The sequence below is a fragment of the Thalassophryne amazonica genome, chromosome 5, assembly GCF_902500255.1.
Source record: "Thalassophryne amazonica chromosome 5, fThaAma1.1, whole genome shotgun sequence".
NCBI lineage: Eukaryota > Metazoa > Chordata > Actinopteri > Batrachoidiformes > Batrachoididae > Thalassophryne > Thalassophryne amazonica.
The window spans coordinates 14,040,234-14,269,500 of NC_047107.1; the positions used below are offsets into that span (position 1 = coordinate 14,040,234).

The 229,267-nt window shown below is 42.5% G+C and overlaps 1 protein-coding gene across 1 annotated transcript; it reads right to left on the bottom strand.

The window, feature by feature from the left end:
• Positions 1–41,090: 41,090 nt before the first annotated feature.
• Positions 41,091–178,049, bottom strand: LOC117510113 (protein crumbs homolog 1-like). The gene is made up of 13 exons (XM_034169728.1): positions 177,850–178,049; positions 159,472–160,164; positions 153,155–153,350; positions 140,133–140,272; positions 136,738–136,923; positions 101,977–102,090; positions 84,066–85,028; positions 62,973–63,514; positions 53,536–53,701; positions 50,847–51,708; positions 47,023–47,139; positions 46,747–46,873; positions 41,091–41,720 (listed from the first exon to the last, which is right to left on the bottom strand). Exons 1-13 carry the CDS (start codon positions 177,917–177,919, stop codon positions 41,499–41,501), a joined length of 4,398 nt encoding a protein of 1,465 aa, XP_034025619.1. The 5' UTR covers positions 177,920–178,049; the 3' UTR covers positions 41,091–41,498.
• Between the last annotated feature and the right edge of the window lie 51,218 nt (positions 178,050–229,267).

A 229,267-nucleotide genomic window follows, 5' to 3' on the forward strand; every position in this document is an offset into this window, starting at 1 on the left:
TACGAGGTCTGTCCGTAAAGTATAGGTCCTTTTTATTTTTTTCAAAAACTATATGGATTTCATTCATATGTTTTTACGTCAGACATGCTTGAACCCTCGTGCGCATGCGTGAGTTTTTCCACGCCTGTCGGTGACGTCATTCGCCTGTGAGCACTCCTTGTGGGAGGAGTCGTCCAGCCCCTTGTCGGAATTCCTTTGTCTGAGAAGTTGCTGAGAGACTGGCGCTTTGTTTGATCAAAATTTTTTCTAAACCTGTGAGACACATCGAAGTGGACATGGTTCGAAAAATTAAGCTGGTTTTCAGTGAAAATCTTAACAGCTGATGAGAGATTTTGAGGCGATTCTGTCGCTTTAAGGACTTTTCACGGTGCGAGACGTCGCGCAGCGCTCTCAGGCAGCGTCATCAGCCTGTTTCAAGCTTAAAACCTCCACATTTCAGGCTCTGTTGATCCAGGACGTCGTGAGAGAACAGAAGTTTCAGAAGAAGTCGGTTTCAGCATTTTATCCGGATATTCCACTGTTAAAGGAGATTTTTTTAATGAAAGACGTGCGGGCGGATTGCAGCGTCGGCTCGCAGCCGCCGCGACGCTCCGTCACAGGAAAAACACCTCTGCTGGAAGCCTTAAGGACAAGTTGGAACATCTCCAGCTGATAAACAATTTCTCATATACTCACTCCACTGAAAGCCATCAAAAGCCAACTGGATTTTAACAAATGGTTATCAACACGGAGGTGTTTTTCCTGTGCCGCCGCGCCGCGTCGGCTGCGTCCCGACGCGCGGACCCGTCCGCACGTCTTTCATTAAAAAAATCTCCTTTAACAGTGGAATATTCGGATAAAATGCTGAAACCGACTTCTTCTGAAACGTCTCTGTTCTCTCACGACGTCCTGGATCAATAGAGCCTGAAATGTGGAGGTTTTAAGCTTGAAACAGGCTGATGACGCTGCCTGAGAGTGCTGCGCGACATCTCGCACCGTGAAGTCCTTAAAGCGACAGAATCACCTCAAAATCTCTCATCAGCTGTTAAGATTTTCACTGAAAACCAGCTTAATTTTTCGAACCATGTCCACTTCGATGTGTCTCACAGGTTTAGAAAAAATTTTGATCAAACAAAGCGCCAGTCTCTCAGCAACTTCTCAGACAAAGGAATTCCGATGAGGCGCTGGACGACTCCTCCCACAAGGAGTGCTCACAGGCGAATGACGTCACCGACAGGCGTGGAAAAACTCACGCATGCGCACGAGGGTTCAAGCATGTCTGACGTAAAAACATATGAATGAAATCCATATAGTTTTTGAAAAAAATAAAAAGGACCTATACTTTACGGACAGCCCTCGTGTATATAAGATGTCTGAAATTCAGTTTGCGTTTATTAAATACCACGCATCTTAAACGTAGCAGACACGGATTATCTGGAATTTTGTTTTGGCAAGTTTTCACCGTCTCTTCTGCCATCTACTGGCCAGTAGTGTTCATGGCAGTATTCACCCGGCACCAGGAGATCATGGCAGTGTTCTGTTTGTTTTGACACCAGTTATATCAGACGGTTATCTAATTACAACTTGGCTTTATTTTTTTTGTTTTTTGTTTTTGAAAATGCCTTTTTTTTTTATATAAATAAAAAATGGGATATTTTACAAAAGCACATTTATCTGTAAACACTAACACATGACACACCTCACATTAATATGTTGGTTTACATAGAAAGAATGAGTCAACCATTCAGTGTTAGCGGAGGCACATTTTACCCATAATCCCTTTCGCATCTGTCTGTGTTTGTTACAAAACTTCAGAATTAGTGTATTATTCAACATTAAAAGATATGTTATATTTTAACTTTGTACAAATGACAAAATTGACATTAATGGAGTTATTCTTTCAGTATTCATTTTATTTAGAAACCAAACCATAAGTCAGCACTGCTTTATGTTCCAAGATCTCCGCTTCGCAACACTGTTATTGAGTAGAGAGTTGAGCTTCGCTGTTGCTCTCAGCTGCTTCTCTGCTGGAAGCTATGTAGTAAACAGCTTCCAGCAGTGGGCATGCGCACAAACACAGAAGTGCTGACTCATTGTTTGGGTCTGTAGTCGCCTTTGATGCTACCAGAAGTGATTATGGTGTTAAAACTCAAAATCAGCTTGTATCACCAACACCAACTTCCCAATCAGATCTTCTACTCCCAGCTGAATGAAGGAAAAGCGTCCAGAGGAAAGCAGAAGAAATGGTACAAGGGCATCCTGAAGCACATCCTCAAGAGCTGCTCTATCAACTGGAAGACCTGGGAACACAAGTGAGGGACCAAGCCACCTGGTGAGTAATGAGTTGAGTCTTCAATAAAATGTAATTGAACAACACAGGAGGAGAGAAGAAAGAGGAAGGAGAGAGAACAAGATCCTAACCGGCAGAAGCTTCTCGCAGCAACTATGTGCAGCATCTGTCAAGTCTGGGCCTGTACAGTTATCTCAGCATCTATTATCCCATCCAGGAATTGATCAAGAGATGATTGGCGAGTGTCGATGAGTGATCATGATGGACTACAACTGAAGTTGTAACTGAAGGATGTGTTTGACAGCACTCACTGGACTATCCAATACTCAGTGCAATGGGAAAGTCCGAGGAAGTCGGTGAAGAAGGAGAATTCTAGATTGACACAAGTTGGGAAGGTCTCTCGCAGCCAAGGTTCTAGCCACGGTGGGCGGCGCCGGGTGGCCGAAATGAATTGAAATGTTGCTGAAAATGTACCAGTTCGATCGTATTTCAAGCTTATAGAGTCATAGTTTTGCAATTTTAAATATATAAGAAATATGTTTCTCATTTTCTTCATATCAAATCACAAACAGCAGAGATCAGAGAGTCAGCACGTTCTGTGGCCACAGCGAACAGCAGCAGCTGAAAACAGTGTCTCTGCTCCACTCTGAACTGAAGAAAAGAACTCCGCCATGAAAATTCTACATTAAATAATCTACAACCCTAATTCCAATAAAGTTGAGACGTTGTGAAAAATGTAAATAAAAACAGAATACAATGATTTACAAATCCTCTTCTTCAATTGAATACACCACAAAGACAAGATATTTAATGTTCAAACTGATAAACTTTATTGTTTTTGTGTAAATATTTGCTCATTTTGAACTGGATGCCAACAACACGGTTCAAAAAAGCTGGGCAGTGGTATGTTTACCACTGTGTTACATCACCTTTCCTTCTAACAACACTCAATAAGCATTTGGGAACTGGGGACAGTAATTGTTGAAGCTTTGTAGGTGGAATTCTTTCCCATTATTGCTTCATGTACGACTTCAGTTCAACAGTCCGGGGTCTCCGTTGTCGTATTTTGCACTTCATAATGCACCACACATTTTCAATGGGCGACAGGTCTGGCCTGTCTAGTACCCGCACTCTTACTACGAAGCCGCACTGTTGTTACACGTGCAGAATGTGGCTTGGCATTGTCCTGCTGAAATAAGCAGGGACGTCCCTGAAAAAGACGTTGCTTGAATGGCAGCATGTGTTGCTCCAAAACCTGGATGTACCTTTCAGAATTGTTGGTGCCATCACAGATGTGTAAGTTGCCCATGCCATGGGCACTGACACACCCCCATACCATCACAGATGCTGGCTTTTGATCTTTGCACTGGTAACAATCTGGACTTTTACCTGTTTTGTCCAGAGGAGGTGGACATTTCTACCTCCAAGAGATTTCCAAAAACAATTTGAAATGTGGACTCATCAGACCACAGCACACTTTTCCACTTTGTGTCTGTCCATTTCAAATGAGCTTGGGCCCAGAGAAGGCCGCAGCATTTCTGGATGTTGTTGATGTATGGCTTTCACTTTGCATGGTAGAGTTTTAACTTGCACTTGTAGATGTAGCGACGAACTCTGTTAACTGACAATGGTTTTCTGAAGTGTTCTTGAGCCCACGCAGTAAGATGCTTTACACAGTGATGTCGGGTTTTTAATCTAGTACCGCCTGAGGGATCGAAGGCCACGGGCATTCAATGTTGGTTTTAGGCCTTTCTGCTTACATGTAGAAAGTTCTCCAGATTCTCTGAATCTTCTGATTATATTATGGACTGAAGATGATGGCATCCCTAAATTCCTTGCAATTGAACATTGAGAAAAAATTGTTCTTAAACTGTTGGACTATTTTTTATGTAGTAGTTTACAAAGTGGTGATCCTTGCCCCATCTTTGCTTGTGAATGGCTGAGCCTTTTGGGGATACTCCTTTTATACCCAATCATGACACTCACATGTGTCCAATTAGGTGTTCTTTGAACATTCATCAACTTTCCTAGTATTTTGTTGCCCCGTCCCATCTTTTTTGAAATGTGTTCCAGGCGTCCATTTCAAAATGAACAAATATATGCACAAAACAACAAAGTTTATCAGTGTGAACATTAAATATCTTGTCTTTGTGGTGTATTCAATTGAATATAGGTTGAAAGGGATTTAGAAATCATTGTAGTCTGTTTTTAATTTACATTTTACACAGCGTGTGATGACCCAAGGGTAAAGTTTATTTCCATTAGATGTTTTATTGTGCTTTTATTTTTGTACTTACTTTCAACCCGGAAGTGTATCGAAAAGGACAGTGTCGGAAGGTAACTTGACACAAGGTAAAAAACGAGGAGGGTGAGCAAATGCAAGGAGAAACGTGATGGAGCTCAAACGGGGAGAGAAAGTTTAGTTTCAGTCGAAAGTGGCTACAAGGTACGGTAAATTTATCGAGGAATATGTTGTAAATAAGCATGTTATGTCTTTAGTAAAGAGTAGAATATTAAGTTAAAACCCATAAGTAGTCTGTGTTCTAATGTATTGTTTTATTTCTTTGCCCCTTTTTCATAGCTCTTACGTTGGTTTGAGAACGGCAAAAAATCAATAAAACCCTTAAACCATCAGTCCGGGCTAACTGATTTCGACTGGAAGCTACAGTAAGAGCTTGACCACTCGCCGCCATATTCCTCAACGTGGTGTACCCAAGACGGACAGCAGGTGGCAGCAGTTGGTCGGAAAATTGAAAGGACAACGGAACGAACATCTGAATTAAACATGGAGAACTCACAGGACATTAACGGGCAGACCCCGTGTCTACAAAAGGGAACTGAGAATTTTAAAGTTTCTCTTCAAAATGAAAGTGAGAACACAGTGGAAGTCATGCAAGCAACAATTAAGTGGCAAGAAAATCTGGTGGCTCATTCAGAGAGTAGAGGCCAGGACATGCCTGATGTGCCACGCCGCTCTGAAAGAATAAAAACACCAACTGAAAGGATGCTTGCTTATCAAAAGGAAGAATTAAATAAAAAGGAAAAAAGACTTTTGTACTTATATGAACAGTGGAAAATGGAAGCACGTGCAGCAAGGAAAAAATTAAAATCAGACCTAAGTGAAATAATTCTGTCATCACTCGCAGACATATTAGAAAAGGGTAAAGATGACATCATGAAACTGTACTCTGAAATAAGGAGCCACGTGGCACCACCAGCAGATTTACAGAGAAAAATTGACGCTTGTGAAGCAGTAACTCGTGACATTATGAAAATCATCTTTGAAAGATTATCTGGTGTTGATGGAGAAGATGTAAGAAGTAATCTACGTGAGCTTCTAGATCGTGACTATGCGCTCTCCATATATGGTTCTACTGCTGCAAATTCAAATAGCACCCACCATTCCTCATCTTCTCACCTTGCATCGAAACAGGCTGAGGCAGCCGCAGAGCTGGCAGTGAAGGAGGTCGAGTACAAGATCGCTCAAGAGGAAAAGCAGAAGGAAAGGATTAAGGCTTTGGAAGAACAACACAAGAAAGAAATGGAAATTCAAAGATCTGAGTTGGAGCGTCTGCAGGCTGAGAAAGAGGTGGAAGCAGCCCGAGTCAGGCTTGAAGCTTATGACAGACAAATAATACAGGTGGGAGACGTCCAATCAGTCAGAAGTGAGCAAGTCATCCCCAACAGCGCATCTCAGGTGCCATCTAGCACACCTACATCATCAGTAACCCCTAGTGTCGCTCAGCTTGCAAAGGCAGTTCAAGACAGCATAATGATGAACAGACTTCCTACACCAGAGCCGACGGTGTTCAATGGAGAGCCAATCCTCTTTATTGAATGGAAATCCTCCTTCATGTCACTGATTGATCAAAAGGGCATCTCAGCTGCAGACAAATTGTATTACCTTAAAAGGTATGTGAGCGGTCCAGCTCGTAAATGCCTTGAAGGAACCTTCTTCAGAAATGATGAGGAAGCCTACCGAGATGCCTGGGAAAAGCTTAACCAGCGGTATGGCCAGACATTCGTTATTCAAAGAGCATTCAGAGAGAGGCTATCAGGTTGGCCAAAAATACAGTCTAAAGACGCTGAAGGGCTAAGACGCTTTTCAGATTTCACAAATGCGTGCATGCTTGCTATACCCCATGTAAAGGGCCTGGAAATATTAAACGACTGTGAAGAAAACCAAAGGCTCACACAGAAACTGCCAGACTGGTTAGCTGCCAGGTGGAATCGCCATGTTACAAAGGCCCTGATGGAAGGTAAAGAATTTCCCCGCTTCAATGATTTTGCTGCATTTCTTTCAGAAGAAGCGGAAGTTGCCTGTAACCCAGTCACCTCTATTCATGCACTCTGTTCTCTGGAGACAACAGGCGACAAAGGTAATCCAAAAGACAATAAAAGAAACAAGGCCAGTGTATTCAATACAAAAACAACTGTACAAAGAGATCAATCAATCAATTTTATTTATATAGCGCCAAATCACAACAAACAGTTGCCCCAAGGCGCTTTATATTGCAAGGCAAGGCCATACAATAATGTAAAACCCCAACGGTCAAAACGACCCCCTGTGAGCAAGCACTTGGCTACAGTGGGAAGGAAAAACTCCCTTTTAACAGGAAGAAACCTCCAGCAGAACCAGGCTCAGGGAGGGGCAGTCTTCTGCTGGGACTGGTTGGGGCTGAGGGAGAGAACCAGGAAAAAGACATGCTGTGGAGGGGAGCAGAGATCGATCACTAATGATTAAATGCAGAGTGGTGCATACAGAGCAAAAAGAGAAAGAAACAGTGCATCATGGGAACCCCCCAGCAGTCTACGTCTATAGCAGCATAACTAAGGGATGGTTCAGGGTCACCTGATCCAGCCCTAACTATAAGCTTTAGCAAAAAGGAAAGTTTTAAGCCTAATCTTAAAAGTAGAGAGGGTGTCTGTCTCCCTGATCTGAATTGGGAGCTGGTTCCACAGGAGAGGAGCCTGAAAGCTGAAGGCTCTGCCTCCCATTCTACTCTTACAAACCCTAGGAACTACAAGTAAGCCTGCAGTCTGAGAGCGAAGCGCTCTATTGGGGTGATATGGTACTACGAGTTCCCTAAGATAAGATGGGACCTGATTATTCAAAACCTTATAAGTAAGAAGAAGAATTTTAAATTCTATTCTAGAATTAACAGGAAGCCAATGAAGAGAGGCCAATATGGGTGAGATATGCTCTCTCCTTCTAGTCCCCGTCAGTACTCTAGCTGCAGCATTTTGAATTAACTGAAGGCTTTTTAGGGAACTTTTAGGACAACCTGATAATAATGAATTACAATAGTCCAGCCTAGAGGAAATAAATGCATGAATTAGTTTTTCAGCATCACTCTGAGACAAGACCTTTCTGATTTTAGAGATATTGCGTAAATGCAAAAAAGCAGTCCTACATATTTGTTTAATATGCGCTTTGAATGACATATCCTGATCAAAAATGACTCCAAGATTTCTCACAGTATTACTAGAGGTCAGGGTAATGCCATCCAGAGTAAGGATCTGGTTAGACACCATGTTTCTAAGATTTGTGGGGCCAAGTACAATAACTTCAGTTTTATCTGAGTTTAAAAGCAGGAAATTAGAGATCATCCATGTCTTTATGTCTGTAAGACAATCCTGCAGTTTAGCTAATTGGTGTGTGTCCTCTGGCTTCATGGATAGATAAAGCTGGGTATCATCTGCGTAACAATGAAAATTTAAGCAATACCGTCTAATAATACTGCCTAAGGGAAGCATGTATAAAGTGAATAAAATTGGTCCTAGCACAGAACCTTGTGGAACTCCATAATTAACTTTAGTCTGTGAAGAAGATTCCCCATTTACATGAACAAATTGTAATCTATTAGACAAATATGATTCAAACCACCGCAGCGCAGTGCCTTTAATACCTATGGCATGCTCTAATCTCTGTAATAAAATTTTATGGTCAACAGTATCAAAAGCAGCACTGAGGTCTAACAGAACAAGCACAGAGATGAGTCCACTGTCCGAGGCCATAAGAAGATCATTTGTAACCTTCACTAATGCTGTTTCTGTACTATGATGAATTCTAAAACCTGACTGAAACTCTTCAAATAGACCATTCCTCTGCAGATGATCAGTTAGCTGTTTTACAACTACCCTTTCAAGAATTTTTGAGAGAAAAGGAAGGTTGGAGATTGGCCTATAATTAGCTAAGATAGCTGGGTCAAGTGATGGCTTTTTAAGTAATGGTTTAATTACTGCCACCTTAAAAGCCTGTGGTACATAGCCAACTAACAAAGATAGATTGATCATATTTAAGATCGAAGCATTAAATAATGGTAGGGCTTCCTTGAGCAGCCTGGTAGGAATGGGGTCTAATAAACATGTTGATGGTTTGGATGACGTAACTAATGAGAATAACTCAGACAGAACAATCGGAGAGAAAGAGTCTAACCAAATACCGGCATCACTGAAAGCAGCCAAAGATAACGATACGTCTTTGGGATGGTTATGAGTAATTTTTTCTCTAATAGTTAAAATTTTGTTAGCAAAGAAAGTCATGAAGTCATTACTAGTTAAAGTTAATGGAATACTCAGCTCAATAGAGCTCTGACTCTTTGTCAGCCTGGCTACAGTGCTGAAAAGAAACCTGGGGTTGTTCTCATTTTCTTCAATTAGTGATGAGTAGAAAGATGTCCTAGCTTTACGGAGGGCTTTTTTATAGAGCAACAGACTCTTTTTCCAGGCTAAGTGAAGATCTTCTAAATTAGTGAGACGCCATTTCCTCTCCAACTTACGGGTTATCTGCTTTAAGCTACGAGTTTGTGAGTTATACCACTGAGTCAGACACTTCTGATTTAAAGCTCTCTTTTTCAGAGGAGCTACAGCATCCAAAGTTGTCTTCAATGAGGATGTAAAACTATTGACGAGATACTCTATCTCACTTACAGAGTTTACGTAGCTACTCTGCACTGTGTTGGTATATGGCATTAGAGAACATAAAGAAGGAATCATATCCTTAAACCTAGTTACAGCGCTTTCTGAAAGACTTCTAGTGTAATGAAACTTATTCCCCACTGCTGGGTAGTCCATCAGAGTAAATGTAAATGTTATTAAGAAATGATCAGACAGAAGGGAGTTTTCAGGGAATACTGTTAAGTCTTCTATTTCCATACCATAAGTCAGAACAAGATCTAAGATATGATTAAAGTGGTGGGTGGACTCATTTACGTTTTGAGCAAAGCCAATAGAGTCTAATAATAGATTAAATGCAGTGTTGAGGCTGTCATTCTCAGCATCTGTGTGGATGTTAAAATCGCCCACTATAATTATCTTATCTGAGCTAAGCACTAAGTCAGACAAAAGGTCTGAAAATTCACAGAGAAACTCACAGTAACGACCAGGTGGACGATAGATAATAACAAATAAAACTGTTTTTTGGGACTTCCAATTTGGATGGACAAGACTAAGAGACAAGCTTTCAAATGAATTAAAGCTCTGTCAGGGTTTTGGATTAATTAATAAGCTGGAATGGAAGATTGCTGCTAATCCTCCACCCCGGCCCGTGCTACGAGCATTCTGACAGTTAGTGTGACTCGGGGGTGTTGACTCATTTAAACTAACATATTCATCCTGCTGTAACCAGGTTTCTGTTAGGCAGAATAAATCAATATGTTGATCAATTATTATATCATTTACCAACAGGGACTTAGAAGAGAGAGATCTAATGTTTAATAGACCACATTTAACTGTTTTAGTCTGTGGTGCAGTTGAAGGTGCTATATTATTTTTTCTTTTTGAATTTTTATGCTTAAATAGATTTTTGCTGGTTATTGGTAGTCTGGGAGCAGGCACCGTCTCTACGGGGATGGGGTAATGAGGGGATGGCAGGGGGAGAGAAGCTGCAGAGAGGTGTGTAAGACTACAACTCTGCTTCCTGGTCCCAACCCTGGATAGTCACGGTTTGGAGGATTTAAGAAAATTGGCCAGATTTCTAGAAATGAGAGCTGCTCCATCCAAAGTGGGATGGATGCCGTCTCTCCTAACAAGACCAGGTTTTCCCCAGAAGCTTTGCCAATTATCTATGAAGCCCACCTCATTTTTTGGACACCACTCAGACAGCCAGCAATTCAAGGAGAACATGCGGCTAAACATGTCACTCCTGGTCCGATTGGGGAGGGGCCCAGAGAAAACAACAGAGTCCGACATTGTTTTTGCAAAGTTACACACCGATTTAATGTTAATTTTAGTGACCTCCGATTGGCGTAACCGAGTGTCATTACTGCCGACGTGAATTACAATCTTACCAAATTTACGCTTAGCCTTAGCCAGCAATTTCAAATTTCCTTCAATGTCGCCTGCTCTGGCCCCCCGAAGACAATTGACTATGGTTGCCGGTGTCGCTAACTTCACATTTCTCAAAACAGAGTCGCCAATAACCAGAGTTTGATCCTCGGCGGGTGTGTCGTCGAGTGGGGAAAAACGGTTAGAGATGTGAACGGGTTGGCGGTGTACACGGGGCTTCTGTTTAGGGCTACGCTTCCTCCTCACAGTCACCCAGTCGGCCTGCTTTCCCGGCTGCTCGGGATCTGCCAGGGGGGAACTAACGGCGGCTAAGCTACCTTGGTCCGCACCGACTACAGGGGCCTTGCTAGCTGTAGAATTTTCCACGGTGCGGAGCCGAGTCTCCAATTCGCCCAGCCTGGCCTCCAAAGCTACGAATAAGCTACACTTATTACAAGTACCATTACTGCTAAAGGAGGCCGAGGAATAACTAAACATTTCACACCCAGAGCAGAAAAGTGCGGGAGAGACAGGAGAAGCCGCCATGCTAAATCGGCTAAGAGCTAGTAGCTACGCTAAGCTAGCGGATTCCTAAAAACACGCAAAATGAATAATGTGTAAATAATTTAGAGGTGATTCAGCAGAAGGAGTGCTTTAGTTAAGGCACGTAAAGATTACACTGGGAAACAAATCGTAATCTAGATAACTAGATCAATCTAACTGCGCAGATTAAACAGCTAACAGATACAGCAAAACACCGCTGTGCTCCGGAACAGGAAGTGATACAATACCGCAGTGAGAGCCAACCACCAGTAGAGGCAAGCAAGAGGATCAGCGCTGTGCACAGCAGAAGGTGAACAATGTACTCATAAAACACGCACGGGATCTCCATGCATGTTGTGCCAAGACACACATCAACTCCACAAGTGCCCAAACCTCATGAAAATGCCTCTGAAAAATCGAAGGTCATTTGTCAAGGACAATAAATTGTGCTATGGCTGTTTGAAACCAGGTCACTGTGTGAAGGACTGTAAATACCGCCTTACTTGTGACATATGTGCAAAAAGGCATCCAAGCTGCCTTCATGATGTAAATTACAGTAGTGATCTGAAAAGAGAAAGGCATATGAATATTGAAAGTGCAGCACAAATTGACACACCAGAGACAACAACCGCCATGTCACTTAACATCGCCAGAGAAGGACAATCTGTCAACACCTCAATGATAGTTCCAGTGTGGGTGTCATCAACTGCAAATCCTTGCAAGGAAAAGCTTGTCTATGCACTACTGGACACACAAAGTGACACCGCCTTCATTGATCAGGATGTGAGCCATGAACTGCAAACGGATGTTTATCCAGTGAAACTAAAATTAACTACCATGATGGGAAAGAATACAGTTGTAAGCAATGGAAAGGTGTGTGGTCTTCGTGTCAGGGGCTACAGCTCTGCAACAGTTATCCAGCTCCCTCCTGCATACACGAAAGACTGTATTCCGGCAAACCGCAATCACATACCAACTCGTGAAACAGCCAAACGCTGGAGTCATTTATCACCAATTATCGATGAAGTCCCACCACTCCTCAATTGTGAAGTAGCTGTCTTGATTGGTTATAATTGTCCCCGAGCCTTAGCACCAAGACAAGTGATACTAGGCCAAAATGATGAGCCTTATGCTGTGCAGACAGACTTAGGATGGAGTAGTTGGCAGCTCAGAACCTTGCCTTGAGACTGATATGACAAGCAGCCTCTGTCACCGTGTCACTGTAAAAGAGATCCCTTCAGTAACTCCCATGGATGCAATTCGTGCATTGGAAAGTGACTTCAAAGAGGTCAGCAAAAATGACCGAACAGTGTCACAAGAGGATCTCATCTTCCTCGACAAACTCAAAAAGGGCATAAGGAAGACTGAACAAGGTCATTATAGAATGCCACTCCCCTTTAAGGAAAGACCACAGATGCCTGATAACAGACAGCTCGCAGAGGTCCGACTTAACCAACTCAAGAGGAAATTTGCCCGAGACGAGACATACAAGGAAGATTATGTCAAGTACATGAATGACATCATTCAAAGAGGTGATGCTGAGGAAGCTCAAGATGATGCATTTCCTGGTGAAACGTATATACCACATCATGGCATTTATCACCCAAAGAAACCTGATAAGCTGCGTGTGGTTTTTGACTGTTCAGCCAAGCATAAAGGAACCAGTCTCAATGAGCAACTCCTGACTGGACCAGACATGATCAACAATATGACAGGTGTTCTTCTACGCTTCCGGCAGCATCAAATAGCTCTAATGTGCGACAGAGAGAAAATGTTTCACCAGTTTCAAGTCCAAGAGAATGATCGCAACTACCTCCGCTTCTTGTGGTGGAAAAATGGAGATACAAGCACACAGCCACAAGCGTACAGGATGACAGTACATCTGTTTGGCGCCGTCTCCTCCCCAGGGTGTGCAAATTATGGGCTAAAACACCTAGCCAATGAGAACAGTCTTGCGTTCCCACTAGGTTCTCAGTTCATAGCCAGAGACTTTTATGTGGATGATGGAGTAACAAGTGCAAAGACCGTAGAAGATGGTATACGGCTGGCACAAGAGGCTCGTGAAATTTGTGCAAAGGGTGGTCTGCGGCTACACAAGTTTGTATCGAACAGTGATGCACTTCTAAACAGCATACCAGCATCAGAACATGCAAAGGACATCAAAACAAAGGACCTTGCTTTCTCTGAAACAACAGAGAGAGCACTGGGTATTCACTGGAGCATAGAAAGAGACTGCTTCACATTCAACTTTGTGCCAAGAGAACAACCTCCTACACGGCGTGGGATGTTGTCAACTGTAGCATCTATATACGATCCTTTGGGATTTGTCGCCCCCTACCTTCTCAATGGCAAAAAATCCTGCAGGAGATGTGTCGTCAAGATACTGGATGGGATGACCCACTGCCTGAACATCTAAGGCCACGGTGGGAGTGTTGGAGAAAAGATCTCATCAAACTAGAGAAATTGCAGATAGCTAGATGTTATGTGCCTGATGGCTTTGGAGAAGTGGTGAAAAGGGAACTGCATCATTTCTCAGATGCAAGCACCACTGGATACGGACAATGTTCATATCTAAGACTGATAAACAGTGACAGAGATGTTCACTGTGCTTTTGTCATGGGAAAGGCTCGTGTCTCTCCCACAAAGGTCACCACCATCCCAAGGTTGGAACTCACTGCAACAGCAGTCTCAGTCACAGTGAGTAGCCTGCTCAGAGAAGAACTACTGTATGACAATGTGGAAGAGTTCTTTTGGACAGATTCAAAGGTCATCCTAGGATACATAAATAACGAAGCAAGACGCTTCCACACCTTTGTCGCGAATAGAGTACAGAAGATTCGCAATAGTACAATCCCACAACAGTGGTTTTATGTTCCCACCTGTGAAAACTCTGCAGACAAGGCATCCAGGGGAACAACAATGGATGAACTACTGTCATCTGACTGGTTCAGAGGTCCTAAATTCCTGTGGGAAAGGGAAATACACCACCCCACAAAGGAGAGTATTGAACTTCCAATCGGAGATCCAGAAGTGAGGCAGGTGCAAATATTACACACACAAACAACCGAACATGTGAGTCTTGCTGATTGACTGGTAAAGTTTTCATCCTGGTCTCATGCCATCAGTGCTGTAGCACGTCTCAGACGCCGTCTGCTGAAGGATAAATCAAAGGCACACTCTACTGTAAGTGAACGACAAAAGGCAGAGCTTGTAATCATCAAAGCTCTCCAAAGACAAGCATATCGGGAAGAAATAAAGTTACTAAGCAAAGGTAGACTATTACCGAGTAACAACAAACCACCCTCTTGACATGTTTTTGGGCAGAGATGCTGTGCTCAAGGTGGGAGGACGACTGCACCACTCATCCCTTTCAAGCTTTTTCAAACACCCAACTGTCATTCCTCGAGAACATCATGTCGCAAAACTGATAATTGCACATTGCCATGAAAGGGTTAATCATCAAGGCAAAGGTATGACAATGAATGAAATCCGATTCAGTGGCTACTGGATTCCCAGACTGGGTCAAGCAGTTGCATCCTATGTTCGCCAGTGTGTGTTTTGTCGTAGACTTAGGAGACCTGTGGAATGTCAGAAAATGAGTAATCTCCCAGTGGAAAGAATGGAACCCTCTCCACCCTTTACCTACTGCGGCATGGATGTTTTTGGTCCATTTCTGATAAAACAAGGACGGAAAGAACACAAAAGATATGGTCTCCTCTTCACGTTTTTATTCTCGTGCCATTCATGTTGAGATGTTGGATGATCTTACAACTGATGCATTTATCAATGGGCTGCGATGCTTTATCGCATTACGGGGCTCGGTCAAACAGATTAAATGTGACCACGGTACCAATTTTGTAGGCGCCAAAAATGAATTGAATGCAGCTCTACAGGAAGTTGATGCTGAGAGACTAGTAACTTTCCTCACAGAAAAGCAATGTGATTTTGTCTTCAATGCACCTCATGCAAGCCATGCTGGTGGAGTGTGGGAGCGACAGATAAGGACTGTGAGAAATATTCTGAACTATACACTCAGCCTCTCGCCTAGTCGACTCAATGACACTTAAGGACCTTTTTGTACGAGGCAGCAGCGATCGTAAACAGCCGCCCACTCACAACAGACAACCTCAACGATCCGAACAGTTTGGAACCACTGACTCCTAATCACCTCATCACCATGAAGGCTACCACCGCTTTACCCCCCCCAGGAAGGTTTGTTCGGGAGGACCTGTATGGACAAAAGAGATGGCGCCAAGTGCAGTATCTGGCAGAGCAGTTCTGGAGCCGTTGGAGGAAGGAGTACCTCCACAACATCATGGTCAGACAACGATGGCACAAGCCTAAGAGAAACATTCAAGTAGGTGATATAATAATGGACATGGACGAAACACAACCACGATCTATGTGGAGGCTCGGAAGAGTCTCAGAAACTGTAACAGATAAAGATGGGCTCGTAAGACAGGTGAAGGTATTGCTTGGAGATAAAAATCTGAGCAAAAGAGGTGAACGCGTGAGTAAGGTATCTGTGGTAGAACGCCCAGTTCACAAGTTGATTCTGCTATTAGAAGCTTGTTAGAGATAAAGTTCAATATAAAACGCAGGAAGGTTTATAAGTTCATAATTTTCTGTAAAAGGGTCATTTCATGTAAGGAAATAATTTGTGTGTTAAGTTAAAGTGTGTTAAAACACCAAATTATTTGGTGGGAGTGTGATGACCCAAGGGTAAAGTTTGTTTCCATTAGATGTTTTATTGTGCTTTTATTTTTGTACTTACTTTCAACCCGGAAGTGTATCGAAAAGGACAGTGTCGGAAGGTAACTTGACACAAGGTAAAAAACGAGGAGGGTGAGCAAATGCAAGGAGAAACGTGATAGAGCTCAAACGGGGAGAGAAAGTTTAGTTTCAGTCGAAAGTGGCTACAAGGTACGGTAAATTTATTGAGGAATATGTTGTAAATAAGCATGTTATGTCTTTAGTAAAGAGTAGAATATTAAGTTAAAACCCATAAGTAGTCTGTGTTCTAATGTATTGTTTTATTTCTTTGCCCCTTTTTCATAGCTCTTACGTTGGTTTGAGAACGGCAAAAAATCAATAAAACCCTTAAACCATCAGTCCGGGCTAACTGATTTCGACTGGAAGCTACACAGCGTCCCAACTTCACTGGAATTGGGGTTGTAGAGATCCTTCTGTATCTGATGATACATTCATAAATTTGCAGTTTATTTTACAGTTGAAAGGTTTCATGTTTCCAAAAAGCTCAGCGTTTGAAAAACAGCAGACGTGTGACTGATCAGAGAGGGGGAGAAAGAGAGAGCGCATGTGGAGGAGGAGGGGCACAGTGTCAGTGAAAGAGGTGAAAAACTGATTCACAAAGTTTTTCATTTAAAGCAGCAGGTTTGACAAATCAGTCCAGGTTCAGCTGTTGTTCAAACAAGACGATTAGGTGTTATATTGATTAAAAAGAAAAAAGTAATGCAATCCCACTCAAATTGTTGAAAAAAAACTGCCAGGATGCCAAAAACAAACTGTCTGCTTCATTGGATTAAAAGCTACTGTGTCATTTTTGAAGAAGAGAGTAAATGCTATGTTCATTAAATGTGTTTTTAACATTTTCAACGTTAATTAATTTATTAACTTAGACTTTGACAGAAACATGCAAAAAAAACTTTGATCGTACAATTATTTCAACATACATATAATTTTTTGTTTATTATTCTTGCTTTCAATGCATCTAAAACCACCAAAAATTTGTTAAAATAAGGCTTGCCAATAATGTTTTAGTGGTATAAAACCCTATAGTTCACAATAATAGTAGTGTGGCATTCATTCAGTGAGTTCGGTGAGTTCATCAGTTTTGTGGAACACAGGTGTGAATCAGGTGTCCCCTATTTAAGGATGAAGCCAGCACCTGTTGAACATGCTTTTCTCTTTGAAAGCCTGAGGAAAATGGGACGTTCAAGACATTGTTCAGAAGAACAGCGTAGTTTGATTAAAAAGTTGATTGGAGAGGGGAAAACGTGTACGCAGGTGCAAAAAATTATAGGCTGTTTATCTACAATGATCTCCAATGCTTTAAAATGGACAAAAAAAAAACACGTGGAAGAAAACGGAAAACAACCATCAAAATGGATAGAATAACCAGAATGGCAAAGGCTCACCCATTGATCAGCTCCAGGATGATCAAAGACAGTCTGGAGTTACCTGTAAGTGCTGTGACAGTTAGAAGACGCCTGTGTGAAGCTAATTTATTTGCAAGAATCCCCCGCAAAGTCCCTCTGTTAAATGAAAGACGTGCAGAAGAGGTTACAATTTGCCAAAGAACACATCAACTGGCCTAAAGAGAAATGGAGGAATATTTTGTGGACTGATGAGAGTAAAATTGTTCTTTTTGGGTCCAAGGGCCGCAGACAGTTTGTGAGACGACCCCCAAACTCTGAATTCAAGCCACAGTTCACAGTGAAGACAGTGAAGCATGGTGGTGCAAGCATCATGATATGGGCATGTTTCTTCTACTATGGTGTTGGGCCTATATATCGCATACCAGGTATCATGGATCAGTTTGGATATGTCAAAATACTTGAAGAGGTCATGTTGCGTTATGCTGAAGAGGACATGCCCTTGAAATGGGTGTTTCAACAAGACAATGACCCCAAGCACACTAGTAAATGAGCAAAATCTTGGTTCAAAACCAACAAAATTAATGCCTCGCAGATGTGAAGAAATCATGAAAAACTGGTTATACAACTAAATACTAGTTTAGTGATTCACAGGATTGCTAAAAAAGCAGTTTGAACATAATAGTTTTGAGTTTGTAGCATCAACAGCAGATGCTATTATTGTGAACACCCCCTTTTCTACTTTTTTTTTACTAATAGCCCAATTTCATAGCCTTAAGAGTGTTCATATCATGAATGCTTGTTCTTGTTGGATTTGTGAAACTCTACTGAATCTAATGGTACCTTGTTTCCATGTAACAATAACAAATATACTCAAAACCTGGATTAATCTTTTTAGTCACATAGCACTATTATTATTCTGAACACTACTGTAGTTAAATCTGACACCTAGCAAGCTGAAAGACTGTGAAGATCTTTTTTTTTTTAAATATTACAGTGTACATTTTATTTTTGCAGGAATTAAGAGCCCTTCTTAAGTAGTTTTGGAACCACCAGATCATCTCCAGTGGAGTTTGGTGCCATCCTGACTTTTTCTCTCCCACATTGTGCTCAGAAAGGAGCAAGCTTCTCCTGCTTCACCAGCCTGAGTGGGAGTCGCTCAGACCCACAGTGGAATGCACCGTGACGTGACACCTTCAAGAGGACAGAGGAGGCTGAACAGCCTGGAAGAATAGATGGAAAATAAGAAGACATTTCATCACAGTCTTTTTGAAGCTCTATTGATTTCACATGCAGCAGAACCCTCTTAAGAAAAAAAAAATTAAACATGGGCGATTGTAAAAATATAAATTTTATGCATTATTCATCGCTTTTATTTTTTTTCTTTGAACATTTTCTGACATTTTATACATCATTTATCATTATGTACATTATTACAGCATATTTATCCTCATCAGTGGATGAGGATAAATACTCAAACATCTCACTGACAGAAAAAAATACAATCCTCCTCACAAACGTTCTCAAATCATTTCATTTCAAACTGGGATTCATGGCTGAAAATCACAGCAGTGACCCACAAACAATTGACAGTACAATGAATTGTCCATCATTTTAACATCCAGTGTGAATGGTTGAATATAAGTCATTCCTGAGCTATCTCACCTGTTGCACCATTAATACTGCCACATAATGAAACATCTATACCTTTGAAGACCTTTGTAACAACTTTGTAACATCAAAAAAAAATATTCAGGCTACTCTATCTTTAAAAAATGTTTTTCCTCAAAGCAAAAGATGGCATACATTTGACAAAAAAAAAAAAAGCCAAATGATTAGTGCATTTACCTTCAAAACCAAAGTTCAAGTTCAGGTCCCAGTTCAAGCCCACCTGTGCCTTTCAAACTAAACTCAAGCTACATCAGGAATTTCATCTGGCAAATCAAAATGTTGGTCCATATCAGATCTAATGAAAAGTAAGAGAAGCCAAAAGTACCACCATCTTTTCTAATGAAGTCATTATTTTTATGATGTGTGAACATTTGGTTGTAGTTCAGTGAAACCTGTCAGTTGTACAAAGTGGAGTAAATGTGTATGCTGCAGGCCGCCCTCAAAAACTGTCACTGTGCACGAAGTGAGACGAGAGCGTTTCAGTGTTAACACTTGAAAGTATCACTCGTTTAACACACCTGGAGTTATTTCAACACTGTTGAAAAATTGACACTATGGGAGAATGGGCACAGGTGGTTTTGAACCAAGAGCCTCCTGTTTGGAAAGCAAGTGCACATATAAACACTTTGTGTTACAAATATCACTTCGAGTGTTATTTCTGAACTGTAGGTGCAACTACGGTGCGTCCGGAAAGTATTCACAGCGCTTCACGTTTTCCATATGTTATATTACAGCCTTATTCCAAGATGGAGTGAATTCATTTTTCTTCTCAAAATTGTACTCACAACACCCCATAATGACAATATAAAAAAGTATTTGTTTTGGCAAATTTATTAAAAACTAAAAAGTAAGAAATCAAATCAATTTTATTTATATAGCGCCAAATCACAACAAACAGCTGCCCCAAGGTGCTTTATATTGTAAGGCAAAGCCATACAATAATTATGTAAAACCCCAACAGTCAAAACGACCCCCTGTGAGCAAGCACTTGGCGATAGTGGGAAGGAAAAACTCCCTTTCAACAGGAAGAAACCTCCAGCAGAACCAGGCTCAGGCAGGGGCAGTCTTCTGCTGGGACTGGTTGGGGCTGAGGGAGAGAACCAGGAAAAAGACATGCTGTGGAGGGCAGCAGAGATCAATCACTAATGATTAAATGCAGAGTGGTGCATACAGAGCAAAAAGAGAAAGAAACACTCAGTGCATCATGGGAACCCCCCAGCAGTCTAAGTCTATAGCAGCATAACTAAGGGATGGTTCAGGGTCACCTGATCCAGCCCTAACTATAAGCTTTAGCATGAAGGAAAGTTTTAAGCCTAATCTTAAAAGTAGAGAGGGTGTCTGTCTCCCTGATCTGAATTGGGAGCTGGTTCCACAGGAGAGGAGGCTGAAGGCTCTGCCTCCCATTCTACTCTTACAAACCCTAGGAACTACAAGTCAATCAATTTTTTTATATAGCGCCAAATCACAACAAACAGTTGCCCCAAGGCGCTTTATATTGTAAGGCAAGGCCATACAATAATTATGTAAAACCCCAACGGTCAAAACGACCCCCTGTGAGCAAGCACTTGGCTACAGTGGGAAGGAAAAACTCCCTTTTAACAGGAAGAAACCTCCAGCAGAACCAGGCTCAGGGAGGGGCAGTCTTCTGCTGGGACTGGTTGGGGCTGAGGGAGAGAACCAGGAAAAAGACATGCTGTGGAGGGGAGCAGAGATCGATCACTAATGATTAAATGCAGAGTGGTGCATACAGAGCAAAAGAGAAAGAAACAGTGCATCATGGGAACCCCCCAGCAGTCTACGTCTATAGCAGCATAACTAAGGGATGGTTCAGGGTCACCTGATCCAGCCCTAACTATAAGCTTTAGCAAAAAGGAAAGTTTTAAGCCTAATCTTAAAAGTAGAGAGGGTGTCTGTCTCCCTGATCTGAATTGGGAGCTGGTTCCACAGGAGAGGAGCCTGAAAGCTGAAGGCTCTGCCTCCCATTCTACTCTTACAAACCCTAGGAACTACAAGTAAGCCTGCAGTCTGAGAGCGAAGCGCTCTATTGGGGTGATATGGTACTACGAGGTCTCTAAGATAAGATGGGACCTGATTATTCAAAACCTTATAAATAATAAGAAGAATTTTAAATTCTATTCTAGAATTAACAGGAAGCCAATGAAGAGAGGCCAATATGGGTGAGATATGCTCTCTCCTTCTGGTCCCCGTCAGTACTCTAGCTGCAGCATTTTGAATTAACTGAAGGCTTTTTAGGGAACTTTTAGGACAACCTGATAATAATGAATTACAATAGTCCAGCCTAGAGGAAATAAATGCATGAATTAGTTTTTCAGCATCACTCTGAGACAAGACCTTTCTGATTTTAGAGATATTGCGTAAATGCAAAAAAGCAGTCCTACATATTGTTTAATATGCGCTTTGAATGACATATCCTGATCAAAAATGACTCCAAGATTTCTCACAGTATTACTAGAGGTCAGGGTAATGCCATCCAGAGTAAGGATCTGGTTAGACACCATGTTTCTAAGATTTGTGGGGCCAAGTACAATAACTTCAGTTTTATCTGAGTTTAAAAGCAGGAAATTAGAGGTCATCCATGTCTTTATGTCTGTAAGACAATCCTGCAGTTTAGCTAATTGGTGTGTGTCCTCTGGCTTCATGGATAGATAAAGCTGGGTATCATCTGCGTAACAATGAAAATTTAAGCAATACCGTCTAATAATACTGCCTAAGGGAAGCATGTATAAAGTGAATAAAATTGGTCCTAGCACAGAACCTTGTGGAACTCCATAATTAATTTTAGTCTGTGAAGAAGATTCCCCATTTACATGAACAAATTGTAATCTATTAGACAAATATGATTCAAACCACCGCAGCGCAGTGCCTTTAATACCTATGGCATGCTCTAATCTCTGTAATAAAATTTTGTGGTCAACAGTATCAAAAGCAGCACTGAGGTCTAACAGAACAAGCACAGAGATGAGTCCACTGTCCAAGGCCATAAGAAGATAATTTGTAACCTTCACTAATGCTGTTTCTGTACTATGATGAATTCTAAAACCTGACTGAAACTCTTCAAATAGACCATTCCTCTGCAGATGATCAGTTAGCTGTTTTACAACTACCCTTTCAAGAATTTTTGAGAGAAAAGGAAGGTTGGAGATTGGCCTATAATTAGCTAAGATAGCTGGGTCAAGTGATGGCTTTTTAAGTAATGGTTTAATTACTGCCACCTTAAAAGCCTGTGGTACATAGCCAACTAATAAAGATAGATTGATCATATTTAAGATCGAAGCATTAATAATGGTAGGGCTTCCTTGAGCAGCCTGGTAGGAATGGGGTCTAACAGACATGTTGATGGTTTGGATGAAGTAACTAATGAAAATAACTCAGACAGAACAATCGGAGAGAAAGAGTCTAACCAAATACCGGCATCACTGAAAGCAGCCAAGATAACGATATGTCTTTGGGATGGTTATGAGTAATTTTTTCTCTAATAGTTAAAATTTATTAGCAAAGAAAGTCATGAAGTCATTACTAGTTAAAGTTAAAGGAATACTCGGCTCAATAGAGCTCTGACTCTTTGTCAGCCTGGCTACAGTGCTGAAAAGAAACCTGGGGTTGTTCTTATTTTCTTCAATTAGTGATGAGTAGTAAGATGTCCTAGCTTTACGGAGGGCTTTTTATAGAGCAACAGACTCTTTTTCCAGGCTAAGTGAAGATCTTCTAAATTAGTGAGATGCCATTTCCTCTCCAACTTACGGGTTATCTGCTTTAAGCTGCGAGTTTGTGAGTTATACCACAGAGTCAGGCACTTCTGATTTAAAGCTCTCTTTTTCAGAGGAGCTACAGCATCCAAAGTTGTCTTCAATGAGGATGTAAAACTATTGACGAGATACTCTATCTCACAGAGTTTAGGTAGCTACTCTGCACTGTGTTGGTATATGGCATTAGAGAACATAAAGAAGGAATCATTATATATGATATATATAAACCTAGTTACAGCGCTTTCTGAAAGACTTCCAGTGTAATGAAACTTATTCCCCACTGCTGGGTAGTCCATCAGAGTAAATGTAAATGTTATTAAGAAATGATCAGACAGAAGGGAGTTTTCAGGGAATACTGTTAAGTCTTCAATTTCCATACCATAAGTCAACAAGATCTAAGATATGATTAAAGTGGTGGGTGGACTCATTTACATTTTGAGCAAAGCCAATTGAGTCTAATAATAGATTAAATGCAGTGTTGAGGCTGTCATTCTCAGCATCTGTGTGGATGTTAAAATCACCCACTATAATTATCTGAGCTAAGCACTAAGTCAGACAAAAGGTCTGAAAATTCACAGAGAAACTCACAGTAACGACCAGGTGGATGATAGATAATAACAAATAAAACTGGTTTTTGGGACTTCCAATTTGGATGGACAAGACTAAGAGTCAAGCTTTCAAATGAATTAAAGCTCTGTCTGGGTTTTGGATTAATTAATAAGCTGGAATGGAAGATTGCTGATAATCCTCCGCCTCGGCCCATGCTACGAGCATTCTGGCAGTTAGTGTAACTCAGGGGTGTTGACTCATTTAAAGTAACATAATCATCCTGCTGTAACCAGGTTTCTGTAAGGCAGAATAAATCAATATGTTGATCAATTATATCATTTACTAACAGGGACTTAGAAAAGAGAGACCTAATGTTTAATAGACCACATTTAACTGTTTTAGTCTGTGGTGCAGTTGAAGGTGCTATATTATTTTTTCTTTTTGAATTTTTATGCTTAAATAGATTTTTGCTGGTTGTTGGTGGTCTGGGAGCAGGCACCGTCTCTACGGGGATGGGGTAATGAGGGGATGGCAGGGGGAGAGAAGCTGCAGAGAGGTGTGTAAGACTACAACTCTGCTTCCTGGTCCCAACCCTGGATAACCACGGTTTGGAGGATTTAAGAAAATTGGCCAGATTTCTAGAAATGAGAGCTGCTCCATCCAAAGTGGAATGGATGCCGTCTCTCCTAACAAGACCAGGTTTTCCCCAGAAGCTTTGCCAATTATCTATGAAGCTCACCTCATTTTTTGGACACCACTCAGACAGCCAGCAATTCAGGGAGAACATGCAGCTAAACATGTCACTCCCGGTCCGATTGGGGAGGGGCCCAGAGAAAACTACAGAGTCCGACATTGTTTTGCAAAGTTACACACCGATTCAATGTTAATTTTAGTGACCTCCGATTGGCGTAACCGGGTGTCATTACTGCTGACGTGAATTACAATCTTACCAAATTTACGCTTAGCCTTAGCCAGCAGTTTCAAATTTCCTTCAGTGTCGCCTGCTCTGGCCCCCGGAAGACAATTCAATCAATCAACTTTTTTCTTGTATAGCGCCAAATCACAACAAACAGTTGCCCCAAGGCGCTCCACATTGCAAGGCAAGGCCATACAATAATTATGAAACACAGTCTACGTCTAAAGCAACATAACCAAGGGATGGTCCAGGGTCACCCGATCCAGCCCTAACTATAAGCCTTAGCGAAAAGGAAAGTTTTAAGCCTAATCTTAAAAGTAGAGAGGGTATCTGTCTCCCTGATCTGAATTGGGAGCTGGTTCCACAGGAGAGGAGCCTGAAAGCTGAAGGCTCTGCCTCCCATTCTACTCTTACAAACCCTAGGAACTACAAGTAAGCCGCAGTCTGAGAGCGAAGCGCTCTAATGGGGTAATATGGTACTATGAGGTCCCTAAGATAAGATGGGACCTGATTATTCAAACCTTATAAGTAAGAAGAAGAATTTAAATTCTATTCTAGCATTAACAGGAAGCCAATGAAGGGAGGCCAACACGGGTGAGATATGCTCTCTCCTGCTAGTCCCCGTCAGTACTCTAGCTGCAGCATTCTGAACCAACTGAAGGCTTTTTAGGGAACTTTTAGGACAACCTGATAATAATGAATTACAATAGTCCAGCCTAGAGGAAACAATGCATGAATTAGTTTTTCAGCATCACTCTGAGACAAGACCTTTCTGATTTTAGAGATATTGCGTAAATGCAAAAAGGCAGTCCTACATATTTGTTTAATATGCGCTTTGAATGACATATCCTGATCAAAATAACTCCAAGATTTCTCACAGTATTACCAGAGATCAGGGAAATGCCATCCAGAGTAACGATCTGGTTAGACACCATGCTTCTAAGATTTGTGGGGCCAAGTACAATAACTTCAGTTTTATCTGAGTTTAAAAGCAGGAAATTAGAGGTCATCCATGTCTTTATGTCTGTAAGACAATCCTGCAGTTTAGCTAATTGGTGAGTATCCTCTGGCTTCATGGATAGATAAAGCTGGGTATCATCTGCGTAACAATGAAAATTTAAGCAATACCGTCTAATAATACTGCCCAAGGGAAGCATGTATAAAGTGAATAAAATTGGTCCTAGCACAGAACCTTGTGGAACTCCATAATTAACTTTAGTCTGTGAAGAAGATTCCCCATTTACATGAACAAACTGTAATCTATTAGACAAATATGATTCAAACCACCGCAGCGCAATGCCTTTAATACCTATGACATGCTCTAATCTCTGTAATAAAATTTTATGGTCAACAGTATCAAAAGCAGCACTGAGGTCCAACAGAACAAGCACAGAGATAAGTCCACTGTCCGAAGCCATAAGAAGATCATTTGTAACCTTCACTAATGCTGTTTCTGTACTATGATGAATTCTAAAAACCTGACTGAAACTCTTCAAATAGACCATTCCTCTGCAGGTGATCAGTTAGCTGTTTTACAACTACCCTCTCAAGAATCTTTGAGAGAAAAGGAAGGTTGGAGATTGGCCTATAATTAGCTAAGATAGCTGGGTCAAGTGATGGCTTTTTAAGTAATGGTTTAATTACTGCCACCTTAAAGGCCTGTGGTACATAACCAACTAACAAAGATAGATTGATCATATTTAAGATTGAAGCATTAAATAATGGTAGGACTTCCTTGAGCAGCCTGGCAGGAATGGGGTCTAATAAGCATGTGATGGTTTGGATGAAGTAACTAATGAAAATAACTCAGACAGAACAATCGGAGAGAAAGAGTCTAACCAAATAACCGGCATCACTGAAAGCAGCCAAGATAACGATACATCTTTGGGATGGTTATGAGTAATTTTTTCTCTAATAGTCAAATTTTGTTAGCAAAGAAAGTCATGAAGTCATTACTAGTTAAAGTTAATGGAATACTCAGCTCAATAGAGCTCTGACTCTTTGTCAGCCTGGCTACAGTGCTGAAAAGAAACCTGGGGTTGTTCTTATTTTCTTCAATTAGTGATGAGTAGAAAGATGTCCTAGCTTCACGAAGGGCTTTCTTATAGAGCAACAAACTCTTTTTCCAGGCTAAGTGAAGATCTTCTAAATTAGTGAGACGCCATTTCCTCTCCAACTTACGGGTTATCTGCTTTAAGCTACGAGTTTGTGAGTTATACCACGGAGTCAGACACTTCTGATTTAAAGCTCTCTTTTTCAGAGGAGCTACAGCATCCAAAGTTGTCTTCATGAGGATGTAAACTATTGACAAGATACTCTAACTCCCTTACAGAGTTTAGGTAGCTACTCTGCTCTGTGTTGGTATATGACATTAGAGAACATAAAGAAGGAATCATATCCTTAACCTAGTTACAGCGCTTTCTGAAAGACTTCTAGTGTATGAAACTTATTCCCCACTGCAGGGTAGTCCATCAGGGTAAATGTAATGTTATTAAAAAATGATCAGACAAAAGGGAGTTTTCAGGGAATACTGTTAAGTCTTCTATTTCCATACCATAAGTCAGAACAAGATCTAAAATATGATTAAAGTGGTGGGTGGACTCATTTACTTTTTGAGCAAAGCCGATAGAGGTCTAATAATAGATTAAATGCAGTGTTGAGGCTGTCATTCTCAGCATCTGTGTGGATGTTAAAGTCGCCCACTATAATTATCTTATATGAGCTAAGCACTAAGTCAGACAAAAGGTCTGAAAATTCACAGAGAAACTCACAGTAACGACCAGGTGGACGATAGATAATAACAATATAAAACTGTTTTTGGGACTTCCAATTTGGATGGACAAGACTAAGATACAAGCTTCAAATGAATTAAAGCTCTGTCTAGGTTTTTGATTAATTAATAAGCTGGAATGGAAGATTGCTGCTAATCCTCCGCCCCGGCCCGTGCTACGAGCATTCTGACAGTTAGTGTGACTCGGGGGTGTTGACTCATTTAAACTAACATATTCATCCTGCTGTAACCAAGTTTCTGTTAGGCAGAATAAATCAATACGTTGATCAATTATTATATCATTTACCAACAGGGACTTAGAAGAAAGAGACCTAATGTTTAATAGACCACATTTAACTGTTTTAGTCTGTGGTGCAATTGAAGGTGCTATATTATTTTTTCTTTTTGAATTTTTATGCTTAAATAGATTTTTGCTAGTTATTGGTGGTCTGGGAGCAGGCACCGTCTCTATGGGGATGGTGGCAACGAGGGGATGGCAGGGGGAGAGAAGCTGCAGAGAGGTTGTATAAGACCACAGCTCTGCCTCCTGGTCCCAACGCTAGACGTCACAGTTTGGAGGGATCCCAAAAAAAATTGGCCAGATTTCTAGAAATGAGAGCTGCTCCCTCTAAAGTGGGATGGATGCCGTCTCTCCTAACAAGACCAGGTTTTCCCCAGAAGCTCTTGCCAATTATCAATGAAGCCCACCTCATTTTTGGACACCACTCAGACAGCCAGCAATTCAAGGAGAACATGCTGGCTAAACATGTCACTCCCGGTCTGATTGGGGAGGGGCCCAGAGAAACAACAGAGTCCGACATTGTTTTTGCAAAGTTACACACCGATTTAATGTTAATTTTAGTGACCTCCGATTGGCGGTAACCGAGTGTCATTACTGCCAGACGTGAATTACAATTTTACCAAATTACGCTTAGCCTTAGCCAGCAATTTCAAATGTCCTTCGATGTCGCCTGCTCTGGCCCCGGAAGACAATTGACTACGGTTGCTTGTGTCGCTAACTTCACATTTCTCAAAACAGAGTCGCCAATACCCAGAGTTGATCTTCGGCGGGTGTGTCGCAGAGTGGGGAAAATGGTTGAGAAATGTGAACAGGTTGGCGGTGTACACAGGTCTTCTGTTTAGAACTACGCTTCCTCCTCACAGTCACCCAGTCGGCCCTGCTTTCCCGGCTGCTCGGGATCTGCTGGAAGAGAACTAACGGCGGCTAAGCTACCTTGGTCCGCACCGACTACAGGGGCCTGGGCTAGCTGTAGAATTTTCCACGGTGCGGAGCGAGTCTCCAATTCGCCCAAGCCTGGCCTCCAAAGCTATGAATAAGCTACACTTATTACAAGTACCATTACTGCTAAAGGAGGCCGAGGAGATAACTAACATTTCACACCCAGAGCAGAAAAGTGCGGGAGGAGACAGGAGAAGCCGCCATGCTAAACCGGGCTAAGAGCTAGTAGCTGCGCTAAGCTAGCGGATTCCTAAAAACACACAAAGTGAATAATGTGTAAATAATTTAGAGGTGATTCAGCAGACGGAGTGCTTTAGTTAAGGCACATGAAGATTACACTGTGAAACAAATTGTTATCTAGATCAATCTAACTGCGCAGATTAAACAGCTAACAGATACAGCAAAACACAGCTGTGCTCCAGAACAGGAAGTGATACAATACCGCAGTGAGAGCCAACCACCAGTAGAGGCAAGCCGTACATAGGTATTCACACCCTTTGCACAATACATTGTTGATGCACCTTTGGCAGCAATTACATCCTCATGTCTTCTTGAATATGATGCCACAAGCTTGGTGCACTTATCTTTGGGCATGTTCAATCGTATTCAGGTCTGGGCTCTGGCTGGGCCACTCAAGGACATTCACAGAGTTGTCCTGAAGACACTCCTTTGATATCTTGGCTGTGTGCTTAGGGTCATTGTCTTGCTGAAAGATGAACCGTCACCCCCAGTGGTCAAGTGCGCTCTGGAATAGGTTTGTCATACAGGCATGTCTCTGTACATTGCTGCATTCATCTTTCTTCTCAATCCTGACTTGTCTCCCAGTTCCTGCCCCTGAAAAACATCCCCACAGCATGATGCTGCCACCACCATGCTTCACTAGGGATGGTGCCTGGTTTCCTCCAAACATGACACCTGGCATTCACACCAAAGCGTTCAATTTTTGTCTCATCAGACCAGACAGGCAGCCAGCTCCAGGAAGAGTCCTGGTGGATCCAAACATCTACATTTACCGGATCATGGAGGCCACTGTGCTCATTGGGACCTTCAAAGCAGCAGAAATGTTTCTGTACCTTCCCCAGATTGGTGCCTCAAGGCAATCCTGTGTCAGAGGTCTACAGACAATTCCTTTGACTTCATGCTTGGTTTATGCTCTGACATGCACTGTCAACTGTGGGACCTTATATGTAGGACAGGTGTGTGTCTTTCCAATAATGTCCAATCAACTGAATTTACCCAAGTGGACTCCAGTTAAGCTGTGGAAACATCTCATGGATGATCAGTGGAAACAGGATGCACCTGAGCTCAATTTTGAGCTTCATGGCAAAGACTGTGAATACTTCTGTACATGTGATTTCTGTGTTTTAGTATTAATAAATTTGCAAAAAAAAACAACAACATTGTCATTATGGGGGTATTGTGTGTAGAATGTTGAGGGAAAAATGCATTTCATCCATTTTGGAATAAGGCTGTAACATAACAAAATGTGGAAAAAGTGAAGTGCTGTGAATACTTTCTGGATGCAGTTGAGCCCAAAGGTTTACATACCCTGGCAGAATTTTTTATTTTTATTTATTTATTTATTTATTTATTTATTTGCCCATTTTTCAGAGAATATGAATGACAACACAAAAACTTTTTTTCCACTCATGGTTAGTGGTTGGGTGAAGCCATTTATTGTCAAACAACCAGGTTTACTCTTTTTAAATTATAATGACAACACAAACTACCCAAATTACCCTGATCCAAAGTTTACATACCTCTGTTCGTAATACCGTGTGTTGCCTTTAACATCAATGACAGCTTGGGGTCTTTTGTGGTAGTTTGTGGACGAGGCTCTCTGATGGTGAAGCTGCCACTGAATATGCTTCGGACTTTATTTACATCAATTACAAATAAATACAAACAATATGGCACTCTATGGTAAATCTTCCTGGAGTAGACAGTTCTCAAAAACTGAATGACTGTGCAAGAAGTAGAAGAGTGAGGAAAGCCACCAAGACACCCAGACAACCCAGAAGAAGTTATACAGTAGTGTTCAGAATAATAGTAGTGCCATATGACTAAACGTTTAATCCGGGTTTGAGTATATTTCCTTATTGTACATGGGAACAGGTACCAGTAGATTCAGTAGATTCTCACAAATCCAACAAGACCAAGCATTCATGATATGCACACTCTTAAGGCTATGAAATTGGGCTATTAGTAAAAAAAAAGTAGAAAATAATAGTATGGTGTTCAGTCAGTGAGTTTGTCAGTTTTGTGGAGAAACAGGTGTGAATCAGTGGTCCCCTATTTAAGGATGAAGCCAGCACCTGTTGAACGGCTTTTCTCTTGAAAGTCTGAGGAAAACTGGGACGTTCAAGACATTGTTCAGAAGAACAGCGTAGTTTGATTAAAAAAATTGACTGGAGAGGGGAAAACATACGCCAGGTGCAAAAAATATAGGTTGTTCATCTACAATGATCTCCAATGCTTTACAAATGGACAAAAAAACCAGAGACTGTGTGGAAGAAACAGAAAACCATCAAAATGGACAGAGAATAACACAATGGCAAAGCTGGTAAGTGCTGTGACAGAAGACGCCTGTGTGAAGCTAATTTATTTGCAAAGAATCCCCCGCAAAGTCCTCTGTTAAATAAATACATGTGCAGAAGAGGTTACAATTTGCCAAAGAAACATCAGCTGGCCTAAGAGAAATGGAGGAATATTTTGTCAACTGGTAAGAGTAAAACTGTTCTTTTTGGGTCCAAGGGCGCAGACAGTTTGTGAGACGACCCCACAAACTCTGAATTCAAGCCACAGTTCACAGTGAAGACAGTGAAGCATGGTGGTGCCAGCATCCTGATATGGGCATGTTTCTCCTACTGTGGTGTTGGGCCTATATATCACATACAGGTATCATGGCATCAGTTTGATATGTCAAATACTTGAAGAGGTCATGTTGCCTTATGCTGAAGAGGATATGCCCTTGAAATGGGTGTTTCAACAAGACAACGACCCCAAGCACACTAGTAAACGAGCAAAATCTTGGTTCCAACCAACAAAATTAATGCCGCGCAGATGTGAAGAAATCACAAAAAACTGTGGTTATACAACTAAATACTAGTTTAGTGATTCACAGGATTACTAAAAAGCAGTTTGAACATAATAGTTTTGAGTTTGTAGCATCAACAACAGATGCTACTATTATTGTGAACACCCCCTTTTCTACTTTTTTTTTTACTACATAGCCCAAATTTCATAGCCTTAAGAGTGTGCCTAATCAGGAAATGCTTGGTCTTGTTGGATTTGTGAGGCAATCTACTGAATGCTATCGTGTACCGGTTGTTTCCCATGTACCAAGAATATACTCAAAACCTGATTATCTTTTTAGTCACATAGCACTACTATTATTCTGAACACTACTGTAGGCTTACGTGGCTGTGATTGGAGAAATTATGCACAGTGCAAGCTTTGCATTTTGTATCACCAGTTATCCATCTTCATGATGAGGTGGTATAGAGGAGGATTTTCTTAAAAAGAAGACCTGAAAGTTTAGCTACAAATTGCCAGAAGGTACATCTGAGATGCAAGCCTGGATTTGATCTGTTTTGGTGAAAGAAAATCCTTCTCTGCTCTACTCACTATGAAGCTAAGAGTAGTGAATGCAAAATGCAAAGCTTGCACTGTGCAAAAATTTCTCCAATCACAGCCACAGTCTTGGTGCTTTCCTCACTCTTTACTTCTTGCACAGTCACTCAATTTTTTGAGATCTGTCTGCTCCATGCAAATTTACCATAAAGTGCCATATTGTTTGTATTTCTTTGTAATTAATGTAAATAAAGTCCAAGACATATTCCGTGGCAGCTTCACCATCAGAGAGCCTCGTCCACAAACTACCACAAAAGACTCCAAGCTGTCATTGATGTTAAAGGATGCAACACACAGTATAAAAAAAGGAGTATGTAAACTTTTGATCAGGGTCATTTGGGTAGTTTTTGTTGTCAAACACAGTTGTTTGACAATAAATGGCTTCACCCAACCACTAACCGTGAGTGAAAAAAAAAAAGTTTTTATGTTGTCATTCATATTCTCTGAACAATGGCCAAAAAAAACAAAAATTCCACCAGCGTACGTGTATAAACTTTTGAGCTCAACTGTATATGCACCCATCAGAGGTGTATGTTTTTTTAGGCACTGTATTTGATTGATATGGAACTACGACTTGTTTTGGAACTGTTGTAATGTGGTATACAGTGACATGAAACAGCTTCAGTCAAGCCACATCCAGTGTAAAAGCACTACTTTTCAAATCTACAGTAAACTGCACAGAGGGTACTGACACAGTGTCTGTGGATTAGTGAAAACACACACAGTGTCTGCTGAGGAGCACGAGTTCTGGGTGACCTTTCTTTGGAATGTGCTGAAGTAGCCAAAGAGAGAAACAAGAAAAGAACAAAAAAAAAAAAAATCACAGAATGATTAGTGGACGCAGGACAACATAAAGACACATGACTGTTCATCATGAACATCCCTCTACATCGTCCTGGGTCATTTTATGGGGACCATCAGTTTCTCCATCTGTACTCAAACACAGCAACTCAAGCTGGCAACAGAAGGCAGCAACACTGAGCTGAAACCACAAATTAGTTCATTAGAGTCTGAATAAGTCTGTCATCAAGCCAACACATCACAGACAGACCAAACCAGACACAGACCAAACTACAAACAGACCAACCACAGAGACCAAACTACAGACCAACCACAGATAGATCAAACCAGAAACAGACCAAACTACAAACAGACCAACCACACAGACCAACCACAGAGACCAAACTACACGCACCAAACCACAGATAGATCAAACCAGAAACAGACCAAACTACAAACAGACCAACCACAGAGACCAAACTACAGACCAACCACAGACAGATCAAACCAGAAGAACAGACCAAACTACAACAGACCAACCACACAGACCAAACTACAGACCAACCACAGGAGACCAAACTACACACACCAAACCACAGATAGATCAAACCAGAAAACAGACCAAACTACAAACAGACCAACCACACGACCAAACTACAGACCAACCACAGAGACCAAACTACACGCACCAAACCACAGACAGATCAAGCACACACCGACAAAGGACTAAAAAAACAGACAGCTCAAAGCACACACCGACCGCACACAGACAAGACTAAAAACAGACAGCTCAAAGCACACACCGAACCGCACACAGGACAAGACTAAAAAACAGACAGCTCAAAGCACACACAGACTGCACACAGACAAAACCAGACACCCTAACCCTCAAACTACACACAGGCAGATCACTCACAGACCAAACCACACACAGAAGAAAAGACAGACCAAACTACACACAGACAAAAACACAGACAGTCCAAAACACAGACAGACCACGCCCAGGCCAAAACCAAAGACTAAAAAACCCAGACAGCTCAAACCACACACAGACCAAAACACAGACAGACTATACCATAGACCAAACCACATGCAGGAAAAAACTGACAAATCAAACTACACACAGACAGACAGACCATACCACACACCGAAGAAAACACAGTCAGACCAAACTACACGCAGACAAAAACACAGACAGTCCACACACAGGCCAAAACCAGACAAAGACTAAAAAAAAAACCCAGACAGTTCAAATCACACACAGACCAAAACACAGACACACACACAGACCAAACCACATGCAGAAAAAAAGACAGACAAATCAAACTACACACAGACCAACCACATGCAGAAAAAAAGACAGACAAATCAAACTACACACAGACCAAAACACAGACAGAAAATACCACACACCGACGAAAACACATAGTCAGACCAAACTACACACAGACAAAAACACACAGTCCAAAACACAGACAGACTAAACACAGGCCAAACCAGACACAGAAGAAAGTACAGTCAGACCAAACTACACACAGACAACACAGGCAGTCCAAAACACAGACAGACGAAACACAGGCCAAACCAGGCACAGAAGAAAGTACAGTCAGACCAAACTACACACAGACAACACAGACAGACCACACACAGGCCAAAACCAAAGACAAAAAAAAAAACACAGCTCAAACTACACACAGCCCAAAACACACAGAAAAAAAAAAAAACAGACAAAACACAGACTACACACAGACAAAACACAGACAAATCAAACCACCCACAGACCAAAATGCAAACAAACCACACCCAGACCAAACCACACACAGAAGAAAACACACAGACAAAACACAGACAGACCAAACCAGACACAGAAGAAAACACAATAACACAAAACAACACACTGCCAAAAAACAGACAGTCCAAAACACAGACAGACCACACACAGGCCAAACCAGACAAAAATCAACCATCTGTGCACATGCGACAAGTTTATTTTGCACCTGTAAATGTGGCCCAGACATGTGACATTTTGTTTGTGGTGTTCAGAGTACAGATCAGGATCCAGACCGGATTGATGGGGCCTTTAAAATGACACTGATCAGTGTCTTACAATTTCACAAACTGTTCCACGTCAAACTGGTTCAGTGCGTCAAACCACAAATCACCTGTTTCTGAAACATCCGATGGAAGTGGTGTGTTCAGTTAGCAGCTCCGGTTAGTCAACAGTGAAAGGCAAGTGTGAGTTACTGTTTGGCTCAATCCCAGCACGATTCATAAAAACAGAAGGTCACCGTAAAAACCATCATTAGCTGGAACGTTTCCACAACAGAAATACTCTCTTATGGTCAAAAGTCCACAAATACTGATGAGACCACATAAGATCACCAAAACAAGATTCGACAATTAAAACGTTCTCCCACGATCTTAAACAAAAAACAAATAAAGCAATACTAACTGGTGTAAACAAATTATATTATTACAGAAGTACATCTGACATAATTTAGTGCACAACTTCCTCAGTGGAAATGACCGAATTAAGAATTCATGCACAACATTAAATGTACATACGAGGTCTATTAGACAATAAACCGACCCTTTTATTTTTTTTTTTAACTATATGGATTTGAATGACGTGCGATTCCACCAATCATGCTTGAACCTTCGTGCACATGCGTGAGTTTTTTCATGCGTGTTGGTGACGTCATTTCCCTGTGGGCAGGCCTTGAGTGAGATGTGGTCCCGCCCTCTCGGCTGAATTTCTTTGTTTCACACGCTGCTCGAGACGGCGCGCGTTGCTTTATCAAAATTTTGGACCTTAAGGCTTAATTCACCCAGGACGTCGTGAGAGAACAGAGAAGATTCAGAAGAGGCCGGCATGAGGACTTTATGCGGACATTCCACTGTTTAAGGACATTTTGTAATGAAAGACGTGCGCGCAAATTTGCCGAGTCGTTTCCATGACGACTCGGCAAATCTGTGTGCGCCGCGACAGGAAGAACACCTCCGTGTTGAAAACCATTTGTAAAATTCAGGCGGCTTTTGATGACTTTGAACAAGTGAGTAACTGAGAAATTGTTTAACAGCTTGGGCATGTTCCAACTTGTCCGTTAGGTTTCCAACGGAGGTGTTTTTCGCTGTCGTGACCCCCCCGCTGTCGGGTCCGGCGCGACATGCGACTCTGCCCGCACGTTCTTTCATTACAAAATGTCCGTTAACAATGGAATGTCTGAATAAACTCCTCATGGCCAACTTCTTCTGAAGTTCTCTGTTCTCTGACGACTTACTGGGTGAACAGAGCCTGAAACGTGGAAGTTTTCAACTTGAAACAGCGAGACGCTGCCGCCTCGAAGCGCAGATCGCCATCAGGCGCCGTGGGCCGTCCTTACGGCGACACTACCAGACCAAAATCTCTCATCAGCCGTTAAAACTTTTACCGAAAACCAGCTGAATTTATCGAATGGTGTCCACTCAGTTGTGCCTTACAGTTTTTGAAAAAATTTTTATCAAACAAAGCAGCAGTCTCTGAGCCATTCCTAAACAATGAAAAAAACGACGAGAGGGTGGGCGACTACTCACTCAAAGACTGCCCACAGGCAAATGACGTAACCGACAGGCGTGAAAAACTCTCACATGCCCACGAGGGTTCAAGCATGTCTGATGTAATCACACGTGATTCAAATCCATATGGTTTTTGAAAAAAATAAGGTTGGATACTTTTCTAATAGACTTCGTACATATACAATACTGTGCAAATGCTTAAGGCTGATTTAATGTGCCTAAAACCTTTCAAAATAATGAAAAGCTGTAATGTTAAATCTGTAATGTTTATGCAATAAGTCAAATGTGTGACCACATTTCACCTCAAAAAATACTTGTCCTCTTTGTTGTCCCATTTACAAAAAAAAACGCTTTAATGAGATTTTCTGTTACCTCACTGATGAGGAAAAAAAAATGAAACATTTTATCACAGTTCGAGAATACCTTAAACATTTGCACACTACTGCATGACTAAAGGAATGTACAAAAAATATAATAAATTGTTGTACACCAAATAGGTTTATGCACAAAAACCTGACCACACTGCAGGGGGAGGACAGTCATTCAGACCAGTTATTAATTAGAATTCATTTCTGTCAGAAAACAGCAGGTGTGTTAGTTTTCTGTGATTTTTGCTGTGATCTGTAACATCTTCATGTTAAATCCAGTGACTTCAGTACAATCCATCAAACATAATTACAAAAAGAAAAAACACAGCAAATATGAACACAACCAGGGAACCTCATTCACTCATCCACCCTACCACAGAGGGCGCTGACGAGACTCACAATGCACAAATACAGCACAGCCAACAGACTCATATATATTTGGGCAGTGCCACTGATGTGGCTCTTTACCTTTTAAATTGAATAAATATGAGCTCATAGTTTCAGCTTTACTCAAGATTACAGCACATTTTGAGTGTGACCCCTCCAGATACACACATAAACATACTTTTAAGAGAGCAAATGTAATTGGACAGGTGTCTGTCCAGCTGTTTCCTGATCAGATGTGTCTTATGCTGCATTGATGAAAAGAGAAATTTTCCTATTTGGTGATTTGAGAAGTGCTTCTCAAATTTGACACCATTCCCCAAATGATGACGGTTATTTCAAGAATCCCGCTGCTCCTGCCAAATCTTGTGATCCGTTATCAATCACATTATTGACAAAAAACAGTCAAATCTTTTTTGTTTTGTTTTTTTTTTTTTTTGGTCTAGACTTTAATAACTATTAGGCAACAGCCATTTTTCTTCTCTTTTGATCTTCTCTTTCTTCACTTAAGTGAACTACGTCTGTTGACAAGTTTTTGTTGTTCTAAGAAAAGTAACATAGTAAACCAGTTACTAGTTACTGGTCTATTACCAGGCTGACAGATTTAAACAAACACATTCACACTCGTGCCAAGTACCAGGAGCTGGTGGACGAAAGCAGGAGGCAATGTTGGAAGACGCACTACGAATGTTTGGAGGTGGGTTGCCAAGGACTTGCAGGGCGGTCTCGCTGCAAAGTTCTCACATTGCTAGGCCTCTCTGGTAGGGCAAAGAGGAAGGCCATTAGGTCTGCTACTGATGCTGCAAAGAAAGCCACAAGGTGGCTATGGATCAAGAGGGCAGATCCGTGGGCAAACGCTGCTGGAACACAGGCCGGAGTCTGATCAACCCCGGTCGGGTCACCTGGGCGAGGGTGTCTGATGTTGTAAGACCCGACACACCCATTGACCCCAGGTTACATCACTGATGATGTGTCCTAGCCATGGAGCTGTATATAAGAACTAGGGAGCGCAGTAGCACTGAGCCGTGTGCCAACAAGGAGGCGCAATTGCCATTTTAATTCCGTGATTTGCGTGCATAGAAGTTCACTTAGTCTCGTCAAGAAACAGGTGGAATATACCAGAAAGCTGTGCATGTTGGCAAAGCCACAAACGGAGGAACAAGGGAGACAATATTTCCTTCCATAAGTAAGTGTTTTTGGTTCTTCTTGTCACTTTGTCCGTGATATCTGGCTGATAAACAGCTGTATGTCTCGTGCTGTACCTGTGTCGCCTGATGACACAGACCATTAACTCTTCACTTATGTCTAGTTGATATTTTCCACTGCTAGACCAATGTCTAGTTAAAGTACTTGTCGTTAGTGATTAAATTGTTCAACAAGACTGGGATTTATTATTTTTTTTTGCACCTTAAAATAAAGAGATTATAATGACCCGCGCTGTGCTGCTCACAGTCACACCCATACATAGAGATGTGTACCCACACCAATGACTTCATGAATGAAACTCGGTCAATAAAGGATAATTGTGTAAAAATATTCATTCATTCATCTCCTACCGCTTAGTCCAATTAAGGGTTGCAGGGGGCTGGAGCCTATCCCCAGCAGCATAGAGCGCGAGGCGGGGTACACCCAGGACAGGACACCAGTCTGTCGCAGGGCCACAAACAGACAAACAAGCACAGACACACCTATGGATAATTAAAGACTCCAATCCACCCTAACCCGCATGTCTTTGGATGTGGGAGGAAACTGGAGCACCCGGAGGAAACCCACGCACACACGGGGAGAACATGCAAACTCCACACAGAAAGGCCACGGGAACTGAACCCACGACCTTCTCGCTGTGAGTGGTAAAATATAATATATATAATGTATTGTAATGGTTTTAGGAGCCGCTCTGCGTTGAACTCAGCAGCAGCTCAGCCGAGCAGCGTAGCTTAACAGCACAGATCCGTGTAACTTTCACCACTAATATTTGGGAATGGGTGTGTGTCAGAGTCAGTTTAATACTTTCCTGACATAATTTAATATAATTAAATTTTACTGTCTCGATATCCAGGTCAAAATGGCATTTTAACACGTATTTTGTGAGCATTTTTCTGAGTGTGTTCAGTCGCGAATCTCCATTGAAAATGCATTAACATCCGGGTACTTCATCAATATTTTGCCCGGTTAGGAGACGTCATGTCGCTGTCCATGAAGGGACATTTTTTGTTTAGTGTGGAGCAATGGGAGTGCACTTTCTAGTTCTTATATACAGCTCCATGGTCCTAGTGCATGTGCAAGATGTATCCTCGACCTCTCACTCACACTTACTGTCAATTTAGAATCACCAGTCCACCTAACCTTCATGCCTTTGGATGTGGCACGAAGCCGGTGTCACCGACCAAACGGTCTCCCCTAAAATTCAGTCTGCCCTGCCTTCACTGCGCATGCATCATTTTGGAGGGTTAGTAGCAATTCACTGATTATCACCTCATGTCTCCTTCAAACTGAATTCACTGTATCCTCGATTTAATGTGCCTTAAATTAAAGCTGACAGTCGGCGCCTTGAGCTCTTGTTTAGTATCTGCTCTGATAAACATAAAAACTTTTTTAAAAAGTGTCAGCATCCAAATATATATATATAACATTGTGAAACATTAAACTCAGCAAAATCCAAAAACAAACACATAATAATGCCAAATTCAACAAATTAGATTCAGCACAGAAAAACGTGCTTCAGTAAATTCAATCTGCTGATTTCGACGGAACCGAGACAAATACAACAATGTAAACAAGGACACAGAAAACCAGGATGTTTTCTCACACATACACACCATTTACTGTCAGTGTGAAGACTCAAAGTCGTGTCACATATGACGCCCGGCACAGGAAGGACTGACTCGCTCCTCAGCCGTTATCCTTTGCAGGGCCCCAGGGGACTGGGCACAGTGTGTGCACAGGTGAGCCTAAATTTATAATAATAATAATTCATTCATTCATTCATCTTCTACCGCTTAGTCCAATTAAGCGTCGCGGGGGGCTGGAGCCAATCCCAGCAGTCATAGGGCACAAGGCAGGGTACACCCAGGACAGGACGCCAGTCTGTCGCAGGGCCACAAACAGACAAACAAACACAGACACACACACACACACACCTACGGACAATTTCAAAGATTCCAATCCACCTAACCTGCATGTCTTTGGATGTGAGAGGAAACCCAAGCACATGGAGGAAACCCACGCAAACACGGGGAGAACATGCAAACTCCACACAGAAAGGCCACGGGAATTGAACCCAGACCTTCTCGCTGTGAGGCAACAATGCTAACCACTAACCACCGTGCAGCCCCATAATAATAATAATAATAATAATAATTAATATTTTCCAACATTGGTAAGGATCAAAACATAACAAATATGGAATCAGTGGAATGCAAACATATTGCACACACAGTTTTTTCCATCAATCAGTTCGTAAATGTTTTTCTTTGTTGGTGCTCTTTATGAAAAATACAGTAAATTAATTATTTGATATTTACCTCTGTAAGGCCACAGCAGAGAACATGTTCAAACCACACAGTCAACCCCTCAAATGCCTTGGCCATGAAGAAAAAGGAAAAATAAAAAAATAATAAATAAAATGAAAGGTCCTCAGACTAAAATTAGATGTATACATTTTAATTGCATATTACATTTCCACCCATTTGGATTATATTGTTGATACTAATAAACCTAATGTGAGGTTAACATGTCAGTCAAGCATTAATGAAAAAGGTAAAAATGAGATTTGGGTAATAGGAGCCAATTAATAAACTCTATGTGTTTTAATACATGACAACCAGATTATGGATTTATCATAAATAAATCCCATTTTGTATCACATGAACCAGTAAGACTGACAAATGGCCTAATTAAGTTTATTAGAGGAAGTTAAACTGGAATCCACAACCGCTTACTCCAATTGGGGAGCTGGAGCCTATCCCAGCAGTCATAGGGTGTGAGGCAGGTACACCCTGGACAGGACACCAAGAGTCTCACAGGGCCACATACAGACAAACAACACATTCACACCTATGGACAATTTCAAGTTTCCAGTCCACCTAACCTGCATGTCTTTGGATGTGGGAGGAAGCCGGAACATGCAAAACTCCACACAGAAAGGCCACAGGTGGGAATCGATCCCATGACCTTCTTGCTGTGAGGCAACAGTGCTAACACTAAGCCACCATGCTGCCCAACTGCAATCCAAGTGGATGAAAATTTTAGATGTATTAAAATGCATAAATCTTATAAGTAGGGTAAAATATTTTTTAGTGCATAATAGGAAGCAACATGTCAGTGTTGAGGTAACATGATGTGTTCCATTCCTATTTATACCACGTTGAACCCCTCTAACCTCTTGCACTCATTTTCCAGGGGACACCTTTTATGTCTGTGAGGGTTCAGGGGTTAGGGTTCAGGGTCAGGGCTTGGCGACACTGGGACTGGACCAGTGCTTCATGATGTCCATAACTTAAGTCCTGTTCAAACATGGCCTCAGACTGACCTCCAGTGTCAGACATCAGTGACCTCACTGAACCTCAGGAAGGCTTTGGTCACTGTCCCGGGTTGGCACTAATCCTTCGCTCGTAGGTTTGCATCATGCTGTTTTTCAGCTGGATGTGGTGAGGTGAGGTAGCAGGCCTCAGATCAGCCTCTCCTCAGGAGGCACCTTGAGAACACTGCCCATCTCCAGCCTGGCACCGGCCACTTCCTGTGAACTGGGGCTGTAGGTTCCCTCCGACTGCCGCTTCTTACGCGCTGTCATGACGAGGAAAAACACAGCCAGGATGGCCAGTAAGACACACAGGGTGGCCAAGGGGATGGTCACCGCCAGCCAGGCCACGCCCTCCAGAGGCTCCTCTTTCTGCCAGAGCACAAACAGCGATGTGACGTGAATTCAGAGCAATGTTGTTTTGTTGGATTGACATATTTCTTCATGGATTAAAAACCAAACCACACCAGCCCAATATAAATATTAATGCTAACCATTTCTCATGAATTATGCTTTATTTTTGCTGTTAAATCTTGTGAGGTTTCAGAAATAAACTTTCAACCTTATACCTCAGTGTTTCACCTGGTCACACTCGTGAATCCATTACAGGGCCCCATGTAGACAGACAAACACACGAACACTCTCACTCCCACCTACGGTCAATTTAGATGGATTTGTAGATGATAAACCCTGTGTTTGGACTGAACCTGGGGAAAGGTTCAGTGAGTGCCGGGAAACACCTGTTGACTGCAGGAAAAGTCCTCCTGATAGCTGGGAAAGACCTCAAGCTGGGGATTGTTTACAGGGCGATGTAAGACCAAGACAAAGAGGCCAATTACAACCCCAATGAAGTTGGGACGTTGTGTGAAATGTAAATAAAAACAGAATACGATTTGCAAATCCTCTTCAACGTATAACCTTCAATGAATACCCACAAAGACAAGATATTTAATGTTCAAAACTGATAAACCTTTATTGTTTTTGTGCAAATATTTGCTCATTTGAAATGGATGCCTGCAAGACATTTCAAAAAAGCTGGGACAGTGGTATGTTTACCACTATGTTACATGACATTTCCTTCTAACAACACTCAATAAGTGTTTTGGAACTGAGGACACTAACTCCCAATCTCAATTCTCTTTTGTACCCCTTCCCCTTCCCCTTGGCCCTGGCCCTACCCCTACCCCTTTAAAACATGGGGTAAGGTGAAGGGGTATGCCTCTAGCCCTATGAATTGAGACACCCCTCGTCCTTAGGGGGAAAAAAAAAACTGCCCGTGTCAAACTGCCGTCTTCACTGTTTGTTAACATGGCAACTGAAATGCAACTTGTTGCAGTAGCCTGTTTGCTCTTTTTATTTTCTCGCCTTTCTGTGTAAATGCAAAGAAATAGAAGTCGCAGATTTCTTTGACGCATCGCAATCATGTCATGTTAATTAATGTAATTAATTTGTAATTTATAATAATAATAATTCATAGCATTGATAATTAATTAATTAGTAATTAATTTTAATAGTACTAATAATAATTAATCAATAATAGTAATGATTAATATTGTTTGATTAATCATTAATTGATGATTTGATCTTCATTGTTCTCCTGGGAGATTTCAACGCCCACGTGGGCGGCGACAGTGAGACCTGGAGGGGGGTGATCGGGAAGCACGGCCTCCCCGATCTGAACCTGAGTGGTGTTCAATTGTTGGACTTCTGTGCTAGTCACAGTTTGTCCATCACGAACACCATGTTCGAGCACAAGGGTGTCCATAAGTGCACGTGGCACCAGGACACCCTGAGCCGGAGGTCGATGATCGACTTTGTAGTCGTATCATCTGACCTTCGGCCATGTATCTCGCACACTCGAGTGAAGAGAGGGGCAGAGCTGTCGACTGATCACCACCTGGTGGTGAGTTGGATCCGCTGGGAGGGGAGGAAGCCGGTCAGACCTGGCAGGCCCAAACGTATCGTGAGGGTCTGCTGGGAACAACTGGTGGAACCCTCTGTCAGCGAGGTCTTCAACTCCCACCTCCGGGAGAGCTTCTCCCAGATCCCGGGGGAGGTTGGAGACGTTCTCCACCTCCAATGTCGATGCGGCTGCTCGTGGCTGTGGTCGCAAGGTCTCTGGTGCCTGTCGCGGCAGCAATCCCCGAACCCCGTGGTGGACACCGGAAGTAAGGGATGCCATCAAGCTGAAGAAGGAGTCCTACTTATCTTTGTTGGTAGGTGGGACCCCAGAGGCAGCTGACAGGTACCGGCAGGCAAGTGTGCCGCAGCCCGTGCTGTCCAGAGGCAAAAACTCGGGTCTGGGAGGAGTTCGGGGAGGCTATGGAGGAGGACTATCGGTCAGCCTAAAAGACATTCTGGTAAACCATCCGACGCCTCAGGAGGCGGAAGCAGCTCTCCACCAGCACTGCACATTCTGATCAAATCAGTTGTTCCACGCAGCGCACATCTGCAACAAACATTCACTTAATGTTCATTTGATACTTTCTGGATATTAAACAGGAATATATTTGTACTATAATAGAAGGAAGTCAGCTGGATGTCTTCCTCCTTCTTATAAACCACCAAAATGCACACAAAACTGTATAACAATAAAAAATATTAGTTATATAAATATTGCATTTATAATATTTTAACTAAATATAAAGTATTGTGTAGAGTATTGTGACTTTCCTGGTTGCTTAATGTATCACAAAATGCAATGCAGCCAAGCATACACAAAAATCCTTCAGCAACAAACTGTTTGCAATGATGCAAATTCATTTGCCTTGCCACATTCCCCCTGCAATTCCTCTACACCCACCCTAGGGGGAGCACCCCACACTTTGGGAACCACTGTCTTGGAGGAACATTGAGTGCCAGTAAAGTATACACAGCCATTACTATGTAGACTAGCTTTCTTTGTAAAAGTGTCTTGATGATATTTATTGTGATATAGGACAAAGTAAATCAGTGATCTGATTTGATGAACGTTAATACCCCCGTCACACATAGCCAGAATCACGCAGAGTGGCGTTGGACTTATGAATTGGAGCACATCCGAAAAGTGTCGGATTTCAGTTCCAAAACGTTCTGACAGCCATCTGTGGAAGTCAACATAGTTGGTCAAAATCAGCCGGCGGCCCCAAATGTGGTGCATATGCTCAAAACTCTTCAGGCGCCGTCTAACCATCTAACTGTAATTTGCATATTCTGATGGCAGAAAAACTGCATCTGAAATGATCTGATCGCAGTTGATTGAGCTCTGAGATCAATCGGTCACAACAAAGCCTGTCGACATGTTGTATCATGTTTGTCCACCTCCACTGGACCCTGGCCAGGGAGGGTGAAGGAAATGTTGTATGTAATAGCATGTATGAGGCACTCTGTGCGCACCAGAGGCTTGGTGCAGTGCTGCAACACAGCTGAACGGGATGTCACCACTGCAATACACGTATTATTACATGTACACCTCCTAAGTCTGTAGCAGGTATGATGTGGAAATGTTTGCCCAACACATAGTGACATAAATAAACATGTAACTCTCATCTGTCCATCATGATTAATGAGTTGGGCAATGCTGTGTAATGTCAGACTGCGTGAACTCTTGAACTCAAATGCAGAATCGCTGCATTGCAAAGGAATGTGCTGCTGAGGCCCGGAGAATATTCTTCATAAATTTGGACTCTAGACAGTCAGAGGTGCAGTAAATGGAATTCTGTATCTCTCTACCTAACATCAACATGGCAGCGTTATCGGCTCCTGAAGGTCAAATGCCCTGCTCTTCCCCCAGAAGGATCTATGGCCTTGGTGAAGGAATTTGGCTCCCCCTTCTCATCTATCTACCCCCCCAAGCCTGCTGTTGCCTAGCAACATCAGACTTTACACACACACCGACAGAATCTGACAGAAACTTAACTCATCTGCACACGACACATGTCTCCCTCCCTTCATCCCTATTACCCCCCCATGTCTCTCCATTCCCCTCACCCTGGCTTCCTCCCTACCTCCTTGAAGGCAGCGTGGTTTTTACTGCTGTAGCCTTTAACCCCCCCAAGCTGGGCGGCGCGGGCCCCGCCTGCTGCGGCCTTCACGCACTTTACCTCAATTTGGATGACGACTCCTTCAAGTTTAGTGCACATAAACAATGTCAAATGTATTTGTGTTGTCTTTAATTCTGATGTGTGCCATTACTATGGTAAACAAGTAATAATTGTGGATTAAACTAGTAATAATTGGTGGATTAATTGCTGTATTTGTATGAGGTAATTGGAGTGTAAATGCAATTTCATTGTTGTTGCACTTGTGTAATGACAATGACAATAAAATCTCATCTCATCTCAACTCACCTCCGGTACCTCGCGTTCTAAAAGCGCAGCGCAAGACAGCTGGTCAACTCCCTTCACACCGGCTATGCTGTGTGCTGGCAACGTCCAATCAGATGACAAATACATAATCCACCTCTGGTGTGAATAAATCCCATGTGAAGTGCCGTCCCACAACAATAATCCAGCTACAATTGTGTTAAGATGCATATCAATTAAACGACAACAAAAAAAATTTAAAAAAGAGGAAAAGAGAAAGTCCCTGGCTGCATCTTAAAGTTGCGCACGTGGGAAATTGGCGCACTGCCAGCAACAGTTCAACAGCAGTTAGGAGTCCAGACAGACAAATAACATCTAGCAATGCAAATATATACTGATCAAACACATCAAAACAAGGGATTTTTCATCGGCTAACAGCAGGTGGTCACTGACAGCTGTCAACTGTTTGCGCGCTTTCTGGATGGACAGCTCCTGCGCTCGCATGTGCACGTGGAGTGGCTGGTACAGTGTTTATGAACACATATACATGCAGCTGAGCGAACATTTCGGCCACACATTCGCACATTGCTTTGATCACCTGTTCTACACAGCAGGCACACGCAACTCGTTCAGCCATTGTGAACACACGGGCAGCTGAGTGGACACACACTCATCACTCGGATCACCTATTCTACACACATGCATGCGCGCACTCCGTCATGTGAGACACACACTGATGAGAGGCCAGTTTAGCCCTGGGAATGTGAGGACGAGCGAAGATTTGATTGTGTGGATGAGTGAGTGGGTGAGTGACAGCTCCAATGTTGGTGCTGTCTAACAGCAGTCTGTGTCATCTGACTGTTGTCTGAAATATGTTTGGGCTGCATCCGGCAGGTGTGCACGAGGCAGACCGGATGCATTAGGACCACAGTTTACCACGCGTCTTTTCCTCCTGACTGCGTTGGATTATGGCAATATTTGCCATGTCAGAATGGTTCCTCCACATTCTTGCTATGTGTGACGGGGGCTTAAGTGTTGCTGTTTAAAATCAGCTCACTGTACATGCTGTAAATGTGAGTGAACCCAGTGAGGGTGGAAATGTGCCTTTCACTTACACTGTGGTCACACAACTTCCCGCTGAAGCCTCGCACACACACACACTGAAAGTGGTTGAATCTGTCCAAACAGGTGGCGCCATTCAGACACGGGCTGGACACACACTCGTCTATTTCTGTCTCACACCTGAAACACATCATGAGGGATTTAACACAACACTGACTGACAGAGTAGTAGCTCAAACCACCTCCCATGACCTTACACCCAGTCGAGGTCAGACACACTTGAGCTGAATGGTGGTATCAGGTGGATTGTACTCAGCAGCGCCCCCTCACCTGGTTCCAATGTATCCCGGTTTACAGGTGCAGTTGCCCCCCAGTTCATCTCCCACGCAGACGCCTCCATTCAGGCACTCTGTGTACGCATCACATGCTACAGGAGGGAAGCGCCACCTGATGAAAGTATATGATACGCAAGTCTGAACACTTTCAATTCATCACTGCACAGTATCACCTTTGATCAACATTATCTCAAAATGTATTATATCATTCCAGAATATTTCACAACCATACAGTATGCACAGTCAAAGAAATTAAATTCTTGATTTGCTTAATCAAGTCATGTCAAGCAGTCCCTCATAAATTGGTTGTTTAAATGGGAAACAAAATACACAATTAATTGCAACAAGCTATTACAGTGTGTTGTAATTATTGAGGGATCACACTTCTCAGCCTCCCTAAGAAAGCCTATGCCAGGGTACTGGAGAGGAGACTTAGACCTTTAGTCGAACCTCAGAAACAGAAGAAGCAATGCAGGTTCTGTCCTGGTTGTGGAATGGTGGACTAGCTCTTTACCCTCGCAAGGGCATTAGAAGGTTCCTGGGAGTACAACCAACCAGTCTACATGTGTTTTGTGGACTTGGAAAAGGTGTACAACCGGGTCCCTCGAGGTAACCTGTGGGGGGCACTGCAACGTGCAATCAGGTCTCTACAACCCCAATTCCAATGAAGTTGGGACATTGTGTGAAATTTAAATAAAAACAGAATACAATGATTTGTAAATCCTCTTCAACCTATATTCAATTGAATACACCACAAATACAAGATATTTAATGTTCAAACTGATAGACTTTTGTTTTTGTGCAAATATTTGTTCATTTTGAAATGGATGCCTGCAACACGTTGCAAAAAACCTGGGATGGGCAACAAAAGACTGGGAAAGTTGATGAATGCTCAAGGAACACCTGTTTGGAACATTCCACAGGTGAATAGGTTAATTGGAAACAGGTGAGTGTCATGATTGGGTATAAAAGGAGCATCCCCAAAAGGCTCAGCCATTCACAAGCAAAGATGAGGCGAGGATCACCACTTTGTGAGCAACTGCATGGAAAAACAGTCCAACAATTTAAGAACAATGTTTCTCAATGTTCAATTACAAGGAATTTAGGGATTCCATCATCTACAGTCCATAATATAATCAGAAGATTCAAAGAATCTGAAGAAATTTCTACACATAAGCGGCAAGGCCGAAAACCAACACTGAATGTCCGTGATCTTCAATCCCTCAGTCGGCACTGCATTAAAAACTGACATCATTGTGTAAAGGATCTTACCGGGTGGACTCAGGAACACTTCAGAAAACCATTGTCAGTTAACATAGTTCGTCGCTACATCTACAAGTGCAAGTTAAAACTCTACCACGATCCAAACCCAGATAAGCAGCAGAAAATAAATGAATGAAAGTTGTTAGTTAATTGTATACTTTAGATTAAGTAAATATAGCACTTCATTCCTTCCAGTGCTTAATTTGTAAAGTGTGAGGTCCCGGAGCGCAGAGGATGGGTGGCTCCGGTGCAGAAAAAAAAAGAAGGGCGGGGGGGGGGGGGGGGGGGGGGGGGGGGCTTGCGAACAACGCTGTGCGCCACACGGAAAATAAACTGGGCATGTATTGTAGGCCTAATAACACTAGTCACACCAAATCCGGATAGAGTAAAAATTCCTGTTTAATGATGTACAGTGGTCCCTCGTTTATCGTGGGAGTTACATTCTCCGCGTTCACACTGGGCACGACATGAGCGACTGCAGCCACAGGTTGCCATGTAATCCCTATGTAAGGACGCGTTTTGGCGCCAAACCGCGCAGCGCGACGCGAGTGAAGCAATTTTGAGCGTTTTGCGCGTTTGTGGCGCGATATTGCATCACGTCACGTCACGTTGCCCTCCTCCCCAAGTTGAAAAATCTGAACTTTTTTGTCTCTTCGCGCCGCGATGACCAATCAGGGACTGGATATGTAGTGACGTGGAGATGTCTGGAGTTTGACTGAGGATGTGAACATGTCCTGTCTCTGGTAGCAGTCTGTGAGCAGGACTTATGTCTCTTTTGTCCTTTATTTCACAATCATGACAGAGTTTTTGGAGCGAGCAGCAGCCCCACAGCAGCGGGAGAGGAGTTTCTTTTTATTTTTAGTTTACATGCGCGCGCGAGGGAATCATCCATGGAGATTATTTTACTTAACTACACAAATGTATAATAAAACAAATGGTGACTGGTTTCTAAACACAATTATGACAGAGTTTTTTGGGGGAGGAGCGAGCTGCAGCAAGCAGCGGAGTTTCTTTTTTTTAACTGTTTACATGTGCGCGCGTGAACGGGACAGTTGGTCCTCAAACTGGGTCCCACAGAGGCGGAAGGACCGCTGAAAGCGGCTGTCATCCAGACGCAACTCCTGCAGCAAATAATGATACTCTCTGTATTGGGAGCTTTTCACAACAACTTGCTCCGTGTGATCAAGGTCCGTCATGATGACTTGACGCTGAGCGGAATGGAAGCTCCTCCTATTTGATGACGCACCGGGGCGAATTTTCACAGCAAAAGTCCACCCAAGCAGAGCGACCCACCGGGTGAAGGAGGCGCATCTGTCGCCACGCGACCCCCCTTAATTTGTAGCGTCTGATCGCGCCCGGTGTGAATGCAGCATAACCCACGATAAACGAAATCCGCGAAGTAGCGCTATTTTTTTACAATTATTATAGATGTTTTAAGGCTGTAAAACCCCTCACTACACACCTTTCTCAAACAGGCATTAACATTTTCTCACTTTTCTCTCTTGTGTAAACACTCTCTTTTTTCTTCTGTGCGAGAAGATTATAAACAGACACACGCAGAACACAATGCGCAGCTCTCCCTTCACTCACTACCTCCGGGAGTACGGATGCCTGACCCGCAAAGAATCCAAGTCCTCTCTTGGTGGCCACGGAGCTCTGCGGCTGCGGTCAACATCTGGATCAAAACGAGTGTAGCCTCTGGACCTGTTGCCAGATTTGGTGCAATTCCGCACAGCAGACAGGAGGGCGGCGGTGTGATTGGCAGTGAGAGCAATTGCGGTGATTTTTTTTATATATATATATATATATATATATTGTTAGTCAAGAGAGGTGGCGGATCACGGCTCCAGTATAAATAGCTGGCGGAGCCAACGTCAGAGGTTCCGGAGCGCGCTCCGGCTTGCTCCCCCTCAAATTAAGCCCTGATTCCTTCCAATGTGTAGGTACAAGAACTGAACAGTTATGTCAGTTAGGAATAAATCTTATTTTTTTTGGAACACCTTTGCTGCTTGAAAATTTTTTGATATTGCAAATATATTTGCATAGTAGTATATACCACAAAGATGGGGATTAAAAAAAACAGCAGTGGTTTTCTTTTCTGTGATTTGTGCACAAATGCAATGGAATTTTTTTCTCTGTATCTCTGCATAATTTATAGTTAGACATAAAATGCCACACTAGGAGCAGTGGGCAGCGACAGTCTGGCAAGTTCAGATCACAGCTGAGTTTTGTCTGAGATAATCTGATGAAATTTTATCTGGATATTTTTAAATGTTCCCAGGCTGCACCATTTTTATTTGATTTGTGTAATTTGGGGGAGTAGCCTGGGACAATACAAATGAAATGTCTTGTCCAAGGGCACAGATGGGTAACATGACCAGAAGTCCACTCCTCTCCCACTGAGCGACCTGCTCTGATATGACACTACTTAACTTACTTTGCACTACTCTACTTTACAATTCACTCGTAAGGCTTTGGGAAAGTACCTAGTGAATTCAAAATCATATCCAGGAACCAGCATTTCAAGCCACTTTTGATGTGTGGGTCTGTACTTACTGGCAGCGTTTACCGATGTAGTTGGGAGGACACAAACATGTGTGAATTCCAGTCAGTTCCAGGCAGGTTCCTCCATTGACACAGCTGAATTCCAGACAGTTGTCCACCTCATCTTGGCAGTCTTTCCCCGTGTAACCAGGCTGGCAGTCACACTGGTAGTCTGCCAGTTGGTCAGTACAAGTGCCATACACACACGGATCTGGTAAGCATTCATTTATCTCAGTCTGACACACCTCACCCTCCCATCCTGGGCTGCAGCTGCAGTTGAACTCATTGTACTGGTCCTGACACACACCTTGATTGAGGCATGGCTGGGATTCACAAACTGGGGCTCCATGACATCCTATGATTGGCTCATGACCACCTATTCTAGAGAAATGGGTCAACTGAGGGGGGTCTCTAACATTTATAAGTGGAAGGTAGACCCCACCCACCCTCACATCACCCAAACATCCAGTGAAGTTCTCAGCCAGCCAGACCTTGGTCTCATTGAGGAAGTTGAGATTACCACCAACAGTCAAGCTACATCCCACCCTCTTTCCATCTACAGTAAGGATCCAGCGAGAGACTGCCTGCATGGGGTCAACCATAGTCAGCTGGATGTGGTGCCACGCCCCATCAGCAATGGTTTTGTCACTTGTGAAAGCAACCAACTCAGGACCCAGTCCACTGCGAAGTTTGACCAGTAGGGTAGAGTTGAGGAGACCCAAACAGAAGACTTCCATTCTGTTGGTAGCTCGTAACAACACACCATTCTCATCACGTGTTCTCAGATCCATGGTAATGTTGGTCACAGGGCTGAGTATGGAACTGTTTGCAACGAACTGGAGAGCATTATCCTGGAAAGTGGCTTCAGTTAGACCTGCAGGAGGACATAATCACGTGAGTTCTTTTGCAAGCATTTATGAAATCATGTGATTTACTATGTACAGAGATTATTATTTTCTGCATTTTAATGGTGCTGTGCACTCAGACCACAGTGCAGCACACACTCTGCAGTGCGCAAAAGTGATTTAGTTATTTCAGTACCACAGGCCAATATCTTTATTATGATTACAATGCATTTAATTGTGCAGCCCTATTTCAGAACAAAATCTGTCGCTATCAACAGGGTGGCAGGCTGCAAAGGGGGCCTCAGAGAATATTTCCTTTCAAGTGGGAAGGTCTTGCTGGTATAAAAGAACCATTACTCCAACTGAAGGCAAATTACTGAAGAACTAAAGGACTGGAGAATGCCTGAGCATACAGTAGTGTTCAGAATAATAGCAGTGCTATGTGACTAAACAGATTAATCCAGGTTTTGAGTACATTTCTTATTGTTACATGGGAAACAAGATACCATTAGATTCAGTAGATTCTCACAAATCCAACAAGACCAAGCATTCATGATAGGCACACTCTTAAGGCTATGAAATTGGGCTATTAGTAAAAAAGTAGAAAAGGGGGTGTTCACAATAATAGTAGCATCTGCTGTTGATGCTACAAACTCAAAACTATTATGTTCAAACTGCTTTTTTTAGCAATCCTGTGAATCACTAAACTAGTATTTAGTTGTATAACCACAGTTTTTCATGATTTCTTCACATCTGCGAAGCATTAATTTTGTTGGTTTGGAACCAAGATTGTGCTCCTTTACTAGTGTGCTTGGGGTCATTGTCTTGTTGAAACACCCATTTCAAGGGCATGTCCTCTTCAGCATAAGGCAACATGACCTCTTCAGGTATTTTGACATATCCAGACTGATCCATAATAACTGGTATGTGATATATAGGCCCAACACCATAGTAGGAGAAACATGCCCATATCATGATGCTTGCACCACCATGCTTCACTGTCTTCACTGTGAACTGTGGCTTGAATTCAGAGTTTGGGGGTCATCTCACAAACTGTCTGCGGCCTTTGGACCCAAAAAGAACAATTTTACTCTCATCAGTCGACAAAATGTTCCTCCATTTCTCTTTAGGCCAGTTGATGTGTTCTTTGGCAAATTGTAACCTCTTCTGCGCATGTCTTTTATTTAACAGAGGGAATTTGTGGGGGATTCTTGCAAAGAAATTAGCTTCACACAGGCGTCTTCTAACTGTCACAGCACTTACAGGTAACTCCAGACTGTCTTTGATCATCCTGGAGCTGATCAATGGGTGAGCCTTTGCCATTCTGGTTATTCTTCTATCCATTTTGATGGTTGTTTTCCATTTTCTTCCATGCATCTCTGTTTTTTTTTTTTTGTTTTTTTTGTCCATTTTAAAGCAATGGAGATCATTGTAGATGAACAGCCTATAATTCTTTGTACCTGCAAATAAGAAATATACTCAAAACCTGGATTAATCTTTTTAGTCACATAGCACTACTATTATTCTGAGCACTACTGTAGTTTATGGGATTTTTTTTTTTTTTTTTTGCACTTGATAAAAAGGTGTAAAAGTTTTGTCACTGTTACAAAAAAATTAATAAACCTATGTGGAATCATGTTATACAGTCAAGATATCCTGGTCACTATTATTTCCAGCCCTTCCTACAACTAGCCATGTGAGGTCGGGTTTCATGTAAGGGTTCAAGTTTTTTTTTTCTACAGGGGTTTATCTTTGTGGTTCATGGAATCAGCAGTTTGCCAGATCCAGTGAACTTTGACATAGTCAGACTGGATTTGTCCTGGATCAGTTACAATCCCTGCTCACAGTCTACTCACACTCATAGCCGTGCTGCAGGTCCACACACTGCGCTCTGTCAAAACAGGGGTTGTCGACACACCACACACGAGTCTCACAGAGCCTGCCAGAGAAGTTAACAGGACAGTCACATCTGAAATCATTCCAGGTGACCACACATTGCCCACCGTTGAAACAGGGATCAACCTGTGAAGGGACACACAAACACCAATGGACAGATTAGACGGTCATTTGTAAAATCTCTCACGTGGGTCTGCAGTGAGGATTGAGCTCAAAGGGACACACAAACAGATCAATGCTGACAGGGCTGAGGCCTTACAAACAGCTCAGCTGTCAGAGAGCATCCCAACAGTAAGACGTTCACACACATGAAACCGTGCTGTCCGTGTTCTCCTTTAATATCAAACTGCACATCATCACTACATGTTCAAGCTTTGGACTGACAGATGACTGTGGCAGCTGGTTGAGTTGCTGCCAACTGAAAGACACGGAATATCATGAACTTCGGTACAGACTCTGTGGATCTTGGATCATAGTGTAGTGATGTTCGACTCTTTGATTTTGACTAAGTGGTGGCATAAACACTGAAAATAAATGACCATCCTTTTTTAAGATTAGGTAAGAACTGCTGAGCCTGAGCTTTAGAGATGATGTTGGGCTAAAGCCTCGGTCCCACCGAGTGAAGAAGGAGCCACACACCCTGTTTTTTTTTTGTTTCGTGAGCTATTGTGGCAGTATAGTGGCTCAGAGTGGCTCTTAGAGGCATTATCTTCAGTTAACGAGGCTCCTCTCTGAGCGTGGCGCTAATTTCAAGATGTTCAATATTTAGCAACAGCAGTGTGGCGCAGTTTGTGTTCGAGTTACTGCGACGGCTTAGAGGCATTTGCGTGGTGCTTACGAATCTGCAAAAAGTCCATTATCCGTGCACCTGGCACCTTCGCAGGACCTGAGATGCTATTTTTGGAGCAACTCCTCCTCTTGCGCACACAATTGCACCTGCTCTGTGCGCTGGACTCTATATATTTTGTAGTGGATTAATCATTTTCTGCCAAACCTTGGATGTTGAAAACACTTCTAATCACTTCTAGAATCAGAGGACTGTTTCATCTGGACGCTTTTTTTCCCCTCTCTTTCCTGCTCCATGTGGGATGTATTTTGAACAGGTTAAGGTAATTATTTTAATGTTTTTTATAGCTTGATAAGCAGTTCCTTGCTATAAAAGTATGTCTGTATGTTGATGTCTGTTGTATGTAAAAGTATGCTGATTTAATATCTTGTTAATGGATCACTGTGTGTGCGCAGACCAAACTCATGCCTAAATGTGCACCAACATGGCGTTATCATGGCGTTAGCATGGCGCTATCATGGCGCTACGAGGCTGTAATGACAGGTCGGTCGTGGCTCACTAGAGGCTGCTATGCGGCACATGCAGGGTACAGAGAGGCACATAGTGGCACCTTCATAGTGGATACGTGTTAAGATGAAAACGTGGGTCATTCTTCAAATAATCACCCCACACCCATGCGTGTCTCCTTCTTCAGCCTTCATTAGGGTTACACCTATTCAGCGACGCCAGTCCTCACTGTGTTGATGTGGACCTGCTGTGACCAACTGTATGAGTCTTGTGTTGATACTTTAAAAGCTACTTTGTATTGCAGGAGGTTGAAGCCTCAGTTTCTGCAAATAGGCTGCAGAGTATTTTTAGTTCAATTAGCAATTTTTTAGAAGTTCATTCTAACTTTTATCCAGATGCAACCTTGAATACTTGTGAGATAATTTCACACTTTTTCAGTGAAATGATTGAGGATATTAGGTCAAGTAATTCATTGTCTCCTACTGGTCTACATCCCAAATAGGCCTTGAGGCCCATTGGTGCTGACGCTTATCTTTGGCTACTGTCATGTAAAGATGATGAGAGTCTAGGACAACCCCATGAACAGGACATCAGTCTGATGCAGATTACTATTCCAGCACCCATTTACAGCTGGGTGGATTGAGAAAATGCAGAAGAATGGTCTTGTCCAAGGACACAGGCAGGCAGAGTGATCAGGAACTGAACCCAGGTCTACATGTTAGGGGCCAAATTGCTACCTGCTCCTGCACAAGCATCAAGCAAAATATGTTTTCCAGACTGTTTGGATCCACATCATTCAGTGTAATTAACAGAATTATGAGACATTGTTGCTGGTTTGAAACCAACGTCCTGCTCAGCAGACTTTATGTCTGCTTGTTTTTTTAAGAACATCTTTATTGCACTTAATATGGGTGCTGGTGTGAAGCTACTAACACAGTAAATTTTGCAGAGTAAAATGTACTCTGCCAGTATAACATTTGGTCCAAGTCCAAATACAGTTAAATACACTCTATTATAGAGTGAAATCATCTCTACTGTCTTGTCAAACCACGTTTTTCAACTCCAATAAGAGTCGTTCACAGCATGATAGAGTTAATTTTACACTGTGATAGAATTGAGTTAGCACAAAAACAAGAAAACCAGCCCTAATCCATCTGTCTAATCCATTTTAGGCAAACAGTAATGTTGTTACATTTTATTATTTTTACTCAGTCGTATGTCTTATTCTTTTTATTTTATTTTTTTAGCTGTGTAGCACTTATGTGTTCTCAGTGTTGGCTGCATTAAATGTGTTTTATAAATAAATTGCATAGAATTAACTTGACATCCCCACCAGATGTCTCTGAACATTTTTGTTATTTAAGCTTTACATACAGAATCCAGTGCATAACTGTATAACATGACACATGACACATCCTCTCCTGTGGAACCAGCTCCCAATTCAGATCAGGGAGACAGACACCCTCTCTACTTTTAAGATTAGGCTTAAAACTTTCCTTTTTGCTAAAGCTTATAGTTAGGGCTGGATCAGGTGACCCTGAACCATCCCTTAGTTATGCTGCTATAGACGTAGACTGCTGGGGGGTTCCCATGATGCACTGAGTGTTTCTTTCTCTTTTTGCTCTGTATGCACCACTCTGCATTTAATCATTAGTGATTGATCTCTGCTCCCCTCCACAGCATGTCTTTTTCCTGGTTCTCTCCCTCAGCCCCAACCAGTCCCAGCAGAGGACTGCCCCTCCCTGAGCCTGGTTCTGCTGGAGGTTTCTTCCTGTTAAAAGGGAGTTTTTCCTTCCCACTGTAGCCAAGTGCTTGCTCACAGGGGGTCGTTTTGACCGTTGGGGTTTTTACGTAATTATTGTATGGCCTTGCCTTACAATATAAAGCACCTTGGGGCAACTGTTTGTTGTGATTTGGCGCTATATAAATAAAATTGATTTGATTTGACATCTAAAACTAGATTTGTGCTAAGTAGCAATCCAGTACTCTAGGGTATTGTTTACACTGCCAGTTCAAATCAGATTTATTACAAATCTGATTTAAATCAGATCTCATTGACTGACTGCCCATACAGCAAGTAACCAGATCTGATCTGTGTGTCCACACTGACACAGTCTTATCCATATTGATTGCTATAGTAACAGGCTACGCCCAGAAAAAACATGGATGATAGTGAACTGTGCCTGCTTGTGTGTGAAATGGTTTATGTGGCGCTATGACACAAACCAAGGAGACTGCTGAGTTGCGCTGCCATGCTTTGTTGTTTTTGACCGTTTCCTTCTACTTGTTTTCATTTATTCCAACTCCACAGGTTGATTGTCCATTCGGCTGCTCCCGTTTTTTGTTTGGGGTCGCCACAGAGGATACAACCAGATCTGCATTGATATTTGGCACAGGTTTTACGTCGGACGCCCTTCCTGATGCAACTCCAGTGTTACTTGGAGAAACACACACAGCCGCTGGTGTTCCAAAGAGGTCTCCCATCCAAGTACTAACCAGGTCCCGCACTGCTTAGCTTCTGAGATCTGACGGGATCAGGCTTACACAGAGCAGATCGGCTGCTACACAACTCCACAGGTAAGGCACCTCAAATCAACTTGTGTCTCTCCAGAAGGATGTTATTGTTGCTTGTGTCATGCTGTGATTGACACAGAGGACAGATGTGTATTAGGGGATGTCCCTATATCATCCAGTTATCAGTTTAATGGCCAATAGTATTGGTTCAATACTGGCATTTTCCAAAGTCTGATATGAGCTTTGTGTGGTCAAATCCACCCACATTTTTTCAAAGACACGCTCCTATGTGGCTCTTTGCTGGCTCGTTTCCTCACATGTTCTTCCCAGATCTCCCAGTTGAGGGAGCAGCTCCTAAGGTTGTGCTTAAAGAGGTCCTTGAAGCATTTCTTCTTCCCTCCTCTGGACTGATTTCTTTCACTCAGCTGGGAGTAGAAGATCTGGTTGGGAAATCATCCATCCTAATGATGTGACCCACCCACTGAAGCTGGTTCTCAGTGATGACACATTCTATGTTCTGTAGCTTCACTTCAGCCAGGACGCTGATGTTGGTATGATAGGCTTCCCAACTGATGCTGACAATGCTTCTCAGGCAGTGTTGGTGGAATTGCTCAAGGGTTTTCAGGTGACTGTGGTAGGTGGTCCAGGTCTCAGATCCATAGAGCAGGGTTGGCATGACTATGGCTTTGTAGGTGAGTAGTTTCATCTCATGTCAAAGGTCTCGGTTACTGAAAATGTGTGGTGTATAGCTGGCCAAAGGCAGTTTCTGCATACCTGAGTTAGATGGAGTTAGTTGGATCTCATCATCTATGTCAGAGTTTGATGACACATGGCTGCCCAGGTAGGGAAAGTGGGTCATGTTTTCTGGGAGTTTCACAGCAGGAAGCTTTGGATTGACCATGTTGGGTGGAGGCTGGTACAGGACCTGTCTCTTCTTCAGGTTGATGCAAAGACCAAGCTTGGTTGAAGGTTTCAAGGATTTTCTGAAGTCCTTCTTTGATAAAGGATGACATGCTGCTGTTGTCAACATACTGGAAGTCTAAGAGCGAAGTGGTGGTGATTTTCTTCTTGGGTCTCAGTCAGGTCAGGCTGAAGAGCTTTCCATTCATTCTGTATATGATGTCAATTAATGATGGCACTTTGTCCTTGACCAAATGGAGGATCGTGGCTATGAAGATGATGAAAAGCATAGGGGCAATGATGCAGGCCTGCTTCACTCCTGATTGAACATTGAAGGCTTCAGTTTTTGTGCCATTCACCAGAACTGTGTCATCGTGGAGAAGCATTATGATATGGATGATTTTCTCTGGACAGCCTGTTTTGCTCAGGATCTACTACAGAAGTGGTCATAGTATGCTGTGAATGCCTTTGTCAAATCAATGATGGTGCGGTACAATGGCTGGTGTTGCTCTTGACACTTTTCCTGCAATTGGCAGACAGTGAAGATCATGTCTGTTGTCCTTCTTGATCATCGGAAGCCACTCTGAGTTAAAGGAAGGATGTTTTCTGCTAGTGGTCTCAGGCGGTTATTAGTAATTCATGCAAGAACCTTTCCTGCACTTGGCAGCATTGAGTCACAGTCAGACTTGTCTCCTTTCCACTTGTCAAAAGGTAACAGTCATTGAGTCTTTCAGATCGGTGTGTATTTCTTCTTGAGTCCAGATTTTGACAATGAGTTGGTGCAGATGGCATTAGAGAAAGGGACCTCCTTCTTTAAAGATCTCAACGGGAATGTTGTCTTCCCTGGGTGCTTTATTGTTTTTCATGCCTTTAAGGGTGACAAGATTTTTTCAAGAGTTGGGGTTTGGCTGAGTTCTTCAATGATGTCTTGTGTTGGTAAATGACTGACCACTTCCTCCTTCTCAACAGTTGGTTTGGTGTTCAAGAGGTCTTCAAAGTGTTCCTACCATTGAGCACTGAAGTCATCCTTGCTTCAAAGGAGTGCTTGTCCCTGGGTGGAGGGGCCATTGCTTTGGTGGCACTGAAAAAGGCTTTGTTGTCATTGCGTCAGTGAGAGCTTGGATTTCAGCAGCCTTGTTGATCCATCACTGATTTTTCAGTTTGCAAGTTTCACCTTGCAGTGTCACTTTGCCTTGCTTTGCTGTAATGAAGACCTTTTCTCTTGCTAGGTCAATCTTTCTGGAAAGCTTTTCAATTTTTGTCAATAAGTCATTGGGAGACCTGGTCATTCTCATCAAACCAGTCCTGGCGCTTCCCCTTCTCATATCTAAATGTTTATTGGCAGGCTGTTGTTATGGCTATCTGGAGCTCCTCCCAATGCTTAGGAGCCGAGATGGAGTACTTCGTGGGGAGTTCTTTTATCAGGTACTGCTGAAACTCAGCTTTTGTTTCTGGATCTTTGAGCTTGTTGATGTTGAACCTATTGACAGTCTTGCAATGTCTAGGCCTCCTCTTGGGACATGTGCTCAGCTTGGATCCTGAAGCAGCTCAGATAATGATCTGTCCAACAGTCGTCTGCACCAGTCATTGTCTTGGTGGACAGCACATCTTCCTGATGGCACTTTCGGACAATGATATAGTCAAGCAGGTGCCAATGCTTTGAGCAAAGGCGCTGCCTGAGGGCTTTAAACTCTTCCTTTTGACTGAAGATTGTGTTGGTGACAATGAGATGAGATTGAGTTCAGTGCACTTCTTGAGAAACAGGGTGCCGTTGATGTTGCACTTGCCTACTCTAGAGCTGGTGGTCATTTTCATCCAGGGCATGGAAGTCGCCAAGGAGACTGATCTTGTCAGGTGCTGGAATCACACATAGAATGGTGTCCAGCTTTGTGTAGAAGGTTTCCTTCTCTTCATAGTCGGCTTCAAGGGTCGGTGCATAAGCACGAATGATGGTGGTATGCATTTTCTCTCAAGTTGGAGACAGTGTGTCATCAGCCATTCACTGGCACCCACCGGGAGTTCAGTTAGTTTTGGAAGGATAGAGTTCTTAATGGCAAAATCAATGCCATGGATTTGTTGTTTCTCCTTAGGAAGTCCTTTCCAGAAAAAAAAAAAAAACATAACCCCTGTGCTCTTCCTACATCTGACCTTCACCTGTTCTTCTTGTTTCACTCAAGACAGTGATGTCAAGGTCAAGTTTCTGGAGTTCATGAGAGATGAAAGCTGTTCACCTTTGTGGTCGGCCTGCCTTTTTTTTGCCTATCAAGGTTCATATGTTCCATGTACCAAATTTCATCCCTTGTGTTTTTCTTTCTTTTCCGCAAAGACGGTGACCATCTGAATGCTACGCATGCACTGAACCTACTTTAGAGTCAGATTGTGAAGGTGTATGAGCCAGGATTACCATCTGAGGTCACCGACCTCTTTATCTTGGTTCATTTTATAGACAACCTACAGCAGACCCCCACAATATTCATGAGCTTGATGTGTCCCTTGCTAAACTGCCAAGTCGAAGACTGCCTAACATATTATTATTAGGTGTCTTTAATGTCCCTGATATCGACTGGAGAGGTCCCACCATTAAACCATCTCAGCAGAATGGATATGTGGTGAACACATCGCTGCTCAATTCTGTCCAGGAGGCCAGCCTCATTCAGGTCAATCCATGCACAACTAGTCTTCACAACATCTTGGATCTGGTATTTACCACCATACTTCATCCTGTATCTGGTTTATGTGTTTTTCCACCAGATGGTGCACTCAGAGCCGATTCACATCTGTTGCGCTTCACCTCTCATCACGGTTGCACATCTGCCATGTATGAGCAACTCATGACCGGCAGACTATTTAAACTCAGACTTTCAGTTCTACTGTTGCCAGATACGTCCAGATACTTACAGATATTTGATGATCATCTTCCTAGTGTTCCTGTCCTGCCTGGTGCTTTCTGAGACTCCTGACCTTGACCTCATCTTCCTGCTGCTCCCATGCACTAAGACGATGGAGATCCCGCAGCTAAACTCAAGGTAACCTGGTTCCTGGCTCCTGGCTATCTGCACAGCAACATCACTTTGGAACTCTATGGCTCTCAGCTCAGAGTGCACGGCTCTGCTCCGCTCCAGTTAAGTTCCTTCATGTCTCAGTAGGATTCCATTCTCACTCATTCCTGCCTGTGACTGTACATGTTAAAAGAACTGTTCCAAGAACTGTATAAACTCTGACACTGAACTATTAAGAACTTTCCAAGTCTTCAAGTCCCGCTTAATTGGAACTGCGTCACAGACGCGTGGCACTTGACCTCTGACCTCTGAAGATAACTTATGAACTGTGAATGATTCCTGAACAATAAACCATATCTCCTAAAAGGAGAACATTATTTCCAGAGCTGTGAACACTTCTGCTTAAGCCTCCTGAGAAATGTGAACTGTTAAAGGCATCCTGTGTTACGAGTGCAATCACTCACCATCTTTCTCCTCTGTTCTTCCAGTTCTTGGTCTCGGCTCTGTACATCCCACCTGGTCGCTGGCTTTGAACCTCTCAAGCTTTCAGTTCGTTTGCAAGACTGATTCAGGAATCTTCAGCTCCCTATTTCCCACCGCCAAGAGTGGGCTGACTCTCCACTCTGCAGGCACCTCCAGCACAGTATTATCATTTTTCTTCTTGTAAATAAATATCTTTTCATTCACAACCCGCTTTGTTCCTTGCGCCTAGCTTTTGAGTCCATACCCTTTAACCATAACAAAAACTCTCTTATTTCTCGGAGTACATACCCAGTGTGACTCAGACTGAAGAATGATGTATCCATGAACTGAGGAGTTGTTTATATGCATGACTGTCTTTCTGTTTCTGTATATGCATGACTGTCTTTCATAAAGGTGTGAAGAAAGTGAATGTTTGGCATTTTGTTTGGAGAATCTGAGCTAAGATGAGAAACTGCAATGCAAAAGCTTTCCTTTATTCAATTTAGAGCAGCTTTGAGGCAGATTTTACGAATGACAAATAAGTAACTGAGAAAATACCCAGTTAAATTTACTGAGAATTTCAGTGTGGAGACTGTTACCAAGGTTTTTAAGTAATTAGTTAAATTTCACTCCACATTTTTTCAGTGCAGCACACTCATGTGACTTCAACTAAACAATTTTCAGGTCTCTAAGAAATGACCTGTTTCTCTACGTGCTGCTTTAAAAGGAAAGGACCTGACTGGTGCAAATCTGATGTCAGTAATGTCTGACTTGTTGGTACCACAGAGCTGAGGGGCTGGAATTCAACCTTACTGCCTCCACTGACTTCCGATTTATCAAAAGACTTGATAACCCTTTACTTTGTATGTTTTATGAAATTGTCTCCAAGGTTTTGGCCATGAGCATGGACAGAGTAATGAATCAGAGTAGCAAATCTGATCAGTTTCTCCTGTGTTCCAGGCAGGCTTGTTTTTGATAATGTGGTTCTACTCCATGATTTACTGGTATTTGCAGTACAGGGTTCTCCAGCCCTGATCTTGGAGATCTCCTGCCCTGCATGTTTTCCAACTGTCCCTGCTCCAACTGCACCTAATTAAACCATCAAATATGTTCATCCAGTCAGGATCTGGGACACACCCAACAACCACTTTCATTCATGTGAAACATTAAACATCTCTTTTGTTTGTAAAGATCATACAGTAGACCACGTGTAGGAGGTGTGTTCTACCTTGCATGTGTCATCACTGTGGCATCCAACAAGCACATTACGGGACAAACGCATGTGATAAACCTCCACCTCCTCTGGTAGTTCCTTGGTTGTAAGATGTTTGTGGTCCAGTCGAATGTCCTGCAGGCAGCCCTTGAAGTTTCCACCCCAGGAATACACACTGTTCCCTGCAGGGAGCCCGCCAATATATGCCACATCCCCGGCCTCTACACTCACATTCCCTAAGGCGCGATGATGTCCTGCTTTGGGGAAGACTACATGGCCATAGTTTATCTTGATAGTCACTAAATTATAGTGGCCATCAGTGACAGACATAGCTTCTGACAGCAGTGTGGTGTAGGGGCTGTAGACAGCCACAGTGCCTTCCTTCAGGTAAATCGTAAGATAAGATTTTTTTCCCCGATGGAACTGCAGTAGCAGACCATTGTGTTTAAGGGATCGCATTAAAAAGGAGATGGTGAAGTTGTCTTTGTGACCCTCCAAAATATCAACGGCAGCATAGCTGGTGGTGTTCTCAGATCCAAAGGTCCATGATGGATACTCTAAAGAAGAGGAAGGAAACACAAATTTGTCAGTATCTTTTGTAAACGCATCAACATACATTATTTGTATTATTTCATTAAGATGTACAAATCACATGGTGTTAAGAGCGTGTCCAAATCCCTATTCAGTCACAACTGCACAGGAAATTTTGCTGAGTAAACTTTACTTTGCTGGGATAACATTTGATCCCAGTTTAAATAGAGTAAAATATGCTCTACCGCAGGCCTAAATTAACTCAACACTGTGTAAGATCAACTCTTATTGGAGTAAAACCACTTGCATTGACTAGATGGTGTCGCTGACCAAACAGTCCGCCCTAAAAATCGGTCCCAACTAGAGGTGGGCGATACCGGGAATTTTGGTATTGATCCGATACCAAGTAAATACAGGCCCAGTATCGCCGATATCAATACTGATACCGATACTTTTTTCATATTTAAGCTTCATAGCTCCAAAGGATCCAAAAGACCTATTATAGAATTTCGCCAAACATTGTACGTGACAACAAAATACTTTATTATCACAATCAACATTTGTGTTTAAAAAAAATATCACTCAACACAACTTAAAATCTCCTGAGGTAGAGGGCTGACAAACCATAATACAAGGGTGCGCTGCTCTGTGTTGTGTGACACAGCGCAGCACTGCTCTTACAGAGAGTAGACTTTGATGAATCTGCGCACCAGTCAGAGAAAAAAAGCTTGAGTATCGATCTTTTTACACGAGGATCGTTCAATATCAATACCAGCGTTGGTATCGATATTATCGATATTAGGATCAATCCACCCACCTCTAGTCCCAACCCCTGCCTTCGTCATCAGCCGCGGTTCACTGATTATCACCTCGTTTCTGCTTAAAACTGCACTCCAGTCATGATCTATCTCAGCAACAAATACCTGAAGCTTTTGTACAACAATCATTTCCGCATAAATTCAGCATTATTTCATCAGAAGAGGCAGATGAAGCAATCAGAGCGCCACAGCTGCATGAGCTGCTAGCTGTTGTGTTCACTGACCGTCCCTCATTTCCAAGTGTCGAGGAATATCACCTCGTTCCTGCTTAAAACTGACTTTAGAATGATTTAAGAGGTTTTACCTTGTCATCTGATGGTTAATCAATCAATCAATTTTATTTATATAGCGCCAAATCACAACAAACAGTTGCCCCAAGGCGCTTTATATTGTAAGGCAAGGCCATACAATAATTACGTAAAAAACCCCAACGGTCAAAACAACCCCCTGTGAGCAAGCACTTGGCGACAGTGGGAAGGAAAAACTTCCTTTTAACAGGAAGAAACCTCCAGCAGAACCAGGCTCAGGGAGGGGCAGTCTTCTGCTGGGACTGGTTGGGACTGAGGGAGAGAACCAGGAAAAAGACATGCTGTGGAGGGGAGCAGAGATCAATCACTAATGATTAAATGCAGAGTGGTGCATACAGAGCAAAAAGAGAAAGAAACACTCAGTGCATCATGGGAACCCCCCAGCAGTCTAAATCTATAGCACCATAACTAAGGGATGGTTCAGGGTCACCTGATCCAGCCCTAACTATAAGCTTTAGCAAAAAGGAAAGTTTTAAGCCTAATCTTAAAAGTAGAGAGGGTGTCTGTCTCCCTGATCTGAATTAGGAGCTGGTTCCACAGGAGAGGAGCCTGAAAGCTGAAGGCTCTGCCTCCCATTCTACTCTTACAAACCCTAGGAACTACAAGTAAGCCTGCAGTCTGAGAGCGAAGCGCTCTATTGGGGTGATATGGTACTACGAGGTCCCTAAGATAAGATGGGACCTGATTATTCAAAACCTTATAAGTAAGAAGAAGAATTTTAAATTCTATTCTAGAATTAACAGGAAGCCAATGAAGAGAGGCCAATATGGGTGAGATATGCTCTCTCCTTCTAGTCCCCGTCAGTACTCTAGCTGCAGCATTTTGAATTAACTAAAGGCTTTTCAGGGAACTTTTAGGACAACCTGATAATAATGAATTACAATAGTCCAGCCTAGACGAAATAAATGCATGAATTAGTTTTTCAGCATCACTCTGAGACAAGACCTTTCTAATTTTAGAGATATTGCGTAAATGCAAAAAAGCAGTCCTACATATTTGTTTAATATGCGCATTGAATGACATATCCTGATCAAAAATGACTCCAAGATTTCTCACAGTATTACTAGAGGTCAGGGTAATGCCATCCCGAGTAAGGATCTGGGTAGACACCATGTTTCTAAGATTTGTGGGGCCAAGTACAATAACTTCAGTTTTATCTGAGTTTAAAAGCAGGAAATTAGAGGTCATCCATGTCTTTATGTCTGTAAGACAATCCTGCAGTTTAGCTAATTGGTGTGTGTCCTCTGGCTTCATGGATAGATAAAGCTGGGTATCATCTGCGTAACAATGAAAATTTAAGCAATGCCGTCTAATAATACTGCCTAAGGGAAGCATGTATAAAGTGAATAAAATTGGTCCTAGCACAGAACCTTGTGGAACTCCATAATTAACCTTAGTCTGTGAAGAAGATTCCCCATTTACATGAACAAATTGTAATCTATTAGATAAATATGATTCAAACCACTGCAGCGCAGTGCCTTTAATACCTATGGCATGCTCTAATCTCTGTAATAAAATTTTATGGTCAACAGTATCAAAAGCAGCACTGAGGTCTAACAGAACAAGCACAGAGATGAGTCCACTGTCTGAGGCCATAAGAAGATCATTTGTAACCTTCACTAATGCTGTTTCTGTACTATGATGAATTCTAAAACCTGACTGAAACTCTTCAAATAGACCATTCCTCTGCAGATGATCAGTTAGCTGTTTTACAACTACCCTTTCAAGAATTTTTGAGAGAAAAGGAAGGTTGGAGATTGGCCTATAATTAGCTAAGATAGCTGGGTCAAGTGATGGCTTTTTAAGTAATGGTTTAATTACTGCCACCTTAAAAGCCTGTGGTACATAGCCAACTAATAAAGATAGATTGATCATATTTAAGATCGAAGCATTAAATAATGGTAGGGCTTCCTTGAGCAGCCTGGTAGGAATGGGGTCTAACAGACATGTTGATGGTTTGGATGAAGTAACTAATGAAAATAACTCAGACAGAACAATCGGAGAGAAAGAGTCTAACCAAATACCGGCATCACTGAAAGCAGCCAAAGATAACGATATGTCTTTGGGATGGTTATGAGTAATTTTTTCTCTAATAGTTAAAATTTTATTAGCAAAGAAAGTCATGAAGTCATTACTAGTTAAAGTTAAAGGAATACTCGGCTCAATAGAGCTCTGACTCTTTGTCAGCCTGGCTACAGTGCTGAAAAGAAACCTGGGGTTGTTCTTATTTTCTTCAATTAGTGATGAGTAGTAAGATGTCCTAGCTTTACGGAGGGCTTTTTTATAGAGCAACAGACTCTTTTTCCAGGCTAAGTGAAGATCTTCTAAATTAGTGAGATGCCATTTCCTCTCCAACTTACGGGTTATCTGCTTTAAGCTGCGAGTTTGTGAGTTATACCACAGAGTCAGGCACTTCTGATTTAAAGCTCTCTTTTTCAGAGGAGCTACAGCATCCAAAGTTGTCTTCAATGAGGATGTAAAACTATTGACGAGATACTCTATCTCACTTACAGAGTTTAGGTAGCTACTCTGCACTGTGTTGGTATATGGCATTAGAGAACATAAAGAAGGAATCATATCCTTAAACCTAGTTACAGTGCTTTCTGAAAGACTAGTGTAATGAAACTTATTCCCCACTGCTGGGTAGTCCATCAGAGTAAATGTAAATGTTATTAAGAAATGATCAGACAGGGATACTGTTAAGTCTTCAATTTCCATACCATAAGTCAGAACAAGATCTAAGATATGATTAAAGTGGTGGGTGGACTCATTTACCTTTTGAGCAAAGCCAATTGAGTCTAATAATAGATTAAATGCAGTGTTGAGGCTGTCATTCTCAGCATCTGTGTGGATGTTAAAATCGCCCAGTATAATTATCTTATCTGAGCTAAGCACTAAGTCAGACAAAAGGTCTGAAAATTCACAGAGAAACTCACAGTAACGACCAGGTGGACGATAGATAATAACAAATAAAACTGGTTTTTGGGACTTCCAATTTGGATGGACAAGACTAAGAGTCAAGCTTTCAAATGAATTAAAGCTCTGTCTGGGTTTTTGATTAATTAATAAGCTGGAATGGAAGATTGCTACTAATCCTCCGCCTCGGCCCGTGCTACGAGCATTCTGGCAGTTAGTGTGACTCGGGGGTGTTGACTCATTTAAACTTACATATTCATCCTGCTGTAACCAGGTTTCTGTAAGGCAGAATAAATCAATATGTTGATCAATTATTATATAATTTACTAACAGGGACTTAGAAGAGAGAGACCTAATGTTTAATGTTATGTGTCGGACGCAGCTCGGAGAACCGACCAGCGTTTGAAGGACCCAGTATGAAATAAGCAGAGCACGGTACAAAGGCTAACTGAATTTAATACATAACAGTGATAATAACAAAAAGGTGCAGCCTGGCGTGGTGCGCTCCCAGCAGCGCTAACGGTCCGGAGCCAGAAGCTGTTTCGGACCCAAGGACCCCGCCGACACCCCCCAGGTGGCCGCAACAACCGAGTCTGTGAAAGAAGGAACCATTATGTGAGTCCACACTCTACACACAGAACACTTAAAGGTGTACAAACAGCAAACACTTCCTGGCTTGATTACTGATCAGCTTCCCAACCTGCAGGCATGGAACATCCAGTTCACAAAACTCCACTGCAGTGGAAGCTGATACATGACTAACAAACAGCTCAATACAATAAGGTGTGAGGGACACCACATTTACTGACTGTATAACTGTTAGTCACAAAATCTAACGTACCTCAGGAAGTGTGCTGACGAGCGTGAAACCTCACCCCCTTCTCTTTCACAGACTGTGCATCAAACCTGGACGTTCTCAGCATCCGCTGCTGATGAGATGGCTCCCGAGACGACGATCTCACCCGTCTGGTCACAAGGTCGAGTCTCTGGCAAATACACACTGTGCACTCCAGTCTTAAATGCCAACATGTTCCAATCCATCCAGATGCACCACAGCTGTGAGTCCTGACGAGTCGCAGGTGATCAGGGTGAGGTCCTGACAGCCTCAGCAACACAGCCACTCAGTCCCAAACGCACGCCACCTGGGAGGAAAACCAAAAAACAGAAACAAACCGGCAGCCAGGCCCCCCCAGCCATATAACAGTACCCCACCCTCACGGGAAGCCTCCCGGCGACCACACACACCTGGCCCAGGAGAAACACCCCCCTCCAGGGACCATGGCTGGAAACCGCGTCTGCGTTCATCCTCCAACAGACTGGTTGAACTGGCTGCATCTTTGCCCTTGTTTCTGACAGTCTCTTAGCACAGGTGTGGCCAGGAGTTCTTACACCTGTGCGGTCAGCCTTTATCCAAACATGTGTAATTAGTCATAAAACAAAACACAAACAACCAAAACACCCCCCCCCCCTCCCCAGGGGACCGTCCCATCAAACCCCAGGGAAGGGGAGAAAGGAAAAACAACCCAACCTTGAGCTCACAAACAAAAATGCCAAAATACCCCCCCCCCCCCCCCCCCCCCCCCCCCCAGAGGACCGTTCCATCAAACCCCAGGGAAGGGGAGAAAAGAAAAACCCAAACTTGAGCTCACAAACAAAAATGCTACAATACCCCCCCTCCTCCCCCCAAACGACACGTAGGGACCAACACCCCCCAGAGGGCCTCCCGCCAGCTCCAGGAGTAATAACCACGGCCAAGGTCCCTCTGGGATCCAACGTCACCCACGGGGACTACCAGCGCCTCCCAGAGGACCACTCGTCAACCCCAGGAGACGCCTCCCCTCATGACCAATGGACCCAGCCCCGGCCGTCCACGGCTAGATGGACCCAACGCCCTTTCCCCCCCAGAGGACACCACAGTCAAACCCTGAGGGCGGAAACTGGGGGGGGAAAACAAAAAGATACCCCAAACCCCCCCCCTCCCCTCCCGGGTGCAGAGGCTACCTGGGAAACGCCCAGCACAACCTAACTGCACCCCTCCAGCAATGCCGACACTATGGCACACCCGGCTGGAGTCAGAGGAGAAGAGAGGGCATAACAAAAAATAAAGAGAAAAAACAACCCAAGTACCACCCCATCACCCCCCAGGGGACCGTTCCATCTAACCCTGGGGATGTGAAACAAAAAGAAATAAAAGAAAAAAAAAACAGACCAACACACAGTTGTTTGGGTCCTTTTTTTTTTTTTTTTTTTTTTTTTTGTCTGTGTTTGTTCGTTTTCAGACAGGCTGCAGGGTCACAACCCCAGACAAATAGTGGAAAACAAAAAAATAAAATCCCACACAAAAACCAACTCAAACAACACCCACACAAAATGAACTAACACAAAACAAATCAGTGAGTTATACCGTCAAGCTCAACCAAATGGAACACACCTGTTCCTACTCAAGAGCTTGACGGTAACGTGATTCAGTCACCACAAGGGGGAGCCAGAGTGCAAAAAATGAAAAAACCCCTTTGGCGACAGAAAAAAACAAACGAGCTGCTCTTATGTGCGCAGCTGAGTGCAACACACAACCAAAATGTGCTCAACTAAATAACGCCGGAGCTGATACAACAGACGCAGTAGTTACCTTTGTCCGGGGAAACGGGGCTACGACTGTAACACAGGAAGCCCAGCGACCCGTGCTAACAGAGCTCCGCCGTGCGCGTGAACCCATTACAAACGCACTCTTGCAGCTCCCGTTTACACCTCTTATCCGGTCGGAGTGTGACGCGAAGCCGTCGCCAGTCACACTCCACCACGACCCACGGATAGGGCACAACACAGGAACACGGCTGCAAGAGAGCACAAATCAGTATCCAGTAATGGGTCTCAAACACGCACCTTCCGGGCGGAGAGCCCCGCAACTGATCCGGATAACCACTGAACGTCTGCTGCCGCCTTCCCGGCGCGTTACCGTCTCTGCTACTGCTGGGTCCGTGATGTTTGGCCAGAGACTACTGTTATGTGTCGGACGCAGCTCGGAGAACCGACCAGCGTTGGAAGGACCCAGTATGAAATAAGCAGAGCACGGTACAAAGGCTAACTGAATTTAATACATAACAGTGATAATAACAAAAAGGTGCGGCCTGGCGTGGTGCGCTCCCAGCAGCGCTAACGGTCCGGAGCCAGAAGCTGTTTCGGACCCAAGGACCCCGCCGACACCCCCCAGGTGGCCGCAACAACCGAGTCTGTGAAAGAAGGAACCATTATGTGAGTCCACACTCTACACACAGAACACTTAAAGGTGTACAAACAGCAAACACTTCCTGGCTTGATTACTGATCAGCTTCCCAACCTGCAGGCATGGAACATCCAGTTCACAAAACTCCACTGCAGTGGAAGCTGATACATGACTAACAAACAGCTCAATACAATAAGGTGTGAGGGACACCACATTTACTGACTGTATAACTGTTAGTCACAAAATCTAACGTACCTCAGGAAGTGTGCTGACGAGCGTGAAACCTCACCCCCTCCTCTTTCACAGACTGTGCATCAAACCTGGACGTTCTCAGCATCCGCTGCTGATGAGATGGCTCCCGAGACGACGATCTCACCCGTCTGGTCACAAGGTCGAGTCTCTGGCAAATACACACTGTGCACTCCAGTCTTAAATGCCAACATGTTCCAATCCATCCAGATGCACCACAGCTGTGAGTCCTGACGAGTCGCAGGTGATCAGGGTGAGGTCCTGACAGCCTCAGCAACACAGCCACTCAGTCCCAAACGCACGCCACCTGGGAGGAAAACCAAAAAACAGAAACAAACCGGCAGCCAGGCCCCCCCAGCCATATAACAGTACCCCACCCTCACGGGAAGCCTCCCGGCGACCACACACACCTGGCCCAGGAGAAACACCCCCCTCCAGGGACCATGGCTGGAAACCGCGTCTGCGTTCATCCTCCAACAGACTGGTTGAACTGGCTGCATCTTTGCCCTTGTTTCTGACAGTCTCTTAGCACAGGTGTGGCCAGGAGTTCTTACACCTGTGCGGTCAGCCTTTATCCAAACATGTGTAATTAGTCATAAAACAAAACACAAACAACCAAAACACCCCCCCCCCTCCCCAGGGGACCGTCCCATCAAACCCCAGGGAAGGGGAGAAAGGAAAAACAACCCAACCTTGAGCTCACAAACAAAAATGCCAAAATACCCCCCCCCCCAGAGGACCGTTCCATCAAACCCCAGGGAAGGGGAGAAAAGAAAAACCCAAACTTGAGCTCACAAACAAAAATGCTACAATACCCCCCCTCCTCCCCCCAAACGACACGTAGGGACCAACACCCCCCAGAGGGCCTCCCGCCAGCTCCAGGAGTAATAACCACGGCCGAGGTCCCTCTGGGATCCAACGTCACCCACGGGGACTACCAGCGCCTCCCAGAGGACCACTCGTCAACCCCAGGAGACGCCTCCCCTCATGACCAATGGACCCAGCCCCGGCCGTCCACGGCTAGATGGACCCAACGCCCTTTCCCCCCCAGAGGACACCACAGTCAAACCCTGAGGGCGGAAACTGGGGGGGGAAAACAAAAAGATACCCCAAACCCCCCCCCTCCCCTCCCGGGTGCAGAGGCTACCTGGGAAACGCCCAGCACAACCTAACTGCACCCCTCCAGCAATGCCGACACTACGGCACACCCGGCTGGAGTCAGAGGAGAAGAGAGGGCATAACAAAAAATAAAGAGAAAAAACAACCCAAGTACCACCCCATCACCCCCCAGGGGACCGTTCCATCTAACCCTGGGGATGTGAAACAAAAAGAAATAAAAGAAAAAACAAACAGACCAACACACAGTTGTTTGGGTCCTTTTTTTTTTTTTTTTTTTTTTTTTTTTTTGTCTGTGTTTGTTCGTTTTCAGACAGGCTGCAGGGTCACAACCCCAGACAAATAGTGGAAAACAAAAAAAATAAAATCCCACACAAAAACCAACTCAAACAACACCCACACAAAATGAACTAACACAAAACAAATCAGTGAGTTATACCGTCAAGCTCAACCAAATGGAACACACCTGTTCCTACTCAAGAGCTTGACGGTAACGTGATTCAGTCACCACAAGGGGGAGCCAGAGTGCAAAAATGAAAAAACCCCTTTGGCGACAGAAAAAACAAACGAGCTGCTCTTATGTGCGCAGCTGAGTGCAACACACAACCAAAATGTGCTCAACTAAATAACGCCGGAGCTGATACAACAGACGCAGTAGTTACCTTTGTCCGGGGAAACGGGGGCTACGACTGTAACACAGGAAGCCCAGCGACCCGTGCTAACAGAGCTCCGCCGTGCGCGGTGAACCCATTACAAACGCACTCTTGCAGCTCCCGTTTACACCTCTTATCCGGTCGGAGTGTGACGCGAAGCCGTCGCCAGTCACACTCCACCACGACCCACGGATAGGGCACAACACAGGAACACGGCTGCAAGAGAGCACAAATCAGTATCCAGTAATGGGTCTCAAACACGCACCTTCCGGGCGGAGAGCCCCGCAACTGATCCGGATAACCACTGAACGTCTGCTGCCGCCTTCCCGGCGCGTTACCGTCTCTGCTACTGCTGGGTCCGTGATGTTTGGCCAGAGACTACTGTTATGTGTCGGACGCAGCTCGGAGAACCGACCAGCGTTGGAAGGACCCAGTATGAAATAAGCAGAGCACGGTACAAAGGCTAACTGAATTTAATACATAACAGTGATAATAACAAAAAGGTGCGGCCTGGCGTGGTGCGCTCCCAGCAGCGCTAACGGTCCGGAGCCAGAAGCTGTTTTGGACCCAAGGACCCCACCGACACCCCCCAGGTGGCCGCAACAACCGAGTCTGTGAAAGAAGGAACCATTATGTGAGTCCACACTCTACACACAGAACACTTAAAGGTGTACAAACAGCAAACACTTCCTGGCTTGATTACTGATCAGCTTCCCAACCTGCAGGCATGGAACATCCAGTTCACAAACTCCACTGCAGTGGAAGCTGATACATGACTAACAAACAGCTCAATACAATAAGGTGTGAGGGACACCACATTTACTGACTGTATAACTGTTAGTCACAAAATCTAACGTACCTCAGGAAGTGTGCTGACGAGCGTGAAACCTCACCCCCTCCTCTTTCACAGACTGTGCATCAAACCTGGACGTTCTCAGCATCCGCTGCTGATGAGATGGCTCCCGAGACGACGATCTCACCCGTCTGGTCACAAGGTCGAGTCTCTGGCAAATACACACTGTGCACTCCAGTCTTAAATGCCAACATGTTCCAATCCATCCAGATGCACCACAGCTGTGAGTCCTGACGAGTCGCAGGTGATCAGGGTGAGGTCCTGACAGCCTCAGCAACACAGCCACTCAGTCCCAAACGCACGCCACCTGGGAGGAAAACCAAAAAACAGAAACAAACCGGCAGCCAGGCCCCCCCAGCCATATAACAGTTTAATAGACCACATTTAACTGTTTTAGTCTGTGGTGCAGTTGAAGGTGCTATATTATTTTTTCTTTTTGAATTTTTATGCTTAAATAGATTTTTGCTGGTTATTGGTGGTCTGGGAGCAGGCACCGTCTCTACGGGGATGGGGTAATGAGGGGATGGCAGGAGGAGAGAAGCTGCAGAGAGGTTTGTAAGACTACAACTCTGCTTCCTGGTCCCAACCCTGGATAGTCACGGTTTGGAGGATTTAAGAAAATTAATAATCCCATTAATCCATTTGATCGATTTGAGTGAAGAGACTCTGTCCACAGAGCGGCTGAGCTCTGAAATGACGCATGTGCAGTGGAGTTGTTTGGTCGGCGACACCGGTAGGGCTGATTTCACTATACAATAGAGTGTTTTTTACTCTATTTAGACTGGGATCAAACGTTATCCCAGCAGACTAAATTTTACTCAGCAAAATTTACTGTGTGATTTCATACAACCCCTGGCAATAATTATGGAATCACCAGCCTCGGAGGATGTTCATTCAGTTGTTTAATTTTGTAAAAAAAAAAAAGCAGATCACAGACATGACACAAAACTAAAGTCATTTCAAATGGCAACTTTCTGGCTTTAAGAAACACTATAAGAAATCAGGAAAAATAATTGTGGCAGTCAGTAACGGTTACTTTTTTAGACCAAGCAGAGGGAAAAAAATATGGAATCACTCAATTCTGAGGAAAAAATTATGGAATCACCCTGTAAATTTTCATCCCCAAAACTAACACCTACATCAAATCAGATCTGCTTGTTAGTCTGCATCTAAAAAGGAGTGATCACACCTTGGAGAGCTGTTGCACCAAGTGGACTGACATGAATCATGGCTCCAACACGAGAGATGTCAATTGAAACAAAGGAGAGGATTATCAAACTCTTAAAAGAGGGTAAATCATCACGCAATGTTGCAAAAGATGTTGGTTGTTCACAGTCAGCTGTGTCTAAACTCTGGACCAAATACAAACAACATGGGAAGGTTGTTAAAGGCAAACATACTGGTAGACCAAGGAAGACATCAAAGCGTCAAGACAGAAAACGTAAAGCAATATGTCTCAAAAATCAAAAATGCACAACAAAACAAATGAGGAACAAATGGGAGGAAACTGGAGTCAACGTCTGTGACCGAACTGTAAGAAACCACCTAAAGGAAATGGGATTTACATACAGAAAAGCTAAACGAAAGCCATCATTAACACCTAAACAGAAAAAAACAAGGTTACAATGGGCTAAGGAAAAGCAATCGTGGACTGTGGATGACTGGATGAAAGTCATATTCAGTGATGAATCTCAAATCTGCATTGGGCAAGGTGATGATGCTGGAACTTTTGTTTGGTGCCGTTCCAATGAGATTTATAAAGATGACTGCCTGAAGAGAACATGTAAATTTCTACAGTCATTGATGATATGGGGCTGCATGTCGGGTAAAGGCACTGGGGAGATGGCTGTCATTACTTCATCAATAAATGCAGAAGTTTACGTTCATATTTTAGACACTTTTCTTATCCCATCAACTGAAAGGATGTTTGGGGATGATGAAATCATTTCTCAAGATGATAATGCATCTTGCCATAGAGTGAAAACTGTGAAAACATTCCTTGCAAAAAGACACATAGGGTCAATGTCATGGTCTGCAAATAGTCCGGATCTTAATCCAATTGAAAATCTTTGGTGGAAGTTGAAGAAAATGGTCCATGACAAGGCTCCAACCTGCAAAGCTGATCTGGCAACAGCAATCAGAGAAAGTTGGAGCCAGATTGATGAAGAGTACTGTTTGTCACTCATTAAGTCCATGCCTCAGAGACTGCAAGCTGTTATAAAAGCCAGAGGTGGTGCAACAAAATACTAGTGATGTGTTGGAGCGTTCTTTTGTTTTTCATGATTACATAATTTTTTCCTCAGAATTGAGTGATTCCATATTTTTTTCCCTCTGCTTGGTCTAAAAAAGTAACCGTTACTGACTGCCACAATTTTTTTTCCTGATTTCTTAATAGTGTTTCTTAAAGCCAGAAAGTTGCCATTTGAAATGACTTTAGTTTTGTGTCATGTCTGTGATCTGCTTTTTTTCTACAAAATTAAACAACTGAATGAACATCCTCCAAGGCCGGTGATTCCATAATTTCTGCCAGGGGTTGTATATGGAGGCAGAGTAACTGCTTGGAATACTTTTTCCCATTCACACAGGACTAAAAAACTTTGGTATTAGCAATAAATATTGGAATAGCTTCTCAGTAAACAGGCGTGATGCTGGGCCATCACCACTCAAAAAATAAAAATACCAGGATTCAATCCTTTTATCCATATTTTGCACTCTGACTGAAAGGACTCGTCTTCACAGTCACTCTGTCATCTTAAGTTAAATGCTAACTTCACTTTTTTTGTGTGCGCGTTTGTGTTCTGTGCAGAGGTGAGCTCTCTGTGATGCACTGCAGGTGTCAAAGTAGATCAGGTGGCCTCTCACACAATCATGAAGCAAATGTGTCCCATCATGTTCACTTTGTATTTCATGTGTTGCTTCATTTTTTTAACCCTCAAGCGACCGAGTGTAGTCATTTATGATCCCGATCATATATATTTTTTGCACAATTTTTCTTAATTTAATCAGAAAAAAGTTCCTTGCTCTGAATTTGTCAATCTTTTTGTATTGCATTTGTTCATAAAATTTTGCACGGGTCAGCCGATCCGTGTGGCAAGTATAATCCAAACTTGTACAAGGTCACGTACAACCCTGGAAAGATCTATGAGACTTTTGACATTATGGCTTCAGATGGTATTGTAGTTTGCCAACTCTAATCATTATATTTTACTGTTTTGCAGGGAAGCATGGCCAACAGACCGAGAATAAAAAACATTTACAGCTGGACAAACATTGAGACTGATTTTGATGCCCAGAGTGAGAATGAAAATAGCTCCATTGATGGAGATGAGTCAGCATCAGACAGTGAAGATCGTATCTCTGAAATGTCAGACCACCATATTGGCATATTTGCTAGACACCTTTTCTTCTATATTTTGATGCTATAATGATCTTGCCACATTGTAATACATATTTTACTCAAAGAAACTTTATTTTTTATTATTTATTGTTTTCATTTTTGATGCAAAGAAAAAAAAGCAAAGAAATAAAAGTCAACATGCATTTTACAAGATGAAACAGACAAGGGTTGTCTATATAAAAGTAATATTGTTCTATCGGTGTGTGTTTTTTGGCTACTTTTTTGTTAAAAAAAAACACATCAAATTCTATACCTTAGATGATGGACAAATATATTATAGGGTGAAATAAATATGAAGAACCCTATAACAATCATTTACATAGACGTGTTCCTATGTAAAGTCAATGGGGTCATAAATGACCCCACTCGGTCAGATTCGTCACTAAAATAGCCTGGTCACTTGAGGGTTAATCTGCACGCACATTGAGGGAATGCAGAGGAGAGGCACTGACATGAACATTTCATTCATTTTCTATACCCACTTGCTCCAACCAAGGGTCATGGGGGAGGGTGGCTGGAGCCCATCCCAGGGTACACCCTGAATGCTGGGCAGATCCACATATAGAGAGACAAACACATTCACAACTACACGCACACTTACGTTCATCTAACATGAATGATTTTGAATGTGGGAGGAAGCCAGAGTATCCAGAGGGAATCCACATGAACATGGGGAGAACATGCAAACTCCACACAGAAAGGACTAGGTGGGAATCAATCAGGACCTTCTGGCTGTGAGGCAACAATACTAACCACCATGCACCATGCATTTAGTTGCATAATAATTCTGCCCATCAGTAGTTGCTTTAACAATTGTGGGCACGTATGTAATTCCCTTTGTTTTTTGGATTGACTGAGAGAAATTTATTTGTTCAACAATGAAATTCATCCTCAGAAATACAACATGCCTAGTAGTTATGCATGTACACTCTAAAACATTGCAGCCTCATTTTATCATGTAGACGTGCTACCTCTCTTTAACATAAAGAGCTCTTACAAGTTTTGGATGTTGAACTCAACTTTACAAGTTGAGTTGAGTTGTAGCCCTAAATTTATACATTTACAGCTAGTAATGAGGTAAAAAAAAAATTGGAATAATGATTTGGTACAAAAACAGCATCCACAAACACAGACAGGCAGAAGATCTCCAAAGCAGCGAAGATGCCCTCAATTAGAATTAATTAAATAAGTGCATTAATTCTCTTGTCCAAAAGGCCTGATGTTTCAACTGAAAAGACTGTTTTCACTTTTGACTTGAAATTCCTGCTTTCCAACTGGAGATATCTCCTGAAAAACTCTCTCCAGCTGTGCTGTAAGCTGTCTATAATTTGGAGCTCGTCAAAGGTGTCCCTGAAACCATACTTATTGGTGAAATTCCGGTCAATGTAAATTATAAGACATTTTAACTGCCAAGCTTTAAAATCAGAGATATTCCAGACCACGAGAAGTCAACAATCCCATCATTGGGACCATTTATAATTGCCTCATGTCAAGGCAAGAAGCTCGCTTCCCAGACCAGCCAGAAAAGATAACGGGACCAGAGCCTTAAAAACCAGTTTCCCCTACAGGTCTCAACAGACTGAAGGATACAAACACTTTGTGTTACAAATGTTTTTTTTTCTTGTGGGTCAAGCAAAACACTTTGCATATAGTCAATTAACCTGACGTGTTCCTGTTATAACTTGATATGTTAAATGTGATTCTTGAATTATTAATACTTTGATGGCAAAATATTTTGTTTTTCATCAATGGTTTGTTCATGTTGTATTTAGGGAACTTCAATAATCATATTCAAAGGAAGCTAAGAACAAAATGTATGTCAATATATTTAATTGTCTAAGTATTTGAAATGCCTCTGATTCTCCCTGCACAAAGCGTTTCCTCTTCTCATGGCTTCTCACCTTTTTCTTTGCTCTCTTTCTTTTTGCAAGCATTTCATTTTCTTTGTGGTTAAAAAGGTCCCCAAGCGGCCTAGCGTCATGTAGCTAAAAGCTACCATGTGGCTCTTTGTACCACTTTGTTTCATGACTTTTGGTAACTTTTGATAACAAAGTGCTAGCCTGATAACTTTTTACGTCTTGTCAAGTTTTTTCATTTTTGTACGATAAAGTCCTAGCGGAGCTTTTCAGAATAAGAGCAAATTTACAGAAAAGTGTTTTTCCTTTACTGTAACTTTACAACGTCACCTTCAAAACTTTTTCTAAATTGGGTCCAACAACTTTTTGAGGACACCAGTGTACCAGTGAACAAATGCCTAAACCTTTTAACCGTGGGTCAAGCAATTTACAACAGACATGCCTGCAGAAGCATCAGCCCATCCTGCCAGCAAACCAAGCTGATATTGCCTGGTATCAATGGGGAACACCAGCGGTGCAATCCCAAGAACCAGGTAAGCTCAGGCCGAACCCAGCCATCAGCAACAGATAAGATTGATCTTTCCACATCTTCAAAGGATCAGCTAAGTGACCCGTTAAAGGTTTCAGCAAGAGCTTTGTTACATGGTACAAGGTGGCTTCATACAGTTTGTTGATAATTTTTCCTAATAATAATAATAATTGACTTCAGAATTCAGCACTAAATTCAAATCAGATTTATTTGCTTAATTCCTTAAACTTTATTTCACTGCTTTTTTCAATGTCTCATGAGTAACAAAATGTGTCCATAATAAAACTATTTAATCATTGTCCATATCCTCAAAATGCCACTAAACTGTTCATTTTTCTTGTATATTTGTAAATAAAATGTAAATATTCCTGACGTGGTTTTCATTGTGTTCAGGTGGAAACAGTATTGGTCAATTGTATCATAGAAGTTAGGACTTTCAGATTTGAGACTGATTAATGTTTGAGAATGATTAATGTTGTAGACTGATTAATTAATGATTGATTGGCCCTGGTGGTGTGGTTCTGGGGCTCTCTGTATTGGTGGGTCTATGCCGGGGGCCCTGTGCGCTTCCCTTGGGTATGGGGCTGCTCCCCGTGCCTCCGTGGGGAGGGGTGGTGTTGGGGGTGCGTTCCGGCGCCGTTGGGCTGCTCCCCTGTTGGTTTGCTGTGCTGCCCGGTGGTTCTGGGGGCTGCCTTTCCTGGCCCCTGTGCCCTTCCGCTGCCCCTTTTCTCCTGGTTCCCCAGGGGCCCTGCATCCTGTACACACATCCGTCGTTGCTCGCGGCCGGCTGCGTGGCTTCTGACGTGCCGGAGTGGTCCATGTCATATGGTAAGGTTCTGCACTCTTGTCAATCAATCAATCAATCAATTTTTTTTATATAGCGCCAAATCACAACAAACAGTTGCCCCAAGGCGCTTTATATTGTAAGGCAAGGCCATACAATAATTATGTAAAACCCCAACGGTCAAAACGACCCCCTGTGAGCAAGCACTTGGCTACAGTGGGAAGGAAAAACTCCCTTTTAACAGGAAGAAACCTCCAGCAGAACCAGGCTCAGGGAGGGGCAGTCTTCTGCTGGGACTGGTTGGGGCTGAGGGAGAGAACCAGGAAAAAGACATGCTGTGGAGGGGAGCAGAGATCGATCACTAATGATTAAATGCAGAGTGGTGCATACAGAGCAAAAAGAAAAAGAAACAGTGCATCATGGGAACCCCCCAGCAGTCTACGTCTATAGCAGCATAACTAAGGGATGGTTCAGGGTCACCTGATCCAGCCCTAACTATAAGCTTTAGCAAAAAGGAAAGTTTTAAGCCTAATCTTAAAAGTAGAGAGGGTGTCTGTCTCCCTGATCTGAATTGGGAGCTGGTTCCACAGGAGAGGAGCCTGAAAGCTGAAGGCTCTGCCTCCCATTCTACTCTTACAAACCCTAGGAACTACAAGTAAGCCTGCAGTCTGAGAGCGAAGCGCTCTATTGGGGTAATATGGTACTACGAGGTCCCTAAGATAAGATGGGACCTGATTATTCAAAACCTTATAAGTAAGAAGAAGAATTTTAAATTCTATTCTAGAATTAACAGGAAGCCAATGAAGAGAGGCCAATATGGGTGAGATATGCTCTCTCCTTCTAGTCCCCGTCAGTACTCTAGCTGCAGCATTTTGAATTAACTGAAGGCTTTTTAGGGAACTTTTAGGACAACCTGATAATAATGAATTACAATAGTCCAGCCTAGAGGAAATAAATGCATGAATTAGTTTTTCAGCATCACTCTGAGACAAGACCTTTCTGATTTTAGAGATATTGCGTAAATGCAAAAAAGCAGTCCTACATATTTGTTTAATATGCACTTTGAATGACATATCCTGATCAAAAATGACTCCAAGATTTCTCACAGTATTACTAGAGGTCAGGGTAATGCCATCCAGAGTAAGGATCTGGTTAGACACCATGTTTCTAAGATTTGTGGGGCCAAGTACAATAACTTCAGTTTTATCTGAGTTTAAAAGCAGGAAATTAGAGGTCATCCATGTCTTTATGTCTGTAAGACAATCCTGCAGTTTAGCTAATTGGTGTGTGTCCTCTGGCTTCATGGATAGATAAAGCTGGGTATCATCTGCGTAACAATGAAAATTTAAGCAATACCGTCTAATAATACTGCCTAAGGGAAGCATGTATAAAGTGAATAAAATTGGTCCTAGCACAGAACCTTGTGGAACTCCATAATTAACTTTAGTCTGTGAAGAAGATTCCCCATTTACATGAACAAATTGTAATCTATTAGACAAATATGATTCAAACCACCGCAGCGCAGTGCCTTTAATACCTATGGCATGCTCCAATCTCTGTAATAAAATTTTATGGTCAACAGTATCAAAAGCAGCACTGAGATCTAACAGAACAAGCACAGAGATGAGTCCACTGTCCGAGGCCATAAGAAGATCATTTGTAACCTTCACTAATGCTGTTTCTGTACTATGATGAATTCTAAAACCTGACTGAAACTCTTCAAATAGACCATTCCTCTGCAGATGATCAGTTAGCTGTTTTACAACTACCCTTTCAAGAATTTTTGAGAGAAAAGGAAGGTTGGAGATTGGCCTATAATTAGCTAAGATAGCTGGGTCAAGTGATGGCTTTTTAAGTAATGGTTTAATTACTGCCACCTTAAAAGCCTGTGGTACATAGCCAACTAACAAAGATAGATTGATCATATTTAAGATCGAAGCATTAAATAATGGTAGGGCTTCCTTGAGCAGCCTGGTAGGAATGGGGTCTAATAAACATGTTGATGGTTTGGATGAAGTAACTAATGAGAATAACTCAGACAGAACAATCGGAGAGAAAGAGTCTAACCAAATACCGGCATCACTGAAAGCAGCCAAAGATAACGATACGTCTTTGGGATGGTTATGAGTAATTTTTTCTCTAATAGTTAAAATTTTGTTAGCAAAGAAAGTCATGAAGTCATTACTAGTTAAAGTTAATGGAATACTCAGCTCAATAGAGCTCTGACTCTTTGTCAGCCTGGCTACAGTGCTGAAAAGAAACCTGGGGTTGTTCTTATTTTCTTCAATTAGTGATGAGTAGAAAGATGTCCTAGCTTTACGAAGGGCTTTTTTATAGAGCAACAGACTCTTTTTCCAGGCTAAGTGAAGATCTTCTAAATTAGTGAGACGCCATTTCCTCTCCAACTTACGGGTTATCTGCTTTAAGCTACGAGTTTGTGAGTTATACCACGGAGTCAGACACTTCTGATTTAAAGCTCTCTTTTTCAGAGGAGCTACAGCATCCAAAGTTGTCTTCAATGAGGATGTAAAACTATTGACGAGATACTCTATCTCCCTTACAGAGTTTAGGTAGCTACTCTGCACTGTGTTGGTATATGGCATTAGAGAACATAAAGAAGGAATCATATCCTTAAACCTAGTTACAGCGCTTTCTCTTGTCTTGGCCCAACACACCAGCCACAGTAGTGATGGGATATTTAGCTGTGATCTGGGTCTCTGTGTGTGGATGGTTGCGTGTTTGTGGCCGTCACCACAATTCAGTTTTTGGGTGCTCTTAAAGGGATTAACACTACGGTGTTCTAGATTAGGGTATGGATGCTCACTAATTAGACAACAGACTGTTGCTGTCACTGTTTGTTCATGTGTGGTTGTTGGTCATGGTATGTTGTATGGTTGGGGCCTCCTTGGTGTCTCACGTCACAGTTATTGTCTTCACCAGGATTGTATGGTATGGTGGTCGGCCCTTCCTGATAGAAGTTGTCGGTTGGCTTTGAGTAGGATGTTGTAGGCTGATCGGGAAGGGCGGATGGGGGTCTCACACACACACCACATTCACTCATGCACTACATACCTTCTGTCTTGCAAGAATAAATTGCATATATGGGTATTAATGTTCATAAATGGTTCTGCCAGTGTGGCATTTACCATTATTATGCAGACAGGGGAAAGGGAAAGAAAGGGAAAAAAAATTGATTGTTTAAATTAAAGTTCCTCATCTTTAAAACCAGATGGTGCCCTTACAACTTTCTAATTGAATATCATTCTAATTAAATATCGCTTTACTAATGCGGCATGATTTACGTGGGTCACCACAAGGAGAACCTTTCAATATTAAATATTAATCAATCTTAATATTCAAATTCTTTACATTTATGGTCTGCCCATTTGATCCAAATAATAATTAAATCATAAAATTGTTCATTATTTTGATGACCCGCTGGTGAGGTCCATTCCAATTTAGTTACATTTTGGATCTTAATTATACTTGCTACAGCTTATGTGCCATGGTTTGTGGCCAAAGTTCAAAGTTTAACAACTGCAAATTATTATTTTTCATTTATGCTACACTAGTTAGACAACAAATTCATGATAAACATATAGAATTGTTTAAAAACAGTGTTCCTCAAAGAAATATTGGAAGGGAATTGGATATTTCTATGTTTCACTTTATTAAAGCATTTTTTGTTCTAGTTGCCACATAACATCAGACATTTATAAAAATATCTTGATTAAACAAAATTGCTTTGTTTGGATTTATTTTGACCATATATTAAAATGTGTACCTAAAATATATTGCAAATATGGGTGATTAACTAATTACCTTTACTCAAAGTTGGATGTGTTGGTGGAGTCCTGTCAGAAGAGTATACTCACCATTCTCACAGTGCTCCCCATAGTAGGGTCGGACACACTGACAGCCGGCCCGAATCCACATGTCAACACATTGTCCACGTTGCGAGCATGGGTCCTCCTGACACCAGTCTACTTTGGTGCATCCCAGTTCCAAGCCTAAATTCTCCTCTCTTTTAAGATCTTGAGGCAGCAACAATTTATTGTCAATTTGAAGGTCCTCCATGCAGCCAATGAAGCCCTTATTACTCACTGTGTGGGCTAAATATTCCTGTGGTAACCCTCCCACAAAAAGCTGCTGAAATGAGCTGGGCTGCGCAAAGATAAGATAGTTGAAGCCATCATTCTTCACTTTGCACCCTTCTCCCTCACAACCAGGACCCTTTACTACCAAAACCAGCCTTTCATCCATGGTCACGGTTGCCTGGTACCATAGTCCATCACTGACCGGTTGAGGGTGGGTAACTTGCAGTAGCTTCCCTATCTTCATCCTGGCTTGGAGGAAGCCCTCTACTAGTTCCAATGAGACAAAGTGATCCAGTTTCCCACGATAGTACAGGACCATGTTGGGCAGAGTGCTTTTGAAACGCAGCTGCATGTGGAGGCCATAGCTGTAATACCCATTGCTGATCTCATGATGCGACTTGTTTGCGGACGCAGGCAGCTGGATGTGGACATAGCCCTCAGAGTTAAAGGAAAAGGTTGTGGAGGTGTTGCAGCGTTCTCCTGTCCAGCCGGCCTGACACGAGCATGTATACCTGTGTTCTCTGTCGTCAGTCAGCACAGGAACGCAGGTCGCTTCATGTTGACATTGGTGTCTTCGGCAGCCAGTCAGACGGACCTCACAGTTGTGCCCACCCCAGGGCTCCTGTCCAGCCTCTGGCACAGGACAGTGACACCTGTATTTGCTGACTGCATCTTCACACGTGGCACCATTCTGGCACGGATCACTGTCACATTCATTGATGTCCAGCTCACAGTGCACACCTGCGTCGAGACACAAGGCTGTTTAAGTCATCGCAAATCACTTTATGTGTTATCAACCTCATCAATTAAATCTGCTTAATTTCCAAAAACACTGCACTAAGACCTCATTCAGATTGGGGTTGACAATTCAAGTTCAAGTTCAAGTTTGTTTATTTGAATATATGTATAGTACACAAGACAAGACAAAACAATATCATTACTACATAAAGAAATTACATATTCAAAAAGGAATGGGAAGAAGTATAGACTTATTAGTCCCATCCCTTTACTCTGAACTTACAATACAACTTATATCATCATTCTGTTTTTGGAACAGAATGATGATATAAGTTTCACACATTGTTTCACACGTACTGATACAATGTTTCACACATATTGGTACAATCTGATTTGAGTGGGATTTGAATATAGAATCTAACTCAAGCCACATAGGTCTTTTTGAATGTGAATGGTGCAAATCGTATTTTAGTGGGAAACGTCCTCAGCAAACAACCTTCTTTGTCTGTGGCGCCTTCTCGGCCAACAAAATTGGCCAGGTGCGCTCTGACATAAACATCCCCACTCTCACTTCCTGATCCACACACACACACACACACACACACACACAAACTCCTAGACTGAGTTTGGCATATATTTAGGTTCTCACATTTGTTCATCTGATGAGTTTTACACATGATTTCATTTGTACATGAGGAAATGACTCGAGGAAACAACCCATTAATTTGATTTGGAGCTTAATGTGATTTACACCCTTCCTCCATCCTTGTCCTACTGCACTCTATGCATGTTAGTTAAACTTTTTTACCCACCAGGAGCATACACACGATTCTTCCATCAGTATATCAGGCTGTAGTTCAGCACCATCCCATAAACCGACATTCCACATTACGCCTTGACAGCATCAGTCAAACTACATTAACGTAACCCTCGAGAATTCTCAACACCCAAAGAACCTTGCAGGTGTTTCTCCTATAAAGGACTGCAAAGACCCACAGCTTTGCTTGTTAAAGTATCTCTGAGAAGTATTGATCCACACGGTACCTGTCAACCACCACGGCCCACAGCAGGCGACCAGCAGCAGCAGCAGCGCCATCAGCCTTCGTCCACTCATCATCCCACCGCTCTCTCCCTCTTCACTCCGTACAGACAGGCAGCCCTGCCCACTTGTCATTCTCCCTCCTCTTTCTCTCTCTCTCTTCACCTCCCCTCTATCCCTCACTCCTGCCCTCCCTGACCCTGACCATCTGCAGTCCAATCAGAGCCTCCAACTGGCTCCTGGCAGCCTTGACAGGAGGAATGCTGTAGGTCCCTACCTGCTCAGTCAGCTGGTCCTTGACTGCCCACTAGTGGCCACAGCTGCTACTTAACCTGGAACAGGTGTGCTGCAAGTCTGAGTTATCTGGTCAACGAGTTCCAATATTTATTCTTCATTACTGTTTAAAAATTCATTGTCTGTATAAGAAACATCCTTGAGCTTGATCCAGCATGCAGATGTCTCACTGAGGACCACAGGGCAGAGGTGGGACGAAGTCACCAGCAAGTCACTCTCAAGTCATGAACTGGTAAGTCTCAAGTCAAGTCCCAAGTCAAGTCTCAAGTCATAATGACCACCAGTTGGTGCAAGCTGACTTGAGAATTGAGTTGATACTTGTGACTTGTGACTTGGGACTTTGGACTTGAGACTTGCCAATTCACGACTTGACAGTGACTTCATCCCACCTCTGCCACAGGGACTGCACAAGGTCAAAGACACGCCCTCATGTCACCTGGCTACAACTCGTTGATGCTTACTTTCAGGAGATAGGGTGGATTTGGGGCAACGTGAGTCTACATTAAATGTTCACATAACTGTGATGTCAGCTGACCTGATCTGCCTATGATGACTTTAAAATTAACATAAAATAAACTGTCCACCACTGGGGTGATACCAGTGGTGGGCACACTTCCGATAATCCGATAACAGATAATTATCAAAGATAATGTTTTCAGTATCGGATTATCTTTATAGATAACTTTAAAAATCATTATCGGACCAATTATCTCCCAATTAATTTTTGTCCGATAACTTTTAAACCGATAAACAAAATAAACAAAGCTGAACAGCGACAAGCATTTTTAAAATTTAAAATCAGTTTAGCACCCACCTGTTAAAAGTTTTGTAACAGACACATAGTTATAATTTTTGCAAACAGAAGAGAACTGCTTGTATAAAAAGCATCTCAATCCTCTATAAACAAAGGAAAAACAGCCCCAAACGGAAAAAGAAAAACATTTCCTTTAACACAATGATATGCTGGCAATATGACCTAAGTCATCCAGAGGCATACATTTTTAACTTATGGTTCAAATTTTAACCAAACTAATTTTGGACAAGTTATTTAAAATTACTGTCATGTCTGAAGTTTCATAAAGTAAAAATATCAGATATATGTTTTAGTTTTAAAGTAATGTGCTAATTTTTAAGGTTTTGTGAGCACATGCTCTGCCCCGCAGTGCATTTTGGGTAGGATGATGTAATCTCAGTACGTCACTACAGGACAAATGCATTTCAGACACTCTGTTCAGGCTCCACGGACAACAGCATTAAACTCTAGTGCCTAAAACTCTCTTGAATATATTCTCTGCAATTATAGACGTTGATTTTTTTTAATTGCGTTTGTTAAATTCCACGCATTTTAAATGTGAGCAGACAGGGATTATCTAGAATTTGTTTTGAAAGCCTCTACTGCCATCTAGCGTCTGCTGGCCAGTAGTGTTCATGGCAGTGTCTGGGAACCAGTAGATGGCAGTGTTCTATTTATTTTGACCCCGGTTATGTCAGATGATTGTCAAATCAACTTTTTTGCTTTGCAAATGGCTTTTTTTTTATAAATGAAGTTTAAAAAAAAAACAACTGCAAAATAATAATAATAATAATAATAATAATAATAATAACATTATTACAAGACAGCTCTGCAGTGTTTGCACAGGCACAGTGCAACGGTTGGATGCTGCTTGTAGCTTTCAGCAGCAGGATAACCTCACGACGGCCAACCACAATAATATATCAAACAGGTTTGATTCTCATACGACCATATGATCAGCGATCAGGAGGTGGTCGTCAGATGTTGACCGCAGCTTGATACTCCATGAACACTACACGATCCAGGACCACGATTAACCTGAAACTTGGTCCAAAAAAATTCCTGCATGAAAGATCATCTCGCACACTGTAAAGCACGTTTTACAACATCAAATGAATGTTGTAAAGAGAGAATGTGGAGAGAATGTGCGCAAACATGCACACAATCCACATGCAAAAAAAATTTGCGATGACACTTCCAGGGCTCCGTAAAAATGCCTGTTTTTACAAATAAAAAAATGGAATATTTTACAAAAGCACATTTAAACACCAACACACAACAGACGTCACATTAACATGTTGGTTTACATAATGAATGACTGAACAAATCAGTGTTTAGCAGAGGCACGTTTACCCAGAATCCTTTGCAATCTGTCTCTTTGTTACAAAACGTCAGAATTAGTGCATTATTCAACATTAAAAGATATATGTTATATTTTAACTTTGTACAAATGACAGAATTGACATTAATGGAGTTATTGTATCAGTATTAATGTTATTTATAAATCAACACCATAACTCAATATGACTTTATTTTTCAAGACCTCCGCATGACCGGAGCTTTGTCATTAATAGAGAGCTGCTGTTATGACTGCTCTCAGGGTGCCTCTGTGTTGGGAGCGCTGTAGTAAACAAGAACTTCCAGCAGGGGCAGACTGTTGAAAGAAAAAAGTGTGGTCTCATTGTATGGGTCTGTTGTTATTTTTAATATTATTAGAAACTATTAAATTTGTTTTACTAGTAGTTGTAAATGTGCCAGAGATAATATTGGAATTTATCGGTTATCTGTAACTTCCGATACATTTTTGGGTGGTTTATTGTTTTATCTTTATCTCAGATAACTTTTCAGTTATCTGATTATCTGTTATCGAAGTTAATTTTTTGGTTATCTGTGCCCACCACTGGGTGATACTGGAAGTGGACTGAAGTACCTGGTGGGGTGGTTCTACCTCCCATGATGCAGAAAAATATTTCTAATTTCTGACTTCAAAACTGCCTTTCTGAGTGCATATGGGTCATAAAACAAAACAAAACAAAAAAGTAAAACAAAAATAAATGCATGTCTTCACAGCAAAATGTTCGTTTTCCATTCAAAAGCTGATTAAGAACATATTACAGTTCCTGCACCTTAAGGCAAAGCATAGTCAAGACTTTATAAAAGTTGTTGTTTTGTCCATTCAGCTGCTCCTGTTGTTGTTCAGTCGCCACAGTCAAGACTTTTTAAAAGATTTTTTAATATGTATATGTAAACATGAACGAGCAAAGCTCTTCAGCATCTCGCCATGTCATTGAGGTCCTTCAGACTGTTTTTTGTGCAAATGCTTCAGGGGAGCATTAGCATGGCTAAAACCTTTCAGCTTCTGGGGAGATCCCCCAGACACCCCCCCCCCCCCACCACCACCACCACCTTTGATCTGTGGTGAAGAGCAGAAACAAATTAACTAGGCTTTTCTTTATTTTCACAGGTGACTGTAGTTTTTATGAGATTCAAAGTTAGAAAAAAATAAACAAAATTCTATCATGACTGGTTAACGGTTGTGGCAGGATGCAAATGCAGGACTCTGACTCAAAGCTCTGTAAGTAAAAGGAGTTTACTGGGGCAGTAAACGGGGTCTGGTACACAGGTAGGCAGTCCAACAAGATCAACAAAACCAAGAGCATCAGGCAATTGCGTGGTCGAGGGTACAGGCAGGTGGTCAATAAGCACGGGAGGCAAGCAGGTTGAGAACAATAGACACAGAGCTGGAGAGAAGGCATAGAGCACATCAGTCTGGCAAAGGAGCAGAGCAAAATGAGCCATATAAGAAGACCCAAATGATGAGCTGCAAATTGCAAATTGAACAGGTGAGTGTGGAAAGCACCGGAAGGGGGCGTTGGCCAGGGAGAGAGAGACTCTCACCACGAAGAGCCAAAGGAGACAGACAAGAGAAATAGAGACAGAAAAGACCCAACCAGGCAAAATCCCAACAAGACCATAAACAAACAGAAAGACAATCCAAAACACAAGAAAATACTTGAGCAGGGCCATAAAATAGGACCAATCCCAAGCCTGACAAATGCTTGATGGTATCAAAAATATAATATACAAATAATGAATGTTTATGAGTTCAATGGTGGGAATATTCCATGAGGAGAAACATTTGTTCCACTGAAAGAATGTAAAAACATTCGTTATTTGTTTTATATAACAGCTAAAATAGATCCTTGTCATTTGACATTTTATTAATTTAGAAATAACAGAAAAGGGACTTACATTTTGGTGTGTGTCACTGCTGCTTTGACGTCAACAGTCCAACACAAAGTTTAAATAGGAGTCCAAAATTGTTCTCAGTCAACTTGCAAAAAACAATTCTGATGATGGAGACAGTGATGACGTGCACTGACTTTGTGTACAGACGGCCGTTTGCTTTCCTCACTCCAGTGAAAAATCACATCAGAAATAAACCAGTTTTGAGTTTAAGCACCCCAGGAGGTGCTGGGTAATTTCAAAGGTCAAGTATACAACCCGCACATTCCCAGGATCACAAACACAAAGCAAATACACGAAAAATAAATAAACAAAAAATCAAACCCCAAACACGGTCATTATCTTTATCAAAAGCAGTAAATCACAGTATTAATAGTCATAGTTTGTCTCTGTATTATATTCATAAACTTACAGGAACGTGTCGCAGACCGAATGGTCCACCCTGCCTCCACTGCACATGCGTCATTCGAAGTGTCAACAGCTCGTCTGAGACAGAGTCTCTTCACCCAACGTGATCAAAGGGAATAATGTGATTAATAACCGTCAGATGACAAGGTAAGACCTCTTAAATGACTCTAAAGTCAGTTTTTAAGCAGAAACGAGGCCATTTTAAACAGAAACGAGGCGACATTCGGTGATGCTTTGAAATGATGGACGCGCAGTAAACACATCAGCTAGCAGCTCGTGTAGCTGTCGCACTCTGATCGCTTCCTCAGTCTTTTATGATGAAATAATGCTGAATTTATGTGGAAATGATTGTTGTACAAAAGCTTCAGATGTCTGTCACTGAGATAGATTACGACTGGAGTGTAGATTGAAGCAGAAACAAGGTGTTCATCGGTGATCCGCGGCTGATGATGCATGCCCAGTGAAGGCAGGGCAGACCGATTTTTAGGGGGACCGTTCGGTCTGAGACACAGTTTATAAATATAATACAGAAATAAACTGTGACTATTAATACTGCAATTTATTGCTTTTGATAAAGATAATGACCGTATTTGGGATTTTATTTTGTGTTTATTTTCGTGCGTTTGTTGTGTGTTTGTGAACGCAGCTCCGTTAACGGTTTATAAATATAATATAGAGATAAACTGGCAGCTGGTCTGCTCTACGTCCCATCAGATCTCAGAAGCTAAGCTTCAGAAAACTAGCAGCTGTGTGTGTGTCTCTCAAAAAAACTGGAGTTGTGTCAGGAACAGCATCTGGCGTAAAACTTGTGCCAAATACCTATGCGGATCTGGCTGTATCCGCTGTGGCGACCTCGAACAAAAACGGGAGCAGCCGAATGGACAACAACATGGAGATAAACTGTGACTTGTAATACTGCGATTTACTGCTTTTGATAAAGATGATGACAGCGTTTGGGTTTGATTTTTTGTTATTCATCTGGCTGCAGAAGGTAATTTCGTTAAGATAAGAGTTTGGCTTCACTGCAGGTCTGCAGTGAAGCACTTTAAATCAGTATTTTGTACTGTATTTGTAAAATATTTATTTGTTTTCATGCAGTTTTAATTTGGCTCTTGAGTAGCTGGGTGATAATCCCTCCTCTTCCAGATGAATTTGGTGTGAGATCTGGGATTAATGCCTGGCATATGGCAATTTAAAACTCACAACAACATTGTCTCAAGGCACCTCACATAAAAGCAATTTAAAAACAGATAAAAAAAAAGAATTAAAAGATTAAAAAGCACAATTTAAAATGCACAAATAAATAAAATAAATAAAAGGCAAACAGCACAATAAAAATTGTAATGGCATAAAATACTAATCAAAAGCATATGAAAACAAGTATGTTTTGAGCCTAGGCTAAAAAATGTCCACAGAATCAGACTGCCTCAGTGACACTGGGAGACTGTTCCACAGAACAGGGGCCCGGTAAGAGAAGGCTCTTTGATCCGCTGACTTTTTTTCACCCTAGGAACACAAAATAGTCCCACATCCTGCAAATGCAGCGCCCAGGCAGGTAGGTAGGGTTTCACCAAATTGGCCAGGTAGCAGGAAGCCAATCCGTGAACAATTTTGTAGGTCAGCAGCAAAACCTTAAAGTCCGCTCTCACAGAGACAGGAAGCCAATGAAGAGATGCCAGAATGGGGGTAACATGGTCAAACCTTCTGCTTCGCGTCAAAAGTCTGGGAGCAGCATTCTGAACCAGCTGGAGACCCCTAATGCTGGACTGCGGTAACCCTGAAAATAGAACATTACAATAATCCAATCTAGAAGAAACAAAAGCATGGATCAGGGTCTCAGCATCAGCCATAGACAAGATGGGGTGAATCTTCACTACATTTTGCAGATGGAAGAAAGCAGTCCTCGTAATGTCTCTAATGTGGCGATCAAAGGACAACATAAGATCAAAAATTTCCCCAAGGTTCCTACCTTGTCCTTATGATGTACAGTGGGGCAAAAAAGTATTTAGCCAGTCCCTGATTGTGCAAGTTCTCCTACTTAGAAAGATGAGAGAGGTCTGTAATTTTCATCATAGGCACAGTTCAACTATGAGAGACAAAATGAGGAAAAAAAAATCCAGGAATTCACATTGTAGGATTTTTAAAGAATTTATTTGTAAATTATGGTGGAAAATAAGTATCTGGTCAACAACAAAAGTTCAGCTCAATGTTTTGTAACATAATCTTTGTTGGCAACGACAGAGGTCAAACATTTCCTGTAAGTCTTCACCAGGTTTGCACACACTGTAGGTGGTATTTTGGCCCATTCCTCCATGCAGATCTCCTCTAGAGCAGTGATGTTTTGGGGCTGTCGCTGGGCAACATGGACTTTCAACTCCCTCAACAAATATTCTATGGAGTTGAGGTCTGGAGACTGACTAGGCCACTCCAGGACCTTGAAATGCTTTTTACAGAGCCACTCCTTCGTTGCCCGAGCGGTGTGTTTGGGATCATTGTCATGCTGGAAGACCCAACCACATTGCATCTTCAATGCTCTCACTGATGGAAGGAGGTTTACATGACCCCATTCATTCTTCCCTTAACGCAGGTCAGTCGTCCTGTCCTCTTTGCAGAAAAATAGCCCCAAAGCATTATGTTTCTATCCCCATGCTTCACAGTAGATATGGTGTTCTTGGAATGCAACTCAACATTCTTCTTCCTCCAAACACGACGAGTTAAGTTTTTAACAAAATGTTCTATTTTGGTTTCATCTGACCACATGATATTCTCCCAATCTTCTTCTGGATCATCCATATGCTCTCTGGCAAACTTCAGACGGGCCTGGACATGTACTGGCTTAAGCAGGGGGAAACGTCTGGCACTGCAGGATTTGAGTCCCTCTCTGCGTAGTGTGTAGCCTTTGTTACTTTGGTACCAGCTCTCTGCAGGTCATTCATCAGGTCCTTCTGTGTAGTTCTGGAATTTTTGTTCACCGTTCTCATGATCATTTTGACCCCAGAGGATGACATCTTGCGTGGAGCCCAAGATCAAGAGAGATTATCAATGGACTTGTATGTCTTCCATTTTTTTTACAATTGCTCCCACAGTTGATTTATTCACACCAACCTGCTTGACTATTGTAGATTCACTCTTCCCAGCCTGGTGAACATCTACAGTTTTCTTTCCTGGTGTCCTTTGACAGCTTTTTGGTCTTGGCCATGGTTGAGTTTGGAGTCTGACTGTTTGAGGCTGTGGATAGGTGTCTTTTATACAGATAATGAGTTCCAACAGGTACCATTAATACAGGTAACAGGTGGAGGACAGAAGAGCTTCTTAAAGAAGAAGTTACAGGTCTGTGAGAGCCAGAAATCTTTCTTGTTTGTGGGTGACCAAATACTTATTTTCCACCATAAATTACAAATAAATTCTTTAAAAATCGTACAATGTGATTTCCTGGATTTTTTTTTTTTTCTCATTTTGTGTCTCATAGTTGAAGTGTACCTATGATGAAAATTACAGGCCTCTCTAATCTTTCAAAGTTGGAGAACTTATACAGTCAGGGGCTGACTAAATACTTTTTTACCCCACTGTATAACACACAAACCTAAGCTAAGCGGTAGCTGGTCAAATTGATGCAGATGCCTCACTGGACCAAGAATCATCATTTCAGTCTTATCAGAGTTTAAAAGAAGGAAGTTACTAGACATCCAACTTCTCACCGATGCAAGGCAATCTTCCAAAGAAGTGAATGAGATTACCAGCAGTTATTGAGTATCATCAGCATAGCAATAAAAGGCAATCCCAAAACGCCGCAGTATATTCCCAAGGGGTGCTACACAAAGGGAGAAAAACAGGGGGCCTAAGACTGATCCCTGTGGAACCCCAAACTTTGTGTCACTAAGATTAGAAGCAATGACCTTCTCACACAGCTAATGTCGGATTTTGAATGAATAAGTTAGTTCTAAATCCCATTTGTACCTTTCATGTTCATTTCAGGTTTTGGAGTAATGCAGTGACAAATGTGCTAGAGGAGTTAATGTCTCTCCTGGCTACAAGTACAGTGCAGAAATTATTCAAAGCACTTCACTTTTTCCACATTTTGTTACCTTATTTTTCTTTGTTGCCTTATTCCAAAATAGATGAAATTCATTTTTTCCTCACAATTCTACACACAATACCCCATACTGACAATGTGACAGTTTTTTTTTTAATGTTAGCTAATTTATTAAAAATTATTCACAGTCTTTGCCATGAAGCTCAAAATTGAGCACAGGTGCACCCTGTTTCTACTGGTCATCCTTGAGATGTTTCTACAGCTCAATTGGACTCCACCTGGGGTAAATTCAGTTGATTAGACATGATTTGGAAAGGCACACACCTGTCTACATATAAGGTCCCACAGTTGACAGTGCATGTTAGAGGACAAACCAAGAATGAAGTCAAAGGAATTGTCTGTAGACCTCTGAGACAGGATTGTCTCGGATACAGAAACATTTCTGTTGCTTTGAAGGTGCCAATGTGCACAGTGGCCTCCATCATCCGTAAACAGAAGAAGTTTGGATCCACCAGGACTTTTCCGAGAGCTGGCTGCCCGTCTAAACTGAGTGATCGAGGGAGAAGGACCTTAGTCAGGGAGGTGACCAAGAACCCGAGGGTCACTCTGTCAGAGCTCCAGCATTGCTCTGTCGAGAGAGGAAAACCTTCCAGAAGGACAACCATCTCTGCAGCAACCAAGGAGTGGCCAAACAAAGTTTGCCAAAAGGCACCTGAAGGACTCTCAGACCATGAGAAACAAAATTCTCTGTTCTGATGAGACAAACATTTAACTATTTGGAGTGAATGCCAAGCGTCATGTTTGGAGGAAACCAGCCACCATCCCTACAGTGAAGCATGGTTGTGGCAGCATCATGCTGTGGATGTTTTTCAGTGGCAGGAACTGGGAGACTAGTCAGGATTGAGGGAAAGATGAATGCAGCAATGTACAGAGACATCCTGGATGAAAACCTGCTCCAGAGTGCTCTTGACCTTAGACTGGGGTGATGGTTCATCTTTCAGCAGGACAATGACCCTAAGTGCACAGCCAAGATATCAAAGAAGTGGCTTCAGCACAACTCTGTGAATGTCCTTGAGTGGCCCAGCCAGAGCCCAGACCTGAATCTGATTAAACATCTCTGGAGAGATTTGAAAATGACTGTGCACTGATGCTCCCCATCCAACTTGATGGAGCTTGAGAGGTGCTGCAAAGAGGAATGGACAAAACTGCCCAAAGATAGGTGCACCAAGGTTGTGGCATCATATTCAAGAAGACCTGAGGCTGTAATTGCTGCCAAAAGTACATCAACAAAGTATTGAGCAAAGGGTGTGAATACTTATATACACATTATTTCTTAGTTTTTTTATTTTAATGGATTAGCAAAAAATCTTTTTCATGTTGTCATTATTGGGTGTTGTGAGCAGAATTGTTTTTTTGAGGGGGGGGGGGGATTTACTCCAATTTAGTAGTAAGGCTGAAACATAACAAAATGTGGAAAAAGTGAAGCGCTGTGAATACTTTTCAAATGCAATTTATGAAGCACGTTTCAAATATCAGCCGTTGTTCTGTTGGACATTGTGACAATTTGTGCAACCCCCAATAAGCTACTACCCTTATGATTATCTCTCCTATAGGCACAATGGGCCTCATGTATCAAAGTTGCGCACTTGTGGTGTAAATTTACGGTGTAAATTTGAAGTACACCAAAGTTGCCGTGACATGTATCAAGCAGTGCGCACCTGCCCATTTCCGGCGTACGCCTGACGTGACTTTGATAAATGCGGCGGGTGAAAACAATCGTAATTATAATAAACACGCCCATAAATATTTAGACTCCGCTTCAGACACACCCTCATTTTACGACATGGAAACCAGGAAGACGGCAAAGAAAAAGAACTCCACCAATCACGACGCGTGCCAATAGAGAGTCAAAAGCGGCCGTTGCATCAATTGTTTTGTAGTATAATCAAAAAAGTGTTACAGTGGTCCCTCGTTTATCGCGGGAGTTACGTTCTAAAAATAGTCCGTAATACGCGAAACCGCGATGTAGTCAGCGTTATTTTTTACAATTATTATAGACGTTTTAAAGCTGTAAAAACCCTGTAAAACCACTTTATACACTTTCTCAATAAGGCATGAACATTTTCTCACTTTTCTCTTGTGTGTAAACACTCTCAAAGTTCAAACCTTAGTAGAAAAATAAGACCAAACTGTTTTCAGGCCCAAACATTTGTTTGAGAAATAAAAATAAAACGTTTTCCTATAAATAATTATGATGGCTTTTAGAACTAACGAATTTAATTTTAACGATCAACGTTCGAGGTCGGACACATAAGAAATTATTAATAGTGACTGACCAGTATTTCACAGATCACGCCTCTGCGTCCTGACGCTGCACCTTTTTCCACTCACACCTGGCTGCAGGTGTCTTTTTCCGAGTGACAAACACAGTTATGAGTAGTTGTTGGCGCTCTTTTTTTTTCTGGGCAAGAAGATTCTTATAAACAGACACACAGAACACAGAACACTGTAAAAAAAAAAAATGGCATGCAAAATTGGACTAAAAACTCCGCGAAACGACGAGGCCGCAAAAGGTGAACCGCGTTATAGCGAGGGACCACTGTATTCTCTTTTCACATGCCAATAATTCTTGACATGTAGATATTTGCTCACTCAATTAATAAGACACCTAATTTTTCAGATTTCTTTATTCTTAAGATGTATTTCTTTATTTATTTTATTGTGACAAACGAATGGAGACGACAAAACCTGATTGCTACACGGGCGAAGGGAATGACAACACTACAGTTGTAATTATCAATTTCATAGTCTAAAACGGTCACACCACATAAAGTTAAGCTCAGCGCTGCTCTGGCTCCAGGCTCAAAGTCCGGAGAAAAAGGCGAGCAGCGCTTTCTTTGCAGTCAGCGCTGTGGCCACGGATCGTGCTTGATAGACCAACAATCCCGCAAAAGCGGGATTTGTATTGATTATTATGTAGTATAATCAGGAAAGTGTTATTTATGTAACATATGTATTGATTTGTATGATGGGACTGTTTATCAGGCCGATCATATTCATTTTTATGTGGATTCCAACGCTGGTTCATTTTGGCATATAATTTACACCAGCTCTCGACCTGGTGTATAGTTTCAGCGCAGTGTACGCCAACGACCACATTGATAAATGCCAAGTGGCGCAGCCGTTTTGGCGTACACCCCATATATGCTCAAATATCGCAGTACGCACGTTGATACATGAGGCCCACTGAGTGCTGTGCACAGCCAAAGCAGGGTCTCTGAGTTCTTCGCTTGCATGGATGGGTTGAAGATGTGGAGTTCAGCAACTTAGTTGCCTTTGTCTTTGTAGAGTGAGGCAGCAACATTGGTGCTAAAACAATCAAATCTTTCTCTTTGCTATTCTTGATTGAATAAAAATTACACAACCATTTTGTGTCTTTTTAACTCTTCTATTTCTTCAAAAAGTCCAGTACATGTCTGTTAATGAGAATTCATTGTGCATTAAAAAAGTAACAAAGCATGGAGGCAGCCCTGGGTGTTTTTCACACTTTCGGGTCAAATGTGTAACGGTCTAAAATAAGATAATTTTGACTTCTGAGTTACCATTTCTTTGACATATCAAACGCAGCATAATCATAACCCCAAACCTTAATCCATAATCCCTAACCTTAATTTAACCTGATCTTTACCCCAGCTGCTAACCTGAACCTAGTCTTAAGGCAGCGTGACGGGCTCCCATTACCTTTTCAGTCAGAGTGGGTATTTTACAGCAACAAGATACAAGTGATTGCTATGCAGCCATCGAGACAAAGTCATTTTTATGCAAATGATTAATGATGTGGCACAGTGTCTGCCAATCCAAGTGAAGGCACGGTTGCTCGCTTGAACAAAATAATCCAAGATGGAGAAATACACTCCAAAACAAATGTATTTCTGCATAAATCTAAGCATATGGCTTTTCTTCCTCATACGTCAGCCCTCAACATTAACAGTTGTCCAATTGTCCGGGACAAGTAAAAAATATGCCCTGGAAAATACAGATCCCCTCTGGCTTTGCTTAAATCAGACAAGTCCAAGAATCTTTCTTTCTAAAGTGGTGGAATGATTTTTTTTCACATCATTACGGGTTTTAGAGCTTTCCTGGCTGATGTACGGGCCGCTTCCACGTATCAGCAAGAAGGTGAACTGCAAATTAGCTGCAAAGTTTGCACACTGTGTTTGATTGATTAAACGCTCGGAGCTTTTATTTTGTCAAACTGTGCTCAGGCATGGCACCTAAACAAGGCAGGCCATAATTCAAGGCCTACACTGTAATCTGGTGTGATGTTTCACACATATCCCTGGGTGTGATGAACCAAAGACAACCGCTTTAGATCAGAGCCCTCTGCATCACTGTGCACTCTCTCCGAGCCCCTCTCCATAACCTTGGCATGCACCTCACAAAAACTCGAACTACATATCGAAACGATGATTAAGGAAGTTCAATGAAGAACTTCAAAAAGGTCACACCCCATGTCAACATCATTGCAAGTCCACGGAAGTACGGAGTTGTAGAAGCATAAATCAGTCTTAGGATTTTAAGGTACAACTCTGCAGCGGACTTAGAAAAAAGAGTGACTCGACCAAATGTAGTCCTTTTTAGTGCACATAACGCCCTGCGCTTATTTAAGGCAGGTTAAATGAGGCAGGTCCCTATTCGAGGTTGGGTGTTTAATCAAGGAAATAGGGTAAGTGTGATTTTTGTGTAACAGTGACTTGTTTTTAAATTGATAACTGCATTTATTTTGACGCATTCATGAGAAAATCACACTCGGGGGGGCAGTGCGTCCATGTCATGCCTGTGATAAACAGTCTCTTCCACAAAAATCACACTGATAAATCTGCTGTGCACCCTGTTGAAGAATAGTTTAAACTTTTGATCAAATCTGACAAGAATCAGCCTGATAAAGGTATTTTCTGAATAGTCTGATGATTTACTTTAACCCTCTGTGGCCGATGCCGTCGTAAGACCAAGTTTTACTAAATTATAAATAACTTTTTAATGCTATGAGATAGAAACTTACTCTTTTTTTTTGTTGAAAAGTTAACTCCGCGGACTTTCGAGCCAGCCACCGGCCATCTTTGTACTCCTCATAGAAGCTGTCTGATGACATGCGCAATGTGAGTGTCCAATTGGAATTGGTTCACCATCACATGGTTTTCCAAAATCCAATCACAGGGCAGATTTACCTCACGTGATAAACCAACGATCATTTTCAGGAGTGATATCTTACTAGTTGGCCCATTTGAATAGCCCCCTAACTGCTCCAATGTGCCCTGCACCATTACGCACAGCGAAAGTGAAAGTGAGCAGATGGAGCAGACAGAGAGCCTCTCATACAATCTCACATGCTCAAACAGAGTGTGTGAGTATCAGGATTGCTCCACTAGTTTGCATGTGAATGTGACTGGATTACTCGGTGGCTCTCTCCCTCCACCGTAAAGCACTGTTTACCATATCAGTAGAGCGAGGGGGAGGGACCGCTCCTCAGACTGTAAGGAGCCAAAGTGGAAAGTGTGAATGAAAGCTGCTTCCAGAGTACAGAGTATAGAGTACAGAGACAGAACACTTCAAAACACAGTAGGAGTAGAAATTTGTGATGCCACCTTTGTGTAATAGCAGACAGAAATTGCTTTGAGATGAAGCCAAAGAAAACGCATAGACCATTTTGTACATATTGCTCAAAACGTGCATTTGTGTTTATTGTTTGAACCTTTTTGTGGTACAGTCTTTAACACAAGACCTCAAATTACCTTTATAAAGTGTCACTTTCATCACTGAAAGCAGACGAAACAGACGGAGAGCCTCTGATGACAATCTCACATGCTCAAACAAAGAGCGTGTAACTATCAGGATTGCTCCACTAGTTTGCATGTGAATGTTACTGGATAACTCTGTTGCTTTTACCATGAAGACAAAAAACACATAGACCATTTTCTATATATTGTTCAAAATGTGCATTTGTGTTTATTGTTTGAACCGTTTTGTTGTACAGTCTTTCACACAAGACCTCAAATTACCTTTATAAAGTGTCAAAACAGTTGTTTATTGTTTGCTGTGTGTTTTGAATAAATGTGTGTGGAAAATTATTTTCTGCTTTACTTTTTCCTTTCTTATTTCTGATTGTAAACCTTTATTACACTTATAAAACAAAACAAAAGCATATATATTATGAAAGTACAGGTTGTCCTGAAAAAAAGAGACGTAAAACTTGATTGTGGGATGCAGGGAGAGCTGTTAACAGCAATAATAAATCATTTATGCCAGGTAAGTGACCTGTCCACAAAATGCCCTTGGACCCCAGAGGGTTAAAAAAAAAGTGTGCATCCTTTCGCTCCAGAGGATCAACACACAATGCTGCGTGTTTTTAAAAAAAATACACAAACACACTGCTTTGCTTTAAATATGCAGTAAGTCTCTCTTGGGTCATATCCCTTGGATATGTAGAAATATGAAGAAATGTGAAGGAATGTGCAGAACCCGTCTCAACGATGCACCAGTAGGAAAGTAGCAAGTGACTCAACCACAGAGTTACGTTGAGTGTATAAAGGCAAAGTCACGCCAGTGCTACTGCTCTGAGGAGTACTCTACAAATACACCCACCTTACAACGGTGGAAGTTAAACTGCGTCCTGTGTGAGTCAGTGGATTTTTGCCAAACATCGAACTCTGCCACTACAACAGTGCCCTCTGTTGGGCTACGTGAGCCTGCATTGGAGACAGGAAATTTGAACCCCTGGAGCAAGCCTTGGCCAGCATTTCACAACGATTTTTGTGAATCTGCTAAGGTCAGCCACTTCATGTCCTCATGTTAATGTGTCTGTTGTATGAGTTTGTCAAAAATTAAACATTTTGAATCAAATCTGGATCATCTTCAACATTTTAACAACACTTGCCTGAACAAGAACCATTTGTCCATAAATTAGCAAATTTTGCACACAACCAGACAGTCAGACAGACAAACGGGGAGATAATGTAACTTCCAGCCTTCTCTGGCAGTTGCAGGAGGTGGTGAACAGTAACATGGAGAAGACAGGCCCCTACAGAGGAGGAGCGGCTCAGTGAAGGTGTTTATTGAGCAGATAAGAGGACCATCCTACCTGTGAAGCCACTGGGACACAAACACAGATAAGAGTTGATCAAATCTTGACAGCTTCCGCCCTGCTGACATGGACCAGACTCACATTCATTCACGTTCATGGAACAGTTTTGTCCTGCGGGGAAAAATGTGTTTTGTTACTTCTCGAGTTTGTAGGAACTACAACCAGACCCACTCAAAAAGTGTAAACAACTAAACAGACTTTTCCTGCCTTTTGATGCTTCTTTTTCTTTTGTTAATTAATATTGCAAAAATGCTGATAATTATTCACATATTCAAATTTGAAGTAAAAAAAAAATCACTCCCATAGCTGCATGCTAAACATCTGAATTTAACCTTTATTTAACCAGGTTGGTCCCACTGAGACCGAGATCTGTTTTACAAGGGAGACTTGGACAATTTTTTTTGTTAAAGTTTCCAATCCACCGAACCTGCATGTCTTTAGAAGTGGGAAGAAGCCGGAGCACCTGGAAGGAATCCACACAAACACAGGGAAAACATACAAACTCCACACAGAAAGGCCGCAGGTGGGAACCCATGACCTTCGTGCTGTGAGGCAACAGTGCTAACCACTAAGCCACCGTGCTGCCTGCACTTATCAAACTAATCAGGTGCCAGATTTTGCAGTCTTCCAAAAAAAAGAAAAGAAAGAAACTGGTTTGTTGTCAATAAATTGTAACAAACCATTATATATATATATATGTAAGCCAACTAAAGTGTTTCCTCAGTATTTGCCTTCAAAATAATTATTTTTATCAAACACACAGATAAAGAACCACTCTGATTTTGACAATATGAAATCAGAGTTTGTTTTCAGTATAATAGTCATTCATGTTCTTTAAATTACACTTCAAGTTTAAAAAAAAAAACAACAACACTGGCACACACTCAGCACGAGTCATTTGTAGTTTCTGCCTTTTTGTAGCTGCCATTTTTACACTTAGGGCCTGCTTCTTTTAAATAAAAATGAGGTGTGGTCAGGCGCAGCGTTAGGCCACCAAAAACTGTCAGATGCTTCTTACATAAGTGATGTTTCAATGCACGTACACTCTGCCTGCACGTATCATCACCATTCACCTGCAGTGGTGTAATAATAATAATATTACGGCATATTATATCCACTGGAGGCAAACAAAACAACCGTGCTCTGAGACCATAATATCCCTGGCTGGTAAATGCTGCTTTGGTACAAGTGCTTGTTACATTATCATAAGATTTCAAGGACCTAGACCAATTTTCCTGAATTTCCTCCTTCAAATGTGAGAGGAATTGATTTCAGAATGCAGGCACCAACTCATGAAACTGTCAGTGTCTAGGTTTGTTCATTAATGGCCATAACTCAAAAAAAATATGTTTTATACAATATTACAATATGCATATTATCAACCTATAACAAGGATTTGTACCAAGTTACATGAAATTCTGACTAAAAATGTGAGAGGAATGTGGCCAGGCTTGCCGTGCACAGCCTGCAAAGGCAACACAAGGGCAATGAGAGAGACACCTGGAGAGGCGTGATTGGGAGGAACAGCCTTCCTAATCTAAATCAGAGTGGTTGTTTGTTATTGGACTTTTGTGCAAGTCATGGATTATCCATGACAAACATCATGTTTGCACATAGGGATGCTCAGAAGTGTACATGGTATCAGAGTACCCTAGGCCAATGGTCAATAATTAATTTTGTGATGGTATTGTCTGATCTGAGGCCGCATGTTCTGGACACTCAGGTGAAGAGACCTATCAACTCATCACCATCTGGTGGTGAGTTGGATCAGAGGGTGGGGGAGGACTTTGGACAGACCTGGCAAGCCCAAACAGATAGTGTAGGTGAACTGCCCAACAGATCTTCAACTCACACCTCCAGCAGAGCTTTTCTGGCATCCCTGTGGAGGTTGGGGGCATTGAACTAGAATGGGCAATGTTCAAAGCTTCCATTGCTGAAGTTGCAGCAGGGAGCTGTGGAATGAAGTTCATAGGTGACTCAATGACCCCCAACCCTCAAACACCGTGGTGGACACTGGTGGTTAAGAAAGCCATCCAACTGAAGAAGGAGTCCTTCCTGGATATGTTATCTCAGAGGACTCCAGAGGTAGTAGCAAGGTACCATCAGGCCTTAAGGGCGGCAGCCTCTGCTGTGAGGAAGGCAAAGCAGCGAGTGTGGGAGGAGTTCGGAGTAACCATGGAGAAGGACTTTCGGTTGGCACCAAGGTGCTTCTGGCAGACTGTGAGACACCTCAGGAGAGGAAAATGGGGAATCTCCCAACCATCCAATGAGGTCTTGCTCCAAGTGAAGGAGGCACGAGTGACTGAACAGTGGAGCGTGAGATTGGGTGGAGAATTGGTGCAGCAGGAACGGGGTTGCATTCACTCCGCCATGCTGTTGTGATGAAAAGGGAGCTGAACCAAAAGGCGAAGCTCTTGATGGCCAATCTTCATTCCTACTCTCACCTATGGTCATGAGAGTTGGGTCATGTCCAAAAGAACTAGATCGCTTGTATAAACGGCCAAAATGGGTTTCCCCAGGAGGGTGGCTGGTGCCTCCCTTAGAGACAGGCTGAGAACCTTGGTCATCCTTGGGGAGCTCGGAGTAAAGCCACTGCTCCTTCACATTGAAAGGATCCAGCTGAGGTGGTTCGGGCATAAGGATGCTCCCTGGGCGCCTTCCTAGGGAGGTGTTCCAGGCATGTCCAGCTGGGAGGAGACCATGGGGATGTACCAGGACTAGGTGGAGAGATTATATCTCCACACTGGCCAGGTGGTTAATGTGGCCTGGGAAAGAGAAGTTCTAAAGTTTTTTTAATGGAATGAAGTAAATCTCACTTGCGCTCCCAAACAGTTGAGCTGAACATTAAAGGGTTAATTTAGACTCGTGATAAAAATCACAGTGACAGAGTGAGGAACCTTGATTGGTAATTTTTGATCCCATGCTGTCCTTTGACCTACACATTACAGAAATCACTAGGACTGCATTTTTCCATTGTTGTAACATAGCAAGGATTCATCCCATCCTGTCTATAACTGGATTATTGCAACATCCTACTCTCTGGATTATAGCAGTCCAGCATTACAGGTCGTTAATTGATTCAAAATGCTGCTGCTAGAATTTTGACTAGAAGCAGAAGGTTTGACCACATTGCACCAATTTTGGCCTCTCTTCACTGGCTTCCTGCCTCTGTGAGGTATGATTTAAGGTTTTGTGACTAACGTATTAAATAGTTAACTAACTAGGACCTCCCTCCCTGGCCAGCCTAATTACATCCTAAATACTGGCCCGTGCTCTGGATTCTCAGGATGGCTACTTTGTGTCCCTAAGGTTATGAAAAAGTCAGCAGCTCACAGAGCTGTCTCTTATCGTGCATCTGTCCTGTGGAATGATCTCCCTGCAGTTTGATTCTGTAGAATCACTCAACTCCAGACTAAAGACTCACCTATTGTTTGGTCTAGTATGGAATAATGTTTCCTCTCGTTTTAATCATATTTATAACAATGGAATAGGTCCCAGCCTCACTACATCTAAATTCTGGGTCTGTTAGTGAAGCACAGCACAGCATTGCTGCTGACCACTTTAGTAATCATTCTGCTTCCCTCATTTACTGCTGTTAACAAAAGCCTTCAGTGCTGTTATCTCCAGGTGACTGATTGTGCTGTTTTTCCTCTGTCTAAGTTGCTGTTGCTAGGTTTCCAAACGCTGGCGCTGCTTTCCAGAGGGCCAGACTAACATGGCATAATCAGAAGTATTCAAGAGCTGCAACTAGAGACTCTGTACCAAGATGGACTATTCATACTTTAATAACTGATTCTCCCTTTTTTTTTCATTGTGAAAACCTTGTCACTGTTAGAATGGCCCAAGCAGTGGGTCACCCCTCTGAGCTTGGTCTGCTTGAGGTTTCCCCCTCAAAAAAGCCAGAGGGTGTTTTTCTTTACCACTCTTGTCTGTCTGCTTACTCAGGGGGTTAGTAAGGTTAGGTTTTACCTGTGTGAAGCACCTTCAAGCACCATTGCTGCGATTTGGTGCTAGATAAATAAAATGAATTTCATTGATTATCCCAGAACATGCCAGAAAAAAGGCATCTGTTAAAGTAAAAGGCCAATATTACCCTCTGTCTGCACAAATTACAATCCGACTGTCCACTTGTGTGGATCATGAGGGGTCACAGCATCATGATATTTTTGAACATATTCAAAATTTTCACCAGTGATTGCAACTTTGTACAGCGCCTCTATGAGCACTGTTTGCACACTATCCCATGTCCTGAATGGGTATCAGATTGTTTTGTTTTTTTTAGCCACTACAGTAACCAATTGGATGCTATAATGGGACTGGCTTCAGGAAAGTGTTTCATCAACATTTAATGTAGTTCCTGCTTGGGTCTTACGGGGGGAACCCAAGAACATCAGGACCATCCACACCCATACGGTTTAAGTGGTGATGTACATCACTGCTAATTGTCACACTCTATCAGTTACTATGTTCTGTTGATTTGCTTTCATCATTTTAATGTAACCAGTGGACTTGGTTGAAGGTCTTGACAACTCTGAGTGAAAGAACGCCCCCTGATCCACCACAGACACAGTGATGCGAAGAAGGTGTTTGATGTCAGATAGCTCACCAATGAATCCCGGCGGGCAGCGACAGATGAAGCCAGCAGCCTCTTGAAAACTGAAATTGACCGTGCTGAGTTCAGGCACAGTTCTGTAATTCAGGACATCTGAGCGCTGGAAACACGTGCCACCGTTCTCACAGGGATTTAGTTCACACTCGTCTATGTCCACCTGGCAGTTTTCTCCTTCAAAACCTACACACACACACACAATGAGTCCATATGTCACATGTTAAGGCTTTTTGTCTACCAGAAACTGACATTACTTCAGGACCTCGGTTCAGAAGTAAACGAAACAATAACAATGACTGGTGCATCATGTTGCATCTTATTTTCTATACCGGATTTCTTTTTCTCACTATGCAACTTGGTATTTTTCAATTGAGGAAATCAGACAAGTGCCCCACACAATCTGCTTCAGTTCCCAGCAGCACTTGCTCCATCAGCAGTGTGTGGGCGACTCACCTGTGGAGCGTAATCAACTGATGTACGGACACAGAGCTGTCATTGTCCCGCTACCCTCTGTTCTAAACCTGAATATCAAATGGCACCAATCTATTTATGTAGGTGTCATATAAAACAAATAATGAATCTGTTGAAAGATGGATCATTCCATCTTTCAACTCATGCAAATTTTCTTACAACTGTATAAATGGAAAGCATTAATTATTTGTATAATATATACTGCTGTTACACTAAAAAAAAGACTCATGAACCCAATTCAATTATGTGCAAGATTTCCATCTAATAAATATATGTAGCCCCAACTCAAATCAACCACATCCATGCAAGAAAATTTAATTTAATTTAGTTGGGACTACATCCATCCATCTATTTTCTTCCGCTTTAATCCGGAGTCGGGTTGCGGGGGCAGCAGCTCAAGCAACGCCGCCCAGACCTCCCGATCCACACACACCTCCCCCAGCTCCTCCGGGGGAACCCAAGGCGTTCCCAAGCCAGCAGAGACATTAGTCCCTCCAGCGTGTCCTGGGTCTTCCCCGGGGCCTCCTCCCAGTGGGACGTGCCCAGAACACCTCTCCAGTGAGTCGACCTCCTCCCGAGTGACCAAGCTCCTCACCTTATCTCTAAGGGAGCGCCCAGCCACCCTGCGGAGGAAACTCATCTCGGCCGCTTGTACTCGTGATCTCGTTCTTTCGGTCATGAGCCAAATCTCATGACCATAGGTGAGGATTGGAACGTAGATCGATCGGTAAATCGAGAGCTTTGCCCCCCTATTCAGCTCTCTCTTCACCACAACGGTCCGATACAGCGACCGCATCACTGCAGATGCTGCACCGATCCGTCTATCGATCTCACGCTCCATCCGTCCCTCACTCTTGAACAAGACCCCGAGATACTTAAACTCCTCCACTTGAGGCAAGGACACTCCACCGACCTGAAGAGGGCAAAGCACCTTTTTCCGGTCGAGAACCATGGCCTTGGATTTGGAGGTGCTGATTTTCATCCCAGACGCTTCACACTCGGCTGCAAACTGCCCCAGTGCATGCTGAAGGTCCTGATTTGATGAAGCCAACAGAATCACATTGTCTGCAAACAGCAGAGATGAGATTCTGTGGTTCCCAAACCAGACCCCCTCTACACTCTGGCTGCGCCTAGAAATTCTGTCCATAAAAATAATGAACAGAACCGGTGACAAAGGGCAGCCCTGGCAGAGGCCAACGTGCACTGGAAACAGGTTGACTTACTACAAGCAATGTGAACCAAGCTCCTGCTGCGGTCATACAGGGACCGGATAGCCCTTAGCAAAGGACCCCGGACCCCGTACTCCCGGAGCACTCCCCACAGGGTGCCCCGAGGGACACGGTCAAACGCCTTCTCCAGATCCACAAAACACATGTGGACTGGTTGGGCGAACTCCCATGAACCCTCGAGCACCCGATGGAGCGTGTAGAGCTGATCCAGTGTGCCGCGACCAGGACGAAAACCACACTGCTCCTCCTGAATCTGTGGTTTGACCATCGGTTGAATTCTCCTCTCCAGTACTCTGGAATAGACCTTACCGAGGAGGCTGAGGAGCGTGATCCCCCTATAGTTGGAACACACCCTCCGGTCCCCCTTATTAAACAAAGGGACCACCACCCCGGTCTGCCAATCCAGAGGCACTGTCCCCGATCGCCACGCGATGTTGCAGAGGCATGTCAGCCAAGACAGCACCACAACATCCAGAGACTTAAGGTACTCAGGACGGATTTCATCCACCCCAGGAGCCTTGCCACCAAGGACCTTTCTAACCACCTCGGTGACTTCGCCTGGGTAATGGATGAGTCCGCCTCTGAGTCCCCAGTCTCTGCTTCCTCTTCGGAAGACGTGACGATGGATTGAGGAGATCCTCGAAGTACTCCTTCCACCGCCCAACAACATCCCCAATCAGGGTCAACAGCTCCCCACCCGCACCGTAAACAGTGCTGGTGGAGAGCTGCTTCCGCCTCCTGAGGCGTCGGACGGTTTTGCCAGAATCTCTTCGAGGGCCGACCGATAGTCCTCCTCCATAGCCTCCCAGAACTCCTCCCAGACCTGAGTTTTTGCCTCTGCGACCGCAACGGGCTGCGGCATACTTGGCCTGCCGGTACCTGTCAGCTGCCTCTGGGGTCCCACCTACCAACAAAGATAAGTAGGACTCCTTCTTCAGCTTGATGGCATCCCTTACTTCCGGTGTCCACCACCGGGTTCGGAGATTGCTGCCACAACAGGCACCAGAGACCTTGCGACCACAGCTACGAGCAGCCACATCGACAATGGAGGTGGAGAACATGGTCCACTCGGACTCCATGTCTCCAACCTCCCCCGGGATCTGGGAGAAGCTCTCCCGGAGGTGGGAGTTGAAGACCTCGCTGACAGAGGGTTCCGCCAGTCGTTCCCAGCAGACCCTCACGATACGTTTTGGGCCTGCCAGGTCTGACCGGCTTCCTACCCTCCCAGCGGATCCAACTCACCGCCAGGTGGTGATCAGTCGACAGCTCTGCCCCTCACTTCACTCGAGTCTCTGAGACACGTCTACAAAGTCGATCATCGACCTCCGGCTCAGGGTGTCCTGGTGCCACGTGCACTTATGGACACCCTTGTGCTCGAACATGGTGTTCGTGATGGACAAACTGTGACTAGCACAGAAGTCAACAACAACATAGCTCCTAGGATCATCCGGGTACGCAAACTCCCCACCACGATAAGGTGGCAGCTAGAGGGGGTGGGGACTACATATATTTATTAAATAGAAATCCAATCCAATGAGTCCGTTGTTTGTAGTTTCAAAAAGGAGTGGAAACAAATAAAAATTATGGTTAAAATGGGGGAAAAGCTGAATGTTGGTGCAAAACATGAACTTTTAAAAAGCTTCAAATCCTTGAACAGCACAAACCAGGTGACCTCTGGTGTGAAAGCATACCTGGCCAGCAGAGGCAGTTATACTGATTGACCCCCTCCCACAAATGGCTCCATTTTGACAGGGTCAGAAGCATTCAGGGATGTCCCTCCTCACAGTGGTCACCTACAAAGCCTGTCCCATTGCAGTCACAGTCATAGCTAGGACAGAGCAGGGGAACAAAAAATAATAATTTAAGAGGGAGAGAACCACAATACATCTACATTCTGTCAGTTATCTGAGACAGAAGTATGCAGAATATTTCATCTGACAGGTGGCTTGACTCTGAGCCAGCAGTGCAGCAGCATCGGTATTGTGTAATATTTAATGTGACCTTGTCCATATATGTTCTGTCTGTGTTGTGTTGTGCCTTCTGTCCTGTCACAGTGGAATACAGCAGATAGTCACCACACTGACCCTGCTCAGGACGATGTTTGTTCCTGAAGAACAACAAAGGACACTCTGCTCATCCATGAAGTGGGTAAGGTCAACATCTAGCTGTCATACGTCCTGCTTTGAGGTGACTCATGATTTGGGTGCAGCTGGCAAAAAGAAGGGTTGTTGAAGGTACCTTTTCTACCTGGTGAAATGGCGGTCATATTTAAGATCCATCCATTCTCTATACCCGCTTATTCCAATTAAGGGTTGGGGAGCTGGAGCCTATTCCAGCAGTTATAGGGTGTGAGGCAGGATACACCTGGGACAGGATGCCAGTCTGTCACAGGGCCACAAACAGACAGACAAACACATTCACACCCCAAACACTCGTACAGACAATTTAAAGTTTCTAATTACCTACCTGCATGTCTTTGGATGTGGGAGGAAGCCGGGGCACCCGGAGGGAACCCATGCTGACACGGGGAGAGCATGCAAACTCCACACAGAAAGGGCGGGAAGCGATCCCACAACCTTCTTGCTGTGAGGTAGCAGTGCAAACCACTAAGTCACCATGCCGCCCTCAAATTTAAAATTGAATTCAATATTCACGTCTTTATTTACACACTTATTTGGTTTAATTCATTGGTACAGTACCAAATCATAACGTCAACTCAATGACGAAGGCACTGTGGACAACTCGCAAGTCTATTGCAGCATAGATTTTCACCTATTGCGGGTTATTTTTAGAATGTAACTCCCGCGATAAACGAGGGACCACTGTAATACACGTAAATCATCAGGTTTTTTGTTTGTTTGTTTGTTTTTGCCAGTTTCTTAAGTCAGGGGATGGATACATGTACATTTCCAAGTCATTGAATATCTTATTTCTATCAGTTATTAAACATTATGGTACTGTATGGTAAATGTTTGTGGAGTCGACAGTTCTCAAAAACTGAGCGAGCGTGAAAAAAGACATGACTGAGGAGTTGATGGTCTAGTGGTTAAGGCATTGGGCTTGAGACCAGAAGATCCTCGGTTCAAATCCCAGCCTAACTGGAAAATCAGTCAGGGCCCTTGGGCAAGGTCCTTAATCCCCTAGTTGCTCCTGGTGTGTAGTGAGCGCCTTGTATGGCAGCAACCTCACATTGGGGTGAATGTGTGGCATTATTTGTAAAGCTCTTTGAGCGTCTGATGCAGATGGAAAAACACTATATAAATGCAGTCCATTTACCATTTACTGAGGGAAGCAACCAAGACACACATGACGGCTCTGAAGGAATTACAGGTTTCTGTACATGTGATTGGAGAGATTGTACATATGACAATTTTGGCCTGTTGCGTCACCACTCACAGGCCCATGGTGGAGCAGAATAGAGAAGAACTTTCATAAAAGGGAACAGCTCAAATCTAGGCTTGAGTCTCCCATGTGCCTCCTGGCAAACTGTGCCAAATCTGATTTTTTTTTTTTTTTTTTCAGAAAATACTTCTCTGTTGAAAACAACAAAACAAAACATATCTCAACATATTTAATTTCAAGTTTGCATAACACACTATTTCTGAGTCTATTTATAAGCCCCATCAATCTGTCAGTGTGCTGCAGTACTCACAATCATGGGGAAGACTGCTGACTTGACAGTTGTCCAGAAGACACTCAATGACACCTTCAACAAGGTGGATAAGCCACAGAAGGTCAGTGCTGAAAGGACAGCTGTTTGCTGTATCAAAGCATATTCGTGGAATGTTGGCTTTGAGAAGATTGTCAAGCAAAGCCAGTTTAATAAGACGGAGGAGCTTCACAAGGGGTGGACTAAGTGATCCAGGTCACTGTCCATGAAATGGGCTACAAGGGTCACATTCCTCCTGTCAAGCAACTCCTAAACCAGAGACAATGTCAGAAGCATCTGACCTGAGCTAAGAAGAAAAAATAACCAGTTGTTCAGTGGTCCAAAGTTCTGTTTCAAATGAAAGCAAATTTGCATTTCATTTGGAAATAAAGGTCCTGCCTGGAAGAATAGTGAAGAGGTACAGAATCCAATTGTCCAGTGAGAAGTTTCCACAGTCAGTCATGATTCGGGGTTCCATCTGCTGGTAAGCTTTGTGGAGATGCTGACGTGCTTCTCCAGCAGGACTTGGCATCTGCTGGCCATGGTATTTCTCTACTTTACTGGCCCCATAGACAATACCTCACAGAGTCTCAATGGGGCATCATCAAGAGCAAGGTGAGAGACACCAGACCCAACAATACACAGCAGCTGAAGGCCGCTGTCAAAGACCTCCACAGTGCCAAGAGCTGCTCACCTGTAATACTAAATAAGTTAAACATTTCTGTATTATAAATATTTTTTCTTATTGATATTTTGAATATTCTAATGTTTTGAGATGCACATTTTCTGTTTTTGTTTGTTTGTTTTGTTGGAGCTGTACGCTGTAATTATCAAAATTAAAATAAAAAAAATGCTTGATTTTAGTTTTACATAATGATTTAATGATTTGTATGTTGTTGTCCTCAAAGTATACCTGGTCAATATCTTGTCTGTTATCTTCTTATTTGTAAGAAACTGGGACCGAGATCAAAAGCTTTAAATAGCTTCCTTGAGGTTCCCTTTCACACATCCAGTCATTGTGACTGTGTGTACATACTGTATTTTAAGTTGATGATGTGTGAATAAAGTAAACTAAACTAATGAATATAGAGGGCCGCACTGTTGCCTCACAGCTAGAAGGTCCTGGGTTCGCTTCCCGCCTGATCCTTTGTGTGTGGACTTTGCATGTTCTCCTGGTATTCATGTGGGTTCCCTCCCATTGTACACAGTGCTTCAAAATCCAGAGAATTTGTTGGGGGTCCTCTGAGAAAAGCCCAAGACCCATTGACACAGGAACTCTTCAACTTCTGTAAGAAAGTTTGTTATGCAGTCTGGATGGGAGACCGGTGTTAAAAAAATAAACAGTAATCAACTTACAGAACCCCTGCATAAGGACCAGAGGCCTGTTGGTGCTGACAAACAGAGTGCAGGCACAAGGAAAGCTGCATCAGACCGCTTTACTCTGTGTGCAAACTGATAAGGCTTTAAGCAGATAAACTAATAAGGATAACACTGGAGAGATGGTTACATACCAGACGTTCAATGGTTTTCATGACAACAGATGTCAAAGCAATAGGTTTGTCACGGTTCCCACTGTGGTATAACCTCTGCTGACCAAGGGATCAGTTAAAAATCTTAGTTTAAATAAAGGTCCCTTATCTTATGCTCCATGATTAAAAGCAGTGGATCAGCAGATGAACAGAACAAGACTATTGGTCTACTTTAGTATCAAATCTACAATAACAGAGCTGATTCAAGTCATCAGGCAGGTCCGGTTCAGCATTTAGGGTGGCATGAATTATCTCATAATTACTTCCTACTGTCCTTGTGGTTAATGATGAAATAACTGTTTTTTTTTTGTTTTTTTTTTCTACCACTGAATTCTGCACTACCCAGTTTTTCAGGATCAAAACAATGCTTCCCTCCTCAACCACTGAGGAGAAGGAACAACAGTTGTTGTCTTTTAACTGGTCTAACAGCTCGCTACCTGGGAAAATCCAAAAGTTTGTTCACTGATGTCCGAACACATTTTTTGGACAGTAGAAATTTCAGCCCTCGAATGTGGGTTTTGGAGAAATTTCTGTAAAGTTGCGACTGTTTGCCAGTGAGTGAGCTAAAATGTATTAAATGTGCATGTGCAGTTGGATTGGGAATGTAAGCAAGGGACAAGAAAAGCTCAGGTATCAACACACACAGAAGGAGTTTTGCTCCATTCTCAAAACAGGATGATGTCACATTTTTAGACAGAAAATAGTTGTTGGCTGCTATATTAATGTTTAAAATGGCACTTTAAGCATGCTTATTTATTGTTATGCGCCTTTCTTCATTTTAACTTTTTCTGTCTTTTCAAGTGCAAAATTAGAAGGCTTTTGAGTGTTAAAACTAGAGGATCCTTCTTGACCAATAATTTTCATCACTTTTCACCAAAATTGGAGCAACTTAACTATTGACCTTTCTCACCATTTTTGCAGTTTTTACCCCATAACTCCATAATACTGAGTCATACCTTTTTAGAATCAATATGATCAGACAAATAATGTGTAATACTTTTCAATATGATTAGAGCATTTTTAAATTTTGACCTCTGTGGAATTCTTCATTGACCCCTACCTGGCTATAGCTACCACCCTGGGATGGCTGTCACACTTTTTTTTGTGTAGGTCCTGATATACTGAGACTGGATTGTAAAGCCCTGGTCCCACTGAATAATGAAGGATGAATAATGATTTTGTTGATGAACAAAAATGATTTTTTTTTTTTTTGTATGAGTCCAGTTATTTAAAAATCATGGGAGAATAGTGGCTCTGAGAGGTTCTTAGAGGCAGAATATTCAGACAACGAGGCTCATCTCTGAGTGTGGTGCTAATTTCAAGAAGTTAAAAAACTTAGCAACAACAGCATGAGGCAGTTTGTGCATGAGGTACTATGAGGACAAACGAGGATTTTAGAGGCATGTTTGTAATGAGGACGAGGCTGTTAAAAGCCCATTATCTGAGTATCTGGCAGCTACGAGGACAGGACAGGCCATTTTGGCTCAGCCCTCTTGTGGACTACAATTCCACCTGCTTTGAATAAAATAATTATTTTGTAGTGGATTAATCATTTTCTGCCAGTTTAAATGTTGAAAACACCTCTAATCGCTTCTGGAATCACAGGGGACATTTGGAACTTTTTTCCTCTCTCTGTCTCGTGCGCTGAGGTGGAGAATGTATTTGGAACAGCATAAAAATTTATTTGTAATTTTATATTGTAATAGCTTGATAAAACAGTTGCATGTTCATTCCTTCTTTATAAGCAGCTGTAAAAGTTTGCTTATGATGATTTAACATCTTGTTATAATGGATCAGATGAGGCACGCTCTGAGCCCACTGACGCAATGACTCGCACGCAAGACGAGCATTTACGCAGAATGCGAAGTGTGCAAAGAGTGATTTTGCAGACCATAATGGACAAACACAAAGTTAAAGTTGGATCACGGTGTCAAAATGACTGTAAGCTGCAGAAGAAATAAAACCAGCAAGAGGAAGCGCAGAGGCGACTGTCCAGAAACCTGTGGTTCGGTTCTAACTGGTCTATGGATGTGTTTTGTGTTGTGTTTTTTTTTTTTGGGGGGGGGGGGGGGGGTAGTGATCCACACAGTTGCGGGTGTATATAATTAAAGCGGCCAACTCATTGTGGTGTCTTTTTTTTTAGAGAACCGAGTGAACACACAGAACTGGTGTCAACAGTAACCTGATGCACTGATGTGCACACCAGCCGGACTGTACAGGAGCGGCTTTTTTAGACTGCATTTAAAAAATGTGACATCTTGAATGGATGCTGTGAATTGAAACCCACACTTTAAAGGGACCAAGGTGGGGAGGGCTGGAGGTTTGGATCAAACCTATGCCTCAATATGCACCAACATCACCGTTACATGGCACTACATGGATCATATGTGGCTTGACATGGATCATATGCGGCGACACAAGCCATTCGAGGCTGGACGGGGCTCAAATGGTCGGGCGTGGCTCACTAGAGGCTGATACCTGGCACATGTGAGGTATTTAGAGGCCCATAGAGGCTTGTTCATAGTGGATACGTGATATTTATACATGGATCATTATTTGAGTAATCACTGACAAATCCATGTGTGGCTTTATTCATGGCTTTATTATTTGGTGGGACCAAGGCTAAAGTGTTGTTTTGATACCTTAAGTGGTACTGAAAATCTGCCTGGCTCATCAGCTATTATTACTGTGAACCCTTACAGTCATGGATGACAAGCATATCCTTTCAACACATTTATGTAGCATCCTCATCTTCGTAATACTGCAACCATAGTAATCTCAGTTCTCACAAGAAAGCCTTCAGCACATCCAGAGGGACCACTGTCGGACACTACTACAGGTTTTGGTACATTTCAGTATGACCATACAGAAAACTAAGTCAGATATGAGGTCTATTAGAAAAGTATCTGACCTTATTATTTTTTTCAAAAACCATATGGATTTGAATCACGTGTGATTGCGTCAGACAAGCTTGAACCCTCGTGCGCATGCGTGAGTTTTTCCACGCCTGTCGGTTGCGTCATTCTCCTGTGAGCAGGCTTTGAGTGAGGATTGGTCCCGCCCCCTCGGCGGATTTCATTGTCAGGAAATGGCGGAATGATTTGGGCTTTTTTTTCCATCAGAATTTTTTCAGAAACTGTTAGAGACTGGCAGCTGGAAAAGATTCAAAAAATTTATCTGGCTTTCGGTGAAAATTTTACGGGCTTCACAGAAAATAAGGACTGTTACTACAACTTTAAGGACAGCTTTAAGGACGCTCGGCGTGCCGCGCTCCGTGCCGCCATCGAGAGCCACAAACCACCGGATCATTTCTAAACGGATGGCTCTGTGGAGCCGGACCATCGTGTGCACTTTCTCTGGTTATCACAAGAGCTGGACATCAACCATTTTCCGGCAGATTTCACTTTTAACAAGAGATTTTGTCATGGAAAGCCGAGCGGAGGCTTCGCGCGTCATGACCGATTTGCTGATGGAGCGAGACAAAGGAACACCTCCGTTTTGGTCTCACAGGACGGCTTTGAGATGGCGTTCAGACAGTTGTCAGTGGTTTTTCCATCGAGTGATTATCTGAGAAATTGTGGATGTGCCTGGACATGCCAGAACATGTCCCGTGAGACTTCATCACGCCATTGCTGTGCGCCATGCGGCACCGCCGCGACACGTGAAGCCTCTGCTCCTCTTTCCATGACAAAAACTCCTGTAACAGTGGAATGTGCCACTCATTTCCAAACTGGACGCTGTGTTTTATCCGGGATGTCGTTGTGACGCGCAAAGCCCTCCGCGCGGCTTTTCCATGACAAAATCTCTTGTTAAAAGTGAAATCTGCTGGAAAATGGTCGATGTCCAGCTCTTGTGATAACCAGAGAAAGTGCACACGATGGTCTCAGCTCCACAGAGCCATCCGTTTAGAAATGATCCGGTGGTTCTTGCTTGCCTCTACTGGTGGTTGGCTCTCACTGCGGTATTGTATCACTTCCTGTTCTGAAGCACAGCGGTGTTTTGCTGTATCTGTTAGCTGTTTAATCTGCGCAGTTAGATTGATCTAGTTACCTAGATAATGATTTGTTTCACAGTGTAATCTTCACGTGCCTTAACTAAAGCACTCCCTCTGCTGAATCACCTCTAAATTATTTACACATTATTCACTTTGTGTGTCTTTAGGAATCCGCTAGCTTAGCGCAGCTACTAGCTCTTAGCCAGATTAGCATGGTGGCTTCTCCTGTCTCTCCTGCAGTTTATGCTCTGGTGTGAATGTTTAGTATTTTCCTCGCCTCCTTTAAGCAGTAATGGTACTGCAATAAGTGTAGCTTCGTCGAGCTTGGAGGCCAGGCTGGGCGAATTGGAGCTCGGCTCCGCACCATGGAAAATTCTACCGCTAGCCAGGCCCCTGTAGTCGGTGCGGACCAAGGTAGCTTAGCCACCGATAGTTTCCCTCTGGCAGATCCCGAGCAGCCGGGAAAGCAGGCCGACTGGGTGACTGTGAGGAGGAAGCGTAGTTCTAAACAGAAGCCCCGTGTACACCGCCAACCCGTTCACATTTCTAACCGTTTTTCCCCACTCGATGACACACCCGCCGAGGATCAAACTCTGGTTATTGGTAACTCTGTTTTGATGTGAAGTTAGCGACACCAGCAACCATAGTCAATTGTCTTCCGGGGGCCAGAGCAGGCCATACTGAAGGAATTTGAAACTGCTGGCTAAGGCTAAGCGTAAATTTGGTAAGATTGTAATTCACGTCGGCAGTAATGACACCCGGTTACGCCAATCGGAGGTCACTAAAATTAACATTGAATCGGTGTGTAACTTTGCAAAAACAATGTCGGACTCTGTAGTTTTCTCTGGGCTCCTCCCCAATTGGACCGGGAGTGACATGTTTAGCCGCATGTTCTCCTTGAATTGCTGGCTGTCTGAGTGGTGTCCAAAAAATGAGGTGGGCTTCATAGATAATTGGCAAAGCTTCTGGGGAAAACCTGGTCTTGTTAGGAGAGACGGCATTCATCCCCTTTGGATGGAGCAGCTCTCATTTCTAGAAATCTGGCCAATTTTCTTAAATCCTCCAAACCGTGACTATCCAGGGTTGGGACCAGGAAGCAGAGTTGTAGACTTACACACCTCTCTGCAGCTTCTCTCCCCCTGCCATCCCCTCATTACCCCATCCCCGTAGAGACGGTGCCTGCTCCCAGACCACCAATAACCAGCAAAAATCTATTTAAGCATAAAAATTCAAAAAGAAAAAATAATATAGCACCTTCAACTGCACCACAGACTAAAACAGTTAAATGTGGTCTATTAAACATTAGGTCTCTCTCTTCTAAGTCCCTGTTAGTAAATGATATAATAATTGATCAACATATTGATTTATTCTGCCTTACAGAAACCTGGTTACAGCAGGATGAATATGTTAGTTTAAATGAGTCAACCCCCGAGTCACACTAACTGCCAGAATGCTCGTAGCACGGGCCGAGGTGGAGGATTAGCAGCAATCTTCCATTCCAGCTTATTAATTAATCAAAAACCCAGACAGCTTTAATTCATTTGAAAGCTTGACTCTTAGTCTTGTCCATCCAAATTGGAAGTCCCAAAAACCAGTTTTATTTGTTATTATCTATCATCCACCTGGTCGTTACTGTGAGTTTCTCTGTGAATTTTCAGACCTTTTGTCTGACTTAGTGCTTAGCTCAGATAAGATAATTAGTGGGTGATTTTAACATCCACACAGATGCTGAGAATGACAGCCTCAACACTGCATTTAATCTATTATTAGACTCAACTGGCTTTGCTCAAAATGTAAATGAGTCCACCCACCACTTTAATCATATCTTAGATCTTGTTCTGACTTATGGTATGGAAATTGAAGACTTAACAGTATTCCCTGAAAACTCCCGTCTGTCTGATCATTTCTTAATAACATTTACATTTACTCTGATGGACTACCCAGCAGTGGGGAATAAGTTTCATTACACTAGAAGTCCTTCAGAAAGTGCTGTAACTAGGTTTAAGGATATGATCCCTTCTTTATGTTCTCTAATGCCATATACCAACACAGTGCAGAGTAGCTACCTAAACTCTGTAAGTGAGATAGAGTATCTCGTCAATATTGATTTTTTAATATGTATATGTAAACATGAACGAGCAAAGCTCTTCAGCATCTCGCCATGTCATTGAGGTCCTTCAGACTGTTTTTTGTGCAAATGCTTCAGGGGAGCATTAGCATGGCTAAAACCTTTCAGCTTCTGGGGAGATCCCCCAGACACCCCCCCCCCCCCACCACCACCACCACCTTTGATCTGTGGTGAAGAGCAGAAACAAATTAACTAGGCTTTTCTTTATTTTCACAGGTGACTGTAGTTTTTATGAGATTCGGAGTTAGAAAAAAATAAACAAAATTCTATCATGACTGGTTAACGGTTGTGGCAGGATGCAAATGCAGGACTCTGACTCAAAGCTCTGTAAGTAAAAGGAGTTTACTGGGGCAGTAAACGGGGTCTGGTACACAGGTAGGCAGTCCAACAAGATCAACAAAACCAAGAGCATCAGGCAATTGCATGGTCGAGGGTACAGGCAGGTGGTCAATAAGCACGGGAGGCAAGCAGGTTGAGAACAATAGACACAGAGCTGGAGAGAAGGCATAGAGCACATCAGTCTGGCAAAGGAGCAGAGCAAAATGAGCCATATAAGAAGACCCAAATGATGAGCTGCAAATTGCAAATTGAACAGGTGAGTGTGGAAAGCACCGGAAGGGGGCGTTGGCCAGGGAGAGAGAGACTCTCACCACGAAGAGCCAAAGGAGACAGACAAGAGAAATAGAGACAGAAAAGACCCAACCAGGCAAAATCCCAACAAGACCATAAACAAACAGAAAGACAATCCAAAACACAAGAAAATACTTGAGCAGGGCCATAAAATAGGACCAATCCCAAGCCTGACAAATGCTTGATGGTATCAAAAATATAATATACAAATAATGAATGTTTATGAGTTCAATGGTGGGAATATTCCATGAGGAGAAACATTTGTTCCACTGAAAGAATGTAAAAACATTCGTTATTTGTTTTATAACAGCTAAAATAGATCCTTGTCATTTGACATTTTATTAATTTAGAAATAACAGAAAAGGGACTTACATTTTGGTGTGTGTCACTGCTGCTTTGACGTCAACAGTCCAACACAAAGTTTAAATAGGAGTCCAAAATTGTTCTCAGTCAACTTGCAAAAAACAATTCTGATGATGGAGACAGTGATGACGTGCACTGACTTTGTGTACAGACGGCCGTTTGCTTTCCTCACTCCAGTGAAAAATCACATCAGAAATAAACCAGTTTTGAGTTTAAGCACCCCAGGAGGTGCTGGGTAATTTCAAAGGTCAAGTATACAACCCGCACATTCCCAGGATCACAAACACAAAGCAAATACACGAAAAATAAATAAACAAAAAATCAAACCCCAAACACGGTCATTATCTTTATCAAAAGCAGTAAATCACAGTATTAATAGTCATAGTTTGTCTCTGTATTATATTCATAAACTTACAGGAACGTGTCGCAGACCGAATGGTCCACCCTGCCTCCACTGCACATGCGTCATTTCGAAGTGTCAACAGCTCGTCTGAGACAGAGTCTCTTCACCCAACGTGATCAAAGGGAATAATGTGATTAATAACCGTCAGATGACAAGGTAAGACCTCTTAAATGACTCTAAAGTCAGTTTTAAGCAGAAACGAGGCCATTTTAAACAGAAACGAGGCGACATTCGGTGATGCTTTGAAATGATGGACGCGCAGTAAACACATCAGCTAGCAGCTCGTGTAGCTGTCGCACTCTGATCGCTTCCTCAGTCTTTTATGATGAAATAGCTGAATTTATGTGGAAATGATTGTTGTACAAAAGCTTCAGATGTCTGTCACTGAGATAGATTACGACTGGAGTGTAGATTGAAGCAGAAACAAGGTGTTCATCGGTGATCCGCGGCTGATGATGCATGCCCAGTGAAGGCAGGGCAGACCGATTTTTAGGGGGACCGTTCGGTCTGAGACACAGTTTATAAATATAATACAGAAATAAACTGTGACTATTAATACTGCAATTTATTGCTTTTGATAAAGATAATGACCGTATTTGGGATTTTATTTGTGTTTATTTTCGTGCGTTTGTTGTGTGTTTGTGAACGCAGCTCCGTTAACGGTTTATAAATATAATATAGAGATAAACTGGCAGCTGGTCTGCTCTACGTCCCATCAGATCTCAGAAGCTAAGCTTCAGAAAACTAGCAGCTGTGTGTGTGTCTCTCAAAAAAACTGGAGTTGTGTCAGGAACAGCATCTGGCGTAAAACTTGTGCCAAATACCTATGCGGATCTGGCTGTATCCGCTGTGGCGACCTCGAACAAAAAACGGGAGCAGCCGAATGGACAACAACATGGAGATAAACTGTGACTTGTAATACTGCGATTTACTGCTTTTGATAAAGATGATGACAGCGTTTGGGGTTTGATTTTTTGTTATTCATCTGGCTGCAGAAGGTAATTTCGTTAAGATAAGAGTTTGGCTTCACTGCAGGTCTGCAGTGAAGCACTTTAAATCAGTATTTTGTACTGTATTTGTAAAATATTTATTTGTTTTCATGCAGTTTTAATTTGGCTCATGAGTAGCTGGGTGATAATCCCTCCTCTTCCAGATGAATTTGGTGTGAGATCTGGGATTAATGCCTGGCATATGGCAATTTAAAACTCACAACAACATTGTCTCAAGGCACCTCACATAAAAGCAATTTAAAAACAGATAAAAAAAAAGAATTAAAAGATTAAAAAGCACAATTTAAAATGCACAAATAAATAATAAATAAAAGGCAAACAGCACAATAAAAATTGTAATGGCATAAAATACTAATCAAAAGCATATGAAAACAAGTATGTTTTGAGCCTAGGCTAAAAAATGTCCACAGAATCAGACTGCCTCAGTGACACTGGGAGACTGTTCCACAGAACAGGGGCCCGGTAAGAGAAGGCTCTTTGATCCGCTGACTTTTTTTCACCCTAGGAACACAAAATAGTCCCACATCCTGCAAATGCAGCGCCCAGGCAGGTAGGTAGGGTTTCACCAAATTGGCCAGGTAGCAGGAAGCCAATCCGTGAACAATTTTGTAGGTCAGCAGCAAAACCTTAAAGTCCGCTCTCACAGAGACAGGAAGCCAATGAAGAGATGCCAGAATGGGGGTAACATGGTCAAACCTTCTGCTTCGCGTCAAAAGTCTGGGAGCAGCATTCTGAACCAGCTGGAGACCCCTAATGCTGGACTGCGGTAACCCTGAAAATAGAACATTACAATAATCCAATCTAGAAGAAACAAAAGCATGGATCAGGGTCTCAGCATCAGCCATAGACAAGATGGGGTGAATCTTCACTACATTTTGCAGATGGAAGAAAGCAGTCCTCGTAATGTCTCTAATGTGGCGATCAAAGGACAACATAAGATCAAAAATTTCCCCAAGGTTCCTACCTTGTCCTTATGATGTACAGTGGGGCAAAAAAGTATTTAGCCAGTCCCTGATTGTGCAAGTTCTCCTACTTAGAAAGATGAGAGAGGTCTGTAATTTTCATCATAGGCACAGTTCAACTATGAGAGACAAAATGAGGAAAAAAAAATCCAGGAATTCACATTGTAGGATTTTAAAGAATTTATTTGTAAATTATGGTGGAAAATAAGTATCTGGTCAACAACAAAAGTTCAGCTCAATGTTTTGTAACATAATCTTTGTTGGCAACGACAGAGGTCAAACATTTCCTGTAAGTCTTCACCAGGTTTGCACAACTGTAGGTGGTATTTTGGCCCATTCCTCCATGCAGATCTCCTCTAGAGCAGTGATGTTTTGGGGCTGTCGCTGGGCAACATGGACTTTCAACTCCCTCAACAAATATCTATGGAGTTGAGGTCTGGAGACTGACTAGGCCACTCCAGGACCTTGAAATGCTTTTTACAGAGCCACTCCTTCGTTGCCCGAGCGGTGTGTTTGGGATCATTGTCATGCTGGAAGACCCAACCACATTGCATCTTCAATGCTCTCACTGATGGAAGGAGGTTTACATGACCCCATTCATTCTTCCCTTAACGCAGGTCAGTCGTCCTGTCCTCTTTGCAGAAAAATAGCCCCAAAGCATTATGTTTCTATCCCCATGCTTCACAGTAGATATGGTGTTCTTGGAATGCAACTCAACATTCTTCTTCCTCCAAACACGACGAGTTAAGTTTTTAACAAAATGTTCTATTTTGGTTTCATCTGACCACATGATATTCTCCCAATCTTCTTCTGGATCATCCATATGCTCTCTGGCAAACTTCAGACGGGCCTGGACATGTACTGGCTTAAGCAGGGGGAAACGTCTGGCACTGCAGGATTTGAGTCCCTCTCTGCGTAGTGTGTAGCCTTTGTTACTTTGGTACCAGCTCTCTGCAGGTCATTCATCAGGTCCTTCTGTGTAGTTCTGGAATTTTTGTTCACCGTTCTCATGATCATTTTGACCCCAGAGGATGACATCTTGCGTGGAGCCCAAGATCAAGAGAGATTATCAATGGACTTGTATGTCTTCCATTTTTTTTACAATTGCTCCCACAGTTGATTTATTCACACCAACCTGCTTGACTATTGTAGATTCACTCTTCCCAGCCTGGTGAACATCTACAGTTTTCTTTCCTGGTGTCCTTTGACAGCTTTTTGGTCTTGGCCATGGTTGAGTTTGGAGTCTGACTGTTTGAGGCTGTGGATAGGTGTCTTTTATACAGATAATGAGTTCCAACAGGTACCATTAATACAGGTAACAGGTGGAGGACAGAAGAGCTTCTTAAAGAAGAAGTTACAGGTCTGTGAGAGCCAGAAATCTTTCTTGTTTGTGGGTGACCAAATACTTATTTTCCACCATAAATTACAAATAAATTCTTTAAAAATCGTACAATGTGATTTCCTGGATTTTTTTTTTTTTCTCATTTTGTGTCTCATAGTTGAAGTGTACCTATGATGAAAATTACAGGCCTCTCTAATCTTTCAAAGTTGGAGAACTTATACAGTCAGGGGCTGACTAAATACTTTTTACCCCACTGTATAACACACAAACCTAAGCTAAGCGGTAGCTGGTCAAATTGATGCAGATGCCTCACTGGACCAAGAATCATCATTTCAGTCTTATCAGAGTTTAAAAGAAGGAAGTTACTAGACATCCAACTTCTCACCGATGCAAGGCAATCTTCCAAAGAAGTGAATGAGATTACCAGCAGTTATTGAGTATCATCAGCATAGCAATAAAAGGCAATCCCAAACGCCGCAGTATATTCCAAAGGGGTGCTACACAAAGGGAGAAAAACAGGGGGCCTAAGACTGATCCCTGTGGAACCCCAAACTTTGTGTCACTAAGATTAGAAGCAATGACCTTCTCACACAGCTAATGTCGGATTTTGAATGAATAAGTTAGTTCTAAATCCCATTTGTACCTTTCATGTTCATTTCAGGTTTTGGAGTAATGCAGTGACAAATGTGCTAGAGGAGTTAATGTCTCTCCTGGCTACAAGTACAGTGCAGAAATTATTCAAAGCACTTCACTTTTTCCACATTTTGTTACCTTATTTTTCTTTGTTGCCTTATTCCAAAATAGATGAAATTCATTTTTTCCTCACAATTCTACACACAATACCCCATACTGACAATGTGACAGTTTTTTTTTTTAATGTTAGCTAATTTATTAAAAATTATTCACAGTCTTTGCCATGAAGCTCAAAATTGAGCACAGGTGCACCCTGTTTCTACTGGTCATCCTTGAGATGTTTCTACAGCTCAATTGGACTCCACCTGGGGTAAATTCAGTTGATTAGACATGATTTGGAAAGGCACACACCTGTCTACATATAAGGTCCCACAGTTGACAGTGCATGTTAGAGGACAAACCAAGAATGAAGTCAAAGGAATTGTCTGTAGACCTCTGAGACAGGATTGTCTCGGATACAGAAACATTTCTGTTGCTTTGAAGGTGCCAATGTGCACAGTGGCCTCCATCATCCGTAAACAGAAGAAGTTTGGATCCACCAGGACTTTTCCGAGAGCTGGCTGCCCGTCTAAACTGAGTGATCGAGGGAGAAGGACCTTAGTCAGGGAGGTGACCAAGAACCCGAGGGTCACTCTGTCAGAGCTCCAGCATTGCTCTGTCGAGAGAGGAAAACCTTCCAGAAGGACAACCATCTCTGCAGCAACCAAGGAGTGGCCAAACAAAGTTTGCCAAAAGGCACCTGAAGGACTCTCAGACCATGAGAAACAAAATTCTCTGTTCTGATGAGACAAACATTTAACTATTTGGAGTGAATGCCAAGCGTCATGTTTGGAGGAAACCAGCCACCATCCCTACAGTGAAGCATGGTGGTGGCAGCATCATGTTGTGGAGATGTTTTTCAGCAACAGGAACTGGGAGCCTAGTCAGGATTGAGGGAAAGATGAATGCAGCAATGTACAGAGACATCCTGGATGAAAACCTGCTCCAGAGTGCTCTTGACCTTAGACTGGGGTGATGGTTCATCTTTCAGCAGGACAATGACCCTAAGTGCACAGCCAAGATATCAAAGAAGTGGCTTCAGCACAACTCTGTGAATGTCCTTGAGTGGCCCAGCCAGAGCCCAGACCTGAATCTGATTAAACATCTCTGGAGAGATTTGAAAATGACTGTGCACTGATGCTCCCCATCCAACTTGATGGAGCTTGAGAGGTGCTGCAAAGAGGAATGGACAAAACTGCCCAAAGATAGGTGCACCAAGGTTGTGGCATCATATTCAAGAAGACCTGAGGCTGTAATTGCTGCCAAAAGTACATCAACAAAGTATTGAGCAAAGGGTGTGAATACTTATATACACATTATTTCTTAGTTTTTTATTTTTAATGGATTAGCAAAAAATCTTTTTCATGTTGTCATTATTGGGTGTTGTGAGCAGAATTGTTTTTTTGAGGGGGGGGGGGGGATTTACTCCAATTTAGTAGTAAGGCTGAAACATAACAAAATGTGGAAAAAGTGAAGCGCTGTGAATACTTTTCAAATGCAATTTATGAAGCACGTTTCAAATATCAGCCGTTGTTCTGTTGGACATTGTGACAATTTGTGCAACCCCCAATAAGCTACTACCCTTATGATTATCTCTCCTATAGGCACAATGGGCCTCATGTATCAAAGTTGCGCACTTGTGGTGTAAATTTACGGTGTAAATTTGAAGTACACCAAAGTTGCCGTGACATGTATCAAGCAGTGCGCACCTGCCCATTTCCGGCGTACGCCTGACGTGACTTTGATAAATGCGGCGGGTGAAAACAATCGTAATTATAATAAACACGCCCATAAATATTTAGACTCCGCTTCAGACACACCCTCATTTTACGACATGGAAACCAGGAAGACGGCAAAGAAAAAGAACTCCACCAATCACGACGCGTGCCAATAGAGAGTCAAAAGCGGCCGTTGCATCAATTGTTTTGTAGTATAATCAAAAAAGTGTTACAGTGGTCCCTCGTTTATCGCGGGAGTTACGTTCTAAAAATAGTCCGTAATACGCGAAACCGCGATGTAGTCAGCGTTATTTTTTACAATTATTATAGACGTAAAACCCTGTAAAACCACTTTATACACTTTCTCAATAAGGCATGAACATTTTCTCACTTTTCTCTTGTGTGTAAACACTCTCAAAGTTCAAACCTTAGTAGAAAAATAAGACCAAACTGTTTTCAGGCCCAAACATTTGTTTGAGAAATAAAAATAAAACGTTTTCCTATAAATAATTATGATGGCTTTTAGAACTAACGAATTTAATTTTAACGATCAACGTTCGAGGTCGGACACATAAGAAATTATTAATAGTGACTGACCAGTATTTCACAGATCACGCCTCTGCGTCCTGACGCTGCACCTTTTTCCACTCACACCTGGCTGCAGGTGTCTTTTTCCGAGTGACAAACACAGTTATGAGTAGTTGTTGGCGCTCTTTTTTTTTTGGGCAAGAAGATTCTTATAAACAGACACACAGAACACAGAACACTGTAAAAAAAAAAAATGGCATGCAAAATTGGACTAAAAACTCCGCGAAACGACGAGGCCGCAAAAGGTGAACCGCGTTATAGCGAGGGACCACTGTATTCTCTTTTCACATGCCAATAATTCTCGACATGTAGATATTTGCTCACTCAATTAATAAGACACCTAATTTTTCAGATTTCTTTATTCTTAAGATGTATTTCTTTATTTATTTTATTGTGACAAACGAATGGAGACGACAAAACCTGATTGCTACACGGGCGAAGGGAATGACAACACTACAGTTGTAATTATCAATTTCATTGTCTAAAACGGTCACACCACATAAAGTTAAGCTCAGCGCTGCTCTGGCTCCAGGCTCAAAGTCCGGAGAAAAAGGCGAGCAGCGCTTTCTTTGCAGTCAGCGCTGTGGCCACGGATCGTGCTTGATAGACCAACAATCCCGCAAAAGCGGGATTTGTATTGATTATTATGTAGTATAATCAGGAAAGTGTTATTTATGTAACATATGTATTGATTTGTATGATGGGACTGTTTATCAGGCCGATCATATTCATTTTTATGTGGATTCCAACGCTGGTTCATTTTGGCATATAATTTACACCAGCTCTCGACCTGGTGTATAGTTTCAGCGCAGTGTACGCCAACGACCACATTGATAAATGCCAAGTGGCGCAGCCGTTTTGGCGTACACCCCATATATGCTCAAATATCGCAGTACGCACGTTGATACATGAGGCCCACTGAGTGCTGTGCACAGCCAAAGCAGGGTCTCTGAGTTCTTCGCTTGCATGGATGGGTTGAAGATGTGGAGTTCAGCAACTTAGTTGCCTTTGTCTTTGTAGAGTGAGGCAGCAACATTGGTGCTAAAACAATCAAATCTTTCTCTTTTGCTATTCTTGATTGAATAAAAAATTACACAACCATTTTGTGTCTTTTTAACTCTTCTATTTCTTCAAAAAAGTCCAGTACATGTCTGTTAATGAGAATTCATTGTGCATTAAAAAAGTAACAAAGCATGGAGGCAGCCCTGGGTGTTTTTCACACTTTCTGGGTCAAATGTGTAACGGTCTAAAATAAGATAATTTTGACTTCTGAGTTACCATTTCTTTGACATATCAAACGCAGCATAATCATAACCCCAAACCTTAATCCATAATCCCTAACCTTAATTTAACCTGATCTTTACCCCAGCTGCTAACCTGAACCTAGTCTTAAGGCAGCGTGACGGGCTCCCATTACCTTTTCAGTCAGAGTGGGTATTTTACAGCAACAAGATACAAGTGATTGCTATGCAGCCATCGAGACAAAAAGTCATTTTTATGCAAATGATTAATGATGTGGCACAGTGTCTGCCAATCCAAGTGAAGGCACGGTTGCTCGCTTGAACAAAATAATCCAAGATGGAGAAATACACTCCAAAACAAATGTATTTCTGCATAAATCTAAGCATATGGCTTTTCTTCCTCATACGTCAGCCCTCAACATTAACAGTTGTCCAATTGTCCGGGACAAGTAAAAAATATGCCCTGGAAAATACAGATCCCCTCTGGCTTTGCTTAAATCAGACAAGTCCAAGAATCTTTCTTTCTAAAGTGGTGGAATGATTTTTTTTCACATCATTACGGGTTTTAGAGCTTTCCTGGCTGATGTACGGGCCGCTTCCACGTATCAGCAAGAAGGTGAACTGCAAATTAGCTGCAAAGTTTGCACACTGTGTTTGATTGATTAAACGCTCGGGCTTTTATTTTGTCAAACTGTGCTCAGGCATGGCACCTAAACAAGGCAGGCCATAATTCAAGGCCTACACTGTAATCTGGTGTGATGTTTCACACATATCCCTGGGTGTGATGAACCAAAGACAACCGCTTTAGATCAGAGCCCTCTGCATCACTGTGCACTCTCTCCGAGCCCCTCTCCATAACCTTGGCATGCACCTCACAAAAACTCGAACTACATATCGAAACGATGATTAAGGAAGTTCAATGAAGAACTTCAAAAAGGTCACACCCCATGTCAACATCATTGCAAGTCCACGGAAGTACGGAGTTGTAGAAGCATAAATCAGTCTTTAGGATTTTAAGGTACAACTCTGCAGCGGACTTAGAAAAAAGAGTGACTCGACCAAATGTAGTCCTTTTTAGTGCACATAACGCCCTGCGCTTATTTAAGGCAGGTTTAAATGAGGCAGGTCCCTATTCGAGGTTGGGTGTTTAATCAAGGAAATAGGGTAAGTGTGATTTTTGTGTAACAGTGACTTGTTTTTAAATTGATAACTGCATTTATTTTGACGCATTCATGAGAAAATCACACTCGGGGGGGCAGTGCGTCCATGTCATGCCTGTGATAAACAGTCTCTTCCACAAAAATCACACTGATAAATCTGCTGTGCACCCTGTTGAAGAATAGTTTAAACTTTTGATCAAATCTGACAAGAATCAGCCTGATAAAGGTATTTTCTGAATAGTCTGATGATTTACTTTAACCCTCTGTGGCCGATGCCGTCGTAAGACCAAGTTTTACTAAATTATAAATAACTTTTTAATGCTATGAGATAGAAACTTACTCTTTTTTTTTGTTGAAAAGTTAACTCCGCGGACTTTCGAGCCAGCCACCGGCCATCTTTGTACTCCTCATAGAAGCTGTCTGATGACATGCGCAATGTGAGTGTCCAATTGGAATTGGTTCACCATCACATGGTTTTCCAAAATCCAATCACAGGGCAGATTTACCTCACGTGATAAACCAACGATCATTTTCAGGAGTGATATCTTACTAGTTGGCCCATTTGAATAGCCCCCTAACTGCTCCAATGTGCCCTGCACCATTACGCACAGCGAAAGTGAAAGTGAGCAGATGGAGCAGACAGAGAGCCTCTCATACAATCTCACATGCTCAAACAGAGTGTGTGAGTATCAGGATTGCTCCACTAGTTTGCATGTGAATGTGACTGGATTACTCGGTGGCTCTCTCCCTCCACCGTAAAGCACTGTTTACCATATCAGTAGAGCGAGGGGGAGGGACCGCTCCTCAGACTGTAAGGAGCCAAAGTGGAAAGTGTGAATGAAAGCTGCTTCCAGAGTACAGAGTATAGAGTACAGAGACAGAACACTTCAAAACACAGTAGGAGTAGAAATTTGTGATGCCACCTTTGTGTAATAGCAGACAGAAATTGCTTTGAGATGAAGCCAAAGAAAACGCATAGACCATTTTGTACATATTGCTCAAAACGTGCATTTGTGTTTATTGTTTGAACCTTTTTGTGGTACAGTCTTTAACACAAGACCTCAAATTACCTTTATAAAGTGTCACTTTCATCACTGAAAGCAGACGAAACAGACGGAGAGCCTCTGATGACAATCTCACATGCTCAAACAAAGAGCGTGTAACTATCAGGATTGCTCCACTAGTTTGCATGTGAATGTTACTGGATAACTCTGTTGCTTTTACCATGAAGACAAAAAACACATAGACCATTTTCTATATATTGTTCAAAATGTGCATTTGTGTTTATTGTTTGAACCGTTTTGTTGTACAGTCTTTCACACAAGACCTCAAATTACCTTTATAAAGTGTCAAAACAGTTGTTTATTATTTTGTGTGTTTTGAATAAATGTGTGTGGAAAATTATTTTCTGCTTTACTTTTTCCTTTCTTATTTCTGATTGTAAACCTTTAACACTTATAAAACAAAACAAAAGCATATATATTATGAAAGTACAGGTTGTCCTGAAAAAAGAGACGTAAAACTTGATTGTGGGATGCAGGGAGAGCTGTTAACAGCAATAATAAATCATTTATGCCAGGTAAGTGACCTGTCCACAAAATGCCCTTGGACCCCAGATGGTTAAAAAAAAGTGTGCATCCTTTCGCTCCAGAGGATCAACACACAATGCTGCGTGTTTTTAAAAAAATACACAAACACACTGCTTTGCTTTAAATATGCAGTAAGTCTCTCTTGGGTCATATCCCTTGGATATGTAGAAATATGAAGAAATGTGAAGGAATGTGCAGAACCCGTCTCAACGATGCACCAGTAGGAAGTGCAAGTGACTCAACCACAGAGTTACGTTGAGTGTATAAGGCAAAGTCACGCCAGTGCTACTGCTCTGAGGAGTACTCTACAAATACACCCACCTTACAACGGTGGAAGTAAACTGCTTCCTGTGTGAGTCAGTGGATTTTTGCAAACATCGAACTCGCCAACTACACAGTGCCCTCTGTTGGGCTACGGAGCCGCATTGGAGACAGGAAATTTGAACCCCTGGAGCAAGCCTTGGCCAGCTTTCACAACATTTGTTGTGAATCTGCTAAGGTCAGCCACTTCATGGTCCTCATGTTAATGTGTCTGTTGTATGGTGTTGTCAAAAATTAAACATTTTGAATCAAATCTGGATCATCTTCAACATTTTAACAACACTTGCCTGAACAAGAACCATTTGTCCATAAAATTAGCAAATTTTGCACACAACCAGACAGTCAGACAGACAAACGGGGAGATAATGTAACTTCCAGCCTTCTCTGGCAGTTGCAGGAGGTGGTGAACAGTAACATGGAGAAGAAGGCCCCTACAGAGGAGGAGCGGCTCAGTGAAGGTGTTTATTGAGCAGATAAGAGGACCATCCTACCTGTGAAGCCACTGGGACACAAACACAGATACGAGTTGATCAAATCTTGACAGCTTCCGCCCTGCTGACATGGACCAGACTCACATTCATTCACGTTCATGGAACAGTTTGTCCTGCGGGGAAAAATGTGTTTTGTTACTTCTCGAGTTTGTAGGAACTACAACAGACCCACTCAAAAAGTGTAAACAACTAAACAGACTTTTCCTGCCTTTTGATGCTTACTTTTCTTTTGTTAATTAATATTGCAAAAGGCTGATAATTATTCACATATTCAAATTTGAAGTAAAAAAAAATCACTCCCATAGCTGCATGCTAAACATCTGAATTTAACCTTTATTTAACCAGGTTGGTTCCCACTGAGACCGAGATCTGTTTACAAGGGAGACTTGGACAATTTTTTTTGTTAAAGTTTCCAATCCCCGAACCTGCATGTCTTTAGAAGTGGGAAGAAGCCGGAGCACCTGGAAGGAATCCACACCAACACAGGGAAAACATACAAACTCCACACAGAAAGGCCGCAGGTGGGAACCATGACCTTCGTGCTGTGAGGGCAACAGTGCTAACCACTAAGCCACCGTGCTGCTGCACTTATCAAACTAATCAGGTGCCAGATTTTGCAGTCTTCCAAAAAAAAGAAAAGAAAGAAACTGGTTTGTTGTCAATAAATTGTAACAAACCATTATTATATATATGTAAGCCAACTAAAGTGTTTCCCTCAGTATTGCCTTCAAAATAATTATTTTTATCAACACACACAGATAAGAACCACTCTGATTTTGACATATGAAATCAGAGTTTGTTTTCAGTATAATAGTCATTCATGTTCTTTAAATTACACTTCAAGTTTAAAAAAAAACAACAACACTGGCACACACTCAGCACGAGTCATTTGTAGTTTCTGCCTTTTGTAGCTGCCATTTTACACTTAGGGTCCTGCTTCTTTAAATAAAAATGAGGTGTGGTCAGGCGCAGCGTTAGGCCACCAAAAACTGTCAGATGCTTCTTACATAAGTGATGTTTCAATGCACGTACACTCTGCCTGCACGTATCATCACCATTCACCTGCAGTGGTGTAATATATAATATTACGGCATATTATATCCACTGAGGCAAACAAAACAACCGTGCTCTGAGACCATAATATCCTGGCTGGTAAATGCTGCTTTGGTACAAGGCTTGTTACATTATCATAAGATTTCAAGGACCTAGACCAATTTTCCTGAATTTCCTCCTTCAAATGTGAGAGGAATTGATTTCAGAATGCAGGCACCACTCATGGAAAAACTGTCAGTGTCTAGGTTTGTTCATTAATGGCCATAACTCAAAAAAAATATGTTTTATAAATATTACAATATGCATATTATCAACCTATAACAAGGATTTGTACCAAGTTACATGAAATTCTGACTAAAAATGTGAGAGGAATGTGGCCAGGCTTGCCGTGCACAGCCTGCAAAGGCAACACAAGGGCAATGAGAGAGACACCCTGGAGAGGCGTGATTGGGAGGAACAGCCTTCCTAATCTAATCAGAGTGGTTTGTTTGTTATTGGACTTTTGTGCAAGTCATGGATTATCCATGACAAACATCATGTTGCACATAGGGATGCTCAGAAGTGTACATGGTATCAGAGTACCCTAGGCCAATGGTCAATAATTAAGTTTGTGATGGTATTGTCTGATCGGAGGCCGCAGGTTCTGGACACTCAGGTGAAGAGACCTATCAACTCATCACCATCTGGTGGTGAGTTGGATCAGAGGGGTGGGGGAGGACTTTTGGACAGACCTGGCAAGCCCAAACAGATAGTGTAGGTGAACTGCCCAACAGATCTTCAACTCACACCTCCAGCAGAGCTTTTCTGGCATCCCTGTGGAGGTTGGGGGCATTGAACTAGAATGGGCAATGTTCAAAGCTTCCATTGCTGAAGTTGCAGCAGGGAGCTGTGGAATGAAGTTCATAGGTGACTCAATGACCCCCAACCCTCAAACACCGTGGTGGACACTGGTGGTTAAGAAAGCCATCCAACTGAAGAAGGAGTCCTTCCTGGATATGTTATCTCAGAGGACTCCAGAGGTAGTAGCAAGGTACCATCAGCCTTAAGGGCGGCAGCCTCTGCTGTGAGGAAGGCAAAGCAGCGAGTGTGGGGAGGAGTTCGGAGTAACCATGGAGAAGGACTTTCGGTTGGCACCAAGGTGCTTCTGGCAGACTGTGAGACACCTCAGGAGAGGGAAAATGGGGAATCTCCCAACCATCCAATGAGGTCTTGCTCCAAGTGAAGGAGGCACGAGTGACTGAACAGTGGAGCGTGAGATTGGGTGGAGAATTGGTTGCAAGCAGGAACCGGGGTTGCATTCACTCCGCCATGCTGTTGTGATGAAAAGGGAGCTGAACCAAAAGGCGAAGCTCTTGATGGCCAATCTTCATTCCTACTCTCACCTATGGTCATGAGAGTTGGGTCATGTCCAAAAGAACTAGATCGCTTGTATAAACGGCCAAAATGGGTTCCCCAGGAGGGTGGCTGGTGCCTCCCTTAGAGACAGGCTGAGAACCTTGGTCATCCTTGGGGAGCTCGGAGGTAAAGCCACTGCTCCTTCACATTGAAAGGATCCAGCTGAGGTGGTTCGGGCATAAGGATGCTCCCTGGGCGCCTTCCTAGGGAGGTGTTCCAGGCATGTCCCAGCTGGGAGGAGACCATGGGGATGTACCAGGACTAGGTGGAGAGATTATATCTCCACACTGGCCAGGTGGTTAATGTGGCCTGGGAAAGAGAAGTTCTAAAGTTTTTTTAATGGAATGAAGTAAATCTCACTTGCGCTCCCAAACAGTTGAGCTGAACATTAAAGGGTTAATTTAGACTCGTGATAAAAATCACAGTGACAGAGTGAGGAACCTTGATTGGTAATTTTTGATCCCATGCTGTCCTTTGACCTACACATTACAGAAATCACTAGGACTGCATTTTTCCATTGTTGTAACATAGCAAGGATTCATCCCATCCTGTCTATAACTGGATTATTGCAACATCCTACTCTCTGGATTATAGCAGTCCAGCATTACAGGTCGTAATTGATTCAAAATGCTGCTGCTAGAATTTTGACTAGAAGCAGAAGGTTTGACCACATTGCACCAATTTTGGCCTCTCTTCACTGGCTTCCTGCCTCTGTGAGGTATGATTTTAAGGTTTTGTGACTAACGTATTAAATAGTTAACTAACTAGGACCTCCCTCCCTGGCCAGCCTAATTACATCCTAAATACTGGCCCGTGCTCTGGATTCTCAGGATGGCTACTTTGTGTCCCTAAGGTTATGAAAAAGTCAGCAGCTCACAGAGCTGTCTCTTATCGTGCATCTGTCCTGTGGAATGATCTCCCTGCAGTTTGATTCTGTAGAATCACTCAACTCCAGACTAAAGACTCACCTATTTTTTGGTCTAGTATGGAATAATGTTTCCTCTCGTTTTAAATCATATTTATAACAATGGAATAGGTCCCAGCCTCACTACATCTAAATTCTGGGTCTGTTAGTGAAGCACAGCACAGCATTGCTGCTGACCACTTTAGTAATCATTCTGCTTCCCTCATTTACTGCTGTTAACAAAAGCCTTCAGTGCTGTTATCTCCAGGTGACTGATTGTGCTGTTTTTCCTCTGTCTAAGTTGCTGTTGCTAGGTTTCCAAACGCTGGCGCTGCTTCCAGAGGGCCAGACTAACATGGCATAATCAGAAGTATTCAAGAGCTGCAACTAGAGACTCTGTACCAAGATGGACTATTCATACTTTAATAACTGATTCTCCCTTTTTTTTTTCATTGTGAAAACCTTGTCACTGTTAGAATGGCCCAAGCAGTGGGTCACCCCTCTGAGCTTGGTCTGCTTGAGGTTCCCCCTCAAAAAAGCGCAGAGGGTGTTTTTCTTTACCACTCTTGTCTGTCTGCTTACTCAGGGGGTTAGTAAGGTTAGGTTTTACCTGTGTGAAGCACCTTCAAGCACCATTGCTGCGATTTGGTGCTAGATAAATAAAATGAATTTCATTGATTATCCCAGAACATGCCAGAAAAAAGGCATCTGTTAAAGTAAAAGGCCAATATTACCCTCTGTCTGCACAAATTACAATCGACTGTCCACTTGTGTGGATCATGAGGGGTCACAGCATCATGATATTTTTGAACATATTCAAAATTTTCACCAGTGATTGCAACTTTGTACAGCGCCTCTATGAGCACTGTTTGCACACTATCCCATGTCCTGAATGGGTATCAGATTGTTTTGTTTTTTTTAGCCACTACAGTAACCAATTGGATGCTATAAATGGGACTGGCTTCAGGAAAGTGTTTCATCAACATTTAATGTAGTTCCTGCTTGGGTCTTACGGGGGGAACCCAAGAACATCAGGACCATCCACACCCATACGGTTTAAGTGGTGATGTACATCACTGCTAATTGTCACACTCTATCAGTTACTATGTTCTGTTGATTTGCTTTCATCATTTTAATGTAACCAGTGGACTTGGTTGAAGGTCTTGACAACTCTGAGTGAAAGAACGCCCCCTGATCCACCACAGACACAGTGATGCGAAGAAGGTGTTTGATGTCAGATAGCTCACCAATGAATCCCGGCGGGCAGCGACAGATGAAGCCAGCAGCCTCTTGAAAACTGAAATTGACCGTGCTGAGTTCAGGCACAGTTCTGTAATTCAGGACATCTGAGCGCTGGAAACACGTGCCACCGTTCTCACAGGGATTTAGTTCACACTCGTCTATGTCCACCTGGCAGTTTTCTCCTTCAAAACCTACACACACACACACAATGAGTCCATATGTCACATGTTAAGGCTTTTTGTCTACCAGAAACTGACATTACTTCAGGACCTCGGTTCAGAAGTAAACGAAACAATAACAATGACTGGTGCATCATGTTGCATCTTATTTTCTATACCGGATTTCTTTTTCTCACTATGCAACTTGGTATTTTTCAATTGAGGAAATCAGACAAGTGCCCCACACAATCTGCTTCAGTTCCCAGCAGCACTTGCTCCATCAGCAGTGTGTGGGCGACTCACCTGTGGAGCGTAATCAACTGATGTACGGACACAGAGCTGTCATTGTCCCGCTACCCTCTGTTTCTAAACCTGAATATCAAATGGCACCAATCTATTTATGTAGGTGTCATATAAAACAAATAATGAATCTGTTGAAAGATGGATCATTCCATCTTTCAACTCATGCAAATTTTCTTACAACTGTATAAATGGAAAGCATTAATTATTTGTATAATATATACTGCTGTTACACTAAAAAAAGACTCATGAACCCAATTCAATTATGTGCAAGATTTCCATCTAATAAATATATGTAGCCCCAACTCAAATCAACCACATCCATGCAAGAAAATTTAATTTAATTTAGTTGGGACTACATCCATCCATCTATTTTCTTCCGCTTTATCCGGAGTCGGGTTGCGGGGGCAGCAGCTCAAGCAACGCCGCCCAGACCTCCCGATCCACACACACCTCCCCCAGCTCCTCCGGGGGAACCCCAAGGCGTTCCCAAGCCAGCAGAGACATGTAGTCCCTCCAGCGTGTCCTGGGTCTTCCCCGGGGCCTCCTCCCAGTGGGACGTGCCCAGAACACCTCTCCAGTGAGTCGACCTCCTCCCGAGTGACCAAGCTCCTCACCTTATCTCTAAGGGAGCGCCCAGCCACCCTGCGGAGGAAACTCATCTCGGCCGCTTGTACTCGTGATCTCGTTCTTTCGGTCATGAGCCAAATCTCATGACCATAGGTGAGGATTGGAACGTAGATCGATCGGTAAATCGAGAGCTTTGCCCCCCTATTCAGCTCTCTCTTCACCACAACGGTCCGATACAGCGACCGCATCACTGCAGATGCTGCACCGATCCGTCTATCGATCTCACGCTCCATCCGTCCCTCACTCTTGAACAAGACCCCGAGATACTTAAACTCCTCCACTTGAGGCAAGGACACTCCACCGACCTGAAGAGGGCAAAGCACCTTTTTTCCGGTCGAGCACCATGGCCTTGGATTTGGAGGTGCTGATTTTCATCCCAGACGCTTCACACTCGGCTGCAAACTGCCCCAGTGCATGCTGAAGGTCCTGATTTGATGAAGCCAACAGAATCACATTGTCTGCAAACAGCAGAGATGAGATTCTGTGGTTCCCAAACCAGACCCCCTCTACACTCTGGCTGCGCCTAGAAATTCTGTCCATAAAAATAATGAACAGAACCGGTGACAAAGGGCAGCCCTGGCAGAGGCCAACGTGCACTGGAAACAGGTTTGACTTACTACAAGCAATGTGAACCAAGCTCCTGCTGCGGTCATACAGGGACCGGATAGCCCTTAGCAAAGGACCCCGGACCCCGTACTCCCGGAGCACTCCCCACAGGGTGCCCCGAGGGACACGGTCAAACGCCTTCTCCAGATCCACAAAACACATGTGGACTGGTTGGGCGAACTCCCATGAACCCTCGAGCACCCGATGGAGCGTGTAGAGCTGATCCAGTGTGCCGCGACCAGGACGAAAACCACACTGCTCCTCCTGAATCTGTGGTTTGACCATCGGTTGAATTCTCCTCTCCAGTACTCTGGAATAGACCTTACCGAGGAGGCTGAGGAGCGTGATCCCCCTATAGTTGGAACACACCCTCCGGTCCCCCTTATTAAACAAAGGGACCACCACCCCGGTCTGCCAATCCAGAGGCACTGTCCCCGATCGCCACGCGATGTTGCAGAGGCATGTCAGCCAAGACAGCCCCACAACATCCAGAGACTTAAGGTACTCAGGACGGATTTCATCCACCCCAGGAGCCTTGCCACCAAGGAGCTTTCTAACCACCTCGGTGACTTCGGCCTGGGTAATGGATGAGTCCGCCTCTGAGTCCCCAGTCTCTGCTTCCTCTTCGGAAGACGTGACGATGGGATTGAGGAGATCCTCGAAGTACTCCTTCCACCGCCCAACAACATCCCCAATCAGGGTCAACAGCTCCCCACCCGCACCGTAAACAGTGCTGGTGGAGAGCTGCTTCCGCCTCCTGAGGCGTCGGACGGTTTGCCAGAATCTCTTCGAGGCCGACCGATAGTCCTCCTCCATAGCCTCCCAGAACTCCTCCCAGACCTGAGTTTTTGCCTCTGCGACCGCACGGGCTGCGGCATACTTGGCCTGCCGGTACCTGTCAGCTGCCTCTGGGGTCCCACCTACCAACAAAGATAAGTAGGACTCCTTCTTCAGCTTGATGGCATCCCTTACTTCCGGTGTCCACCACCGGGTTCGGAGATTGCTGCCACAACAGGCACCAGAGACCTTGCGACCACAGCTACGAGCAGCCACATCGACAATGGAGGTGGAGAACATGGTCCACTCGGACTCCATGTCTCCAACCTCCCCCGGGATCTGGGAGAAGCTCTCCCGGAGGTGGGAGTTGAAGACCTCGCTGACAGAGGGTTCCGCCAGTCGTTCCCAGCAGACCCTCACGATACGTTTGGGCCTGCCAGGTCTGACCGGCTTCCTACCCTCCCAGCGGATCCAACTCACCGCCAGGTGGTGATCAGTCGACAGCTCTGCCCCTCACTTCACTCGAGTCTCTGAGACACGTCTACAAAGTCGATCATCGACCTCCGGCTCAGGGTGTCCTGGTGCCACGTGCACTTATGGACACCCTTGTGCTCGAACATGGTGTTTGTGATGGACAAACTGTGACTAGCACAGAAGTCAACAACAACATAGCTCCTAGGATCATCCGGGTACGCAAACTCCCCCACCACGATAAGGTGGCAGCTAGAGGGGGTGGGACTACATATATTTATTAAATAGAAATCCAATCCAATGAGTCCGTTGTTTGTAGTTTCAAAAAGGAGTGGAAACAAATAAAAATTATGGTTAAAATGGGGGAAAAGCTGAATGTTGGTGCAAAACATGAACTTTTAAAAAGCTTCAAATCCTTGAACAGCACAAACCAGGTGACCTCTGGTGTGAAAGCATACCTGGCCAGCAGAGGCAGTTATACTGATTGACCCCCTCCACACAAATGGCTCCATTTTGACAGGGGTCAGAAGCACATTCAGGGATGTCCTCCTCACAGTGGTCACCTACAAAGCCTGTCCCATTGCAGTCACAGTCATAGCTAGGACAGAGCAGGGGAACAAAAAATAATAATTTAAGAGGGAGAGAACCACAATACATCATACATTCTGTCAGTTATCTGAGACAGAAGGATGCAGAATATTTCATCTGACAGGTGGCTTGACTCTGAGCCAGCAGTGCAGCAGCATCGGTATTGTGTAATATTTAATGTGACCTTGTCCATATATGTTCTGTCTGTGTTGTGTTGTGCCTTCTGTCCTGTCACAGTGGAATAACAGCAGATAGTCACCACACTGACCCTGCTCAGGACGATGTTTGTTCCTGAAGAACAACAAAGGACACTCTGCTCATCCATGGAGTGGGTAAGGTCAACATCTAGCTGTCATACGTCCTGCTTTGAGGTGACTCATGATTTGGGTGCAGCTGGCAAAAAGAAGGGTTGTTGAAGGTACCTTTTCTACCTGGTGAAATGGCGGTCATATTTAAGATCCATCCATTCTCTATACCCGCTTATTCCAATTAAGGGTTGGGGAGCTGGAGCCTATTCCAGCAGTTATAGGGTGTGAGGCAGGATACACCTGGGACAGGATGCCAGTCTGTCACAGGGCCACAAACAGACAGACAAACACATTCACACCCACAAACACTCGTACAGACAATTTAAAGTTTCTAATTTACCTAACCTGCATGTCTTTGGATGTGGGAGGAAGCCGGGGCACCCGGAGGGAACCCATGCTGACACGGGGAGAGCATGCAAACTCCACACAGAAAGGGCGGGAAGCGATCCCACAACCTTCTTGCTGTGAGGTAGCAGTGCAAACCACTAAGTCACCATGCCGCCCTCAAATTTAAAATTGAATTCAATATTCACGTCTTTATTTACACACTTATTTGGTTTAATTCATTGGTACAGTACCAAATCATAACGTCAACTCAATGACGAAGGCACTGTGGACAACTCGCAAGTCTATTGCAGCATAGATTTTCACCTATTGCGGGTTATTTTTAGAATGTAACTCCCGCGATAAACGAGGGACCACTGTAATACACGTAAATCATCAGGTTTTTTGTTTGTTTGTTTGTTTTTGCCAGTTTTCTTAAGTCAGGGGATGGATACATGTACATTTCCAAGTCATTGAATATCTTATTTCTATCAGTTATTAAACATTATGGTACTGTATGGTAAATGTTTGTGGAGTCGACAGTTCTCAAAAACTGAGCGAGCGTGAAAAAAGACATGACTGAGGAGTTGATGGTCTAGTGGTTAAGGCATTGGGCTTGAGACCAGAAGATCCTCGGTTCAAATCCCAGCCTAACTGGAAAATCAGTAAGGGCCCTTGGGCAAGGTCCTTAATCCCCTAGTTGCTCCTGGTGTGTAGTGAGCGCCTTGTATGGCAGCAACCTCACATTGGGGTGAATGTGTGGCATTATTTGTAAAGCTCTTTGAGCGTCTGATGCAGATGGAAAAACACTATATAAATGCAGTCCATTTACCATTTACTGAGGGAAGCAACCAAGACACACATGACGGCTCTGAAGGAATTACAGGTTTCTGTACATGTGATTGGAGAGATTGTACATATGACAATTTTGGCCTGTTGCGTCACCACTCACAGGCCCATGGTGGAGCAGAATAGAGAAGAACTTTCATAAAAGGGAACAGCTCAAATCTAGGCTTGAGTCTCCCATGTGCCTCCTGGCAAACTGTGCCAAATCTGATTTTTTTTTTTTTTTTTTTCAGAAAATACTTCTCTGTTGAAAACAACAAAACAAAACATATCTCAACATATTTAATTTCAAGTTTGCATAACACACTATTTCTGAGTCTATTTATAAGCCCCATCAATCTGTCAGTGTGCTGCAGTACTCACAATCATGGGGAAGACTGCTGACTTGACAGTTGTCCAGAAGACACTCAATGACACCTTCAACAAGGTGGATAAGCCACAGAAGGTCAGTGCTGAAAGGACAGCTGTTTGCTGTATCAAAGCATATTCGTGGAATGTTGGCTTTGAGAAGATTGTCAAGCAAAGCCAGTTTAATAAGACGGAGGAGCTTCACAAGGGGTGGACTAAGTGATCCAGGTCACTGTCCATGAAATGGGCTACAAGGGTCACATTCCTCCTGTCAAGCAACTCCTAAACCAGAGACAATGTCAGAAGCATCTGACCTGAGCTAAGAAGAAAAAATAACCAGTTGTTCAGTGGTCCAAAGTTCTGTTTTCAAATGAAAGCAAATTTTGCATTTCATTTGGAAATAAAGGTCCTGCCTGGAAGAATAGTGAAGAGGTACAGAATCCAATTGTCCAGTGAGAAGTTTCCACAGTCAGTCATGATTCGGGGTTCCATCTGCTGGTAAGCTTTGTGGAGATGCTGACGTGCTTCTCCAGCAGGACTTGGCATCTGCTGGCCATGGTATTTCTCTACTTTACTGGCCCCATAGACAATACCTCACAGAGTCTCAATGGGGCATCATCAAGAGCAAGGTGAGAGACACCAGACCCAACAATACACAGCAGCTGAAGGCCGCTGTCAAAGACCTCCACAGTGCCAAGAGCTGCTCACCTGTAATACTAAATAAGTTAAACATTTCTGTATTATAAATATTTTTTCTTATTGATATTTTGAATATTCTAATGTTTTGAGATGCACATTTTCTGTTTTTGTTTGTTTGTTTTGTTGGAGCTGTACGCTGTAATTATCAAAATTAAAATAAAAAAAATGCTTGATTTTAGTTTTACATAATGATTTAATGATTTGTATGTTGTTGTCCTCAAAGTATACCTGGTCAATATCTTGTCTGTTATCTTCTTATTTGTAAGAAACTGGGACCGAGATCAAAAGCTTTAAATAGCTTCCTTGAGGTTCCCTTTCACACATCCAGTCATTGTGACTGTGTGTACATACTGTATTTTAAGTTGATGATGTGTGAATAAAGTAAACTAAACTAATGAATATAGAGGGCCGCACTGTTGCCTCACAGCTAGAAGGTCCTGGGTTCGCTTCCCGCCTGATCCTTTGTGTGTGGACTTTGCATGTTCTCCTGGTATTCATGTGGGTTCCCTCCCATTGTACACAGTGCTTCAAAATCCAGAGAATTTGTTGGGGGTCCTCTGAGAAAAGCCCAAGACCCATTGACACAGGAACTCTTCAACTTCTGTAAGAAAGTTTGTTATGCAGTCTGGATGGGAGACCGGTGTTAAAAAAATAAACAGTAATCAACTTACAGAACCCCTGCATAAGGACCAGAGGCCTGTTGGTGCTGACAAACAGAGTGCAGGCACAAGGAAAGCTGCATCAGACCGCTTTACTCTGTGTGCAAACTGATAAGGCTTTAAGCAGATAAACTAATAAGGATAACACTGGAGAGATGGTTACATACCAGACGTTCAATGGTTTTCATGACAACAGATGTCAAAGCAATAGGTTTGTCACGGTTCCCACTGTGGTATAACCTCTGCTGACCAAGGGATCAGTTAAAAATCTTAGTTTAAATAAAGGTCCCTTATCTTATGCTCCATGATTAAAAGCAGTGGATCAGCAGATGAACAGAACAAGACTATTGGTCTACTTTAGTATCAAATCTACAATAACAGAGCTGATTCAAGTCATCAGGCAGGTCCGGTTCAGCATTTAGGGTGGCATGAATTATCTCATAATTACTTCCTACTGTCCTTGTGGTTAATGATGAAATAACTGTTTTTTTTGGGGGGGTTTTTTCTACCACTGAATTCTGCACTACCCAGTTTTTCAGGATCAAAACAATGCTTCCCTCCTCAACCACCGAGGAGAAGGAACAACAGTTGTTGTCTTTTAACTGGTCTAACAGCTCGCTACCTGGGAAAATCCAAAAGTTTGTTCACTGATGTCCGAACACATTTTTTGGACAGTAGAAATTTCAGCCCTCGAATGTGGGTTTTGGAGAAATTTCTGTAAAGTTGCGACTGTTTGCCAGTGAGTGAGCTAAAATGTATTAAATGTGCATGTGCAGTTGGATTGGGAATGTAAGCAAGGGACAAGAAAAGCTCAGGTATCAACACACACAGAAGGAGTTTTGCTCCATTCTCAAAACAGGATGATGTCACATTTTTAGACAGAAAATAGTTGTTGGCTGCTATATTAATGTTTAAAATGGCACTTTAAGCATGCTTATTTATTGTTATGCGCCTTTCTTCATTTTAACTTTTTCTGTCTTTTCAAGTGCAAAATTAGAAGGCTTTTGAGTGTTAAAACTAGAGGATCCTTCTTGACCAATAATTTTCATCACTTTTCACCAAAATTGGAGCAACTTAACTATTGACCTTTCTCACCATTTTTGCAGTTTTTACCCCATAACTCCATAATACTGAGTCATACCTTTTTAGAATCAATATGATCAGACAAATAATGTGTAATACTTTCAATATGATTAGAGCATTTTTAAATTTTGACCTCTGTGGAATTCTTCATTGACCCCTACCTGGCTATAGCTACCACCCTGGGATGGCTGTCACACTTTTTTTTGTGTAGGTCCTGATATACTGAGACTGGATTGTAAAGCCCTGGTCCCACTGAATAATGAAGGATGAATAATGATTTTGTTGATGAACAAAAATGATTTTTTTTTTTTTTTGTATGAGTCCAGTTATTTAAAAATCATGGGAGAATAGTGGCTCTGAGAGGTTCTTAGAGGCAGAATATTCAGACAACGAGGCTCATCTCTGAGTGTGGTGCTAATTTCAAGAAGTTAAAAAACTTAGCAACAACAGCATGAGGCAGTTTGTGCATGAGGTACTATGAGGACAAACGAGGATTTTAGAGGCATGTTTGTAATGAGGACGAGGCTGTTAAAAGCCCATTATCTGAGTATCTGGCAGCTACGAGGACAGGACAGGCCATTTTGGCTCAGCCCTCTTGTGGACTACAATTCCACCTGCTTTGAATAAAATAATTATTTTGTAGTGGATTAATCATTTTCTGCCAGTTTAAATGTTGAAAACACCTCTAATCGCTTCTGGAATCACAGGGGACATTTGGAACTTTTTTCCTCTCTCTGTCTCGTGCGCTGAGGTGGAGAATGTATTTGGAACAGCATAAAAATTTATTTGTAATTTTATATTGTAATAGCTTGATAAAACAGTTGCATGTTCATTCCTTCTTTATAAGCAGCTGTAAAAGTTTGCTTATGATTGATTTAACATCTTGTTATAATGGATCAGATGAGGCACGCTCTGAGCCCACTGACGCAATGACTCGCACGCAAGACGAGCATTTACGCAGAATGCGAGTGTGCAAAAGAGTGATTTTGCAGACAATAATGGACAAACACAAAGTTAAAAGTTGGATCACGGTGTCAAAATGACTGTAAGCTGCAGAAGAAATAAAACCAGCAAGAGGAAGCGCAGAGGCGACTGTCCAGAAACCTGTGGTTCGGTTCTAACTGGTCTATGGATGTGTTTTGTGTTGTGTTTTTTTTTTTTTGGGGGGGGGGGGGGGGGGGTAGTGATCCACACAGTTGCGGGTGTATATAATTAAAGCGGCCAACTCATTGTGGTGTCTTTTTTTTAGAGAACCGAGTGAACACACAGAACTGGTGTCAACAGTAACCTGATGCACTGATGTGCACACCAGCCGGACTGTACAGGAGCGGCTTTTTTAGACTGCATTTAAAAAATGTGACATCTTGAATGGATGCTGTGAATTGAAAACCCACACTTTAAAGGGACCAAGGTGGGAGGGCTGGAGGTTTGGATCAAACCTATGCCTCAATATGCACCAACATCACCGTTACATGGCACTACATGGATCATATGTGGCTTGACATGGATCATATGCGGCGACACAAGCCATTCGAGGCTGGACGGGGCTCAAATGGTCGGGCGTGGCTCACTAGAGGCTGATACCTGGCACATGTGAGGTATTTAGAGGCCCATAGAGGCTTGTTCATAGTGGATACGTGATATTTATACATGGATCATTATTTGAGTAATCACTGACAAATCCATGTGTGGCTTTATTCATGGCTTTATTATTTGGTGGGACCAAGGCTAAAGTGTTGTTTTGATACCTTAAGTGGTACTGAAAATCTGCCTGGCTCATCAGCTATTATTACTGTGAACCCTTACAGTCATGGATGACAAGCATATCCTTTCAACACATTTATGTAGCATCCTCATCTTCGTAATACTGCAACCATAGTAATCTCAGTTCTCACAAGAAAGTCCTTCAGCACATCCAGAGGGACCACTGTCTGACACTACTACAGGTTTTGGTACATTTCAGTATGACCATACAGAAAACTAAGTCAGATATGAGGTCTATTAGAAAAGTATCTGACCTTATTATTTTTTTCAAAAACCATATGGATTTGAATCACGTGTGATTGCGTCAGACAAGCTTGAACCCTCGTGCGCATGCGTGAGTTTTTCCACGCCTGTCGGTTGCGTCATTCTCCTGTGAGCAGGCTTTGAGTGAGGATTGGTCCCGCCCCCTCGGCGGATTTTCATTGTCAGGAAATGGCGGAATGATTTGGGCTTTTTTTCCATCAGAATTTTTTCAGAAACTGTTAGAGACTGGCAGCTGGAAAAGATTCAAAAAATTTATCTGGCTTTCGGTGAAAATTTTACGGGCTTCACAGAAAATAAGGACTGTTACTACAACTTTAAGGACAGCTTTAAGGACGCTCGGCGTGCCGCGCTCCGTGCCGCCATCGAGAGCCACAAACCACCGGATCATTTCTAAACGGATGGCTCTGTGGAGCCGGACCATCGTGTGCACTTTCTCTGGTTATCACAAGAGCTGGACATCAACCATTTTCCGGCAGATTTCACTTTTAACAAGAGATTTTGTCATGGAAAGCCGAGCGGAGGCTTCGCGCGTCATGACCGATTTGCTGATGGAGCGAGACAAAGGAACACCTCCGTTTTGGTCTCACAGGACGGCTTTGAGATGGCGTTCAGACAGCTGTCAGTGGTTTTTCCATCGAGTGATTATCTGAGAAATTGTGGATGTGCCTGGACATGCCAGAACATGTCCCGTGAGACTTCATCACGCCATTGCTGTGCGCCATGCGGCACCGCCGCGACACGTGAAGCCTCTGCTCCTCTTTCCATGACAAAAACTCCTGTAACAGTGGAATGTGCCACTCATTTCCAAACTGGACGCTGTGTTTTATCCGGGATGTCGTTGTGACGCGCAAAGCCTCCGCGCGGCTTTCCATGACAAAATCTCTTGTTAAAAGTGAAATCTGCTGGAAAATGGTCGATGTCCAGCTCTTGTGATAACCAGAGAAAGTGCACACGATGGTCTCAGCTCCACAGAGCCATCCGTTTAGAAATGATCCGGTGGTTCTTGCTTGCCTCTACTGGTGGTTGGCTCTCACTGCGGTATTGTATCACTTCCTGTTCTGAAGCACAGCGGTGTTTTGCTGTATCTGTTAGCTGTTTAATCTGCGCAGTTAGATTGATCTAGTTACCTAGATAACGATTTGTTTCACAGTGTAATCTTCACGTGCCTTAACTAAAGCACTCCCTCTGCTGAATCACCTCTAAATTATTTACACATTATTCACTTTGTGTGTCTTTAGGAATCCGCTAGCTTAGCGCAGCTACTAGCTCTTAGCCAGATTAGCATGGTGGCTTCTCCTGTCTCTCCTGCAGTTTTATGCTCTGGGTGTGAAATGTTTAGTTATTCCTCGGCCTCCTTTAGCAGTAATGGTACTTGCAATAAGTGTAGCTTATTCGTAGCTTTGGAGGCCAGGCTGGGCGAATTGGAGACTCGGCTCCGCACCATGGAAAATTCTACCGCTAGCCAGGCCCCTGTAGTCGGTGCGGACCAAGGTAGCTTAGCCACCGATAGTTTCCCTCTGGCAGATCCCGAGCAGCCGGGAAAGCAGGCCGACTGGGTGACTGTGAGGAGGAAGCGTAGTTCTAAACAGAAGCCCCGTGTACACCGCCAACCCGTTCACATTTCTAACCGTTTTTCCCCACTCGATGACACACCCGCCGAGGATCAAACTCTGGTTATTGGTAACTCTGTTTTGAGAAATGTGAAGTTAGCGACACCAGCAACCATAGTCAATTGTCTTCCGGGGGCCAGAGCAGGCCATACTGAAGGAAATTTGAAACTGCTGGCTAAGGCTAAGCGTAAATTTGGTAAGATTGTAATTCACGTCGGCAGTAATGACACCCGGTTACGCCAATCGGAGGTCACTAAAATTAACATTGAATCGGTGTGTAACTTTGCAAAAACAATGTCGGACTCTGTAGTTTTCTCTGGGCTCCTCCCCAATTGGACCGGGAGTGACATGTTTAGCCGCATGTTCTCCTTGAATTGCTGGCTGTCTGAGTGGTGTCCAAAAAATGAGGTGGGCTTCATAGATAATTGGCAAAGCTTCTGGGGAAAACCTGGTCTTGTTAGGAGAGACGGCATTCATCCCACTTTGGATGGAGCAGCTCTCATTTCTAGAAATCTGGCCAATTTTCTTAAATCCTCCAAACCGTGACTATCCAGGGTTGGGACCAGGAAGCAGAGTTGTAGACTTACACACCTCTCTGCAGCTTCTCTCCCCCTGCCATCCCCTCATTACCCCATCCCCGTAGAGACGGTGCCTGCTCCCAGACCACCAATAACCAGCAAAAATCTATTTAAGCATAAAAATTCAAAAAGAAAAAATAATATAGCACCTTCAACTGCACCACAGACTAAAACAGTTAAATGTGGTCTATTAAACATTAGGTCTCTCTCTTCTAAGTCCCTGTTAGTAAATGATATAATAATTGATCAACATATTGATTTATTCTGCCTTACAGAAACCTGGTTACAGCAGGATGAATATGTTAGTTTAAATGAGTCAACACCCCCGAGTCACACTAACTGCCAGAATGCTCGTAGCACGGGCCGAGGTGGAGGATTAGCAGCAATCTTCCATTCCAGCTTATTAATTAATCAAAAACCCAGACAGCTTTAATTCATTTGAAAGCTTGACTCTTAGTCTTGTCCATCCAAATTGGAAGTCCCAAAAACCAGTTTTATTTGTTATTATCTATCATCCACCTGGTCGTTACTGTGAGTTTCTCTGTGAATTTTCAGACCTTTTGTCTGACTTAGTGCTTAGCTCAGATAAGATAATTATAGTGGGTGATTTTAACATCCACACAGATGCTGAGAATGACAGCCTCAACACTGCATTTAATCTATTATTAGACTCAACTGGCTTTGCTCAAAATGTAAATGAGTCCACCCACCACTTTAATCATATCTTAGATCTTGTTCTGACTTATGGTATGGAAATTGAAGACTTAACAGTATTCCCTGAAAACTCCCGTCTGTCTGATCATTTCTTAATAACATTTACATTTACTCTGATGGACTACCCAGCAGTGGGGAATAAGTTTCATTACACTAGAAGTCCTTCAGAAAGTGCTGTAACTAGGTTTAAGGATATGATCCCTTCTTTATGTTCTCTAATGCCATATACCAACACAGTGCAGAGTAGCTACCTAAACTCTGTAAGTGAGATAGAGTATCTCGTCAATAGTTTTACATCCTCATTGAAGACAACTTTGGATGCTGTAGCTCCTCTGAAAAAGAGAGCTTTAAATCAGAAGTGCCTGACTCCGACTTGGAGAGGAAATGGCGTCTCACTAATTTGGAAGATCTTCACTTAGCCTGGAAAAAGAGTCTGTTGCTAAATGGGGAATCTTCTTCACAGACTAAGGTTAATTATGGAGTTCCACAAGGTTCTGTGCTAGGACCAATTTTATTCACTTTATACATGCTTCCCTTAGGCAGTATTATTAGACGGTATTGCTTAAATTTTCATTGTTACGCAGATGATACCCAGCTTTATCTATCCATGAAGCCAGAGGACACACACCAATTAGCTAAACTGCAGGATTGTCTTACAGACATAAAGACATGGATGACCTCTAATTTCCTGCTTTTAAACTCAGATAAAACTGAAGTTATTGTTCTTGGCCCCACAAATCTTAGAAACATGGTGTCTAACCAGATCCTTACTCTGGATGGCATTACCCTGACCTCTAGTAATACTGCAAGAAATCTTGGAGTCATTTTTGATCAGGATATGTCATTCAATGCGCATATTAAACAAATATGTAGGACTGCTTTTTTGCATTTACGCAATATCTCTAAAATTAGAAAGGTCTTGTCTCAGAGTGATGCTGAAAAACTAATTCATGCATTTATTTCCTCTAGGCTGGACTATTGTAATTCATTATTATCAGGTTATCCTAAAAGTTCCATGAAAAGCCTTCAGTTAATTCAAAATGCTGCAGCTACAGTACTAACGGGGGCTAGAAGGAGAGAGCATATCTCACCCATATTGGCCTCTCTTCATTGGCTTCCTGTTAATTCTAGAATAGAATTTAAAATTCTTCTTCTTACTTATAAGTTTTTGAATAATCAGGTCCCATCTTATCTTAGGGACCTCATAGTACCATATCACCCCAATAGAGCGCTTCGCTCTCAGACTGCAGGCTTACTTGTAGTTCCTAGGGTTTGTAAGAGTAGAATGGGAGGCAGAGCCTTCAGCTTTCAGGCTCCTCTCCTGTGGAACCAGCTCCCAATTCAGATCAGGGAGACAGACACCCTCTCTACTTTTAAGATTAGGCTTAAAACTTTCCTTTTTGCTAAAGCTTATAGTTAGGGCTGGATCAGGTGACCGTGAACCATCCCTTAGTTATGCTGCTATAGACTTAGACTGCTGGGGGGTTCCCATGATGCACTGAGTGTTTCTTTCTCTTTTCGCTCTGTATGCACCACTCTGCATTTAATCATTAGTGATTGATCTCTGCTCCCCTCCACAGCATGTCTTTTTCCTGGTTCTCTCCCTCAGCCCCAACCAGTCCCAGCAGAAGACTGCCCCTCCCTGAGCCTGGTTCTGCTGGAGGTTTCTTCCTGTTAAAAGGGAGTTTTTCCTTCCCACTGTCACCAAGTGCTTGCTCACAGGGGGTCGTTTTGACCGTTGGGGTTTTTACGTTATTATTGTATGGCCTTGCCTTACAATATAAAGCGCCTTGGAGCAACTGTTTGTTATGATTTGGCGCTATATAAATAAAATTGATTGATTGATTGATTGGTTTGTGGCTCTTGATGGCGGCACGGAGTGCGGCGTGCCGAGCGTACTTAAAGCTGTCCTTAAAGCTGTAGTAACAGTCCTTATTCTCTGTGAAGCCTGTAAAATTTTCACCAAAAGCCAGATAAATTTTTCGAATGGTTTCCAGGTGCCAGTCTATAACAGTTTCTGAAAAAATTCTGATGGAAAAAAAGCCCAAATCATTCCGCCATTTCCTGACAATGAAAATCTGCCGAGGGGGTGGACCACTCCTCACTCAAAGCCTGCTCACAGGCGAATGACGCAACCGACAGTCGTGGAAAAACTCATGCATGCGCACGAGGGTTCAAGCTTGTCTGACGCAATCACACGTGATTTAAATCCATATGGTTTTTGAAAAAAATAATAAGGTCGGATGCTTTTCTAATAGACCTCGTATAAGGCCTGAGGGCCATTGTGTTGATGCTTATCCCTGAATGCTGTAATATGAAACATAAGAGAGTCTACAAGTCCCAGTGTATGCCAGTCAGCCAGCATGATGCAAGATACGTCCCCACTCACTTGCCATGACTGTGAGGGGACAATGTGCATGCATGGAGGTGCACAGTGCTTCATGTCTGTGTATATGGACAAAAGACCATTAGACCTCAGATAGCACATCACCTGTTCTCACACATTGCTGGAAGAAATGACTCCTTGTCTATTGTCTGAGCTGCTACTGTCTGCTTTACCAGCTATTTACACAGGTCAGATTTCCAGCAGGCAGTGCACGATGACTCCACTGCATGATATTCAGGATGCTCTCTGAAACATGTCATCCTGTAAACATTTGTGATTCCAATGTAATCCCTCTTGTTTCTAAAGAAGCCCCACATTCCATTCAGGCCATTTGTTGTGTCCATGTTTGCAAGTCTGTCACCCACACTGTGTGGCAAAAGAGTCTCATCTCAAAGTCTAGCTTGATTCATTCTGGCACACTGAGTCCATGGGACTTCAACTCAGTCCTTGCAGAAAGCTAGAGGTTTGTGGTCAGAGTTGAAAAACTGGGTACGTCTGTAAAACCTACATTTCTGCAGGATCTACTTAGTTACAGCACCAAAATTCAAATGCCATGACAAGCAGTGCTGCTCTAGACATTGAAACTAACATCCACCCACTCATATCCCCTGGCATTTTGCAAATCATAGAGAAATGAGCCACAACTGCCAGATCCATAGAGACAGATAAAAGTGACATAAATCAATAACCTCAGACACTTTCCAATACATTATTCCACCACTCAAAACCATGGATACACCTGCTTCACACAGTTTGTCATAGTAATGGATTATTGTGTGTAATGTTCATGCTGTACTTTGTAGAAGCCATCAATTAAATGTATTTAACATATGACATGGACATATTGTAAATTCCAGTTTAAAAGAAATGCAAATTCAAAAGTATGAAAAAGGTGCACTCAGGTGGGTTTTACAGTATGAAATAGTTCACAGATATACAGCATGAATTAATATTTTCAACCTCAGATTACAGATTACCGGCTCATAAACAACTACTAAATATTTCAATGTTTCAGAAAGAGAAAACAATGATTTTCAACTATGAATATCAAAGTAATTTTGAGTCATGCAAAAAAAAAGATATACAAGCATAGACACAAAGTGTTGTAAAACATACAATATATTTATCAATGTGCTGTCTTCTTCTATTTGACAGGTGTTAAATTTGTGACCCACCAGCAATTACAACACTTTTTAAAAACAGCTTTGTATGAGCTGTTTTTAAAAATAAAATCCAAATCTCTATTAAAATATCATACTTATGCATAAGGATACAGATTTTAAAAAGGAAGAAAAAACTGTGATCCTACCTATTAATCCCGTCTATGCATTTGCCGTTGTTGAGACACGGCATGCTGGCACATTCATTGATGTTCACCTCACAGTCTTTGCCCTGGAAGCCGGGAACACACTCACATGTGTACAAAGCGATGTGGTCTCTGCAGGTGGCGCCGTTCTGGCAGGGAAGCACCTCACACTCATCAATCTCAATCTCACAGTTAAGGCCTTCAGAAAACAACAGAGGGATGGCAGAGGGCCAAGTGCTGAGATTAGCACACAAACACACACAGCACAGCAGCAACGGGCCGCAAATCCTTCAAGAAAAACTCATTTCATAACCTAAATTGTATTTTGGGCATTTGGCTATTATTACCACTCCTGTGGGTAAATACCAGTAGGGGTGTGGGAGTTGGACTCATTCTTTCATGTGTCTACCAAGATATCTGAAATTGTAAATAAATGACGATTATTGAAAATTAACATACTAAATGACCCACCATGAACTCCTTAAAATCCATGTTCGAGCATGTTTCAACTTTTATCTGACTGAAGAATTTCTAATTCCATGCCTGCATGTGTTTTAGGTGGTTTAGTGACCAAGTCGACTCAGATTCCCCCGTTAGGAAAACACAAGTGCATTGATGAAAAACAAGATATTAGCAGTTTAAAAATTGGTGTGACACTTCATATTTTCTGCACACACACACACACACACACACACACACACACACACACACACACACACACACACACACACACACACACACACACACACACAGAAAGATACCACCACATTACTCCACCTGTACTGGCTCAACTATCCATCCATCCATCCATTTTCTTCCACTTTATCCGGAGTCGGGTCGCGGGGGCAGCAGCTCAAGCAAAGCCACCCAGACCTCCCGATCCACACACACCTCCGCCAGCTCCTCCGGGGGAACCCCAAGGCGTTCCCAAGCCAGCCAAGAGATGTAGTCCCTCCAGCATGTCCTGGGTCTTCCCCGGGGCCTGCTCCCAATGGGACGTGCCCGGAACACCTCTCCAGCGAGGCATCCAGGGGGCATCTGGAAAAGATGCCCGAGCCACCTCAACTGACTCCTTTCGCTGTGGAGGAGCAGCAGCTCGACTCTGAGCTCCTCCCGAGTGACCGAGCTTCTCACCCTATCTCTAAGGGAGCACCCAGCCACCCTGCGGAGGAAACTCATCTCGGGCATTTGTATTCGCGATCTCGTTCTTTCGGTCATGAGCCAAATCTCATGACCATAGGTGAGGATCAGAATGTAGATCGATTGGTAAATCAAGAGCTTTGCCCCCCTACTCAGCTCTCTCTTCACCACAACTGTCCGATACAGCGACCACATCACTGCAGATGCTGCACCGATCCGTCTATCGATCTCACACTCCATCCGTCCCTCACTCGTGAACCCGGGTTGAAAATCAGCACCTCCAAATCTGAGGTCATGGTTCTCGACCAGAAAAAGGTGCTTTGCCCTCTTCAGGTCGGTGGAGTGTCCTTGCCTCAAGTGGAGGAGTTTAAGTATCTGGCTCAACTACGAGGTCTATTAGAAAAGTATCCGACCTTATTATTTTTTTCAAAAACCATATGGATTTGAATCACGTGTGATTACATCAGACATGCTTGAACCCTCGTGGGCATGCAAGAGTTTTTTTCACGCCTGTCGGTTACGTCATTTGCCTGTGGGCAGTCTTTGAGTGAGGAGTCGCCCACCCTCTTGTCGATTTTTTCATTGTTTAGGAATGGCTCAGAGACTGCTGCTTTGTTTGATCAAAATTTTTTCAAAACTGTAAGGCACAACTGAGTGGACACCATTCAATAAATTCAGCTGGTTTTCGGTAAAAATTTTAACGGCTGATGAGAGATTTTGGTCTGGTAGTGTCGCCGTAAGGACGGCCCACGGCGCCTGCCGGCGATCTGCGCTTCGAGGCGGCAGTGTCTCGCCATTTCAAGTTGAAAACTTCCACATTTCAGGCTCTGTTGACCCAGTAAGTCATCAGAGAACAGAACTTTCAGAAGAAGTCGGCATGAGGAGTTTATTCAGACATTCCATTGTTAACGGACATTTTGTAATGAAAAGAACGTGCGGGCAGAGTCGCATGTCGGGCCGGACCCAACCGCGGGGGGGTCGCAACAGGAAAAACACCTCCGTTGGAAACCTTAACGGGCAAGTTGGAACATGCCCAAGCTGTTAAACAATTTCTCAGTTACTCACTTGTTGAAAGTCATCAAAAGCCGCCTGAATTTTACAAATGGTTTTCAACACGGAGGTGTTTTTCCTGTCAAATTAGGATGTTTTCAGCTCGAAACAGGCCGACGACGGCGCCTGGAAGCGCTGCACGACGTCCCGCTCCGTGGGAAGTCCTTACACCGACAGAAACACCCCATAATCTCTCATCAGCCATTAAACTTTTCACCGAAAACCAGCTTAATTTCTCGAATACTGTCCACTCGGATATTCCTCACAGGTCCAGAAAAAATTTTGATAAAGCAACGCGCGCCGTCTCGAGCAGCGTGTGAAACAAAGGAATTCAGCCGAGAGGGCGGGACCACATCTCACTCAAGGCCTGCCCACAGGGAAATGACGTCACCGACACGCATGAAAAAACTCACGCATGCGCACGAGGGTTCAAGCATGATTGGTGTAATCGCACGTCATTCAAATCCATATAGTTAAAAAAAAAATAAAAGGGTCGGTTTATTGTCTAATAGACCTCGTACGTCTACTCAATCTACAGGAGCCATTTGGTCAACAAACATCAGCCACCACATTAGCTTCAGGATGAAAGAAATATCTAAAATTGCAGTATATTTTTAATTTGATGCAAATAGCAGAAGCATTGATGGTCACCAAAACCACACATATGTTCAGAGGTACGCAACTTATTTTCTCCCAAGGGTCATAAATTCAAAAACCTGCCCTCCATGCAGGTTTGATCATATTCAACAGCACTGCAAGGTGTATTTGAAATCGATCAAACCTGCATGGAGGGCCATGAACTAAAACAAAATGCTGATGTTGTCTTAATTACACACATACAATTACATTACAATTAGATATTATATAATTCTTATATTCATTTTGATACCCACTTATTCCAATTAAGGGTCTTGGGGCGGTGTACACCTTGGACAGGACGCCATCGCAGGGCCACATATAGAGTAACAAACACAGTCACCGATGGTCAGTGCATCTAACCTGCATGTCTTTGGAGATGCAAGAAAGCCAGAACACCAGGAGAACATGGAAACTACACACAGAAAGGACCAGGCGGGAACTGACCCCAGGACCTTCTTGCTGTGGTGCAACAGTGCTAACCACTAAGCCACTGTGCCACCCTGAAATGTATTTATTTTATAGAAAATGACATTATAGGTCTAAAATACCACTTCCAAATAATAAATATGGTACCTTTAATCTACTTAACAGTCGTTTATTCGGATGAATTTGTCAATTGCCATGTTAAGCTTAAGCGTTAAGCTTTGATAGTCCCAAAAAAGGCATACCTGTAAGAAGATAAATCGTGAGCATATTGCCACAGACACCCATGTTAAAATGTCCAACTGTAGAGGAGAAAAACATGTTTACACTCTGTTACAAAAACTCTACATATAGTTTCCTCCTCCACGACAACTGTACAGGGGTGAACTTTTTTCTAACTTTTTAGTATATAAAGCAGTTTAGTGCAGAAAGTTATGCATAATTAGGGGCTTGACGGCTTTTAGTGACAGCTCTCTGAGCTGAAAGTTCCTACTCAGAGGCTCATAGGCCGCTAGCTGTGGCTGCTCACTGTTTGGAGGACCATGTCTGTCCTTTGACCATTTTATTACAAACATCTGAAATAATATGGGTTTTGTGCAGTTAATTAAGTCAATTTGTTCATGTAAATGGGGAATCTTCTTCACAGACTAAGGTTAATTATGGAGTTCCACAAGGTTCTGTGCTAGGACCAATTTTATTCACTTTATACATGCTTCCCTTAGGCAGTATTATTAGACGGCATTGCTTAAATTTTCATTGTTACGCAGATGATACCCAGCTTTATCTATCCATGAAGCCAGAGGACACACACCAATTAGCTGAACTGCAGGATTGTCTTACAGACATAAAGATATGGATGACCTCTAATTTCCTGCTTTTAAACTCAGATAAAACTGAAGTTATTGTACTTGGCCCCACAAATCTTAGAAACATGGTGTCTAACCAGATCCTTACTCTGGATGGCATTACCCTGACCTCTAGTAATACTGTGAGAAATCTTGGAGTCATTTTTGATCAGGATATGTCATTCAAAGCGCATATTAAACAAATATGTAGGACTGCTTTTTTGCATTTACGCAATATCTCTAAAATTAGAAAGATCTTGTCTCAGAGTGATGCTGAAAAACTAATTCATGCATTTATTTCCTCTAGGCTGGACTATTGTAATTCATTATTATCAGGTTGTCCTAAAAGTTCCCTGAAAAGCCTTCAGTTAATTCAAAATGCTGCAGCTAGAGTACTAGCGGGGACTAGAAGGAGAGAGCATATCTCACCCATATCGGCCTCTCTTCATTGGCTTCCTGTTAATTCTAGAATAGAATTTAAAATTCTTATTCTTACTTATAAGGTTTTGAATAATCAGGTCCCATCTTATCTTAGGGACCTCATAGTACAATATCACCCCAATAGAGCGCTTCGCTCTCAGACTGCAGGCTTACTTGTAGTTCCTAGGGTTTGTAAGAGTAGAATGGGAGGCAGAGCCTTCAGCTTTCAGGCTCCTCTCCTGTGGAACCAGCTCCCAATTCGGATCAGGGAGACAGACACCCTCTCTACTTTTAAGATTAGGCTTAAAACTTTCCTTTTTACTAAAGCTTATAGTTAGGGCTGGATCAGGTGACCCTGAACCATCCCTTAGTTATGCTGCTATAGACTTAGACTGCTGGGGGGTTCCCATAATGCAGAGTGTTTCTTTCTCTTTTTGCTCTGTATGCACCACTCTGCATTTAATCATTAGTGATTGATCTCTGCTCCCCTCCACAGCATGTCTTTTTCCTGGTTCTCTCCCTCAGCCGCAACCAGTCCCAGCAGAAGACTGCCCCTCCCTGAGCCTGGTTCTGCTGGAGGTTTCTTCCTGTTAAAAGGGAGTTTTTCCTTCCCACTGTCGCCAAGTGCTTGCTCACAGGGGGTCGTTTTGACCATTGGGGTTTTTACGTAATTATTGTATGGCCTTGCCTTACAATATAAAGCACCTTGGGGCAACTGTTTGTTGTGATTTGGCGCTATATAAATAAATTGATTGATTGATTGATTGAATTCTCTTGAAAGATCTTTAAAGACACTTGTGCTGCAATATTTGTATTGAGTGAAATTTTAGTTTTATTTCATGTTCCATGCACTTTTAGCAGCTATCGGTAGATTGGTTTGTTAGGTCTAGTTAAGCCAAGATTTTTGAGAAAATAAGCGGGTCATAATTTTTAATGCCCACACCAAAGCAAACGAATATGAGAACCAGTTAGCTTAGCTTGTTAGGAACTCAAAGGGGGGGCGGTGTTATGGTAAGGCTTCATTCATCCTACCCAGGTCATGCAAGATATCACACATGCTCCACCTCTTTATAACCCAAATATGGGTTAGTTGTGATGTAGGCAGATTAAGCGTTGTCAACTTGGTGACACCGAGAACAGCAATTTTTTGGTTTCATATCAGCTTTTTCGGGTCTCGATAGCAAATGTATGGGTGATGTCATGCATGGTTTGTCCAGTACATGTATATAAAGCCTATGAGTGGGCAAAAGCAGTGACAGTGCCAAATACGGTTCGAGTGCCCAAAAATGCCTATGCTACAGGCCACCCCTGGTTATGCATATTTTACTATAAAAATGACTAGCACAGAAATATTTTGCTGATTTCAATATGTCTGTTCTATGAGCTGTTCTTAGCAACAAAATGTCTTTAACTACTGTAAATGAAGAACCACAGTCGCAAATGTACTAGCTACTACTATAGCCTGCTAAAGCTGTAAAAACAGGTGCTTATATTTCTGTAATCTTTAAATTTTGGTTTTCATTTCTCATATTGTGGTACTATTTTGATAAAGCATTTTTTTTAAAGAAATAAAACCTTCTGATTTATGATCTATGAAAATAGAAAAATTCATCTCACTCCTATATTACAAATGCGTATAAAGTTGGCATCTTGAGCCGAGCTATATTTATTAGTACATCAAATATGCCTGGTTTTGCTGCAGGTGTAAAACAGAAAGACAAGCCACATAAAATACAATCACAAAGAGCTCCAAGGCTCTGGTTCATCAAACTGGTTTGAGCCTAACCCTCTAGGCTGTCTTACCTTTGAAGCCTTGTGCACAGTCACACTTGTATTCATCCACTTCATCCAGACATGTGCCGTTGTTCTGACAGGGACGTGAGGCACACTCATTGATGTCCAGATCACAGTGGTAACCCTGATATCCAGGCACACAGAAACACTGGTAGCCATCAACTCTGTCCTTACAGATGGCACCATTCTGACAGGGTTCAGACTGGCATTCGTCAATGTTCTCCTCACAGCTCCTGCCCTGATACCCTGCAGGACACTGGCACTGGAAACCAATGTCAGGGACATCAACACAAGTGCCAGCATTCTGACATGTCTGCTGGGAACAAGTGGTCACATTATCCAGGCACCTCTCACCCCCCAGTCCTATGGGACAGTGGCATGAGTATCCATCCTCTTGGTTGACACAGTGGGAGCGGACACCTTCACAGGGGCTGCTCTGGCATTCATCTATCTCCTGGGTGCAGTTGGGCCCTGTGAGGCCGTGGGGGCAGTAGCAGGTGAATTCTTCTGTTCCAGGTTTGCTGGTGCAGTTGGCACAGGGTGCCCGGATACAGGCATCATACAGCTCATCACAGTTCTTGCCCATGTACACTGGCTCTTTGGGGCAAATACACCCATAGTCTGTCATGTAGTCAACACAAGTGGCACCATTTCTGCAGGGGGAAGAAAGACACATGTCTGCCGTCACCGTGCACAGCATTCCTGGAATGGAAACAAAAAATATATGGTTTTGTTAGAATGACACTAATATTTTTATATTAAATTACACCATTTTATAAGCATGACCTTTAAACATGTACAATGAAGCTGCAATTTTAAAAAAGTTCAGTTCTCACTTCGATACCTGTATTTTTAAATTGTGTACATAGTTGTACCTGAAGTTAGTTCATTGCTCTATTGATTATCTTCAACTGCTCCACTGCTTTTCAGCCTCATGATGTCAGATTGTCCAACTTCTACGACCATGTTATAAGTAGTGCTGTAGCTGTCTTCTCCTCCTGGTAATTGTTTCTTTTTGAACTCATGCCTTCATTACAGCCCCTTCGCACTTAACACAGTTGAAGCCAACTGGTGCACGAAGGAGGAATTGCATGCCGCTCGGAGCCGCCTCAAACACCTCGTAAGGCTATCGCCACAAGCATTTGCGCAAACAAGCTCCCGAAAGACAGTGAATGCCCTGCGCATGCCCGTTCGACCCCTCTCTCAGCAGGTGCCACACACTTTGAAGAGATGGAGCTGTTTGCATACCTGGTACGATAGTAGAGAGCAGGTGACCACATTCAAGCTGTTTGTGAAAAGTGTCTAAGTGCCACATGAAAGTGGCGTAACCTAGCAACACACATGGGTGTGACTGTGATGACCCCCCCATACACACACAAATCGCTTGTGGAGTGTGTCGTCGTCATCCGCCCCTCCCCCCAACACAAATGGCTTGTGGAGTGTTTCTCTTCCCCCCACATACACACACACCATGAATCCAGCATTGTCAGCTGTGGCTGGGGGTCCTGGAGTCCAGTCGCTGTCCAGCGCAGTGCACTGCTGGACCAGCTGACCACTGTGTACTGCAGCTCAGCTGGTGAACACACAATGCACATGTGTGTGGGTGCTCACACCCTCATGAGTACCAGCCAGTGTCAGAACACACAGCATAGCCAGCTGGGCAGGCTCATGTCACTTCCACCATGTAACTTGTAGTTTACATGACAGACAGAAAGAGTGGAAATTAAATAAAACACATAAGGGTGAAGGCGTGAAATCATGCAAGTCTGATCGCTTTGCTCATGTAACAGGGTCAATTATACAGCAGCAATGTGTGTGTGTCAAATATTTTTACATTAGTTATTGTTATAATTACACAAAATCTGTGTAACCTTTATTTTATTTTTATTTATTTTAGTTCATACCTGACAGATTGGGCCTCCAGGTCAATATGTGGGAACTTTAACTTGCATCTGTCCCCTTACGGTCACATTTTAATGTGACACTGCAGTCTATAAGTAGCGTTTTCATGCCTTTCCTCTCCCCTTTTGTTGCTGATCTCCATGGGAGAGTCGGGAGGAAATTTCTGTTTTAGCTTCTGTTAACTGCATTTTTAAGTTTACTGGCTAGTTTAGGGTTCTTATAAAGTACCTACGATATGCTGAAACATATGTCTGTGTTGTTTAATTTGTGTAGGGGCATTTCCCGTGGAAGCCACTGATCAGAAGATTTTTTTATTTTTTTGCGGTTCCCCATTTTGTTTTTGGTTTTTCTTCCGGTTTCTGCGTCTTTTGTGTTGAAGGGGCCCTTAGTTTTGTAATCTTTTGTATGTGCATGGTTTCTAATCTTGGTTTCTGTCCTTCCTCGTCACTCTCAAAGAAAACTGCAACATCTTCAGCTCTGCCTCCTGTCTTTTTTGTTAGTGCCACCACCTCTAAGCCGTAGAACATAGCTGGTCTCACTACTGTCTTCTAAACTTTCCCCTTCACTCTTACAGATATCCTTCTATCACAGGTCACTCCTGCCACCTTTCTCCACACACTCCACCCTGACTGCACTCTCTTCTTCACCTCGCTACCACATTCTCCATTACCACAAGTGTTTAAACTGATCTACATTCACCCATACCCGGCATCATGGGCGAGCGTCAGGGTGCTTTCCTTGCCCTCGGAGTCAGTTGGGTGAGCCTGTCAGTCACCCGCCAACCACAAAAACAACAACAACAAAAAAAATCACAGACTACCATGATTACAATTTGTACAAATTTCCAATATATAGATGATTCATAATAATATTGAAAACATACTATCAGTTATCAAGTTGTTCACCAATGAATATGGCTTTTTACACCCTGAAGAAAACCATACACCCTGAGGCCTTCATTTGGTGAACATCTTGATAACGATTTTATCATACACCTATAAATGATAAATGCATGCAGAACACAATTCGCATGCTCTCCCTTCGCTCACTGCCTCTGGGGGTACGGATGCAGGACCCGCAGAGAATCCAAGTCATGGCCACGGAGCTCTGCGGCTGCGGTTACCGAGACCATGCAGCGGGCACTGTGCATCAAAACAGCGAGCGTAGTCTCTGGACCTGTTGCTGAAGTTGCATGCAGCTCAGCATAGCAGACAGGGGGGCGGTGTGAGTGGCCCGCTGCGGCGCTCACCGAGCCAGCAGACTCAGTAAGTGCATCGGAGGCAGTGAGAGCAATCGTGGTGATGCCGACCGGTGCCGCGACCGGCCCACCTGATAAGAACGCAGAACACAATGCGCTGTTAAAAAAAGAAAAAAAAATTGCACTAAAAATCCATGAAACTGCGAGGCCGTGAAAGGTAAACGGCGATATAGCGAGGGACCACTGTATTAAATTACACATTGACAATATCTAGGATCGCTCGTGCCGCAACGTCACAACATATGTATGGATTGGCTGATTACCAAGGTGACATTCACTTACTCGGGTGGTATGAAAAATATTACCCGTCTGCGAAAAGGTTATATTGCTATTTATTCTTTAGTGTTTTATCCAATCACATTGGCATATCATTTATAGGTATATGATAATGTGCTTTATCTGATTTTTACTAAAATAACTGTGAATGATTCAGTTTGCTCATGAAATGATCTGGGTAAAACAGAAACAAAACGGAAATGACGTGTACAGTGTTGACAACTGGACCTCGCTGTGAAAAAACAGTGAGAAGTGAAAAAAAACCAATGCTGAACTAAAAGATGGATATATGGCATTTCCTTAATCAAGGACCACAGAGAAAAGAGTGAAAGAGAGTGTGAAAGAAATGGGGAACTTCACGTTACATATAGCTCACAGTGGGTAGAGATTGTTTAGCCAATACTTACATTTGGTGCATAAAGGAGGTGCATGAGGTTTTTAAATCCTATTCAATAGCCCCATATTAGAGGTGCATTTAAACTGTGCTCACATGCATTTAGCGTGCACTTGAACTACAGCCCTGCACTTTGTTCACATGACTCAGACATGAGAAGCTTGCTTTTTCCTTCTCAAACTACGTTATAATTGCATATTCAACAGTTCAAATTTTAAAATATCCTGGGGGAGAAACCCCTGATTAAATAGGACTTTACATTTCTGGCCTACACCACATTTAACTGCTGTCACACTGTCTTTGTACATATCCTGCACCACCATCATATACGTCTGAGTCACTCCAGACTTCACACAATCCCACAACTTTTCTCCTGGCACACTGTTATAAGGATTCTCTAAATCCACAAACACATGATGCATCTCATCCTGGCCTCCTCAATACTTCTCCATCAGCACTCTCAGAGCAAACACTGCAGATGCAGTGCTCTTTTTCCATATGAAACCATGACATGTTTTCTAAGCTTCACTTCTACCACTCTTTCCCATACTTTCATGCTGTGGCTGATCACCTTTATGCCTCTGTGGTTACTGCAGCTCTTCATGTCACCCTTGTTCTTAAAAATATGAACCAGCACACTTTGTCTCCACTCCTCAGCCATCCTCTCACTTTGCAAGATTTTATTAAACGATCTGGTTAGAAATTCCACTGTCATCTCTCCTAGACATTTCAGTGCCTCCACTGGAATCACTCTCTCTCGCTCTCTCTCTCTCTCTCTCTCTCTCTCTCTCTCTCTCTCTCTCTCTCTCTCTCTCTCTCTCTCTCTCTCTCTCTCTCTCTCTCTCATTTTCTTCATTCATCAGCTCCTCAAAATATTCCCTCCACCTTCACAACACACTCTCCATCTGTATCTTTTACCACCCTAATCTGCTGCACATCTTTTCCAGCTCTGTCTCTTTGTCTGGCCAATCAGTCCAGGCATTTTCTCCTTCCTTAGTGTTCAACTTCATGTACCACTCTTTATAGACCTTTAACTTAGCTTTTGCTTCTCTTTTTTACTTGTACTCCTGTCTACTTTCTTCATCTCTCAGACTATCCCAATTTTTACTTTCCTGAATATCTTCATTCCACCACTATGTCTCCTTGACTTCTTTAAAGTGTCCTACCTGTCTCCCTCATCACATCTGCAGTACTTTTCCAAATTCACTTCACCTCAATCCAGTGTCTGTCTCACCTCGTCCCTGAATTTCACATATAGTAAGTAAGTAAGTAAGTAAGTAAACTTTATTTATATAGCGCTTTTCACAGACAGGGGTGACAAAGCGCTTTACAAGGTAAAACAATAAAAATATACAGTAAAAATACACACTCAGTACTAAAAGATTATGGGCCATGAAAAGCCTGTTTAAAAAATAAAGTCTTTAGTTGCTTTTTGAACATCTCAACAGAGTCCAGGGATCGCAGGAACAGAGGGAGTTCGTTCCAGAGACGAGGCGCTACGGCTTTAAAAGATCGGTCTCGAGGAACCATCAACAGGTTCTGACCTAAAGATCTGAGGCTGCGGGCTGAGGTGTAAGGCTGAATCAAGTCAGCAATGTAATCAGGAACCTGACCATGTAGTGCTCTGAAAGTCAAAACCAAGATTTTAAAATTAATTCTGGAGGCAACAGGGAGCCAGTGGAGGGATTCCAAGATAGGCGTGATGTGGGCTCTCCTGTTGGTGCGGGTCAGAAGCCTCGCAGCAGAGTTCTGGACATACTGCAACCGATTTATCTCCTTCTTACCCAGGCAAGTGAACAGGCTGTTGCAATAGTCCAACCGCGTGGAGACATAGGCATGGATGATTTCCTCTAATTCTTTCTGTGACACCAATTGTTTAAGTTTGGCGATATTTCGCAGTTGAAAGAAGCAATTCTTCACAAGCTTGCTTGCGTGCTGAGCAAGAGACATTCCTTCATCGAAAATAACACCAAGGTTTCTAAGGCTTGTTTTTGCCGTTAAGACCAAGTCACCAAGGAGGCTCCTGATAACAGGAACAGCACTGTCAGGGGCAACAATAAGTGTCTCAGTTTTTTCAGAGTTCAGTTGCAGACAGTTTCCATTAAGCCACTTCTTCACCTGTGACAGGCAGTCAAATAAAGAGTTCAATTTGTGGACTTCTGAAATCTTAAAGGAACAGTACAGTTGTAAGTCGTCTGCAAACAGGTGGTAGGAAATATCCCTGAAGCCCTGAATCAACTGGCCGAGGGGAAGGACATACAACTGAAACAGCAGTGGCCCCAAAACAGAACCTTGCGGGACACCATACTGTAAAACAGCTGTTTTCGATAGTTTATGGCCAGCCAACACACTAAAGGTCCTCTCCTACAAGTATGAGGCAAACCACTTCAGCACGGACCCCGACAACCCTACCAGATCGTGCAGCCGGTTGATCATAATGCTGTGGTCGACGGTGTCAAAGGCTGCAGACAGGTCTAGCAGGACTAGGACCGTGCATCTTCCTTTGTCAGCGGCCATCATGATATCACTAGACACTCTCAGTAGTGCGGTCTCGGTGGAGTGGTGTTTCCGAAAGCCTGACTGAAAAGTGTCATAGATGTTGTGCATCTCAAGGAAAGACGTTAGTTGTTTTGCAACCACTTTTTCCAGTATTTTTGCTAGAAAGGGGAGCTTCGATATTGGCTGGAAATTCTTAAGCTCAGACTGGTCCAAGTTAGGCTTTTTGAGTCTTGGTTCCACCACAGCATGTTTAAATGAGCTCGGAAAGAGACCGGATGACAGGGACATGTTGAACATTTTCATGACCCATGGCCCGATTGAGTCAAAAGTATCTAAGAAAAGCTTGGAGGGAAGGACATCAAATGGGCATGAGGTCAGGTTCATTTTAGTTGCAACTGCTGCAATGTCTTCTAGTGACACTCGGTTGAAAGATGACCAGACATGTAGTGGCAGTTCAGGCCAGACTGGGCCAGACCACAAGGGGTCAGTAAAGGCATTTTTTATGTGTCTGACCTTATCAACAAAGAACTCCAAGAGGTCAGTGCCATCTGCTTTACAAAACTCAGAGGTTGCAGAGGCAGCATGGGACACGAGAGAGTTAATTGTGTTAAAAAGCACCTTCGGATTTCCCACATATGTCTTTCTTCGTCAGCTTCCATCATCAGTTGTTCTACCATCACTGTTGAACTCTCACTCTCTTCCTCTTCTTCACCTCTAAAGTATACCCTGCTCCTCCTTTATCTTAAAATAAGTATTCAAAACAGCCATTTACATCCAATTTAACCTTGAAAAGAGTGGACACGCATCAACACTTTTCCAGTGTTCACTTTGACACTGTCAGTGTTAATAAAACACTGGTGATTTAGTGTAGTCTAATAAACAGAGGACCAGAACTAACATTGAGCCGTTAAATCAATAAGCCACAAAATGTGCAGCCTGAAGACGGACAGAAACAGTGACGCTCTCCGTCCTCTTCACCCCTCCATCCTAATCCAATCCACCCATCATACATTCCAAGAGCCTGATAAGAGGCTCCCCTACGCATACCCCGCCCCCATCCCATCAGCAGCCCTGCTTAGATCACAGTCGGGTCCCTGGTACTGAGTGGTACCACCTCTGGTCCCGGCAGTAACACTAAGCAGAGCTGTACCTCTTCATGCTGTCTGTTAGAAAGACATCAGGGTCAAACTGTTGACGCTTCCCAGATGCTGAAGTGTGTCTCCTCAGAGGAGGGTCGGCTGAGGAGGGACATCAGGCAAAGGAGTGGTGAGTCTACAGCTGTCTCAAGCAGAATTTAACAAATACAAACAAGACATGAAATGTAAGAAGCAAAGGGGACCTTTTTTATTTGATTTTTTTTTAATTAAATACATGATAGAAAATTGCACTAAGTTCAGAGAGCAGGTTTCCCACAAAGTGAAGAGGTGGTGGTATTGTTAACCTGCTCAGTCTTGAAGCACATTCCCTCCTTCGACCCCAAACAAATGAGATATGTAGTGTCAGAGTGGGCAGAGTGAAAGCTGGCAGCAAAAATGAACTGCAGCCAAACCTGAAGCCAAACTCTGTGGACAGGCTGAGCTGTCGGGAAGTCAGACATTGATACAAAATGAAGAAATGCAATGTTTTCATATTTGTCACTCAATTTTCAAATAAATCATTCTCAAAGTAGCTAGAGTGCTCTGAGAGCGCAATGTCCCCGCTGACAAATGCTACTTTGGTACAAGTGCTTGATACATTCTGATAACATTTCAAGGACTTGTACCGGGTTTCCTGAAATTCCTCCAAAAAAATCTGAGGAGATGATTTCAGAATGCAGCCACCCACTCACAAAACTGGCAGTGTGTAGATTTGTTAATCAAGAGTCAGAACTCTGACAAAAACCCCTTCTGCCAGCCATATATATATATATATATATATATATATATATATATATATATATATATATATATATATATATATATATATATATATATATATATATATATATATATATAAGATAAGATAAGATAAGATAATACTTTACTAGTCCTACAACAGGGAAATTTATGATGTTACAGCAGCACAGACAGTCACAGTCACAGAACAGCAAGTATGCAAAAAAAGATAAAGGAAAAATAATACCAAAATACGTACAAAAGTCAGGTTTTGTGCGGAATAACAATATATACAGTAGAATAGAGTACACTATATATACTCAGAAAAAGAATGTTTTGGAATATTGCATGAGTGTTCAAGTGATGTTGTACACAAGTGAACAAGTATGGAATATATTCTATATATAGAGAGAGAGATCTAGCTGTCTACCGACATATGAAAATTCAGTAAGGTATATCTTATATATTATATTGCAATTCTAAGGTGGAACTATGCTAGTATATAAAGATATGTATCTAAAAAGGAAGAGTAAAATAGGAGTGTAGAAAAGAGTAGAGTAGAACCACTTAGGTGCCTGGTCTTGAGAACCAGGGATGGTGTCTATCTGCACATACATAATAATTTATTATCACCCTTGCAAAATGTCAGCTACCTATTTCATTAACACTACCCACTCTAGAGCCCATGGATCCCCACGGGAAATGTGCTAGTAGAATATAAATGTGAATACCTGCAAGAATATCAATATGAATAGTCACTCTAGGCATTATTAATCTCTAGGGGCGTATCATGCATCCAGAAAGCATTCACAGTGCTTCACTTTTCCACATTTTGTTATGTTACAGCCTTATTCCAAAATGGAGTAAAATTTTCCCCTCTCAAAATTTGACTCACAACACCCCATAATGACAACATGAAAAACTTTTTTTTTTTGAAAATTTATTTTTAGACTTTGTTGATACAACTTTGGGAGCAATTACAGCCTCAAGTCTTCTTGAATATGATGCCACAAGCTTGGCGCACCTAGTTTTCAATCTTTGTGTCATCAGGCCAGAGAATTTTGTTTCTCGTGGTCTGAAAGTCCTTCAGGTGCCTTTTGGCAAACTCCAGGTAGACTCCCACATGCCTTTTAGTAAGGAGTGGCTTCTGTCTGGCCACTCTACCATACAGACCTGATTGGTGGATTGCTGCAGAGATGGTTGTCCTTCTGGAAGGTTCTCCTCTCTACAAAGAGGAATGCTGGAGCTCTGACAAAGTGACCATCAGGTTTTTGGTCACCTCACTGACTAAAGCCCTTCTCCCCTGATAGCTCAGTTTCGACGAGTGGCCAGCTCTAAGAAGAGTCCAGGTGGATCTGAACTTCTTCTATTTACAGATGATGGAGGCCACTGTACTCATTGGGACCTTCAAAGAAGCAGAAATGTTTCTTTCCCTTCCCCAAATTTATGCTTCGAGAAAATCCTGTCTCTGAGGTCTACAGAGACTTCATGCTTAGTTTGTACTCTGACATGCACTGTCAACTGTGGGACCTTATATGTGGAAGGTGTGTGCCTTTCCAAATCATGTCCAATCAACTGAACGTACCACAGGTGGACTCTAATTAAGCTTGAAACATCTCAAGGATGATCAGTGGAAACAAGATGCACCTGAGCTCAGTTCTGAGCTTCATGGCAAAGGCTGTGAATTCTTATGTACATGTGATTTCTTAGTTTGTTTGTTTTATATATAAATTTGCAAAAATCTAAAAAAAACAAAACAAACATTGTCATTATGGGGTATTGTGTGTAGAATTTTGAGTGAAAAAATACATTTCATCCATTTTGGAATAAGGCTGTAACTGTGAATACTTTCCAGATGCACTGTACCAGAGGTGGGACGAAATCACCATCAAGTGACTCTCAAGTCATGAATCAGCAAGTTCCAAGTCAAGTCTCAAGTCATAATGACCACCAACTGTTTGCAAGCTGACTTGAGACTTTGACTTGGAACTTGCTGATTGATGACTTCTGAATGACTTGATGGTGACGTCGTCCCACCTCTGCACTGTACCATAGTCGAATGAAGTCATGAGGTTCTTGTGATCTTGTGTTTACCGCCTGTAGCCTACTAGCTAACGGCTAGGGTGAATCCCTATGAGCTAATAGAAGTTATTTTTATCAATGAGCAGAAAATCCTCTTTACAGATTTTTTTCCCCTTGCTTTGTCTCTAACTCCTGACTTTAAGCTATTTTATGCAATAAATTTATAAATGAGAAACGTTTGCTTTGAGTGGAAGCTAGTGTGCGCCCACCAAGCTATGCCCAGTGCCCTCTAGCAGTGGCGACAGCTGGCAGTTGTTCCTAGATGCTGAGGATTCAGCTGTGTTTGTCCTTCCTGAACATTTTGTTTCAAACTTCTGACAAAATGTGGCTTACTTTGTGGTTAATTGTACAAAGGGACCATCTATGAAGTTTAATTCTAAGGTTTAATTCTTCTATTTATTGGGATATATTCTCTGAACTGTTATGCTTCTTCAGATGAAAATCTTATGTAACTGTCACCTGTCACTGATTTTGATTGTGTGTAATTAAACGCTGTGGGAGTCATAATATTTTTTCTTTTTGATTGATGCAGGTTTTCTTTGCAACCACCCACTCCAGCAAGTGACTTCACTGATTACCATCACAGAGCACACGGGTTGAGTTTATGGTTGTAAAGAAAACCTGCAGCCCACTTGCCCCTTTCTGGAACCAGCTTGACTCCTATGGTTATATGTTCTAGTCTCCGTCAGTGTGACAGCGCTGTATGTGAACTGGTTCACGTTTGCAGACACAAAGAGTTGGTTATAAAGATAATTTACATGCTGGATTGCTGGTGGCTGCCGAAGCCCTGTGTCGCTTCTGGTTCACGGACAGTAAAGGAACTAAGGATGTCCTGAACTTGTGCAGGATGAAGCCATTTTTAGAGCAGAGTGTCAGAGGGAATCACCAGGATGACGCTGTGAGGAATTCTGATTCACCACATGAGGTGGTGAGTTCCGGTTAGCTTAAGCTTTGTGCTCCACAGCAGGTGGCCGCTTTCAGCCGTACCCAAAAATGCACAAATCCTCCTTCCAGTCTGAGCCGGAGACGCACAAGCCTTTGTCTGCATCATTCCAGACACATTTTTGTCCAGCTCACAGAGTGGTTTTTGGGAGGGGATTTTCAAAATGTTAGCGGCCACACCCGTGTGAGGGGCTCAGCACCCCCCGATCCCTGCCTTCACTGTGTGTGTCATTTCGGAGCATCAGCAGCGATTCACAGATTATCACCTCATTTCTAACTGCACTCCAGTCATCTTCTATGTCAGCGACAGATATCTGAAGCTTTTGTACAACAATCGATTTCCACATAAATTCTGCAATATTCAATATTAAAAGACGGGGGACCAATCAGAGTGCGACAGCGGTGCATCTGAGACTGAGTCTCTGAATCAGACTCTCTACAGATCAAAGGGAATAGTGTTATTATTAACCATCAGATGGCAAAGTAAAACCTCTTAAATCATTCTAAAGTTAGTTTTAAGGAGAAACGAGGCGATAATCTGTTAATCGCTGCTAACGCGCCGACATGGCGCATGCGCAGTGTAGGTAGGGGTACCGATCAGACTGCAACACTGGGTTCATGCATGTGCAGAGTAGCGTAGAGGCTCGATCAGTCTAGGAGAGTGCTGAGCCCCTGACACCTGGTCTGAAACCTCATGTGGTTTATGCCTGAGTGAGGCAGCCTTGCCACCTGCCTGTGTGGTCAAGTGGTTAGTGCACTTGGTTTCAGTGCAGAAGGTTTCTGGTTCAAATCCAAACCATGTCACCTTTTTGTATGCAATGTGGAGCTGTGTCAGGAAGACCATCCAGTGTAAAACCTGTGCCAGTTCAACATGTAGCTCCGCCTTAGATATGCTGGGGCAACCCCAAGTGAAAAAAAATAGGGGACCGGCTGAGGGGACTTACTTTTTTCTTATCTAATCTTATCATGTTTTGTGAAACTCTTTGTGCTGTTGAGTGATCCTGCTGACAGAAGAAGCCATGTACGTGGTGGTGCATGTGCAGACTGACCAGAGGTGTCAAATCCAGCTTCAGAAAGTCAAAACCCTCCCATGTGTTGCTTCTACCTGTGCACCAAAAACACGTGATCTTAATAATTAGCTCATCCACCTGCCTGAAGAACTGCACGAATTACAATCAGCTGGTTTATTGAGAAGATGGCACAAATATGTGGCTGGACTTTTACTTTCTGAAACTGGATTTGACACCTCTGGCAGACTCTGTACTAACTGTAGACTTTAAAGACAGAATTCAAAAATAACACGATGGTTCATTCACTTGTGTTTAAATGTTTCAACACCAGGGGGAAAATCAACTGGAATGTGCCGCTCAAAGCAACCGCAACCCTAGCTGTGCATAGCTTTTTGGCTAAAATGGTGTTTTATGCTCTCTGTTATTGTTAAAATGGTCTCAGTAGTGGGTCACCACTCCGAGTTTGGTCTGCTTGAGGTTTCTTCCTCAAAAAATGCCAGAGGGAGCTTTTTCTTACCACTGTTGCCTATATGTTTGCTCAGGGGCTTGGTAAGGTTGGGGATTGGTAAGGTTAGGCCTTATCCATGTGAAGCGCCTTGGGGCGACTTTGTTGTGATTTGGTGCCATATAATTTAACTGAATTGAAAATTGTCTGAAACTAAGAAGTTTGAAAAAAATCACCCTCTGTCCAGTTGTCATGAAGGGGAAACTATCTATAGAGGCCAAAACTGTTTTTTGTACTACATGTTTACATGTTTATTTCTGCTGTGTTAGACATTTTAACATGGGCTCCTATGGGAACATGCTCCCCTTTGGTGCCAGTCAAGGAAATGCAACTTTTTCTTCTTAAGCTGGCTTCATTTTGGACACCTGATGCTTACTGCTTAGTCTTGGGCAATGTTCAGGAGAAACATCAACTAAATATGAGAACCACAGCTGTTCACCTCTTTGATAATTTATCCAGTTTTATGATTGACGTGGTGTATCCCAGTTCAGCAGATGCAATTGGGTTTGTCCTCTTTTTATATGTATGTTCTTTAAATCTGGTGTGCTCCTTCCTTGTTTTTGAGTTACTGTCAACACAGTCTGGCTGGGATGGACTAAAGTTTGCTGCCCAAGTCCTACACTGTAAGCAATGCAGGGAAAAATCTCAAGAGTGGTGCCTGAACCACTCATTTCACTGTTTGGAGGAGAAACACAGCAGTACTTGGATAGGTTCTGCCTGGTTAGTCGAGTTTTCCGTCTGGTTTATTCATAGTTTTACACCGAGAACATGGCTTTCTATCTTTCATGAAATTCTTCAGACTTTCAGCCTGCATCACGTTTGTGATGTTTGTCAGAAATAAGTGATTAAACTCTGATCAATTGTGCTGCTGAAGAAGGCTGTTAATTCTTAAAGGTTGTCTCTTGGGGGACACAAACTTCTTCGCATGTTAAACTCCTCAACATCCTCATCTTTGTCTCATCAAATCAACTACTGTTTTTTGTTGTTGTTGTTGTTCCTTAAATATTTGAACGCTCAGAGCACCCAGGCTGGTGGCGAGCTCCTTAATACCCGTCACTTGGAGCATTCAAAGCTGGAAAAAAAGAAGTGCAGCCAGACGCTCCGCTCGTTACCATGGTGATTGGAAACAATGCCACCCAAGCAGCCAATCCCGGATTCCCGGCCGTCAGCCCACCACCGTTTAAACCAGCTTCAGATGCTCCACACAAATGAAGGTCCGGGGAAAAATGGGTCAACGGGGTTTTATAAGGTGGTGGGGGTCAACCAGCACCCCCACCGCACACACATGCAGGAACAGTCCAAAACACACTACTTTGTTCCTGATTAGTTCCTTCACTGATAAAGTCAAATGTTTGCTGACTAAGTGACTCATAAAAACCCAGATATCATATCAAACAAATGTTGGTTTCTAACGCTATCGCAACTAGAACACTCAGAGAACACAACCCTCTGCCAACGGAGCAATAATGGAGGCCAGCTGTCAGACCTACATTTCCCATCATGCCTGTGTGTGTGTAGATTTACTGAAAATATAAAATCACCAATGTTTCCTCACAGAAGCCAATCCACCCCACCCCACCCCCGTTTTTTCCTCTTTTTTTTTTTTTTTTTTTTTTATAAAAAATTGGTAATTTTTCATTCTCACGTAATAGTGTTGCACCTGTTCTTTACAGTTTGTGAAAGAGCGCCCCTCATATATGTGTGGTGAAGCAGTATATTACACGCTACACCCCTCAATTAAATATTGTCCGGTCAAATGAGGTTTTAATCATCACTATGACGATGTATTTGGTTGGTGCTCTTGAAAAAAAATATGGAAAAGCAAGATTTGAATAATTATGACAGGAAGTGAGACAAGACTAGTTTTATCTTGGACGTCAGCTACATGTTGACAAGCAGGCATGAGAGAGAGGAGAGTTTTTACTTGGTAAGTTGAATTTTATTGTCTAGTAGCACTTTATGAGAACAGAAGTGCACCAGCTACAAAACTTTGAGCTTCATTAGCAAAGATAAAGCTGGGGTTTTGCACCTATGGTGATGACTAGCATAAAGCTTCAGCAGCTAAACTCGGCTGTTTTTCACCTGTTGAAATGTTCCTGCTCAATAGCTGGATCACATCAGGACTAAATAAAGCAGTTAACATATAAATGGTTGGGTAAACACAAATCCTCTGGCAAAACTGTTTGAATTTACTTATTTTATGATTCTTAAATGCAATTTTTCCATACTTGTCTAAGGAAGCCTGAAACTAGAGGTGAGCGGATCGATCCTAATATTGATGATATCGATACCAACGCTGGTATGATATTGAACGATCCTCGTGTAAAAAGATCAATTTTTTTTCTCTCAGATTCATCAAAGTCTATTCTCTGTCTGTAAGAACAGCACTGCTCTGTGTCACACAACACGGAGCAGCGCACCCTTGTATTGTGGTTTGTCAGCCCTCTACCTCAGGAGATTTTGTTTTAAGTTGTGTTGAGTGATATTGTTTTAAACAAAAATGTTGATTGTGATAATAAAGTATTTTGTTGTCACGTAGTGTTTGGCGAAATTGTATCCTAGGTCTTTTGGATCCTTTGGATCTATGAAGCTTAAATATGAAAAAGTACCGGTATCGATATCACAATACTGGGCCTGTATTTACTTGGTATCGGATCAATACCAAAATTCCCGGTATCGCCCACCTCTACCTGACACCATTAGGCCCCTCCCACAAGCCCAGTTCACTAAAATGCACGGCACCTTGGTGGGAATGTTAGGTATGTATCGGCATAAATTGGGAAAGATTGATTAAACTCATGTCAGTTTTGAAGTTTAAATTTTTTTGAATGATTACCTGAGCATATTTAAGGGTGATTCTTTAACTACGGGCACTATTGGCCTTGTAAATGTAATTTCCACCACACCATTGCCTTACAATATAAAGCGCCTTGGGGCAACTGTTTGTTGTGATTTGGCGCTATGTACATGTGCTCTGATGTCACTGTTTATCTCCATAGAAACTACCCAAACAATCTTTCATACAAACTGTTTAAAGGGACATTACAGTGTTGTGGTGGAAATTACGGCAATAGTGTGGGACAACTACATTTTGTTTAAAAAAATCACAACAGTTGTATGACATTGAATACCCCAATTATGTTTTGATTATTTTACTGATATTTTATTCAGAGATATTTTAAAACATTAGAAAAAAACGTTTCTTTACCATTCATTTTTATCATTGAAGATCAAAAGTCTGGGTGTGGGACAAGCACAAAATGGCAATATTTGCATATAATGATGGTGAAAAAAGGTGAAAAAGTCATCATAGACTACTAGAACAAATTTCTTAAAACACTTTCATTGTAAATATAACTATAAAAGTGTGAAATTTCCCCCTTTTTCTGTTTTTCATACAATATGATCAAAGGACATAATAAGTGCCGTAGTCTAAGAATCACCCTTAAATTTTTCAGGCACTTGCGTGAATATATTCACATTTTTCCAGAGCTTCCCTGAAGATTTTGTTTATTTTTCCAGAGCTTGCCTGAACATTTTTAAAAATTGCAGGAGCTAGACTGAACATTTTTAAATTTTTCCAGACCCTGCTTGAAAATGTTTTAATTTTGGGGGAGCTAGACTGACCTTTTTTTAATTATTCAGGAGCTAGACTGAACTTTTTTTTTTTTAAATCAGGAGCTAGACTGAACTTTTTTATTATTATTATTATTATTATTCAGGAGCTAGACTGAACATTTTTTAAAAAATAAATTCCAGAGCTTTCCTGGTCATTTTTAAATTTTTGAGGAGCTCGGCTGAATATTTTAAAAAATTTCAAGAGCTAAACTGAACTTTTTTATTTTTTCCAGAAAAATCAAGAGCAAGAGTGAACATTTTTAGATTCTTCCAGGCCCTGCCAGAAAATCTTTAAAATTTTCAGGAGCTAGACTACACTTTTTCATTTTCCAGACCCTACTGGAACATTTTTAAGTTTTTCCACAGCTTGCCTGAACATTAAAAATAAATAAATTCCAGAGCTTTCCTGGTCATTTTTTAATTTTTGAGGAGCTTGGCTGAATATTTTAAAAATTTTCAAGAGCTAAACTGAACTTTTTTATTTTTTCCAGAACTTGCCTGAACATTTAAAGAAAATCCAGAGCTTGCTTCAACATCTTTTAAATTTTCAGGTGCTAGATTGAACATTTTAAAAACTGTTGGAGAGCTAGGTTGAACATTTTTCCATCAATAAATTTTTCCAGAGCTTGCCTGCATTCCCGGCCGTGTCAGCCATCTTGCACTTGGCTCAATGCAACTTGGCATTCAGTTTTCACACCAAGCATGGAAAGAATTCCCTCCATATCTCAAGAATAACTCTTAAGATAAGAGATTTGAGGATGGCCTGTGTTTGACAGTCACCAAGTTTGCCTGGAGTTATAATGAGTTCCTTCAGGTCTGCTCTCCTCCATCCTGAGACGAGAGCAGGTGGAATTCCAATAAGCACTGGAAAGAAAGAAAAAAAAACCCAACTTTTGCCAAGTGGTGTGCCTACTTTGTAGGCGTCTACATGGATTTATTCCAGCTTTATTGGCTGTTGGTATTTGACTGCATTTTTTTAAAAAAAAATACACATTATAAGTTCCAAACATGACGTATATTTTTTGCACATAGTGCACATTTGTGTACATCACACGTGCAGCAAAGTGTAGTTTGATGTGAATATGAAGTATAAATATCAGTAAATATAGAATATAAACTCAGCATCTTGGTATTTGTTTTATTATGAAGTACTGAGTAATATCGTGTGTATTTGGAAGATATGAGGCTGAGTATGTCACGTAGTATCTGAATGAAGTGCAGGTCTCTCCCTCGACGTGAACACTGGCATTCTAACATTAAAGTTACACTGTCGATACGATAACAACCACCAGCTGGGTGACATATTTCATCATATTACACGACACGTTTTAAAAGACTTGGATCACACGACTCCCGCTTAAATCTTCAGGGAGCGTCGGCACCTCTGCTGAATCGAGTCTGCTGGGAAACTAACCTCAAAGAGATGAAAGTTTTGAGGTGAATCTGAGCCAGCACCTTCTTTGAATCGACTTTTTGCTTCATCTTGTGTCCGCCGTCATTAAATATTACCTGTTACTTTTTTTTTAAATTGTGCCTGGAACAACATGCAAAATAAAACCCATGCCAAGTCTACATGTGGATTCACACCAGACCTGCTGTGGTGACCCCAAGCAGAAGAGGAGATGCTGAAATAAATTACTACAAATAACCAGGTGTGGTCACCTGACCTCCACTGTCTGCTGTCAGCTGGAGGTAACAATAATAATAATAATATTAAAAAAAAACCCCAGCATGAAAACAAATGATGCTACGACCGTTTTTCACAGGTGGTCACAAATGTGACATGTATAACTTTAATTTCCTGAATGCTTAACGCATTCAGGAATGCATGACTGCACACACATAAACAAGCGGACCCATCTGAATCTGCACACAGGGAACAAAAGTCAAGTGTAAAGAAAAAGAAGTAGAACTATTTTGAAGTATATTGTGTTTCTAAACAGCTCGAGGCCCCGTGGTGTGCAGTGCATATCTGTGCACATCAAGGCCCAAAACCCAAAAGTGACTGAAGCTGAGTGCAGTCTTACCCAGTGTGAACATGACCATAGTGACAAACACAGTCCTGTGGTATCTGGACCAAAGTCTTCCAGGCTCCATGGCAAAGTCTCTGCTTTCCAGTCAGTGCAGAACGATGCTGTCAGTCCACAGCTTCACCATCCAGGACGAACATCCAGAGCATCCAGCGTGGTCACAGTTCGTGTGGGACGCACAACCAGCACCCTCAGTGGGATGAGCTCTGACTCTGTTTTGGAGCAAGTCCTCTCTGGGGACCAAGCTGGGCTGGAGTACAGCACAGTAATCACCCCAGCAGAGAGTAACAGGAGGAAAACACGGACTGGAGTACAGGGCTGGATTCACAACCACGTGTTCACTCAGTCCTGGCTGCATAAACCCTGAAGCCTTTTCAGACCAGGACAGTTCCAGTGTACGTCTGTCTGTTGGTTCAGACCCTGAACTGAGCGCACGGTAACGTTTCTTTTTCCAGTACAGATGCACGTCTTGTTACCCGGGATAAGTGAAGTGGATGAAGGGTTAAGTCCACGTGGGCTTATATATATATATATATATATATATATATATATATATATATATATATATATATATATATATATATATATATATATATATATATATATTTTTTTTTTTTTTTTTTTTATCTCTACAGAAAAGTAAAAGCAGTTATGTACTGAGTTATGTACAAAGCTGGAGTGTACAGTCTGATCTGTCAAAGGCCTGATTTACTAAGATTCCAGATGGGCGCTAAATTGTCTGGGCCATACACTTGGGATGGAGACAATTTTGTGGGTGATTGACTCAGAGTAAAAGTGAAATTTATTGTGGGTGATAATGTGACTAATGGGATTTTATGCATGTTAATGGCCATAAGCGCAAAATAAAATAAAATAAAATCAGCCATTTACAGCTATGTGCCTTGTGCTTCATTGTGCATAAACTACAGTGAGCTGCACATCTGAATATAACGCTATGCTAAAATACCCTCAGCCATATGCGCATAACAATAGGAAACAGAATGTGACCTTTTGACCTCTTAAAATAGGTCAAGGTTAGCCATCTTTGAACTTGTCCAGAATGTAATTGTCAGTGTCCATTGTTCAGTGTTGTTAGCTAATATCCGTAGTTGCTCCAAAAATATTAGTCCTATCAGCATTTTTTGGTGCTGTTCATTGTTATCCAGAAATACATAAGCATACTCAATGGCATATGTCAGCTCTCCACAGTTTGTCTGTGATCAAAGTTTTACACACACATGCACACACAGCTTTTTGTCTTTTTGGCAATCTGCTTCTAGTTTTTCACACCCACAAACAGAGATGGTGGTGGAAGACATCAAAAGCACTACAGTTTTCACTCATGGTAATGGCAACACGACACTTAACCAAACTGACTAAACCAATTGAACTACAAAAACCCAATAAATCAATAACTAACAACACTGTTAAATTAACATGAACCACAATAACAACATTTAAACCCCCAAACTCCCATGGTGCATTGCAGCACAACATCCACTGTTTACTGGTTAACTAAAATTGCTAATTTCTCCAAAAGTACTTGTCCTATCGACTTTCTATTTTGACATCATTCATCCTTGACCCAAAATGCATAAGCATACCAAACAGCAAGTGTCAGCTCTCCCCAGTTTCTCCGTGATCAAAGCCATACACATGCATGCATACACGCACACAGGGGCCGCTTGGCTATTATAATATAAAGTTGTTAAAATACCAAGGATGGAACAAACATTAAAAATGTGAAGTAGGCGATTGTTTGTTTGTTGTAATAGCCAGTGCATTCTTTTCTCTATTCTGTGCAGCCTCTGTGCTGGAACAGCAGTCTGTCAAGCTCAATCAGTTAACACCAAGGTTGCAAACTCACAAAATACACAGGCTATCAACACTTGCTAAATTTCCTATTAACTTTGACAAATGTGTTGCATGTGCTAACATCACAGTTGCATATTTCACTCCCAGAATTTTGCACACTCGTGGACAAACCAAAACTGCACATTCATAAAGGCAAATGTGCTAAATGGACATTTCTGTTTTGCACATTTAGCAGATGCTGTCCTAGTTGTGAGCTGTTAGTAACTCAGTATGCAAGTGTGTTTGCGGGTGCAATGCTGTTTGTGCACATTTTTACACATGCAAACCTTTAGAAATCAAGCTCAAAAGGTCTTGTTCAAGGGCACCTCAGTGTTTGTCATGCTGTAGTCATACTTGCATATTGGGTGTAATACCATAGCTTAGTTTCTTGCCTTTGTTCAGGTGTTCATAAGGAGGTGAATATACTAGCTTGTTTAAGATCACTGGGATTTAAACCAACAATAGGGAACTTTGATGTGCAAATGTGCATCAGTGAGTGATGTGTCATAAGTATGATGACTATCTCAATGACGAAGTAATACCCATGACAGATTGTGCAGAGCAACTGTTTCACCAAATACCCTGGTAGGTACAGTAGGTACAGTAGTGTTCAGAATAATAGTAGTGCTATGTGACTAAAAAGATTAATCCAGGTTTTGAGTATATTTCTTATTGTTACATGGGAAACAAGGTACCAGTAGATTCAGTAGATTCTCACAAATCCAACAAGACCAAGCATTCATGATATGCACACTCTTAAGGCTATGAAATTGGGCTATTAGTAAAAAAAGTAGAAAAGGGGGTGTTCACAATAATAGTAGCATCTGCTGTTGACGCTACACACTCAAAACTATTATGGTCAAAAACTATTATGTTTTTCATGATTTCTTCACATCTGCGAGGCATTAATTTTGTTAATTTTGCTCGTTTACTAGTGTGCTTGGGGTCATTGTCTTGTTGAAACACCCATTTCAAGGGCATGTCCTCTTCAGCATAAGGCAACATGACCTCTTCAAGTATTTTGACAAATCCAAACTGATCCATGATACCTGGTATGCGATATATAGGCCCAACACCATAGTAGGAGAAACATGCCCATATCATGATGCTTGCACCACCATGCTTCACTGTCTTCACTGTGAACTGTGGCTTGAATTCAGAGTTTGGGGGTCGTCTCACAAACTGCCTGCGGCCCTTGGACCCAAAAAGAACAATTTTACTCTCATCAGTCCACAAAATATTCCTCCATTTCTCTTTAGGACAGTTGATGTGTTATTTGGCAAATTGTAACCTCTTCTGCACGTCTTTTATTTAATAGAGGGACTTTGTGGGGGATTCTTGCAAATAAATTAGCTTCACACAGGCGTCTTCTAACTGTCACAGCACTTACAGGTAACTCCAGACTATCTTTGATCATCCTGGAGCTGATCAATGGGTGAGCCTTTGCCATTCTGGTTATCCTTCTATCCATTTTGATGGTTGTTTTCCATTTTCTCCTACGCATCTCTTTTTTTGTGTGTGTGTCTATTTTAAAGCATTGGAGATCATTGTAGATGAACAGCCTATAATTTTTTGCACCTGTGTATAAGTTTTCCCCTCTTCAATCAACTTTTTAATCAAACTACGCTGTTCTTCTGAACAATGTCTTGAACGTCCCATTTTCCTCAGGAAAGAGAAAAGCATGTTCAACAGGTGCTGGCTTCATCCTTAAATAGGGGACACCTGATTCACACCTGTTTGTTCCACAAAATTGACGAACTCACTGATTGAATGCCACACTACTATTATTGTGAACACCCCCTTTTCTACTTTTTTTTTTACTAATAGCCCAATTTCATAGCCTTAAAAGTGTGCATATCATGAATGCTTGATCTTGTTGGATTTGTGAGAATCTACTGAATCTACTGGTATCTTGTTTCCCATGTAACAATAAGAAATATATTCACAACCTGGCTTAATCTTTTTAGTCACATAGCACTACTATTATTCTGAATACTACTGTAGATAGAATCTGTCATACTATCACATAGGTACCTTGTTGTTTTCTTTCTGTGTGAAGCTCCCATCGTGAGCTTGATTTCTGCTTTGACTCTCTGCCCGATCAGCTGCTCTCAGTTTGTGTTTGGTTTGTTCTCAATTTGTGTTTGGTTTGCTGACCATGGTTGACCAGCCACCATGACTGATTGCTTTGATGACGTATATAGCAGCATTAACACGTTTCAGTGGGCAGCTGCAGATACCAATACATTTTCAAACAGATTCCAGCAAACAGAAATCTGTTTTCTCCTTTTTTGCCTCTTCTCATTGTGAAATGAATATGTTGTCTAATGATTTCTTATTCCGTTGACAGTCCTGTTGTATCAACTGAGTTTCAAGCTGCCTCAGGGTTGGGGTGCCTTATGGCCACTTGTAAAAACCTAAACGCCCGTTGTTGAGACACTCAGCAAGATCTAAATATCAACTTATTGTCTCTGCCTACACAAAAAGGAATGATTACAATTGCAACATTGTCAGTTTAATCCCCATAGAAAAGCTGAGCATTATTGTGGCTTTTTGGAGGTCCACGTCATCTTTTTCTGCTGTTCTGTTTACATATGGTGTCCAACTATAATCTCCTGCTTCGTCTCCCTGATTCCACCAACCCCCAAGAGACTGAAAATCCAGTCCAGGATTATTGAGTGTGGGTCTGTGACCAATGGCTTGTGGCGCCCTAGTCCCTTCAACAGCTACTCCCACTTTTGGGGAAGGGGTGATGGGAGCTTATCCACCACCTATCTAGTTGGAGGAGGCGTCTGTGGCAGCTGGACGAATGCCTCAGTCCACGCCCCCACAAAGCCAACCCCAACTTCATCCTGCTCCATCCTGAACTACTACATAAAAAACATCTTTAATTAAGCACTTGTTGGAGAGGGTGGTAGTCAGGCGGGGGGGGGGGGCTGTTCTGGGGAGACACTTCATCGCCTTCACCAATCAGTTTGTGTGAAGCAGAGAGTCAGAGAGCAGCTCCACAACTTCACATTCCTCAGTAACTGGTCACTGCTTTCATTAAGGCCACCTCACAATGGAGACACGGGCAGTGGGCTGATCCACCTCGCCGTCCCCTCTGACACACCGTTTGATAGTAACGCGCACATTTCACACTGTTGTCATGGTAAGTGGAACAAGAGATGCCTGAATAGGGAGTAATGAAAAAAATTACAATAAATTGTGGTGCAGTAAAAAAAAAAGGCACTTGTAATTTTGATAGTAATAAGTGATACAATTTGAAGTAGGTAATAATTTCCTCAATTTACAACAGAAAAGAAGAAAAATGTAAATGATATTGAACTCTAATCAGATCTTTAAGAGGGTAGAACTCGACCTGCTCTGTGCTGTTTTCTTTCAGATTACTGATGAAATGTAAAAATAAATAAATAAGAATATGACATGAGGATAAAATACTCAGTTAATGAAATGATGTTTCTGAACAACAGAGCGGCTGTTTATCTGAAATGTACATGTGAACAATTTCTGTATTTTTCTGATCATTGTGATCCATTTTTCATTGTGCGTCCATATAAGTGTGATTATAAAGCTACCTGATTTTTAAAAATTAACTTTTTTATGATTGTGTTTCCATTCTAGTGACACAAATTGATTCTGAACATTGATTTATTTGTTAAATGCTTGTTTTTCCCTTACAAACTGGATTAGCTGCTGCTCAAGTGCAAACTTTGACCATATTACTCCAGTTTCTGCCTCACTTCATTGGCTTTCTGCTCTTTTAAGGTTCTGTTCTTAACATATAAAGTTCATAACGGATTAGTCCTCTTTTATCTGGTAGATCTTGGAAAGCGTGATGTACCTTCCCATGCTCAGTGTTCTCAGGATGCAGGGTTACTGTGTTACAAAGGTAAAGAAGATGACAGTGGGTCACAAAGCTTTGTCTTATCATGTTACATTTTTACAGAATATTCTGAACAGAGAGATAAGTCTGTTTCTGATTTTGTACATCTTTGGATTGTATTTTGGCTCTCTTCAGTTACATCATCCAAGCGGTGGGACTCAGGCTTATCAAACTTGGATTTTGGGTCACTTTTAGAACAAAGTGGTCATTTCATGAACATGTGAACAGTTCAGTTGGTTGTAGAGCAGAAGCGGGCAATTATTTTTTGCAAAGAACCAAATGACAAACAGAAAATATTGTGGAGGATCGAGCCAAAAGCATAAACTCAAGTCTGCACAATTAGAAATTTACTCCTATATAAAAAGCAGTAAATAGTTTTGTTTTAACAAACTGTTAGACGTTCTGATTAGGCAATGAAAAAAAGAGGTTACCTTACAAAAATGTAATTTATTCAATCAAATTTCAATTGTCAATCAAATCAATTGTCATTGTAAACCAGATATAAAGACAAGTCACAATATCATTGTCACTGAACTGTGCAGAAAAAGAGAAAAGTGTTCCAGTACATTAGTTCTTATCATGTCTTTGCATGACTACATTTGTGTGTTTCCACCACTTTCCACATTTTAGTGTTTTTCAGTTCTTTTTTCTTGTTCAGTGAGAGAAATCTAGTCTCTGTTGATCTTTAATAAGTGTATCAAAGTCAGGCTGAATGTCTGAGGTGGAGATGTGAAGCTCAGCCGACAGATGATCATCAGTGAGAGAGGACCTGGACGTGGATTTATTCAACTTCATCAAAATTCGGCATTCAGCATCCACCTCTCTCTTTTTGGCATGGAGAGACATTTTTGAGGAGTGCCACGCAGCCACACAGCATGGCATGGCGGCATCGTGTAATATAGCAGAGCCTGGCACGGTGCCATCACGTAATGTACGCCACACAGCCTGGCACGGTACAATTGCGTGATCCATGGGGAACTACCATGGGGACAGTGACGGAGATGGTGGACGGGGCCATGGATCCAGCACCAGAGACAGTTTGGTTTTATACCCGCTTTTGGTCCAGTGATCATGAATGTTTTGTTTTCACACTCATGCGCTCTTGGTGCGCAGGATCATTCGTCCACCTTTTTGTGGCAATTTGTGACAATTTGTGATTTTTCTCCTTCGTTCTGCTGTCGCCGTGTGACCGGGCCTTTAGGACTGAACTCAAACTGCATTGGTTTTATTTTGAGGCCTGTTTTTTTGTTGTTGTTGTTGTTTGTTTGTTTTGTTTTTGGAAACGATTAATCCAATCAATATGTACCGCTTCTCAAAAATGTCCCCTCATGCAAAAAAGAGAGAAGTGGATGCTGAATGCCAAATTTTGATGAAGTTGAATAAATCCAGGTCCAGGTCCTCTCTCAACTGATAATCATACACAAATGTAGACATGCAAAGACATGATAAAAACGAGTGTACTGGGACACTTTTTTTTCTGCACAGTTCAGTGACAGTGATATTGTGACTTGTCTTTAATATCTGGTTTACAATGACAATTGATGTGATGTCTTTAGAAAGCAAAGAACCTCCTTGTTCTGACTGTAAGTTTCAGTTTCAACAGTATATTAAACTCAAAATGCATTTTGTGACTGAAAATGATCACAAATGTAATGAGTCACAAATGAATGTTTCATATTTTGTTCACTACTGTCTTGGAAAATTTGATTGAATAAATTACATTTTTAGGGCAGCATGGTGGCTTAGTGGTTAGCACTGTTGCCTCACAGCGAGAAGATCGTGGGTTCAATTCCCATGGCCTTTCTGTGTGGAGTTTGCATGTTCTCCCCATGTTTGCGTGGGTTTCCTCCGGGTGCTCCGGTTTCCTCCCACATCCAAAGACATGCGGGTTAGGTGGATTGGAATCTTTAAATTGTGCGTAGGTGTGTGTGTGGGTGTGTCTGTGTTTGTTTGTCTGTTTGTGGCCCTGCGACAGACTGGCGTCCTGTCCTGGGTGTACCCCGCCTTGCGCTCTATGGCTGCTGGGATAGACTCCAGCCTCCCGTGACCCTTAATTGGACTAAGTGGTAGAAGATGAATGAATGAATGAATGAATGAATGAATGAATGAAATTACATTTTTGTAAGGTAACCTCTTTTTTTCATTGCCTAATCAGAACATCTAACAGTTTGTTAAAACAATACTATTTACTGCTTTTTATAGAGGAATAAATTTATTACTGTGCAGACTTAAGTTTAGCCTTTTGGCCCGACCCTCCACAATATTTTCTGTTTCTCATTTGGCCCTTTACAAAAAAGAATTGCCCACCCCTGGTTTAGAGGCTGCAGTGACAGAAAAGACATTCAAACATTGAAGAACAGAGTCTCAGTAAATGGGCCTGCAGCCGGCAATTTGCTGGTCAAAGTGTCATTGAAGAAAGATTCCTTAGGATTCATCCATGTGATACTTCCAGAAATCCTCAGCACACTCCAGCAGGAACACAGCAGTCAATGGACCACCTCTTCATCAGCAACTTGACCTCGGACACAGAACAAAGCAGAAAACCATGACCCAGAATAATTCACAGGAACACCATCTCGTAACTAATTGCTAGTGTGTTTGCGGGCAACACAGTCCTACACCTGTGTTTATCAAACCTCGTCCTCAGGTCTGATCTGCTCTGATTAGTTCACGGACAAATGGAAAATGTGCAGTGCTTTAGGTCCCAACCCTATCTCACACCATTTTGTGACGGCATCAAGAAAAGTAAATTAATGTATTAGTTTGTGCTTGTGACGAGAGCACAAATTTATTTCATGATGGCAGCATGAAATGTGGGGTTATCAGGGGGGAGGGGAGTCTGGGGGGGGGTAATGGTTAGGGTTAGGGGAAGGGGTAGGATTAGAAATAGTAAAATAAGATTAAAAAAATGCCTCACAAAAATGTGACTCATTTCATGACGGGAGCATAAAAAAAAAGAAGATTGTGAAACAAACAGGAGTCTGAACGTTTGAGTGCTGAGGACCAGGATTGGGAAACCACGTTATGTTAACCTTACCCAGAAATTGGATGTGATGACACTGTGTCTTTCTCCACCAGTAGCAATAATTAAAGTTAGAGAGAAAGACAATGGAGATAACCTCTTGCAGTGGCAATTTTTATTTATGATTCTCTCTCTCTCTCTCTCTCTCATACACACACATACACACACAAAGTTTGCCTCAGAAACAGGACAGCGTGCCTCTATCTATTTCTCATTCATACTGTTATCATGTTTCATGAAATTCATCTTGATTCTTTTAGTGTTTGTAACAGAACTGGATGTAAATGACTCTGTCATGGTGATTTATTTGTCTTGTTTGTTATCTGCACTATTCAACCATTCTCCACCCAGACAAACAGACATCCAGTCCATCCCCACATTTCAAAAATAATCATCTATCTGAAGCAGACAGGTCAAGTTCAGGCATCTCCCTGGCCTTCTCCAGCCCTTGGAGTCCTCAGCCTTCAGGCAGCTATGCACTGGAATGTCCATAGAAAAACGTGCCACATGGCCAAAATGTGGAAGTTAGAATGCAAGTGATACTCCTCATCTTAGTCTCTTGAAGTAACCCCTCATTTGACACAAACGTCATTCCAGCAGTACCCAAGTATTCTACAAAGAGAGCTGGTACCAAAAACATCCATTCATTGCCTGAGGTATAGGCAACAACTGCCATACAGTAACACAGGAAGCACCAGGACCATGAAGACTTGGGCCTTTGTTCTCCTACAAAGACATCAGCATCACCAAGCATCTCTGTCCAGCCACCTAATGACTCCATAAGCTCCTCCCAGGTGCCTCTCAATCTCAAGGCCATGGACTCAGAATCATGAATGTCACTGTCGCGATAAGTGAATGTCCCTTCAAGTAGACCACTTTTATCACATTCAGATACATGTCTGATGGCTGAGTCCACGAAGTCATTAAAAGCTTAAATCTTTGTCTTGATCCAAGACAACTGCAAACCCAGACACTCAAAATCCTCACTCAGCTAAAACCAGAGTATCCACTGATTCCACAAAGATCACGGTGTTCAGTTCTTTTATGTGGTGAGTGATCTCAGAAACAACTGGACAGGAAACGGACTTCACAGTTTAAATGTTGTACTGAAACGTGCCTACACTGATAACAGAGAGTCATCTAGCAGCGCTGGGGTCTTCGAACAGACCACATGCAACATCTAAACAAAGAGCCTCGATCCCTCTCTGCACTAACATTTATTCCTTAGTCAAGGCCAGTCCCCATGTGGGCAGTCCTTAGCCTGTCGTGAATCAGTGGCTATGTGATTGGCTGTAAAGGGAAGTAGGCGGGTATAAGAGGCTGTAGTGCTCACATTTCATTCAAGCCAGTATGTAAATATGTTATAGTGTATTTGTATGTCAATGCCAAACAACAAATCAGAGTGTTCCATCATGCCATCCAAAAAGATGCGAATACTTTGGTTTTCTCAACTAGACAGCTATAAAAAGATCAGATGGTCATGTCAAATACAAGGACATTCTGGATGTGCGTCGGCCATTTTGTGGTATGCATCATGGAACACTCTGACAACAGCATTGTCCACAAAGTCAAAGTCAGTAAATGTTTTGTCACCAACAAAAGCACAGAAGTTGCTAGTTTCCACAACCCTACTCAACATCCAGTCCATGCAAGTATTGGACAGTGTAGGAGCCAGAACACACTCGTGACAAACACAGGTTTTCACTGTGACAATCTCAGAGTCCTGTCGCTACAGCACTCACAGTTTGTGGCTATGATATAAAGCAGGGGTGGGCATCGAGGGCCGAGACACTGCAGGTTTTCCATGCAACCATTCACCTCAGCAGGTGGGTTGCTGATGAGCTTCTCCTCTGAACATAAACACCTGGTTGTCAATGAAATCACCTGCTGAGACACCTGATCATTAATGAAATCACCTGCTGAGGTGACTGGTTGCATGGAAAACCTGCAGTGTCTTGGCCCTTTATGGCACATGATTGCCCACCCCTGATATAAAGTAACTTCTTGGGGATCCCGCAAATTGTAACTTAACATTTTTACTGTTGTTACTAATACCTTTTAGATGATATTATCTACTACTATAAGCATCAGGTTTGGTCATCATCATGTCCCACAGCAGCCTGTACTCTATGTTATTGAAATGGAGCAGTATCTTCACCTGATGGACATTTTCCATTAAGGTACAATACAGTTTTTACCAAGCAATCTAGCAGCTTTATATTAAAGGTGTAGCAACTGTCAGTTTTTAAAGCACATTTATAATTCTGTTCCTGTGTATTTAAATAAAGGATTCACCACCTCAGTTGCCCAGTATGATCAAAATTTGACTTGTCTAGAAAAAGTTTGTATATTTTTCCACATGTGGAAAAATACAGCAGCATCACACAATGACACTGTCTGTAGCAATGCCCAAGATCATGTTGGGGAGTGGGGGGACATAGACCCTTGAATCACAAAAGTTGGTCATCTTCATGGAGATGAAAAATGCAGGAGTGGATTAGAGATGTTATGGTCTGCTTGAATCCAAAAATATTCATTATACATTCAGAGGAAACAAGAGTAAATTTACAAAGTGTGGAACTCCTTTGTGACATTTTTTGAGAAACCCACTATGTTCATCTCCAAATAGCTTTTGTTGTCTGTTTTAAAGTGTTAGTGTTCATTTATTTATTTATCTCTCACTTGCCCATCTTCAACCACTTAACTCCAATTAAAGGCCATGGGGGGGGGGGGGAGCCTATCCCAGCATTTTGTTTTAATGTATTTGATTTTGAAGGGGCATTTTTTGCATTTGTAGTTTTTTCCCCTTTATTTTTGAAGAACATATCTGGGTATTGTATTTGATTTGACAAATTGTACACTGTCTGTGAATTATTTATTTGCAAATGTCATTTTTTTTTAGTTATTGGGCTGATGGATTTTTGGTGATATGTGTGGGGGTGTATGTAGTTCTGAAAACAATAGTTTTTTCTGTTGTCATGCTGTCATGTTCAGCATTGTTCATCAATGACATAGTGCAGCAGATAACAGAATATTTGCAGAGGAATCCTTCAAATCCAGTTACAAGCACCAAAGTTTGACTGTGTATACCTTTTCCTTTTTAAAATCCTACTAACTCAACCAATAATTTGCATCATGTTTTACCATAATTGAAGCAACTTTAACTTTTGACCCCTGTACAAACTGAAAGTTACCTTTGTCACCATGCTTGCTGTTTTTACCCCATAACTCCAGAACATTCAGTCACAGATAGTCCAAACTACGAGGTCTGTCAATAAAGTATAGGTCCTTTTATTTTTTTCAAAACCTATATGGATTTCATTCATATGTTTTTACGTCAGACATGCTTGCACCCTCGTGCGCATGCGTGAGTTTTTCCTCGCCTGTCGGTGATGTCATTCGGCTGTGAGCACTCCTTGTGGGAGGAGTCGTCCAGCCCCTCGTCAGAATTCCTTTGTCTGAGAAGTTGCTGAGAGATTGGCGCTTTGTTTGATCAAAATTTTTTCTAAACCTGTGAGACACATCGAAGTGGACACGGTTCGAAAAATTAAGCTGGTTTTCGGTGAAAATTTTAACGGCTGATGAGAGATTTTGAGGTGATACTGTCGCTTTAAGGACTTCCCACGGTGCGGGACGTCGTGCAGCGCTCCCAGGCGCCGTCGTCAGCCTGTTTCAAGCTTAAAACCTCCACATTTCAGGCTCTATTGATCCAGGACGTCGTGAGAGAACAGAGAAGTTTCAGAAGAAGTCAGTTTCAGCATTTTATCCGGATATTCCACTGTTAAAGGAGATTTTTTTAATGAAAGACGTGCGGGCGGATTGCAGCGTCGGCTCGCAGCCGCCGCAACGTTCCGCCACAGGAAAAACACTTCCGTTGGAAGCCTTAAGGACAAGTTGGAACATGTCCAGCTGTTAAACAATTTCTCATATACTCACTCCACTGAAAGCCATAAAAAGCCGCCTGGATTTTACAAATGGCTATCAACACGGAGGTGTTTTTCCTGTGCCGCCGCACCGCGCCGGCTGCGTCCCGATGCGTGGACCCGTCCGCACGTATTTCATTAAAAAAAAATCTCCTTTAACAGTGGAATATCCGGATAAAATGCTGAAACCGACTTCTTCTGAAACTTCTCTGTTCTCTCACGACGTCCTGGATCAATAGAGCCTGAAATGTGGAGGTTTTCAGCTTGAAACAGGCTGACGACGGCGCCTGGGAGCGCTGCACGACGTCCCGCACCGTGGGAAGTCCTTAAAGCGACAGTATCACCTCAAAATCTCTCATCGGCCGTTAAAATTTTCACCGAAAACCAGCTTAATTTTTCGAACCGTGTCCACTTCGATGTGTCTCACAGGTTTAGAAAAAATTTTGATCAAACAAAGCGCCAGTCTCTCAGCAACTTCTCAGACAAAGGAATTCCGACGAGGGGCTGGACGACTCCTCCCACAAGGTGTGCTCGCAGGCGAATGACGTCACCGACAGGCGTGGAAAAACTCACGCATGCGCACGAGGGTTCAAGCATGTGTGACGTAAAAACATATGAATGAAATCCATATAGTTTTTGAAAAAAATAAAAAGGACCTATACTTTATTGACAGCCCTCGTATACCTTTTTGGAATCTTTGTGATCAGACACATAATGTGGTATAGCTTTCAATATGATTGGAACATTTTTTTACCCCTATGCAGTTCTTCAATTGACCTCTACTTGGCTATTGACTGTTGAAAATTCAAATGGCTAACGTTATTTTTCTAAAATATTTACCAAAAGGTATACACAGTCAAACTTTGGTGCTTGTAACTGGATTTGAACAATTCTTACAGTTATCTGTTGTACGAAAAATGACCATTGGAAAAAAAACTTTCAATTGTGACTGAAAGGGACAAAAAAAAAGAAAGAAAACAGATTGAAGCAGAAAGAAATTCACACACATAGATCGTAAACATAAGTAACCAGAAATCCTGTTGGTTGAGGACTCAGAACAAAATCTAGACATATTTCACAAAAATGTTTTGCTGGACGTCTGAGGGACTGGTAAGACAACACTGAGGTCTGCTGTGATCATTGTCAATACTAGCAATAGTTAGAATTACAATTACAACAGTTACAGTTACAACTAGAAGCACTCAGAGAGTGCAAACCGTCAAGGCCATAGGGTCACTGACCCTAAAGAGATTCCCTCCTTGGCACAGTGATCTATTCAACAATTCAGTGTTACAACCAAAACTATGTATATTTGACGTCCTTGACCATGAAAACATACCACTAGAACTTGGAATCACTTTTATGTCTTTATTAGTTGAAAAGTTATTGTATAAAAACGATTTTTCAGTAATGGCGGTTTTCTTCTGGATCTAGCTCCATATCATTTGAAGCTACATCAAATCTGATGACACCTTACTGAATCAGTACAGATTCAGCTACAATTTGGTGTTAGTTGTGCATCTCTAGCTTCATTTTTCACCTCACACTGACATTTTTGCATATTCTGGATTACCAGATCCGGAATCCAGATCCGATCATCACCAAACTTTGTTGTTTGATAGAACATTTGACTATGTTACACCTTTTTTCAAGTCTTTCTGCCTTGTTTTTGTGGAGTTAGAAACTAGAATGTCAAAATTCCCCCTATCCTGCAATGGTGAAGAATCCTTTAAAAAATTCCACTAAAATTTAATCACTTCTTCCTCTTGTCATTTCCAACCACTCCACAAAATTTCATCAAAATCTGTTCAAAACGTTTTGAGTTATCTTGCTGACAGACAGACAAACAAACAAACGCAACCAAAAACATAACCTCCTTGGCGGAGGTAATTACAACGTTTTACACACGGCCACATGGTCTAAGGTAAACTTCAAACCTTGTGCATGCACTTCTTTCTTCACGTCATCTGTAACATCTCACGGAGCAAACGCATTATATTTGCCATGGACCCCCACCCCCACAAAGAGAAAAAGTTGGATTCGCATGGAAAATACAAATCCCTGATTCTTATATTCATAGAGATTCTTCTGGTTTCTGTGGCGGACATGGGACGGACTCTGCTGTAGGAACAAAGCCAAAGAGTGGCTTGATGACACACACACACACACACACACACACACACACACACACCCGATGGTGGACTGGACGCCTACATGGACTCTCATCAACTGTTGTGTTGTGTTCTGTATTGTAAACCTTTTTGGTAGAATGGCCTAAGTGGTGGGTCACCCCTCTGAGTCTGATCTGCTTGAGGTTTCTTCCTCAGTCTCATCAGAAGGAGTTTTTCCTTACCACTGTCTCCTGTGTTCTTGCTCTCTGGGTTGGTAAGGTTAGACCGCATTTGTGTGAAGTGCCTTGAGGCAGCTTTGTTGTGATGTGCCGCTATATACACTAAATATATTACATTAAATTAAATTACATTACATTTACTGTTCTTTTGACTTCATTACAGTATGAACCCAAGATATGTCTTGCTTGATCAACTGCATTTCATTTGTTAATATACTTACATGTAAAGCCCTCGTGCCTTAAAATCGGAAAATTGACTCAAACCACTGTGTATTGATGTGTTTTGTAACTATTTGGAAGATCCGTGTTCAATAAAAGTTGTAAAATAGCTGTGAGCGTTCATGTCAAGCATTTAAATCTACCTGTGCTCTCCAGTTTTCAGGAGCCTCTGAAAAGTAGGTTAACAAGCGGCAGTCGGTGGCCTGCCTGGATTAACAGTTCAGCATTTCGCAGACACAGAAGATTCAGTAGTTTTTACTTTTTTCTCCAATTCTGCTCTTTATGTGGCTGATACGAAAATAAAGATCTGATATTTAGAATCATTAAGGTATGTGGAGTCTGTTTTAGGAGATGGTGAATCGCTGTATTATATTTTGGTGCTGCCCTGTGCCCAAAACTGTAATTGTTCTTCACTAATTTCCTGCAGAGAAGAATCAACCTGATGCATGGGCACGATTTGTCCAGAGGACACGAAAGGACTGGGATGGTCCCAGAAAAACTCTACCACATGTAATCGCCATTTCATTGAAGACAGGTACATAAACAAAATGCAGTCGGACATGGGGCTAATCAATGTCCTGAAGCTGAAGAAGAACACCACCCCAGAGCCTTGACCCCAAAGCTATAGGACACATTCTGATCACGTGTAACTGATGTATATGTAAATCCAACAGACTTTTTTCCCAAGTGTACACACCACATGATACAGTGAAATCTTTTCGGGTGCACTTTGTAGAAGAAGTATGTGAGAGGCTTCATTTGGTCATAAACCTATTTCAACATAAAACCTCAGAGGTACAGGTCCAATGTGTTACAAATTTAAAATTGTGGTGAGGTAATTAATATTAACGATAACACAACTAATTTACTGACCAATATGCATCTTCTAAATGCCTGGATTCATCAATGTGTTCACTGTCACCGTTGCTGTTTTGGTTTGTTTCTTTGTCTGAATCTGCTTTTTTTGGCCATTCTGGCTTGAGCCTGGAAGGTGGTACATCACCTGAGTTCTCCACTGCCAAAATCTCCTCAGTTTGGTTTATTTTGTCATCAATATTTTGAGAAATATCAGACGAAAAGCTTTCCAAATCACTGTTTGTATCCTCCGCCATTTTGAACTAAAGCATTTGATAATGGGCCATTACTGCCTTGAGGTCTCGCAACAGCACACACTCTCACCAGCACGGGGATATTTCAGGAGCAATGTCTGATCAAATAGGGAATAAAATAAACACACAGACTGACCTGGAAAAAATACACAGACAGTTCCAACTTTATATAGAACAGCCTTCAATAGTAAAGTAAGTCCCTTCGGCTGCTCCCTTGTTTTGCACTCTGGGTCGCCACAGCAAATCCAAGGTGGATCTGCATGTTGAATTGGCACAGGTTTTACGCCGGATGCCCTTCCTGAAGCAACTCCACATTACATGGAGAAATGTGGCAGGGGTGGGATTTGAACCCGGAGCCTTCTGAACTGAAACCAAGCGCATTAACCACTTGGCCACCACCCCTGCACATAGAACAGCCTTCGATAAAATGTATATTTCCAGGTCTCTGCATGTGGCCTTTAAGGCTTGCAACACATTCCAAAAAATATTGGCACTGGGCAATTTAGGGCTAGTAATTAGGAAGAAAATAAAATAATGATGCTATTTCAACAGGTCATTGTAATCATGATTACATGATTACATGTAATCATAAAAGCAGTATCCACAAAATGTTGAGTCCTTGAGGAGTCTTGGGATATTTCAGGGGTCTCCTGTGACCTCGCCTCCCCCTGCCTCTCTTATCCCAAGCGTCCGTTAATTTGAAAGAAGGTATTAACCAGTCATTTAAATTTGAACACAATTACTCTGAGGGCTAGACCACCACTCAGAGATTTATTAAACAGAAATTAAATGTCACAAATTTTGACAGAATTTAAGTTTTACAGAATGAGTGAGATAAACAAAAACATACCCAGACGTTCTGAGGGTCCCAGGAGCTGCAAGCTTTCAACCAGCAGATGATCCCCAGTTTGTCAACGAGTGCTTGAGAAAATTCTAGAAATGTGTAAAAACAATGTGCTTCAGAGAAAAATTCAAGAAATCTGGAGGAATTTCAGTTCATAAATTGCAAGGGCACAGGCCTAAGATGAATCCCCATGATCTCCAGTCCCTCAGATGACAATGCATAAAAAAACATCATTCATCAATAGCTGATATACCACATGGAAGGAATGACTTTGACAATCCTTTGTTAAGTAAACTGTAATCTCACACCAATTCACCACATTTTGACACAAATGGGTCATTTGACCAAATGTAAATATGTCATGAGTTGGATATCCCCATCATATCACTTTATGACACATGGGGAAACGCTTAGCCCGACAACTTAGCCCAGCTATGAATTGGGTCGGATACTGGCCTCCATCTTGGAGTGAGATTTCCAACTCCTAAATGACCAATAGGAGAGCAGTGCTCATGCAACACCAAAGTGAGAATGACATCAGTGTCTCAGCCGCCAACCAATCACAGGCTAGGAGAGAGAGGCCAGTATCTGGCCCAATTCAGGGCTGGTTGTCGGCTAGAAAATGCTACCCTTAACCATAAACACAACCAAAAGATAGAGGAATGTTCACTGTCAAGTAAAGCAGATCATTGTACCAGCCAGAAAGACACAGGGGGAAGTTCTTTGTTTTGTTTTTTGTTTTATTTCTTGTTGTTGAGTTTTTTGGGGGGGTGGGGGGAGCAGGTGTTGCAGGCCTTATATGCAGGAATGGATAAATATTAACAAATTAAATTAAATTCACCAGAATAAAGTATGACATATCTTGGGCTCATACTGTCTGGAATAAAATAGAAGTCAAAGAAAAAGCGAGAATCACTGCAAGATTTTCTGTTTGTTTGTTTGTTTGTGGTAATGTTTTTTGGCGGGGGGGTATTTTTTGCATTTTCCATACAGTCCCAACTTTGTCTGGTTTGGGTTTGTACTACTCCAGCAATAATATAGCAAATCAAGACATTCTCTGCCTAACTTCAGAGATCTGATGGGAATTACTAGTCGCTACCAAAAGACTGAAAATATATATTTTTTTAAACTTGTCTTTATGTCCTTTTAACAACTGCAGTCACCTAATACATATGATTGCAAGAACTGAAATCAGAAATAGTTGCAAAGTGAATCACAGATGGCTGTAACCAGCATGGCGTGCACCAGGTGCACTGTGGGTAAACAAACACATTCTTTACACCTGGAAAATTAGAGCTCCTATCAGGAAGCCAACACTCCCCCTTTAAAACTGCACTGTATGTAAGAGAGTGACGACAAAGACTACAACATCACAACTGTTACTGCTCATGACTGTTGCATCCTGATGTGATATTTGCTCCTGTAACCTCCACCACTGGTACTTTCACACATATGTGATTAGTGGGATGATTGTTCTCTTGACCTGGTAGCAGAAATGGATGTCAGTGTAGGTGGTTTTTCTCAAAATTACAGACGTGACAATGGCAGGAAATGTTCTCTCTCTCACACACACACACACACACACACATACACACAGACATACCATCTGCCTCGCTGTCTTTTTATGTGGCTGCTAAAGTCATTTAAAATCATATCTGCTGGTCTTATATGTATTTGTGACTTATTTGAGCTTTAGAACATACCTGCAGTCAAACAGTCATGAAATAACACTTTATTTATTATTAGTTGGGTCAATATACCACAAACCATAAAAAAACTGCAAAGAAACATTTTTTGATTGGTTGTTGGACTATTTGGTGTGAAGAATGACATACTGTTTCAAACGTTTGACAGTTTTTAACCCTGGATAGTCTGCAGCAGCCAGCAAATTTTGATAATAGAAATAGTTTTCCCAGAAAATGTCTTGTAATAAGTGCATTTCTATGTTTCTGAAGTCAGGGAATTCATTTGTGATGGTATCAAGTTCACAATATCATTACTACTTATTTAAAAAAAAAAAAGCAACTATAAATTGTCAAAATTTGTCAGTATTTGGTAATGCTGAAGAAAATCTACTTTTTCAAATTTAACCTGTTGGGTTCCTGGGAATTAAAAATATAAAGAAATTAGAAATAACATAGCTGGAATGATATTTTATTTCTTGGCAACATATTTCACAAATTATGAGGTCTATTAGAAAAGTATCCAACCTTATTATTTTTTTCAAAAACCATATGGATTTGAATCACGTGTGATTGCGTCAGCCAAGCTTGAACCTTTGTGCGCATGCGTGAGTTTTTTCACGCCTGTCGGTTGCGTCATTCGCCTGTGAGCAGGCTTTGAGTGAGGAGTGGTCCACCCCTCTCGTCGTTTTTTTCATTGTTTAGGAATGGCTCAGAGACTGCCGCTTTGCTTGATCAAAATGTTTTCAGAAACTGTGAGGGACATCAAAGTGGACACCATTCGAGAAATTCAGATGCTTTTTGGTGAAAATTTTATGGGCTTCAAAGAGATTACGGAGTGTTACTGTCGCTTTAAGGACGGCCCAGAGCGACTGGCACTCCGAAGCCACCATCGACAGGCTGACCGACCATTTCATTTATAAACGGATGGCTGTATGGATCTGTGACCATCATGTGCAATTTCTCTGGTTATCACAAGAGCTGGACATCAACCATTTTCCGGCAGATTTCACTTTTAACAAGAGATTTTGTCATGGAAAGTCGAGCGGAGGCTTCGTGCTTCACGATGGATTCGCTACTGGAGCGAGACAAAACCACCTCCATTTTGCTCTCACAGGACGGCTTTGAGATGGCGTTCAGACAGCTGACGGTGGTTTTTCCATCGAGTGATTATCCGAGAAATTGTGGATGTGCCTGGACATGCCAGAACATGTCCCGTGAGGCTTCATCACAGCATTGCTTTGCGCCATGCAGCACCGCCGTGACGCGCGAAGCCTCCGCTCCTCTTTCCATGACAAAAACTCCTGTAACAGTGGAATGTGCCGTTCATTTCCAAACTGGACGCTGTGTTTTATCCGGGATGTCATCTGGCTAGCACAGGAATTGTGAAAAGACGTGGACATCAGCACTTTTTCGGCACACTGAGACAGACGTGAGGAGGAATTCTGCTAAACCTACTTCCAGGCATCTGCTACTCTGAAACCAATCCAAATCCAACTAGTCCAACTATCATCCCCGCTGATGTCCTTAGTCTGGGTCTTATTAACATAAGATCACTGTCCTCAAAATCACTGTTGATTAATGAACTATGGATCTACCTAATGGATCATGACTTAGATATGATTGGGTACATCTACAGTTGTATGCAAAGGTTTGGGCACCCCTGATCATTTTCATGATTTTCCTTTATAAATTTCAGAAATTTCAGTTAAATATATTATATAGCAGACAAACACAGTGATATTTGAGAAGTGAAATTAAGTTTATAGAATTTACAGAAAGTGTTCAATAATTCTTTAAACAAAATTAGGCAGGTGCATAAATTTGTGCACCCCAACAGAAAAAATACTTCAGTATTTAGTAGATCCTCCTTTTGCCAAAATAACAGTCTCAAAACACTTCCTATAGCTTCCAATGAGAGTCTGGATTCTGGTTGAAGGTATTTTGGACCATTCTTCTTTACAAAACATCTCAGGTTTGTTGGTTTACAAGCATGGACAGTCCGCTTAAAATCACACCACAGATTTTCAATAATATTCAGGTCTGGGGACTGAGATGGCCATTCCAGAATATTGGACTTGTTCCTCTGCATGAATGCCTTAGTAGATTTTGAGCAGTGTTTTGGGTTGCTGTCTTGTTGAAGCATCCAGCCTCTGCGCAACTTCAACTTCGTCACTGATTCATGAACATTGTTCTCAAGAATCTGCCCACAGAAAAGGCTTCCTCTGCATTACAGCATCTTCTTGTGGTTGCCAACTTACCAACTTAACTGGTTACCAAAAAAAACAAAAAACTAATTTCTTTTAACCCCATACTGACATGCGGGCAATATCACCCAAGTCATCCAGAGGCATACATTTTTAACTTATGGTTCAAAATTTTAACCAAACTAATTTCGGACAAGTTATTTAAATTAACGTCACGTCTGAAATTTTATAAAGTGACAATATCAGATATATGTTTTAGTTTTAAAGTAATGCGCTAATTTTTAAGGTTTTAGGTGTGGACATGCTGTGTCCAGGTGCATTATGGGTATGATAGGGTAATCTCAGTACATTTATGACATAATAAATGCATTTCAGACACTCTGATCAGGCTCCACGGACAACAGCATTAAACTCTAGTGCCTAAAACTCTCGTGAATATATTCTCTGGGTTTATAGACGTTATTGTGTTTGCGTTTATTAAATTCCACACATCTTAAATGTAGCAGATATGGATTATCTGGAATTTTGTTTTGGCAAGTTTTTACGGTCTCTACTGCCATCTACTGGCCAGTAGTGTTCATGGCAGTATTGGCTCTGAAGCTGGGCTGATAGTTTCAATCACTGTACTCGGTACCAGCTGAAACTGCACCACAGAACTGCACGGTGTAAAAGTTCAGAGCACACGATTTATGTTCTCACACACATTGTATGTTCAAACACCACACGTCGGACTCGTGTGTCTAGAAGCAAAATGTAAACAGAAGCTTTTTTTTTCAAATTTAATTTACATTTCTTATTTTTTACAAAAACTCGATGGGAGACATCAAAGTTTTAAAAAAAATATTACAAGACAGGTCTGCGGTGTTTGCACAGGCACAGTGCGAAATGTTGGACGCTTGTAGCTCTTCAGCAGCGGGATACCCTCACGACGGCCGACCAGAATATCAAACAGGTTTGATTTTCATCTGACCATACGATCGCCGATCAGAGGAGGTGGTCGTGAGATGTTGAACGCAGCTCGTTACTCCATGTATACTAAACGATGCAGGACACTCGATTAACCTGAAACTCAGTGCGATCCAAAAAATTCTCACACAAATGAAAAATCAGCTGAAAAAGGGCCAAAACTCACACAGTGTAAACCCAGCTTAAGTACTGAACGTCTGGCACCAGTAGATCATGACAATGTTCTATTTATTTTTGACACCGGTTATATCAGATGGTTATCTAATTACAACTTGGCTTTTTTGGCTTTTTTTTTTTTGTTGCTGTTGTTTTTTTTAAAATGCCTGTTTTTACAAATAAAAAAATGGAATATCTTACAAAAGCACATTTATCTGTAAACACCAACACATGACACATGACACATCACATTAACGTGTTGGTTTACATAATGAATGATGCAACCAAATCAGTGTTAGCGGAGGCACATTTTACCCAGAATGCTTTGTGATCTGTCTGTGTTTGTTACAAAACTTCAGAATTACTGCATTATTCAACATTAAAAGATATATGTTATATTTTAACTTTGTGCAAATGACAGAATTGACATTAATGGAGTTATTCTATCAGTATTCATTTTACGCCTCGTCCAATATAACGTCCAATAAAATGACAGTAGCATCCTTGTCTACCTTCTTAGTGTTTTTGGCATCCTTGGAGTTCAATATTTCCACCAGTTCCTCCTCTGTGAACTCAGCAAACCTCGCTGGCAGACAATTTTCTGCTGTTGTTGACATGTTTGTTGCCATTTTTTCAACCAGCGTCTGTCAGCTAGTTCCTGACCTTCGTATGCCGCGCTCTGATTGGCTAGCTGTTGGCAGTAAGCTCTAACGCTATTGGTCAGTGGGAATCGATCCAATATAACTTTTGGTCCCAGCCTTTTTGGATCCAACATAACTTTCAGGAGCCAAACATGCCAAAATACAGGTAAATGATGGACAGAAAGGCTAATCTGTGATTGGCTATTGCAATCTGAGTGGAGAACATTATATATATATATATATATATATATATATATATATATATATATATATATATATATATATATATATATATATATATATATATATATATATATATATATAGTTTATTTATGTTTGAGAGGTCACTCTCACATTTTTGAGGTGGTAATATGCAGATATGACTCCAGAAAATATTTTAGATTCAGCTGTAACTTTGTGGAACAGCCTCCCTCATCATGTGGTAAATGCTCCCAATGCACCACCTTACTGAGAATAATCTTTTTGAGTCACTTCAGTCTCCTTTTCAAAAATATCATTCCACAGAGACAGATCTCACTAAAGTAGTGACTGATTGTCTGCTTGCAATGGATTCGGACACCACTATGGTTCTGGTGCTGTTAGATCTTAGTGCTGTGTTTCATACCATGGATCACTATATGTTGTGTGGGCCGCTGAAGAGGAGGTACTGCTGGCCCACCACCACCAGAGGGCGCCCTGCCTGGAGTGCGGGCTCCAGACACCAGAGGGCGTCGCCACCTGAGATGAGCAGCCAGGGTGACAGCTGTCGCCCATTATTGGACACAGCTGTTTCTACTCGGCACCAAGGTATATCAGGAGGACGGCGTCTCCACCTCAGTGCCGAGATATCGCCTAAGACTGAGGTAGTATCTCTGCATTCTTATTCTGATTAACCAGCTAATCATTTGTTAAACCTTTTCAGGATTGTTGACTGCTAGAAGCTATATTGCTTGGAGAAGTACTCACCTTCCTGTTGTGCATTGACAAGAGGTGGAGGCGGCTTCTCCCCTCTCCGTTACTGGGTGCTGTCGCATCACACCTGTGTGTTGTTGCTCTCTCCTGCCAGCAGTACCGGATCCGACGAGCGGAGGCAGTGGCCACCTGGGAATTCGGGACTTGGCGGTTCCAGTATTTCCAGGGTTCGGTGGCAGAGGAGATCGGGGTGGTTCCGGTTCGACTGAGACGGGCGTCTCCTACCTTCGAGCCTGCCCACACGACACCAGCAAATTCGACCCCAAATTGTGATTGTTGTACTTATTGTGCTTGTTTCACAATAGTAAACCTTGTTATTTATCTTCCTCCATTGTCCGTTCATTGCGCCCCCTGTTGTGGGTCCGTGTTCCTACACTTTCACAACACTATATTCTACTCATAGGCTGGAGAATCATTTTTGGATTACTGGGAATCCTCTTGCATGGTTGACACCATACCTGACCAGTCGTTCTCACTATGTTTTGTACAATAACACTACCTCTAACCTTAGTGACATGAAATTTGATGTTCCACAGGGGTCCATCTTAGGCCCTCTGTTTTTCTCGCTTTAAATAGCACCCCTTGGGCACATATTGCAGTGTTTTGGGATTACCTTTCATTGCTATGCTGATGATACTCAGTTGGAGTCTCATCCACATAAAATCCTTTGAAGATTGCCTTGCATCAGTGAAAAGCTGGATGTCTAGCAATTTCCTGTTTTTATACTCTGACAAGACTGAAATGATGGTTCTTGGTCCAGTGAGACATCAGCATCAATTTGACCAGATAACGCTTGGTCTAGGCTCATGTGACATACATCACACTGACAAAGTGAGGAACCTTGGTGCATTTTTTTTATCCTATATTGTCCTTTGACCTCCACATTAAAGATATTACAAGTACTGCTTTTTTCCACCTGCGAAATATAGGGAAGATTCATCCCATCCTGTCTATGGCTGATGCTGAGACCCTGATTCATGTATTTGTTTCTTCTAGATTGGACTACTGCAATGTTCTATTTTTTGGTATACTGCAGTCCAGCATTAGGGGTCTCCAAATGGTTCAAAATTCTGCTGCCAGACTTTTGACATGAAGCAGAAAGTTTAATTACATTACACCCATTTGGGCGTCTCTTCACTGGCTTCCTGTCCCTGTGAGATCAGATTTTAAGGTTCTCTTACAAACCAATAAAATTATTCATGGACTAGCACACCCCTCCTTAGCTGACCTAATTAAACCTTACGTACCGGCCCGGGCTGTACGTTCTCAGAGTGCAGTACTACTTTGTGTCCCAAGGGTGAATAAAAAGTCTGCGGGTCACAGAGCTTTTGCTTAGCAAGCACCTGCTTTGTGGAATGATCTCCCTGCATCAATAAAACAGTCAGATTCTGTAGAGACGTTCAAGTCCAGACTTAACCCTATCTAGACTGGGCTTCTTTTGGGATTCCTGGGGCCGTAACTATATCGTTCACCATAACTGGTGAACGGTATACCATATGACCACCAAATTTGCAGGAGATGATCTACATGTGAAACTTAGTCATTAGTGTCATTTTGGTGTCATTATAATGTAATATGATGACATTATGACATGTTAATCTGATTGTATTGCCCAAAATGTCATAACGTATTTTCCTACAAAATATTTTCCTACAAATTTTTTGGTTATGCATCTCAATTTTACTGATTATGTGCCTTAGAGCACTTAAATGTTCACAACGATATCTGCTGCAAATGGCAACTATAAAAAAATATCAAAATGACATCATAAAATGATGTCATAGATATGGCAAAGTGGCTTCAGTTTCTCATAACGACAGTAAACTGTAAGTCCTTAACGACATGATATTTTACTACCAAATTTGCAGGGCATGATGTACAAACAAGTAATCATTACAACTATATTGGTGTTATTATTACTAATCATGATATCATAAGGACATCATCAAATTAGCATAAATTAATTCTCATTAACAAAGCTGACATTAAATTAGGTAAAGTTATGTTAATGTAATGGAATAAGTACAACCCCAATTCCAATGAAGTTGGGACATTGTGGAAAATGTAAATATAAACAGAATACAATGATTTGCAAATCCTCTTCAACCTACGTATATTCAATTGAATACACCACAAAGACAAGATATTTAATGTTCAAACTGATAAACTTTATTGTTTTGTGCAAATATTTGCTCATTTTGAAATGGATGCCTGCAATACGTTTCAAAAAAGCTGGGACAGTGGTATGTTTACCACTGTGTTACATCACCTTTCCCTCTAACAACACTCAATAAGCCTTTAAGAACTGAGGACACTAATTATTGAAGCTTTGTAGATGGAATTCTTTCCCATTCGTGTTTGATGTATGACTTCAGTTGTTCAACAGTCCGGGGTCTCCATTGTTGTATTTTGTGCTTCATAATGCGCCACACATTTTCAATGGGTGACAGGTCTGGACTGCAGGCAGGCCAGTCTAGTACCTGCACTCTTTTACTATGAAGCCACACTGTGGTAACACGTGCAGAATGTGTCTTGGCATTGTCTTGCTGAAATAAGCAGGGACGTCCCTGAAAAAGACGTTGCTTGGATGGCAGCATGTGTTGCTCCAAAACTTCAAAACCTGGATGTACCTTTCAGCATTGATGGCGCCATCACAGATATGTAAGTTGTCCATGTCATGGGCATTAGGGTGGCCCTTACTATATAACGAAAAATTAAAAGTTTGAATTGTGTTACTCTGACCCTCTAGAAAGTTTCTATTTACCTAGAAAATATTTCCACAAAAATATTTTTTAATTTGAACAAATTGTACAGGTTGCTCAAAGGCCTGGAACATAATAACAACGAATAACCCAATAGTTCTAGAAAACAAAAATCAATAGACACAAGAATTATGAATAATATTTTATTTTAATTTACTAAGTAAGAAATCACATTTAGTCTGTGTTAATACATCAAGTAATGGTAAACTTGTCAAATATATGTACTTTGTTCATATATAATGTGCACTTATAGCAAAGTTCAAGTCTTCATTAGTGTAGTCTTCAAAGCATTTGGATATTGCTTCCGATGAACAGCTACCACTTGAAGCAGATACTGCAGCTGCTCTTCATTCTTTGTTGATTTGTTGAAATCTTGCACCAAATCTACTGCTCTTTCTGCATGATCATTCACAACTGAAAGAGCAGAAGCTTTTCTGGCACCATCCTGGAGGTTGTCTCTTTCTTGCCATGTAGATGGTGAACTACTAACGTACTCTTTTGAAATGTTCAAGGCTTCTAGAAGTTTGACTGTGCTTTTGGTTGTGAAGTCTTGAAGGCATATGTTAAGAACAGTGTGGAGATCAACAACTGCTTGATGATTATTGGTGTTGTCACTCTGAACTTCATTCATGGCAGCAACCATTAGGGCCTTTGTGTCATTTGGTACCTCCATGTCAAATAGCGCTAACCCAACTAGATGCTCTGACAGATACCACAGATGCTTTGACAGCTTCTTGGATGTGGAGTCAGAAATGGGTTTGTTGATATCTCCATAGTTTAGCAGTGCTTGGAAAAAGGAGAGTCATGTCTTGGTGCACTAACAGCATCAGGGCAGGTGAACCATGCCCTTATATACAGCTTTGAGAAGAAGAGACAGAGGTCACGAAGAGCTTTTTCTTCTTGTTTTGTAACCTGAATCTGTGTTCGAAACAACCAGATTTTGAAGGTGTACAGGACCTTGGCTATCCACCTTGCATGATGAACTGCACCAGGTACAAGAAATCTCGGTGACTGTGTGGCAGTTGCTCCCATGTAGACCAACCACAACACTAGCAGCTCCTTGTAGTCATCCCTCGCATGAAACAGTTGCTGTTGTTCTTTAATGAATGTCTCTGTGTCCTTTTTGAATTCTTTAACACATTCTGCAGTGTAAGGATCAGTGGTTGCATCTTGATAGGAAGTTTTGTCAATGTCACTCCAGTGTGCTTTGAATCGCTTAAATATTGCAACTTCTGGAGCAGAACTTGGCCCAAAGAATGTAGTGAATGCTGCAGCTGCTATCAACTCCATTATATGATGGCGACATGCAAGATGCAGTAGCTCCCTGCCTAGGAGATGCTCCACCAGAACACAGGCCCCATTTTTCCGCCCTGTGTTAGAACTTGTTGTGTCAAAACACATGCCACAAACTTGCTGCTCTATGTTCCATGATTTTAGTGTATCGATAACAGCTTCAGCTTGAGCCTTTCCACTACTGTTTGCAAGTTTTGGAACAGCCAGCAACTGAGAGACACCAATTCCTGGCACCAAGACTGGCAATCGATCTATCTTTTCAGCTCCTGTGAGGTCTTCTACGAGGTCTGTGAGAAAAGTATCGGACCTTTTTATTTTTTTCAAAAACCATATGGATTTGAATCACGTGTGATTGCATCAGCCAAGCTTGAACCTTCGTGCGCATGCGTGAGTTTTTTCACTCCTGTCGGTTGCGTCATTCGCCTGTGAGCAGGCTTTGTGTGAGCACTGGTCCACCCCTCTCGTCTGATTTTTATTGCGAATAAATGTCTGAACGATTTGGAGCTTTGCTGCATCAATTTTTTTCCAGAAACTGTGAGAGACCTCCAGGTGGACACCGTTCGGAAAATTAATATGGCTTTCAGGGACGATTTTTTGGGGATTATACAGATTAAGGAGTCTTACTGCCGCTTTAAGGACGGCCCACACCTGCTGAGAGTGCAGCGCACTCCCAGCGCCGGTCGACATGCTCAGACCCCGCTGAAACAACCAGATCATTTCCAACGTGAAGGCTTTGTTGATCCGGGACCTCGTCTGACTTTCACAAAAAGGCAGGAGACATGGACATCAGCACTTTTTCGGTACATTACACTGTTACAGGCATTTTTTTCATGGAAAGAAAAGCGGAGGGACGTGCCACGGAGCCGTTCATTACGCGGGACAAAACCACCTCGGTGTTGATCTCACAGGACGGCTTTCAGGTGGATTTCAGATGGATTCCGGTTGCTTTTCAGTCGTGTGATTATCCGATTGTGATTGTGCATGAGCTGGACATGCCCCAACATGTCCTGGAAGGCTTCATCACGGTGTTGCTTTGTGCCATGCGGCTCCACCTTCCATGACAAAAACTCCTGTAACAGTGGAATGTGCCATTCATTTCTAAACTGGACGCTGTCTTGATCTGGTATGTCGTTTGACTAGCACAGGAATTGTGAAAAGACGTGGACATCAGCACTTTTTCAGCACATTAAGACAGATGTGCGGAGGAGTTCCGCGCATCGCGGTGGAGCCGCATGGCGCAAAGCAACACCGTGATGAAGCTTTCCAGGACATGTTGGGGCATGTCCAGCTCATGCACAATCACAATTGGATAATCACACGACTGAAAAGCAACCGGAATCCATCTGAAATCCACCTGAAAGCCGTCCTGTGAGACCAACTCCGAGGTGGTTTTGTCCCGCATAATAAACGGCTCCGTGGCGTGTCCCTCTGCTTTTCTTTCCATGAAAAAAACTCCTGTAACAGTGGAATGTGCCGAAAAAGTGCTGATGTCCACGTCTCCTGCCTTTTTGTGAAAGTCAGACGAGGTCCCGGATCAACAAAGCCTTCACGTTGGAAATGACCTGGTTGTTTCAGCGGGGTCTGAGCATGTCGATCAGCGCTGGGAGTGCGCCGCGCTCTCAGCAGTTGTGGGCCATCCTTAAAGCGGCAGTAACACTCCTTAATCTGTATAATCCCCATAAAATCGTCCCTGAAAGCCATATTAATTTTCAGAACGGTGTCCACCTGGAGGTCTCACAGTTTCTGGAAAAAAATTGATGCAGCAAAGCTCCAAATTGTTCAGACATTTATTCGCAATAAAAATCCGACGAGAGGGGTGGACCACTGCTCACACAAAGCCTGCTCACAGGCGAATGACGCAACCAACAGGTATGAAAAAACTCACGCATGTGCACGAAGGTTCAAGCTTGGCTGATGCAATCACACGTGATTCAAATCCATATGGTTTTTGAAAAAAATAAAAAGGTCCGATACTTTTCTCACAGACCTCGTATTTTACCAGAATTTTTCTTTTATTATTTGGAAACATCTGAGAGGGTCAGAGCAAGAGTTTTCAATGCTTCAAAAATAAGGTCCACCCTAATGGGCATTAACACACCCCCATACCATCACAGATGCTGGCTTTTGAACTTTGCATTGGTTACATTCTGAATGGTCTTTTTCCTCTTTTGTCCAGAGAACACGACGTCCATGATTTCCAAAAACAATTTGAAATGTGGACTCATCAGACCACAGCACACTTTTCTACTTCGTGTCTGTCCATTTCAAAGGAGATCGGGCCCAGAGAAGGTGGCAGCATTTCTGGATGTTGTTGATGTATGGCTTTAACTTTGCATGTCAGAGTTTTAATTTGCACTTGTAGATGTAGCGACGAATTGTGTTAACTGACAATGGTTTTCTGAAGTGTTCCTGAGACCACGCGGTAAGGTCCTTTACACAATGATGTTGGTTTTTAATGCAGTGCCACCTGAGGGATCAAAGGTCACGGGCATTCATTGTTGGTTTTCGGCCTTGCCGCTTACAGGTAGAAGGTTCTCCAGATTCTCTGAATCTTCTGATTATGGACTGTAGATGATGTAATCCCTAAATTCCTTGCAACTGAAAGTTGAGAAACATTGGTCTTAAACTGTTGGACTATTTTTTCACACAGTTCTTCACAAAGTGGTGATCCTTGCCCCATCTTTCCTTGTGAATGGCTGAGCTTTTTGGAGATGCTGTTACGGTTTGGGTGCGAGATTGAAGCTGACCCAGGGTTTGATCTGGACCAAAACGCAAGGAAGCAGAGAAGGATGGAATGAATAACTGATATTTAATTATACACAAGTCAGCAGAACAAATTATAAGTCAGGCGGTCTGTAGAGTGGAGGACACGGCCCGCTCCAGGCAGTAGAACAGCTGGAAGGTTGCAGCTGAGGTTCCTGATCAGGTGGAAAGGAGCTGCAGCTGAGGCCTCCAGATGCTCAGCTCCGCTTGCGCGCCACCTGGTGGGAAATAAAGAAAACAACAGCCAGCCAAACAGCCCAGTCCATGACAGTACCCCCCCCCTCACGGGGAGCCTCCTGGTGAACATACAGACCTGAAACCGGAATGGCACACCCGTCAAGGGTCCATGGCAGAGACAGGGCAGAGACAGGGTGGAGCCACGCGGCCTGACAGTCCACGGCTGAGAAGATGCGGTGCGACCATCCAGGGTCCATGGTGGAGACAAGGGCGGAACCATGCGGCCCGACGGTCCATGGCTGAGAAGATGCAGTGCGACCATCCAGGGTCCATGGCGGAAACAAGGGCGGAGCCATGTGGGCCAATGGGAAAGGCACATCCCAGGAACATAGGTCAGCGAGGAGACAATAAGACATGGCTGTGGAGCATTTGCTGAAGAAAAAAAAAAATGCAGTCCAACAACCAAAAGTCCCGTAAACCAGTTCAAAAATAAATCAACAAAAAGTAATCCAATGCCCCCAGAGGACATGCATGGTCCAACACCACCCAGAGGACATTCACAATCAAACCCTGGGAGTAATAACCACAGCCGAGGAACAAAGTCACTTGTGGGAGCATCCAACACCTCCCAGAGGACATCACAATCAAAAAGATTTTTTTTTTTTTTTTTTGGAACGACGCCTGTTTAACCGAAACGTTGAGGGACACCCAGTGAACACTGAATCATAAAATGAAACGGAGTATACAACACTCCCGGCATATGGTTCTGGATGACAACACAACGGTTCAGAAGCAGGAACTACAAATGTGGAATCTACCTGCACGGGAGGAGGCAGGGCCGCAGCTAAAACGGCAGGGAGCCATGTGACTTGTGCTGCGAGCGCCATAATACGAGTGTCAGCATGTTTAACCCGGGAAGAGAGTGTTTGTAATTGATCCCAGATTGAATCCAACAACTGTTGCATCTGTCCCTGGAACCGGACCGACTCTGCTCCCACTGGGTCCATTTTATGGCCAGAGACTTCTGTTACGGATTGAGTGCGAGACTGAAGCCGACCCAGGGTTTGATCTGGACCCAAACGCAAGGAAGCAGAGAAGGATGGAATGAATAACTGATATTTAATTATACACAAGTCAACAGAACAAATTATAAGTCAGGCGGTCTGTAGAGTGGAGGACACGGCCCGCTCCAGGCAGTAGAACAGCTGGAAGCCACAGCGAGAAATGGACCAGGAGGGGAGCCGGCACCAGGTGGCCGCGACGGAGCTGAGTTTCTGAGGAGGAGGAGAGGCTGAGGTGAGTCCAAACACTTTATAATGCAGACCGTTATTTTAAGAGTGTTCACAGTCAGATTTACACAGCAAATACTTCAAGGCTGAGTTTAGGATCAAACACTTCACCGGCAGGTGCAAAGCAGAGAAAGTTCCAGATGCAAGCTGCAGGTAGAAGCTGATCAAACAAATTGGCATAGCAGCTCAAACAGGAAGGCGCGAGGGAACGCCAAAGTTACAGGCTCTATAACGGGAGATAGAGAACCTGGGTTACCTCAGGAAGTGTGCTGTCTGACGGCTGAACAGTAGTCATCTTCAGCAAATCCTCCTCTTCACCAGAAACATGATCATCAAACACGAGTCGGCTTCAGCATCAATGTAACATCATCAAGTGTCAAGTCTCTGCAATCAACAACTGCATCACCAGGCTTTAAATGCAGCAGCTCCTGATCAGGTGGAAACGAGTTGCAGGTGAGGTTCCTGATCAGGTGGAAACGAGCTGCAGGTGAGGTTCCTGATCAGGTGGAAATGAGCTGCAGGGGAGGTATTCAATTGAATATAGGTTGAAGGTGTTTGAATACCATTGTATTCTGTTATTATTTACTTTTCACACAATGTCCCAACTTCATTGGAATTGGGGTGTATATGTTAATGTGAAAATATGGAAAGTACATTGATGAAACTTAGATCAGTGATTTTGGGTCAGACATGCCTGTCAGCAAACCATTGCCATGGAAAAGATGATGGATTTAAGCCTTTGGTGCCAAATTGTAGCCAACTAAATTTTAGGTAAAGTCACCAAGTTTCACAGTCCTAGCACAAGCTGTAATTTGCTCCCCACCCCCCACCCCCTCCCGATCTAGATAGATGGCTAGCACACTGGCATAGTATGCTACTAAGCTTTCTACCCTTTTAAATTCAATTTATTCGTAAAGAGAGTGGGCCGTGGCCTCAACTTTATCTAATGCCTGGGTCTTTTATAGTGAAGCTTAGGGCTAGTGGCCGGCAATCACCTTAGTATTTCTTCGTTTTTTTCTTGTTGCTAAATACTGACAAATTATACTATATTTGTTGTCTGTTTGCCACCTGATTCTATTTTTTTCCTCTCTCTTTGAGGTGCGGCTCCATGCAGAGGTCCCCTGCAGGCATCCCGTCGTGCACCAGCATGGACTCCAAAAATTTTCCAAAATTTCTTGTATATTCATATTGCCAGTTGTGTTGGTAGCATGGCCCAAGCAGAGGGTCACCCCTTTGAGTCTGGTCTGCTTGAGGTTTCTTCCTCAAATCATCAGAGGGAGTTTTTCTTTACCACTGTCGCCTGTGTGCTTGCTTTGGGGGTTGGTAAGGTTCGACCTTACTTGTGTGAAGCCCTGTGAGGCAACTTTGTTGTGATGTGGCTCTATATGAATAAAAAAAATTTGTAATAATAAAAACTCTAGTTGAACATATTCTAGGAAGCACCTCTTGTGTTTGATTATCTGCGTTATGTCAAGTAACAGTAGTTACAGTCGATAGTTCTATCGTCCCTGATTGAAATCTGCAGCTGAACTGATCTCATCAATGACGTAACCAAACAAAAGTACTGACTTCATAACACATTACTGGCTGCCTTATGGCTTATTGGATGGCGTCTTCTTCCACATCTTTGCCTATGAATGGCCAGCTCTTATATTATGACAGTACCTTCTTGGAAATGCTCACATTCACTAACTAGTACATTCTATCCCATGCTTTCTGCAGTTACATTTTAGCATCGTTGCAATCCAGATTTCCTGATGTAATTTATTCGTAAATTGAAATCCGTAAACTACTTAAATTGAAAGGAAATACGTATATGTCATGAATGATATTCATGTTTTCCAAGTTATGTTTTTACAAGACTTGCATTCACTTTTTGTGGAAAAATTTTATTCAGGGTTTGCAGCAAAATTATTCAAGTTTCACGGATATTCACAATTTGCATACATTTTCATTAATGGTTTACAGATAAGTCACAATTTGCAACAGATTCACATTTTGGGGGGTCAACACACCTTTAAACCAAGTTTGTAAAGCAAGCTTGGGTTTCCTGCAAAGGCCTAGGGGCAGCGTGCTTTATCAATTTCCCTTTCTTTCATAGAATCCATTGCCAGGTGTGGTGAGACAAATAAGCAGCTTCAAAAAATACCTAAAGCAATTCCAATATTCTTATAGTGTGTAACACTACAACATCCTGTCAGGTCAGGTCTGGAAGCACGTGCGAGTGTTGTGCATTGCCACACTACAAAACCACCTTGGGTACTGAATGAAAACCACCCAGGCAGATAGCCAGACAATCCCCACCTCTCAACAATCGCCATCTACCTCTAACAGCCAGGGGAAATTTGGACATCAACTCAGCCTTGTCCAACTGCTCTGGTCCTCCACAATGAGTTGGCTCATGCCCAGAGATCCATCATCTTAATCTCCATAAATAACCATTCATATACCTACATTACTCCCACAGTAACCAGGCATTCCCCAAAAAGACCTACGTTGCATGTAGAATGATTTATTAATCTACCTGGAATGTCCAGAAGTCCACTGTGTTCTACACTCAGAGACATCACCAGACTCACAAGTTGAAACATCAAAATTGGGCTGAGAAATATCTGAAACCTCCAAACCTACTGCCAGTTTTTAGGAGATTCTTTCTTCCGTCTGTGGTCCAGTAAAAAGAAGGCCATGAATTTTATGTAGGACAATGCTCTATCACATGCAACCAAGGAAAAGCACTGGAGAGTGTGAGGAAACAGTAAGGTGTTCTTCCCTTGCAGCTGCTCCCATTTTGTTCAGGGTCACCACAACAGATCCAGGATGTGGTAACACTGTTACACCGGATGCCCTTACTGATGCAACTCCAGTTTTATCTGGAGAAACACACAGTTCCTGGTCTTCAATCCAAGCCCCACCAGGTGATTTCACTCATTAACAGCAGATGTGATGAGTTCATCAATGAAATCACCTGCTCTCTCTCTCTCTAAATATATATATATATATATATATATATATATATATATATATATATATATATATATATATATATATACACACACACACCCCAATTCCAATGAAGTTGGGACGTTGTATGAAATGTAAATAAAAACAAAATACAATGATTTGCAAATCCTCTTTAACCTATATTCAATTGAATGCACCACTAAGACAAGTTATTTAATGTTCAAAGTGATAGACTTTTTTGTTTTTGTTTTTTTTTTGTTGTTGTTGTTGTTGTTGTTGTTGTTTGTTTGTTTGTTTGTTTTGTTTTTGTGCCTGCAACACATTTCAAAAAGCTGGGACAGGGGCAACAAAGACTGGGAAAGTTGATGAATGCTCAAAGAACAAGTGCAAGTTAAAACTCTACCATGCAAAGAGAAAGCCACACAGTACGTCAACATCCAGAAATGCTGCCGCCTTCTCTGGGCCTGAGCTCATTTGAAATGGACAGACGCAAAGTGGAAAAGTGTGCTGTGGTCTGATGAGTCCGCATTTCATATTGTTTTTGGAAATCATGGACGTTGTGTTCTCCGGACAAAAAAGGAAAAAGACCATCCAGGTTGTTACCAGCGCAAAGTTCAAAAGCCAGCATCTGTGATGGTATGGGGGTGTGTTAGTGCCCATGGTATGGACAACTTACACATCTGTGATGACACCATCAATGCTGAAAGTTACATCCAGGTTTTTGAGCAACACATGCTGCCATCCAAGCAATGTCTTTTTCAGGGACGCCCCTGCTTATTTCAGCAAGACAATGCCAAGCCACATTCTGCACATGTTACAACAGCATGGCTTTGTAGTAAAAGAGTGCAGGTACTAGACTGGCCTGCCTGCAGTCCAGACCTGTCACCCATTGAAAATGTGTGGCACATTATGAAGCGTAAAATACAACAATGGAGACCTGGACTGTTGAACAATTGAAGTCGTACATCAAACAAGAATGGGAAAGAATTCCACCTCCAAAGCTTCAGCAATTAGTGTCCTCAGTTCCCAAACGCTTATTGAGTGTTGTTAGAAGTAAAGGTGATGTAACACAGTGGTAAATATACCACTGTCCCAGCTTTTTTGAAATGTGTTTCAGGCATCCATTTCAAAATGAGCAAATATTTGTACAAAATAATAACGTTTATCAGTTTGAACATTAAATTATCTTGTCTTGTCAACCTATATTCAACTGAATATAGGTTGAAGAAGATTTGCAAATCTGCAGTCCCTAAATACAGATAAATACAGCACACATAAAACGTCACTCAACAGGTCAGACATATAGAAATACTACATATTTCAGCAATTCATGATCGCATATGTGTGTGTGTGTGTGTGTGTGTGTGTGTGTGTGTGTGTGTGTGTGTGTGTGTGTGTGTGTGTGTGTGTGTGTGTGTGTGTGTGTGTGTGTGTGTGTGTGTGTGTGTGTGTGTGTGTGTGTCAATCTGTAGCCATGGCTAAATTAAAACAGAAACAAAACACTAACTTTGTGGTGGTAGATGGAGAATGTGTGCAGTTGTGAAAACCTGCTGACATCTCTGATGATAATTTCTCCGCAGCACGAAGAGATTGTCGGGTTTTTAGTCTGTTGTCCTGGCGTCTGGCCTCCTGTGAGGAAATAAGCCGGTGACTGTGACCTTCTCCTTGACATCCCTGTTAACCCATCATCACCCAAACCTGGCTTGAAGGATGGTGACTCAAATGCTCAGTTAATGAAAGGGATTGTGGCAGGCTGAGAGGGATCAGAGCAAACATCCTCCAGGAATATGTTCAAGGTCAATGAAAAAGTAAAATATTGCATTCCTCTTTGCTTTTAAGATTGTGTCTGTAGACTGGAAATTCACAGTGGGAGAGCTATGGTGCACCAGACAGGTGTGTGTGTGTGTGTGTGTGTGTGTGTGTGTGTGTGTGTGTGTGTGTGTGTGTGTGTGTGTGTGTGTGTGTGTGTGTGTGTGTGTGTGTGTGTGTGTGTGTGTGTGTGTGTGTGTGTGTGTGTGTGTGTGTGTGTGTTTCGTACAATCATGTGATCACATCTGTTTGTGACAGTTCTTGACTTCTTGTGATCCCGATGACGCCTCCATGCACGTTTGGTAAACCTTTTTGAAAGATTTTAACATTTTAAAGTGTGGAATGAAATTCAAGAATATTCAAAGAATGGGAACATGATTAAACCAATAAAACATGAATGAAAACCTGAGAATATTGAATAAACCTCAAACTTATTGAATGAGGAATGTGAAAGCGAGAATTGTAACTCGGAATTAGACTGTTACCGCAATTTTAGCTTTATGTCATTGGCTTTCTGTTCATGTGATGTCAGATCTTAAAGTCTTATTGTCAAATGATAAAAAATCTTAAATGGACTACTGCCCCTCCCAGTAATGTTTTGATAATGTTATATATTGGTTATATTTAGGTTATGGTTATCAGAAACATTTTCAGAATGTTTTCCTACTTCCTTTTATATATTGACAACTCATCTTCATAGTTGAGGGAAATTTGATGAATATATTATTTCTAGTTTCACTGTGTTTCTTAGTCCAAATTTCTTTCAGTGACTAGACTATGACTTTAGGTAACATTTGTCAAACATTCTGTGAACCAGACTTTATATATTCAGACAGGTTAATGCACAATTACTGTGTTCCAAAGGTAAAGAAAAAGAGTCGCCCTAATTACTTTCTCTTATTGTGCACCTGTTCTGTGGAACAGTCCGTGAGCTCAGATACGACAATCTGATTCAGACCAGTCGTTTAAATCTAGAATTAAGACTCATCTTTTCTCACGGACATATAACCTCATCATTGAATCACCTCCTACTTGGTCTGTAATCAAATGGGATTGACTTTGTCTGACTGAATTTTGGGGGTTGGCTGTTTTAAATTGAGAGTAGTTAATTTGGCATTACACTAACATTCATGTCCTTGCCCTTTGAGACTGAGAGGCATCTTGGAAAAACTTTGGGAGTTACAAGGTTACTGGACAGAGGTGTTTGGAACTGCTGATATTTTTGGAGGAGTATGAATGTCCAAGTCTTGAAGGCCCACATGCTTCCTGCCTTACTATATGGTTGGGAAATTTGAATGGTTTAAAACTTGGTGTCTATGGAGGATCCTTGGGCAATAGGCACTGTTGGAATGACTTTATAATAAACAGTTAGTGACATTTTTGCCATGTGATGCCTTCATCTGGGCATGATCCAGGAAGCAAGTCTGTCAGTGTTAAAGTTTCCAGCAACTGGAAAGGTCCAAGGGGATGCCCATGTTTCACCTAGCTGCAGCATATAGATAGCTACTTTCAACGTCCCTGAGATGGAGATGGCTCTGACACCAGCCCAGTACCAGATGCATCTCCAAGCTCAACGGTCAAGACATTCATGTCTAATAAACGTGGTGCGTTTAGCACAAGCACAGTGGATTTGTTTTGTCTGTGTGTGTGTGTGTGTGTGTGTCTTACAAGAATTAGCAGTATCAGTTAGCTCAAGTTATGTCTCAGGAGAGTCGTGTCCCCCGCACACACTCGCAACCTGGTCGGCACTTGTGCGTGCGTGAACAACAAAAATAAGACTGTTTATATAACAGCTGAGTGGATCCTTGTCATTTGATTGGTGCTTTGTATGTCACATGACATAGATTAATTCATCCCATTTGTGTTGCATTGCAGCGTTGCTTTCAGAGACAATGGATGTGCACATCCATTGTCCATGCAGACACAAAACCAGTCCACTGTGCTGCCTGGAGATTGTTAGCAGGAAAAAAGAACAAAAGCTGGACTCATTTCTGACATGTTTTTTTTTTTTTTTCGCTGCACTGAGGACGTATACAGTCTTATTTTTGTTGTTCACGCATGCACAAATGCCGACCAGGTTACGTGTGTGTGTGTGTGCGCGCACGTGGGGGACACGACTCTCCTGAGCCATAATTTGAGCTAACTGACAATTCTAATTCTTGTAAGATACACACACACACACACACACACACAAACAAATCCACTGTACTGTCTGTTAGCAGGAAGAGAAAGAAAACCTGGACTCATTTCTGACGTGACTTTGTTTTTGCTGCACTGAGGAGGTACACAGCTGGACCGAGCTGGTTGCGTGTGCGTGCATGCGCGCGCGGGACAGCGACATGATGATTTGATTTAGTTAACTGACGCTGCTACACACACACAAAATCCCCTCCACTGTAAGCCGTCTGGATGCATGAAGAGCTGTTTACATGAAAAGCTGATGTGATATTTGGCTGGACTGAGGAACAACACAAAGTCCTTTTTTTTTTAATGGAAGTCCGGAGTCAGTGCACAGCATCACTGGACTACACGTCACAGTGGAACACCAAAATATAAGTCCCTTTTCTGTTGTTTCCAAATTAATAAAATATCAAACGACAAGGATCTATTTTAGCTATTATACACTCAACAAAAATATAAATGCAACACTTTTGGTTTTGCTCCCATTTTGTACGAGATGAACTCAAAGATCTAAAACTTTTTCCACATACACAATATCACCATTTCCCTCAAATATTGTTCACAAACCAGTCTAAATCTGTGATAGTGAGCACTTCTCCTTTGCTGAGATAATCCATCCCACCTCACAGGTGTGCCATATCAAGATGCTGATTAGACACCATGATTAGTGCACAGGTGTGCCTTAGACTGTCCACAATAAAAGGCCACTCTGAAAGGTGCAGTTTTGTTTTATTGGGGGGGATACCAGTCAGTATCTGGTGTGACCACCATTTGCCTCATGCAGTGCAACACATCTCCTTCACATAGAGTTGATCAGGTTGTCAATTGTGGCCTGTGGAATGTTGGTCCACTCCTCTTCAATGGTTGTGCGAAGTTGCTGGATATTGGCAGGAACTGGTACATGCTGTCGTATACGCCGGTCCAGAGCATCCCAAACATGCTCAATGGGTGACATGTCCGGTGAGTATGCCGGCCATGCAAGAACTGGGACATTTTCAGCTTCCAAGAATTGTGTACAGATCCTTGCAACATGGGGCCGTGCATTATCCTGCTGCAACATGAGGTGATGTTCTTGGATGTATGGCACAACAATGGGCCTCAGGATCTCGTCACGGTATCTCTGTGCATTCAAAATGCCATCAATAAAATGCACCTGTGTTCTTCGTCCATAACAGACGCCTGCCCATACCATAACCCCACCGCCACCATGGGCCACTCGATCCACAACATTGACATCAGAAAACCGCTCACCCACACGACGCCACACACGCTGTCTGCCATCTGCCCTGGACAGTGTGAACTGGGATTCATCCATGAAGAGAACACCTCTCCAACGTGCCAAACACCAGCGAATGTGAGCATTTGCCCACTCAAGTCAGTTACGACGACGAACTGGAGTCAGGTCGAGACCCCGATGAGGATGACGAGCATGCAGATGAGCTTCCCTGAGACGGTTTCTGACAGTTTGTGCAGAAATTCTTTGGTTATGCAAACCGATTGTTTCAGCAGCTGTCTGAGTGGCTGGTCTCAGACGATCTTGGAGGTGAACATGCTGGATGTGGAGGTCCTGGGCTGGTGTGGTTACACGTGGTCTGCGGTTGTGAGGCTGGTTGGATGTACTGCCAAATTCTCTGAAACGCCTTTGGAGACGGCTTATGGTAGAGAAATGAACATTCAATACACGAGCAACAGCTCTGGTTGACATTCCTGCTGTCAGCATGCCAATTGCACGCTCCCTCAAATATTGCGACATCTGTGGCATTGTGCTGTGGGATAAAACTGCACCTTTCAGAGTGGCCTTTTATTGTGGGCAGTCTAAGGCACACCTGTGCACTAATCATGGTGTCTAATCAGCATCTTGATATGGCACACCTGTGAGGTGGGATGGATTATCTCAGCAAAGGAGAAGTGCTCACTATCACTGATTTAGACTGGTGAAAGCTAGAACAAACCATTCAACTCGGCTTTGCCTTGTTGAATGGTTTGTTCCAGCTTTTACCTCATTAAATATTTGTACCATTGAACTCATAAACATTCATTATTTGTATAATACTTCCACAGTGCAGCAAAAAAAAAATCACGTCAGAAATGAATCCAGCTTTTGTACTGTCTTCCTGTTAACAACCTCCAGGCAGCACAGTGGATTGGTTTTGTGTGTGGGTGCGCACGTACTCGTGCGCGAGCATGTGTGTGCGTGTGTGCGAGTGCAAGAGTATGCGTGCGCGTGCACGAGGATGTGCAATGGTACCAAACGTATGGAACCAAATTTGTGCTCTAAATGGAACCAAGCCGCACTCTGAATGCAATGCAACACAAATGGGATGAATTAAATCCATGTCATGTGACATACAAAGCACCAATCAAATGACAAGAATCCACTCAGCCGTTATATAAATAAAATTAATAAATGTAAGATGGAGCATTTGATCCCAGTTTATTTACAAAGTAAAATCGAATTATTTGTTGTTGGTCTTTCAGCTCTGCAATTTGCAGATGATGTGGTTCTATCGGCTTTATCAGACAATGAGCTCCAATGCACACTGAGCAAGTTTGAAGCCAAGTGTGAAGCAACTGGGATGACAATCAGCGCCTCCAAATTTTAGGCCATAGTTGTCTTACAGAAAAGGGTGGATTGTTTCCTCTGGGTCACGGGAGAGTTATCGCCCCAAGAGAAGGAGTTTGAGTATCTCTGGCTCTTGTTCATGAGCAGGGATAAACTGGAGTGTGTGGTTGATAGACGGATTGGGGCAGCATCTGATGTTTTATGGTAAATGGTACCAGGCCCGGCACCAGAAAAAAATATTAAGGGGGCGATGTGTTTATCACAGGGGGTGGACTTCCCCCCCCCAAAAAAAGTGCGCACCAGAGGGGACGTGCCGCTGAGCGTGCGTAATGAATTGGGTGCGCTCCTGGAAATCTCGTGTATTTAGGCTACACCGTTGTAAGAGACTGACTGAGTAAGAGTAAAGAGTGATAACAGTATTTTTTTTATTATTATTTGAACGTATAGACCCTCGGTCAAGTGATCTCCTGCATACCACAAAACCAAACCAACAACTGATCTGAGAAACGACACGAGACAGTAGATTAACCCCACTTACAGCCCTCCATCACAAGCGCAAACACAGCGCAATTGGGCATGACAGTCACACAACGGGTCAAAGATAAACCTTTCATGTAGATATATTTACAACAATACATAACTTTTACCATAAAAGTCCATATCTTAACATAAAATTCTGTGTGGAAACTGGATGCTAGCCTACCTCAGAAGAGTTGAAGCCTTCGGTTGGATGCCGCGTTGAATCTTCTGAGAAGGACATCTCACCACTCTCCGTTGAATTTCCTGGTTAGGTCATTTTCAGATGCCAGCCTTATTAACGGCTGTCAGCCGTCGTGGCTCATGATGGTTCCGCGCTGCTGAAGCAGCACTACAAGCATCTACGCGCTGATTACCTCGCGCACTGTCGATGAGCAAACACCAGAGAGAGCAAACAGTTCTCTCATGTAAAGTCTTATGTTTTTTTTTTTGTGTGTGTTCCCTCGCAATAACCTAATATCATATCAAAGTTCATGCCAATCAGCGCGCACAGTGAGTGGAATCAGGCGGTGGGAGACTGAACATATATGCGCACGCGCACACACAGCAGACAACAGCAGGATTTACGACAGATGAGGGAGTAAGTTGCTGCACCTCGCACAGCTCTATGACTCCGTATGAAATATAGTTTATTTATACAACAGTGTAAGTAGCAACACCTGTTATGAATGTTTATGTTTTCTTTTTTTACTGTCCTCTCATGGATCATGTTGCTGTCTGCTGTGCGCGCGCGCGCATATACGTTCAGTCTCTTTCACTCACTGTGCGCGCTGATAGGCATGAAATAAAATTTTTTTTAAAGAAAAAAAAGCTTCCGACATGTGGTTTTTGAACGTACAATGTGAGCAGTCAGATCGCATCAGAGCATTGGGGGGTACAGTGTGAGAACATGAATCGTTCGCTCTGAACTTTTAAACGCTGCGGTTTTGTCGCACAGTTTGAGCTGGATCCAAGTACAATGATTGAAAATATCGTACAGTGTCTGCCCAGCCTAAGTTCACCTTTCGTTCATGCAGCATGCTGCGTCTCTTTATCACTGAACACTCTTTTTAATGTTGAGAAAGAGTTCTCGCACTAACTGGACTTGACGAATCCCAGGAACTCCAGCTCTGACACTGCTTGAATAAATCGAGCATGCTTTAATTCGTCCACCTTGCCATAATCGCTGGACTCAGGATCCTTGCCCTCTGCCGCACTGACAAGCGCAACCCTTAACCTATCAAATCGCTTGAACACAGACACACACCATATCTGTATGTTTTAAAATTAATTACTTTAGTTAATTAATTTGGTTTATTTGTTAAATACGTGATCTTATTGAATAACTATTATTTTGCTATATTTTCCAGTATTTCTTTTTCTTTCTTTTTTATTTTTATTTTTTGATAACTCTCACATCCGAGGGGGCGGGGTTGATGACGTGAGAGGGCGTCGCCCCCAAACACCCACTCGTAGCGCCGGGTCCGCATTGTACTGAACCATCGTGGTAAAGAAAGCGCTGAGCCAGAAGGTGAGTTTTCTATTTACCAGTCAATTTACGCTCATACACTCACCTTAAATTTACCTCGTGTATAGTTTGGTCTATAGGTCATATGACCCTTTTCCCTTCTCCTTGTTTGTACTAAAAAAAAAAAAGATGATTATCAATTTAAAAACACATATGAAAGAGCACTGTTACATTTTTTTAATCATCATGTACTTTTACTACAAATATTTAATAATGGGAAGAATGTTCAAAGAAATGCACATACAATTTTACTGTGTGGTGACAGGAAATTGCCAAAAGCTCATCTCAAACGCATGACAGAAACACTGATAACTCTTCCTTTAGCCTACTAAATCCATTGAAAGTAGAGCAGCGGTCATAAAAAAAAATCATAAAACATAAGCTATATGGCTATGATAAATAAAAAAAAATTGTCACAACATGTTAGTTTGTGAAGACGTGAATATAAAAAGTAGATGCTTGAAATGTTTATTTAAAAAATAGAGATGATGCTATGATTGACTTTTTTCTTTCTTTTTTTGTAGAATGGAGGTTGTGTGGCCGTGATGACAGAAGTCAATCTTTCGTCATGGCAGTCCCTTGGTGGTGAGGAAGATTGTCTCTTGATCAATTCCCGGGCCAGGTTAGATCCAGGGTTGGTCAAGAGATGCTTGTGTGTGGGTTTATTTAACATGGGCATGTCATTGCATAGTGACAAACACACAGTCCTTGACAGATCCTTAGCCTAATCCGATGGCTGGGAAATCCCATACAGTCAGTGTCTGAGGACCTGCTGCAGCCTTCATCCACCTTCACAGCTGTTGGGTTTAAAGTATCCGCCTGGTCAGCCGTTGCGGACTTCTTCTTTTACCAGAGCCCCTTTAGCCATCTTGGGTTCAGGGTTCCTGTTGGGTCTCCAAGGTTACCATAGCAACCACAGGGCATACAAGGTCCCCATTGTACTTCGCCCCAACAGGCAATCCCCTACTTGATCTGTTTCCCAGGTGTAACAACACAGATGAGGGGTTGGATTTTGACACCTCAAGGAGTCAATCCAATACCTTATTGTAAAGGATGACAAAAATTTAGATATATTATTAATCTATATGATAACCTATATGGAAAAGATCTGTTCTATCTGGAACTTCTAAGTAATGCATGTGACAGCCAAACCAGATATAAGATCCTTAATAAATTTGTACAATATGTGACTTATATGAATTGGGAACTTAAAAGAACAATATATGACAGTAATTCCACATACAGAATCCTTAGTAGATATGTGTAATATCAAACTGAGACCTATAATCACAACACATCAAATCTACGTCCATCTACAGCTCATCAGGAGTGGGTTACTTAAACCCCTGGCTTTGAGCTCAGTCACTGCCGGATGTTACACATGTCTCTACATGAGAAATCCATGACCTTGTCTACGTTGACGCTTCCATGCGCTCTGACATCTGAGCTTTCCACAGCTCATCTGAAAGTAATATGGCCACTCTCTGCACTACTTCACTTTGGAACTCACCAGCTCTCAGCTACAGAGCACGTAGATCCCGTTCTCATGATGCTCCTGTTTGTGAGTGTGCATGACTAAGAACTGTTATAGTACCAAGAACTATTGCCAAGAACTGTATGAACTCCACTAAGAACCTTCCAAGTTGTTTCTAAAAGTCAAGTCCTGCTTTATTGGAACTGTGTCACAAGACACGCAGTACCTGACCTCTGACCTCTGACAATATTCAGGAACTGTGAACGATTCCTGAACAGCAAACCTCATTTCCATAACTGTGAACATTCCTGTTTTAAGCCTTCAGTGAACTGTCTGTTGTTGAAGGCTTCAGTGTTATAAGTGCAATCACTCACCTCTGCTCCCCTCCGTTCTCCTAGTTCCTGTTCTCGGCTCTGTGCGTCCCACCTGACGTACTCCAGTTCCATATACTCCACGATTTCAGTTCTCTTACAAGACTAGCTCGGGACCTGCAGCTCCCTAATTTCCACCGGTGTGAGCGGGCTGACTCTCCACTCTGCAGGCACCCCCAGTGCAGCATTATTATTTACTTATTGTAACTAAATATCTTTTCATTCACAACCAGTTCTGTTCCTTGCTCCCAGCATTTGAGTTCATCGTCTGTACCAGTCTGGTCCCGTCTGGACCTCTAACCATAACAGAAGAATCCAACCACAACATGGACACAGTGGGAGAAGATCCAGTCCACCAAGCTCTCAGCCTTCATGATCAGATCCTGGGGGACCTCCAGCATTCCACGGCTTCTGTCGGATCCCAGGTCCAGAGCCTCTCAGCCCAGGTTAATCACGCTGACACTCGTTTTACTCAGTTAGCATCCTAGGTCGCTCACTTAGACTTAGGCACTCACATTACACAGCTCGCTGATCAGCTCACACAGATCACTGATCAACTTTCAGAACTCATAACCTCCTCAGCTTCAGCCCCGCCTCCTGCTGTGCAGTCTGTTTCTCCCTCCGCATCAGTTGCTGAAACTCCCGAACCGTTGATTAGTCATCCTGAACCGTATTCTGGTTGTGGAGAAACATGCACAGCTTTTATGATGCAGTGTTCCCTCGTGTTTTCCCAAAAACCCTTGCAGTTCTTCTCCAACAGTACTCATGTCGCTTAAGTGACAAATCTACACAGTGACACACGAGCCTGGGCTACAGCTCTCTGGAACAGCGAGTTGTCCATCCTTAATATGTATTCTGAGATCTCCCGTGAACTCTGTCTTGTTTTTGATCAGCTGATGAAAGGTCATTCCTCTGCTCAGCGTCTTCTCTCTCCTTCAGAAGCATCGAAGCGCTGCTGAGTTTCAATCGATTTCCACATTCTCACTGCGGAGGTGGGTTGGAATTCAGAAGTGCTCCGAAGCATTTTTTTCAGGGGTCTTAGTGATCCACTCAAAGAGGAATTAGCGGTCTGTGATAAACCAGAGTACTTAGATAAACTTATTTCAGTGGTTGTCTGTTTAGACTGCCATTTGAGAGAGAGACACCGGGACAAAAGTCAAGAGTCAGATCAGACCGCCTCCACTCGGACTCCTCCCCGTACACGTCAGGGTCCATCTGTCCCGCGCTCCACTGAGCTTCCCTGCTCTGGCTCACCAGCTCCCCCTTCCGATGAGCCTATGGAACTCGGCAGGACCAGATTATCTCAGAAAGAGAGTAAGTGGAGACTGGTAGCCGGAGCCTACATCTATTGTGGTACTCAGGGACATGTCTGCATTAACTGCCCCATATGGCCCAAGAGGTTGTACTCACCTGTCAGAGCCGGGCTGTGGGTGAGACGTGCTAAATTCACCGGTGGGTCATTGGGGTGCATGAAAATCCCAGCCACGATCCTCTTCCAAGATTCCTTTATTTCTGTCTCTGCACTGGTGGACACCGGAGCTGAGGGCAACTTTCTCACTGAAACAGTTGTTGCCAATGCTCAAATTCCTATTTTTCCTTTGTCTGTTCCTCTCACCGTGGCTTCCCTGGACGGAACCCCGCTTCCGTCAGTCACACATCAGACCGAACTGGTCACCTTAATTGTTTCTGGGAACCATTGGGAAGCAATTCAATTTTTCATTATTCCCTACACTTCTTCTTTAGTTCTTGGGCACCCCTGGGTAGTCAAGCACAACCCCCGAATTGACTGACCGTCTGGGGCAGTTACCAAGTGGAACGAGGCTTGCCACCGCGGGTGCCTTCGTTCCGCGATTCCGCCCAGTGAGACCATCAGAAAATCGGTCACTTCATCTCCCGAGCGGTCCCTTGTTCCTCCTGAGTCCCAAGACCTCCACGGGTTCATAGTTTCTCCTAACTGTATTGAACCGGACCCTTCCAAGGTGAAGGCTGTTACCAACTGGCCCGTTCCATCAACCTGCAAAAAATTACAACAATTCCTGGGATTTGCAAATTTCTATTGACGCTTTATCCGCGGGTACAGTCAGGTCGCGGCACCACTCACCGCACTCACTTCATCCAAGATCTCATTCCAATGGTCACCACAAGCTGACACTGCATTCAACCTGTTGAAACAACATTTCTCTACAGCACCAATACTCACCCAACCTAACCCAGAGAAGCAGTTTATTGTGGAGGTAGACGCCTCAGAGATAGGGGTAGGTGTAGTGTTATCTCAGCGGGCTGAGGGAGACAACAGGATGCGCTCATGCACCTTCTATTCTCGGTGCTTAACACCTGCTAAGAAGAATTATGATGAAGGCAACCGAGAGCTTTTAATAGTAAAAGAAGCCCTGTCAGAGTGGAGACATTGACTGGAGGGAGCTGCAGTAACCTTCGTGGTGTGGACTTGCCACAGGAATGTGGAATACATCAGAACAGCTAAACGGCTAAACTCCCGGCAAGCGGGTGGGTGCTGTTTTTTGGCCATTTTAAATTTTAATTGCCTATCGGCCAGGGAAGAGGAACGAATGCCTGGCGCCCTTTTCTGGAGCTTCAGTTCCACTACCTCCACCACCACTCCTGAGACACTGCGGACCTTATTGTCCCTCAGTCCACGGTCGTGGGGGCCCTGATGTGGGAGATTGAAAAGACTGTCCAGGAAGCTCTGGTTTGCCACCCAGATCCCGGCAGGGGGCCTCCTGGATGCACTTTCATGCCACCTGAAGCCCGATCTGCTGTAATCCAATTCTTCCATTCATCTGAGTTGGCCTTTTACCCAGGGGTCCACCAAACCTTAGACCTTATCCGTCGACACTTCTGGTGGTCCTCCTGCCTAACAGATGTCCAAAGCAATGTTCAAGCCTGCACAGTATGTGCCCATGGTAAAGCTCCGCACCAGCCTCCTGCCGGTCTTCTCCAGCCACTCCCAGTTCAGGGATGCCTATGGTCCCATATTGGGTTGGCTTTCACCTCCAGTCTGCCTCCATCCCTACAGAGCATCCTTGCTTTCTGTGGGTCCCGAACCAATCCTGGACACACAAGAGACCTCTGTCTGCCTGGACCCTCGCTTCCTCCTGCTCAAATCTGCTGCAGACTCCCTCCTGGTCACCCTGTTGGGTCACCGGGAGGCTCCCATTGGCGGGGGTACTGTTGTGGCCAGGCTTTTGGCTGCCTCTCTCCCCTTCCCTTTTTAACCCTTTGTGTGTAGTTTGTCTGTTTTCCCTCCAGGTGGTGTGCTGCACAGCCAAGGAACACCTGCTGCTCGTCAGCTACTCTCATCTGAGGCTCATCTGTGGCTCATCAGGAGTGGGTTACTTAAACCCGGCATTGAGCTCAGTCTGAAATGAAATTGAAACTCACACGCCATTTCAACTCATTATAGAAACTTTGCATAATTTATTACAACCCTTGAAAAATAGCAGCTACCTATTTTATAAACACTACCCAATCTAGAGCCTGTGGATCCCCACGGGCAACACACTAGTAACAACGTCATTGGTTAGCTATAAAATAGTGCTGCCCAGTGTGGGGCCTGTGAGCCTTCCCATTTTTGGGAGGTTAGACAATGGCATTTGTCAAGCTCTCCAGTGGTAATAAGTTACCATGAAGCAAATTAAAAAGTCTTTTTATTTTGTTGAAATTTTGTTTTAGATTTCTATAAAATATAATACATCCAATGTAATTTACTTTCCACAAGATCAATATTTACTTTTTGCCCATGGCCCTCAGGCCAGATGGATTTGTGGCCCTTCAAAGGAAATAATTTGAGATATTAGATTTTGATGGACAGCTGAGATGAGCTCTCTACCTTACACTCACTCATCTTCAACCGCTTACTCCAATTAAGCGTTGGGGGTGGGCGGAGCCTATCCCAGCAGTCATAGGGTGTCAGGCGGGGTACACCCTGGACAGGACGCCAGTCTGTCGCAGGGCCACATATAGTCAAATAAACACATTCACACCTGCACGCACACCTTTGGGCAATTTATAGTTTCTAATCCCCCTAACCTGCGTGTCTTTGGATGTGGGAGGAAGCTGCAGCAAGCTCACTACCTGTTCACTTCAGTTATCCATGTAGGCTCACTCAAATATTGGAATGGCAGCAGGAGCTGAGCAATGCTTTTATTAATACAAACTGACTAAATGAAATAAGGGTGTCATTAACTTAATTTGATGAGAATGGCTTCAGTCTCATTGGGCAACTCCCAGTACAGGTGTCTCTAGAAGTCATCTATCCCTGAATCTGTCTAACTATAGCACACCTTTAGACCATTAAATTATTATTTTTCACCTATGGGCATTTGGGGATAATGTGCTGAAATGAATAGGCAATGTTATAATGTTATGCCTGAAATTTCATTCATCACTTAATGCCTTTGTGCCATCAAAAAACAAATTTATTAAAGGCATTCAGCTGCACAGGAGTTTTTTTTTTTTTTTTTAATTTGGGAGTTTTCATGATCTGCCTGTGCATGAGTGATTTTCATACAGGTGTTACAGCTCTGCCATAGAGATGAATAATTATTATTCATGGAAAATGGTAAAATTAAATGTAATTATCATTAGCTTTATTGACAAGAGTCATCAGTAAATGACATATCCCCCGGTCCCCACAAATCAGTAATACAAAGTGTCACGAGGATCACCCAAGTACATCCTTATGCTAAATATGAATGAAATTGGTCAACTGGTTCTAGAGATACCATGCTAACAAGCGAAAACTGAAGGACGGATGGATGGACATGATGATCACTATGTCCCCCATATTTCATACTGGGGGAAAAATAATGACGAGAGGGAACAACATTATTCATCTCAATTTGCTTTTTCGTAGTTATGAATCTTGCGGCGTTTCGCGGTCTGTGACTCACGCAAGAGGTCGGTTTCAGCAGAGTTCCGGTGTTGCTGACCAAACGCCCCCCCCCCCCCCCCCCCCAAAAAAAAAAAGCTGGTCCGCCCTGCCTTCACTGCCCATGCATCATTTCGGACAGCAGCAGCATCATTTCAGAGCGTCAGTAATGACTCATTGATTATTGCCTCATTTTTGCTTAAAACTACCTTGTTTCTGCTTCAAACTTTTTTGTAGAATGATTTAAGAGGTTTTACTTTGTCATCTGATGGTTAATAATCAGATTATTCGCTTTGATCGCTTTGGGTGCAGCGAGTCGAACTCAGACGTGCTGCTGTGGTCCGAAAAGACGCATGCGCAGTGAAGGCAGGGCGGACCAATTTTTGGGGGAGGACCATTTGGTCAGCGACATCAGTTCAGGGCACAAGGTAAACAAACGTCGTGAAGTATGGACAACAAGACAACATTGGGGCACAGCAGAAGTCCATCACAGGTGCTACACCTCCTCTAGATAACCCTCTCAACTTGGGAGAGCGTGTCATTATCATAATCGCCCTTGAACTCACTAAATCAACGTCATCCACATCCTGGCTTGCCGTTGTTTACATACGCTGTGAGACGCCTGAACTCTGCTGGCACCACGGTGGGAAACCGAATGGGGTCCACAGACATTCAAAAGACATAAAGTGAACTGGTGTTATTTTTGGTGGATGTTGTAGTTGCTCATTCTCTGTTTTGTCCCTGAGATGAACTGGTGACCTGTCCATGATGGACCCAGCCTCTTGCCTTGTGAATGGCTGGAAATGTAGAGAGTCATTCTCAGCATGAACATCCATCCATTTTCTATACCCACTCACTCCAATTAAGGGTCACAGGGGACGAAGCCTATCCTGGCAGTCATAGGTACACCCTGGACAGGATGCCAGTCTATGACAGGGCTCAACATGAACATGAGTCCATAATTTTTTTTCCCATCTCTTACTGAAATCCTGTGATTGCAGTTCAAAAT

Excerpts from the sequence above, each read along its gene's own strand:
- LOC117510113 (XM_034169728.1), bottom strand. The coding sequence starts at position 177,919 with ATGGAGCCTGGAAGACTTTGGTCCAGATACCACAGGACTGTGTTTGTC. Across the intron at positions 102,091-136,737 it reads CTGCCCGCCGGGATTCATTG|GACAAAACTGTTCCATGAAC; the intron begins GTGAGCTATCTG and ends TTTTCCCCGCAG. Across the intron at positions 53,702-62,972 it reads ACAGTGATGACACATGCAAG|GTTGATCCCTGTTTCAACGG; the intron begins GTAGAACACACC and ends GTCCCTTCACAG.